This window comes from Periplaneta americana, chromosome 14 (assembly GCF_040183065.1).
Source record: "Periplaneta americana isolate PAMFEO1 chromosome 14, P.americana_PAMFEO1_priV1, whole genome shotgun sequence".
Classification (NCBI taxonomy): domain Eukaryota; kingdom Metazoa; phylum Arthropoda; class Insecta; order Blattodea; family Blattidae; genus Periplaneta; species Periplaneta americana.
Window position 1 is genome coordinate 11035113 of NC_091130.1, and position 288358 is coordinate 11323470.

At 34.8% G+C, this 288358-nt stretch overlaps 1 protein-coding gene and 1 non-coding gene across 4 annotated transcripts; one reads left to right on the forward strand and one right to left on the reverse strand.

Moving 5' to 3' along the window:
• Positions 1 to 13554: 13554 nt before the first annotated feature.
• Positions 13555 to 223850, reverse strand: LOC138713142 (proton-coupled amino acid transporter-like protein CG1139). 3 transcript variants are annotated; one of them, XM_069844957.1, is made up of 11 exons: positions 223646 to 223850; positions 83279 to 83365; positions 51366 to 51754; positions 46161 to 46298; positions 41597 to 41747; positions 36587 to 36708; positions 36370 to 36454; positions 31621 to 31896; positions 28867 to 29045; positions 27375 to 27568; positions 13555 to 25065 (listed from the first exon to the last, which is right to left on the reverse strand). In XM_069844957.1, exons 2-11 carry the CDS (start codon positions 83327 to 83329, stop codon positions 24815 to 24817), a joined length of 1836 nt encoding a protein of 611 aa, XP_069701058.1. In that variant the 5' UTR covers positions 83330 to 83365; positions 223646 to 223850; the 3' UTR covers positions 13555 to 24814. The 3 variants fall into 3 exon arrangements, with proteins under 3 accessions (XP_069701058.1, XP_069701060.1, XP_069701059.1); XM_069844959.1 differs by lacking the exon at positions 223646 to 223850 and adding an exon at positions 139578 to 139695; XM_069844958.1 differs by lacking the exon at positions 223646 to 223850 and adding an exon at positions 103529 to 103645.
• TRNAS-GCU (transfer RNA serine (anticodon GCU)) lies at positions 153395 to 153476 on the forward strand. The gene has a single exon. It is a non-coding gene; the product is annotated as a tRNA-Ser (tRNA).
• Positions 223851 to 288358: the final 64508 nt, after the last annotated feature.

The following is a 288358-nucleotide window of genomic DNA, read 5'->3' on the forward strand; positions in this document are numbered from 1 at the left end:
AAAATTTTAAATGAAGTATAAAAGAACAATGTACGTTGTCATTATTCTTCTTGATATAAAGACTACCACGCCCTTAACTGTAAATTGAATATTTTAATAATAAACGAAGAATAAAAAGTTTTGGCTTCTATGTCTTAATCGGAGTAAAATACTTCGAAGTTTTTTTGAAGTGTGTAGTGTAATTTACAACTATGTGAGCAGTCTGGTATGTTTTTCTAATTTCAAATATCTGCTGATTTAAAGTACACGTTCTTTTTATGGTAAATAAGAAAATATATTTATTTTATTAATAATACAAAAATAATGAATAGGAGGATAAAAGTTAACACGGAAAAAAGTGTGTACAGTTAATAAGTAGAAGAATATTATATTGTTTTTGTTTCCTGGTCACAGTCCGTCTCTGCACTGTTATTCACTGCATTACCTGAGAGGATATCCACTCCACCCCTCTCCCTGTGATAGTGGTGTGCGGGTTGTATATCTTATTACGTCACAATTTCGTGGTGTTTGGCAACCGCTGTTCTAGAATGTACAGTAGTGGCAAAAAAAAAAAAAACCGGACCGACCCTTGTAGCTGATTTCAGAGCCTTGTTCACTCCAGAGAACGATAGACTGGTAACTAAGACTTTCGTGGTTCGAATCCTGCCTGGGAAGGAAACTTTTTTTGTTCCTTATTCAAATAAATTTTATTCTCAATACTTCTCGATTTCTGGTAGAATTCATGTTCTGGAAATAATAAGTTAATTAAATAGTAAAATATCGCTACAGTCGAAAAGTATTGGGAATAAATTGAATAAGGAACACAAAAAGTTTCCTTCCCAGGCAGGATTCGAACCACGAAAGTCTTAGTTACCAGTCTATCGTGCTCTGAGTGAACAAGGCTCTGAAATCAGCTACAAGGGTCGGTCCGGTTTTTTTTTTTGCCACTACTGTACAATATTTATGTATTACTGAAAAATAAATAGCAATCGTTTTCATATCACAGAGTTTTTATTTTATGTCTTCCAAAAGGGATCATCCTCAGCGATGGACTAACCTTGGCTTGCAAATACAGCTCCTACATCGGCGAGAATTGAACTCGGGTTCACGGTCGTCGTGAGTCATCGTTCTGCCAAATGATCTATAAAATCGGTTTTGATGGTGAAGATGGCATGATGACGACGATGATAGAAAAAAAATGACTCAAGCAATAATAAATATTTATTTCTGAAATTTCAACGATGTCAGTTATTTTTATATTGGGAATGAATAAAGAATGAATTTTCCAGATTTCAAATAGGCCGGGAAATTTAACTCAATGTGTTGAATATCGAAAGTTGTTTCTTTTTTTCTTTATTTATTTGTTTATTAGTTTATTACTTATTTGTTTATCTGTTTACTTATTTTTCTAGTTATTAAGTTGTTAATTATTTAATTTTTTAGTTATTTGTTTTTTATTTATTTAATATTTATTTATTAGTTTACTATTTATTTGTTTATATGTTATTTATTTGTCTAGTTATTTGCTATTTATTTATTTATTTATTTATTTCTTGTGTATTTAAGTAGATTTATTTATGTATTTATTTATTTATTTGTATGTTTATTTATTTAGTTATTTATTCATTTAATGCTGGGGTTTTTCAATTCATCATTAGGCGCAATAATGACAGAGAATAAAAAATACGGAAACACAAAGAATAGGCCTTTAGATATCTTAAACATGGTCAAATGAAATAATAACTCAAATTGGCTGTTTTGAAGGTAAGGAACTGCAAAAATTGGTAAACCACAATCATTTTGAAAAAAGTTTCCATGATGAACGACGTGGAGGTGAGTTTACCATTGCATTCCGGATATCGAAAGTATGTAAGAGAAATTTTCCCATAATGAGCGTAGAGTTTTCAAGCCTGAAAGATGTCGGGAATAGTAGGCACTATGTTGGAATATTGAAAGAGTGTAGAAATAAACATTTCAAGTCTGAAAGCTTATTTTTATTTTAGTAGGCTATTTTACGACGCTTTATCAACATCTCAGGTTATTTAGCGTCTGAATGAGATGAAGGTGATAATGCCGGTGAAATGAGTCCGGGGTCCAACACCTAAAGTTACCCAGCATTTGCTCATATTGGGTTGAGGGAAAATCCCGGAAAAAACCTCAACCAGCTAACTTGCCCCGACCGGGAATCGAACCCGGGCCACCTGGTTTCGCAGCCAGACGCGCTAGCTGTTACTCCATAGATGTGGACGAGATAATTTTTCTTAATATATGTTAAAAGGAAAACTTTTTAGAATAAGAAATAGACTTCAATTTTGAAAGATATATAGATATGGAGCAATATTTAGAATTTATAAAATGTGTGAGAAAGGAATTTTCGCGGTATGAGATTTCAAATTTAAGGTTTGAGGGAATTTTACGTAAAATATTGGTTTTGGAAACATTAGAGAGAGAAATTGTAGATGGTTGAAGTCCAAAGAAGATTTTCGTCGAAGTCTCAATCACGTGACAGGCTTGAACCAGCATTGCGTTGTGCGTGAATTGCCCACTGTTCGTCAGCCGCCTTTCGCAGTCACTCCGTAGCGAGACGTTTTTCTAGGAACGATGTTATTACGTATTGAACGGCAGACGAAATAAAATACTGTAATTTAATTAACAACCGACAGACTAAACACAGCGGAGAAGAAAGTGTGTGGGCCTCTGCTGAAACCGGAGCTGCGGAGGCAAATTCACCCACCTGCCTGAAGTTGACAGCGTCAGAGCGTGCGGTATAAACTTGGTTCCTTTTCCTTGTGTTACAATACTTACTTATTTACTTACTGGCTTTCAAGGGACCCGGAGGTTCATTGCCGCCCTCGCATAAGCCCGCCATCGGTCCCTATCCTGTGCAAGATTAATCCAATCTCTATGAACATATCCCACCTCCCTCAAATCCATTTTAATATTACCTTCCCATCTACGTCTTGGCCTCCCTAAAGGTCTTAATCCCTCCGGCCTCCCAACTAACACTCTATATGCATTTCTGTATTCGCCCATACGTGCTACATGCCCTGCCCATCTTAAACGTCTTGATTTAATGTTCCTAATTATGTCAGGTGAAGAATATAATGCGTGCAGTTCTGCGTTGTGTAACTTTCTGCATTATCCTGTAACTTCATCCCTCTTAGCCCCAAATATTTTCCTAAGCACCTTATTCTCAAACACTCTTAATCTATGTTCTTCTCTCAAAGTGAGAGTCCAAGTTTCACAACCATAAAGAACAACCGGTAATATAACTGTTTTATAAATTCTAACTTTCAGATTTTTCTCAACAATAACAATAATAATAATAATAATAATAATAATAATAATAATAATAATAATAATAATATGTTTGAGAATAAGGTGGTTAGGAAAAATATTTGGGGCTAAGAGGGATGAAGTTACAGGAGAATGGAGAAAGTTACACAACACAGAACTGCACGCATTGTATTCTTCACCTGACATAATTAGGAACATTAAATCCAGGCGTTTGAGATGGACAGGACATGTAGCATGTATGGGCGAATCCAGAAATGCATATAGAGTGTTAGTTGGAAGGCCGGAGGGAAAAAGACCTTTAGGGAGGCCAGACGTAGATGGGAAGATAATATTAAAATGGATTTGAGGGAGATGGGATATGATGATAGAGAATGGATTAATCTTGCTCAGGATAGGGACCAATGGCGGGCTTATGTGAGGGCGGCAATGAACCTCCGGGTTCCTTAAAAGCCAGTAAGTAAGTAAGTAATAATGATATAACAATAATCTACACTAATAATAAAACACTGATAAAAAATTTTCTGGCAATTTTAGATTTACCAAAATAATTAACCATCCTGAGACCGAAAATCGCATTTTTTTTTTATTTTTTGTTTTCATGTCTGTCTGTAAGTTTGTTGCCTTTTCACGCGATAACGGCTGCACCAATTTGTCTGAAAATTGGTACATGAATTAAGTTAGTTGTCACTTAGTTTTTAAGCTATGTGGCATTTAGAATACTTTGTTTAAAAGGAGGATTATCAGAAGATTTAAAATAAATAAATCGAAATGTCTCGCTTATTTAACAATAAAATACACAATCCGGTCGATAATCAACAGTGTTCATTGATTTTTAAAATTCATAAAATACATTAAAGTACAACAAACAATCGCAACAGTTTTATGAACACATGTACGTGTCTAGCTTCTTTAATTGTTAAAATAAGACATGTTTTGGGCATTGCATCCCCAGCATCAATGATGGTAAAGGCTGTAATAAAAGTATTTGAAATTACTAATTATAATAATTAGGCCTACTTAAAAATCGTTTGTTTAAATTTAAAATATGTTAAAAATCACAATTGTTTTCAATTTACAAGTAGTGACAACTACCACAAAATAATTTGAAATTTTACATCTTTTAATAATATGTTGTGAATTGTTATAAATGTAGAAATTCACATAATGTATTTTATTGCATTTTTATGAATCTCGCTGATTATTGATTTTTAAGAGAATATTACATAATAAAAGTTAGTTTAAAAATGTTTCGGACAAGTTTTGTTCTGCACAAAATTCTGATTTATTTTAGTAGGTTATTTTACGACGCTTTATCAACAGCTCAGGTTATTTAGCGTCTGAATGAGATGAAGGTGATAATGCCGGTGAAATGAGTCCGGGGTCCAACACCGAAAGTTACCCAGCATTTGCTCATATTGGGTTAAGGGAAAACCCCAGAAAAAACCTCAACCAGGTAACTTGCCCCAACCGGGAATCGAACCCGGGCCACCTGGTTTCGCGACTAGGCATGCTAACCGTTACTCCAGAGATGTGGACTACAAAATTCTGATAGGACATATATTTAACAAGATATATGAGTTTTAAAATGACATTGTTTTTCATGTTAATGTCGTCTGTCAAATATACGAGGAAACAAATGACTCTGCAGTTATTTAAGGTGGCCTTGCACAACAACCGGAAGGTATTCTTTTACCAATTCTTTTTATGCTAATCTAGATGATAATATTGCATACGTGTTTATCTATACCAACTAGTGGCTTGTGCAGCAAATGCTGCAAACTAAGTTCATTAGACGTTCAAATAAAAATTTTTCAGATTTATTTTCAATGAAGAATACCAGACATTTTGAAAGTTATTTGCTTCCGTAATAATGAAACATACTCCCTCTGAATGTTTTTTATGCCAAATACTTTTTCTTGAACCTATCCACCTGCAGTTTTTGAGTTTCAACTCGAAAACGCAAGTAACATTGTCAGGACGATCAGTGGGTTTTTTCATGTGGGAGTAAAGCAATAGCTATTTCAGGTCATTGTGGATTGTAGGTGAAAGTTAAAAAAAAAAGTCAGGTTTGCTATGCTTTCGAACAATAGACATAGCATCTTGGTATAGCTGCTGCATGTAGAGCTTGAAATGTAGAGGGTAAAATTATTTTATCCTGCTAATAGATCTTGCTGAAATGATCGGGAGATACATAATTTTGTAGACTTCTTATTTTATCAGTATTTTGATATTTCCTTAGGAACTGTAATTTTTGCTCTCTCTCGAGCCATTACTGAAGAGAGTGACGCATATAAATATCTACACCACACCGCCATTAAGTATATGAAAAAGACCTAACCCCACTTGATTAATAACTATAAAAATATTTGATTTTTAATAACAATATTATTGTCTTACGTAAGTTTTGTAGTTATATATTCACACACACACACACACACACACACACACACACACGCACACACACTACATAACCACAACTCAGTAAATTATAGAAATGAAGATCTACAGTAATTTAAGTTATTCTCTACATCTACTTACATAACCCCAAAACGTTTCACTTTCATATCATCAATATAGCATTAATATGTATAATTAATAAAAAATAGTCGCATCATGGCATTAACTAATAATGTTTCATTTTTAATGTAATAATGTCAACAAACCACCTCAAGTTTTGTAGATATTTAATGTGCAATACACGACTGTACTCAGAAAATTACACACCGCAGAATCAGACCTGTAAATTATTTTTAGTAAATCTTGAAGTTTTTAATAATCAATTTAATTTGAACTCTAAATATGTCAGCAATCCTGCAGGTCATGGCCTTCGTGTAATATCCTATTGTTTATTGTAGTGTGTGTTTTGTTTTAGCCTATACTGAAATACAATTAGTTCTCAAAACTGACGAAAGATGGATTTTGGAAAATAGGACAATTATGCAGGAAAACTAACGCTTCACTGAATTTTACTATTTTTCTAAAACTCCTTGGATGCCAAGCTTCAAAATGACGGGTCATTCATTAAAATCCGTTCAGCCGTTTTCCTGTAATTTCCATTACCATTTCAGGAGTGGGCTAGTTTATCTTTCATTGTACTTATTAATTTGTATTCATTTCAAACTTACTAGCAATAAAAATAAATAAATAAATAAATAAATAAATAAATAAATAAATAAATAAATAAATAAATAAATAAATAAATAAATAAATAAATAAATAAATAAATAAATAAAATGTATAGATTCATAACGAGAGAGTATTTGTGTGTTTGTATGAGGCAAACTATTTAACCGATTTGAATAGTTTTTGTGCGAGATCGTGCGTATTTACTTGGTTTCCGGACAAAACCAATCCGCGGTAAGTCTAAAATTCCACATTCAGTATTCCCAACCTAACACACATAACAATTTCCCTCTTCTTACCGCTTAAGTGACATATTGACTTTACTGCTTTAGGCTTTTAACATATTATTTTTAGAGACGTTCAATATTGTAATAATTATAAATTGAAAACTTACCACTGCAATTTCATCTAAATTGCATAGTTAATTATTGTTTTTAAATATTTGCAAAAATTAGGTAAACTCTAAATCATTACATAACCTTACCGTTTGTTTTAAGTTCGCATTTATTGACTGGAGGAAAAAAAAAACAGACGTATATCACGGCCTGCTGGAGTATAGTAAACACAGAAAACATTTTAAAGCAACAATGTTGAAGATAGATTTTGTTTTGCAAATTTGCCGTCATTGAACAGAAACCAAGATGGAGATTTCATTGCAACTAATTAGAAATTCCTCTTTCAGGTATGTAATAAACGATCTTCGCACAAAATAATGTACGATACATGAGCGGTATGTTTTCTTTCAATTCTCGGAAATTAAAAAAGCTCAACTATGTTTCGCTTTTTCAAACTTTTCCTCGAACATGAAAACTTCAACATACCGCTCTTGTAACGCATATTACTATTTCGCTATTAGAAAGTGTAGTTGCTCTAGATGGGTCTCTGGGATGGGACCGACGTTGAAGCCGTTTGGTTAAGGTCGCATTTCCTCAGACATATACTACTTCGTATGAGAGCTGTGTAAGAATTCCAATCTATGACATTCCTGATACCAACTTCTGAGTACAGACTTGGCATTACGCTGTCATAAAATTTTAAATAGTAGAACTTAGTGTGGAGAAAACTAGCTTACTGGACATCTGTCGAGACAGCACTTGCTTAATTACAAAATTGTTTTACTGATGGAATGTCTTTATAAGATAATCGTGGTTTTATGGCAGTATTTAAATGTACTTGGCAGCAAAATGCCACTCGCATACATGTGGCACTTATACAACATAGCGAAATTTCCTGCAGGATAGATGCTTATCAGAGCTGTGTCTACTATAAGTTATACTTGGGGCGTACTATAAGTAGTAACATGAGCTGCTGCCAGGAAGTGAAAACGAGGATAGCTATGACAAAGGAAGTTTTTGGTAGGAAAAGGAGCATCTGCTTCAGACTTCTGGAGAAAGGAATAAGGAGAAAATACATAATAAGAAATGAAGCTGTGTTAGAAAGAGTGAGCGAAGAAAGAATGATGCTGAAACTGATCAGGAAGAGAAAAAATTAGCTGGGTCACAGACAGAAGAAACTTGCTACTGAAGGATGCACTGGCAGAAATGCTAAACGGGAGAAAAGTTCCGGGCAGAAGAAGTTATCGGATGATAAACAACATTAAGAAAAATCAATTATATGTGGAGACTAAAGGAAGGCGAAAAATAGGGAAAATTAGAGAACACTGGGTTTGCAATGAAAGATTTGCCCTTGCACACAAAAAGATATACTCGTATATACAAAACGCGAGCCAAAATCCGTTCAGTAGTTCAGAAGAAATTCCAGTACACAAATGGACATATTAAAGGTGCTTTTAAAATAATTATTTTGTATTAAGATTGCTAAGAACGTCATTTTCGTGAAAATCTCAACATCGGTTTCTGTAGCATCTTACTTTTTGTAGTGAGCAGTGGCGTACTCAGAATTTTGTCAAGGGTGGGGGTCATTATTAAAATTATTTACAATTTACATTATCGGTATTTTAAATTTTGTGTATTATTATTATTATTATTATTATTATTATTATTATTATTATTATTAAAAATATGAACTGTCAAATTTACAAAACATTAAACGAATGTTTCAAAATAAACTCAGAACTCAAATGAAGGAACGGGTGAATACCGCTCTTAAAATGAGTTTGAAATTAAGAATGCAGACTGTTTAACGTCTGCTCTGTAGAATTGAATGGTAAATTTGCAGAACGACTTAAGTCCACATTTTGAGGATTCTGAGTTGAGAGCATGATTATGTTACTGTGTGCAAGGGCATGGTTTAGAAGCAGAATGACTTTAATCTACGACTTTTGTATAGCTTTTATTAGCAGCAGAATATTTGGTTGAGGGGTAAAACGACTTTAGTCCTGGACTTAAGTTGTTTTTCCTGTCAAGTACTGAAGAAATTCACACAATATGTAATTTCAATCATACACTCAGCTGACAAATTGTTTTTTGTCTGTTGTCATTGGTAATTCTTTCCGAACTTATCTCACGTTTACCATTCCTTCCAGTGCATCCTTCAGTAGGCAATTCTATTCAGCCAGTGACACAACCAATTCCCTTTCTACTTCTTGATCATTTTCAGCATCATTCTTTCTCCACACTTTCCAACACAGTGGTTTATCCCGATCAATGGAACCAAAATTCAAGATACTCGTAAAATGCTTAAGTTCATTCGTGATGAAGACGACGTGCATACATTTTACGAAAACGTTAAAGCATGGTAGACAACTAAGAAATGAAAGATGAAACTAAGCTGTGGTCTTGTTATAACACTCCTAAGAGTTGTCTGTGCTCTTGTGATTAACAAATTGTTCAAAATAATGTTGTTCAACAATTGCAATAAGGTCATTTTATGATTTTGGTATAAATACATTTAGTTAAACATGTTTATGGTCAGTAACCTAATAATTATGATGCAGAATTGAAGTTAATTTACAGAACAACTTAAGTCCTGAAGATAATTAAATTTTTTACGACCTGAAGTAGAATACAAAAATATGAATTCTTATAATAAAACTATTTCTCTTACATATAAAAATTATATTGTAAGAATATATGGTTCAGCGAGGCTAACAACAGTTTTCTTTAATTTTCTCAAAACTACTTCTACGGACTTAAGTCGTTTTGCAAATTCATCATTCAATTGTCAAAAGAACCTTTTCAATATGTTTCACAACAAATTAAATGTCATATTGTGTCGTCTTCATTTTATTACAAGGTCGATACTAGGCTGTATGTCTGAGTATAATAAAGATAGCATTGTTATAATTCGAACGTGTCGCAACACCAAGCACAGGGATTATATTGAAGGAGAGGTAGGAGGAATGTGCCTTATGTCGATGTAGATTTTGTTACTCTGACAGTGAAAAATTACAGAAGGGAAAACGATTATGGATAAAAGATATTAAAATTTAAATATGTAATTTAAAAAAGTTCAAGGGGGGTTCAAACCTGGTAACCCCCATCACCTTTGTACGCCCCTTGTAGTTGTTGTTGTTTATTGACATTTCTGGCTTTGAGCCAGGGTCTTATACGCGCAGGACGCCCTCTCCAATCATTGTACATAAATAATAGTAATAATAATAATAATAAAAGTATATTTACATATATGACACTATTTCTGGCATAAGTGCCAGTAGCTGTGTGAGTGCAGTTACTAATTCCTTTTATTTTGGTGTAGGCCTAATTTGTTAATTGCGATATTTAAGGAATTGTGAAAGGTAGAAGAGTTCGGGGTAAAAGATATCGGCTGATAGACAACGTTAAGGTATTATTTGGGGAGATTAAGAGGAAAGCAAGAAATCGGGAAGAATGGGAAATGCTGGGTTTGCAGTTAAAGACCTGCTCTTGGGCAGAACACTGTGCATACATACATACATTACATATGCATGTACATACATATACATATATATATATATATTTTTTTTTTTTGAGATTTTAAATTTTCCCCTTCCAGTAGCAGAAGCGTCTGAATGGTTATGGAGACTTTCAAGGGGTAGAGTTATTTTATTGATCTGCCTCTCTGTTGCTGTCGTGTGTCCTCTCAAATTTCCAACACGTGTTTGCGGTTTTGTTTGTGTGTTTTAGTTTGGTGGTTGGGGCTGGTGGTAGTTGTAGAGAAGTTTCTCTAGTGTTGTTCTGTTGTTTGTGTTCGGTGGATTTGCGAAGATGTGTTGTGTATATACGCGATTTACTGCCGTAGTCCACACCTGTGGAGTAACGGTCAGCGCGTCTGGCCGCGAAACCAGGTGGCCCGGGTTCGAATCCTGGTGGGGGCAAGTTACCTGGATAAGATTTTTTCCGGGGTTTTCCCTCAACCCAATACGAGCAAATGCTGGGTAACTTTCGGTGCTGGACCCCGGACTCATTTCACCGCCATTATCACCTTCATTTCATTCAGACGCTAAATAACCTAGATGTTGATACAGCGTCGTAAAATAATCCAATAAAATAAAATTTACTGCCGAATGTGTGTATTTCCTGTTTATGTTGTTTAGGTGTGTGAAGAGTGGCTTCGTTTTTGACGTAGTGTAAACTGTGTTGTTTCTGGTACGTCTGTGCAGGTGGAAGATTTGGCGGAGAATTCTTCTTTCGCGGGCTTCGAATTTTGATTGGGTCGTTGGAGGGGCTTGTGTGAGGAAAATGGAGGGATGTATGCGTAGGGATCGGTGAGAAAATAATAAAGGAAGTGTTACTTACGTTTGTTGAATTCTTACTTCTTGTTCAACGTAGTTTTGAGAAACTGCACTATTTTGTTATTGATCATGTACGAGTATTACACTTCAGAATCTCTTGTTGAAATCCTTAGATTGAGATACATATAACATCACTGCGTCGCAGACCGAGTCACCGATGCCCTAACGAACGTATTGGCGTACATCCTCCCTGCAATCACATTCCCCTTACATACACATATGGGAATTTCGAGGTGCCATCACGTTGGAATCACTCACTGACCATCTGTTCACATATCTGAACGTTATTGTAATAACACATTCGATAAACTCGGAGAATGACAATTCTGTCGTGCAGGTGTAGCTTCATAGCGCTCCATCTTCGTGTTATAGTCCGACATTGTGGATAGGAATATGCTTATCGGGTGTAACTTTAGTTCCGTCCATGCATAATTTTTAAAGGCACTGCCTACCTCATAATTTAAAATTATCAACACTGTTACCAACATAAAATATAAACTGCTGAGCCATTTATACCCGAACCCACACTTCCTGAAATCGAAATTGCGATAGAAAATCTGAAAAATTATAAAAGGTTTCGATCAAATTCCAGCAGAATTAATACAAGAAAGTGGAAGCGCATTACCTAACGAAATTTATAAACTTGTACTTGCTATTTGGGAAAAGGAAATTGTACCAGAGCAATAGAAGGAGTCCTTAATCATACCTATCTTTAAGAAGGGGGACAATACTAACTGTAGTAACTTTCGAGGAATATCACTTTTGTTGACGTCGTACAAAATTTTATCCAGTATTATTTTGAGAAGATTAACTCCACATGGGTGTAGATGAAATTATTGGGGATCTCCAGTGTGGTGTCCACACATGTGGAGTAACGGTTAGCGCGTCTGGCCGCGAAACCAGGTGGCCCGGGTTCGATTCCCGATCGGGGCAAGTTGCCTGGTTGAGGTTTTTTCTGGGGTTTTCCCCTCAACCCAATACGAGCAAATGCTGGGTAATTTTCGGTGCTGGATCCCGGACTCATTTCACCGGCATTGTCACCTTCATCTCATTCAGACGCTAAATAACCTGAGATGTTGATACAGCGTCGTAAAATAACCTACTAAAATAAAAAAAAACCATTGTGGTTTTAGGCGTAATAGATCAAATATTGATCAGATATTTTGTATTCGACAGATTATGGAGAAAAAATGGGAGTATAAGGGTACAGTGCATCAGTTATTCATAGATTTCAAAAAGGTATATGACCCGGTTAAGAGAGAAGTTTTATATGATATTCTTATTAAATTTGGTATTCCCAAGAAACTAGTTCGATTAATTAAAATGTGTCTCAGTGAAACTTACATCAGAGTCCGTATAGGTCAGTTTCTGTCAGATGCGTTTCCAATTCACTGTGGGCTAAAGCAGGGAGATGCACTATCATCTTTACTTTTTAACTTTGCTCTAGAGTATGACATTAGGAATGTCCAGGATAACAGAGAGGGTTTGGAATTGAACGGGTTACATCAGCTGCTTGCCTATGCGGATGACGTGAATATGTTAGGAGAAAATCCACAAACGATTAGGGAAAACACCGGAATTTTACTTGAAGCAAGTAAAGAGAGAGGTTTGGAAGTAAATCCCGAAAAGACGAAGTATATGATTATGTCTCGTGACAAGAATATTGTACGAAATGGAACTATAAAAATTAGAGATTTATCTTTCGAAGAGGTGGAAAAATTCAAATACCTGGGAGCAACAGTAACAAATATAAATGATACTCGGGAGGAAATTAAACACAGAATAAATATGGGAAATGCCTGTTATTATTCGGTTGGGAAGCTTTTATCATCCAGTCTGCTGTCAAAAAATCTGATAGAATTTATAAAACAGTTATATTACCTGTTGTTCTTTATAGTTGTGAAACTTGAACTCTCACTTTGAGACAGGAACATAGGTTAAGGATGCTTGAGAATAAGGTTCTTAGAAAAATATTTGGGGCTAAGTGGGATGAAGTTACAGGAGAATGGAGAAAGTTACACAACACAGAACTGCACGCATTGTATTCTTCACCTGACATAATTAGGAACATTAAATCCAGACTTTTGAGATGGGCAGAACATGTAGCACGTATGGGCGAATCCAGAAATGCATATAGAGTGTTAGTTGGGAGGCCGGAGGGAATAAGACCTTTAGGGAGGCGTAGATGGGAAGGTAATATTAAAATGGATTTGAGGGAGGTGGGATATGATGATAGAGACTGGATTGATCTTGCTCAGGATAGGGACCTATGGCGGGCTTATGTGAGGGCGGCAATGAACCTCCGGGTTCTTTAAATACCAGTAAGTAAGTAAGTTACCAAGATAAGCTTGATATGTATGCAAATATGTATAGAAATTAATCTACCTCTGTGCTGTAAATAGTGTGGTATGTTAGGAATTAAATGTTGTAGAAAAGGATAAAAAAAATTAAATACACACAGAAATCATAGGAACACCATAACGTATCTGTTCAATGTGTATATATAACTTTTATTTTAACCAAGTATAAGAAACGTTATATACAATTTGTACATACACAACTGGGATAAATAAAATACAATATCAACAACTTTTTGTAAACCTTACCGTACTTAATAAAATACATTATCAGTATAGACAAACACATTACAATGAAAGACAGAAACATACAAAAAGACAAATAACAGTAAGATATATTTACAGCGTGGACATTGCAAGAACTATGTTTAAAGTTTCTCTGTAAATAATAAATTAAACAAGGAACAAACACTGAAGAGTATATAAAATATTAGATATTTGCGACCTGCGCAGTTGATAGGGTTGATGTTTTCATTTCCGGGTTTATTAAACTTGTAATACTTGGGACAGAGACGTTCAACGTCACAGGTAAATGATTTCACCATATCAGTTTCGAAGTACTGTCTATGCACTCCATAATAATACAAAAAGGAGAAATCGCGAAATTTATTTCTCTTCTATAATTCCTGAAACGATACTGTACAGTGATTCTCCCCGTCTTTATTAAGTATTCAACAAGTTAAGCAATCATTAGATCTGATGCTATATTACAGTATACAGGGCTTTCATTTCAAAACTTTCCAGTCTAAATAATTATTTATTTAAATTTAATTCTATTTAAACAAAAAACACGTCAATTTAGATATTGAGGGAGAAGTTTGAAACCAGGTTTAATTGCATTTTAGATTTCACCCCCACCCCTACCCACCCCCACTTTGAAATTTCAAATAACACCCTTATATTTTTATACTACCATATGATAGAGCATTCAATTGTTTATACTCCTCATTCATTTGTTTTCGCATCTTTTGTTTTCTATCGTCGCCTGGCAACCTGTATTTTTGTTATTATCAGTTTGATTGTAGGATGAAAACAGCTTATTTTGTGTAATTTCCTCAATTTAATCAATAAGGATTATTTATGTTCTCTCCTGCAGGGTATACACCATTTTAAAATAATTTAATACACAAACACAACTATTACATGAAATGCTCAATAAGTTTTTGTAGCTTTATTCTCTTCAGCTCTAATCAACAATAACAACAATCCAGGTTACCAGGCGACGATAGAAAACAAAAAACGCTAAAACAAATGAATGAGATGTATAAACAATTGAATACTAGACTTCCCCCACAATATCTAAATTGACGTGCTTTTTGTTTAAATTGAATTCAATTTAAATAATTAATTATTTAGCCTGGGAAGTTTTGAAATGAAAGCCCTGTATAACAATATTTACCTTTATCAGTGTAAAATTTTGTAAGTTCCTTAATAAGGGCCACGATTTTTTCTGCCACTGTTATCTTGCCAGAATAATAGCGCCACTATTGTTATCCGGCTTAAAAATGCCTCAAATGTTTATGCAAGCACTAAATAATTAATTAAAAAGCAAGTTTTAATCCGTATAGATTATGTTAAGGATCAAATCTTAACTATAACAAACTTTCTTATAAACCTTTCAATATGGCTTCGAAATATTTAATTAAAAACTTTCCTGAACTTTACAAAATTAAAAATCTTTGTAAATATCAAAATATTAATTTAAATTTATTTTAGTGAATAAAAATTGCATATTAAAATATCATTCAGATTTGTTACATAAATTAATTTGTGTTAAATTAAAATTGAATTGGAAAATTCACTAATTTCGCTTTCACTTTTAGCCATCTTCGGAATTAGTGAGGTCCTTGCTTATTTCCGTTTTCTTGCGAAGTTTCTTTGATAGTGGATGCTAGTGCAGAGTCCATTAGGATGTGTGTTCTGAAATGTAATTGTATACTGATATCTTGTGAATGTGTTTCTGTGTGTATACAGTATTATATACTGTTCTAATGTATTACATTTCTGGTTTCTCGGTTAAATATGTAAGATTTCCATGTCTGTTTCTCTGTTGCTGTAGTTGTGGTTGGTGTTCGTGATGCGTTCTACACATATTCAACCGAAAATCAGAAATTAAATACACTAGAACAGTATGAAATATACAGACACACAATAAAACATCCACAACGTTTCCTGATACACAATTTAAGTTTCAGAACACATACCCTATTTGACTCCGTATTACCGAACACAAACCCACCCTCCACCAAAGCAACTTCACAAGAAACCGGAAACCAGCAAGGACCTCACTAGTTCTGAAGATAACTAACAATGAAACTGAAACTAGTCAAATATACATTATTAAAATATTAATAGAAAATGAAAAAATGTACATAAAATCGACTTCATTACTAAATATATTTGATATATTTGTGGTTATGGAGCATAATGAGGCTTTCATTTTATAGCTACATTTCGACTGTGTAATTATATTTTCTTTTGGATCCAAAAAAGAATTGCTTATTTCTTTATTAAAAAAATTATATTTGGTACTATGCAAAATATTTCATAATTTTGTTATGAAACTTCAATTCTTCATATTGCCAACTTCTGAGAGCGAATTTTTTCAAATTTTTAAAGTGGTAGTAGATCTTTGAGTTTGTGTATCTCGATTTATTAAGTTAATTGAAGTAATGACTGCTAAGTTATATAAAATTGTGCGTATCTGCTTTAGGAATACAGTTCATCTCAAGGATATTAATATATCTCTTACATTCAAACAATATTCAGTCTCTGTATTTTAATAATTTATCCCAAATTTAAAAAAATGTATTAATTTCATAATAAATATAATGTAATTCTACCGTAATTGTATAAATGTATAGTTAATAACCATTATCAATCTGTATTAATAGTAGACTATAATTTTACCTATTAGAATAAAGAATTTTATTTACCTTGATACTAGTTTAAAGTAACTTAGCATTATTTCCATAACTATACTGATAATAAGTGATAAATACGGAAAATAATATAATGTAAGCTGTGTATAAAATTATTTACTATGCACAGGGTTTTAACATGGCAAATCAATTACTTGTAAATTCTATCTTCCTTGTATGTTCTACAAGAAACATTTATATGAGAAAAAGTTAAAGGAAATGCACAAACAACTTAGGTTCAGTGGAATTCATTAAATACAATTATAAAATGTAACTTCATTTGTTTTACTTAATATTTTATACCTTTGTTTCTTCTACAGTCAATTGTTTTTATTTCTGTTGTATATAACATCGAGTTTCATGGGGCCGTGGCAGAAATAACAGGGATTTAATTAATAATACTGTTGGTACATTACGAAAGAGAAAATTCAGAAATAAATTAAGTTAGCCTAGCGTTTAGAAATTTATTAAATTGATTTTATTCTGCTGAATCTAATAAGAAAATAAAATAGTTGTTAGTGTATTGCGTTGTATTTTTAGTCCTACAGCATTTTTTCTTACTAAATGTCACTGTAAATATACAGAGAGAACAGTATTTACAAGTAATTTGTTCCCCTGTTAACCCCTATGTATAGTAAACTGTTTTACAAGCAGTAAATAACTACCATACTCTTATGTAGCACCAAAAGTTAAAATTATGTACATATATATTTCTCTTGCATTAGTATTTAAACCTAATGAAATATTTTATTAATGGTCGTCACATTGGAATAGAAAATAATGTCTTTGATATAACATTAAAGCTATCACGTGACCTAGTAAGGAACTTTTTTTTAACATAAAAGATACATTTTGTACTAATTCCCCAAACAATTTGCAATACTTGACTTTGTTCCCGAGAAACTAGTTTGCATTGCAACTATCACAAAAACTACCCATTTTCCATCACAGAAACTTATCACAATCGTGTTTATGAAATAAATTATGCTTTCTGTATTTAAAAAATATAATTAAAGAACACGACCTGCACAAATTTCTTCAGGAAAGACCATATCTGCTTCATTTTATTTACATTTCAAATCAGCCATAATTTTTGGGATAGTAATATTACTGTGAAAAATTATACCACGTAACAGAGGAAGTTCAAATATATCGCATATGTTCCTAATTCATAAATATATTCCTCAAATTTTCTAAAAGAACTGCCGTTATGACAGGTTTAAAAGTAGAATAATGGACATTGACGAGTCAAAGTTTTCTGCGCATGCTCAGATGTTCTCACAACGTGGTCTATCGAGTTTGACTTATTCGATAGTGGAATATGGTGACAGATAATTCATTCCTTAGTTTTCATTAAATTTTATTTCATTGTGCTTTTAAATGAAATGGAATTATTTTATTTTTTCCAAGTTGTTTAATAATTCGATAGTTCATTTTAATAATCGATTTATTTGATAAGGTTTATTAATGTATAGATTTCTTCAGTACACAAATAGTAAAGACCACGGGACAAAAACGACCTTCCTGCCCTAACTTGTATTTTTTTAATTATTTCTATGCCTCAAAATTTGAAATAGTTCTCGAAAAACTATCGATTTCTCTCTGAATTTAGAAATGCAATTTCATTTTCAAAATATACGTGTTTAAACTTAAAAATTATTGTTGTTGGGAAAGGAATATGTAACATTATGAAACTGATAGGCATTTTATTTCATTTTATTAAGTACTTGATATTACTTTAATAGTCAGTTAACAAATAAATCCGTCCTTACATTTCTATGGTAACGTTTTTTCATGAAGTACAAGCTAATATTGTCCCGTTATCTATCCAGACGTCTTCCCATCAAAAGGAAATGAGTTTCGGACCCCTTAAAGCTTCTGAAATTAAGTGAAGACATGATTAGTGTCGAGTGTGCTTGTTCGAGCATCTTCCTCAGCTTTCCCTGCCACTCCTACAAAATTATTGCTCTTTGAATAGTCTCTGTACTGTGAAAGGAACATTAAGTAAGATATTATTACATGATTATTTTTATTTCTATTCAAGTCTTGATAAGAAATATATTTTGACTTTGAATACTTTACGGCAATTAATATAGTTGTACCATAATTGACGAATTTAAAATCCATGGAATTCATACCTTTTAAGTAGTATTCCGAAACACAGTTTTTAAACTAATGCTAAAAGTAACAGCACTCAGGAACATGATTATCCATAATTAATATAAAAGTATGATACTTTTAGACGTGAAATATTTAATTATAGCCCATTACTTCAGGGTGTCTCGTAAGTCACGAAATATAGGTAACAGTTCCCTGGACGATGGCTTGGTCAACATGGACTTACCGAATAATGCCCCCCCCCCGGGTGATCTTGACCTCACGTCTCTTGATTTTTATTTGTGGGGTGATTTAAAGACCGCTGTGTATGCAAAAGAAATAACGTCACTTCGTCATATGCAAAGGAGAATCACAGCTGCTTGCAGAGAGCAATCCCTAACATCTTAAGATGTGTCCTCAATGAATGGGCCACTCGTCTGAATATGTATATACAGAAAGATGGTTAGCACTTCGAACATATGCTTTAAATCACAATTTTTCCTATGTTGCGTGACTTATGGGACACCCTGTATTTTTACTGACATTTATGGTACAAAAACAAAAAGAAAGTAACCAGTTACAATAAAATCGATTAAGGGAACGTAATTTTACAAATAATCTCGGCATAACTCCAGGCTTAACAGTAATTTCATTGCTCGCTTTTCGTAGAGATGCTGAGGTACAACTGTACTAGATTAATGAAGGTTAGTCATTATGGGATAAGATGCGAGGTCGATTTTTTTTTAATAGAATGAGGAGAAACTACTTGATTCTAAGCCTGCTAGAATCTATACAGGGTGTTTTAACATAAAACATGTCCACACACTTTTTAAAGCGTACCATTCACTCAGATTACAATAGTAATCTTTCAAATATGTACAAAATCAGTTTGCGCTGATGACTGTGACTAAAGCTAAATTTAAAGGATTTCGTGTCTGAAATCCAATCCCTTCTCTATTTTAAGAGAAAAAAAACAACAAAATCAGTTGTACTCAAATTACATAACTATACTTTCTAATAATTATATTGTGATTTCCAGCCATCTCTAAATATGGGTAGTAACTTCATAGGTGGGCCTATTTACTTTTTAAGACACAAATGTCGATGTTGGTTACAAAATAATATTGTAGCCACGTGATATAATTTATTTCTTAGTAGTTGTAAACGTATGTTTTATCATCATATTTACTTTTCGGTCCGCCCCGTCCACATTATTGTGAGGATTATGAACTAACAAGTAACATTCATAAACAGAGTTACAATCCGGTCTTGGGAACAATAGAGAATGGAAAGTATTCAATGACAAGTCACAGAGAAACTCCTTAAGATAGAGGGAAGAAAAATTTCCTTTGCTGCTTTGAGTTATTTCGTTTTATTTAGTAAGAAATCGACTTCGTTTCTGGAATTAATTGCAACAGTCCAAACACATACGTACTATTTCAGGTAACAGAAGATTTAGTGCAGAGCTTAGGCTTAGTGTTGCATTATGAAAACCTTCTAGATTGTTAGTGCAGTGAAACTTCCCTTAACGGACACTTCCCAATAGCGGACTCCTCTCAATAGCGGACATTTTAAAATTCCCCTGCAAAATAACATTGGCCCTTATGATAAAATTCTTCCAAATAGCGGACATTCTCAATAACGGCCGCGGACACTGAAATGTATCTCCCAACAACACTTAAAACTTCCAAATAACGGACAGCGTGAAAGATAAAAAAGAAAAAGGCGGATGTAAATTAAACGGAACTCTAACGGAATTCTTTGCAACAATCATTATCGTGCATTTGAACGTTCTTGTACTTTATTGAAGGTAAGCAGCACAGTTGTTAGTTGTGATACTGTACGTGAGCAGTCCATACTTTCTTGGTTTGAGTTTTCGGAAGTACAGTCACATTAAAAATGTCACAAAAACGTAAACGTTTGTCACTAGAAAAGAAAGTGGATATTGTAAAGCATAGTGAGAAGGAGAAATTAAGTGTTCGTGAGCTGGCCACAAAGTTTAATGTGGAAAAAACTCAGGTTAGTGAAATTTTGAAAAACAAGGATGTTATTTTAAAATCATACACTGAGAATGAAATTCTAGATTTCTTTGTGTAAGGTGAAGTGGTACAGTGACTGATGTTTATTTCATTTACAAAATAGTTACTGGTACGATTTCTCTCTGGATGAATATTAGAAACAATCTCACAATCTCACTGCCTACTGTACTGTACTGTAAAAGAGTGTTGAATATGTATGAGAAATTTTAATGTGCTGTATACATACTAACGATTTTCTAAATAGCGGACACTTCTCAATAACGGACATTTAATTTTTTCTCCAGCGGTGTCCGCTATTGGGAAGTTTCACTGTATTTTATTAATAAAAGTATTCTTACTTTGTTAAACTGTAAAGAATATTGTGAAATGGACTTTTTTTAAATATCAGAAAAATAATAATTCCTTAGTTAACCTGAAAGAAAAGTTTTGTAAGTAACTTACACTTGAAGGATAGTCGTGTTTCATTTTACTTGTGTTAGTTCTATTTTATCTTTAACAGAGGACTTGAACCAGCTGATCACGTGACCAGGAAATGTCACTACTTTTGTTATATAATATGTTTAAGAAATTGCTGAAGCTTGAGAACGAAACACTTCAAATGTTTGATTTACTATTATCTTCATCTTAAAAATGTCACTTCATGATATCACTTGTTTTTATGATGGCAATTGTCTCTACAGTCTGAAGTTAAACGGTCCGTTTTCATAATATATTTTGAAATAAATTTTACTGTAACGTAAATGATGTATCTTAAAAAGTAAAATTGTTAAGAATTTCTTTTAATATTTACAAGGGAACCATCCAAAATCATCTGATAGAAGCCCCTTCTCAAAATTACTAGGTAATCTGTAAGACACAAAAATACTACCAAAATAGTGTATAACCTACATTCGTGTAGTCTTTTGTTAAGGCAAACATCATACATTCTTGATACGGTCTCCTTGGTGATTCATTTCTCATTAGATAAATCTGTACGTCAAAGATTAACATTATGTATCTTATCTTTTTTCATTTTGAAATCTATAACAAAAGACGAACTAGGCAGTTTATCGTAAACATTGTTCTATTTACATTAACTTACCATTTGCCTCTACTGTGGTATAAGTTGTGTTGAATTTGGCTTGTCTTCGTGAAAGACAAGTAGTCAGGCTGTTGAAGATTTAATAGAAAGAAACATTTTCGTATAGCTATTTCAAATCTATTTTTATGTCGTATAATTATACTGACAACCAGGATTGTTTCAAAACGGTTATCCGTATACAATCACATGGGGAAATTTTGATATGATGTTATGGATGGTTTCCTTGTTATGTTATTTAAAAATAGTTATTTCTATTTTAAGATAAAAAATAGGGATGGCTGAATTATCTCGACAATTAATGTGAAATATTGTCTTTTAGGTAAGAAAAGGTACTTTTTATACTCACATTAATGAAATCGGCTTCATTACATACGCCTAGTTCCATTGGCTTATCTTAGTCTCTTTTCATACTTCATCACATCTTGCTTTTGAGGGTTGATATTTTCACCGGAGTCTCAAATTTTATCAACAAACTCGTGAACTTCAAATACGATCAGTTTATGTCCTTTTAACACACAAGATTTAAACAAATCACTAAAACAGTTCTTGTTCCAGAAGTTGATGCAGACATACTCGTGTCAGAGTATTTTTCTTCTCCATTGATTACACGTTTCTTGCTATCCTTGTGTTACTTCGCTATATATATATATATATATATATATATATATATATATATTTCAAATTTGATGAAAATAATCTATTAGAGTGAAAATTTGGTTTCATATTACCATATTTGTCCTAACAGTTTGAAGTTTAAAAACACATTAATTTTTCACATCCTGGTCGTTGAACATAATTCAATAGGTCAGAATTAAATTAATTTCGAATAATTTTTATTGAACTCGGTCATATTAAATAATTTTATCGTCATATTTTTATCGGTTCAGATTTACTTTTACTCTTCATTGCCAATGAAATTATTTTAGAACTCTATGTATTCCTACATTTTAGAATAAATTTTACGTCAGGTCTTGTGAGCTAGCTGGAGTATTGAACTCGAAGAAAATATAAATTGAAAAGAGTTTCTTTAATGTCGATTAGTTGTCTGAATAAAAATAGTACCAAACTTTGTGATAAATTTGGTATCATTAACGTAGAAAGCATCTAATCCTTTGAGTTAAGTAAACCGCAGTTAACTTTCGAACTGGAATATATTTCTCACAATAAGTTTTATTTAAACATCATGAACTCAATGTAAACTGTAAAAAAGTAATAAAATGAAATGGATATGAAGTAAATTAGCTTATATATAGAACGATTATGAGGAAACGAATCTTTATCGTGTAGCTCAGTTTATTCTAAATATGTGATCTGGTTGATTGTCTTAGAATTCAAGCTATATTTTATCCTTCCTTGAGCAAAAGAGATAAGAAATTTCGAGTTAATATTTCATCAAATTATTTTATACGTGTCACAGAGTTCACACGGTTACTACTTGATATTTTCTAGAAGTCGGGACTTGAAAAATACAATATTATAATACTTTTTCGAAACCAAATTTCCAAACTTATTTTCATCAAGTACTTGAAGACTTGGATCAAACAAACGAAGATCACACCTTTAACCATTCTAAGCTTGATTCTACACCGCACACACGTTGATCTGCTTCGCTCGTGTAATTTCGGTGATGAATTTAAGAAGTTTATGCAGCCAAAATTATTAAAACATTCATATCCTCTCAGCACATACAAATTTGTTGAAAAAAAAAACCGTTTCTTCGGATTTGAAATTATCACGGTGGTTAAGTTGACGAAGAGGTTCTGATTATTTACATCTTATTGCGGAAGAAATTGTCACAGATTTTATTATCCCCTTACTGCCTCTGTCTTCAGGAAGAGACAGCCCTTTTGAAGTTCATTGCAAAAACTGTCTTAACATGGTCTTGTCAATTAAATAACTTTTCCCAAAGGACTTGGAGACTTTTACATAGAATGTGATTCAGTTGATTTGCCTTATGCATCACTCCAGCTGGTAGATTGTCACCGAAATTGTTGAGATTTGGTCTTTGACTATCACCGTACAATTTCTTTGATGAAACAGTTTTGGACCAGATATTTTCCGAGTTCCCAGTATTATTTATCAGAATTGCTTTGCATTTTCTTCGTTTCTTGGAAAGGATATAGCTGAAGTAAATATAAGCTTTAAGTTTTGATCTGACACAAAAAGACTGAATCAGCTGCACACAAGTCCTATAAATCTCACTTCAAGATTGTTCCGTTTATAACATTTGTAGCCATCACACCGGAACTCTCAAACTTTCAGGAACACTGATAAATACAGTAAGGCATCCTCGTCTACTGTATCTGATCCTGAAGAACATGGAAACTCTGAAGTGTTCTGGACGGTTCATGTTGGTTTGACCTTTGGCGTACCATCTTACAATTTCTTTGATGGAACAGTTTTGGACCAGATATTTTCCGAGTTCCTAGTTTTACTTATCAGAATTGCTTTGCATTTTCTTCGTTTCTTGGAAAGGATATAGCTGAAGTAAATATAAGCTTTAAGTTTTGACCTGACACAAAAAGACTGAATCAGCTGCACACAAGTCCTATAAATCTCACTTCAACATTGTTTCGTTTATAACATTTGTAGCCATCATACCGGAACTCTCAGGCTTTCAGGAACACTGATAAATACAGTAAGGCATCTTCGTCTACTGTATCTGATCCTGAAGAAGGAACGAACATGGAAGCTCTGAAGTGTTCTGGACGGTTCATGGTGATTTGATCTTTGACGTACCATCTTACAATTTCTTTGATGAAACAGTTTTGGACCAGATATTTTCCAAGTAATTACTTATCAGAATGGCTTTTCATTTTCTTCGTTTCTTGGAAAGAATATAGCTGAAGTAAATATAAGCTTTAAGTTTTCATCTGACACAAAAAGACTGAATCAGCTGCACACAAGCCCTATAAATCTCACTTCAAGATTGTTCCGTTTATAACATTTGTAGCCATCACACCGGAACTTTCAAACTTTCAGGAACACTGATAAATACAGTAAGGCATCTTCGTCTGCTGTATCTGATCCTGAAGAACATGGAAACTCTGAATTGTTCTGGACGGTTCATGGTGATTTGATCCAACTAACGCAATGAAAGCTAACATGTAATTCACTATAACGCTCATCACTGTCGAACACCTGAGATCTTTCACTAAGGCACAAGCAGTAGACACTGTTGTTCAAGGAACCTCTCGAAGGACTCACACTTTGTTTCTCTATCTGTAGAAGCCGATGTTCATCATAGTTTATGTGAAGAAGGTGTGAATGATGTCAGACATGCTGGTGTAAGTGCCCACCACGAGCCCAAACAGACTGAAGATGACGAGGAAGGTGTTCCGTGCCAGCATGCTGTAAAAGCTGGTACTCCTGTTGATGCTGTACCAGAAGGTCGCCGTCTCGATGATAGCCGGGAACGCTATGCCCAGGGCAGCCAAGCATAACGCGCCGAATAGCGAGATGAACAGCTCCAGGTTCGGGATGGCCACTGCCAGCAGGACTGCAAACAAACACCATCACATCATCACTGTTAGTTTACTACCAGAACAAATGTCATTAAATTTTCTTGCCGTGCTGGAGAATTAGATAATTCAACTTCAAAAAAATATATAATTATTCAAATTGTAATAATTTCATAATCAACTTTTCATATTACGGTTAATTTTATGTACATTAATTAATAACATTTTTAAGAACTTGAAGGTTTTAAGTTAATTTTAAACTAATATCCTTCAAATATATAAATATTAAATACAAGGTGTTAAAGAAGGGTATAATATTTTGGGAGGAAGTAGCATTCATGAAAGCAACAAAAAAGTCTAATAAACATGGGTACTAAAATTAATATATTTGAAGAAACAAGGACTGTGAAATTGATGCTGTAACAACAACTGTCTTCTAATGCGAATTAAGAAAAGAGGTTCTAATATTTTGAGAAGAGCTAATATTTACAAGATCAAGAAAAATGTCTAATAAACATGGGTACTAAAATTAATATATTTGAAGAAACAAGGACTGTGAAATTGGTGCTGTAACAACAACTGTCTTCTAATGCGAATTAAGAAAAGAGGTTCTAATATTTTGAGAAAAGCTAATATTTACAAAAACAAGAAAAATGTCTAATAAACATGGGTACTAAAATTAATATATTTGAAGAAACAAGGACTGTGAAATTGATGCTGTAACAACAACTGTCTTCTAATGCGAATTAGGAAAAGAGGTTCTAATATTTTGAGAAGAGCTAAATTTACAAAAACAAGAAAATGTCTAATAAACATGGGTACTAAAATTAATATATTTGAAGAAACAAGGACTGTGAATTTGATGCTGTAACAACAACTGTCTTCTAATGCGAATTAAGAAAAGAGGTTCTAATATTTTGAGAAGATCTAATATTTGCAAAAACAAGAAAAGTGTCTAATAAACATGGATTCTAAAACTAATACCTTTGAAGAAACAAGATCTGTAAAATTGGTATTGTACCAACACCTATCTTCTAATGCGAATTAAGAAGGAAGGTTCTAATATTTTGAGAAGAGCTAATATCCATAACAACAAGAATAAAAAGTCTAACAAACATGGGTTCTAAGATTAAAACATTTGAAGAAACAAGGACTGTGATATTGGTGCTGTAACAACAACTGTCTTCTAATGCGAATCAAGAAAAGAGATTCTGATATTTTGAGAAGAGCTAATATTTACAAAAACAAGAAAAATGTCTAATAAAAATTTGGGTTCTAAAACTAATACCTTTGAAGAAACAAGACCTGTAAAATTGGTATTGTGCCAACACCTATCTTCTAATGCGAATTAAGGAGAAACGTTCTACAATTTTGAGAAGAGCTAATATCCATAAAAACAAGAAAAAAAGACTAACAAATATATTTGAAGAAACTAGGGCTGTGAAATTGATATTGTAACAACAAGTATTTTCTAATGCCAATTACGAAAAAATGTTTTAATATTTTGAGAAGAGTTAATATTCATAACAACAAGAATAAAAAGTCTAACAAACATGGATTCTAAAATTAAAACCTTTGAAGAAACAAGGACTGTGAAATTGGTATTGTATCAACAGGGTTGTTGTTAATTTGTAAATGTTCCATTCTTTGATTAAAATTAAATCAAATTTAAACAGTTATTATCCTCATAGTGACATTCAACATTATGGTACAAGACATAATTACCATCTTGTGACCTTAAGGTTAGATTAGCTAAGTCTAAACAATGGTTTACATCAATTGCACTGTCTATGTTTAATAAACTTTCTTGTAGTGCACATATTGTTAATTCTAATAGATTTAAGTGTATTATTACTGACTAATCAAAAATCCTTTTTATGATATGAATGAATTTATGGAAACTAGTGTTGATATAGTATTTTAGTTCGTTTTTCTTTTGATTTCGTCTATGTATCTGTGATATCAATAAATCAATAAATAAATCAATGATATGATTTGTTATAAGTTAGCTAGAGTAATACATTATTTATTAAGACACTAAAATTATTAGCACCTAAACGTAGCATTAAGATTGTTTACAGTATTTTGAATTCTTCCTAGTTTTTGGAGCAATTATTGTCGTTAAATTGTCAGTTCTTTCTTTGAATATACACCGATTTAATAGTCACTCAGGTATTTATAGTTAAACACGAATCTGGAAAATTAAACGAGCTTGTAACATGTCATGCCATCAATTGGAAGTAAAGAAAAACAGATAAAAGTTGTTTATTATTGGTCAATTACATAACAATTCGTTTTGTGATATTTTTTATTACCGTGGACGAATAAGACAGGCTTTAACACTTACATGTGACCAACACAAGGCACGTCCTCACTGCGTATTCCCAGAATATGAGATTGGTGCTGGAGTCGGGTTGAGTGTGCTTCTCCATCTTGGGGATCAGGTAGTGGTTCCACGTGATGTCCACTGCCACGTAGCACTGCAGTGCGTGTGTGACAAAGATGGCGACGGCGAGCATCACACGCACACTCTGAGCGAGGCTGCGAAAAAATATTAATGAGTGAATTTTATTCTCGTGTTCATTAATGCAGTTGTGAATTAATTTAAATAAAGTGTACTTTCGGATTGAAAGCATAAATGTATATCAATTCATAGATAGGCTTTATTCGTATGTTTTCCTAACACAGCATTATCATTAGGTCTAGGATTCTTAGGTAAATAAATATTTTATTTACACTGTTGCATAACACATGGTATGTTTTGTGCGAGATCGTGCGTATTTGCTTGGTTTCCGCACAAAACCAATCCGCGGAAAGTCTAAAATTCCACATTCAGTATTCCCAACCTAACACACATAACAATTTCTCTCTTCTTACCGCTTAAGTGACATATTGATTTTACTGCTTTAGGCTTTTAACATATTATTTTTAGATACGTTCAATATAGTAATAATTATAAATTGGAAACTTACCACTGCAATTTCACCTAAATTGCACTCTTAATTATTGTTTTTAAATATTTGCAAAAATTAAGTAAACTCTACAACTCCACTAAAGTTACTGCATTCGTGATGCAAGTAACATTAAGGAAGCCGTGAAAAATCAACAAGATTCCAGACTCATCATAGACTAGGGGGAAAAAAGACACACGTATATCACGGCCTGCTGGAGTATAGTAAACACAGAAAACATTTTAAAGCAACAATGTTGAAGATAGATATTTTTGTTTTGCAAATTTGCCGTCATTGAACAGAAACCAAGATGGAGATTTCATTGCAACTAATTAGAAATTCCTCTTTCAGGTATGTAATAAATGATCAACTACGTTTCGCTTTTTCAAACTTTTCCTCGAACATGAAAACTTCAACATACCGCTCTTGTAACGCATATTACTATTTTGTACGATCATGTTTTTGTTGTATTTACAGCTGTTGTTGTTAAGCCTTAAAAGTTAGAAACTTGTTGCCAGGGAAACCATTCTTCATAACATAAAACTATACTGAAATAGACTCATTACAGTGAATTTAATGTTACTTAGTTACCATTACAGTGCAGTTTTGCGAAGGCTTTGGAATAATATTGCTTTAAATTTCCAAACTTCAAACTTTTCCTCGATTTTGTAGAAAGCATTTCCTAACCTTGTATTGTAATATACTGTACTAATACCACGCTGCTATGTGAAAATACGTAGCAGCGTGTGTTTTACTTTATATGGAAGTAAAGTGTTACATTTGAAATAGAAGAATGTCAAATAGTGACCTACTTTTGCAGCAAAAGCAGATGAACGTAACTTAGTTCCTAAAGAAGTGGCAAACATTCTCCACAGATTTGTCACTTACATGTCCTTGTTGGGCAGATTGAGTGTTATGCTGCCAAGTGCTTCAGACCCATACTTGATGTAGCCGAAGAAGCCCATGCCTACATACATGATGATAATGAGTACCATCGCCCTGTTTAACACTCCGAATGAACCTCCGAAAGATTTGGGAGTTTTCATGTTGTTCTCCAACGGTAGAATCTGCAACGAAAATTGCATAACATAAATACATGGGCCATAGTACATAATAAATATATTGAATTCAATTGCTAATTAAATAATAGCCATTTATACAACAACAATAGAAAGCGACTCATTTTTGCACACATTAGAGAGGTTTAAACGATCCGTCAGGCGAGTTCAAAAAAATCTCAAATTCATTGAGTGACTTTTTTTTTGGCAAACACGATCTTTTTCCACAATCAAGTATTTTGAATAAATATTTGATCTAAGTTTGTTAATTCCTGAGAAATTTACAAATACTGAACTATGAATTAACGACAATAATTGTGTTGCTAAAATTACGTTACTAAGTTACTTACTCACTTACTGGCTTTTAAGGAACCCGGACGTTCATTGCCGCCCTCACATAAGCCCGCCATTGGTCCCTATCCTGAGCAAGATTAATCCAGTCTCTACCATCATATCCCACCTCCCTCAAATCTACGTCTCGGCCTCCCCAAAGGTCTTTTTCCCTCCGACCTCCCAACTAACACTCTATATGCGTTTCTGGATTCGCCCATACGTTCTACATGTCCTGCCCATCTCAAACGTCTAGATTTAAGGTTCCTAATTATGTCAGGTGAAGAATACAATGCGTGCAGCTCTGCGTTGTGTAACTTTCTCCATTCTCCTGTAACTTCATCCCTCTTAGCCCCAAATATTTTCCTAAGAACCGTATTCTCAAACACCCTTAATCTCTGTTCCTCTCTCAAAGTGAGAGTCCAAGTTTCACAACCATACAGAACAACCGGTAATATAACTGTTTTATAAATTCTAACTTTCAGATTTTTTGAGAGAAGACTAGATGACAAAAGCTTCTCAAACGAATAATAACACGCATTTCCCATATTTATTCTGCGTTTAATTTCCTACCGAGTGTCGTTTATATTTGTTACTGTTGCTCCAAGATATTTGAATTTTTCCACCTCTTCGAAAGATAAATCTCCAATTTTTATATTTCCATTTCGTACAATATTCTGGTCACGAGACATAATCATATACTTAGTCTTTTCGGGATTTACTTCCAACCCTATCGCTTTACTTGCTTCAAGTAGAATTTCCGTGTTTTCCCTAATCGTTTGTGGATTTCCTAAGTTAACAACAAATCATCATCAGTCGCCATTGTCTGTTGAAAGAAGCAGTTCACGAAATAAATCTATGGAGATATCTGTTGTAACAGTCCTCATTTGTGAGGGAGTTGGGTGAAAATAGTTACATTGCGAACGATTGTAATATAATGGGAGAACAGGTTTTTCCTTACAGTTTCTTCCGGAAAGCGAAGAAACCAATATGAGAAAGAGTAAGGATCATTTGTGAGAGAACGTGCAAAAACATTTCGTTTTTACACTCCGAGGAAAAAAAAAATTGCACACCCTGGAAAGAGTGACACAATTTAGACACTCAAAAATAATTTAAAATGACATAACCTTAGAACTTAAGAGTGTAAAAATTCTGTTTCTCGTCCAGTCTTCCTTAATGATCTAATGTTTGCAATATTTGTATTTGTATATTTACTATATTTTGAAATTAAATATAAACTTCAAAAGTTTATTTAAACATTCATTCATTTAGTTATATATTTATTTAGTTATTTACTTATTTATTTAATTATTTACTTATTTATTCGTTGACTCGTTCGTTAGTTCGTTCCTTCTTTCGTTCAATCATTCGTTCATTTATTTATTTACTTATTTATATATTTACTTATTTATTTATATATTTATTCGTTGATTCCTTCGTTCATTCACTCGTTCATCTATGTATTTATTAACTTATTTGTTTATTTTTTATTCATTTATTTGCTTCTTTGCTTGCTTATTTATTTATCTATCTATTTATTTGTTTATTTATTTACTTGCTTATTTATTTATCTACTGATTTATTGATTTGTTTATTTATTGATTTGTTTATTTATTTGTTTGTTTATTTATTTATTTATTTATTTATTTATTTATTTATTTATTTATTCTGCTGGAGTTAAGGTCATGAGGCCTTCTCTTCCACTACCAGAAGTGAAATACACATTGAAACAATAGAAAAATTTCGTATATGTCCACAGGAAATTAATTGAATAAGAATGTAACCAACGGAACGTAGGCATAATTCATGTTTCAGGAGAAAGGGAAATAATTCCAGGGGATATTTCATTAGGCCTATATTTACTATCACAACCATTTGACTAAACAAGGATAAAATCTTTCTTACTTTTCAAAGAGTTAAATCTGCAGATTTGTGCGATACGTAGGAAAGCGATTCGTGAGACTGTACATGTGCCTACTAAAGCAGAATAAATGAAGAAAAAAGTACGAAATGGGCCTTCAAGTGTGACAGTGTTAAAAGACTCAAGAATATCGTCGTTAAGCCTAAATACACTTGTCTAACTGCTATAATTCCAGGCTGCAATTAACATTATTGTTGTTATTATTTTCAAATTATTTAAATTTTCTGCGCACTCATGTTTGAAATTAAGAGAACTTGACTATATAACTTTAGTCTCTACTTCTCCATATTTGGGTTTTATGTTATGGTAATCTGACTATAGAGTGTTACTCACCACACCAATCGCTTCCAGCGCGAAGAGTACAGTTCCGAAGAAGAGTGGGATATGTCTGAGCTCGCCCACGAGGTCCCTAGTCTTGATGGACGGAATGTCGGTGAATATGTAGTACAAAGTGATACCAAAGCCGATGAAAGTGAGAATGTTGGCAAGAGTTGTGAATGGCGCCAAGTACTTGAGATTCCGCACCCAGTTGATCAGAATTAGAGGCAGGAGCAGCAGAATCATGTACACACGCACGTCCAGTGGCGGATTCACGTACTCGTCTACCACCTGTGAAACAGAGAATGAGTTCGTCTATTATTCAGAATGCTGAGGCAGTGGCAGAAGAAAGATTTGTGTTACAGAAATGAGATTTTGAGGCTATAAATTTATCGAATACACAGTAACGTGCAGTTCCCCAAAAAAGAATGAGACGATGGAATGTTCTTAAGTTTCAGATGTAAGACACTGCGCATGATCGGAAACCAGAGCACTGATATACACGATGACGAATATTTGAGTTACTTAAATTCAGGCTGTTTGGTTTGGTTTCCGAAATTCACTTCAAAAACTGCAAAAAAAATGGTAATATGACGTAAATAATAGATAAATATATATACGAGTATCAATGACCTTTGTCCACATCTGTGGAGTAACGGTTAGCGCGTCTAGCCGTGAAACCAGGTGGCCCGAGTTCGATTTCCGGTCGGGACAAGTTACCTGGTTGAGGTTTTTTTTCGGGGTTTTCCCTCAACCCAATATGAGCAAATGCTGGGTAACTTTCGGTGTTGGACCCCGGATTCATTTCACTGGCATTATCACCTTTATCTCATTCAGACGCTAAATAACCTAAGCTGTTGATAAAGCGTCGTAAAATAACCTACTAAAATAAAAAAAAAAATGAAATAAAAAATCAATGACCTTCCAAAAAGATGTCCACATCTGTGGAGTAACGGTCAGCGCGTCTGGCCGCAAAACCAGGTGACCCGGGTTCGAATCCCGGTCGGGGCAAGTTATCTGGTTGAGGTTTATTTTTGGACCCCGGACTCTTTTCACCGGCATTATCACCTTCATTTCATTCAGACGCTAAATAACCTAGATGTTGATAAAGCGTCGTAAAATAACCGAATCCAAAAGGATTATACAACTTCGTAAGCTTATAGAAATTTATTTAGAAAACATACAGATTTGGTTTTAATGCTATGTAATAGCAGAACTTACCAAGTTTTCACTCAATGTGGTTCAATGTGATTTCGTTGTCCTTATACGAGTATCTTTGTCGTGGTCCATATCGTTGTCCTGATCTTTGTTCTTTATCGTGGTCCTTGTTCTCTTTCTAATAGCCCTTTTCGTGGTTCTGGTCCTTGTAATCCTTATGGTAGTTTATGTCGTGGTATTTATCATAATCCTTGTCGTGGTGTTTGTCGTGTTCCTTCTAATAAATTATCGTGGACCTGATCTTTGTCCTTGTCGTGGTGCTTCTTGTCTTTGTCGTGGTCCTTACAATGTTCCTTGTTGTCTTTTCCGTGGGTCTACATTTGTCATTTCTAAATTAATATTGTTCTCCATCTTTGGCGAATGACTTTCGTGTTACACGCTATATTTCAAACTTTCTTAAAAGGTAAACGATTAAGAACGTAAATATAACTTACATTAGAAATAGACAGACAACTGATAACATTTTGCACTGGTGTGTACTTAGGAGTAGGATAAAAATAGGTCTACGCATGTACGACCAGATGTTTTTCTGGCTTCGTCGATATCGCGTGTACTGTGCTGTAGAACTTTAACTTTCGACGACCGAGAGTCGTCTCATTCTTTTTTGGGGGGAACTGCACATACAGGGTGTAACTGATATGTGGGAACAAATTAAAGAATTGATTCATCACTACATAAATACAATTACATCATATTATATCAAGATGTATTACTTCGTTTTGTTTTCAAATTATAACTAACTAGTGGCTTGTGCAGCAAATACTGCTGCAAACAAAGTTCGTTAGACGTTCAAATACAAATTTTTCAGATTTATTTTCAATGAAGAATACTTGTCTTTTTGATAGTTATTTGCTTCCATAATAATGAAACATACTCCTTCTGAATGGATTTTTTTAGGCCAAATACTTTTTCTTGAACCTATCCATCTTCAGTTTTTGAGTTTCAACGCGAAAACGCAAGTATCAATGTCAGGACGATATCAGTAGCTATTTCAGGTCATTGTGGATTGTAGGCAAAAGTTAAACAAATGTCAGGTTTGCTAAGCTTTCGAACAATAGCATTTTCGTATAGCTGCTGCATGTAGAACTTGAAATGTAGAGCGTAAAATCATTTTATCCTACTAAGTGATCTTGCTGAAATGATCTGGAGACTACAAAATTTTCTAGGCCTCTTATTTTATCGGTAAGTAATACCTTTTTATCTTTCCTTAGGAACTGTAATTTTTGCGCTCTCTCGAGCCAATACTGAAGACAATGACACATATCAATATCTACACTACACCGCCATTAAGTATATGAAAAAGACCCAACCCCACTGGGTTAATAAGTATAAAAATATTTGATTTTTAATAACAATATTATTATCTTACTTAAGTTTTGTAGTTATATATAGCAGCCACTCAGTAAATTAGCCTATAGAAATGAAGATCTAAATTAAGATATTCTCTACATTTACTTACATAACCACAAAACGTTTCACTTTCATGTCATCAATATAGCATCAATATTATGTACAATTAATGAAAAATAGACGCATCATGATATTAACTATAATAATATTTAATTTGTAATGGTAATAATGTCATCAAACCACCTCAAGTTTCGTAGATTTGAATATCCAATACACAGCTGTACTCAGAAAATTATACACTGCAGAATCAGTTTTTAATAACAAATTGAATTGTGCTCTAAATATGTCGGCAATCCTGCAGGTCATGGCCTTCGTGTAATAGCCTATTGTTTATTGTAGTGTGTGTTTTGTTCTGAAATTCAATCAAGTCGGCCGTGATTCGATAGAATTAGTTCTCAAAACTGACAACAGATGAATTTTGGAAAATAGAAAAATTATGTAGGAAAATTGACATTTCACTGAAAACTACTACTTTTCCGAAAAACTTTAGATGCCAGGCATGAAAATGAGGGGTCACTCATTAAAATCCGTTCAGCCGTTTTCCCGTAATTTCCATTACCATTTCAAATTATATATATAGATTTTGTGTTCCACCAATGCTATGCTTTCATAAATTCGCAAAAAGTTTAATACTTAAGACCGTTGAAAGACTGCATTTTCCCCCAGATAAAAAAGCCCCAGTATTTAGTTTGTGAAAATATTTTAAAATATCATGACGAAAAGGGAAATCCTTTTGTCTTAACGATCATGCACAAAATTGCTAAGTAATGTATAGTGATTGTACAGCTTCTTAGATACAAAATTGTATAAGCTTTAGTGATGTTGATGATAGAAATTCATAAAATATTATATGGAGAAACATTACTTCAAAGTTGGCATTTCAACGGCGCGGCCAGTTAATTACGTCATTAAAAGGATTTCCAAACGTCTTACACCCTTGCAACTGCATTAAGGGGAGAGGACGGTATTTTTTAGTGAAAAATGAGTGAATTTTCAAAAACTTTTTTTCTTTAAAATACCCTGTGAAATTTATGGAATGCATTGCATATCATTTTGTGGGTATTTGTGTCCTTATCGGATGTTGGGACGCCATTTTTAAACTTCCTGCGCTATGGGTTTTTAAATCGCATGCCAAAATGAGTAAATTTTCCTATTTTTGTTCTTTAAAATAGTCTGTGATATGTGTGGAATGCATTGCATAACATTTTGTGGGTATTTGTGCCCTTATCGGATGTTGAAACGCCATTTTTTAACTTCCTGCGCTATGGGTTTTTAAATTACACGCCAAAATGAGTAAATTAAAAAATAATAATAAATACTCTGTGATGTGTGTAGAATTCATTGCATAACATTTTAATAGGTATTTGTGCCCTTATCAGATGTTGAGACGTCATTTTTAAACTTCCTGAGCTATGGATTTTCAAATCACACACCTCCTTTTATTGTGGTTTCCGGTAACTACATTTTTTTTGCTACATTGCCAGACAAAAATGGATATAATTTCTGAACGGTTAAAGATATATGCATGAAATTTAGAACACATATTCTCTAGACTATTAGGAAACTTTTCTCTGTAACATAATTTTGTTAATTTTAAAAATATGTCTGTCTGTTTACAAAAAATGAAATCAAAAGTGTTATTAAATTTTAATTGTTTATTTTACAAATATAGGGACTAAAATAAAAATTCTGTTACAGACAGTTTCTAGAGCATGCGTTTGCAAGTACATTGCAAAAACTGTTTGAATCCATCTTTAAAAAGGGCTTAGATATATCGGTTTTAGTAAAATCCGGCATTGGGTACATTTTTTTTTCAAATCTGGGCTGCCAAATATTTTTTCAAAATGTTCATTTTCGGTTGACTTTTTACAGCCAAGAGCTTTCTACACACAAAAAATTAATATTTTACACCAAATAGGAAAAAGTACCGTCCTCTCCAAGAAATTTAAAAGAAATAAGAAAAGAGTAATTCATTTTTAGTCTAGAAATGTAATATTTTCCCTATAAGCCTTTCTTAAGAGTAAATATAAGCTTAGTCTAGAATAGGGTTATTTTACGAGCGTGTTATGAAAATTTTATGTAGTCCTACTTTAACAGGCACTTCAAGGTAATGTAGAGTAAAAAAAATTGTTTTACCTCTTTTATGTTGCTAGCTACAAATACCACGTACACACAGCAGGTCCCAAGCTGGTATAGAATTAGGAAGGTGTTAACCACGTGTCTGTAACAAAAAATACCTTTCCATCACTTGTATCCTTACGGTTTGAAAACTTTATACGTTACAGTACTCATCCATTAATGGTGACTGACAGTAAAACCTGTGTAACTGTTATGTACAAGCAGAACTACCCACCCTGCGTATGGTGCACATTTCTGGAAAATCCTTGGGCCTTCCTCCATTGCAGCTGATGCAGTGTCAGGGTAGTTAAGACTTGCTATCCTTCTCCTCTTACACAGTTCCAGTTCAGACTTGACCTGTGAACAAGATTACAATTCTCATGGGCTCCATTAAGTTACCTACTTCTAACTTTCAGTAACTAAATCCGCATATTTAGCTTTCACAGTTGTATTTCACTTAGTAATACAGTAAAACTTCGATATCTCGAAGTGCTTCCGGAAACTGATAATGCTTCGAGTTATTGAAAATTCGAGATATAAAAAATATGAAAAAAATGACCAATACCACAAATTATTATTGATGACAATATGTAATTAAGATTCTAAATACTTTAGTTACTGTACATGGACTTACAGAATCCATGCCGCTTTACTTACTTACAAATGGCTTTTAAGGAACCCGAAGGTTCATTGCCGCCCTCAAAACCTCCCACCTGAACATATTCCGACCACACTATAGCCAATTGGCTTGTCGTCAGCACGACATCTCATCCTGCTCTAGGTTTTTCCGTGGTTTCCCTTGAGCAATAAGACAAATGTCGGGATGAGCCCTAAAAGAAATGGGCCACGGACCACTTCCCTTCCCCCACTCTTTCTCTTCTACTATCACAAAGAACTTGCTAATTTCTTAGATACAAACCCTGAATTATGATAATAGGGGAACATAAATATATTGTAAGTTCACAGGGCTAACGGCTTCGAAGCTGGGTACCTGGTTCTAATGAAGTGCACTGGTATCAATCTAAAACATGGGGGCATGAGATAGTTACTCTGCCTGCCATTAAAAATTCACTTCACTAAATCCCCAAAGTAAAAAAAAAAAAAAAAATTGCCGCCCTCACATAAGCCCGCCATTGGTCCCTATCCTTCCCATCTACGTCTCGGCCTCCCCAAAGGTCTTTTTTCCTCCGGCCTCCTAACTAACACTCTATATGCTTTTCTGGATTCCCCCATACGTGCTACATGCCCTGCCTATCTCAAACGTCTGGATTTAATGTTCCTAATTATGTCAGGTGAAGAATACAATGCGTGCAGTTCTGCGTTGTGTAACTTTCTCCATTCTCCTGTAGGGGAGAGTTGGGTAGTATCGGACATCGGGTAAAATCGGACAGTGCGTTTCTTTCATCTACCACCAGTACCTGAATAACATGGTTACGTTTCTGTATGCGACATCACAGAAACGTAACCATGTCATTCAGGTACTAACGTCTGGTGGTAGATGAAAGATACTCACTGTCCGATATTACCCGATGTCCGATACTGCCCAACTCTCCCCTAACTTCATCCCTCTTAGCCTCAAATATTTTCCTAAGAACCTTATTCTCAAACACCCTTAATCTCTGTTCCTCTCTCAAAGTGAGAGTCCAAGTTTGTTTTATAAATTCTAACTTTCAGATTTTTTGACAGCAGAGTAGATGACAAAAGATTCTCAACCGAATAATAACAGGCATTTCCAATATTTATTCTGCGTTTAATTTCCTGCCGAGTGTCATTTATATTTGTTACTGTTACTCTAAGATATTTGAATTGTTCCACCTCTTCGAAGGATAAATCTCCAGTTCTTATATTTCCATTTTGTACAATATTCTGGTCACGATACATAATCATATACTTTGTCTTTTCGGGATTTACTTCCAAACCTAACTCTTTACTTACTTCAAGTAAAATTGTCGTGTTTTCCCTAATCGTTTGTGGATTTTCTCCTAAAATATTCACGTCATCCGCATAGACAAGAAGCTGATGTAACCCGTTCAAATCCAAACCCTGTCTGTTATCCTGGACTTTCCTAATGGCATAGTCTAGAGCGTAGTTAAAAATAAAGGTGATAGTGCATTTCGTTTCTTTAACCCGCAGGGAATTGGAAAAGGATCAGACAGAAGCTGGCCTATACGGACTCTACTGTACATTTCACTGAGACACATTTTAATTAATCGAACTAGTTTCTTGGGAATGCGACATTCAATAGGAATGTTATATAAAAGTGTAGTAAATAAAAATAAAGAGGCAGACAGAAACACACATAACACGTCAAATTTTTCACGATACGCGTACAAAGTCAAGGTCTTGGATCGAAAATCATTTTGGAGCACGCCTAATTTGAGTCACTCGTCCTTGCTCCCTTCAAGCAATCACTCTAAAAATACACAGTCGCTACTCCAGTTGTACGTTAACAGCTTAGACCTTGTGAGGGGATCGCCGTAATTGCGAACCAAGACTGCGTACGATGTTGACTCCGCATGTCACGAGTTGAAACCAATAACAGGGCGTCACGAAACCTGACAGCTGTAACAGATTCCAAGTTACGCTGGGGTATCATTAATCACCATGAAATGGGCCTCCAGAGTTTAATTTGAAGATCTGTTTGTTATAGTTTGGGTTGTCAAGAGTTTGTTCTTTCGCAATACAGTTTAATAATCAAGTTATCGCGTCGTTATGGTGTCGGAAAGTATCACCCTGCAAACGTTACGTAATTACATCCTAAAAATAATTTTATCCTCGACCATGCCGAAATGTAGTAATTATACACCTGGTAGCAGTCCTTTAATGCATGTCATTAAAGTACACCTATTCATTAAAGTTCAGGTTTTCGATTATTCTCGGATATGCAATCGAAAGACAACGAGGGAAACGTCACAGAGGCTGGAAATCCAATACTGTCGCAGAAGGTTATGTTCTGTTACTATAATAATTAGCGTTAATTGTAAATAATATTCAAATAAATTCAATTTGTCATCTCGTTTTTCAATTCTAAATAAATTTCCAGGTTATATCAAAATTAGTTCATGTTATTCTCTAGATTATAACAAGGTCAATGACATTATTGTTCCTCTGAAAAAATCAATACTTTCGCGTCTGCGCACATCTCACAATTTGCGAGCGATGCACAAGGTCACTTCCACTCTTCAGTTAGATACGAATAAAATGAATACTTATGAATAATTTCAAGTTAGAAATATATTCGAGCATAAAAAGTCGTATGAAACATGCCTATAATGGTAATTAAGACGCTCGTATGAAAATTATGAAACTCGCTTGCGCTCGTTCCGTAAACGAACATACTCGCTTCTTAATTACTATCATTACAGGCTCATAATTGCATAATGTACTATTTTCATATAGCAGAAAGACAGTGTTTTACACATACTAATTTTCATTATTGTACAAAATACAGTAATGGAGGAAAAAAATGTTGAATATTTCCAAAATTTTACTGCTGTGAGCTGTACCTAACCCCTTAAGAAGTGGACTTCTACACGTGATTTTGTGCAAACATGTCAAGGACTTATTGCGATTTTTCCTGGAATCTCTCGCCTTACCGATAGTCTTCTTCTCTGCCTTTCAATGATGTTTTTGTATAGATTCTAGGCATTTCCTGGTTCTAGATAAATGGTTCGCTGTGTCCTGCCTACATTCAGGGCATCCAAAAACTTATCGATTGATCCTTGTACATGTTAACAATTAAAACTCGTATTGCTGTGAATACAATAAACGGACAGCAATAAATTTAATGTCGAGTTTTCTGTTGTACATTAATGCCTTTTCGTAGAATATGTAATTTGTTGGGCGGGAGCATGAGATTGGTAGATTTGATACATTAAGTAAATAGAAATTAGTCTGGTATAATTTTCTGTGAGATCTGGTACATTTTATATTTTGCCAGTGGCAACAGTGTCGTATACCCACCCTTTCATGATCTTTAGTCTTCTCTGAAAATGAGCAATGATGACTTTCAGTACTACCAGAGTGCTGCATTGGAGTTAAATCGCTCGCTTGAACTCGGTCGAGTGTCGCACCCTCGAGTGAGATACGATCGGTCGTGATACGCTCGTAATAAATAGAAGCACAGTACAAGGTCATCTCACCGACATGTCTTATCTTGTATGGAAGGCGACAGATAAGATACACATATGTTTTGCTCACACGGTAAAAATAAGGCTTTATTTTCTGCGTTTATGACAAACGTTTAATGGAACGTACCAAAACAGGAACATGAAGTTATAAATAAAATAGTATGAAAAACTTCGATATACAGATTATTCAATACTTGATTTACCACATATATAATATGATAGGCCCATACATAGTGTTCCGCCTATATACTGCGACAATGTAGAAACGTTTTACAAAATATTATTGGTATAGCAGTAGATTAATAATAATATTAGTACAGAGATAACGTCACAGAAAATATAATAAAACGAATAATCATGCTGCACAACTGTTACAGACGCAAAGATTGGTACACTAATTATTAGATATTATTATTATTATTATTATTATTATTATTATTATTACTACTAGAAAACTTGATACAGTTCTTGCATTATCGTGATTGTGTTCTCCGTTTATAATAATTACATTTACATCCAATAACATCTATCAGATGGTGGCAAAAACAAAATCACTCCTGTGTGGAAAAAAAAAAAAAAAAAAAAAAGCATTTACCTACAACATTTTTACTACATTTTAAAGCAGGTTTTGTAGTTGTACTGTGGAGAGGTTAGTTAAACACTGCAAAGTTTTGAAATGATAAACATCTATGATGTTACTACGCAGTTCATCACTGTAACAAGAACGAATGTCTAACGCTCGGCTTATACCGTTCGAGGATTTATCGCTCGTTACAATTTTACCCATCATGCATGTGCGCTACCTATCGGATTATGCTGTGAACTACTTGGCGCTCGAGCGAAAACGTCCGATGCAGACCTCTGGGTACTACCTTCGTAGTTTCGAAATGTCAGAGATATCTCAACACACGGTTGAAGATCCGAAATTATTGACTCTTTGTCGTAGTGATTATGCGACAGAAGGATCCTGCCACATCGAAAAATAAAAATAAAAAATAAGTAAGGTTGTAAATTATCTATTGGGCAACATCACCATAAAATGTAGCATGTTTCATGGCTAGGTGATTGCAGAGCGGACAACTGACATTGGGCGTGGTTATTTATCACCTACTCACCAGCTGGTGGATGCAGTATGTGCAGATGAAACCGATGAAGAGCGTGCCCGTGATGCCCAAAACGTAGCCGGAATGGTAGAACGCGTTGGGCATGGCCAGAATGCCCGTGCCTAGACTTCCCTTCAACAGGTGCAACAGAGTTTCCATGTTCCTGCAGGACAAACCAATCACAACTGTATTATATAATTAGGATTACATTATATCGTCCTAAAGCAGGAGAGCGAATCTGACAGAACTTTTACGCTGATCCCCAGCTAAGTACATTCCCAACCTACAATAGCTGACTGCACTGAATTCGCTGAGTATCTGGATTTCCAGCAAGTAAACCCTCATTACGCAACTAGTCGACGACGCTATGGAATGAGAGTTGCGGCCTTGCAGAATACTGGTCAGTAGTTTGGTGGAATATTGAACTAGGATCTTATATCTAGAAATCGTCACAGAATTTGTAGTATTGGACAGGACAGAAACTTGAATGCATGTGTAGGAATCGAAGTACTTTTTGTTTAATTGAGGGTTACAGAAACTTATAAAATAACAACGAAATACCTTTGTAGGATACCAAATAGGGTTGCAAGCCGGTTATGAGTGTTGTAATTGGTGTGAATGGTGATTTTGGCGCATGTATAAGATATCAAATAGATATTTAGTTAGACGTTCCAGACCTGTGAAAGAATTTGTGTTACTCCTCTATGACAATCACAGATAATAGACTTTTTCCTTCAGTAATGATCAATTTAACAAAATCATGTAAGCTTGCAAGACAAAGTTGAAGTAATTCTGCATAAACTTAAGTTGTTACTTAAAAAAATAAATAAATCAACTGGACTATAAATTTAAAATACATAAAGTTAATTTGAGCATTAAACCTAATTATTATTTATTTACTTATTTATTTACTTACTTATCACCTCACTCACCTCACTCACCTCGCTCACCTCGCTCACTCACTCGCTCACTCACTCACTCACTCACTCACTCACTCACTCACTCACTCACTCACTCACTCACTCACTCACTCACTCACTCACTCACTCACTCACTCACTCACTCACTCACTCACTCACTCACTCACTCACTCACTCACTCACTCACTCACTCACTCACTCATTTATTTATTTACTTATTTATTTACTTATTTATTTACATATTTATTTATTTACTTATTTATTTATTTACGTATTTACTTATTTATATATTTATTTACTTATTTATTTATATATTTATTTACTTGTCACTCACTCACCGACTCACTTATTTATTTATTTACTTATGTATTTATTTACTTATTTATTGACATATTTACTTATTTATTTATATATTTATTTACTTATCACTCACTCACTCACATTTATTTATTTATTTATTTATTTACATATTTATTTGTATATTTACTTATTTATTTATATGTTTACTTATTTATTTATATATATATTTTTATTTATTTATTTATATATGTATTTACTTATTTATATATTTATTTATTTACTTGCTTATTTATTTATATATTTATTTACTTATCACTCACTCACTCACTTATTTATTTACTTATTTATTTATTTACGTATTTATTTATATATGTATTTACTTATTTATATATTTATTTACTTATCACTCACTCACTTATTTATTTATTTACTTATTTATTTATTTACATATTTACTTATTTATTTATTTACTTATTTATTTATATATGTATTTACTTATTTATATATTTATTTACTTATCACTCACTCATTTATTTATTTATTTATTTACATATTTAATTTATTTATTTATTTACTTATTTATTTATATATTTATTTATTCATTCTTTCATTGATTTATTTATATACTTATTTATTTATTCTACACACACGTCTTGGCAGATTAGATGTAGTTCAGTTCTTAATCCACCATCATCCACTATACAATGATAACAACGTAACAGTGAGTATGACAACATAGACTCTATACTATGTAAGTAACTCTCACACACTTCTGTTGAACATTTTCTAGATTAAAATATAATACTATTAATATTCACTTACTAATCTAATAACATTACGTTTTAACTAATTTATGCAATTCCCTATCATTACATATTAAAAATAGTGAACACTCATATTTCAAACCATTAACTTCAAGTTTTTTTCCAACATTAAATACATTTACTTGTACTCTTCCTCTTACTGTCTACTTTATATTTCTATTTAGAGTATTTCCTCGCTTTCATAATAAAATTAAAAATTATTTTGTTATTCGATATGATCCCTTTCGATATTATAATTTATTCTTTTCATTTACACAACGCAGAACTGCACTCATTGTATTCTTCACCTGACATAATTAGGAACATTATATCCAGACGTTTGAGATGGGCAGGGCATGTAGCACGTATGGGCGAATCCAGGAATGCTGGCTACTAGACCATGTATGTTACAAAGTATCCTTATTCCATCGTCATTTTAATAGCATTTATAGGTAACATCGCCTGCCGTATATGCAAATAGTAGACCCTTGGTGTATCTAAGGTTGCATTGTGCCCTACGAATGTTGCTATAGAAACTACCGTATTCTACGCTGTCATTTTTAATATTGTATGGTAGTCTATCGCAGCTTCATAACTCTACTTTCTCGTAACGCATATTTTGGTGCAATGAGTCTCGTCGATCCAGGGACGCATCCAGGTTTTGTTCGAACTCGCATACTGCCAAATAGAATGACGGCTAGCTTAGTGACCACCTAGAGTAGTAGCTGGCTCCGCTCCAAAACCATGGCTGTGTATTGCTGGTCGTCTGCATTTTACGACAGTAGTTACAATACCAGGGATAATGTGAAATGCACAATACGGCATGATGGCGAGCCAAGTGCATTGGCTCTGTTCTCGGCACGGTTTTTATAAACTGGATTTAGAGAATTATTCTCGTACACATCTGGTGACATTTCATATGATTCACTTCAGGCTCTACAGAAATTTCTTCAATAGTTACGACTTCTTACTTACTTACTTACTTACTTACTGGCTTTTAATGAACCCGGAGGTTCATTGCCGCTCTCACATAAGCCCGCCATTGGTCCCTACCCTGAGAAAGACCAATCCAATCTCCATCATTATATCCCACCTCCCTCAAATCCATTTTAATATTATCTTCCCATCTACGTCTCGGCCTCCCCAAAGGTATTTTTCCCTCCCGCCTCTCAACTAACATTCTATATGCATTTCTGGATTCGCCCATACGTGCTGCATGCCCTGTCCATCTCAAACGTCTGGATTTAATGTTCCTAATAATGTCAGGTGAAGAATACAATGCGTGCAGTTCTGCGTTCTGTAACTTTCTCCATTCTCCTGTAACTTCATGCCTCTTAGCCCCAAATATTTCCCTAAGAACCCTATTCTCAAATACCCTTAATCTCTGTTCCTCCCTCAAAGTGAGAGTCCAAGTTTCACATTCATACAGAACAACCGGTAATATAACTGCTTTATAAATTTTAACTTTCAGATTTTTTGACACCAGAATTAATGATAAAAGCTTCTCAACCGAATAATAACAGGATTTCCCATATTTATTCTGCGTTTAATTTCCTGCCGAGTGTCATTTATATTTGTTACTGTTACTCTAAGATATTTGAATTGTTCCACCTCTTCGAAGGATAAATCTCCAATTCTTATATTTCCATTTTGTACAATATTCAGGTCACGAGACATAATCATATACTTTGTCTTTTCGGAATTTACTTCCAAACCTATCGCTTTACTTGCTTCAAGTAAAATTCCCGTGTTTTCCCTAATCGTTTATGGATTTTCTCCTAACATATTCACGTCATCCACATAGACAAGCAGCTGATGTAACCCGTTCAATTCCAAACCCAGTCTGTTATCCTGGACTTTCCTAATGGCATATATTCTAGAGCGAAGTTAAAGAGTAAAGATGATAGTGCATCTCCTTGCTTTACCCCACAGTGAATTGGAAACGCATCTGACAGAAACTGACCTATACGAACTCTGCTGTACGTTTCAGTGAGATACATTTTAATTAATCGAACTAGTTTCTTGGGAATACCAAATTCAATAAGAATATCATATAAACTTCTCTCTTAACCGAGTCATAAAGGGAACTTCTTACCTAAAGAAATCTTCTCAAATTCAGTGTAGTGATATTCTTTGCAATGTCAATGTTTCTGAGGTACGTCAGATACAGTATTTAATAATAATAATAATAATAATAATAATAAACAATAATAATAGTAATAATAATAGTAATAACAATAATAATAGTAATAATAATGATAATTTCAAAGAGCTTTGATAGTGTAATACCATCCTCTGCCTTATCTCGCTACCTCCCACCATCATCAATTTCATCAACACTAAATAACCTAGTAGTAGATTAAATTACTAAACAAGCAAAGGTGTTTTAATGATTATTGATGTTAAAGGATTATTAGATATTTTATATCATAATTCTTCAATTTATTTATTTCCTTTTAAAATATAAATTCTGTTCCCCGTCGTTGAAAATCCACTGTATTCACAAGCAAATGGTTTCATATAGAATAAGCTGTTTGTCGTTGCAGTACTTACGTCGTCGGGTGGGTGACGTTGCGGTGCTCGTGAGGTTCGTACACCTCAAGTCTCGACGCCTTCCTGGACTCGGGGATGTCGATCTTGAACACTCCGCCGTGGTGAGGCGTGCTCACCTTGATATCGGCTAACGAGACCCTGCAAAGCACATAAGCTACAGTTTTGCTAGTAAATCTGGTGGCTCTTTGACAACTGAGGCTATATATATACAGAGTGATTCAAGATTTTCCGCCACTTACGGAGTCTATTTTCGAAGATATTCTGAGCAAAAAATGTCATATTAACACTTGTCCTAATCTCAATATTTTCATAGTTACTCTGATTCTAAATTATTTGTAAAGTGGGTTTATTCTTTAGTTTTAAGGGTAAAGTAATATTACAGATAAAGAATGAACTTCAGGAGTATTTCTCTAATTATCTAGTGTTCTGAAGCTAAAAATGTGTTGTGAATTCCACAGTTGCTTCGTACAGATTTTTTCTTCGATTTTTAACTACAAAATTACATTTTTTCTAACGCATTTATCACAACAATTGTTACAAATCAAGCCAATCTTGTAAATTCTTTAAGACTGTACATTAGGATGCATAATTAAACTGTAAGAATCAAGTTCCTAAAGTCGTATGACTTGTAAGAATTGTGATAAGAGAGCAAAAATGATGTAATTTTTAGTTAAAAATTGAAAAAAAAAACAATCTGTACAAAGCAATCAACACATTTTTAATTTAAGAACGCTAGGCAATTAAAGAAATGATACTCCTGAATAGTTTATTCTCTATCTGTAATATTCTTTTACCCTTAAAACTAAAGAAAAAAGGTATTTTACAAACAACTTCAAATTACTGTAACTCTGAAAATATTGAGATTAGGACAAATGTTTATATGACTTTTTTGCTCAAGATGTCTTCGAAAATAAGCTACGTAAGTGGCGGTAAATCCACGTGAATCATCCACGTGAATCATCATATATGTAATTAGAGCACCTGGCTTAGAACTGATAGGTCCGGAGTTCGATTCTGTGTAGTGCAAAACTTCGAAAACGGCCCCGAGGTTCACTCAGCCTCCGATAAAATTGACTATCAGGCCTTTCCTTGTGGCATAAAAGCGGTCAGAGCGTGGTACCGAGCATACCACCTCATTTTAGTGCCGAGATCAAAGAACGCGTGTAGCTTTACCTCCATGCCTCCATATACCTTATGACACGTATGGAAATACCTTTACCTTTATATATATATATAATTATAATGGTATATTTCTAAATCTGTAAATGAATCGTTCAAAAGATAAAGGAATAAAATGTTTCAAAAATGAAATTACAGAAAACTGATTTTATATAATGGTAGATAATGGTATATCTATAAATGAATCCTTCAAAAGATAAAGGAATAAAATGTTTCAAAAATGAAATTACAGAAAACTGATTTTATATAATGGTAGATAATGGTATATCTATAAATGAATCCTTCAAAAGATAAAGGAATAAAATGTTTCAAAAATGAAATTACAGAAAACTGATTTTATATAATGGTTGATAATGGTATATCTATAAATGAATCCTTCAAAAGATAAAGGAATAAAATGTTTCAAAAATGAAATTACAGAAAACTGATTTTATATAATGGTTGATAATGGTATATCTATAAATGAATCCTTCAAAAGATAAAGGAATAAAATGTTTCAAAAATGAAATTACAGAAAACTGATTTTATATAATGGTTGATAATGGTATATCTATAAATGAATCCTTCAAAAGATAAAGGAATAAAATGTTTCAAAAATGAAATTACAGAAAACTGATTTTATATAATGGTTGATAATGGTATATCTATAAATGAATCCTTCAAAAGATAAAGGAATAAAATGTTTCAAAAATGAAATTACAGAAAACTGATTTTATATAATGGTAGATAATGGTACAGTATATCTATAAATAAATCGTTCAAAAGATAAAGGAATAAAATGTTTCAAAAATGAAATTTCAGAAAACTTATTTTATATAATGGTAGATAATGGTACAGTATATCTATAAATGAATCGTTCAAAAGATAAAGGAATAAAATGTTTAAAAAATGAAATGACAGAAAACTGATTTTATATAATGGTAGATAATGGTACAGTATATCTATTAATGAATCGTTCAAAAGATAAAGGAATAAAATGTTTAAAAAATGAAATGACAGAAAACTGATTTTATATAATGGTAGATAATGGTACAGTATATCTATAAATGAATCGTTCAAAAGATAAAGGAATAAAATGTTTCAAAAATGAAATTACAGAAAACTGATTTTATATAATGGTAGATAATGGTACAGTATATCTATAAATGAATCGTTGAAAAGATAAAGGAATAAAATGTTTAAAAAATGAAATGACAGAAAACTGATTTTATATAATGGTAGATAATGGTACAGTATATCTATAAATGAATCGTTCAAAAGATAAAGGAATAAAATGTTTCAAAAATGAAATTACAGAAAACTGATTTTATATAATGGTAGATAATGGTACAGTATATCTATAAATGAATCGTTCAAAAGATAAAGGAATAAAATGTTTAAAAAATGAAATGACAGAAAACTGATTTTATATAATGGTAGATAATGGTACAGTATATCTATAAATGAATCGTTCAAAAGATAAAGGAATAAAATGTTTCAAAAATGAAATTACAGAAAACTGATTTTATATAATGGTAGATAATGGTACAGTATATCTATAAATGAATCCTTCAAAAGATAAAGGAATAAAATGTTTCAAAAATGAAATTACAGAAAACTGATTTTATATAATGGTAGATAATGGTATATCTATAAATGAATCGTTCAAAAGATAAAGGAATAAAATGTTTCAAAAATGAAATGACAGAAAACTGATTTTATATAATGGTAGATAATGGTATATCTATAAATGAATCCTTCAAAAGATAAAGGAATAAAATGTTTCAAAAATGAAATTACAGAAAACTGATTTTATATAATGGTAGATAATGGTATATCTATAAATGAATCTTTCGAAAGAGGAAAGGCCTAATTTCCAAAAACAAAATGTTTTAGAATTACAAATACTAATTTACTGATAACCAAAGTTCTGAAATTATCTCAAAATATTCTGTGGTGTTTGTTCAGAACATTGTAACTCCAAAAACTGTCGCTTTACTCGTTTTTTCACAATTTTCCTCGACTTTGTAAAAAACACTTCCCAGCTTTATATCGCAATGTACTATTAATACAATAGTGATAACATTTTTATCCGAAATTATAGGAAATATTGTGAAAGAGGAGATATTACTTTACGCTTATGATAGTCTTTGAAAATATTTATCTGGAAGTGACGTGTTGTCCCCGACTGTCTATTGTCTGCTTCCTCATAGTGACGAGAGTTTCAGAGTTTGTTTAGAATCATAAGACTGTCGCCAACATAATTGAAGTGGGAGTATTACGAAATATTTGGCTAATGCCAACTTAACAGGAATAGGGTAATAATTTAACTACACACGAATTTATTTCTAGCAAACAAAGTGACTTGTAATTCACGTAACCTGGCAACGTAAGGATTGCTATGCATCCGCCAAGATGCTGTTGTCAATTTGTCCCTAGTAGACTGTGATTTATAAAAACATCTGAGTGAATTTTTTGTTTTCTTTTGTGTGTCAGCTTTGTGTTTGTTAAGAATAATTTCATGTCATGAAACATCTGTCCCTTACTCCAGCACGTCCTATCCAACGATTAGACATCTCCGTATTCAGGTAAGCAAGAACTGCATTGTGGAAATGTGGCGGAGCCCCATTTTGCTGAAGGATGAAATCGTCATCGAGATCTTGTCTAAGTTGAGGCACCAACCATTGCTCCAACATGTCCAGATATGAATGTCCAGTCACAGTAGCCTCAATGAAGAAGAAAGGTCCGTACAGTTTTCGTTGTGACAACGCGCAGAAAACATTCACCTTTGGTGAATCATGTTCATGTTCAATGATTCTGTGAGGGACAGATGTATCATGACATGGTCACCAAGGTCACCCGATATTACTGCATGTGACTTTTTTCTATGGGGGTTTCTAAAGGACTGTGTGTTTGTACCGCGTTTGCCACGTGATTTAGAGGAATTAAAAACCAGAATTCGAGAAGCTGCCGCCACGGTCACAGAGATGTTGAAAAAGGTATGGGAAGAGTTCGATTATCGTTTGGACATCTGCCGAGTGACTCGTGGTTCACACATTGAATCTCTGTAAGGTGTAAACAGAACTTTGAGAATCTAGTCTTTCAGGTGAAGCTCCCTGTAAAAGCAGATTTGAATAATTTCAAGGGAAAAATTGTTCCGGGGCAGGGTATCGATCCCGGGACCTCTGGTTGAACGTACCAGCGCTCTTTCCAACTGAGCTACCCGGGAACTCCACCCGACACCGTCTCAACTCTTCCCTTTATATCCACACAACTCGCGTGGGCTGACGAAACGCCAGAGACCCACATCGAGTGCACACAAACTCTGTGTGACTTGGAATTGTGGTTTTCTGTTAACGTACACAGTGACGTATATATTATGCAAATCTAGTCTTTCAGGTGAAGCTCCCTGTAAAGCAGATTTGAATAATTTCAAGGGAAAAATTGTTCCGGGGCCGGGTATCGATCCCGGGACCTCTGGTTGAACTCGATGTGGGTCTCTGGCGTTTCGTCAGCCCACGCGAGTTGTGAGGATATAAAGGGAAGAGCTGAGGCGGTGTCGGGTGGAGTTCCTGGGTAGCTCAGCTGGGAGAGAGCTGGTACGTTCAACCAGAGGTCCCGGGGTCGACACCCGGCCCCGGAACAATTTTTCCCTTGAAATTATTCAGAACTTTGAGAGTTTGACTTTAAACTGACATGTGTTTGAAAGTGCTATCATTAGTAGTTTTTGTGTAATAAAATATTGAAAGTGTTACCGGACTTTTGATATGCTCTGTATATTTATTTAAACAGATGTATTTATTGGAATTATTTCTGAAGATGACTCAGTCGAAGCGAAAACGTTAAATATTTATTAAACAAAATCTGTATAAATAATTTCTAGTTAATTGCTCCAAACAGACAAGTGTAGATGAAAATATATATTTTATTGAAAATGTATTGAAAAGTACTTGCTATTAAGACAAATATTCTGGAGAACCAGCTGTAGTCATTGAGGTCTCGAGTTTGTTTGAATTATTTTACAGTAGAAAATAAATTATATCAAACCTTTTTCCGCCATGATACATATCATTAGCAGCATTGATGTTAATCGTCATTCCCGGCCGTCTTCTCTTGTCCTTGAAACTTCCGCTTCTGGGATCTTTGCCGAAACTTCCTCGTCTAGAATCTCTGGTTATACTGCCACGCCTAGGATCTCTGTTGATACTGCCACTTCTAGGATCTTTATTGATACTGCCACTTCTAGGATCTTTGTTGATACTGCCACTTCTGGGATCTTTATTGATACTGATACTTCTGGGATCTTTGTTGATACTGGTACTTCTAGGATCTTTGTTGAGACTGGCACTTCTGGGATCTTTATTGACGTTTCCATTTCCCGTGTCAGGCAAGGCTTGCTTGTCTAAGCCTCCCTTCCCAGCTTCTGATGGAGCGTCCTGGAAGGAAGAAAAAATCTTCATTGTTGTTTGTAACAGGAGTGACAAGTTAGAAATAAAAGTGAGGAAGGATGGTCAGAGTAATTTATAGTTTCTGAAGCATTGCACAAGCCGAGATAAAGCTCACACAATCATTAACCTATCCAAGGAAATTTGGCCGTAGTGGAAATGTTTCAACCCGATCACTTCCGCTCATCTCCACGCGGTAACCTTGAACTTGCGATAAGACTTAGGTCTCGTCGGTTACTCAACCGCGTGCTATACTACTGGAGACTGCAACGTCATCCTTAACAGTTTCGTTTTTATGGAAAACAGTGGTGCAATTAATATTTGATATAAAATCCGTTACTATTATTATTATTATTATTATTATTATTATTATTATTATTATTATTATTATTATTATTATTATTATTATTATGGGTTACATCAGCTTCTTGTCTATGCGGATGACGTGAATATGTTAGGAGAAAATCCACAAACGATTAGGGAAAACGCGGAAATTCTACTTGAAGCAAGTAAAGCGATAGGGTAGGAAGTAAATCCCGAAAATACTAAGTATATGATTATGTCTCGTGATCAGAATATTGTACGAAATTGATCTATAATTATTGGTGATTTATCCTTCGAAGAGGTGGAAAAATTCAAATATCTTGGAGCAACAGTAACAAATGAGCCGTTCAGAGCAAAAGCGGTGTGAGTCAAAATTGGATAGTTGGGTTTAAAGTAAGAATTCTGTAAAATACAGCGAAAAGTAGCAATTAATACGACCTTCTTCCTATCCACTGACTATTAATAGTTTAAATAACTTGAATATTAATTGCTACTTTGAGATGTTTTTTACAGAATGTTTACTTTAACCCTCATTACTTATTTTTGACTTACTTGCTCTGAACGGCTCAAATACAAATGGCACTCGGGACGAAATTAAACGCAGAATAAATATGGGAAATGCCTGTTATTATTCGGTTGAGAAGCTTTTGTCATCTAGTCTGCTGTCAAAAAATCTGAAAGTTAGAATTTATAAAACAGTTATATTACAGGTTGTTCTGTATGGCTGTGAAACTTGCACTCTCACTTTGAGAGAGGAACAGAGATTGAGGGTGTTTGAGAATAAAGTTCTTAGGAAAATATTTGGGGCTAAGAGGGATGAAGTTACAGGACAATGGAGAAAGTTACACAACGCAGAACTGCACGCATTGTATTCTTCACCTGACATAATTAGGAACATTAAATCCAGACGTTTGAGATGGGCAGGGTATGTAGCACGTATGGGCGAATCCAGAAATGCATATAGAGTGTTAGTTGGGAGGCTGGAGAGAAAAAGACCTTTAGGGAGGCCGAGACGTAGATGGGAAGATAATTATAAAATGGATTTGAGGGAGGTGGGATATGATGATAGAGACTGGATTAATCTTGCTCAGGTTAGGGATCAATGGCGGGCTTATGTGAGGGCGGCAATGAACCTCCGAGTTCCTTAAAAGCCAGTAAGTAAGTAAATATTATTATTATTATTATTATTATTATTATTATTATTGTCTATCACTTGGGCTAGTGGTCAGCGTGCCTTACTGTGGAACTCGCCGACCTCGGCTCGAATCCTGGTTGGTACAAGGCATCTGGTTGAAGTTTTTCGGGATTTTTCCTTAATTTTCGATTAAATACTCGGTCGCCTTCGGCGTTTAGTTCTTTGGATCATTCCGGCATTGGACAAGATTCCAGTTGTTCCTGTACTGATGACTGCTGATATAGTCAGCCATGATTGATTCTCTGTTGTGGACAAGGGGCATTTTGAATCTGCTAGTAATTTTCAAATGCTTTTTATACAGGTTTAAATGCGTTTTAGAACTATAAGACATGTATATTTAGATAGAGAATGGTCACCTAAATGTAGGGATACCAATATCTTAATTTCGAAAATTTATGGACAAGGGCGCATTTGGAAATGGACGCCTCGTTTATGTAAGTCATTGTGAATGGATTCATTAACTAACCCGAGCGCAAGCTTTTGTATTCTCATTGCATTTGCGTTTATTTTTCGTTGTGAATGGACCCTCAGGGACGGAATGCTGATATTCAGACCGAGTGCATGTGTGTATTCATAGGTAAGCCGGCGATGCGCTGTTGCCCAATTTTCTAATTAATCATGCATTTAATTACAAAGCTCATGAAAGCTTTTTATTTTAAAGTATTCTATTTCCCTGTTCAATCTGCAGGATTATATCACTTTAACTCCGTATATTTTTTTCTTCTTAGAATGACGCTCTGACTATCGAAGACTGAAACGCATAGCCTAACATTCGGAGTAATGTTCAATTTATAACTTGATACATTTACTTCACCACTCGATCGAATTGCCGAACAAGGGTATTGATTTATAGTTTGTTAATGGAATTAAAAATCAGACCAGTGAACTGGTAAATCTAAGACTCTGTCGCAACAGAGGTCAGACCTTGACGGACACTGGAGCGATGTGTCATCTCTGACGTGATTAATTGATGATCACACTACCCAGTCTTCGTGACTTATGTGCGCGTTTTGTATGAAATTGTGAGTTTTGGATTACGTCATGCTACTTTATCTTTGCATGTCTCCATCCTAGTTACTTCAATTTGGAGGTCAGACTCGTCCTTTTACAAACAATTATGTTTCTTTTTTAAACGTTGGATAATTATTTTATTTGTCCATCGTATTTAAACTGCCAATTTGTATCGATGTGTTTATTCGTATTTAGTTCATATACAGACTTACTTGTCTAATTATTTACATTATTTATTTAACGTCTTGTTTATCTATAATTTATTTCTAAACATAATTTCGTGGCCTATTTATTATATTCATCATATTAAAACACATTCTTGTTCACATATTGTTCATGTACTCACTAGCTCAATTATTTGGTTATTATTATTATTATTATTATTATTATTATTATTATTATTATTATTATTATTACAGCTTGCTTGACCACAAAAGGAATGAACTAATTACAAAAGAATAGAAAATTACACCTGTTTATGAACATCTCAACCACTATAGACAAAAATGGCTTAACCATGTCAATAGAATGGACCGTTCCAGACTCCCAAGACAAATTCTCCGCTATATACCACATGGAAGACGATCTTTGGGACGCCCCCTGAAAAGATGGACGGAGACCGTAACAGGACACTAATACTTGCAAGGACGATTATGATGATTAATAGTATTAATTTATTGCTAAAGTAAAGATACATATTGTTTCTTTATATATATATATATATATATATATATATATATATATATATATATATATATATCACTTTAGCATCCCCAGAAGGGTACATACTCCCGCTCAGGGAGCATTCCACAAAATTTTAAAACAAGTAGGCCTATTTATACATCTTGATTACACTACTTTTAACACTATATCACTTCGGAATATGTATTAGTATATAGCTTCCGTGTGTTAAATATTGAGTACCTGGTTGATTAATTTCAGCCTGTTTATTTTTTTATTTTAGTAGGTTATTTTACGACGCTTTATCAACATCTTAGGTTATTTAGCGTCTGAATGAGATGGTGATAATGCCGATGAAATGAGTCCGGGGTCCAGCACCGAAAGTTACCCAGCATTTGCTCATATTTGGTTGAGGGAAATCTCCGGAAAAAACTTCAACCAGGTAACTTGCCCCGACCGGGAATCGAACCCGGACCACCTGGTTTCGCGACCAGACGCGCTAACCGTTACTCCACAGGTGTGGACTTCAGCCTGTTATAGGTCATCTACAGAACTGGTTGGTGCTGATCTTGGCGCCTTTTGTTTGCGTTTCCTGTTGGGGTGTGTTTGTGTAGTGTAATGTGGAGTCAAAGAGTGTGTGTGTTCTGAAATTGAGTTGTGTGTTGATAATTGCATTTGGATGTGTTTTTGTGTGTCTGTATATTTCGTATTGTTCTAGTGTATTTAGTTTCTAGCTTTTTGGTTGAATATGTAGAATTTCCATGTCTGTGTTGATGTCGCTGTTGATGTGGTTAGCATTTGTGATGTGTTCTGCATATGTGGAGGTGTTTTGCAATTTTTTTATGGCTGTGATGTGTTCTTTGTAACGTGTTTGAAATGATCTGCCTGTCTGTCCTATGTAGAAGTTGTTGCATTTGAGCTTATATACGCCTGTGTGGCTGTTTTTGTTTGTGTGTTGAGATGTTTTTGTAGAGTGTTATTTGTTCTGTATGCGATGTTGTAATTTAATTTCTTGAATGAGGTTGCAATCTTGTGTGTGTTTTTGTTTTCGTACGTTAGTGTGATGCATTTTTTGTGTTCTTGTGTTTGTGTTGTATTCTTATGTTTTTTGTGATTATGTTTTGTCTTTCTTATTATGTTGTCTGTTATGTTGGGATTGTATCCGTTTTCTTGTGCTAGGTATTTGATTGTGTTTAGCTCTTCGTTGTAATCCTGTTGGTTCATTGGTATGTTGAGTAGTCTGTGTACCATTGTTCGGAATGCAGCTTGTTTGTGTTGTGTTGGGTGGTTGGATGTGTTGTGTATGTATGTTGTGGGTTTTCTGTAGATTTTGAATGTGCGTTTGTTGTTTTTGACTCCGCATTAAACTACACAAACACACTCCCACAGAAAACGCAAACAAAAGGCGCCAAGACCAGCACCAACCAGTTCTGAAGATGGCCCATAACAGGCTGAAACTAGTTAATGAGGTACTATAATATTTAACACGCGAAAGTTATATAATACATATCAGAAGTATTTAATTAATTAACAAAAAAAAAGGAAAAAAAGAAAAAGAAAAAGAACACAGATATTACAGTAATTGAAACTTTATATGCCTCCCTAAACAATATTTTTGCAATTGATTTTTTTAAAATAAGGAGCATTAGCAAATTGAATGTTTGGTAATTTAGCTGTTATCTTATTATAAAACCTTGGACTGAAGTTGCTGCTGTGTTTATAAGCTGCAGTTGTGATACATTCAGGTTCTGTCAAGAATATGTTGTCTGATCTTTTAGTTTTATATTTATGTGAATATAAATTAAACATATTATGGTTTTTATGTACGAAATTCAATAAAACATTGTTATATATTTGATGGAAGTCAAATACTTTAAATTCTGATTACAGCAGATCTGAAGGAAAATCAAGAGAATTAATATTTGAGGAGAAAAATTCGCTCAGTATTGTATGACAAATTAATAAATCTATAATATAATATTCTCATAGCTGCAGTGCATATATTTGTACAGATTACTGTGCACGTAACTGCGGAATCCCGGCCATACAAGTCACTCAGCTGAGTGCGCTCCTAGTATAATAATAATAATAATAATAATAATAATAATAATAATAATAATAATAATAATAATATGATTTATTTAACCTGGCAGAGTTAAGGCCATACGGCCTTCTCTAACACTCAACCAGGAGTAAAGACTGCGTTACAAAAACACTACAAATTTACAAATTACACTACAATTTTACACACAAAACTGAATAAGATAATAATAATAATAAAAAATATAAACAACAAATAAGAAGAAATCAGACATTATATATAACATACAGAAAGAAAGAAAAAAGCATAATAATATGTGAACAGCAGGTCAAAATAAATGAGGCATACAAAAAAAGACAATTATTCATAATAATAATAATAATAATAATAATAATAATAATAATAATAAATAAGAATAGTAATAATGATAATAATAATAATAATAATAATAATAATAATAATACTAATAGTAGTAATAAAATAGTGCAGTACAAAGTATACAGTGAATACAATATTTCTAAGTACACACAATAAGAAAAATTAAGACTATATATAGCTCAACTTATCACATTAGCGATATAACATTATCGGAAAATATGAAAACAAAAATACAAAATAAGTTGAATATCATTAGAACATAAAAAAAAATGTGAATACGTGGAAACATGCAATACAACACTTGTCATAATAGTAAGTTAGTTTGGCAACTCGTCATAAGATAATTTTCTAACTTGGATTTGAAAGAATTCAATGTTCGGCAGCCCTTGACTTCAGGCGGCAGAGAGTTCCAGTGACGAGAGGTAGCAACAGTGAAGGATGAGGAATACAGAGACGATGCGTGAAGTGGAATTTCTAGCGTGTTATCGCGTTGTGATCGAGTATTAATATTATGATAGCGAGAGAGAGTATGAAATCGAGCGAATAAATAATACAGGAATGAAGAGTGCATAATTCGATATAAGAGAGAAAGTGAGTGCAGATTTCTCCTCTCATGTAACCTAAGCCATGATAACTTCTTGAAAGAAGGTGAGATATGATCATAGTATCGAACATTACAAATGAAGCGGACGCACGCGTTATGAACACGCTGTAGTTTCTGAGCGGAATCAATCCTGAGATCACTGAACAAAACGTCGCAATAATCGAAGTGAGGTAGAATGAGTGTCTGTACCAGCGTCTGTTTTAATTTAGATGGATAATGATACAATCTTTTTAGTGAATGGAGAATAGAGAATGCCTTCTTACATGTATATTTAACATGCGTATCCCAATTGAGATTAGATTCGAAATGTACTCCGAGATTTTTTACGGTAGAGCTAAACGGGATGATTGTTTTATTCAGTTTCACAGGTGGAATATTCAGGTCGTTGACTTCAGGAACTAATCTACGGTTCGCGAACAGAATAGCCTGTGATTTACATGCGTTTAGGTTAAGCCCAAATTGTTGAGACCAGGAAGAGATGGAATCAAGATCTTCATTCAGACTATTAATGCAGTTGCAATGGCAGTTGACATTGGACATATACGTCAACATATATGCCTAACTTGGAGTCAGGCCACAAAGGGAAACATTGAAGGAGGAGGATTCGGACGGTGCTGTGGATTGAATTCGGCGTAGCTCAGTGGTCAGAGCGCTTGGTACGTAGAACCAAGGACCCGGGTTCGATCCCCGGCGCCGGAGCGAATTTTTCTCCTCAAATATTAATTGTCAATATTACAGATATTATTCTGTATGACAAATTAATAAATCTATAATGAAAATCAAGAGGTTTATTAAGACATATTTTTATTATTATTTTCTGTAGCAGAGTTATTGGCATGAGGGAGGTACTATAAGCACTACCCCATCCTATAATGCCGTATTGTAATATAGCTTGTACTAATGCGAGATAAATCAGTCGTAAAGTATGAATAGTGAAGTAATTTCGTAGGATAACAAAATGCTCTGCTTTTTAATTTATTTAGATATTTAATTTCACTTGAGGAGTATGGGAAATTTTTCTTTACATGCCATCATACGACTTGCGGACCTCAAGCTGAGTTTTCACACTACTTGCTTCTATATCTGTAATAACTCATAAACTGTTTTATGTATCAATCATTGTTTTGACCTTTAAATAATTGTTCAATCAGTTGTAAAGGGTATTTTATTGCTTCGTATATTTCTATACATACTACGTGTTTCGCAACCACTTCACGATTCCGCTCGCATACGGCCGCACTTCGTGATGCATAATAGTCAGGCGCTCTCTATGTTTCTGTGTTTCAACATGTAACGTAATTCCCAGCAAAGTCGTAAGTGCATAAAAATGGAGGTTTATTATTTATTAGAGTTTGGGCATATTGTAAGAGATGTCGCCACATAAATATAGCTTTTCGCGACATATATGATGACAAATTTGTAAATAAAAAAGAAGATTGTGGGAGATTCGAACCTTGAGCTACTACTATTAAATCGCTAATAGTTTTCGCGGGATATCAGCCGAGTTAAGATTTTGGAATGCTCCAAGCTTTCGACTGCTATCTCTGCAGCCATCTTCAGGGAAGTGATGTCCGAACTCGAATCGAAAAAAATCGAAAAATCGAAGGAGAATTGGGAGGAAAATTTAAAAGGTACGCAAAACGCGTCCTTGCAAGGGGTTGGGGGCTGTACAAAACTAAATATGTGAGCTCCAAGCCTGTTGGCCACTAGTCTCACTCCGGGTTACGCTGCTCCCCTGAAGGAGCTCTAGAAAATTTTGAAGGGGAAGCCGAAATTGGACGTAACCTCTTAGGTACCACATACGCGAGGGGGGCTGAGATTGATCAATTGATCACTGAACGGGGCGAGGTGGAGTTGGCTGGTGTTTGCCGTTAGGATGGCAAGACGCCGTCATCTGTTGTTCGATGACAAAGCAGGTGAAGGCCGTCGGAAGAAGCGCCGTGAAATCTAAGCTGCAATTTGAGAGGTCCCTGTCCTTTCAATTTGCGACTTATTGAGTGACCTCGTATGTTTAATAGACTATTAATATTATCTGAACTAGGGCATACATAATTTATAATAAAGGTGGAGTATATATGGGGAAGGGCATATAGGTCCGTGGCCCATTTCTTATAGGGCTCATTCCGACATTTGTCTTACGCCTGAGGAAAACCACGGAATACCTTAGGCAGGATGAGTTGTCTCATATAAGAGACTAGCCAATTTGGCTATTATGTAGGAGGTCATGAGCCTTGTTGATTTGTCTCAATTTCGAGACCAGCCATTTGGCTATATGATGGCTCAATTGCGAAGAGGGGGGAGAGATGTAATTGTTAATTAGGGAGATTCATGGGGATATGAATGCAGGTCCGTGGCCCATTTCTTTTAGGGCTCATCCCGACATTTGTCTTAGCGCCTTAGGAAAACCACGGAAAAACCTTAGGCAGGATGAGTTGTCTCAATATCAGAGACTAGCCAGTTGGCTCTTAGGTTGAATGACTCTATGAATCGATGGATATATACTAGCCAATTGGCTTTATTAGATTTCCATCGATCAACAATGTAGATATGTTATGGAGGGAGTTTGTTTAGCCCAGTTAAGACAAGGTCATTTTACAGCGGTTGCACTATCCAAGGAGTCTCATGGAGTTGAGTCGTGGCTACCAGAACCTGGGAGTAACGCCAGCCTCCCTGTCCTCCTGTCTCAATAGTATAGCTAATGGACCTGTCTGGTGTCTACGCCGTAACCTAGGATCATACTGGTCGAGGCCAGATATGAGCGGGTTGGGGTTAGCACGAGCTTCCGCATACAGGTTCCTAGCCAGTCGAGCAATGAACTCGTCTATGGTTGGCAACTCTAGTTCATCATGGAACTTTCTTCTCGAGGCGACTCGGGGGAGATGGGTAATGAGTCGAATCACCTGGTTTTGGACAACTTGGAGTTTACGGAGATGGGACACTGCCGCAAACCCCCATGCGGGTGCGGCATAGGTAATGACAGAGCGAATGAGGGCCTTATACATGGTAAGTCCTACCCTCAGGTTGTCAGGAGTTAAGGCCGCCAGAATGGGATAGTGTCTAACTATCAGCCCGTTGGCCTTACGAAGAAGGGATTGGATGTGATCTCGGAAGTTGAGATGAGAGTCCATAATGATCCCTAAATATTTAATTTGGTTCATCCACGGCATTTCTCGTCCGAAAAGTGTGGGTGGTGGTGGTATGTCTTCGAGCCTCGCTCTTAGTGAAAAGAGTATGGCCTGACATTTCTCTACATTGACCTTGATTCTCCAGTCGTGGAACCACGGCTGGAGGTGATCTAAGATCGACTGTAATCTACGGGACGCTAATCTATAGGTTTTGCCCATCGCCAAGAGGGCAGTGTCGTCTGCATAGATATACAGATGACTACTTCTGCCGTGGATATAGCGAAACGGGAGGTCATTAATGAATATATTGAAAAGTATGGGCCCGATAATGGAACCCTGTGGGACTCCTGCGTGAATTTCACGGGGGGTGGAGAAACTAGTGCCTACACGGGTTTTGAATGTACGGCCTCGGAGGTAGTTAGAAATGAGGCGTATCATTCCATCTGGGACTCCCATGCCCAGTAACTTAACGAGGAGTCCCTCATGCCAAACCTTGTCGAATGCTCGCTCGATGTCCAGGTAAGCTGCAGCTACTACACGCTTCGAGCTCATAGCCCAGGTAATGTCCTCCGTCATGCGGAGTGCCTGGAGTGTAGTGGAACGACCAGGGTGAAAACCGAATTGCTCGTTCCTGATTTGGGGCAATACTACTTCAGTGAGGCGTCTATGTATGACCCGCTCCGCCAGTTTGCTGAGACAACTGAGGAGACTAATAGGCCTATAGTTGCTTGGATTCGTCTTATCCTTTCCGGGCTTTGGAAAGAGAACTACGTGAGCTTCTTTCCAGGGAATGGGATAGTGACCGGAAGCCAAGATGTTATTAATTATCTCTGCTATGCGCTTCATAGCTGACCTTGGGAGATGCTGCAATATAATTCCTTGGATACCGTCGGCTCCTGCGGCCTTATGAGGGCCGAGGCGACGAATGAAATGGGCGACCTCGTGGGTGTTCGTAGGTCGTATCCCATTTTCCGGCTCCCTGCTAAGGAGGTCTCGAACCGATTCCTCAACAGCTCTGATATGGGGCAAGTTTAAATTTTGTTCCACGGGTTGAAAAGTGGTCTCTAGAACGTCTGCCAGTGCGGTAGCCTTCTCCTCAGGAGTAAAGGCCGTGACATCTGGACCGACTACTAATGGGTGAATAGATTGAGACGGATTGGACAGAGCTCGAGATACACGCCAGACATCTGACATGTTTCTGCTGTCCATCGTCTCAACCTTGGATTTCCAAGCATCCACGACCGTTTCGTGGACCGCCTCACTGATCCGCCTGCGCAAGCGGTTCATTTCTATTCTATGTTGATCTAACCTAGTACGCTTCCACAATGTTCTTGCTCTATTGCGGGCGATCTTTAGGTCTCTAATATAGGCTGGGAGCTGCATCCGTCCCGGTTGTGAAGACCGTTTCGGTATTGCAGCAACCATTGCCTTCTTTATGCACTCCGTCAGGTCGCTAACTGACCTATCTATCCCTGCCGGAGTGACTTCAGGGGGGAGTGGTGGAAGCGTAGCGGCTACCTGGTCTTGAAAGAACACCCAGTCTGCCGCCTTGTAGTTGAATTTCTCAGCGGTTGGGGAGAGTTCGACTGGGTGCATGATCTCCATGATCTCCATGTCCGAAAGGAAAGTCGAAAGGTTATATAGATGTTAGACTGTCTCAGGTGAAACGGGATTGGTTGGCGGATCGGCCAATCCGGGGCCGGGAATTGTCATCGCTCGTAAGCTCCACCCCTCCCGGGATTCCTGCGTGAAGTTTGGCGGGCGGCGAGCCCTGTTCCGCCGGTTGGAATCGGTTGTCGTCCTCGGTCCGTGATCTTCATGACCTTGATTGTAAGAGGGCCTGAGTTGGTCTAAGGCCGGTGTCCATGCCTGACTGAGCTGGAGTCCACTGTCTCTGTTAAAGTTGTTTTTCTCCAGCTTGATCTCTATGGCCTCCTTGATTGTACGATCCCAGTAGTGGCTTGATTTGTTAATGACCTTGGTGTGGTCAAACAGTATTTTATGCTCCTTTTGTATGCTGTGTTGCGCCACTGCAGATTTCTCCGAGTAATACAGCCTGCAGTGGCGCAACACAGCATAGAAAAGGAGCATAAAATACTGTTTGACCACACCAAGGTCATTAACAAATCAAGCAACTACTGGGATCGTACAATCAAGGAGGCCATAGAGATCAAGCTGGAGAAAAACAACTTTAACAGAGACAGTGGACTCCAGCTCAGTCAGGCATGGACACCGGCCTTAGACCAACTCAGGCCCTCTTACAATCAAGGTCATGAAGATCACGGACCGAGGACGACAACCGATTCCAACCGGCGGAACAGGGCTCGCCGCCCGCCAAACTTCACGCAGGAATCCCGGGAGGGGCGGAGCTTACGAGCGATGACAATTCCCGGCCCCGGATTGGCCGATCCGCCAACCAATCCCGTTTCACCTGAGACAGTCTAACATCTATATAACCTTTCGACTTTCTGTTCGGACATCACTTCCCTGAAGATGGCTGCAGAGATAGCAGTCGAAAGCTTTGAGCATTCCAAAATCTTAACTCGGCTGATATCCCGCGAAAACATATTAGCGAACCAACGCCGAGAAAGCCTCAAATCATACATACTATTAAATCGTTCAATAGACCAATGCCGTAACGACTTGCTCTTCTGAGACTGTTGATGTCGTTTCGGCATAATACGTGGTTTTCCTGTTCATATTCGCTTCAGTTGGTTTTATATTTATCAATTTTATTATTATTTCCCACTTCAGATGTCCTGATGTATCTAGAAGCAACCCTTCATTCGATTCCATAACACATTTTAGACTCTTAAACAAAATAGGCTACAGCAAATTTAAATGCTTTAATTATGTGTTACCTGGTGAACTACGGGTTTGACGAGACGAGCATGCGCAATGTTGTGTATCTGGAACTTAGAAATTGTCGGCGGCCCATTCTTTTTGCTGTTAAGGGTACGTATGTGTGTGTGCTTTATATGTGTATTATGTGTGTATATATGTGTGTGTTTGTATATACGTATGCGTGAATGTGTCGAAGATCTTTTGTACTTTTAGTTATTTTTGGACTTTTTTATATTAGGCGAACACATTACGAGAATATTGTGATTGGTTTCAACATGACTCCTATTCTGTGACGTCAGTCCACAGAGGATGTCACGTTAACAAAGACAAATTAATATTCATACCCTGTAAGGTTTTCGAACTCATAGCCGTGGCTTCCACGTAGCGTCATATCTGCGCACATTAACCATTGACTGCGCCGTGGCCAGCTTATATTAAAAAAAAGAAAAACATGATTTATCATTGTTTTGATGTCCGAATAAAGTACATTAATAGTAATATACGTTACAAGAGCGGTATGTTGACGTTTTCATGGTCGAGGAAAAGATTGAAAAAGCTAAACGTAGTTGAGTTTTTTTAATTTCCGAGAACATGAAAACAAACATACCGCTCGTGTATCGTGCATTATTTTGTGCGAAGATCGTTTATTACATACCTGAAAGACTAATTTCTAATTAGTTGCAATGAAATCTCCATCTTGGTTTCTATTTAATGACGGCAACTTCGGAACACCAAAATATCTTTCTTCAACATTGTTGCTATAAAATGTTTTCTGTGTTTACTATACTCCAGCAGGCCGTGATATACGTCTGTCTTCCCCCCCCCCCAGTCTATAAATGCGAACTTAAAACAAACGGTAAGGTTATGTAATGATTTATTTTTCATTTTAATATTTTAACAATATTATTTATATAACATATTGCAGTAATAACATCGGCATCTGGAATCTTGTTGATTTTTTCACGGCTTCCTTAATGTTACTTGTATCAGGAATGCAATAAGTTTCGTGGAGTAGTAGACTTTACTTAATTTTTGCAAATATTTAAAAACAATAATTAACATTGCAATTTACGTGAAATAGCAGTGGTAAGTTTCCAATTGATAATTATTACTATGTTAAACGTCTCTAAAAATAATATGTTAAAAGCCTAAAGCAGTAAAATGAATGTCGCGCTTAAGCGGTAAGAAGAGGGAAATTGTTATGTATGTTACGTTGGGAATACTGAATGTGGTATTTCACACTTACCGCGTATTGGTTCTGTGCGGAAAACAAGCAAATACGCACGATCTCGCACAAAATTAAGTTTCGTCCATATAATAATCTTGTACCTATGTATACACACATTCCGATCGCTTCTTGCAAAGTAGAGGCATTGTCCGCTGCAATGTTTGGAAACCCAGGTGTGTCTTATCAAACAATAGACTGTGTACTAGGGCGTCTGACCTTAAAACACTGTGAGGCTATGTATGTAGGTCGCCAGGGGCAGCGAACCCAGCGATAGGAGGAGTTGATATCACGCTGCGGTGCGTGGGTTCGTACCTGAGCTACTGCAAGCGATCGATCACACTGCGCCACAGTTAGTCTCATTTCTGCAATCCGCATTGCATGCCATTGGTCACACAACGGCTCAGGCGAACAACTCAGTTTGTAGACCCCATAGTCGTGCCCGAAATCTTCCTAAGGCATGAATGTTTGGCCCTTAAGGTGGGAGTCAGGCGTGACAGTGACCCCACGTCACGGGAGTCCAGTCGCGTGTCCGTCTTGTGTTGGTGCAACAAATCGTCGGTTTACAAGCAAAACATATTAACAGTCTTACTAATAAACATTGTATAGTTTTTATACCCGGCTTGTACAGAGTTGAAACAGAAAACGTTATTAATAAACCGTGAATAAGCTATGGACGTATAAACAGGCTGTAACTATACAATGGGAATTGCTTTGCAGTAGTTATATACACGAAACCCCTTGTTTAAGCGTTGTATATAGCGAAAAAATGGCCGCCCCTCTAACAGCTGTTCGTATCGACTGTCATTTTATGATGATGGTTACCTTGTAACCACAGAAGAACAAACCAAAGATCATAGAATTATTAGAATAATATTGCTGTAGCTTGTACTCTTTGACCAAATTGTAGTGTGGTAATCGATTAGAGCCAGTTGTACTATCGATATTTAACACGCGACACTAGAGCGCTCTACCGGATGCAGTAGAGAACCTCAGATATTCTATTACCTTTCGTAACGAAGTAATGACGAAACTATGACGTGGCTGTGTAACAGTTATACTGTTATACACGACGTATGTAGTGATTATTAGTAAGGAATTTACACACGACTTATAAACGAGCTACTCATTGTATAAGTATAAGACAGTTAAACGTCTGTGTATAGAGTTTTTATTAGTAAGACCGTATGTAAAAAAAATATTACTTCTGAGGAAAAGGCGTGTATAATGTACAGTAGTGGCAAAAAAAAAAAACCGGACCGACCCTTGTAGCTGATTTCAGTTCCTTGTTCACTCCAGAGCACGATATACTGGTAACTAAGACTTTCGTGGTTCGAATCCTGCCTGAGAAGGAACCTTGTTTTTGTTCCTTATTCAAATTTATTCCCAATACTTTTCGATTGCTGGTAAAATTCATGTTCTGGGAATAATAAGTTAATTAAGTAGTTTTACAGACTTGACAACTGACTTTTCGAACAAGCTGCAGCGTGTGCACAATATGTGTGTCAGATTCATCAGCAATGCTCACAAATTTGACCACATTACACCCTCGTTCAAATCTTTATCCTGGCTGCAACTTGTAGAACACTTCATTCGCTGTCTCTTCTATTTCGAGTTCTCCACACTTCTACTCCAAATTATCTTCGTTCCCGGTTTAACTACTTAACCTCCAATCACAATCTAAACACCAGGTCACAGGAGAGCCAAATCCTAGCAATTCCTGCCCACAGAACATCCCACTATTCATCCTCTTTTACTGTCTCAGTCCCCTGTGAATGGAATTCTCTACCTCAGAGGATTACAGGCTGCCAGACAATAAACACTTTCAAGAAAAGGCTAAACGACTTCTTACGGGCGCAGTCAAATTGAAGTTATAATTGTGATCGAGTTTAATAATTTAATTTAATTTAGGTATGACTATCATTACTATTACTATTATTATTAATAATACATAATTATTTTATTGGTGTTGTGAAGATAAAAAGAATTGTCATTGTATTATATTAATTATGTATTATATTGTCTTGTATTGTAGTATTGTATTGCTTTGAATTGTATTGTATTAATTATGTTATACTCATAGCATTGTAGTAATTTTCTATCATACTGGTTGAGTGGAAGAGAAGGCCGAATGGCCTTAACTCTGCCAATTAAAATAAACCATTATTATTATTATTATTATTATTATTATTATTATTATTAAAATATCGCTGCAATCGAAAAGTATTGGGAATAAATTTGAATAAAAAGGTTCCTTCCCAGGCAGGATTCGAACCTCGAAAGTCTTAGTTACCAGACTATCGTGCTCTGAATGAACAAGGCTCTGAAATCAGCTAGAAGGGTCGGTCCGGTTTTTTTTTTGCCACTACTGTACATAATGTTAAATTAGAATTTGAAAATGAAATACACATCAAGAGAAACAATTTACTAAAATAATAGTTTGAGGATTCAGTTTCGTCAAGAACTTTCAAACGCCTTTTTCTCAGAAGTAATATTTTTACTTAGTGTCTTTTGCTTGTAAACCGATAAAATTACAAAATACATATATACACATTGGGCCAAAAAAAGGCAGAAAATTTAAATGGTTATATTCCAGTAGCTAATGATTTCACTTGAAAGTTTATTTCACAGTCCTTGTAGACCGGGAAAGTACTGTAATATTTAATTTTTCACCATTTATTAAACATTATTTTTTATTTTTGTAAGGCGATGTAAAAATCGATCGTTTATGCCGAACTAAGCATTATGGTCTTACGAATTCAGCAGGCCAAGCCGTTTGTTGTGCTATCATCATTTGTTTTCTTCCGTTTTGAGTTCTCATTTTGTGAATAATGGGTCGCTTAACGAACGAAGACAAGATTTTCATTAAACATTCGCACCAATATGATAATTTATCTGCCCGTCAAATTGTAAGGAACTGCGCTCAGCGAGAATGGTCTGTTTCAAGTGTACAACGATTGATTAGCAAGATACGGACATGATATCCCTCCTGAGAGATTATTGCGTGAAAGATCGCATTTCTCACATTCTCTGATGGTTTCCGCTGGAGTTTCAAACGAGATCTTAATCCTATGCGCTATTTTGTATGGAGTCAACTAAAAAAGCAGTTTACTACAAAACAAGAATTCGTAATAGTGAACATTTAAGACAATGTCTTCTTGAATGTTGGGACCTGCTTGATCAAAAACAGATATCCAGTGCTATTGGACGATGGAGAAGACGCCTACAAATGGTTGTGCGGGCAAATGGCGGTCACATAGATCATCATTTTTAATTTTTATTATTTGAAAGATCGTTAATTATTATTAATTTTACCAACATTGTCTTCAAAAACCACATTTTTTCGCATCATTGTGTATTGACCTCCATAAGATTTTAATTGAGCCTCAAAAAACATAATAAAAAGTCCTGCTCATCTTTAAAGTCCACTCTTTCCAACAGTGTTTCCGAAAATAGAGTATTTCTAATTTTGTGCCTTTTTTGGCCCACCGTGTATATATGAAGTTTAGTATGTCAGGTGCGCCGTGTGTAAAATGCAGTATGCATATCTACAATATGGTAATTTTCTTGTGTGCCAAAATACAGTAGGCAAAGTTGCCGTATGTCCTTTGTTTTTTATGTCAATTGCTGTATTTGAAAGATATCGACTGATCAATTTAAATTGCCTTGCGGACGGAACGATCTAATGGCCTCTTAATACTAGAGAGTTGATGATGATGATCAATACTTAAATTAATATTGACTGAAATGGCATCAACATATTAAGGGACTGTAAATACACAGAACGTAATTATGAACCACAAGTCGATGGAATGAAGACCTGCAGGAAGACTTCATAAACGACTGTTGGAGAAAATAATGTTGGAGAAAAAATGTGTTAAATTGGAAAAATCATATTAAAGAAATGACCAGCCTCATGCCTCTGGCCTCTGGCTATAGTTCATGAGGCCCCGGGTTCGATTCCCGGTTAGAGCACAGGAATTTTTCCTTAAAGGGGATTATTCGTCCATTGTCTGGAATTTAGGTTAAGTTTAGATTTAAGACCTCTCCTGGCACCACATTATCATAATCATCCTATCACATCATCGGGGTAATGTAACTCCGCCTTCCAGGCGCCCCAACCTCAGAAGTGGGTTACAACTAAGCCACGGCCAGGAGAGAAGACCAGAAATGTCGAAAAGACAACCTGGTGGCATTGGATTAAAAAAAAAAAAGAAAAATCAGCTTGTTTTGCTATTAGATCCATGCAAAAGATAGTAAATGGCAATACCTTAAAAACAATATACTTTGCATACTTCCACTTGGAATAATATTGTGGGGAAATTCCACAGATAGTAACAGTATATTTCTATTACAAAAAAGAGTAATTAGAATAATAGTAGGTGCCAAATCTAGGGAATCGTGTAGGAATGTTTTAAAAAACTACAAATAATGCCCATGGCTTGTCGGTATATATTTTCATTGATAATCTTCCTCATATGTAATCGTGAAAACTTTGTAACTAATTCAACAGTTCATAGCATGACTTTCATATTCCATCGGCAAGTCTATCATGCTATCAAAAAGGAGTGCGTTATATGGCATTAAAAACTTTTAATAGCCTCCCTATCGATATAAAAATTGAAACTCATAACATAAAATAATTTAGGGCCAAACTAAAGAAATACCTAATTTCTCACACCTTCTATTCTGTAGGTGAATTCATGAAATTCAATAACACTTCATGAAATTGATACTAAAACTTTGTGTTGTACTAGTAGACTATATTGTAAATCTCGTCTGTATATATTTCATCTAAACTGTAACTATAAATTAAGATTTTATAATAGTATTAAGTTTTTTGACTTGTTCCATATTCTAGCTGTAAGCAATGTATGAATACCATGGAATGTTAATAAATACAATACAATAACAGATCAATATACTGGCTTTCGGTTTTCAACCGGCAAAAACAGGAAATAATTTAATGTTTTAGAGGAGAGTACGGACCAGATGTGTAACTAGTACACTGTTGACACATACATAGCACTGGCGTCTTTCGTGCAAAATGCCGTCTGCTAGCGATAAATTGGCAACATGATCTCGGCGACAGTGTAACAAAACTTAGCTTCCCAAAATAACTTGAATTTAAGTCGCTTTGTATGTCGGCGACAAGTATGTGTATCATTGAATTGCCACTATATCCGTAAAGTTTTAATTCACGTCTTCCGTAACATTCACTCTTAAAACATATTGATCAAAGTATGAAGGCACTGAACAAGGTTTGAATCTCGCAGCAGTTTCTAGCACTATGTGACAACAGAGCTCCGACTGACAACGATATATCACTTCCGGTTTAGCCTTTTAACAGACTAATGAATGTCGAAAAGGTGACAATTGTGGTTTCGAATTGGCACCTACTATCTGTAGCCTGCAGAGAGAGAGAGAGAGAGAGGGGGGGTGTTGAATGACAGTAATTATTTTGAGAAAGGAATCGTTAGCTTAGCGGTCTATGCATGGAAAAATCCTGTATCAGCTGTCGCGCCGTGAATTTATTTGTTTTATATTTTATGAGCGAAAATTAGAAAGTTTAGCTACATTAAAAAATGTTCAATTAGTGCTTCACTTTCGTAGAAATCCTGAAATAAGGAAGGTATTGAATAAACAATGAACATAGACTTGAAATATAGTCCGATATAGTAATATACGTTACAAGAGCGGTATGTTGACGTTTTCATGGTCGAGGAAAAGATTGAAAAAGCATAACATAGTTGAGCTTGTTTAATTTCCGAGAACATGAAAACAAACATACCGCTCGTGTACCGTACATTACTTTGTGCGAAGATCGTTTATTACATACCTGAAAGACGAATTTCTAATTAGATGCAATGAAATCTCCACGTTGGTTTCTGTTTAATGACGGCAACTTCGGAAAACCAAAATATCTTTCTTCAACATTGTTGCTATAAAATGTTTTCTGTGTTTATTATATTCCAGCAGGCCGTGATATAGGCCTACGTCTGTCTTTTTTTTCCCCCCAGTCTATAAATGCGAACTCAAAACAAACGGTAAGGTTATGTAATGATTTATTTTTCATTTTAATATTTTAACAATATTATTTATATAGCATATTGCAGTAATAACATCGACATCTGGAATCTTGTTGATTTTTTCACGGCTTCCTTATTGTTACTTGTATCAGGAATGCAATAAGTTTCGTGGAGTAGTAGACTTTACTTAATTTTTGCAAATATTTAAAAACAGTAATTAACATTGCAATTTAGGTGAAATTGCAGTGGTAAGTTTCCAATTTATAATTATTACTATGTTAAACGTCTCTAAAAATAATATGTTAAAAGCCTAAAGCAGTAAAATGAATGTCGCGCTTAAGCGGTAAGAAGAGGGAAATTGTTATGTGTGTTACGTTGGGAATACTGAATGTGGTATTTCACACTTACCGCGTATTGGTTCTGTGCGGAAAATAAGCAAATACGCACGATCTCGCACAAAAAATGTTTGTGGTGAAACTTGCGGAATAAATTGGATTGAATGTGGTGCTATTCACCATTGTTTGGCATTCTTAAAGTTATCACGAAGGAGATATTCAAATTTTCGCACGTTGTCAAAAGTAAAATTCCTATACTCAAGTACAGGTTCTACCAAAAGTATAAGGACACCCCTTCGAAAGAGATGTTTCAGTCTGTCCTTATAATAATAATAATAATAATAATAATAATAATAATAATAATAATAATAATAATAATAATAATCCGTGGTGCTACAGCCCGTGAAGGGCCTAGACCGACCAGCCGGCTGCTGGCCTCACGCCCACATGCCGAAGCAGAGGTGGACGATTTTCCAACCAGAATGGAGGTATCGTGTGGTTAGCACGGTGATCCCCCAGCCGTTACAGCTGGTATTCGCAACCGGATTTCGCTACCTATCGTAGCTCCCCAAGTGCATCACGATGCTGGGTGGGCACCGGTCCCATACACTGGCCGAAATTTCATGAGAAAATTTCTTCCTCCATACTCTGTCCTTATACTTATGTGAAATCCCCTGACGTTTATAAAAGGACCACTGTATTACGCGTATTGTACCTGCCGCCGCGAGAATGAATGTTGATATAGCCGGGCGCAACTAGAACGCCATGACCACACTGGTAGAAAAGGTAGGTGAGGCAGTCGCTCTGAAGAGCTACAGTTCTGCAGGTCTGCTCTAGATAAACGCTTTTTGTCAAGAGTCGGTAGTAAGGTTACATCACAGTTAGCTAATCAGTCAACCACAATGATCTGGGACTTATTCCATAAAACTTGACAATTGTAAATATGTCATTCTGACAAGTAACAAATGACGACTCTTCAAATTCTTAAATTTCTATTTCACAAAATATTCCGCCTGTCAGGAAAAATTGTCATGACAATTTGTTAGATTCCTGTTTCATAAAAGTTTTACCATGACATGCAAAACTTTACAATTTGTCAAAACTTTTCTGACATATTTCATTTTATGAAACAGAAAAATGTCGATTCATTTGTTGACAGTTCTACATATTTGTAGAATTGTCATGAAATTCTGACACCTCATGTTTTGTATGTCATAAGAAGTTGATAATTTGTTGTTGTAGTTTATTTTAGTTGGTTACTTTACGACGCTGTATCAACTACTAGGTTATTTAGCGTCGATGATTGGTGATAGCGAGATGATATTTGGCGAGATAAGGCCGAGGATTCGCCATAGATTACCTTGCATTCACGTTACAGTTAGGGAAAACCTCGGAAAAAACCCAACCAGGTAATCAGCCCAAGCGGGGATCGAACCCGCGCCCGAACGCGACTTCAGACCGGCAGGCAAGCCTTTAACCGACTGAGCCATGCCGGTGGCTTTTGTTGTAGTAGTTGGGCTATATTATAAGTGAGACTATTAAATATTGGTGTGGATTTTAGGGAAAATACTTTATTTCAAGTATGTCATGTTCAATACTACCAGCAGTAGCAGCAGCAGAATAGAAAATAATGATTACAGGGGAAACCACGCAGGACAAAGGTTTTAAAATAAATGATAAATCTGAATTACCTTTTCAGTGAGTTTGTACGCATAGAAAACTTTTGTATTAGAAAAACATCAGCTGAAAATATAATGAACAAAATAGGAGATTTTCTGCACAAAACAAAAAGAAATAAAACACTTGATCCAAAAGAATATTACGTGTTCTTCCTGCTATGGGGCAACAGTGTTTTTTTTTTATAAACAAGGTCCTATTTCTTCAAAAAAGGACCATAAGAATTTTATCAAATGCAGCTTTTAATGAACATTGTAAACCATTATTTGTGAAAAACAAAGTCATGACTGTAATTAATTTATATATTCTAGAGTTAATTTTGTATGTTAAAGATAATCTTCCAACTTTAACATTAAGAAATTATATTCATTCCTATGACACAAGACAAGGAAATGATTTTGTGCGAGATCGTGCGTATTTGCTTGGTTTCTGCACAAAACAAATCCACGGAAAGTCTAAAATTCCACATTCAGTATTCCCAACCTAACACAAATAACAATTTCCCTCTTCTTACCGCTTAAGTGACATATTGATTTTACTGCTTTAGGCTTTTAACATATTATTTTTAGAGACGTTCAATATAGTAATAATTATAAATTGGAAACTTACCACTGCAATTTCACCTAAATTGCACTGTTAATTATTGCTTTTAAATATTCGCAACTCCACTGAAGTTACTGCATTCGTGATGCAAGTAACATTAAGGAAGCCGTGAAAAAATCAACAAGATTCCAGACTCATCATAGACTGGGGGAAAAAAAGACAGACGTATATCACGGCATGCTGGAGTATAGTAAACACAGAAAACATTTTAAAGCAACAATGTTGAAAATAGATATTTTTGTTTTGCAAATTTGCCGTCATTGAACAGAAACCAAGATGGAGATTTCATTGCAACTAATTAGAAATTCCTCTTTCAGGTATGTAATAAACGATCTTCGCACAAAATAATGTACGATACACGAGCGGTATGTTTTCTTTCAATTCTCTGAAATTAAAATAGCTCAACTACGTTTCGCTTTTTCAAACTTTTCCTCGAACATGAAAACTTCAACATACCGCTCTTGTAACGCATATTACTATTTATATCATAACATGTAGACTTGCTAAATCCCCAAAAATCCTTTTGTCAAATGTCATTGAAGGTTGCAAATAAATTTCCATCACATATTTTTAATTTAAGCAGAGGTGCCCTCAAATTTTACACCTCTAGTTCGTTAATTTTAAATCCGTTTTATAATCTTGACGAATTTTTTTATTGTACAATCTCTTTGTAATTTAACTGACCTTGTCTATACATTTTCTTTTTAGACATGTAGATCACACATGTGGAGTAACGGTTAGCGCGTCTGGCCGCGAAACCAGGTGGCCCGGGTTCGAATTCCGGTCGGGGCAAGTTACCTGATTGAGGTTTTTTCCGGGGTTTTTCCCTCAACCCAATATGAGCAAATGCTGGGTAACTGTCCATGCTGAACTCCGTACTCATTTCACTGGCATTAGCACCTTCATATCTTTCAGAAGCTAAATAACCTGAGATGTTGATACAGTGTCGTAAAATAACCCAATAAAAGTAAAAATCAATGGTCCAAACTTGTGGAGTAACAGTTAGTGCGTCTGACCAGGTAGCCCGGGTTCGAATTCCAGTATGGGCAAATTACCTGGTTGAGGTTTTTTCCGTGGTTTTCCCTCAACCCAATATGAACAAATGCTGGGTAACTTTCGGTGCTGGACCCCGGACTCATTTCACCTGCATTATCACCTTTATTTTATTCAGACGCTAAATAACGTGAGATGTTGATAATACGTCGCCAAATAACTCAATAAAAATAAAAATCAATGGTCCACACTTGTGGAGTAACAGTTACTGCTTCTGACTGGGAAACCAGGTGGTCCGGGTTCGAATCCCGGTCGGGGCAAGTTACCTGGTTGAGGTTTTTTTCGTGGTTTTCCCTCAACCCAATATGAGCAAATGCTGGGTAACTATCGATGCTGGATTCCAGACTCATTTCACCGGTATTACCACCTTCATTCATTCAGACGCTAAATAACTTGAGATTTTGATACAGCGTTGTAAAATAAATCAATAAAAATAAAAAATCAATGGTCCACACTTGTGGAGTAACAGTTAGTGTGTCTGACTGCGAAACCAGGTGGTCCGGATTCGAATCCCAGTTGGGGCAAGTTACCTGGTTGAGTTTTTTCCGGGCTTTTCCCTCAACCAAATATGAGCAAATGCTGGGTAACTATCGATGCTGGATTCCGGAGTCATTTCATCGGTATTATCGCCTTCATTCTTTCAGATGCTGAATAACTTGAGATGTTGATACAGTGTCGTAAAATAACCCAATAAAAATAAAAATCAATGGTCCACACTTGTGAAGTAGCAGCTAAATAACTTTATGTTGATACAGCGTCGTAAAATAACCCAATAAAAATAAAAATCAATGGTCCACACTTGTGAAGTAGTAGTATGAGCGAATGCTGGGTAACTATCAATGCTGGATTCCGGACTCATTTCACCGGTATTATCACCTTCATTCATTCAGACGCTAAATAACTTTATGTTGATACAGCGTTTTAAAATAACCCAATAAAAATAAAAATCAATGGTCCACACTTGTGAAGTAGCAGTAGCGAAACCAGGTGGTCCGGGTTCGAATCCCTGTCGGGGCAGGTTACCTGGTTAAGGTTTTTTTCGGAGTTTTCCCTCAACCAAATATGATCAAATGCTGGGTAACTATCGATGCTGGATTCCGGACTCATTTCACCGGTATTATCACGTTCATTCATTCAGACGCTGAATAACTTGAGATGTTGATACAGCGGCGTAAAATAACCACTAAAAAAAGTAACGATGATGATACGGTGACGATGACGACGGTGATAAAGCGAAAACATTGTAATTTTAATAATTATACCCAGGTGCAAGTCCAACAATAGCAACGAAGACGGAAGGGAACACGGAAATATAGATAACGTTGTGAACTGATTAAGCCATTACCAGTTCTGCAGAAATAGAATACGAACCGTTGCGTGAGTTGAGAGTTCTGCCGCTCATTGGAGAAACGTCACGTGGAGACTTTTACACGAATACGAAGAGTTTTTGTACGCCTGTATTCAGGTGGAAAGTTTCCAACTGGTTGAATTTACATTCGTCACTCTAGACCACAACGTCAAACATCTGTTTACACATTCATAGCGAAGGGTCAGATTTAACATGTGTCTCATTAAAACGCTGCCATGACCTTACCTCTTCAAACGCTGTAAACCTGTCGCCGTATCACGATCTCTTGCACACTCATGCAAAACAGCCGTATATTGGCCGTATCGCCACATCAACGTATTCATCAGCATTCACTATCTCGCTATCGCGTTTGTGGAATATCCTATCCAGTGACATCAGAGACTGTCGGAATATAACAGTATTCAAAAACATAGTAAGCATTTTCTTCCTGAGAAGAGACAGTGCAATGTAGTAAACTGAATATTTTAAATTTATTGTAAACTAGCCGTACCCGTGCGCTCCGCTGCACCTGTTAGAGATAAATATAAAGTAATTACATAACTAAAATAGGACGTTTGATCCAGGGAACAACTTTTACAACAGCGCAAGATAATCTGCTTCGCTCATTACCCAATTTTTTTTTCATTGCATTTATTGCATATATATTTTATGTATTTTAACACGATTCAATTGAGCATAGTTAAAATTTGAATTATAAAATAATGGATTGCTAAGCTAACGTACTATTACTGCATACTAAATCAATACACTCTCGTTGTTCGTTAATTCTCTGAGATTATAATGAGTGTACATAAATATTATTTTAAGAAATACAGAAAACGAATGTACAAAATAGCCTATCAAATTTTCTGTGCTTAAGAAGCTATTTTAATCTTACCTGTCCTCGATTTACTCAGACGTTACTGTAATAACATTATAGCATTATGTCCATCTAGAGAAACTACACTTTCCAATGGTGAAATAATAATTAATTATACAAATCGGTTAATTTAGCTTCTGATATTACTTCATACAAAAACAGAAACATTCTCTGTAGGCAATATTTAATAGCTTTCGATTGTTGATGTCCAAGGCCCCTGTTTCGATTGTTGTTGTCCAAGGCCCCTTATAGACGAAGTCATTTGTTCTTAATTCATTGCACCGTCTTAGATGGCGTTATTTTAATTTTAAAACTCATTTATCTCATTAAATATCAGTCCTATCAAAATTGTGTAAAGGATAAAACTTATCGGAAATAATTTTTAAAGAAACTTTTGTTATGTAACATTTTTCATACAAATCAATAATAAGCGAGATATTTCGATTTATTTAATTCAGGCCTCCTTATAACCCCCCTTTTAAATAATGTATTTTGAATGCCATATAGCCTAAAATCTAAGTTATAACGAACTTAATTTATATTCCAATTTTCATATAAATCGGTTCACCCATTATCGCGTGAAAAGGTAACAAACATACAGACAGACATACAAACAAACATTTCAAAAAATGCGATTTTCGGTTTCAGGGTGGTTAATTATATATGTTAGGACCAATTATTTTTGGAAAATCGAAAATTACCAGGAAAATTTCGGCTACTGATTTATTATTAGTAATAGATTTTTCCAAATCTTTACTGTTTTCTCTTTCTTTAAATTTGTAGGATCTGCTATTTATTTATCTTTAGATTTTAGTTATTCACTTTCATCGCTAAATATATTAGACAATTAATATTCACTCATAATGATCTTCCCAAGAGCAGGTCTTCCACTGCAAATCCAGCATTCTCAAATTTTTCACATTTTCCGTTTAGTCTCTATATACGAACCATGTATCATAATATTGTCCATTATCTGATAACTTCATCTGCTCCAAATTCTTCTCCCGTTCACCATTCCTTCCAGTACATTCTTCAGTAGGTGATTTCTGTTTAGTTAGTGGCCGAGCCATTTTCTTTTCTCTTCCCAATCAGTTTCAGCATTATTCTTTCTTCATTCACGCTTTCCAACACAACTTCATTTCTTATTGTCTATCCTTTCACATTGCCTTCACTTCGTCGTAATGTCTATGCTTCTGCCCCATACAATGCCACACTCCACCCAAAGCACTTCACTAGTCTCTTCCTACTTTATTCTACGTTGGGGCCCCCAAGATGCGAAAGAAGGCGACGGGAAGCTATAATCGCGACGCTGTTATTTCCGACGTGACTCCTCCTCTTTGCTTACGTCTTAGGAAGTGAAGGCTCTATAAAGTCTAGCTAGGTAGTATCGTTCGCCATTTTTGTTCTTTCGTTGCCGAGCTACCAGACGAGGAATCTATTTGCCACGCCGTTAAACATTATCATGTCGTAGCTCCTATGATAATAAATCAAACGCAATGTAATTCAGCAAATAATTGAGCGGCAAATAACGTCTTCGTGTGCTTTCTGCGAACGGCAACGAAAGAGCGAAAATGGCGGGCGATTATATTAAGTATTTATCGAGCCTTAAGAAATGAATAACATCTTCATAAGCGAATCACAAGACGCACACGTTTAAATGTAGCCGACCTGCAACGCGATTGGCTGCAGGAGGACTATAATACATTTATCTTTGCGAAGAAAAACTGCAAACCATTAATATTCATTCAATCAGTGTTCTCCCTAAGGGCAGGTATTTCACTGCAAACCTAGCATTCCGTAATGTTTTCTATTTTCTGCTTTCATTTTGTCTCCTCACATGATCCGTGTATCTTAATGTAGTCTATCGTCTGATATCTTCTTCTGTCCCGAACTTTTCTCCCGTTTATTATCCCTTCCAGTGCATCCTTCAGTAAGTGATTTCTGTTTAGCCAGTGGCCGAGCCAAATTCTTTTATCTTCCCAATCAATTTCAGCATCATTCTTTTTTCACCCACTTTTTCCAACACAACTTCATTTCTTATTTTGTCTGTCCACTTCACACGTTCCATTCTTCTCCATATCCACATTTCAAACGCATAAATTCGCTCCACATCATCGTAATGCCCATGTTTCTGCCTCTTACAATGCCACACTCCACACAAAGCACTTCCCTAATCTTTTCCTTAGTTTTTTTTCATAGGTCCGCAGAAGATGCTCCTTTTTCTATTAAAAGCTTTCATTACCATTGCTATTCTCCTCTTGACACAATGCATATACTAGTACATATTTTTTTTTTGTAATTATTGTGATTTCATCTCTGTACTTGGGTTCTTTCTTCCCTTTTTTTGCATTTGTATTTCATGTATTTGTACTTTTTACTTTCCTTATTTATTTTTCTATCTGCATTTGCTTTTTATTTCTATTTCTGGTGTTGTAGAGAAGGTCTGATCGCCTTAACTCCGCCAGATTAAGTAGATAAATAAAATAATAGAATAAATAATTAAAAAATAAATGATATGTAAGTAAATGTATAATAGATAAATAAACAAACAAATAAGTAAATAATAAATAAGTAAATCAATATGTAAATAAGTAAATTCGCTACCTGCTAGCATCAGGGACTGTCGAAATAAAATTGAATTCAAACGAAAACTTACTAGGCACTTGGTCAGTAATTGATTACTTGTAAATAGTTTCTTTAATCTATCACAAAATATTTCAATATTCAGTAATTTCATCACTATACAATTTTGTTATTCTAGATTTAATTTGTAATTCAGTAAATATAAAATATTCTTTGTTTCTCTATGATAAATTATCTAGCTTTAATTATTCAGGTAATCTTTTCGTACTTTGATTTTATTGTAATTGTAAATTTAATACTAATTGTAATATTATTTGTAATTGTAATTGTAAATTTAATACTAATTGTAATTTTATTGTTGATATTGTAGTTGGAATCTCCTGGTAGAGGGGCAGAGAAGGCCTGACGGCCTTATCTCTACCAGGTTAAATAAATAAATAAATACTAAATACTAATACTAAATAGGCTAAATAAGGTTTAAACATGTAAATAAGTAAATAACCTTGATCACCATAGTATATTATACGATTACACAGTACATAATATAACATTAACTTAATTTTATTCTACTTTAATCTAGTCGGTTAGCGCACAGCCTCTTACCACAGAAACCGAAGTTTAGAATTCAGATATTTTCTCCAATTATCTCGGTTTAAAACGCTGGAATGGTTACGAAACAGTTTAATTGCAACTTCACCATTACTTAATTCTCTGTAAATAATTTCTGTATTTCTAAACGGACTTAAACTGTAACTAAAGAACTGCATTATATCATTCCTTTCTCTTTCCTTTTAGCATCCTTCTTTGTTCCTTTTTCACTACGTTCCTTTGTTTCTCTTTCCGTACCAAGTCTCTCGCACACCAGCCAAAGCAACACAAAGCCGGCAAGTCGTCTTGTATTTATCGATGCTGCGATCTGCACGGATGAGTAACGACTGTGAAAGGCAAGAAGAGAAAGTTGTATTGGCCTTTCAAATGCTGTGAGTCATTACATATTCTGACTTATCCGAGACTTGAAGGCGTGCTACTCTAACTGACGACATAAATCTATGTAATCGCCATTTGAAGAGTAACAATGCTTGACGAAGGGAAAACTTAGAAAAATAGGATGCGATAGGCTTTCAAAGGACTGTCTTTGTTACAGCGTATAGGTACAGTCTTAGAAAAATGTTTTGTCGTACAGATAATTTATAAGTCCCAGTAAGGAGGAAGCCTGGTTCATAGGAGAAGAACTAGTTGAGATAATAAAATTAGTTATGTTTCGTTGTGTGCTTGATCATGTACACTGCCTCCTTTCTGGGACTTATAAAGTATCTCTGCGATAGAAAGTTTTTCTAAGACTGTACAGTATCACTACAGAAAGAATTCAAAACGTAGACGAATATCCTCGATTTTATGAACATTAAGGGGAGAGGATGGTATTTTTTTTTGGTGAAAAATGAGTAAATTTTCAACAAAAAAAAATCTTTAAAATGCCCTTTGATATGCGTGGAATGCATTGCATAATATTTTGTGGGTATTTGTGCCCTTATCGGATGTTGAGTCGCCATTTTTAAACTTCCTGCGTTATGAATTTTTAAATTACTCGCCCACTTTTATTGTTGTTTCCGGTAAATTAAATTTTCAATTTTTTTTTTCTTTAAAATACCCCTTGATATGTGTGGAATGCATTGCATAACATTTTGTGGGTATTTGTGCCCTTATCGGATCTTGAGACGTCATTTTTAAACTTCCTGCGCTATGGATTTTTAAATCACACGCCCGCTTTTATCGGTTTCCAGTAACTTCATTTATTTTTGCTACATTGCCAGACAAAAATGGATATAATTTCTGAACTATTAAAGATACATGCATGAAATTTAGAACACACATTCTTTAGACTATTAGGAAACTTTTCTCTGTAATAGAATTTTGTTAATTGATTTAATTTAAAAAATACGTCCGTTTTTTTGCAAGAAAGGAAATAAAAAAATTGTTATTAAATTTTGTTTATTTTACAAACGTAGGTACTAATATCAAAATTCTGTTACAGACAGTTTGTAGAACATGCTTTTGCAAATACATTGCAAAAAATTGTTTGAATCTATCTTTAAAAACGGTTTAGATATATCGGTTTTTAATACCACCCTGCATTGGGTATATATATTTTTTTTTTCAAATTTGGGCCTCTCAATATTTTTTTTTTCAAAATATTTTTATTTGGTTGAGTTGCCACAGCTATGTGCCCTCTACATACAAAAAAGTAATATTTTACACCAAATAGGAAAAAAGTTTTAAAAAGTACCATCCTCTCCCCTTAAGAAAACTGTACCCGTCATCGTCACCTTTTTTTCCTTTCAAGTGATGGCATAATGGCCTTTAACATTCTCTATCAAATGTTTTGTGACAAATTCCAACGGATCTTTTCTCTCGGGGTAAGTAATACGGTTTGTCTGATGTGACAAAATATCCTCAAGTATAGCCGAACACTATAATTAAGAACAAATTAACATGAGTTGTTCTTTTGTTCGCCATATAATAGTAATATGCGTTACAAGAGCGGTATGTTGATGTTTTCATGTTCGAGGAAAAGATTGAAAAAGCGAAACGTAGTTGAGCTTTTTTAATTTCCGAGAACATGAAAACAAACATACTGCTCGTGTATCGTACATTATTTTGTACGAAGATAGTTTATTACATACCTGAAAGAGGAATTTCTAATTAGTTGCAATGAAATCTCCATCTTGGTTTCTGTTCACTGACGGAAACTTTTAAAAACTAAAATATCTATCTTCAACATTGTTGCTATAAAATGTTTTCTGTGTTTACTATATTCCTGCAGGCCATGATATACGTCTGTCTTTTTTTCCCCAGTCTATAAATGCGAACTTAAAACAAACGGTAAGGTTATGTAATGATTTATTTTTCATTTTAATATTTTAACAATATTATTTATATAACATATTGCAGTAATAACATCGGCATCTGGAATCTTGTTGATTTTTTCACGGCTTCCTTAATGTTATTTGCATCACGAATTCAATAACTTTAGTGGAGTTGTAGAGTTTACTTAATTCTTGCAAATATTTAAAAACAATAATTAACATTGCAATTTAGGTGAAATTGCAGTGGCAAGTTTCCAGTTTAGCTACAATTATTATTATATTGAACGTCTCTAAAAATAATATGTTAAAAGCCTAAAGCAGTAAAATTAATATGTCACTTAAGCGGTAACAAGAGGGAAATTGTTATGTGTGTTACGTTGGGAATACTGAATGTGGAATTTTAGACTTTCCGCGGATTGGTTTTGTGCGGAAACCAAGCAAATACGCACGATCTTGCACAAAATATTTTGTAACATATTCCAACGGATCTTTTCTCTCCGGGTAAGTAATACGATTTTTCTGATGTGACAAAATATCCTCAAGTATAGCAAAACACTATAATTAAGAACAAATTAACATGAGTTGTTCTTTTTTTCGCCATGTGAATGATATTTCGTTACCTCATATCCGTAATAGTGCATAAAATTGGAAATTGTGTGATCGATCTTACGACACTGTCGCATAGCAACACCAATAGGAAGTTCAAGCTACTCACCGTCGTCTCTGGACTTGTTGCACCTGCGAATGCTTTGTTCTCGTGACTCATCTCGGAAGGTAGATCGATTTTCTCCTAACCGGAAAACTGAAATAAAGAAATAAGTAAATTAATTAATATATACATCTATACTAATAATAAATCTGTAGCCGAAATTTTTCTGGTTATTTTCGATTTTCCAAAAATAATTGGTCCTAACATATATAATTAACCACCCTGAAACCGAAAATCGCTTTTTTGAAATTTTTGTGTGTATGTCTGTCTGTCTGTCTGTATGTTTGTTACCTTTTCACGCGATAATTTCTGAACGGATTTCGATGAAAATTGGAATATAAATTAAGTTCGTTGTAACGTAGATTTTAGGCTATATGGCATTCAAAATACATTATTTAAAGGGGTGGTTATAAGGGGGCCTGAATTAAATAAATCGAAATATCTCGCTTATTATTGATTTTTGTGAAAAATATTACATGACAAAAGTTTCTTTAACAATAATTTGAGATAACTTTTATTCCTTGAAAAAATTTGATAGGACTCATATTTAATGAGATAAATGAGTTTTAAAATTAAAATAACTGCCATCTAAGGCCGTGTAATGAATTAAAAAACAAATGACTTCCTCTATAAGGGGCCTTGGACAGCACCAATCGAAAGCTATGAAAGATAGCCTACAGATAATGTTTCTATGTTTGTATGTAGTAATATCGGAAGCTAAATTAACCGATTTGTATAATTAATTATTATTTCACCATTGGAAAGTGTCTTTTTCTCTAGATGGACATAATGCTATAATGTTATTACAGTAACTTCTGATATAATATATAATATAATATAATATAATATAATATAATATAATATAATATAATATAATATAATATAATATAATATAATATAATATAATATAATATAATATAATATATAATATAATATAATATGTAATATTATATAATATAATTTAAGTTATTTGAAGGGTTTACAACCATAGTTGGCCAAGCGCTATTTACTGAATACATAGAAAACAAGGGTTAAAATTAAGTTATTGCCATAATTCAATGGAAACCTATAACAAGTAAAATAAAGTATACACATTAAATCTAAATGATGTCAATGTTCATTAAACTATGGTTGTATGTAATAAAAATTAAGAAACATGTTAAAGGAATTGTCATTGCACCAAATGTCTCTGGACCAAAATGATCGCATTTTAATTATTTGGATGCAATTTAAATTAAGTAACATATTAGACGATTTATCCTTCTATCAAACACGAATGTTCCCTGGATCAAACGTCCTATTTTAATTATGTAATTACTTTATATTTATTTCTAATGGGTGCAGCGGAGCGCACGGGTACGGCTAGTGGATAAATATAAATGTCAATTTGTTTTATTTCAATATAACCACTTCACGATATACATGATGTAAATCAGTTTTCTCCTAATCGGAAAACTGAAATAAATAAATAAATTATTACGTAGATAAATAGTAAATATCAGTTTGTTTTAATTCAATGTAACCACTATACAATATGTAAGCGATATAAATTGCCAAATATGCTGGTGGTAGAGTATAAATAACTGAAGAAAAAATTCAAATAACGTTTTTCTGTAACTGGCAAAGTTTTTCCAGAAAAAAATGTTTTATGTGTCAAACTTTTTTGAAAATGAGAACAGTCACTACACAGATAGTATTTAGGATACTTTTCCCGATACATAAGCTGAAATAGTCTTTTTTACTCTGTTGTGTATTGGTATCATCAATCACGTGCATGATTCCGACTTGAATAATTTTTTCAGTCTTTTCCTCTACTGATCATAGATAGACCAAACATTAAAAATGTTGTAAGCTTCGTATATTTCCAGCAACGAAGATTGCCAAGTTACATCTCTTTTGAAAAATCCACCATTGTTTTCTTCCTCCATTAGACTGTCATAAATTTGTTTAAAAATAAATTATTTCAAGAGCTATATTATTGATAACTATATGATATGCTTTAATTATAGAAAATAGAGAATATCCTGTTTGAACCGGAGACCTCTCCATCTACAGTCGAATAATCTACTACTGAACTATAACGTCACTTTATTTTTACTCGATAAATAATCACCACTAGAATGAGGAGGAACACAGAACTGCACGCATTGTATTCTTCACCTGACATAATTAGGAACATTAAATCCAGACGTTTGAGATGGGCAGGGCATGTAGCACGTATGGGCGAATCCAGAAATGCATATAGAGTGTTAGTTGGGAGACTGGAGGGAAAAAGACCTCTAGGAAGGCCGAGACGTAGATGGGAGGATAATATTAAAATGGATTTGAGGGAGGTGGGGTATGATGATAGAAACTGGATTAATCTTGCTCAGGATAGGGACCGCTGGCGGGCTTATGTGAGGGCGGCAATGAACCTTCGGGTTCCTTAAAAGCCATTTGTAAGTAAGTAAGAATGAGGAGGAATACAGTAGTGGATAATTCAGGGCAATTGTGTCTCTACCAGCAAGTTAGAACGACTGTCTACGAAATAGTGTACGAAAAACATGTTAGAAACTATTTTACTATGTTCTTAAGGCTTGCTGTATTCAGCCTGCAGCCTCGATTCGCAAACATTCATATTCACAAAATAAAATATAATTTTTAACATTTGTATCATAAATATCTATTCTGGAGTTACACGCGACAGAAAAGAATAACAAAATAAAACTAAATGAACTCAAACAAAATTGACATTGCATATGAAGGGTTGTACGTCATAAGAAGACGGAAATGCAATTGAAGTTGTATAAAGTGATGGCCATACCTTATTTACTTCATAGTGGGACAGGTTTGGAATTGAACGGGCTACATCAGCTTCTTGTCTATGCAGATGACGTGAATATGTTAGGAGAAAATACACAAACGGTTAGGGAAAACACGGAAATTTTACTTGAAGCAAGTAAAGCGATCGGTTCGGAAGTAAATCCCGAAAAGACAAAGTATATGATTATGTCTCGTGACGGGAATATTGTACGAAATGGAAATATAAATATTGGATATCCTTCGAAGAGGTGGAAAAATTCAAATATCTCGGAGCAACAGTAACAAATGTAAATGACACTCGGGAGGAAATTAAACGCAGAATAAATATGGGAAATGCGTGTTATTATTCGGTTGAGAAGCTCTTATCATCCAGTCTGCTGTCCAAAAATCTGAAAGTTAGAATTTATAAAACAGTTATATTACCGGTTCTTCTATATGGCTGTGAAACTTGGACTCTCACTCTGAGAGAGGAACATAGGTTAAGGGTGTTTGAGAATAAGGTGCTTAGGAAAATATTTGGGGCTAAGCGGGATGAAGTTACAGGAGAATGGAGAAAGTTACACAACACAGAACTGCACGCATTGTATTCTTCACCTGACATAATTAGGAACTTGAAATCCAGACGTTTGAGATGGGCAGGGCATGTAGCACGTATGGGCGAATCCAGAAATGCATATAGAGTGTTAGTTGGGAGACCGGAGGGGAAAAGACCTTTAGGGAGGCCGAGACGTAGATGGGAGGATAATATTAAAATGGATTTGAGGGAGGTGGGGTATGATGATAGAGACTGGCTTAATCTTGCACAGGATAGGGACCGATGGCGGGCTTATGTGAGGGCGGCAATGAACCTTCGGGTTCCTTAAAAGCCATTTGTAAGTATGTAAGTAAGTGGGACAGTTAACAAGAAGTAGGCAGTGAAGGAATACGCTAAACTGAACTGATATCGCAAGGCTTGAGCTGTGAATACAAATTATGCTGCTATCATAATCGACACTGTGGAAAGTTAACAGAGTGTGCATTTTGTATCGTGATGAAATTGTTTAAAAAAGTAGTTATGAACCTTTAAGGCAGACGACAAAGATAACAGTGAAGAAAATGACGATCACTGCGACAGACAGTTGATACTAAAACTGGTTGTGTAGTAACTATGACAACGTACGACTTTTCAGCATTTCTATATACGTTCTTTACTAAAATTTGATTTAGGTACAGTAAAAGCACCGAACTCTCGACCAAATTACAACGTGTTCATAATATTATGAGTATAGGATATGTGCAATGTCCCACGATATGATCATATTTCACCATTTTTCGAATCTTTATTTTGGCTCTGACTCAACGACCGCAGAACTTTACCACAGTCTAGAATATACAGTCACGAAGCTCAATACGTAGTAAATATGCATCCATAGATAGTTGCTAACCACTAGGATCGCTACTATCGCCTCATTACAGACAATGCGAAACATTACCTGCACAGTCTATTGTTTCTAGTACCCTCATATACTCAAGCTTCGTGACTGTACTAGACTGTGACTTTACGCTGTTTTTCTCTATTGTTTCAAATTTTGCGCAACTAAACCCCAGGTTATGTGTCTTCTCTTGTGTATAATAAGATAATAAGACTAGGCACAAGTAGAATAGGGAGAAATTAGAAGAAAAATCGCAATAGTTCCTTGACATGTTTGCACAAAATCACGTGTAGAAACTCAGTCCTTAAATACAATCTGACGCTATTTGATAACTGACTCAACTGGTATGGAAGCAATGATCTTCAGTAACGCGAGCATGTATGTTTACCGGTACAATAAATACAAGTACAGTTCGGAAATTTATTGATTGCATATTGTATATCTTAATGTTTTCATTTTATCTATCACCTGATATATTCTTATACCCCAACGTTTCTCCCGTTCACCTCATCTCAAAAAAAAAAAAAAAATTGTCACAGCGAAAAACGCTACGAACTTTTCCATGAACCCATTAAGTCACCTTCAGAGATTATAGAGGGTGGAAGTTAAATAACCTTCCTGATTGAAAGGGGCGACACGGTACACTTAAGTTAATAAAAAAACCTATATTACGTTTGTGATTAAATGCACGGTTAATTATAAAATTAAGTTTGAAGTTTCAGAAGTCCGGCAACATCGCCGCTAACACACTCTACTCGTGATACAGATGTAACAGGTCAACGAACTCGGTCTGAACTTCTCTCTGGCTCGACGTTGCAATCTGTTCGCATTGTACAGTGGCTTGAAATTGGTGGGTTTTAAATTAAATTTACACCAAAATAATCCACGTTATTAAAATACGCCAGAAGGGTAAATTATTCTTTATTAGATTTCGTATCGATATGGACAAAAATCACGATCCTACTCGTAATATTTCCTGAATAAGAGGTTGTTAAACATTTGGAAGAAAAAAAAACATTTTTTTTTCTGAAAAATCTATGAACTTTCCACCAATATAATAGTACAGATTTTTTTGTCACATACTACATGAAAATATGTAGGGTTATTTCACTTCCACCCTATATATATGTATATGTATATGGACATCATTTTATTTTTACTTGCATTTTTATTGCACCTGCATTTCTGAATGTACTTCACTCTCACCCCTTCACTAATGTCCTTGCTCCCGTCAGACACACAAACTTACGGCCTCTGTTGCATTCGAAGTCTTCAAGCAGTGAAGTAAACACTGCAGTGTATAGTGTGTTTCAGAAATATGGTTGCGTTTTCTATAGAAGAAAGAACCTATATTAATAATATCGTACTAAAAATAATATTCAAGAAACGATAAATTCAATTTCAGAGAATATGCTTCAAAATGTTTTTAATAATATGCTTAAAGAATTGAAGCCTGCATTGTAATGAACGACAACCATTTCAGCAACTTGTTTAAAAATTCAGATTAGCTTATTTTTAATTGAGGTGGCTAGAAGCAAAGGAATGCTAGTGACATTTGTAATAACATGAGTTAAGTGTATCCAGTGTAAGCTAAAGTATCTAAAATTTTAGTGGCAGAGGGATATTTTAATCGCATCACACATTAAAATTTAAATAAAAAAATTCACCGAATTTACGAAAGCTTAAATATTTAAACCCCATTTTCTCAAAAGTAACTTAAGTGCACTTACAGTCCTTTACTTATGACCCCCGCAATTTAAATGCACTCTCTATATTGTATGTTAACATCAATAATTAATATGCTAAATAAAGTAGACATTACATAACGAACATAGCCGCCTGAAAAGTTGAGTTTTTGAAAAAAAATGTTACTACTCTACTGTATTTTGATAAATTCCGTAAAAGTGATAATCAAACTGAAAATCGTAATATCGTATTTCCCTACAACATAAATGGATACACTACTTTTCTCTCCTCCTATAGCTAGTAAAATGATTTGTTTACATATTGCACTAGTAACATCAAACTCCTGCAATGGAAGGAGGCAACAGTGTTTCCGAGTATAGCCAGGTTAATGTTAAAAATGTTGGTAAAAATAAAGTGATGTCCCTGTATATATATATATATATATATATATATATATATGCCTTATTGAGTTAGGAATTAAGAACGTTCTTTTCACTGTATACAATATCCATTTTGCATGAGATTTTCTAAAGTCACAGACTCAGTTTATACACATGGAGACAATATTTCCTAAGTAACGGGAAAGCATGCCCTCACGAAATTGATCTCCTGACCAGAGTCGAAGGCTGGCTAGACGATACTATACGGTGGGTATTACATACTCTGAGGTATTTGCTGAGGGGAAGGCGTTCGATTCCGAAGTGCTTGCACATCGTTAGCCTGTAAAGCACCTGTGCAAACGCCCTTGTACTGCTTATGCAGACGTGTTCAAGGTTTGCTTCATTCTGTGTGCTAAATCCTACTTAGTTAATGCTTATGGTAATCTGAGAGTGCGTGGGAGGAGGCCCAGTCTAGCCATCCTGAGTGAGGAGGCATTTCACGGACGTAATTGAAAGTTGATACACCCGTAAGCATTCTCCGCACAAGTGTTGCCTCTGAAATTGATATACAGCTGTTATAGTGAAGACAAAATAGTGATAATAATAATAATAATAATAATAATAATAATAATAATAATAATAATAATAATAATGTGACTTTTAAGGAATCCGAAGGTTCATAGCCGCCCTCACATAAGCTCGCCATCGGTCCCTATCCTGAGCAAGATTAACCCAGTTTCTACCATCATATCCCACCTCCCTCAAATCCATTTTAATATTATTCTCCCATCTACGTCTCGGCCTCCCCAAAGGTCCTTTTCCCTCAGGCCTCCCAAATAAAACTCTATATGCATTTCTGGATTAGTCCATACGTGCTACATGCCCTGCCCATCTCAACGTCTGAATTTAATGTTCCTAATTATGTCAGGTGAAGTATACAATGCGTGCAGTTCTGCGTTGTGTAATTTTCTCCATTCTCCTGTAACTTCACCCCTCTTAGCACCAAATATTTTTCTAAGCACCTTATTCTCAAACACCCTTAACCTATGTTCCTCTCTCAAAGTGATAGTCCAAGTTTCACAACCATACAGAACAATCGGTAATATAACTGTTTTATAAATTCTAACTTTCAGATTTTTTGACAATAGACTGGATGATAAAAGCCTCTCAACCGAATAATAACAGGCATTCTCATAATTATTCTGTGTTTAATTTCCTCCCGAGTATCATTTATATTTGTTACTGTTGCTTCAAGATATTTGAACTTCTCCACCTCTTCAAAAGATAAATTTCCAATTTTTATATTTCCATTCCATACAATATTCTCGTCACGAGACATAATCATATACTTTGTCTTTTCGGGATTTACTTCCAAACCTATCTCTTTACTTGCTTCCAGTAAAATTCCCGTGTTTTCTCTAATCGTTTGTGGATTTTCTCCTAACATATTCACGTCATCCTCATAGACAAGAAGCTGATGTAACCCGTTCAATTCCAAACCCTCTCTGTTATACTGGACTTTCCTAATGGCATACTCTAGAGCAAAGTTAAAAAGTAAAGGTGATAGTGCATCTCCTTGCTTTAGCCCGCAGTGAATTGGAAACGCATCTGACAGAAACTGACCTATGCGAACTCTGCTGTACGTTTCACTGAAACACATTTTAATTAATCGAACTATTTTCTTGGGAATACCAAATTCAATAAGAATATCATATAAAACTTCTCTCTTAACCGAGTCATATGCCTTTTTGAAATAATTATTTCTTATGCTATATTTAATTTGTAAGATGTCTTGTTTTTAAGATTGACAGTAGTCTATTTGTTACATTTCGAATGAACGTCAATGCAATTGTCAATGACCTTGCGACAAACACACATCAATAGTCTACTCAACAGGGTAACAAACGACTTTTTCAGCGTAGGTACGTATCGGGAGAAGTAAATTATGACTCTCTATTGTCTTAAAAAAAATTATATTCACAAAATATTTTTTTAGACTGCCTCCGTGGTCTGTTGGTCAGCATGCTGGCTTCCAGATCAGGAGGTCCCGGGTTCGATTCCCGGGCTCGGCTCTCTGTGAATTTTTGTTGTTGAAGAAGAAGAAGAAGAAGAAGAAGAATTCCCTGGGTGTCTAGAGTCTGGAAATTTGCATGAATGTGAGTGTGATTGTGAGTATGCCGGGTTAATATCAATTAACCAATCATCACAAATATAAAAATACATCAGGACTGTCGCTGGGCTGTAACCTGAACACACGTTTCAGTGTCACATTGTTGACAAGTAACTCCATCTGTTAGCACAACCATAAAGCATCTAATAGATGCTATAGAGTTACCAACAACGAAAAAAAAAAAGAAAAAAAAATTGTGCGAGATCGTGCGTATTTGCTTGGTTTCCGCACAAAACCAATCCGCGGAAAGTCTAAAATTCCACATTCAGTATTCCCAACCTAACACACATAACAATTTCCCTCTTCTTACCGCTTAAGTGACATATTCATTTTACTGCTTTAGGCTTTTAACATATTATTTTTAGAGACGTTCAATATAGTAATAATTATAAATTGGAAACTTACCACTGCAATTTCACCTAAATTGCACTCTTAATTATTGTTTTTAAATATTTGCAAAAATTTAGTAAACTCTACAACTCCACTAAAGTTACTGCATTCGTGATGCAAGTAACATTTAGGAAGCCGTGAAAAAATCAACAAGCTTCCAGGCTCATCATAGACTGGGGGGGGGGGAAGACAGACGTATATCATGGCCTGCTGGAGTATAGTAAACACAGAAAACATTTTAAAGCAACAATGTTGAAGATAGATATGTTTGTTTTGCAAATTTGCCGTCATTGAACAGAAACCAAGATGGAGATTTCATTACAATTAATTAGAAATTCCTCTTTCAGGTTTGTAATAAACGATCTTCGCACAAAATAATGTACGATACATGAGCGGTATGTTTTCTTTCAATTCTCGGAAATTAAAAAAGCTCAACTACGTTTCGCTTTTTCAAACTTTTCCTCGAACATGAAAACTTCACATACCGCTCTTGTAACGCATATTACAGACGTGGACAAATTATTAGCAAAATTGAAGATTTTTATTATATATTTTTACAAAATATGATTCTTCAATTTAGACTACAGTTGACATTTTTGTGTATTTCCAAATTATTAGCAAAATTGAAGATTAGTGTTGCAGATTTTTCAAAATTTAACTCCTCAATTTGGACTACATTTGATATTTTTGCATATTTACAAATTATTAGCAAAACTGAAGATTTTTATTGTATATTTTTACAAAATTCGATTCTTCAATTTGGACTACAGCTGACATTTTGGATATTTCCAAATTATTAGCAAAACTGTAGATTTTTGTTTTATATTTTTACAAAATTTGACTCTTCAATGCAGTTGACATTTTTGCTAATTTACAAATTATTAGCAAAATTGAAGATTTTTATTATATATTTTTACAAAACTTGACTCCTCAATTTAAACTACAGTTGACATTTTTGCATATTTCTGTCTACTGTAATGATGGAAATATCCAAAATTGTCAACTGTAGTCTAAATTGAAAAGTCAAATTTTGTAAACAAAATATCATAAAAATCGTCAATTTTGTTAATAATTTGTCCACGTCTGTACTATTTTTCTGGGGAATTATTGACAGTTGCACAAAAAAATATTATTTTACCTTTTCTTGAGTTATTTATGCTCCGCCACCAGTATTTTGGCAGTTTATTTCGTTCAGAACTTATATTGAACTTTTTCGTCATTCACCATGTCTCTCATAAAAAGTTTTGATCCCAATTATCGTCTCTAAAAATTTATTAAAATACATTTTTACCTCAAAGCTGTAATTATTAGGTAGTAATTGTGGAATCGAAGAAGGGATGTCAAGTACACCGGGTTTTAATCAACCGCCTTATATTTCCCACCTGTTTTGTAAAAAACCTACCGGTACATAAAGTTGCCATGGATACAGTTGTAATCTGGGTCACCCGCATGTTTCCCCATATCGCCGAAACCTGAACAGGCCAGGTATCCACGCGCAGATAATAGGCCTACATGTAAGTTATCTTACACACAAAGTCGCATACATGTTAGGTTAAAATATTCCATTGGCCTCGATTTTGTGGAACCACAAAATATGCAAAGCATGACTTACCGACATTTTACGCAGTTCTCATGTTTCTGAAACAGTTTGAACAAATGACAGCGAATAGAAACTGAATTTCTGTGAGACGGTTTCCTAAAAGTACCTCAGTTTCTACTTTTTTATTATTATTTTTTCTTTGATATATTATCTATATATACAGAGTGATTTATATAGAACTGACACATTTCTCTCATTAATTGTTTCAAAACGAATTGTGCTAGCGACAACTTATTATACCTAAAATGTAGAGGAATTTTGGGAGATTATTTACCTCTATAGCAAATGTTGAAAATGTCCTCCATCCTGCATAAGGCACAACTCAACACGTCGTTCCATGTTACTGGCCACTCGTTGCAGGACTCTGTTGTCAATAGCTTGAATCTCCTGTGTGATGTTGTGCTTCAGATCGTCCAATGTCTGGGGACGTGTGGCGTAAACCCTGTCTTTTAAGTAACCTCATATAAAGAAGTTCGGCGTTGTCAAATCCGGAGATCTCGGTGGCCACAAGTTCCTGGAAATTATTCGGTCGTCAAAGAAACTTGCAATTAGTTCCATGGATTCATTTGATGTATGGCATGTAGCACCATCTTGCTGAAAATATCCTTGACTCAGCTCTACATCGTCCAGTTGCTCAACAAACTCCATGAAAATCAGTCGGTACTCTGCAGTGTTCACAGTCTGGTTAAAAAAAATTGGCCCCACTATTCTCTGTGCGGATATTGCGCACCAAACTCCGATTTTAACCGGGTGCATAGGTGTTTCATGGATGGCATGTGGATTTTCGATGGCCCAATGGCGTGAGTTCTGTGAGTTCACATAACTGGATAAATGGAACCATGCTTCATCTGTGAACCATGTGATGGACAATATGGCATGATTTTGCACAATGAACGTCTGAAACCAACGACAAAAATTCAATCTTTTATCCTTATCTGATTCCTGTAGCTGATGAACAACCGTAACCCTATATGGCTTTAGGCCTGCACTTTTCTTAGCTCTCTGACACATTGAGTAGGTGTACCCTGTCTCCTGCGACAAACGTCTTAATGATTTTTTGGGTGACTGCTCCAGTCGTGCTCTTACGTCAACAACAACCGTGAGAAGCCTAGATGAAAGATGCTTGCCCTTTTCACTCACCAGAGATCCAGTTGTTTCCAATTTGTTTACCAGTCCCAGTATTGTGTTTCTTTTGGGAGGATTGCGAACATCAAATTCTCTCTGGTATGCCCTTTGAGTAGCTGTAATTGAATTCGTAATCCAGTATTGCTTCACAAGGAAGAGTCGTTGATTTAATGTTTACTGCATTTTCACGTTGACACAAAATGTCGAAAACAGCTGCCAACAATAGGAATAAAACATAAACATCTGCGCATCTAGTGCTGCCAACAATAGGAATAAAACATAAACATTGCGCATCTAGTGCTGCCAACAATAGGAATAAAACATAAACATCTGCGCATCTAGTGACAAGGAATCGAAACTCCAGAACATTCTGCTTAATTTGGTGCTAAAATTGGGTCATTGAATGAATTTCCAACGGAATAATTAAAGAAAGAAATGTGTCAGTTCTATATAAGTCACTCTGTATATATATATATATATATATATATATATATATATATATATATAATTTAAAGTGGTAATGGAAATTACTGGAAAATGGCTGAACGGATTTTAATGAATGACCCGTCATTTTGAAGCTTGGCATCCAACGAGTTTCATAAAAATAGTAACTTTCAGTGAAGCGTTAGTTTTCCTACATAATTTTCATATTTTCCAAAATCCACCTTCAGTCAGTTTTGAGAACTAATTGTGATTTCAGAATAAAACAAAACACAGACTACAAGAAACAATAGACTATTACACGAAGGCCATGACCTGCAGGATTGCTGACATATTTAGAGTTCAAATTCACTGGATTATTAAAAACTTCAAGACTTACTAAAATTAATTTACAGGTATGATTCTGCGGTGTCTAATTTTCTGAGTACAGCTGTGGTTTGGATATTAAAATCTACAAAACTTGAGGTGGTTTGATGACATTATTACCATTATAAATAAAATATTATTATAGTTAATGCCATGATGTGACTATTTCGTTAATTATACATATTAATGCTTTATTGATGATAAGAAAGTGAAACGGTTTGGGATTATATAAGTAGATGTAGAGAATATCTTAAATTATATCTTCATTTCTATAATTTACTGAGTATGTATATCTATTTGTATGTATACATATATATATATATATATATATATATATATATATATATATAACTACAAAACTTACGTAAGATAATATTGTTATTAAAATCAAATATTTTTATAGTTATTAATCAAGTGGGGTTGGGTCTTTTTCATATACTTAATGGCGGTGTGGTGTAGATATTTATATGCGTCATTCTCTTCAGTATTGGCTCGAGAGAGCGCAAAAATTACAGTTCCTAAGGAAAGACCAAATGGTATTACTTACTGATATAATAAGAGGCCTACAAAATTATGTAGTCTCCCGATCATTTCAGCAAGATCTCTTAGCAGGATAAAGTGATTTACCCTCTACATTTCAAGCTCTATATGCAGCAGCTATACCAAGATGCTATGTCTATTGTTCGAAATCATAGCAAACCTGACTTTTTTTTTTAACTTTCACCTACAATCCACAATGACCTGAAATATCTATTGCTTTACTCCCACATGAAAAACCCACTGATCGTCCTGACATTTTTACTTGCATTTTCGCGTTGAAACTCAAAAACTGAAGTGGATAAGTTCAAGAAAAAGTATTTGGCATAAAAAAAAAACATTCAGAGGGAGTATGTTTCATCATTACGGAAGGATATAACTTTCAAAATGTCTGGTATTCTTCATTGAAAATAAATCTGAAAAAATTTTATTTGAACGTCTAATGAACTTAGTTTGCAGCATTTGCTGCACAAGCCACTAGTTCATTGTTAATGAAACTTGCATACTATGGCATAAGGAGGATAGAACAAACATTTTTCCGTTCATATTTGCTTGGACGTTCCCATATTGTTGATGTAAATGGAAAAAGAAGTGCTGTAGCTCCAATTAAGTGTGGTGTTCCTCAGGGCTCTATTCTTGGTCCATTCCTGTTTCTTATTATGATAAATGACTTGCCATACAATGTGTCGGCTAAAACTATAATGAATGCTGACGATACAACTTTTGTTATCACACATAATAATACTGCTGAGTTAGATTTTATGAAGCAAGCTGCATTTGCTGAAATAAGAAAGTGGTTTTCAATTAATGGGTTTATTGTTAATGATGAAAAAACGCATGTGTTAACTCTAAGTTTGAAACAAACCCAAACTAATGTGATAAATGGATCTGTAAAGATGCTGGGTATGTATTTGGATCCTAAACTATGGTGGAATAGCCATGTCAGTTATGTATGTAAAAGAATTTCTAGAGTAATTTAACTCTTGAGAAGTATCATGTACAAGATTCCCAAACATTATTTAAAACAAGTTTAGTATGCACTATTCGAAAGTATTATTAGATATGGATTACTTTTATATGGAAATAGTTCTGACCATCCAAACATTCTGTTACTGCAGAAAAAGGCAGTTCGTATTATAATAATGTCACCACCCAGACTATCATGTAGATCTCTTTAGATCTGCATCGCTATGAAACCAGAAATAATGATCAATTAAACGTACCACATGTCAGGTTGCAAAAAACACAATCAAGCTATGTAATTACTGCAATAAAAGTATATAATAAGATGCCTACAAATATAAAGAGACTTAATGAAACAATTTAAATTTCAGATTAATAGATGGCTACAAAATAATCCCTTTTATAATATGAATGAATTTTTTGAAAATGATGTAGCATTTTAGTTAAATTTTATTATTTTTTACTCTTTTAATATTTTAAATATTGACACATTGTTTTTTTATATTATCACATTGACGAAGCCTCTTGTATTCTTGTACCTTCAGGCAAATCTATACTAATAATAAATCTATAGCCGAAATATTCTGGTAATTTTCGATTTTCCAAAAATAATTGGTCCTAACATATATAAGTAACCACCCTGAAACCGAAAATCGCTTTTTTGAAATTTTTGTTTGTATGTCTGTCTGTATGTTTGTTACCTTTTCACGCGATAATGGCTGAACGGATTTCGATGAAAATTGGAATATAAATTAAGTTCGTTATAACTTAGATTTTAGGCTATATGGCATTCAAAATACATTATTTAAAAGGGGGGTTATAAGGGGGCCTGAATTAAATAAATCGAAATATCTCGCTTATTATTATTTATTTTTGTGAAAAATGTTACATAACAAAAGTTTCTTTACAAATAATTTTCGATAAGTTTTATTCCCTGAAAAATTTTGATATGACTGATATTTAATGAGATAAATGAGTTTTAAAATTAAAATAACTGCCATCTAAGGCCGTGTAATGAATTAAAAAACAAATGACTTCGTATATAAGGGGCCTTGGACAGCAACAATCGAAAGGTATGAAAGATAGCCTACAGAGAATGTTTCTGTGTTTGTATGAAGTAATATCGGAAGCTAAATTAACCGATTTGTATAATTAATTATTATTTCACCATTGGAAAGTGTAGTTTCTCTAGATGGACATAATGCTATAATGTTATTACAGTAACTTCTGATATAATATAATATAATATAATATAATATAATATAATATAATATAATATAATATAATATAATATAACTTAAGTTATTTGAAGGGTTCAGAACCATAGTGGGCCAAGCGCCATTTACTGAATACGTAGAAAACAAGGGTTAAAATCAAGTTATTACCATAATTCAATGGAAACCTATAACAAGTAAAATAAAATATACACATTAAATCTAAATGATGTCAATGCTCATTAAACTATGGTTGCATGTAATAAAAATTAAGAAACAGGTTAAAGGAATTGTCATGGCACCAAATGAGTGTCCCTGGACCAAAATGATCGCATTTTAATTATTTGGATGCAATTTAAATTAAGTAACATATTAAACGATTTATCCTTCTATCAAACACGAATGTTCCCTGCATCAAACGTCCTATTTTAATTATGTAATTACTTTATATTTATTTCTAACGGGTGCAGCGGAGCGCACGGGTACGGCTAGTAAAGAATATGAATATGAATATGAATAAAAGTGATGGAAGTACCTTTAGGTCTAGCAAAGATTCTTAACAGATGTAGACGTACGGAATGGGTAAATGTTAGAATGAAATAATGAGTGGATTTCTTTAATTAATGTGATAGCGTGTTCACAGGATAACGTACGCTGCTACACCTATTTGCATCTCTGTGGTCCCTGCGATGCACACGTGCATTCAATTGCTTTTGCCAGCTGCAGTAGTAAATAGGCGCTTTGCGTAACCATGGCAATTACACATAAAAGCGCTGTCATTGTTTTGCTTTGAAAACGCATTCGTTACAACTTCGTTTGTCTTCAAACACATTCATGGGCTTTAACCGCATAAAAAGTAAATGACCAGTAACCTCCATAAAGAAGGCACTTAAAACTTTTTATTACATAAACAGCGTTCTGCTAGTCGGATGGCTTGTGAACAGGTTTGCCGAGAATCTCTTTTCGAATATCTGCAAGTCTAAGTAAAACTAAGAAAAGTTCGATATTAGAATAGCTTTCTCTAGGTACGTACTCTGATCCCCTTGCAGATCTTCTGTTAATTTTTTACCGCTCGATCTTTGAACAAACCACGAGGGACATACAGGGTGTAACAAAAATAGTGGTAAAACTTCAGGTATGGATTCCTCTAATGTTGTTGTTGTTAACTGTCCAAAGACAAGTCTGAACTTCACAAGCGACACCAAAAAGATACCACTTATGAGACAACTAAGCCAAGAGATAATGGGATATGTGACCACTTACTTTCCTCTTCCATTGCATATATCGCCGATTAGCTACATGTTACGCTAATCAAACTTCACACGCATACAAACAATTAACATTGTTAAACCTGTATTTCGCTTTTCGCAATTGTCATTACTGAATAACATCCTATTTCTTTATGGCAGTAATCGATATTCATCTATTTCAACTTCACGGTGTCTGAATAGGTTGAGTATTCATAAATATACATTTATGAATAGGGCTAGGATTTTGATGACCTATAAATCATGAAAAAATGTCCTAAAAACAATGCATTTATGACCTAAAAATCTTTAAAAATGCCCTACAAATTGATCTTACATAATTGGCTTAGTAGGAAAAGAAGTTTTGTACTACTTAATATTTAGACTAATAATTAAAATTAAATTCTAGTACCAACATTTAAATGTATTTAATTTTACATATTTTTTTCTAAGTGGTACAGTTTAATTAATTATTTTACCTGATGTAGTTTCCATCAGCCCACTCTTATCCGGAACTAGCAGGTATAGAGAAGTCTATATTGAAGGGGTGGTTGGACTGATCCATTACATGGGGTATACTACGTTAAAATGGCAATATTTGTGTAGAAAAACGATTAAAATATTATACAAAATAATGGGTATTAATGGAGAAAATATGTAGAGAAAATATCAAAGAAAATAAACATTATTTTACATTAATAATGGGAATTTATGGTCAAAATTAAATTAAAATGCCTAAAAAAGACCGAATAAAACAAAAAATGCTCTCATGATTTGAAACAGCCAAAAAATGCAAAAAAAATGCCCCAACAAATGTGTCTTAAAACACTTAGTTTATCACATAAGATATAAATACCAAAGCAGGTACGTATGTTTCTGGCTTAATAGAAAAAAGATGCAATTTCATCAAAATCCTAGCCCTAATTATGAACATTTTGTGAGGGAATTTTAGGGTTATATTATTTATATTTTTATTAACGAAAATAGTCCTAATAAAGGCTGGTTCACAATAAACCGGGAACGAGAACCAGAATGAAAACGAGAAGCAGAGGACGTGAATATGAAATTTTTTGATTCACAATAAACCGAGAACATAGATGACGATGCATATCGATATGTATGTCAATAACGATATGTAAAGTCGATATTACGCATTCTGATGTTATTTGTGTATAAATGACCAATGGCGTTCTCTCATGACTACAAGGTAGCCAACATAAACACAGGTTAAACACCTTCGAAATTTCAACTGAAACTTTTAATTAGGTACGGTACTATAAATATGCCCATGCATCTTTATTATCACAACCTGTTTTAAGTCTACCATAACGTAAAATAATTAGAGAAGAAACATTTATAATAGAACAAATATGAACACAACAGTAGTTATTGGATTGAAGCATGAATATGTAGTGTGTAATACAACCAATACAGTAATAAAATATGATTCGCTTCCGATCGGTGTTCAAAGATGCAGCTATTGAAAGACACATATTCTCCTTCATTTTCTCATCTTTATACGAGGCGCGCCGCTTATCGTAAACGTGAGGATTTTCCTCAACACTCAATATTAGAATCTCATCAAATAAAACTTGCTCCATGATGCACAGCACAGAACAAAATAATGCATAGGCTATGTCACGGTCTTCTTGCTACAAAATATACGACGACAAAATAGCTTTTAGATGGCAATAGAATGAATCTAGTGGGCTGTGATCGGAAACGTGAACGGCAAAGTTGAAACTTGGCCAACTCTCCGTTCCCGATCCCGGGCTCCGGCAAGCTTTTCGTTAATTGTGAATGCTCACATTTAAATGTACACATTGTAATAATTTTACCGTTTTCGTTTTCGTTCCGATTCTCGTTTCCGGTTTATTGTGAACCAGCCTTAAATATTACTCGAGGTCTGAGATTACTGTACATAATTTTTAGGTATGGAGTGCATAAATGTATTTTCTGGGACAGAAACTCTAATATTTTTACTGCTTACTAGAGAATTTACTTGTAATGTACAAGTCCATACCTTTGTGGATTAGGCCTCTGGTCACTTTAACAATATTCTGGAATTACCAACTCATTAAGTTCATCATAGTACTTTTAATTACGAATATAAAGATTGCCCCAAGAAATGTTTCTTTCTTGACGCTTGTCCAGTAGTAAACATTATAGAAATATGAATGGCAAATACACACAAAATGGCTTAGTAAACACTAATGACCTCGTTAAAATGGCTGGAAGTTTCCGCTATTTGCTTATAATATTTTGTTCAATGTCCTCTTTGACTTCAAATTATTCACTCTTTAAAAATATTGCTCAATGCTTGAAGTTATCATCTAAATGTAGCCATAAATCATTTACGTTAGTGACTTGAGGTTATGTGACTTAAAGCAAAGGTTGAAGATATTCGCATTCATTCACTCATTCATTCACAGTGTTCTCCCGAAGGGCAGGTCTTTCACTGCAAACCCAGCAATCTCCAATCTTTCCTATTTTCTGCCTTCCTCTTAGTCTCCGCATATGATCCATATATCTTAATGTCGTCTATCATCTGATATCTTCTTCTGTCTCGAACTCTTCTACCGTTCACAGCTCCTTCCAGTAGGCAGTTTCTTCTCAGACAGTGACCCAACCAATTCCTTTTCCTCTTCTTGATCAGTTTCAGCACCATTCTTTCTTCACCCACTCTTTCCAACACAGCATTCAATCAATTCACTGATTCAATCACTCACTCACTGTTATATTTTGCTCCTGATGGAAGTCACATGTACGAGTAACATCTTGATAAATTGGACCGATGTTATATGCTATAATTTTAATGGGACAATAGAAAAAAAATTGGTAGGAAAATTAAAATTTCACAATACTATAATATTGTACAACTTAAAATATGGACATTACGATAGTTGTTTTCTTTACGGTCCGACACGGTTTAATAAACTAATGTGAGAAATGAAGTTTTGCCAATATGAGGGTTAAATACAATTAATTATTCATATTGCGTTCAATCAATTCACAGATTCACTCACTCACTCACTCACTCACTATTATATTTTGCTCCTGATGGAAGTCACATGTACGAGTAACACCTTGATAAATTGGACCGATGCTATATTTCGTTTATTTTTTTCTTTGTAGAATGATTTTTATTGATTTATTATTTGGTTGAATTAGTTGAACCGTTATGGTTGGTAACTTCATTCATTCATTAATTCATTCATTCATTCATTCATTCATCCATTCCTTTATTCATTCATTCATTCATTCATTCATCCATTCATGCATTCATTCCTTTATTCATCCATTCATCCATCCATCCATCCATCCATCCATCCATTCATTCATTCATTCATTCATCCATCCATTCATTCATTCCTTTATTCATTCATTCATTCATCCATTCATTCATTCATTCATCCATTCATTCATTTATTCATTCATTCATTCATTCATCCATTCATTCATTCATTCCTTTATTCATTAATTCATTCCTTTATTCATTCATTCATTCATTCATTCATTCAGTCATTCATTCATTCATTCACTTATTCGCTCACTCATTCATTCACAAATTAAATTAATAACAGTTTCGCTTTCATATTCGATTAACCCTAACACTTTTATTTGTATTCAATAAACTGCTGACATAGCCAATGGTGCAGTTACTGTTAGTCATTTAAGCCACTTCATTATGAACACAAAATACCTTATAAAAGGCGTCTCCTTTGTTGTTTTACAGTGGATAAATAATAACAAATATTGGCCGATTAATTCTATAAACATAAACATACGGCTAACAGTGACAATCTAAGCAATTATTATGGTAAAAGAAACACAAGATGACAACGAAATTCGACTATAGTGGTGCATGAACAGAGACACAAAGGCAACAGAGAAATTGTCATAGTATTGTAAAAATCATAAACCTTTGATAATGATAAAAATTGGCTCCACCGATGTTTGAAGGCGTACACACGTGTAACGAAGACGTCACTTCACACACAGACTTGAACTAGTGGCTCGCGCACTCGGGTAATCTCGACAGGTACTGAGCAGCCTACGACCTCGCTCCCCTATATAAAGTGCCCGAGTAACACCTTTCATGACGTTACGACACTTGTTACATCGGCCGTGACGTCACACACATACACATCTTGTTTTTCCGTTGATTTTTCCAAAGCCTACACGAGGTGTGTCATAAACTCCAAAAACATACAGATTCTAGCAAATAAAGATTCACTTAATTACAAATGCCTTTTAAGGAACCCGCAGGTTTACTGCCACCTTCACTTAAGCCCGCTATTGGTCTCTATCCTGTGCAAGATTAATCCATTCTCTTTCATCATATCCCACCTCCCTCAAATCCATTTTAATTATTATCCTCCCATCTACGTCTCGGCCTCCCCAAAGGTCTTTTTCCCTCCGGTCTCCCAACTAACAATCCATATCTATTTCTGGATTCGCCCATACGTGCTACATGCCCTGCCTATCTCAAACGTCTGGATTTAATGTTTCTAATTATGTCAGGTGAAGAATACAATGCGTGCAGTTCTGCGTTGCGTAACTTTCTCCATTCTTCTGTAACTTCATCCCTCTTAGCTCCAAATATTTCCTTAAGAACCATATTCTCAAACACCCTTAATCTCTGTTCCTCTCTCAAAGTGAGAGTCCAAGTTTCACAACCATACAGAACAACCGGTAATATAACTGTTTTATAAATTCTAACTTTAAGATTTTTTTGACAGCAGACTAGATGACAAAAGCTTCTCAACCCAATAATAAAACGCATTTCCCATATTTATTCTGCGTTTAATTTCCTCCCGAGTGTCGTTTATATTTGTAACTGTTACTTTGTCTTTTCGGGTTTTACTTCCAATCCTATCGCTTTACTTGCTTCAACTAAAATTTCCGTGTTTTCCCTAATCATTTGTGGATTTTCTCCTAACATATTTACGTCATCCGCATAGACAAGAAGCTGATGTAACCCATTCAATTCCAAACCCTCTCTGTTATCCTGAACTTTCCTAATGGCATATTCTAGAGCAAAGTTAAAAAGTAAAGGTGATAGTGCATCTCCTTGCTTTAGCCCGCACTGAATTGGAAAAGCATCGGACAGAAATTGGCCTATACGGACTCTGCTGTACGTTTCATTGAGACACATTTTAATTAAACGAACTAGTTACTTGGGAATACCAAATTGATAAGAATATTATATAAAACTTCTCTCTTAACCGAGTCATATGCCTTTTTGAAATCTATGAATAACTTATGTACTGTACCCTTATACTCCCTTTTTTTCTCCAATATCTGTCGAATACAAAATATTTTGTTAAAAGTGGGCCGAAACCATTAGAATTACAAATAAGCGATTGATGCCAAGGAAACAGGAGAACTCACATAAACATTCTCACGAACCTTCACTTTGTCAACCACAAATAAAATATCCTTACATGTTCAGTGCAGTTCGATGTGGCTTCCGTTTGTTATCCTACACACATACAGTCTATACTCATTAGTTTAGTTTATTTACTCAGACGATAGATAACCATAGAAGTTGTATGTATGTATGTATGTATGTATGTATGTATGTATGTATGTATGTATGTATGTATGTATTTATTCACACTGCAATGGGTATATATCCGGTGGCAGTGGTAACTAATTACACTCAATAATGACAGTAATAAACTTGTTAATTAAAAATACACTTAATAATACCTATAATTAATACTAACAATAATTTATGATAATAATAATAGTAATAGGGAATATCCTAAATTAAATGAAGCACTATCACTTAAAATAACATTTTAAATAAATCAAATTTGTATCTTAAATCTAAGTTCGAACTAAAACCCACGAGTATGATATGTTCATATCTGCACAAGTATCTTTCCACATTACACTCATTTCGCTGTCAACTCACTCACTGCACTGAAACTACGACACATTTCACTGATTCAACCCTGATTTCACTAACACTTCAAAAACATTTCACTGTTCAAATACTTTGCACTGCCACTATAAGCTATAAAGCTTCCCTGACAGGAACACGTTTCACTGACACAACACACTTCACTGACACAACATAATTCTTCACTGATACAACACTTCAATAACAAAATATCATTTACATCCTTTACATACTGTGTATAATTATCGTCTATTAGTAAAGTCCTTAAGCCTATTTTTAAATACGTTTTTGGTTGTTGGTAAAGCCTTTAGTAAGTCTGCAGGTAAAGCATTCCAGTCCCTGATAGTACGATTGAGAAAAGAAAACTTTCCAGTGTCCGTCCTCTGTCTTCTTTCCCTCAATTTATATGAGTGGTCGTTCCTTGAAGAGTAATTTGGCGGTTGCAACCTATTTTTTATTTCTCTCCAGGCAGGCTCACCTCTGTATGTTTTGAACAGTGCGCATAATCGAATTCGCGTTCTCCTGTCCGTGAGTGTGTCCCATTTTAATGGTGAATTTTTCCGACAACACTTGAGAGCCCGTTTTTTAATCTTTTCCAGTGTCTTAATACGTTCTAATCTGTAAGGATCCCAACATGCAGCACCATATTCCATTACTGGACATACTAGTGATTTATATGCAATCTCCTTCGATTTATCAGAGCCTTTTCTTAGTACCCTCATCACAAAATGTAACGCTCGTAAAGCGTCGTAAAATAACCGGGTTAAAATTATTTGTTACGGATTCATGAAATTCTTGGGACACCCGTTATCACGGAAAAATACATCATACAATTATGTTATGAAATTCTGAATTGATACACAAAAAGTAAAAGCTTTTCGTGTCTTTATTATACTAATTTGGGAAGCATATAAGATTCAATTGCTTCTGGGAATCTGTTTCTTGTTGACTGTGCTCTTACGAATGTGCCAAGGACGCGGAGAAAGACGGACTCGACGCAGAAAGACCGGAATCCAGTTCATTTCCTTTTGTCCTCTTTTTGTGTACTTCATGTAAATGTGAGGCACCCGTGCAGTTAAGCAAAGAGCGCGTGGTCTGGTCTTGTCACTCGACACACCGTATTCCACTTTCTTCTTATACTGGTTTCCATGGAGACAAAGACTTCCCAGACATTCACTAGTACGTACTCATTACAGTGTTTGTTGTGTACCGCCACAGTTTGCATATGTTGTAAAGGAATGCAGCCTTGAAATCACGCGGAACTTACATCTGTGGGTTCAGATCTTTGTTTCTCTATCATAAACGATTTTAGGTCTACTGTGTTCCAACATCGTACTGGCTGTGTCATTAAAGATCCAGTATTACTAGACTGTCAGTACTAAAGCGAAAATTAAACACTTCGTTGAAATGAATGAAAATTAAATTGCAATAATAATAATAATACTTACAAATGGCTTTTAAGGGACCCGGACGTTCATTGCCGCCCTCACATAAACCCGCCATCGGTCCCTATTCTGTGCAAGATTAATCCAGTCTGTCATCATATCCCACCTCCCTCATATCCATTTTTATATTACCCTCCCCTATACGTCTCGGCTTCCCTAAAGGTCTTTTTCTCTCCGGCCTCCCAACTAGTACTCTATATGCATTTCTGGAATCGCCCATACGTGCTACATGCCCTGCCATCTCAAACGTATGGATTTAATGTTCCTAATTATGTCAGGTGAAGAATATAATGCGTGCAGTTCTGCGTTGTGTAACTTTCTCCATTCTCCTGTAACTTCATCCCTCTTAGTCCCAAATATTTTCCTAAGCACCTTAGTCTCAAACACCCTTAATCTCTGTTCCTCTCAAAGTGAGAGTCCAAGTTTCACAACCATACAGAACAACCGGTAATATAACTGTTTTATAAATTCAATCTTTAAGGTTTTTTGACAGCAGACTAGATGACAAAACCTTCTCAACCGAATAATAACAGGCATTTCCCATATTTATTTTGCGTTTAATTTCCTCCCGAGTGTCTTTTATATTACTGTTGCTCCGAGATATTTGAATTTTTCCACCACTTCGAAGGATAAATCTCCAATTTTTATATTCCCATTTCGTACAATACAGTATTCTGGTTACGAGACACTCGTATACTTTATCTTTTCGGGACTTACTTCCAACCCTATCTCTTTGCTTGCTTCAGGTAAAATTTCCGTGTTTTCTCTAATCGTTTGTGAGTCTCCTCATAACATATTCAAGTCATCCGCATAGACAAGAAGCTGATGTAACCCGTTCAATTCCAAACCCTGTCTGTTATCCTGAACTTTCCTAATGGCATATTCTATAGCGAAATTAAAAAGTAAAGGTGATAGTGCATCTCCTTGCTTTAGCCCACAGTGAATTGGAAAAGCATCAGATAGAAACTGACCTATGTGGACTCTGCTGTAAGTTTCACTGAGACACATTTTAATAAATCGAACTAGTTTTTTGGGAATACCAAATTTAATTTATAAAACTTCTGTCTGGACCGAGTCATATGCCTTTTTGAAATCTATGAATAACTGATGTATTTTACTTTTATTCTACCATTTTTCTCCAATATCTGTCGAATACAAAAAAAAAAATCAGATCAGTAGTCGATCTATTACTCCTAAAACCGCACTGATGATCCCCAATAGTCTATAATTCAAATTTCTTTGAAATCTGAAATTTAGGAAAAGAGAAATAGGCGATTAGTGCTATTAATATTTTTCACATATGAAACTAGTTTCACTGGGAATGATTATAAACAACTCCTTTAACTCATATCGGTGGTGTGATGAAAATTCATATGCTATTATGGAAACCAATTTATCAACATCGCTTCTCTGTGGACATGTGGTGCGATATGATAAAAAAAATCGGTTGGTTGATTTTGCTGTACTAGTACGTAGTATGCAACATTTCCCTGATAGGAGTCAGCACGCCGCTGACCACGTGCAACTGTGCATCGCGGGCTGCAGGAGCAGCGCGGCGCAACCTGTTCCTTCATCCCTCGCTCAGCCTTGTCAGCCGGCTCGAAGGGCACACAGCTAGTGTCGCCTCGTTATGTAACCACGTGGCCACATCGCGAATCCCGGAGATGCCTTACAAACATCTCCAACAATAGAACTTAGCGGAACACAGCCAGTTTCCATGGCAACCTCTATGCCCTGGTTCCCTCATAATAACACTAACCAATGGTGATGTTGATACAGCGAGGTTAGTGTTTGCTCTTCTTTAAATGTTTATTTAGCTGTACATAGGAATACTTGTGTTAAAGTCTCACCGTTGCAGATTAAAAATTAACGCAAGTATTCCCATAGAATTGCTGGATTTATTAAATGTTGTTATTATTATTATTATTATTATTATTATTATTATTATTATTATTATTATTATTGTACTTTTTATAATAAAAAAAAGGTAAAGGTATCCCCGTAACATGCCATGAAGGCACTTGGGGGGCATGGAGGTAGAGCCCCATGCTTTCCATGACCTCGGCACTAGAATGAGGTGGTGTGGTCGGCACCACGCTCTGACCGCCTTTTTACCCCCGGGAAAGACCCGGTACTCAATTTTATAGAAGGCTGAGTGAACCTTGGGGCCGTTCTGAAAGTTTGGCAACGAGAAAAAAATAATAATAATAATATTAATAATTACATTTAATAGAGCCAGGCTTATTTGAAGGATTCGTAACAAGCTGTTTTTTACGGTGATGGGTTGTTAGGAGAAAATCCACAAACTATTAGGGAAAACACGGGAATTTTACTGGAAGCAAGTAAAGAGATAGGTTTGGAAGTAAATCCCGAAAAGACAAAGTATATGATTATGTCTCATGACGAGAATATTGTACGAACTGGAAATGTAAAAATTGGAAATTTATCTTTTGAAGAGGTGGAGATGTTCAAATATCTGGGAGCAACAGTAAGAAATATAAATGATACTCGGGAGGTAATTAAACACAGAATAAATGTGGGAAATATCTGTTATTATTCGGTTGAGAAACTTTTATCAACCAGTCTGCTGTCGAAAAATCTGAAAGTTAGAATTTATAAAACAGTTATATTACCGGTTGTTCTGTATGGTTGTGAAACTTGGACTCTCACTTCGAGAGAGGAACAGAGTTTAAGTGTGTTTGAGAATAAGGTGGTTACGAAAGTATTTGGGGCTAAGAGGGATGAAGTTACAGGAGAATGGAGAAAGTTACACAACACAGAACTGCACGCATTGTATTCTTCACCTGACATAATTAGGAACATTAAGTCCAGACGTTTGAGATGGGCAGGGCATGTAGTACGTATGGGCGAATCCAGAAATGCATATAGAGTGTTAGTCGGGAGACCGGAGGGAAAAAGACCTTTAGGGAGGCCGAGACGTAGATGGGAAGATAATATTAAAATGGATTTGATGGAGGTGGGATATGATGATAGAGACTGGATTGATCTTGCTCAGGATAGGGACCAATAGTGGGCTTATGTGAGAGCGACAATGAACCTCCGGGTTCCTTAAAAGCCAGTAAGTATTATACTTTTTATATTTGGTCTATTAGAATATGCCATTAGGAAAGTCCACGAAAACAGTGAGGGTTTACGATTGACCGGGTTACATCAGCTGCTTGGCTGTGGGGATGAGGTGAAAATGTTAGGAGAAAATCCACAAAAGATTAGGGAAACAAATGAATTTTACTTGAAGCAACTAAAGAAATAAGCCCCGAAATAGTAAAGTATTGGATTATGTCTCGTGACCAGAAGACAGTACGAAATAGTGGAAAAATTCAAGTTCCTTGGAGCAGCAGTAACAAATATGAATGACACTCGAGAGGGAATTAAACACAGAATAAATATAGGACTTCCTGTTATTATTCGATTGAGAAGCTTTTGTCATCCAGTCTGCTCTCGAAGAATCTGAGAGTTAGAATTTATAAAACAGTTATATTACCGGTTGAGCCCTAAGGGCGCAAATAGCCATAGTAGCTGACGCGCCCTTCTTAAACCCTACTACTACTACCGGTTGTTCTGTACGGTTGTGAAATTTGGACTGTAGCTTTGAGAGAGGAACAGAGGTTAAGAGTGTTTGAGAATAAGGTGCTTAGGAAAATATTTATGGCTAAGAGGGATGAAGTTACAGGAGAATGAAGAAAGTTCGCGATCTTGAATTTCACGTGTTTGAAAAGTTATGTCTTGTTGCTAGTAGTAACAGAAATAGCAAGATTGCCTTGACCTTCTGAAAAGGATTTGTGTGATACGATCAAGTTCATAGGCAACCCTGCTTACACTTATCGATTATCTCAGCATGTTGTAGGAAGCCCCTTACTTAATACCATTACGATGTCTGGAGCTTCTGTCTCGTAAACAGAACCTGCTTCTGCCACTTTTACTCTTTTTTCTATCAAATACTGTGCCTAGACATCACTTAATTTGTGTCTAGCTTCTAGGAATCTCTGATAAAATCCCTGCACCACCGATGAGAGTGACTTGTGGTGAAATTATAGGTTTATTGATAATAAGAAAAAATAAGACAGAAAACTACTATAATTTTCATCCACCTCAAAATTATAACTCACTGAAACTCGAACCCATAACTCCGATATAAAAGGACAACGAGGTATTCCTTTATGTTCCTGACGCACCCCAACCTGAAGATTACTCTGCTTATCGGTGAATTTTCCTGTTACAACAGTGAACACATTTAATCAGGAATCTTTATGACGGCCAGTACTTGCTTTCTACAAAGAAGGCTTTATACCCAGTTTAAACGATATTTTGCCGGAAGCCCGCAAAATAATTTGTTGTTATTTAGTCAACTGTCCGAAGACAGGTGTGAACCTCAGAAGTGATACCAACAAGGCACCACTTATGAGGCAACTAGACCAGGAGATAATGGGGTAGGATGGCCAGTTCCTTTCCCACCCCATTTTATATATCACCGACTAAATACATAGGCTATTACACTGATCAGACTTCAGATGTACGCCTATACAAGCAATTGTTCTTCCTCTGACACATATCGGTCAAGTGAAATGTAATATATGTACATATCAGACAGAACCTCTGTCAGAAATATCGCAAACTCAATAGAAATGCAATATGTAGTGAGATGAGATGAGGTCCGAGGATTCGCCAAAATATTACCCGGCATTTGCCTTTTCGGTGGGGGAAACCTCGGAAAAACCCAACCAGGTAATCAAATCAAAGGGGGTAATCAAATCAATGGTGTTGATGCCAAGGACTCGCCATAGACCATCCGGCTTCAGTCCCACGGCTGTGGAAAACCTCCGAAGAAACCAAAGTCCAAAGGGGGATCCAACCCAAGCCCGAACGCAGCTCCGGAACAGCAGCTGCGTTCGGGCTTGGGTTGGATCCCCCTTTGGACTTTGGTTTCTTCGGAGGTTTTCCACAGCCGTGGGACTGAAGCCGGATGGTCTATGGCGAGTCCTTGGCATCAACACCTTTGATTTGATTACCCCCTTTGATTTGATTACCTGGTTGGGTTTTTCCGAGGTTTCCCCCACCGAAAAGGCAAATGCCGGGTAATATTTTGGCGAATCCTCGGACCTCATCTCATCTCACTACATCTCGCCAAAATGTAAAAAAATGTAAAAAAATGTAAAAAAAATTGTACAACATTGTAAAAATTGTAGAAAATTACTAAATTGTAAAACTATAAAAATTTGTAAAAATTGTAATTGTAATATTGTAAAATATTGACATGTTCCACATCTTAAAGCTTCATTGCTCATGTAAGATCTATGGAATAAAATAAATGAATGAATGAATGAATGAATATTTTTTACGTTGATATTAACATAGAAAGTATTTCAATATTAAGGGGTTAGGTACAGCTTACAGCAGTAAAATTTTGGAAATATTCAACATTTTTTTCTCCATTACTGTATCTTGTACAGTTATGAAAAATAGTATATGTAAAACACTGTCCTTCTGTTATATGAAAAAAAATAATTTCACGATTTAAAAAAATTATTTACATTTTTTTTAAATTCAGTTCACTGTGCAGTGATGAAGCTTTCCCCACATATCTAAAAAACTATCCAACATTCTGTGATGACATTTTTGTGTGTTCTTATGCATGTCATATCTACAATATGATGCAAGATCACTTCTCTACCTTTGATAGATTGTCTGATAAAAAATAAATAAATTAAAAAAAATGGTGAAATATCAGTATTTTCTTCTAACACAAAATAAAAATATATTTCGGAATATATATAAGAACTTCCTTGTGTTAAATTTTAACGTACCTTGTTAACATGTTTCGACCTATTTTCGGTCATCTTTGGAACTGGTCGTTGTTGGTCTTGGCGCCTCTTGTTTCCTGTGTGGGTGCGTTCGTAGTGTAGAGTCAAAGAGTGTATGTGTTTTGAAATTGAGTTGTGTTTTGAGAATATCGTTGGGGTGTGTTTTTGTGTGTCTGTATATTTCATATTGTTCCAGTGTGTTGAGTTCCTGGCTTTTTGGTTGGATGTGCAGTATTTCCATGTCTGTGTTGATGTCTCTGTAGGTGTGGTTGGCATTTGTGATGTGTTCTGCATATGTGGAGGTGTTTTGTAATTTTGTTATGGCTGTGATGTGTTCTTTGTAACATGTTTGAAATGATCTGCCTTGATGTCTCTGTAGGTGTGGTTAGCATTTGTAATGTGTTCTGCATATATACAGACACACGAAAACACACCCCAACGTTATTCTCAACACACAACTCAATTTCAAAACACATACACTCTTTGACTCTACACTACGAACACACCCACACAGGAGACAAGAGGCGCCAAGACCAACAACGACCGAAAATAGGTCGAAACATGTTAACAAGTTACGTTAAAATTTAACACAAGAAAGTTCTTATCATATATATTTCGAAGTGATACAGTGTTAAAAGTTGTGTAATCAAGATGTAAATAGTACATTATGCAACGAGCCTATAATGATAGTAATTAAGAATCGAGTATGGATATTTATGAAACGAGCGCAAGCGAGTTTCATAATTTTCATACGAGCTTTTTAATTACCATTATAGGCGAGTTTCATACGGCTTTTTATGCTCGACCATATTTCTAACTTGAAATTACCGGTATTCAGATGTATACATTTTATTTGTATCTGACAAGATCGGAAGTGACCTTGTTGTAGGTCGTGAATTGTGAGATGTGCGCAGACGCGAAAGTATTGATTTTTTCCGAGGAACAATAATGTCATTGACCTTGACATAGTCCCGTTAAACTTGATATTATAATTTTATAACTTTGATTATTGAATTCGACATTGAAAAACGAGATGACAAATTGAATTTATTTGAATATTATTTACAATTAACGCTAATTATTATAGTAACAGAACATAACCTTCTGCGACAGTATTGGATTTCCAGCCTCCGTGACTTTTCGCTAATTCTCTTTCGATTGCATATCCGAGAATAATCGATACTTGCGGTTTTATAACGGTACAAAGCTGACCTGTCATTGGCTGAACAGTTGTAACCTGAGTCGTCATTGGCTGGAAGACCTGACCTTTAATGAGTAGGTGTACTATAATTAGGTCCATTAAAGGTCTGCTACCAGGTGTATAATTACTACAATTCGGCATGGTCGAGCATAAAATATATTATTTATTAAGGAATGTAGTTAAAAGAGCATGATATTGTAAACATGAGTTTCAGCTATAAAATAACAGAGAGAGAACATAAAAAATTTGACAAGTTTATGAGTTATGAGGGAAACGCTTCATCACTGAACAGTAACGTGCCATCATTTTGAATTTTGAAAAAAAAAAAAAAAAACTTTTTTTCATATAGTAGAAGGACTGTGTTTTACACATACCAATTTTCATTACTGTACAAGATACAGTAATGGAGGAAAAAAATGTTGAATATTTCCAAAAATTTTACTACTGTAAGCTATTGGCATTGTTCTAATGTGAAAAATAAGAAGATTACTTTTCATCAACATCCGCCCCCTGTTAATGACATTACTTAGGTCCAATCTGTAGGATATTAGATACATGCTGTATGTGGGCTCTGTATTGAAGCAATGTCAGGGTGTTGGCCACCCATACCAGGTATGACTTTAAACAGTGCGTCTTGTACTTTCATCTCATACAATCTTATTCCATTCGGTGATATACAGAGCGTGTCCTCTCCTTGTGAGTACCCTACGATAGTCAATTCGGAATGTTGGTGTGGGTGTGTAGTGGCGTGCTCAGTAGTGAATGAGATCAGTTGCTAGGTATGCAGCTCTCAACGCTACCAACTATGCGGAAGATGATAAAATAGGCTTAAATAAGTAAAAGAGTTTATAGGAATTCGGTGAGTAATCTGAACGGATGGCGGAAATGACGATGCAAGGAGAGGAATTAAAGTGTTCCTACCTGTCTTTCCAAGGCCGCTGTAACACGTTACAGCTTCCAGGTTTATTTTACAGTCGGAGAGAACAACAAGCATGGTCGCCAGAACGACGTTTTATTTCTAGCGTTGAATAAAGAAACAGAAGTTGATATTTTATGTTATTTTCATGGCAACTTTCCACTTCGATGTGCATTTTTTTTTCTACATTGACAGAAATTAAGCTCCTTGCTAAGTGAACCGTTGCGTAGCAACTGCTTCAGTTAATCTGAACTACCATATACGGAAGTCAGAAGAGTTTCATACTTTTACGACAACGAATTGAGACATTTACAAATCGATATATCCCCTGGTACCGGTAAAACACCGGTAATGCAAACGATACTCATGCCCGTAGCTGCCTGCCGTCAGGCTTGGGTTCTGGCGCAGCTATACAGCAGGTTAAAATTTAGGACTGGTCCATTCAGCCTCGGGTTTTATAAGTTCAGTCCAGGCGGGACCCGAGAAAGCCTGTCTATGTGCTCGTATTGTAGAGTAACTTGCATTCAGGTATCATGGTTATCATGAAGCAATACTGTAGTTTGAAATCTAAGTTCGTTGGTTATTTAGTCACTTCAAAAAAATCTGTATTTTCTGGTAAAATACGGCAGAAAATTCTTGATTAAAGTAATATACTTTTACAATTCATTGCACTTACTTACTGGCTTTTAAGGAACCCGGAGGTTCATTGCCGCCCTCACATAAGCCCGCCAGTGGTCCCTATCCTGAGCAAGATTAATCCAGTCTCTATCATCATATCCCACCTCCCTCAAATCCATTTTAATATTATCCTCCCATCTACGTCTCGGCCTCTCTAAAGGTCTTTTTCCCTCCGGCCTCCCAACTAACACTCTATATGCGTTTCTGGATTCGCCCATACGTACTAAATGCCCTGCCCAACTCAAACGTCTGGATTTAATGTTCGTAATTATGTCCGGTGAAGAATAAAATGCGTGCAGTTCTGTGTTGTGTAACTTTCTCCATTCTCCTGTAACTTCATCCCTCTTAGTCCCAAATACTTTCCTAAGATTTATTGCACTACAGAAATTAATAAAACAATAAGATAAATACATTATATATTTCAATTACCTGCAAAGTGTATCTGACTCAACAAAATAGTGACATTCTTTAACTTGCGACTAGTTAAAAAAGAAAGGAAGGGAAAAGAGAAGAGAGGAGGGGAAGGGACGGGAAGGGAAGGAAAAGGGAAGGGAAAGGAAAGGAAAGGGAAAGGGGAAAGAAAAGAAAAGGGGGGAGGAAAGGAAAGGTGAGAGAAAAGGAAAGGAAAGGAAGGGGAAAGGAAAGGGACAGGGGAAAGAAAAGGAGAGGAAAGGAAAGGAAAGGGGAAAGAAAAGGAGAGGAAAGAGGAGGGAAAAGGAAAGGAAAGGGGAGAGAAAAGAAAAGGAAAGGGAAGGGAAAGAAAATAGAAAAGGGAAAGGGGAAAGTAAAGAAAAGGGAAAGGGGAAAGAAAAGAAAAGGGGAGAGGAAAGGAAAGGGGAAAGAAAAAAAAGGAGAAAGGAAAGGTAAGGAGTGAGAAAAGGAGAGGAAAGGGGAGGGGAAAGGAAAGGAAAGGGGAAAGAAAAGGAGAGGAAAGGACAGGAAAGGGGAAAGAAAAGGAAAGAGGGAGGGAAGGAGAAAGAAAAGGAAAGGGGAATGGAAAGGAAAGGAAAGAGGAAAAGAAAAGGAAATACGTTTAAAATACATTGGTAACAATTACTATGAATATCAACAACCATTATAGGAAAAATTTCCATTTTAACTTTTTCCTTATCAACAATTAAAAGCCTCATAAGACTGTAAAATATGAAAAAGTTTTTCGTTCTTCGGAATATTAATTTGTTATTTACTTCTGAGGGATATTATTACTATGTACCGAAGTACATATGATATTTTCATGCAGAAATTCTGCGTCACCATACGATGATGATTGATGGGTGGAACGGAGAAAAATTCTCTCCGGCACCGGGATTTGAACCCGGGTTTTCAGCTCTACGTGCTGACGCTCTGTCCACTAAGCCACACTGGATTCCCATTCCGGTGCCAGAGAGAATTTTTCTCCGTTCCATTACTCTTTTATCGTATGATGACGCAGAATTTCTGCATGGAAATATCATATGTACTTCGGTAGGCTACATCGTAATAATATGATAAGCGAAAATAATCACTAAGGGCCGTATTCATGGACATTTTTAGCGCGGGTTTTCGGTGGATGATCAGCGTTTTTCGTATTCATAAACCAGTGTTAGCGATAGGATATGATTTGAATTCTGTTCTAGTAACCAGTGGATAGCCGGGGCTAGCTTAGTACGCTCGTAGCGCGTGCTGCGAAATGTCTATGAATAGCACCCTAAGTGATTTAAGATGGCGCTTATTCCGTCGGATCCCGGCCACTTAGTCACTCGTAATGAGTGCACCTTACACATTAATGTGTTGGACATTGTTCCACTGTCACACATCTGTGACGCAGTGCATGAGGGTTGGCCACTAGAGGGAACCTAAGAGGTGAAACTTAGACTGAGAGGATTCAATCCGACATTGGCATGGAAATCCGGTGTGGCTTAATGGATAAAGTGTCAGCTCGTAGAGCTGAAAACCCGGGTTCAAATCCCGGTGCCGGAGAGAATTTTTCTCCGTTCCACCCATTCTTCATCTTCTGAGGGATAATTTCTTTTTATTTAAGAAGTTTAAAGTTTGAAGAATATACATTACATTTATATTACTATGATGAAAAGGAAAGTGTCAGTAATTTATAATAACTGTTGGCATTTAATGGATATTCTGTACCGTCATTTCTGAGTAAAAATACAACTGATTCTTAAATCATGAGTAAGTTTATGTTCTCAAATTAGAACAAGGTCGTTCAAACTCGTTTTCTTTTTTGAGAACGAGACCTGATAATGTGTCTGTCACACGTGTTGTGAAGTTACTGTGACAGAGTCTTTGGAGTGACAGTTGTGTGACAGCTTATGCAATAGAAGCAGATATTCCATGTGACTTGGTGCGTTGTAGTCTAATCTCATCGTTAAAAGGACAAATAAAGTCAAGTAAACATAGTCTATGGGATATATTTTCCTATTCTTATTCTCTTACACTTTGGCGACTTGAAAAAAAAAATCCGATATTGTGTATTTGTCACTTGTACACACAAGATGGTCTAGGGATTCTTTTCTTTCGATATTTTACATTACTGGTATTAATTAATATACTTTTGTTCTTTTGTTAATTATTACTATCATGTGACCTTACACTGTTGCCAAGGAGACGAACTTAGAGCTTTCATTTTTGTATTTAGATTCAGCATTCATGTGAACGAATATTGAGTAGGCTTATGGAAAATGTGGATAGCGTATTCGCTTCGTATTTAAGCGGTCCGTGATTCGATTTTCGTGTGGACAGTGAAAGAGACTTTTCCTCTGTTCATGGGTCATGTGTTGTCTCAGTGGTGTCCCTATGCCGTGCTGACACTACGAGGAAGGCCAGGAGTGTGTGCCTGTCTAGTGTTGGTCGAAAGAAAACACCCTTCTCTATACCGTATTAGATTGTAACCCGGAAATACAAGAGGTAGTAAAATTGACGAAGAAGGAACATTGCTATTTACCTAGAGTATCATTCAAAATATAAACTACAATACCTGGCCACATTAATAGAATCACCTACAACTTTTCAAATACTTCATTTTTTTACTACATGCGTCTCATTAAAATGTAGACGATTACTTCAATTTGTGGCTTACTGACTCCTGTGTAATACTGCCGCTATTGCTACTACTATTACTTGCTTACTTACAAATGGCTTTTAAGAAACCTGGAGGTTCATTGCCGCCCTCACATAAGCTCGCCATCGGTCCCTAACCTGAGCAAGATTAATCCAGTCTCTCTCATCATACCCACCTTCCTCAAATCCATTTTAATATTATCTTCCCATCTACGTCTCGGCCTCCCCAAAGGTATTTTTCCCTCCGGCCTCCAAACTAGCACTCTAGCTATATGCATTTCTGGATTCGCCCATACGTGCTACATGCCCTGCCCATCTCAAACGACTGGATTTAATGTTCCTAATTATGTCAGGTGAAGAATAAAATGCGTGCAGTTCTGTGTTGTGTAACTTTCTCCATTATCCTGTAACTTCATCCCTCTTAACCCCAAATATTTTCAAAGAACTTTATTCTCAAACATCCTTAATCTCTGTTCCTTTCTCGAAGTGAGAGTCCAAGTTTCACAATCATTCAGAACAACCGGTTTGCTACTACTATTACTACTATAAATGAAAAGTTCACGAGATTTTAATTCATGCAAATAGAGAATGTAGTAAATGACTAAGGCACCTATGAAAATAATTGCGGATCTGACGCTGACGTGAATGCAATTACACACAACAGTGTCACGCCCTCAGATTCACTGACTAGAAATCCTCTTGCAGCCCAGACATAGTCATGCCAGCTTGGAGGCCATCTGACCTGCAAATCTGACGGTTATCGCAGCTACAACCTTGGCATTTTGAGATATTCATCATTCAGAATAATATGCCAGTTTTATACTCCTATGTTTTAGAAAGAATTCTCCTCACTTTTTTATGACTGACAGCGAAGTTTTCTTCCATCCAATGGCTTTATTCCCTTTCGGAACATGCTTAACAAGGAGGCAAAATATATATTATATTTTTATTTATTTTTTTTATTATTTTCGACCCACAGGGTGTATTTGAATCGGTAAATTTTTCATTTAAATGTATTAATACTGCAATATTGTGAAAATACTGCAGATTATTTTTAATCCCACAGTAACCTGAGAAGAATAAATTAACCAAATTGTTGTCAAGGATGATTTATTTATTGATAAATTTAAAACAATATGTTCTACTTCAATTATATGAAGACAGGATAATTTTCATATTTCCAAAGCATTGTTAAATATGCCTTGCTGATCTAGGATCAACCCTGATATATGCTTCAGAAACATGGACCATTTCTAAGAACTATGAGAGAAAACTTGAAATTTTTGAAAGGAAGATTCTTCGAAGAATATATGATCCAGTTTTTGAAAATGGATTATGGAGAAAAAGATATAATGGGGAATTATATAGCATGTTTAAAGAGCCCAATATAATAAATATAATTAAAACCAATAGATTGAGGTGGGTGGGACATGTAATGAGAATGGATGCATCACAACCTTGTAAAATAATTATTCTCACAAACCCTGAAGGTCAAAGGAGACGAGGACGACCACATCTGCGATGGATTGATGGAGTGGAGGAGGATCTTGTAAGATTGGGATACAGAAATTGGAGGACTGTTGTACAGGACAGAGACAGATGGCAACGCCTACAGAGGGACGCCAGGGCTCATAACGGGCTGTAGTGCCGATGATGATGATGATGATGATGATGATGATGATGATGATGATGATGATAGTTACCACCCACAAAACATTCTTAATTTAGAAAAGAGTAAAAAGAAGCATAAGTGGTTCGTTTCAATTGTTGAGTGTAAACCATTATTTAATTTATAGAAGCGGAAAAAATCATCACTGTAACTGGAGTAATATTATTCTTGAAGCTGCTATGTGTGTTCTGAAATGAAGAAGTTTAATGTGGCTGAAAGTTATTCACACTTTTACGGTCTTAGGAAGGATTAATTTGACATTCGTAAATGTGGACTGCCAAAGACAGTGAATAATTTAGTACAAGATCATTGCTCTAAGAATATGCAGTAAGTTGTCTCGATACATTTTGAACTTAAAAATAAAGCATTAAAACGACTTGTCTCTGGTTGGTTGAACCAGAGCGCATTTTATAATATCACTTATTTTTTATATTTGACGTTGTTCTTTCACCTAAAAGTTTCTATTAATTCTTTCGAAAGTCTTTTATGACTATGGCATGAATGAATGAATGAATGAATGAATGAATGAATGAATGAATACTTACAGCTTTTAAGGAACCCGGAGGTTCATTGCCGTCCTCACATAAGCCCGCCATCGGTCTCTATCCTGTGCAAGATCAATGCAGTCTGTATCATCATACCCTACCTCCCTCAAATCCATTTTAATATTATCCTCCCATCTACTTCTCGATCTCCCCAAAGGTCTTTTTCCCTCCGGCCTCCCAATAACACTCAATATGCATAAAAATAAATAAATAAATTAATAAATAAATAAATAAATAAATAAATAAATAAATAAATAAATAAATAAGAAGGCAGACAAAACAAACAAGCAAGCAAAATAAGCAAAAAAAACAACAAAAAACAGACAAAACAAGCAAACAAACAAACGTACGAGCAAGTAAAGAAGTGAGTAAGTAACTAAATAAATAAATAAATTAATTAATTTATCACTTTTAGACAGACTGAAATTTGCGCTATCAGTGGGATTTGAAACAAGGACTGCATATGGAAGTGGTGGTGATGGTGCCGAAATTCAACATATGGAACAAATGGCCAACGAATTTTGCCTGGAACACACTATCAGTGACATGTTCTTTTACGCACCATAAATCTACTACACGCCTTCCCGACTTCACTTCCTTCTTGGAGAGGCCATGATAAGCACTTTATCCTCCTTTAAAATACGTTGCCCTCGGCTATGTTTGAACCCACGAACCTCGGACCCTACAGCTAGAATGGTATCCACTGGACCACAGAGAACGACACGCACTTCTGGTTTTGGTTCACTGTTGCGTGAAGCATGGTGTCTGTCGCAGACCTTGTCGCTGCTGGTACGGCTCTTGTAGTATGTGAAAGTCGGAAGAGGAGACGCGGAATAATAGAAACCATGGGAACCGCGACGCTTGATCTTCCTCGTCACTGCGCTGAAATAGTCTGTCTCCAGGTGATTTTTTTAAACTATTATTTAAAGATGCTATTTGAACGGTGAGGTTATCTACAGGGAATTTCAGGTAGAGTTCATCAATATGAGGAATTTTCAAATAGGAAATCCAGTCCGGAAACGTTCCGTTTGCTCACTCAAGCTCCGGAAGTAATAGAAATGATTATAGTGGGGTTCACTTTAAGATTACTTCCTAAGCAGCTAATATGTTTTCAATGATGCCAGCTGTTACCAGGTATTACAAAAGCTGGTAAAATTGGAATGAAACAGTAACACTACTTATTTGTTTTATTATTGATTTGAGTATTTACTCATTTAATTATTTATTTGTTTGTTTACTTATTTATTTGGTTATTTAATTACTTATTTATTTGTTTATTCATTTACTCATTTAATTATTTATTTATTTATTTAATAACTTATTTATTTACTTATTCAATTACGTATTTATTTGCTTATTTATTTACTCATTTAATTACTTATTTATTTGTTTATTTATTTAATTATTTATTTACTTATTTATTTGTTTACTTACTTATTTGTTTATTTACTCATTTTTTATTTATTTATTAAATTACTTTTTATTTGTTTATTTATTTAATTATTTATTCACTTATTTGTTTACTTACTTATTTGTTTATTTATTAAATCATTTAATTACTTATATGTTCATTTACTCATTTTTTATTTATTTATTTAATTACTCTTTATTTGTTTATTCAATTATTCATTTATGTACTTGTTTATATATTTACCCATTTAATTACATATATTCATTTATTTATTTAATTATTTATTCACTTATTTATTTGTTTACTTACTTATTTGTTTATTTATTAACTCATTTAATTACTTATTTATTTGCTTATTTACTTATTTGTTTATTTATTTAATCATTTAATTATTTTTTATTTGTTTATTCAATTATTTATTTAATTGTTTATTTATTAACTCATTTAATTACTTATTTATTTGTTTATTTACTTATGTGTTTATTTATTTATTTATTTAATCATTTAATTACTTTTTTATTTGCTTATTTACTTATTTGTTTATTTATTTATTTATTTAATCATTTAATTACTTTTTTATTTCTTTATTCAGTTATTTATTTATTTACTTGTTTATTTACTTACTCATTTAATTATTTATTTGTTTATTTATTTGTTATTTATTTATTTACTCATTTAATTACTTATTTTTTGTTTATTTATTTAATTATTTATTTGTTTATTCATTTATTAATTTTATTACTTATTTACTTGTTGATTTATTTATTTATTTACTTATTTCTTTATTTACTTCTTTGTTTATTTATTTACTCATTTAATTACTTATTTAGTAGTTTATTTAATTATTTATTTACTTATTAGTTATTTATTTGTTTACTTAATTGTTTATTTTTTTCTTATTTATTTGTTTATTTAATTCATCTTTATAATATTCAGTGTATATTATTTATTTTCAATAAATTTTTATCGTTTTGATAGCTACCACATCCTGTCGCAGAATATTCTTTTTTAAAATTTCATTACGTATTTTTTTAACATTAATTTACTTTTTTTTGTTCATTTGAATTGATTAGGATGCCGATAATTTAAATCCAAGAATTGGACGGCTATCATGTCGATGATATTTTCTCTATTTACATATTTAATTATTTATTTATTTATTTTCATATTTATTTGTTTATTTAATTATTTACATATTTATTTATTTACTCATTTATTTACTCATTTATTTATTTATTTATTTATTTATCTATCTATGATTAATTGATTAAGGGGTTAAGCCATTGCATGTTTTGATTGATCGATCGGTTCATTCATTTAATATTAAAATTAATTTTATCTGGAAGCATGAAATTCATTGGTATGACTAAACAGTTTACGATTCATGAAACCTAATCTAAAAATGTATTTTCTTCGTCCACACGAAATGATTAGTACGAACTCTGAAAACCGAATACCACTTTAAAATTTAAGCAATTTATTTATTAATTATTGTACCATTTGTTAATATTGACATTATTAATTATTAATTACGTTCAAATTTTGAATAACATTTGCTAGTAACTTTCGTTTCATGAACGTTGGCAGCTCCTTAAAAGGCAAACAATACTGTCAACGTAACAGTTAGAAAGAAGTTGACAATAGAAAATTCAACCTTACAACTGGAAAATCACTAAAATGCATTAGTATATGTAGTAATAGGGGTAAAATGGTTAAGTTTCACCCTTACGGTAAAAAGTAAGAACTATACAGTAATTACGGATAACAGACTTAACATAAGCAGCAATTCTCACAGAGCTCTTTTTCTAGTTGTGTTAAAACAATTTGCGTAAGATACAGTATTACTAGGGACCGTATTCTGGTCCAGGGCGTTCGGAGATAAGGTTAGTTGTTCAATAGACTACATTGACGTGACGTCATGTTTGTCGTGTGCCACAGCTACTATCAGGGTTGACGTTCTATTCACGATTCCCGATTTTATACAATAGATTTACTTTTACTGGCGGAGTTAAGATCATAAGGCGTACTCTTCCACTCAGCCAGTATAAGAATACAGTACATACCAATACTTTTCGATTGCAGAGATATTTTACTACTTTCTTTCTTTCTTTCTTTCTTTCTTTCTTTCTTTCTTTCTTTCTTTCTTTCTTTCTTTCTTTCTTTCTCTCAGTTTAACCTCTCCCTTCTAGGTGCATTTACACGACCCACGCCACCCGGACCTTACAGGGCCGCGACCTGTCGGGAGAGGTATTAAGCTATGGATCACATACATACTTTTTTGACCACACAAGGACATGGAGGGCCTCCCCGGATGAGGGATCAGCTCAATGCCAGGGCCACCTCCGATACAACACAAACATTTAAGACATTACACATCATTCACTCACACATATGAAAGAATTAAGGGAAGGATCGCCGTCCATGGCCGGACTTTCAAGAAGTACAATCCCGGTATTTGCCTAGAAATAACTGAGGAAACCATGGAAAACCTCAGTTAGGATTGCCGGCCCCTGAGATCGAACTCCGGACCTCCAGAATGCGAGGCCAGCCCTCTACCACTCCGCTAGCCCGCTCGGTTATTTTACTACTTAATTAACTTATTATTCCCAGAACATGAATTTTACCAGCAATCTAAAAGTATTAGGAATAAATTTGAATAAGGAACAAAAAAAAAAATTCCTTCCCAGGCAGGATTCGAACCACGAAAGTCTTAGTGACCAGTCTATCGTGCTCTGGAGTGAACAAGGCTCTGAAATCAGCTACAAGGGTCGGTCCGGTTTTTTTTTTTTTACCATTACCGTGCTGTACATAGTGTAAATAATTTAAATTCTAAATATTAGTGTAAATGTTAAAATGGTCCATGTTCTGTTCTGCCAAACTTGACCAAACAAAAGCCGCTGAGCAGTCATTCAAGTACATCCCTTGCTAGATGCACGCGCGTCATTCACTAAAAACTCCAGTAATACTTAGGCCCGGTTTCTTCGACTTCTGTTAAAATGCACCTAATATAGCGTTAATTAACTGTAAGTTAAAAGTATGAATTGCTGTTAAAAATATTGCGTTTCTTCAACTTTACATTTCACATTTTAACATTCTGTTTGTTAACTCTCTGTTAGGACCAGAGATTCTAGAGTTTAACCATAACCTATAACCAAGTAAAGGCTTACTTCTGTTTTCTGAACTCTGACAATTGCGATTCTCGCTTGTTTCCGTTGATTGATTCAGAGAGGATAGAAGTCTTTCTATTCTCTCAAGTTTCATTTCTGCCTCTTTCCGTCGTCTGTATCACAATAGCGTGGATCGGCGTATTGGTATTATTGTTGTGAAATCGAAAACACTGGAACAAAGAGAAATCATGGGACCAATTTCTCTTCGTTCGAGAGAAGCCTTCTGCTGGAAATAATTTCTCAGTATAAACCAATTATTGAGAATAAACAAACAAACGGATCTAAGTTGAAAGAGAAAAGTAAGGCTTGGCAGAAAATAGCCTATATCTTTGTATGAACTTCTGGTCTGTCAAATCACAGAAATCATCCGCTCTGTTTATGTATTCATGGATATCATTTTCTAAATAATCCAGATATATAAGTTCAGCATCTAACGCACCAGCCATATTGGACACTTCTATGCTAACAGAGAGTTAAATGATTTAACTGCATGAAATTGGGCAGTTAAATTAACATAGGTTTTAACAGCCTGTTAGTGCTAACAGTAGTTGAAGAAATGCTTCAACTGTTAAGTTTACAGTTAAAATGGAATAACACACTGCTATAATTTAACAAAGGTTGGAGAAACCGGACCTTAGTCTTGTAGCCTCTTGGGGATATTACAATACATGTTCAAGAATTATTTTTTATTTCCCACGTCTAAAAAAAATGAAAATCGGTCCTCTTTTTCAATTTCCAGCAAAACGGAACTAATGGACGATCCAACAAGAATTGTCGGGACACCGGGACGAAAGATAAAAAAAAATGACTGTCCTATTGAAAACGGGACGTCTAGTCACATTAAATTGATATGTAATAGTAATATGCATTACAAGAGCGGTATGTTGAAGGTTTCATGTTCGAGGAAAAGTTTGAAAAAGCGAAACGTAGTTGAGCTTCTTTAATTTCAGAGAATTGAAAGAAAATATACCGCTCGTGTATCGTACATTATTTTGTGCGAAGATCGTTTATTACATGCCTGAAAGAGGAATTTCTAATTAGTTGCAATGAAATCTCCATCTTGGTTTCTGTTCAATGAGGCAAATTTGTAAAACAAAAATATCTATCTTCAACATTGTTGCTTTAAAATGTTTTCTGTATTTACTATACTCCAGCAGGCCGTGATATACGTCTGTTCCCCCCCTCCCCCGCAGTCTATAAATGCGAACTTAAAACAAACGGTATAGTAATATACGTTACAACAGCGTTATGTTGACGTTTTCATGGTCGAGGAAAAGATTGAAAAAGCGAAACGTAGTTGAGCTTTTTTAATTTCCGAGAACATGAAAACAAACATACCGCTCGTGTATCGTACATTATTTTGTGCGAAGATCGTTTATTACATACCTGAAAGACGAATTTCTAATTAGTTGCAATGAAATCTCCATGTTGGTTTCTGTTCAATGACGGCAACTTCGGAAAACCAAATTATCTTTCTTCAACATTGTTGCTATAAAATGTTTTCTGTGTTTACTATACTTCAGCAGGCCGTGATATACGTCTGTCTTTTTTTTCCCCCCAGTCTATGATGAGTCTGGAATCTTGTTGATTTTTTCACGGCTTCCTTAATGTTACTTGCATCACGAATGCAGTAACTTTAGTGGAGTTGTAGAGTTTACTTAATTTTTGTAAATATTTAAAAACAATAATTGACAGTACAATTGAGGTGAAATTGCAGCGGTAAATTTCCAATTTATAATTATAACTATGTTAAAAGTATCTAAAAATAATATGTTAAAAGCCTAAAGCAGTAAAATGAATATCGCGCTTAAGCGGTAAGAAGAGGGAAATTGTTATGTGTGTTAGGTTGTGAATAATGAATGTGGAATTTTACACTTTCCGCGGATTGGTTTTGTGCGGAAACCAAGCAAATACGCACGATCTCGCACAAATAGGAGGGACGCAGTGTGCTTTGCGGTACTCACCGGTCGTGGCTGCAGCAACAGGTGGACGTCTACCTGCAAACTGAGAGCGCTATAGTCCGTGTCGGGAGGGGAGGAGCCCGCGGAAGAAGGAAGGGGCGGTCGTCACAATCGCACGTGGAGAGCGAAATGACCCAGATCCCACATTCTTGAGGAAGTTTCACAAACCTGACCTTAACACCGCGCACCAGGTTTCCCTAAACTGGATCCAAACGGCTCCGCTCTCCCAGTGTTGTCTGCTGCGTGGGTTGCGTTCTCTGTTTACATCAGAGGTGTGCAGCTCGAATTATTGTACACAAAAAACTCGGAACGTTTCCAAGGTTGGACACATGGACAAAAGTTTACACTACTCGTTCAGGGATCTATTCCGCAAAGGTATACAATACAAATTATTGATGAAAGATGTAAAGTATGGAGTTGTATCTTTCTGTTCCACGAAAGAATTAAAGTGTGTTGTACATTACCAATGCGAGTTTCAAAAAGTTACTGAATTTAAATACTTGCGAAGTATAATTAATGAAACAGGCTTATTTGGGAAAGAAACTGAACATAGACTCGTTACGGCAAATAAGTATTACTACTCCCTTCATAAATTGCTTAGTTCCAAACTACTTTCTAGATTATCAAAATGAAGATGCTATAAAACAATGATCCTACCAACTCTCATATATTGCTGTGAAACTTTGATATAAAAAAAACAACAACAACAAAATCCCTTTTTACTTTTGAGAACTAAATCTTGAGGAAGATTTTTGGTCCCATTCAAGAAAATAACACTTGGAGAATTTTGAACAACAGGGAACTAAGGGATATTTATAAAGATCCGGACATAATAGCCTTAATAAAAAGTCGAAGACTACGTTGGCATGAACACGTTCTACGGCGTGATGAAGGCTCTCTTCAACGAAAAGCTTTCGACTATTCTCCAAGATGTACGAGACCTGGTAGACCTCGCCTCCGTTGGCAGGACCAAGTATATGATAATCTTTGTACAGTGGGAGGACGACAAGAAGATGCAGGGAACAGAGAAGAAGGGCGATATATCGTGAATGAGACTAAAAACGTCTTAGGTTTTGAAATCCCCTAAATTGATGATTGATTGATTGATTTATTGTGCATTACCAATGAATCGCTACTAGTGACGTCATATCAATAAACACACTACGCCATAACATGAAACAGCTGGTTATCTTCGTATTTCATTCATCGAATGAGGTTATGTTTCTCTCTTTAATCATAATGTATTTTAAGGTACGTTATGCAGCAAAGATTCGTAGATTCTATGAAATTCGTAATCCTGCAATGTTATTTTAGTTGACTTCTTTAATAGTGATAAATTTACTTCCTTATTATTATCCTTATCATTATGTCCTTCCGCGATTCCCGCATAATACTCCTTGATAGTTATTTTACCATTTACTTTTGTTTGCAGCAGTTCATGTTACTGTTTATTTATTTATTTATTTATTTATTTATTTATTTATTTAGTAGTATTATTAGTAGTATTTATTTATTTAACCTGGTAGAGATAAGGCCGTCAGGCATTCTCTGCCCCTCTACCAGGAGATTCCAACTACAATATCAACAATAAAATTACAATTAGTATTAAATTTACAATTACAATTACAAATAATATTACAATTAGTATTAAATTTACAATTACAATAAAATCAAAGTACGAAAAGATTACCTGAATAATTAAAGCTAGATAATTTATCATAGAGAAACAAAGAATATTTTATATTTACTGAATTACAAATTAAATCTAGAATAACAAAATTGTATAGTGATGAAATTACTGAATATTGAAATATTTTGTGATAGATTAAAGAAACTATTTACAAGAAATCAATTACTGACCAAGTGCCTAGTAAGTTTTCGTTTGAATTCAATTTTATTTCGACAGTCCCTGATGCTAGCAGGTAGCGAATTCCAGACTCTTGGCAGGGCTATTGTGAAAGAAGATGAGTATGAGGAGGTGCGATGGGATGGTATTGTTAGTAGTGGTGTAGTGGTGTAGTTAAGGCCATCAGGCCTTCTCTTCCACACCACCAGAAATACAAATACAATAATAGAAATGAAAAGGGGAAAAAATACACTATAAACAAAGTAAAGCCACACAAAAATATACACAGGTTGCAGTCACACAAACTTTAAATGAGTGGTTATGTATCGTAAATAATTGTATCCTAACTAATTAACTAGCATAGGCCTAAACAAGAAACTTGCAATTTTAATCTAGAGTAAAAAAAAAAACACACAAATCAAAACTCCTAGCAATACCTAAAAAAGCATTAAATAAGACAAAATTTTCCAATTTAATTTTGAATTGTGATAAAGTCCGGCAGTCCCTGGCGTCATTAGGTAACGAATTCCAGAGGCGAGGTATTTCTACAGTATAGGGGGATGAGTGTAAGGACATTCTATGATGAGGGATAGAAATAAGTAGTTATAGTACATCCGAAGTATTTAAAGCTGCCCACTTAATATCTTGATGTTTATTTTAGTTCTATAGAGGGTTTCACGTTAAGAAAAAAAAAACATTGAACATATGGAGCTATTACATCAAATGACCAGTTGCCATAGAAACAACTACCTACCATTATAGCTTTTACAATGTACTAGGCAAGGCCCATAAAACCAATGCTTTCTTCTTAATGTGAAATGCTCTATAGAAACATTGATTTTTAAACAAATATCTTTTGTTTTGCTAATCTAGTCTTTCAGGTGAAGCTCCCTGTAAAGCAGATTTGAATAATTTCAAGGGAAAAATTGTTCCGGGGCCGGGTATCGATCCCGGGACCTCTGGTTGAACGTACCAGCGCTCTACCACTGAGCTACCCGGGAACTCTACCCGACACCGTCTCAACTTTTCCCTTTATATCCATACAACTCGCGTGGGCTGACGAAACGCCAGAGACCCCCTTGAAATTATTCAAATCTGCTTTACAGGGAGCTTCACCTGAAAGACTAGATTTGCATAATATATACGTTACTGTGTTCGTTAACAGAAAACCACAATTCCAAGTCACACAGAGATTGTGTGCACTCGTTGTTTTTTCCCTTGAAATTATTCAAATCTGCTTTACAGGGAGCTTCACCTGAAAGACTAGATTTGCATAATATATTCGTTACTGTGTTCGTTAACAGAAAACCACAATTCCAAGTCACACCGAGATTGTGTGCACTCGTTGTTTTTTCCCTTGAAATTATTCAAATCTGCTTTGCAGGGAGCTTCACCTGAAAGACTAGATTTGCATAATATATACGTTACTGTGTTCGTTAACAGAAAACCACAATTCCAAGTCACACAGAGATTGTGTGCACTCGTTGTGGGTCTCTGGCGTTTCGTCAGCCCACGCGAGTTGTGTGGATATAAAGGGAAAAGTTGAGACGGTGTCGGGTGGAGTTCCCGGGTAGCTCAGTGGTAGAGCGCTGGTACGTTCAACCAGAGGTCCCGGGATCGATACCCGGCCCCGGAACAATTTTTCCCTTGAAATTATTCATCTTTTGTTTTGTTAACTAGAGCTCTGAACTGTGTTTGATATCTTCTGTTACCTAGTAACACGTCTTCTGCATAAGCAGAAAAATATAGTAATCACAACATTGTACTGAATTATAAGAGAATCTTGAGTTAAAATTTCTAATATGGATGTCTTGCATTTTCACTGTTGATCATCCTATATCTGCGCAGCTACCATGCAAAATAAATGACGCTGTACATAGCAGCCAATATATGACTGACATCTCTTTGTCGACATTTCAGCTGAACTTAACAACCTGAACGATTGTGTAAACTGCAGTTCTGGCTTCAGATACAGTACTTGGCTGCAGTTTCAGTGATATTCAGTTTCACTAACCGTGCCAGAATGTGCGAACATATGGTGCCAAACGTGATGGCCTGTTCCTCCTTATAGCTCTGTCGAATACAGATGTCAGATCTTACTCTGAGATTTAATGGGCATAACTGTGGTAACGAGGTCCAGCATTTGCGGAGTCTTAAAGAAATCTATCTCTTGATAAAGAAATCTCATAGTATTTAAAATTGAGGGGCATAGTCCTATGCAGTTCAGTAATGCTTTCTTACCCTCAAATTGAACCTAGGATAGATGATTTGCCGGTTTATTATTATTATTATTATTATTATTATTATTATTATTATTATTATTGACATTGAATAGACAAAATAAAATGAATGATTAAAGTACATAAAATAATGACAATTAAAAGTAATTGTAATTGAAAATGAAAGGATGAAATCATATAAATGAATAAACTACAAAATAATATAAAAGATAACAAAAATAATATTACAATACATATTTATGTCTTTTGTTCAAATATTGTTCAATAATTTGTGAAAGAATAGGCCTATATTTTCCTCCTGGATCTCTTGCATATTATGTTGTAAATTAGTAGATTCATATGATCTAATATTAACATATATTTTGTTTGACAACATGAAATCCATTGCCTTGACTAAACAGTTTACGATTCACGAGACCTAACCTAAAAATGTAGTTTGTTTGATCACTTAAAATGATCAGTACAAACTCCGAAATCAGAATACCACTTTGAAATGTATGCTTAAGAATACTTACTTAAGCACTCCTAATAATTTTGCTACTCTAGTTATATTTGAAGAGTCCACTGCAAGAATGATGGATGTCACTTTCTTGTCGAAAATGAACCAAGACTGTCAATGCATAGCTTAAGACATACGTGGTACAGTCATTAAGTTCTGACACTGACGCCTGAAGGGTAGGCACCCACAAGAATCTGGATGTCTCAGAAGATGCCGCGTGATACGGCGTACACTTAAACAGATCGACATCCTCCCTCAATATAGTCGCTGTTGGCCGCTATGCACGTCTGCCAACGTTGGTGTAGCTGCTGGAAGCACCGCTGAAAGATGTTGGCAGGAAGGTGCCGTACGGCTTCTCTTGTGGCAGTCATGAGCTTTTCGGCCGCATAAAAATTACGCCCTCGTAGGATTGATTTCATGAAGGGAAAGAGGAAAAAAAAATCGCATGGTGCGAGATCAGGTGAGTACGGAGGGTGTGGCAAAACAGCGATCTGTTGCCTTGCAAGTTCCTCTTGGACAAGGATGGAGCGATGTGCAGGGGCGTTGTCGTTTAGCAACTGCCAATTCTTCCTATGCCAAAGTTCAGGACGCTTACGTCGAATTGAATTGCTTAAACGGCCAAGAATCTCTTTGTAGAGGATCTTGTCTACAGTTGCACCTTGTGGGATGAATTCTATGTGAACAATTCCATTTGAAAAAAAAACTGTTAAAGCATCACCTTGCCTTTTGACCTGTCTTGTTGCGGATTTTTCTGTCGTGGAAATAATGGCGTTTTCCAGGTGGCGGATTGTCGCTTCAGTTGCGGATCGTAAAGGAAACGCCATGTTTCGTCTCCAGTTATGATCGGTTATAGCAGTTCCGCCTAATTTCTGACAGAACGTGACGTTTGCCCGTTGCTCAAACTGCAACATACTCGAGTTCCGACGCGCGCATTCAAATCACCGTCACAACAAAGACCGTAGTTCTGCTTACAGTGCATGCACTCAACTGTCTCTTGTTGGGTCGAGAGACTAACTGACAAGGTATCATACCATGGCGCCACCTATGCGCTATAGTGCACCACAATGCCACTATGCGCTCAGTATTAGAACTTAATGACTGAACCACGTATAGAATGTTCATAGAGAGTTACATGGCATTAACACTGATAGTCATTGTCCAGTAATGATCGGAAAATCACAGTTAGGCTTTGAGCGCTAAGCATTTCAAACTTTCAATTGCTTCTCCTGCAAAATGTATTCCAAATGACATCCATCATTCTTGCAGTGGACTCTTCAATTGCTGTCTCCGTGCGCATTTTTATCGATCACCCAAGTGCATGTAATTTATTTACATTTATTTTACTATAATCTTGACTTCTAACCGCAACACAACACATAAAATAACTATTACGTATTAATATAATACTGATATTACTTAATTATCAATATGTTCGAATTTCACTAGCTTCCAGTAATCGGCTCAGAAATCTACAGTGCATGAGGGTTAAGTTGGCGTGATTTCTACTATCCTTGTCTGCGGTCCTTGTCTATCGACTGTCAACAGATGTAAGGGGGGAAAGGTTTTCTTTTGTAGAATTCTTGGAATTCCCTTCCCTCCTTCTCCCTTGGCCCTTCTAGAACACACTTTTGCAAATCCAATTAGTGGGTCTCTCAGTGGCGTCTTGGCGTTGTTCGAGTTCATTTATTCAGTAGTGTTTAGTGAATAGTGAAGTAAGTGTGTGTCTCGTTGTGTCAATTTAATATAATATAATATAATATAATATAATATAATATAATATAATATAATATAATATACAATAATTCACAATTTAAACAAAATGTTTTCGGAATTGCATGGTTTCCCTGTTATCTTAAACATTGTAATGTGTGTTGTGCTCTTGTTTTTAATAATCATGGTAGGCAATATGGGAAAACGCGGGAAAGCCTTGAAGTCGGACAGTATGAACATGGTTATTAATGTACACAAATTCTTTACTGAAGAATATGAGGCACTGAAACGCGGAAAGCAAACAATATCTGTGTCGAGTGTTATCGAAAGAACTGCTGCAGCGACAGGTATATCGTCTCGTAGTGTTAGCAGGATTTTAAAAAAACAAAGGGAGGCACTAGAAAGTGGAAGTGTTCTGCGAACTCCAGGAAAGAAACGCCCAAACAGGACCCCTCAGAAAACTGCAATTGACTCATTTTCTGCCGCCGCTATAAGACGAGAATTTTATTCTTTGTATCGGACTGATTTTTTGCCTAGTTTGAAGGATATAAATGACGCATTAATTAAGGAAAGCTTATTCACTGGAAGCATATGGAGTTTGAGAGAAATTCTTAAAAAAATGAAATTTAGGTATGTTAAAAATACTCAAGGCAGAAAATTTTTAATGGAAAGGTCAGATGTTATTTTAAAGAGATTTAAATTCTTAAGAAAAATGAAAGAATTACGCGCCACTGGACGCGCCGTTGTTTATCTAGACGAAACTTGGGTTAATGTGAACCATACGAAAAGCAAAGTTTGGAAAAGCGATGATCACGAAATTGACTTCCCACTTCAAACCCCAATAGGAAAAGGTCAACGGTTTATTATTTTACACGCCGGATGTTCGACAGGTTTCATTCCAAACGCGCTTCTAACTTTCAAATCTAAATCAACTAAAGACTACCACGAGGAGATGGACAGCACTGTATTTAAGAACTGGTTCATTAATCAATTATTACCAAACATTCCTCTCAATAGCATCATTGTAATGGACAATGCCCCCTATCATTCAACAGAACTCAATAACGCACCAATTTCATCAACACCGAAATCTGAAATGCAGTCCTGGCTTCGTAACAATAACATTGAATTTGATTTACGATCCACGAAACCTGTATTATATGAACTTGTAAAAACTAAAAAAGATAATTTCAAAACATACGAAATCGACCAAATTGCGACAATGCACTCCCATACTGTAGTGAGACAGCCACCATACCATTGTGATTTAAACGCGATCGAATTAATATGGGGGCAGGTTAAAAATGACGTTGCGAAGCGTAATATTTCGTTCAAAAGTAAAGATATGAAATTGTTGTTTGAGAGCGCTCTTGCAAAAGTGACGGAAGATAATTGGAGAAAGGCCTGTGAACACGTGGAAAAAGTCGAACAATTTTATTGGGAGAAGGACGGACTAGTAGACGAAATTAGCGATCGATTCGTAATAAATTTGGATGACACGGACACGGACGAGGAACTTTCTGGCGGAGAGGAGTCAGAATTTGAAGAGGAAGAGAGTGCCGCCGCTGCTAACTCCTGGTCGCTGGAAGGAGTGTCGACCATACCGCCGTCACCATAAATGAGGGTAGAGAGAGATGGTGAGTATTCTTTCTCTTTCTAAAAGGGACTAGACAAGTAAATCCTCATGGACTGTAGTACAACAGCTGTTCCTGTTGCCAACATTACAGTTAGAAAATCACTACTAGTTGTAGTATATCTCAGTATCGAAATTCGAAACGAAGTTGGCATAAGAAAATTCAACCTTCAAACTAGAAAATCACCATAATCCACTAACATATGTAGTAATGGGGGGGGGGGAAATGGTTGGGTTTCACCCTTAGGGTATTAAGAAGCTGATCCGGACTATATACATTTTCCACTTCGCTGCAAACCCAGAACTATCAAACTTAAGTTATAACATCATAGATAGAAGAAGATGTATACTAAAATTCTTTGAATGTGTTAATAAGCCTAAACTACAAGTTTCTTGTTGGTGGTCAAGAGTCCGGAAATCCTGTTTGAAGTCGGATATTTTGCCGTGTGAAAAAATTGTCGACTAAGATTCAGTTTAGTGAGGTTATGAAACGCAACTAGTGGGAACAAACGGGTCAACGATCTTCTTGTCCTATAGACGAGAAAAAAGAAAAGCAAACTCAGTGCCGGATGAACACTGAGATAAGGGATAACAATTCCGTCTCTTAGATGGATGTGCGGTTTGAATTCAGCTAACGACACACTTACTGCGGCTACTGTAATAGCAAGTCCTTATTAATTAATCCTATTATTTCAGCACTGTCATAATAATTCTAGTAAGCACATACAGTATGTAATGAAATAACTCATGCCGTGACATCAAATTTTACATTAGGTCGGAATATAGATCTTTAATATAGAGATAGCGTAGTTCAACATCGTGTCACTAGGACTAAATTTCCTTGGCTTACAAGCAAAACACATTAAGTAAAAAATATTGCCTCTGAGAAAACTATGTTTTGAAACATCTTAACAAAACTGAATCTTCAAAATATTATATTTAGTAAGTTGTTTTTCTGTAATGTGTATTTAATTTTCCAGTTCTAACTATATACACTTACATTATATAAATTATATACACCTTTTTATTCAGAAGTAATATTTTTTACTTAATGTGTTTTGCTTCTAAAGAGACAATATAATCTATACTAATAATAAATCTGTAGCCGAAATTTTTCTGGTAATTTTCGATTTTCCAAAAATAATTGGTCCTAACATATATAATTAACCAACCTGAAACCGAAAATCGCATTTTTGAAATTTTTGTTTGTATGTCTGTCTGTATGTTTGTTACCTTTTCACGCGATAATGTCTGAACCGATTTATATGAAAATTGGAATATAAATTAAGTTCGTTGTAACTTAGATTTTAGGCTATATGGCATTCAAAATACTTTATTTAAAAGGGGGGTTATAAGGGGGCCTGAATTAAATCGAAATATCTCGCTTATTATTGATTTTTGTGAAAAATGTTACATAACAAAAGTTTCTTTAAAAATGATTTCCGATAAGTTTTACTCTTTACACAATTTTGATAGGACTGATATTTAATGAGATAAATGAGTTTTAAAATTAAAATAACGCCATCTAAGACGGTGCAATGAATTAAGAACAAATGGCTTCGTCTATAAGGGGCCTTGGACAACAACAATCGAAACAGGGGCCTTGGACATCAACAATCGAAAGCTTTTAAACATAGCCTACAGAGAATGTTTCTGTGTTTGTATGAAGTAATATCAGAAGCTAAATTAACTGATTTGTATAATTAATTATTATTTCACCATTGGAAAGTGTAGTTTCTCTAGATAGACATAATGCTATAATGTTATTACAGTAACGTCTGAGTAAATCGAGGACAGGTAAGATTAAAATAGCTTCTTATGCACAGAAAATTTGATAGGCTATTTTGTACATTCGTTTTCTGTATTTCTTAAAATAATATTTATGTACACTCATTTTAATCTCAGAGAATTAACGAACAACGAGAGTGTATTGATTTAGTATGCAGTAATAGTACGTTAGCTTAGCAATCCATTATTTTATAATTCAGATTTTAAGTATGCTCAATTGATTCGTGTTAAAATACATAAAATATATATGCAATAAATGCAATGCAAGAAAAATTGGGTAATGAGCGAAGCAGATTATCTTGCGCTGTTGTAAAAGTTGTTCCCTGGATCAAAAGTCCTATTTTAATTATGTAATTACATTATATTTATTTCTAACAGGTGCAGCGGAGCGCACGGGTACGGCTAGTCAGTTAATAAAACTCCTTTCATAACACAAGGATTACAAAATTTATCAATAATAAAATTGTTACCATAGTAACCATGACAATAATGCTTCTGTGTAAAACAAATGATGATTGATTCTATTTAAGATGAATAAAAATGTTAAATTTCGTTATGAAATGTTGCTTAATTTCGATGTTATTTCGCGCAAGAAACATAAATTTGGAATTAATTCCCACTACAAGATACAACTTTTTGACTCTCGTCGCGCAAAATACATTACTGTATATTCATACTAAGTCTAAGACGTTTCTATCATCAAGGGAATGTTAAGGTTCTTTTTTCATTTTAACAATGCTTAGTTTTCTATCGGCACTTACATTGTGGAGAAATATGTGTCATAGTCTACCGTAACGGTAGCACGTCTGACCGTGGAACGAGCGACCAGGCTTCAAATCCATGGACAGGTTACCTGGTTGAGGTTTTTTTCCGGGGGTTTCCCTCAACCCATTACGAGCAAATGCTGGGTAACTTTCGGCGCTGGACCCTGGACTCATTTCACCGGCATTATCACTTTCATCTCACTCAGACGCTAGATAACCATAGCAGTAGATAAAATGCCGCAAAATAAACCAAATAAACAGTTTCCAATTCTGTTTGTGAACTACTGTAAACTAATAGGCACCACGAAGCATTCAGGCTATTTCTATTCTATTATTATTAAAGATAAAGTAACTTGAATTCCGGTTTGAATATTAGATTGAAAATTCTGTATTGAAATAGGGTTTGAATATTACATTAAAAAATTTTACATTCAGGTTGGGTTAAAAGTCGCTTTCCCCAAACACTTCCTTGCATTTAATTACATTCAATTTACATTTGACTACAAATTCCTTTATAGATTTTCTTCAAAATGGAGGTCCTGTTTCTCGATACACAATTCACAAAGCTTAAACACTGATTTACAGATGGTAGAACATAACTCACTCTTAACGCCATCCCAAGCAGCCACACTGGAGTGTTTAATTCTTTCGAGATAATTTCATTTGGATTTTCACTGGCCCACTAAACACAATTGTGTCGGTTCACTTTGTCGTTTAACTTAAATGTGTCTTCATCAGTCCATAGAATTGTTTTCCAAAAGTCAGGATCGGCTTCATGTCGAATGCAGGAGGCTAGCAATTATTACGTACAGACGCAACCCAACACAACAAATACATAACAAGACATGACATCGGAAAAACAGTTCACGCGTGAACATGGTTGCCAACCCAGCACTTACTACATCAGCTATTAGTTTATTCAAGTTATGACATCTGTATATGTGTACAAGTATGAAACCTAAGAACGAATATTGGGGAAAGCGACTTTTGACCCACCTTGTAAATATGAATCTTTCGGCACTTTAAATTAACATTTCGTAAAAAAAAATCAAAGTTTATCTTCAAAAACATTAATTTCGAATAAATTCGTTCTAAAACAATTCTTTCAAGTATAGGGTAAAGGTTGGTAATATCGTGATACCAATAATATTATGATAGTTCTTTTTGAGAATTTTTTTACAATTTTACTGAGCGAGAAGAAGATCGGCTTTTTGCGTCAACGTATTAAGGGAATGTTCGTGGACAAGTTTCTACACAAAACCGGCCCTTCTCTCGCTCAGTAAAATTGTAAAAAAAAATTCAAAGAGTACTATCATAGTATTATTAGTATTACAATTTTACCAACCTTTTCCCTACACAAAATTTCGTTTTATTTCACAAGTTTAAGCTTATGACATCCTGATCTGTGCTTAAATTATAAAAACTTTTACTTTTATCAGCTGAAAACCCGTATTTCGCAAATCCGCGGTTTGTAAAAACTAGATATCTCTAACTAGACCTATAGGGTGTGTCATTTTAAAATGTTGTCGATGGCGACGTAACTCGAACAAAAATAGTCGCAAAAATTTTTGTTTACATAAAAATATCCCTATCTAAATACAAGGCTTGAAGTATCAGAGCTTTTTGTCGGTTATCTTCTCATTCAGTTTTAATTGTATTTGTGTGTTACTGTTGGAAAACTCTGTATGTATACAGTATAATATTAAAAAACTTACTGTTCATCCATGACTATCATGCACTGCAGAGTATTCGCGTAGGAATAATAGTCGTAGTCATCTGGTTTCGGACTCTTCTGTCTTCCCTCCGCCACAGAAGTCAACTGGGAGGCAAAAGCGCTAAATTTGTACACAAACGCTTCCCCTCTGCATCACTTCCCTTTTCCTGTACTGCGATAAGACGGTTTGAAACAAACCTAGGTCATGGAAAATTTTTCCAGCAAATGCTTCCTCATCGCGAAAGCATGCAATTGAAACGTAATATTGCAAGCACACTTGCAGCATCACTTTAGCTGTTTTTCGAGACTTCGGCAGGACTTTTCTTACTATATCGCCTTTGGTCACGTTATCCCTATTTCTAGTGATGAATGATAAATCACAGTCTGATATGAGGCTGTCATTTAGACATCTGTGACTGAAGACGCGAAATATCTGTGACAAACTATCACTGTCGACCTCTGATCTAGGTAATACTAAGGGGTATTGAATATTCGGTGATTTTTGACTGATATTTCTGTGAACTCTGATCAAAGTACTCTTACAATTACGACCTTATTTATTTCATTTTCTCTTACGTTCGTGCAGTGACTTCACGCATGCACATAACGCAGTAACAGCAATCTGGCGATAACAAGTGAGTGACAGCGAAGAAATGTTGTGCTATATATGTATGTATATATATATATATATATATATATATATATATATATAGGGGAGCGCGGGTAGTATCGGACATCGGGTAATATCGGACAGTGAGTTTCTTTCATCTACCACACGATGATAGTACCTGATTGACATGGTTACGTTTCTGTGATGTCGCATAGAGAAACGTAACCATGTCATTCGGGTATTACCATATGGTGGTAGATGAAAGAAACGCACTGTCCGATATTACCCGACTCTCCCCTATATATATATATTTTTTTTTTTTTTCTTTATTGTGCTAAAACAGCATGTTCCATTGCATACAATATTTGCAATACTACATGCTACGTTTATGTTACATATCCAAATTTAAAATAAATAAAAATTATCTACTCTACACATTATATGATCATCTAGCAATTATAAATCTTATGCTTAAGTACATCACAAATACACATTACACATCCACAATTAAATTATCTATGTACTATACAGAATCAATCCGCTCGCCAGTTACAAAGCTTATGCCTAAATGCATTATCAGAAATTTTTTACAAGTGTTGCAATATTACATACTATGTTTAATATATTTATATGTTATTTTTATGTTACATACATGTTCACAGTCATTTAACAATACACTATTGCAATAGACGGAGTCATATTTGAATTGTACATCACAGATCCACAATTTAAAATCTTATAATTGTATGCATATTTGGATTCATGTTTACAAAGTGTTGTACTTATTTGTCTTCATGTTTATAATGTGTTAAAGTCTATTGATTGTATGAATGTTTTGAATTGTTTGTAGTGTTTCAAAATGAGTTGATCTTGAGCAACTGGCCACTTTCCATGATTCATTACTATTTGATGTCTGAAGATGTCCCTCTGCTGCTGAAGTTTTCTACACCTGTATATTACATGATCCACAGTTTGGGCCTCTTGAAGACAGGAGCATGTGGCATCATTTATTATCCTAAATCTTTGGAGATAGGATTTTAGTATGCCGTGTCCAGTTACCATAGCTGCAATTGAAGGCGTCATTATTATCCTATTCTGTCTTAATCTCTGTCGAATCGATGGGAAGAAGGTCCTGCAGACAGCCCCTTTGGTCGCACTAGTCCATTCTTCCTGCCATTTTGCTAATCCTTCTTCTTTGATATTTCCAATAATAGCAGTTTTGGGTTTTTTAGTGTATATTAATTCTCTATATTCTTCTTATATATTATTATTATTATTATTATTATTATTATTATTATTATTATTATTATTATTATTATTATTATTCTGCCTTTCCAAGGATTGGGGTTTATCCCGTTCCGCGCCAAAGACGTTATTATTCTTGAAACTGGTCTTTCCATCTCGTTCTCGGCCGTCCTATATCCCGTCTTCCATTCCGTTTATAAAAGAAAGCTTGCTGCGGTAGTCTGTCAGGGGACATTCGGTCGACATGCTCTTGCCAGTTCTTTTGGTATTGAATTGCCTCTTGCACTATGCTACTTCTTACACCCAGTGCCGCTCTTATGTCTGCACTTCTCACTCTGTCTCTTAGAGATACTCCTAATAGCCGTCTCATGAATCTCATTTCTGAGCTTTCAATTTTATTTTTGTCTTTTTTCCTCATTATCCAGGTTTCACTACTATAATGTAACATCATTATTATTATTATTATTATTATTATTATTTATTGGGTTATTTTACGACGCTTTATCAACATCTAGGTAATATATATATATATATATATATATATATATATATATATATATATATATATATATATATTTTACAAAATCCTAAACGTTTCGCCAAATACTGAGACTTTTATTAAATTTCATTCTGTAACTTTATACATTATGTGAGTTCATGATTTCAAATAATATACCTACCATTTATATAATAAATTGATCATTTTTTAAATCTAGAAAATTAATCATACAACCTCAATTTCCCCATACCCAAATCCATTTCAAAATTAACAACTGATTCGATACAAAATCCTTATTACATTTCATCCTATAGCTCCATAAATATTGGGGTTTCGCAAGAAGCTGTTTTTTACGGTAATGGGTCGTTAGCCCTTCGCCCAGCCCCCAAGCTGGAGGACCACCCATTATCGGCTGTCCGCGATATATCCGCACCTATTCTCCATATTTGGAGGCCGTCTCCTCTATCCGCAACCTGCTGAGAGGGATTAAGTTACAGGAGAATGCAGAAAGTTACACAACGCAGAACTGCACGCATTGTATTCTTCACCTGACATAATTAAGAACATTAAATCCAGACGTTTGAGATGGGCAGGGCATGTAGCATGAATGGGCGAATCTAGAAATTCATAGAGAGTGCTAGTTGAAAAACCTCAGGGGAAAAGACCTTTGGGGAGACCGAGACGTGGATGGGAAGATAATATTAAAATGGATTTGAGGGAGGTGGGATATGATGATAGAGACTGGATTAATCTTGCTCAGGATAGGGACCGATGCCGGCTTATGTGAGGGCGGCAATGAACCTCCGGATTCCTTAAATCCATTTATAAGCTGTAAGCTTCATATATTATGTTAATTAATGACTACAAATAATATATCCATTATATATACAATAAAAAGAATCATTTTTGAAACCATGGAAATTAGTCGTATAGGATATTGGTTGGTAATATTGTGATACTAATAATATTATGACAGTGCTTTCTGAGAATTTTTTATTATTTTACTGAGTGAGAGAAGGACCAGTTTTGTGCAGAAACTTGTCCACGAACATTCCCTTGATACGTTGACGCAAAAAACCGATCTTCCTTTCGCTCAGTAAAATTGTAAAAAATTATCAAAAATAACTATCATAATATTATTAGTATCGTAACATTACCAACCTTTACCCTAACTTTAACTTTCCCATACCCAACTCCATTTCAAAATTATCAACTGATGCAATACGTACAAAAAACCTCGTGTTACAAGAGTTTAACTTTTGGTACTCTATTTATAAATTGTTAAATATTTATTTATTGTTAATAATACGTGTATATTATAAATGTATTTTCCAGTGTAACCCATCAATCTCTTGCATGCAGATATTATTTGTTAAGGTTGTAAATAAAGGTGCTCGCTATTCATCACAGAAATTAATGAAATCCTATTCATCCGTTCACATTTGAGGAGCTTGGTATCAAAGTTGGACAACCGCACTTTTGCTTTTTTTTACAGGAGAGGCGAAAAACTAGATCCTTGGAAACCAATGTCACCGTTTACGTAAACATTTTTTTAATCATTCTCAGGGTCAGAGAAATATATTTTGAGTCTAAAAATGTGATTAAATTAATATTCAGGTCGAAATTTAAGTTTAAAAAGTAAAGTTCTCCATCTCTGAAACTAAGTCATGGAGTTGTATGTTTTTGAAACCAAATGAAGCCATATTTAAAGTGAAATTGTCTACTTTTGAATCTAATTCTCTTCTAACTCGTTTCAAAGCAAATTTACGTAAAACAATATATCTTATTCATCCACAAACCGATTATATAAACAATCAGCCATGTTGGATTCGCGATGCGTGATGGGAAAAGGTGGTACGAATGTGGGCTTCTCATTGGCTACTGAAGGAATTGTCCTAATTTGAAACCAAGCCACAGTGGAGTTGTCTACATTTTGATTCTAAAGCCCACAATTAAATACTATTTTCGCTCTGTTCTGTCAGTTTTTTAACCTAAACAGTTCCAGAATCACATTCAGTACATAATAGTAATATACGTTACAAGAGCGGTATGTTGAAGTTTTCATGGTCGAGGAAAAGATTGAAAAAGCGAAACGTAGTTGAGCTTTTTTAATTTCCGAGAACATGAAAACAAACATACCGCTCGTGTATCGTACATTATTTTGTGCGAAGATCGTTTATTACATACCTGAAAGACGAATTTCTAATTAGTTGCAATGAAATCTCCATGTTGGTTTCTGTTTAATGACGTCAAATTTGCAAAACAAAAATATCTATCTTCAACATTGCTGCTTTAAAATGTTTTCTGTGTTTACTATACTCCAGCAGGCCGTGATATACGTCTGTCTTTTTCCCCCCCAGTCTATAAATGCGAACTTAAAACAAACGGTAAGGTTATGTAATGATTTATTTTTCATTTTAATATTTTAACAATATTATTTATATAACATATTGCAGTAATAACATCGGCATCTGGAATCTTGTTGATTTTTTCACGGCTTCCTTAATGTTACTTGTATCAGGAATGCAATAAGTTTCGTGGATTAGTAGACTTGACTTAATTTTTGCAAATATTTAAAAACAATAATTAACATTGCAATTTAGGTGAAATTGCAGTGGTAAGTTTCCAATTTATAATTATTATTATGTTAAACGTCTCTAAAAATAATATGTTAAAAGCCTAAAGCAGTAAAATGAATGTCGCGCTTAAGCGGTAAGAAGAGGGAAATTGTTATGTGTGTTACGTTGGGAATACTGAATGTGGTATTTCACACTTACCGCGTATTGGTTCTGTGCGGAAAACAAGCAAATACGCACGATCTCGCACAAAATTCTATGAGAAACAATCAATATCTCGAAATCGCAAAAAAAAAAAAAAAAAAATTGAGTTGTCTAACTTTGATACTACGCTCCTCATTTGTTCTTTGATATTTTACATGCATTTTCATCGGTGTGACAAACTCGCCAGATATTTATATGGCACAGTTCTAGTTGTTACAAAAACCGGTACTTGGAAAACATGGTTTAAGTTCATATCTAACCATTCCATTTGATGTTACATGTAAACTTGTAATATCGTTCGTTTTTTGTGATTCTTAAGTTCTGCAATCGGACAAAGGTCACAGGGCAAGAGTTCCTGTGAATAAGTACGTTGGCTACAAAATAAAAGGAACGTTTTCAGCAGCAAAAGAAAGAGATTTCTATGGAAGGCGTGGAAGACTCGTTATTGTCTCGAAGTAGTTAACCTTGCGACCACTTCTGCAAACCTTTTCATCGGATCAGAAACCAACTAGCGTGACAACTTCCTGGGAGAATCCTCCATTCACCATGGCACTTTTAAGAAGAAATCCTTATTGCATTATGCCTTTATTGTCAAAGAAACAATCAACGACACGATATTTTGAAGTTCGAACTTCATTTTTGTTATCTATCGTTCCTTTACTTTTCCTGTAATATCGCTATTTTTACTGTAACTACCACCACGTAAAAGCCCATTTGCAGTTAATAAATATTCATTCATTCATTCATACATTTCTGGAGGCTGCAAAGATATATTCTGACATTATAATCTGTGTGTTTACTATTTATCTTGTACTTTCACGCTTTAAAATGTCTTTATTCAGTATTATAATTATAATAATGCAGAGGGAGAAAACTTTCTCCTTGACGTACTAATTTCTTTATTTGCTTTCCTAAGTATATGTATAATTAATGTATATATGCCGTCCTAGATAACTTATCAAGATGCTAAGTGATTATTTATTCCCATAATTAGCATAACATGTAGAACAATGTAAGTTGATAAACTTTTCCGGCAATAATTTGCCATCTTCAGATCGTTAAGGAGTTAGGTACAGCTTACAGCAGTAAAATTTTTGGAAATATTCAATATTTTTTTTTCTCCACTACTGTATCCTGTACAATAATGAAAATTGTATGTCCTTCTGCTATATAAAAAAAATATTTTTACGATTTAAAAAGATTTTTTTTTTCAGAATTCAAAATGGTGGTAGTTCACTGTGCAGTGATGAAGCTTTTCCCTCATAACTCATAAGCTTGTTAACTTTTTCATGTTCTCTCTCTTTTATTTTATTGCTGGAACTCATGTTCACAATTCATGCTCTTTCAACTACATTCTTTAATATTTTTTTTTATTTTCTGTTAGCAGAAAATAGTCTACTGATATTTGGCCATTTTTAAAATGAATTTATTTTTCATCAGACAATCCATCAAAGGTAGAGAAGTGATCTTGATCATGCATCATATTTTGGATATGACATGCATAAATACACACAAAACAATTCATCACAGAATGTTATATAGTTTTTTTAGTTATCTGGGAAACGCTTCATCACTGCACAGTGAACTGAATTTAAAAAAAAAAAAAATGCAATTTTTTTTAATCGTAAATTTTTTCATATAGCAGAAGGACAGTGTTTTCCACGTACTAATTTTCATTACTGTACAAGATACAGTAATGGAGGGAAAAAATGTTGAATATTTCCAAAACGTTACTGCTGTAAGCTGTACCTAACGCCTTAAGAAGTTATGTTAACAAAGTATGAACACTTTACAAATTGATTGTGTAATTTTGCTTGACTAGCAATTACAAATTTTATAGGCATGTTGTATGGTTTCTGATAAGCTAAATATAATAATAATAATAATAATAATAATAATAATAATAATAATAATAATAATGTTTTATTTTCGCTGGCAGAGTTAAGGCCATAAGGCCTTCTCTTCCACTCAACCAGCCTTAATCAATACAATACATAAATTTAAATTACAAATATTTTCACTACACTTAAAAGGTTCTCCAGCAATAATCTTCACTACACATTTATTTAAATTTAGATAAATCTATAAGGTAAAGTAGTAACTTAATTTATGAGCTAATTTAATTCAATGAATTATAATTAATTTAATATTTGAGATAGCTAGTAAAATGATGAAAATTAATTTAATATAAGCTTACTAGGACTATGTTACAGGGAGAATATATATATTTCTATTTCTATAATGAGAATATTAATGTAATTGCCATTAGAGGTTTTGTAAATCTATTTAGAGAAATTAAAGATAATAATAATAAGAATGGACAGATGTTAGTTTCATTATAAGTAACAAATATTAATCAGCAATTCATCTCTTAAGTAAGAATTTATGTAATTTTGACCTAAATGCAGCTATTGTCCAACAACCCCTTATATCACTCGGAAGCGAGTTCCAATTTCTAGCAACTGAAACTGTATAGGATGAAGAATATAAAGATGTCTTGTGGTAGGGTATAATGAGTAAATTGTTATAATGAGATCTTGTACTTAGCTGATGATATGCGGATAAATTTTGAAAACGAGAAGCCAAATATATTGGGGTAGCGGTGCGCAGAATTTGAAATAAGAGAACAAGAGAATGCAGGGCTCGTCGATCGCTTAGCCTTAGCCAAGACAGAGTTTGGAAAGACGGGGAAACATGATCATACTTACGAATATTACAAATATAACGGACGCACGCATTATGCACACGTTGTAGCCTGTTGCTCAAATTTGCATTTAGGTTACTTAATATAATATCGCAGTAGTCAAAGTGTGGCATCACGAGTGTTTGTACAAGGATTAATTTTAATTTATCAGGAAGAAAGTTCTTCAGTCGCTTTAATGAGTGAATAATGGAAAATATTTTTTTGGAAGTGTGATTCACTTGTTCATTCCATTCCAGGTGACAATCCATATAAATACCAAGGTTCTTCACAGTCGTACTGTATGGAATAGTAGTATTATTTACAATTATCGGTGGCAAATTTTGTTTGTCACACTTCGATCTTTGATGTTCTATTAAGATTGCCTGCGATTTACTTGCATTTAAATTAAGTCCGTGCGTTTTCGACCATATAGGAATTAAATATGTGTGGCAAATTATTGTCGAAACGTTTATCAACTTACATTGTTCTACATATTATGCTAATTATGTGAATAAATAATCACTTAGATAAGCTATCTAAGACTGCAAATACATTAATTGTTTATTTAATTTCTATATTTAGTTTATCGGAAACTATACAACATGCCTCTTCTTGTGATGTTTGTATCTATGTCTTAAGATGTGTTTTCTGAAAGTTTGGGAAAATTTCTTTAATCGGAATATAAGTGAAACCTTATTGTGTTCATTTTTTTTACAAACGAGGTTGATGTTCAACACCATCCAAATGTTACATTATATTATAACACTGCACCTGCATTGCTGCAACCTTGGTGAACCAAGAGAGGTGGGCTCTTTCAGAGAAGGGTTTTTTTTATACAGAACTGGAGTTGTACTGTATATCAAATTCAGTATAGGGGAGAAATTATTTTGATAGCCTCAAAGAAAATAAAATTGGGTAGTTTTCAGAAGTGCAAATTCAAGAACAAAAAGTCGCTATTCAGACCTGTGTGGTACTAATAGGCAATGTTAAAACATATATTCACAGAGGGAAGTTTTTTTTTTCTCCGGTTGCCAATGTACACAGAAATGCATAAGTTCGAGGGAAAACCCAGAAGGGAAAAATTCCCCGGCTTTCCCCCTTCAGGGTAGAGGATGGTATTTTTTAAAACTTTTTCTTATTTGGTTTAAAATATTAATTTTTTGTATGTAGAGAGCTCATAGCTGTGGCAACTCAACCAAATATAAACATTTTGAAAAAAAATATTTGGGGGCCAATATTAAAAAAAATATATATACCCAATGCAAGGTTTTACTAAAACCGATATATCTAAACCATTTTTAAGGATAGATTCAAACAGTCCTTTGCAATGTACTTGCAAAAGCATGCTCTACAAACTGTTTGTAACAGAATTTTGATATTTTATTTTATTTTTATTGGTTTTTTTACGACGCTGTATCAACATCTAGGTTATTTAGCGTTTGAATGATATGAAGGTGATAATGCCGGTGAAATGAGTCCGGGGTCCAGCACCGAAAGTTACCCAGCATTTGCTCGTATTGGGTTGAGGGAAAACCCCGGAAAAAACCTCAACCAGGTAACTTGCCCCTACCGGGATTCGAACCCGGGCCACCTGGTTTCGCAGCCAGACGCGCTGACCGTATTTTTTTATATTAGTCCCTACGTTTGTAAAATAAACAATTACAATTTTATAACAATTTTTAAATTTAATTTTTTGCAAACCAACGGACTTATTATTAAAATGAAATCAAGTAACAAACTTCTGTTACAGAGGAAAGTTTCATAATAGTCTAAATAATGTGTGTTCTAAATTTCATGCATGTATCTTTAATAATCCAGAAATTATATCCATTTTTGATTGGCAATATAGCAAAGAAATGAAGTTACCGGAAACCAATCAAAGTGGGCGTGTGATTTAAAAATCCATAGCGCAGGAAGTTTAAACATGGCGTCTCAACATCTGGTAGGGACACAAATACCCACAAAATGTTATGCAATGCATTCCACACATATCAAAGAGTATTTTAAAGAAAAAAAAAATATTTTTGAAAATTTAATTTACCGGAAACAACTATAAAAGGGGGGAATGATTTAAAAATCCATAGCGCAGGAAGTCTAAAAATGACGTCTCAACATCCGATAAGTGCAGAAATAGACACAAAATGTTATGCAATGCATTCCACACGTATCACAGAATATTTTAAAGAAATTTTTATTTTTTTGAAAATTTACTCGTTTTTCACCAAAAAATACCATCCTCTCCCCTTCAGTTCAAACACTGCCAATATTGTCGAGAAGGAAAAGTAACACTTTATAGGTACAAACATAGGCCTGTATTTCTTTTGCCTCTAAACGAAGAGGATTCTGCAGTATGCAGGGAATGAGCAAATTCGTGAATTTCCATTGTGCGGTGTCATGATACACTTGAGGCGGCGCGGAGGGGGCAGATGTGTTTGGGCGGCAGCACAATTACGTCTTGTTTAACATACTCAACCTTGTGCTGCATTACCGTGGGGTCAAGCCCCGTTCGCCACAATAAATGATCGTAAATTGCGCAGCCTGTCAGCAAAACGTGAATCAGACGCAGAGTACACATCTGTCAGCAGCTGACAGCTACAGAACTTCCTTCATTCACGGAAAAATTTTCCTTATTCGAGCCACCGAGCTTTGTGATAAAAATTTCCGGGATTTAACTTGGCTCAAATGTTCACAATTAGATTTTATTATGCTTTCGCTAGATTAAGAACATATTATTTTTAGTCCACACCTGTGGAGTAACGGTTAACGCGTCTGGCCGCGAAACCAAGTGGCCCGGGTTCGATTCTCGGTTGGGGCAAGCTACCTGGTTGGGGTTTCTTCCGGGGTTTTCCCTCAACCCAATATGAGCAAATGCTGGGTAACTTTCGGTGCTGGACCCCGGACTCATTTCACTGGCATTATCACCTTCATCTCATTCAGACGCTAAATAACCTAAGCTGTTGATAAAGCGTCGTAAAATAACCTAGGCTACTAAAATAAAAAAAAAAATATTATTTTTATTTACTTCGTAGTCATTTCACTTACTTTGCAACGATCTTACTTATTATGGCTTTTTAGATAACCCGGAAGTTCATTGCCGCCCTCACATAACCCCGCCATCGAATCCTATCCTGAGCAAGATTAATCCAGTCTCTATTATTATTTCTCACCTCTCTCAAATACATCTTAATATTATCCTCCCATCTACGTCTCTGCCTCCCTAAAGGTCTTTTTCCCTTCTGCCTCCAACTAACCCTCTATATGCATTTCTGGATTCACACATACGTGCTACATGCCCTGCCCATCTCAAACGTCTGGATTTAATGTTCCTAATTATGTCAGCTGAAACATACAATGCATGCAGTTCTATGTTATGTAACTTTCTCCATTCTGCTGTAACTTCATCTCTCTTAGATCCATATAATTTCCTAAGAACCTTATTCTCGATCACCCTTAATCTCTGTTCCTCTCTCAAAGTGAGAGTCCAAGTTTCACAACCATACAGAACAACAGATAATACAATTATTTTATAAATTCTAACTTTCAGATTTTATGACAGCAGACTGGATGATAAAAGTTTCTCAACCGAATAATAACAGGCATTTCCCATATTTATTGTGTGTTTAATTTCCTCCCGATTATCATTTATATTTGTTACTGTTGCTCCCAGATATTTGAACTTCTCCACCTCTTCAAAAGATAAATTTCCAATTTTTATATTTCCATTTCGTACAATATTCTGGTCACGAGACATAATCATATACTTTCTCTTTTCGGGATTTACTTCCAAACCTATCGCTTTACTTGCTTCAAGTAAAATTCCCGTGTTTTCCCTAATCGTTTGTGGTTTTTCTCATAACATATTCACGTCATCCGCATAGAGAAGCAGCTGATGTAACCCGTTCAATTCCAAACCCTGTCTGTTATCCTGAACTTTCCTAATGGCATACTCTAGAGCAAAGTTAAAAAGTAAAGGTGATAGTGCATCTCCTTGCTTTATACTTTCGGTAAATTAAGAACAAATTATTCTTATTTACTTCGTAGTCATTTCACTTACTTTGCAACGATCTCACTTATTATGGCTTTTAGATAACTCGCAGGTTCATTGCCGCCCTCACATAACCCCGCCAGCGAATCCTATCCTGAGCAAGATTAATCCAGTCTCATTATATCTCATCTCCCTTAAATACATCTTAATATTATCCTCTCATCTACTCGTACGTCTAGGCCTCCCTAAAGGTCTTTTCCCTTCGGCCTCCTACTAACATTCTATAATTATGCATTTCTGGATTCACACATATGTGCTGCATGCTCTACCCATCTCAAATGTCTGGATTTAATGTTTATAATTATATCAAGTGAAGTATACAATGCGTGCAGTTCTGTGTTGTGTAACTTTCTCCATTCTCCTGTAACTTCATCCCTCTTAGCTTCAAATATTTTCCTAAGGACCTTATTCTCGATCACCCTTAATCTCTGTTCCTCTCTCAAAGTGAGAGTCCATGTTTCACAACCATACAGAACAACCGGTAATATAACTGTTTTATAAATTCTAACTTTAAGATATTTGACAGCAGACTAGATGACAAAAGCTTCTCAACCGAATAATAACAGACATTCCCCATGTTTATTCTCGGTTAAGAGAAAGTTTTATATAACATTCTTATTGAATTTGGTATTCCTAAGAAACTAGTTTGATTAATTAAAATGTGCTGAAATGGAGATGTTAGTCTTTTATTTTTAGAACTCTTCTGGCAATATTGTAGTGTTGGAGGTGTACTTCCCATTCAGCATTAAATAAACCAAGGCCACGAAGATTCTTCGGAGTATATAGCATGTCATTCGGACAATCGTGTGATATACCCACAATTTCCTTAGCAACTGTTCGGACAATTTTATCAAAATCATGTAAGAAAGATTTTGGAATCTTATTCAATGGTGTACTTTGGAGCGAATAAATGATCTTAGGCCGTATATACTAATTCTTAATATTCAGTTTTTGATCAGGTTTCAGTAATTTCTTTGTGAACAAACACGTGTATCGGTACCAACAGTTGTCTTATTAACATGCAGTGTTGCCAACACATAAATTGTATCCCCGTCAGCCTAACACTTGGAAATTCATCAGAATCCATCAAAATAAAAAAAATAAGACCTACTCAATATATCTGTATACAAATAATAATAATAATAATCCATGGCGCTACAGCCCATGAAGGGCCTAGACCGACCAGTCGGCTGCAGGTCTCACGCCCACATGCCGAAACAGAGGTGGACGATCATCCAACCAGAATGGAGGTATCGTGTGGTTAGCACGATGATCCCCCCAGTCGTTATAGCTGGTATTCGCAACCGGATTTCGCTGCCTATCGTAGCTCCCCAAGTGCATCACGATGCTGGGTGGGCACCGGTCCCATACATTGGCCGAAATTTCATGAGAAAATGTTTTCCCCCATGAGGACTCGAACCAGCGCGCATTCCGTAACGTGAGTTCTAGGCAGGATGTCTTAGACCACGACGCCACGGCGAAAATAAAATTTTAACTCAACTTTCTTACCAATCTTGATTAAAATAATAATAATTCAGCCACATCATCTGCCTCTAGTTCTGCAGTCGATACGCCGGATTGGTCTACGTTCCTCCAAAAATGAAGCAATTAAAAATGACAGCAGCTGAAATGTTGAAATACGATGTAAATAGTAATTTCCTCCAGAATATTCGTCACCCGTCAAAGCCATTATTTTCCAGACAGTTACGTTGAAATTCCGTCAGTTCTGACGGAGAACTGACGGAATTTCCGTTCAGTTGGCAACACTGTTAACATGGCTGTCAGAGCTTTCCTTTGCGTTGTAATCGGATTATTTCATACGCGCGCATTACACAGGAAGAGCACTGTACTCGTTCGTGACCATTACATCACAGAAACCCGTGGTTATCTACTCCGCCGAACGCTGGAATCGAATAATGAACCTTACTGCCCTTCCTCATTACTTGCTGATATCACGACGAGGTGGCCGAGTGGTTAAGGCGTTGGACTGCTAATCCAATGTGCTCTGCACGCGTGGGTTCGAATCCCATCCTCGTCGAGAATTTTTTTCTGTAATTCCTATCCATTGAAATGGATAATCATTACAACATGTTACGCAATGATTTATTAGAATGCAAGTTGTACTATAATGAGCTGCATGTAGACTGTTATGACTCATGGATATTAATAAGGATTTGAACACAAACATTTCCTGATATTTTCCAGACAAGAAGGAACTTTCCTTACTCATTTTATGGTAATTGCCTCATACTGACCATAGTCTACGCGATAGCTAAGGCTGTATTGTAACTTTAAGTCTGCCAATAAACCAAAATGTTAGTATTTTTAACCTTTAATTAGCAAAGCTTCATTTCTCACACTAGTTTATTAAACCGTGTCGGACCGTAAAGAAAACAACTATCGCAATATCCATATTTTTATATGTTGTACAATATTATAGTACTGTGAAATTTTAATTTTCCTACCATTTTTTTTCTATTGTTCTATTAAAATTATAGCATATAGCCTATTAACCTGTTGTATCCTGTAGGATACTTCACGAATTTAAAGGTTAATAACATGCAGTACTTTCTACCACTAAAAGAATGTTTAGGTAATTTTGAACGATTTTTTAACATTTCTAATCAGCAAATAGTATGTACTATAGTAAAAGAGAAAAATTGAAACCTCATTGTATATTTTCGAACAGTTACCGTCAACGCGGGCTACTTTGACCCTTAAGGTGTTACTTGAACCCTGAAGAAAAAAAAATGTTTTCGTCGATGTAAAATAACAGTTTGGTGTCGAAAGTTGTGGTTTTTTTCTCTGCAAACTTTCATCTGTACAAATATTTTCACCTAAGTTACTCCAGTGGTAAGTAAACATTTTTTTTCTTCTGGCTTCAAGTAACACCTTAAGGGTCCAAGTAGCCCGCGTTGACGATATTTCAACATAACAGTCTGGAAAATGTTGCGAATCACTTTCTTCACACTCGTCCTCGCAGTTTTACTACAAAAATGTTTGATTTTTAACTATTTCTAATATTTGTTATCAGCAAATATTATGTACTACAATAAAAGAGAAAAATTAAAATGTCATTGTATATTTTCGAACAATTACTTCAACATTATTGTGATCACAGATGTTAAAGCGTATATGAATAAACTTAAAAATAATAATTAATAAGCAGAGACCCGATCTTTGGCAGAATGTCTTTTTAAATGTGTTAAATATATCTTCATTTTGAAAATAAATCTGTACGAATTATAAGTTACCTTTGTGATTGAAACGTCACAGTTTTATGTTGCTCTTTTCTGTCTTTTTTAATATGAATGCCTAATTTAGAAAATAAATGTTTTTTTTTTTTGCCTTTATTTGATTATTTATCTATTATTTATTAACTTATTATTAAAAATTGCCTACATGTATATTTGAATTTATTTCTATAACCGCTACAATGAAAGTGACTTCACCGAATGTGTATTATTGTCTTTCAGTCAGTTCATATTCTCTTTGCAACAATGAGTGCTGCCGTGCAAAAATGTATAACAGTAAGCGTTTTAATTATCGCTTATGTTTATTTGACAAGGCAACAATGAGTGCGGGTCTAACGTTATTTTTGTTTCAGTTTTCATTGCGACGTTGTTGTAGCTAGCTAAATATTTCATATCGCAACATATCAGTACAACCAAACACAAAAATGCACTTTCCAAAGGCTAATGGGAAGAAGATTTCTTTGCTTCCAACAGTAATTGCAACATTGAGTCGAAAATCTCAATTTGCATTCGACTTAGCCTATGTAAAGCTTTTCTTGCTGCCGAAATCCCTTTGTGGTAAGTGCAAGGTTGTGGGTCTAGTGCAAGGTTCTTGTAATTGTCTTTTATTGCGTATTTTAGCTATTTATAATGCCTTTTTGCCTGCCTATTTTAGCTATTTATAATGCCTTTTTGCCTGCCTATTTTAGCTATTTATGATATCTTTTTGCCTGCCTGTTTTAATAATTCATAATGCCTAAACTTTCTGTCTCTGTTAATAAGTAATGTCAAATTTATAATGATGGGTAGTTTAATATCATGGCCTATGAAGAAAGAGGTTGCTATGACAACAATGATGTATTAAATAATATAGCACGGCAAATCGTTTCATAATGTTAACTTTATGGCACAAGTTATGCTTTCATAATAGAAGTCATGATGTTTTAGTTGTCATGGTAATATTTTACACTACTGGTACAATAATGTGGCATATTATGCATGATTTTCACTAACGATAATAGTTATTTATGGTACTTGTGAGGTAAGTGCATCTTTATTGCACGAGTGGAAAGATTTAAGCACGAGGCGTCAGCCGAGTGCTTAAATTACACGAGTGCAATAAAGATCACGCTCACAAGTACCATACGTAATTTTATCATGACCATAACGAAAAATTATATTTTATAAAAGAAAATATGCTGAAAATAAGTCCTCATGTAATCACATACCATGGCATGGATTTTATAATCAATATGTTACTAGGTAGGTCATGATGTAGGAGGCCATGATTAGTAAAGAATGGTATCTAAGGCGTTGGATAAATAACAAATTATAATTAATTATATAATTTTAATATATATTTTTTCACTTTAAACGTGTATTTTCGTCTTTTTGAAGTTTCAGGGATTATTTAGAAGTGTTCACGGAACTAATGTGATTAAAATAATTTCACATTTTACTTCTGTAAACTTAAGAGGAATATTAAAACTTAATTAATCATCGTGTCTGTTTAGCTCAGTTGGCTAACGCGTGTTGTTTTAAAATCCTATAAACCCAACTTCGTAGGTTCAAGTCTCCTCGCATCCCAAAAGGTAAATTATTACAAAATTTTAAAAAGATGCATATTAGATATGGATGTAATGTACAAATTACGACGTAGCAGATAGAGAAAAGAGAAGGAGATTGAGTGTACGTATATTTAAGAAATGGTAATAAAGAAGTAGAGGTAGTGACATCTAGTAACTAATATATTAACTTCTTGAGTAATAGTTGAATGGAAAAGTATACGTGTGTACCCGGATACTAGGAAAATACTAATGAACTGTGAGATAAAGTTCAAACTGTGAGGTAAAGTCTTTATCTCACTAGTGAAATAAAGTAATGTTGCATAAAAGCCTACTTTACAAACGAAAAAGTATTTAGTAAAGACATGTTTTTCGTTATGGTCATGGATAAAGAATGTTTATAATGCAGGAGTACAAAAAAAATTAATTAAAAATATGGATAAATGAAAAATGAATGAATGAATAAATAAACAAATTATGAGTCTTCCGGTATGAGAACGGCAAAGTGTTAAGCTTCTCCTCTCACTCCTCGTCCAAAGAAATCACATATTCTGGTCGTGTGAAATAAAACTTGGTTAAGTGAATCGGTTATGAGAAAGAAGACATATTAGAGCTTAGGTCGGAATTGCTACTGGCAAAACCCTTCGCATATTTTGACTTCGGCGCCAAGCTCCGCTTTCATGTCAATCAGTTTCATTGAAGCTGCAATGGACATTGCAGAGACTGCTGACCCGGTGTTGAAACAGTTGACGTCGAGTGGTAGAGGTTAGCTTGACGCATCAGATTCAACCGAGTTGCAAATGTCTGAACTAACAAATGACTGCAATTCGTGTGACGTATTTGAGCTGTCTCTTTTCCTTAAAGATGTTCAGTCCATCTCCCCACGTCGCGTCTATGGTTCAAGTGCTAGGGCACCCCGGGTTCGATACCTGAACAAGTCGTGATGGAATTTGTTGTTGACAAAAGAAGAATTGTAAAGATTTTTTTTCTCGGGATACTTCATTCTCCCTCTACAATTCTACCAAACACTCTCCATCTTTCATATCATTTCTTCTATTACCTGTAGTACTTACTTACGGCTTTTAAGGAACCCGGAGGTTCATTGCCGCCGTCACATAAGCCTCTATCCCAATATCCCACCTCCCTCAAATTCATTTTAATATTATCCTCCCATCTATGTCTCGACCTCCCCAAAGATCTTTTTCCCTCCGGCCTCCCACTAATATTCTATATGCATTTCTGGATTCGCCCATACGTGCTACATGCCCTGCCCATCTAAAACGTCTGGATTTAATGTTCCTAATTATGACAAGTGAAGAATACAATGCGTGCAGTTCTACGTTGTGTAACTTTCTCCATTCTCCTGTAACTTCATCCCTCTTAACTCCAAATATTTTCCTACGCATCTTATTCTCGAACCTTAATCTCCGTTCCTCTCTCAAAGTGAGAGTCCAAGTTTCACAGCCATAAAGAACAACCGGTGATATAACTGTTTTATAAATTCTAACTTTTAGATTTTTTGACAGCAGACTTGAAGATTAAAGCTTCTCAACCGAATAATAACAAGCATTTCCCATATTTATTCTGCGTTTAATTTCCTCCCGAGTGTCATTTATATTTGTTAATGTTGCTTCAAAATATTTTAATTTTCTACCTCTTTAAAGGATAAATTTATAATTTTTATATTTTCATTTCGTACAATATTCTGGTTACGAGACATAATCATATACTTTATCTTTTCGGGATTTACTTCCAAACCTGTCTCTTTACTTGCTTAAAGTAAAATTCCCGTGTTTTTCCCAATAGTTTGTGGATTTTCTCCTAACATATTGATGTCATCCGCATAGACTAGCAGCTGATGTAACCCGTTCAGTTCCAAACCCTCTCTGTTATCCTGAACTTTCCTAATGGCATATTCTAGATCAAAGTTAAAAAGTAAGGGTGATAGTACACCAAAAGAGAGATAGTCGGACGAAAATATTTTCTGGCATTGCGAAATAGTACGAAATTACATAAATTAGTTTTGTCAAGAACTATAGTTATAAATTGCGAAGTGCGAATATTTTACCTCGCCGAGATATGAAGGACTCTGATTATCGAGTTCACTGTATTGCGACACAACTACAGAGAAGTTACTGCGTAACGGCGTGATCTGTCCCCTCAGTTATAACTCTGATAAGTGTCAATAGAATGTCACTGTCTGCTTCATAAATCTAGCACGTGTCTCACCTAGAACGTGAACAAGAAACGAATGCGTTTCATTCTGCACAGTGCATACAGTTTATTATTGTCCTTAAGTCTTGTCTTTCATTTTTGTTTCTTTTTTCTTTTTTTGTTAGTAAAATTCTATGTCAATTTCCAGAGCGCCAAATTAATCTCAACATTTTTTTATCGAGGATGAATCTAATATCCAACCTTACTCTATAATCTATAGTAGACTCAGGTTTCATTTACGGAATGGAAGTGACTATTTCTCTCTATCGTTGGAATTAAATAGTTCCATTGGTCTTGGTCATTCAAATACAGTAGAACCTCTATTATCCGTGATAATGAAGGGGGTGTAATGAACGGTTAATCGAAAAAATGGGATAATCCTTATCATAAAATATTTTATGCTCCACCATGCCGAAATGTAGTAATTATACACCTGGTAGCAGTCCTTTAATGCATGTCATTAAAGTACACCTATTCATTAAAGTTCAGGTTTTCGATTATTCTCGGATATGCAATCGAAAGACAACGAGGGAAACGTCACGGAGGCTGGAAATCCAATACTGTCGCAGAAGGTTATGTTTTGTTAATATAATAATTAGCGTTAATTGCAAATAATATTCAATGACAATATTGTTCCTCGGAAAAAATCAATACTTTCGCGTCTGCGCACATCTCACAATTTACGAGCTATGCACAAGGTCACTTCCGATCTTCAGTCAGATACGAATAAAATGAATACTTCTGAATAATTTCAAGTTAGAAATATGGTCGAGCTTAAAAAGTCGTATGAAACTTGTCTATAAAGGTAATTAAGACGCTCGTATGAAAATTATGAAACTCTCTAATTTCATAAACAAACATTCTCGCGTCTTAATTACTATCATTATAGGCTCGTTGCATAATGTACTATTCGTAAATTAAGTGAACAATACTTGTCCTTTCGTAATTTTCTTCGTGATCTTGTGTTTAACTTGCAAGGTAGAGGGTCAGAAGTTCACAGATTCAAGTTTGGTTGTCAACGACTGGTTTTAAGGGGCAAGAAAACTCCTTGTAATGGCTGTCAGCGGAAGGATAGGAATAGTAGATGTCCCATGTTGTAGATTTACATACTTTATACACTTCATCATTGATTTTTTATTAAATCGCGCACAGTTGTAACATCAGTCTCGTATTCTGTTGCGAGATGAGCCACAGTTTCTCTTTCCCAAACTACTCAATTATTTGCACTTTTTTCGATACATAGCACAACATGTTTTATTTTGAATTTTGGAGTAGGGGAGAGTCGGGTAGTATCGGACAGTGAGTTTCTTTCATCTATCACATGATGATAGTACCTGATTGACACGGTTACGTTTCTGTGATGTTGCAGAGAGAAACGTAACCATGTCTTTCAGGTACTACCATATGGTGGTAGATGAAAAAAACGCACTGTCCGATACTACCCGATGTCCGATATTACCCGACTCTCCCCTACATTTTACACAGAAGTTGAGTAGACCATACTGTGTAAGTGAAAAGACATGTAATAGCACTCTCTAGAAAAAATACGTACTAATATAATGTAAAGTATTAGGCCTACTTCATATAATTCTGTAGGGAAAAAAGAGAGAGAGAGAGAAAAAAGGAGAGTCGGATAATCCGTCAATCGATTAATAGAGTGACCGATAATCGGGGTTCTGCTGTATATAGTAGTCTACATATAAATAATAGGTTTGGATAGAAACAGGGGCAGCTCTGCAGACCTGTGGAGGAATTAAAGAGAGTAGTGAAGTGCTTTGTGTGGAGTGTTTCATTGTATGAGGTAGAAACATGGACATAACGACGAAATGAAGAGAAGCGAATAAAAACATGTGAAATGAGATATGGAGAAGAATGGAGCGTGTAAAATGGACAGACAGAATAATACATGAAGCTGTACTAAAAGAAAGAATAATGCCGAACCTAGTCATAATAATAATAATAATAATAATAATAATAATAATAATAATAATAATAATAATAATAATAATAATACTCGTAATAATAATAATAATAATCCGTGGCTCTACAGCCCATGAAAGGTCTAGACCGACCAGCCGGCTGCTGGCCTCACGCCCACATGCCGAAGCAGAGGTGGACGATCATCCAACCAGAATGGAGGTATCGTGTGGTTAGCACGATGATCCCCCCAGCCGTTATAGCTGGTATTCGCAACCGGATTTCGCTACCTAACGTAGCTCCTCAAGTGCATCACGATGCTGGGTGAGCACCGGTCCCATACACTGGCCGAAATTACATGAGAAAATTTCTTCCCCCGTGAGGACTCGAACCAGCGCGTATTCCGTAACGCGAGTCCTAGGCAGGATGCCTTAGACCGCGACGCCACGGCGCGGGACGCTGAAACTAGTCAGAAAAAGAAAAAAGAAATTGGCAGGGTCACTGGCTAAGAAGAAACTGTGTACTGAAGGAATGGTGAATAGAAGATATCAGATTACAGACAACGTAAGATGTATGGATTTTATGCGGAGACTATGAGGAAGGCGGAAAAGAGAGGAGATTGGAGAATGCTGGGTTTGCATGAGTATGTTCTGAAAATAGTTCTCCACTAAATCCTCAAAGTTGATTTTTTTAACTTTTATTGGCTTATTTTACTGCACTTTATCAACATCTATGCTTATCAAGCGTCTGAATGATATGAAGGTGATAATTCCGGCGAAATAAGTTCAGAGTCCAGCGCCGAAAGTTACCCGGAATTTGCTCTTAATGGGTTGAGGGAAAACCCCGGAAAAAACCTCAACTAGGTAACTTGTCCCAACCAAGATTTGAACCCTGGCCTGCTGCTAACCGCTACTCCACAGCGGTGGACAAGTAGATGTTGTACGTTGTAAGTTATAAAGGGCATCCTTGTCATACCCCTATTCCACTTCCCTGTGACATTTCTTCTCCTCTCCTGGCTTTGGCTCGTTTGTTTGATAGAAAGTGTACTAAACTTTATATAGGGAGGGTCACATAAGAACAGTTCCTAAACAGCAAATATTGCCGTCTTGTCAGTGTTGCCAACTGTTATCAGATATCCCACGATCCTACGTACCAAATTACTTATTTACTTACCGTACTTTATGCTGGAAGGTTATCTATACTACTAATAAATCTGTAGCCGAAATTTTTCTGTTAATTTTCGATTTTCTAAAAATAATTGGTGTTAACATGTATAATTAACCATCCTGAAACCGGAAATCGCTTTTTTGAAATTTTTCTTTGTATGTCTGTCTGTCTGTATGTTTGTTACCTTTTCACGCGATAATGGCTGAACCGATTTCGATGAAAATTGGAATATAAATTAAGTTCGTTGTAATTTAGATTTTAGGCTATATGGCATTCAAAATACGTTATTTAAAAGGGGGGGTTATAAGGGGGCCTGAATTAAATAAATCGAAATAACTCGCTTATTATTGATTTTTGTGAAAAATGTTACGTAACAAAAGTTTCTTTAAAAATGATTTCTGATAAGGTTTATTCTTTGAAAAATTTTTACAGGACTGATATTTAATGAGATAAATGAGTTTTAAAATTAAAATAAATGCCATCTAAGGCCGTGTATTGAAATAAAAAACAAATGACTTCGTCTATAAGGGGCCTTGGACACAACAATCGAAAGCTATGAAACATAGCCTACAGACAATGTTTCTGTGTTTGTATGAAGTAATATAGGAAACTAAATTAACCGATTTGTATAATTAATTATTATTTCATCATTGGAAAGTCTAGTTTCTCTGGATGGACATAATGCTATAATGTTATTACAGTAACTTGTGAGTGAATTGAGGACAGGTAAGATTAAAATAGCTTCTTATGCACAGAAAACTTGATAGGTTATTCTGTATATTCATTTCCTGTATTTCTTAAAATAATGCTTATGAACATATTCATTTTTATCTCGGAGAATTAACGAACAACGAGAGTGTATTGATTTAGTATGCAGTAATAGTACGTAAGCTTAGGAATCTATTATGTTATAATTCAAATTTTAACTATGCTCAATTGAATCGAGTTAAAATACATAAAATATATATGCAATAAATGCAATGCAAAAAACTTGGGTAATGAGCCAGGCAGATTATGTTGCGCTGTTGTAAAGCTGTTCCTCCTGAGATTCAAGAGCTCCAACAACAAATTAAAAACTTTCTAATTCGAGTACATCCGTTATCAACACACTTTTTACATAATATAATATAATATAAACATAATAATAAATCTGTAGCCAAAATTTTTCTGTTAATTTTCGCTTTCCCAAAAATAATTGGTAATAACAATCAATAACATGTTAAAGGAATTGCCATTGCACCAAATGAGTGCTCTCTGGATCAAAATGATCGCATTTTAATATTTTAAATACAATTTAAATTAAGTAACATATTAAACGATTTATCCTTCTATCAAACACGAATGTTCCCTGGATCAAAAGTCCTATTTTAATTATGTAATTACTTTATATTTATTTCTAACGGGTGCAGCGGAGCGCACGGGTACGGCTAGTTCTAAATAATTCAATAATTTGTAACATATTTTCGTAGGCAAACTGTACGAGAAAGGGATCAACATGTCAAGTATTTTGTCATTGGTTTGATTAAAGAATTGACTCACGAGACCTAACCTAAAAATTTATTTTGTTTGACCATATGAAATTATTAGTACTAACTCCGAAAACTTACCTGACCATAGTCTTGAATTATAACCACAACTCAACACATAAAATAACTATTATGTATTAATATTAATACTGATATTAATTAATTATTAGTATGTTCAAATTTCACTATCTTCCAGTAACAGGCTTAGAAATCTAGTACAATTTTAATTCCATTGAACTCCAGTACCTACAACATTTGTTTCAGCTGCCAACATACCATTTACAAAATCACTATTATTTGTTGTATTTGTCAGTATCGAAATTCGAAACGAAGTTGGCAAAAGAAAATTCAACCTGCAAAGTAGAAAATCACTACAATCCACTAGCATATGTAGTAATGGGGGGGAAAATGGTTAGGTTTCACCCTTAGGGTATGAAGTATGATCCGGACTATAGCCTTCTCTCTTTCCAATCCAAACAATTTTTCTTTCAGTAACATATCGATGAGTAACTTCAAATATATATTTAGCATTCGCAACATAACTGTACTCTTAAAACAGACTTACTTAGTACACGAGCATGTTGTGAATCATATCTGTGATATGCGATTTAAATTACTAAAATATCTCCGCGTGGAAGTTAAACCTTAGAAGAATTCAACTTTGAGAGTGTGTGAAATGTGAGATATACCCTGACTCAAGGTCTCCAGTGTGACATAATGCTGTTGGCATGTTTTCAATTTATTGAGTGTTTAAATGATGTTAGTGAAAATTCAGTTAACGAATTAAATTCGCGGTTCGCTGATGTCAGTTTCTGTGTTTTGTTATAGCTCTTCCGGAAACCGTTTCTTCAGAGTCTCGAGTTCGTGACCGACAACTTGAGCAAGGAGAAAACGAAGAAAGAACTCTGAAGTCACCAATTAAGGTAAGCGTTTATTGCATTTCTATCCTGACTAGTGATGATTAACTTCGTAATTCATGAAAAGTATCAAATATTGTGTTGATATGAATTAATTCAACGTAATTCGTAATAAACAGCTTTAACATGCAACTTTACTTCAGTTCAGGTTAACTAAATGCCTATGTGTTTGCTAGGTTATGACATATTAACACTAAAAGTGATATAAGAACATTTTTATTGAGTTGATTCTGTATACAGGGTTAGTTAAAAGTCCCGCACCACCTAAATAACTTTTGAAGCATGTGGTTCAGTGATATGAAACTTGGTATGTGGGGATAACAATATACTAAGAACTCAATAACGGTATTACCGAGTTTTTTATACTTCCGGTTTAACCGGAAGTAACTCCAATTCTCTTATTTTAAATGGAATACCCAATATATTATTTTATTTTTGAATGAAGCTCATTAAGAGCTTTTAAAAAATTACCCACACTTGATATTTCTGTACAAATTCAGTGTAGCTAAATAAAAATGGAAGTGGTGCTAGATATTCCTAAAGCCTGGTTAAATCATTCCTTAAATGGTTTCTATGATCAAGTGACACATTGTAAAGCAGCTGAGGGCTACCAATTTGAACACATAATTTAGAAGGTGAGCTAGCTTTGTTTCGTTTTTGTTAAGGAAGGAGTATTTTATTATTTTATTATTCGATACACTTTTCTGTTTTCTTGACTTAGCAACACTGAATTTGTACAGAAGTATCGAGTGTGGGTACTTTTTGAAAAGCTCTTAATGAGCACTATTCAAAAATAAAAAAAATATATTGGGTGTTCCATTTAAAATAAGAGAGTTGGAGTTACGTCCGGTTAAACTGGAAGTAGAAAAAACTCTGTAATACCATTGTAATATATGGTTATCCTCACATACCAAGTTTCATGTCACTGAACCGTATGCTTCAAAAGTTATTTAGGTGGTGCGTTTATTATTTTAATATTCGATACACTTTATTGTTTTCTTGACTTAGCAACACTGAATTTGTACAGAAGTATCGAGTGTGGGTACTTTTTGAAAAGCTCTTAATGAGTACTATTCAAAAATAAAAATATATATTGGGTGTTCCATTTAAAATAAGAGAGTTGGAGTTACTTCCGGTTAAACCGGAAGTAGAAAAAACTCTGTAATACCATTGTAATATATGGTTATCCTCATATACCAAGTTTCATGTCACTGAACCGTATGCTTCAAAACTTATTTAGGTGGTGCGTTTATTATTTTAATATTCGATACACTTTATTGTTTTCTTGACTTAGCAACACTGAATTTGTACAGAAGTATCGAGTGTGGGTACTTTTTGAAAAGCTCTTAATGAGTACTATTCAAAAATAAAATAATATATTGGGTGTTCCATTTAAAATAAGAGAGTTGGAGTTATTTCCGGTTAAACCGGAAGTATAAAAAACTCGGTAATACCATTATTGAGTTCTTAGTATATGGTTGTCCTCACATACCAAGTTTCATGTCACTGAACCGTATGCTTCAAAAGTTATTTAGGTGGTGCGAGAGTTTTAAATAATCCTGTATATTAGAGTTAACCTTAAACGAAGAAAATAGTAATTTACGTATCAAGGGAGAAATGAAGATGTTTAAAGCGAGGACTACGAGGTTGCTGACCCGAGGTTTAATCGTAAAATTTCGCCAAAGGTTCATACATTATTTTCTGAGGCACTAGTCCGTAACTGAATAAATTAAAGCTTTTTGATAAGAGTTTTAACTTAGAAATTCGCTTTGTGTTTGCATGTCTTGTTGAGCGTGTTTTGTTTTGGTATCTAGGGACTATGTATACTAGAAAAAAAAAAGAATACGTAGAATAAAAATTTTTCGTTGAGGGAGGCCATGCATGGTGCTGTTATTTCTTTGTTGTTAAGTTACCAGTCTCTGAATTTAATATACAATATTCTGTTATGTTGGAAATGATGTCGGGATCTGTTGAAACCGAAATTTCTTCTGGAGTTGTTATTAAAGTCAAACAAGCTGAAGATAAGTTGTTCCAAATTAAATAAATATAAGTATAAGTAAATAAAAGACATATTTTTTTGATCCTGGGTTCTATTAGGCAAGGAGCCTATAATGGTAGTAATTAAGACGCGAGTATGTTTATGAAACGAGCGCAAGCGAGTTTCATAATTTTCATACGAGCGTCTTAATTACCATTATAGTCAAGTTTCATACGACTTTTTATGCTCGACCATATTGATTTTTTCCGGCAATTGGTGAAATGAATTTGCGGGAATGTGCTTTGTGAAAGACTGGAAGATGACGGTGAATTGATGTTAATTTGTGTGTTGTTTTTTTGGACTGAGTTTAATATTATCTAATCTCGCAGTAGTTGTCTTTCGATTGCATATCCGAGAATAATCGATACCTGCGCTTTCATATTGCTACAATGATATTTTCTGATTGGTGGAACACCTGAACTTTAATGAATTGGTGTACTTTAATGAGGTCCATTAAAGGGCTGCTACCAGGTGTATAATTACTACATTTCGGCCTGGTCGAGCATAAAAGTTATTTTTAGGCCCGCAAAAGTATAATGGGCTGTATTATATCACGGCCGACTTGTTGCTCGCGAAGGGAGCATCAAGTCGGCCGTGATTATATATCGTATCCATGGAGAAATTGAACAATTATAGACTAGTGCACCAAAAAAATTGATTCTTAAGAACAAATGACAGTAAATTCGTAGAATCCGTATAATTTCGTGGAGAGTTGAAGCAGTTGGTGGTTGTGTGATTTCAAATAATCTTACGTCCCTCTTGATGAGAATTACATTAGCATAATCATAAAACAAATGACTTGGATTTTTAACGAATTTCGTAACCAGTGGAAGAAGATACATGTAGCATTCACTGCTCAAGCTAGGAGTAATATTTTGAATATAATACATATATACGATGAAATTCAAACTTCATTCTTTCTTTCTAGTAATGATATACAGCGGGTTGCATTCGCCCATTGCTGATAAGAAGCAATGGTATGTTGCGGGCTGCATCAGCGCTCTCTCCTAAGGAGTATTCTCGAAGACAGTCGGACATTTTTCAAGGTTAAACTGGAGGGTTTTTTTCTCTTTGTTCGGAGGAGGGACCCAAAGGCTTACACTGCAGCCTGAGGCTTATTGTGCTTACCACTCCTATTCTGTGAATGATTGAGTAGCCAAACGGTCGCGCTCTTGTACAAGTACAGCACGTCGCCCCGTGAACATAATCCGAGCTATTGTATGAATGACGATGATGACATTTGAATTAATGGTGGTGAAATGAGTTCCAGGGCCAACGCCGAAAATTACCCAGCAATTCTCCTTCAATTGGCTGAGGGAAAACCCCGAAAAAAAACCCCAACCAGGTAATTTGTCCCAACCAGGATTTGAACCCGGGGCCTCTCGCTTCATAACCAGACGTGTTGATCATTATCCACAGCGGTGGATAACTGCAGAGTTACTCCGACCTACTTGACAGAAATGTGTGACAGTATTTGAAGGGTACAGGGAAAAAACAAAGAATGTCACATTTCTATTAAATTTATTACTATTCTTGTTGAAAATGAAGGGAAGGTTGACTATGTCCGTGTTAACAATTCTCCTTTTTATCAATATACTGGTTGGCGACTTGGTATAGCGCTGGCCTTCTATACCCAAGGTTGCGGGTTCGATCCCGTGCCAGGGCGATGGGATTTAAGTGTGCTTAAATGCGACAGGCTCATGTCAGTAGATTTACTGGCGCGTAAAAGAACTCCTGTGGGACAAAATTCCGGCACATCCGGCTACGCTGATATAACCTCTGCAGTTGCGAGCGTCGTTAAATAAAACATAACATTTTATCAGTATAATAATTATATAGTTGATGAAATTTTCATCATTGAAATCCGTTCATTATGTCCCTAAAATCGTTCGAAAATGTGTGTATGTACTCTGTATTTTACGGAAAATTTTCCACTCAATCTGCAATAAGGACTTGGTCGTAAAAGTACGATAAGGTATTTATGTACGTAGACTATTTTATGTGTTAGTTTATTTATTTATTCATCTATTTATTTACTTATTCATTTATGTTCTTATTTGCTTTTTTGTGAATTTATTTATTTACATACTTATTTACTTATTTATTTACTTCCTTATTTATTTAATTGCTTACTTATTTACAGGCTTATTTATTTATGTATTTATTTATTTATATATTTATTTACTTGTTTATTTGGTTATTTATTTGTTTATTTTTCTATTTGTTTGCTTATTTATTTATTCATTTATTTATTTATATGTTTATTTGGTTATTTATTTGTTTATTTTTGTATTTAGTTGCTTATTTATTTATTTATTTATCTATTTACTCACTTATTTACGTATTTATTTATTCATTTTAATCCTGTATTTAACTGTTCATTTCATTATTTATGTCATTATTTATTTGATCTTTTATTTATTTATTTATTTATCTATTTACTCACTTATTTACGTATTTATTTACTTATTTTAATCCTGTATTTAACTGTTCATTTCATTATTTATGTCATTATTTATTTGATCTTTTATTTAATTATTTATTTATTTATTTACTTGTTTATTTGGTTATTTATTTGTTTATTTTTATACTTATTTGCTTATTTATTTATTTATTTATTTATTTAATTATTTATATGTTTATTTGGTTATTTGTTTATTTTTGTATTTATTTGCTTATTTATTTATTTATTTATTTATTTATTTATTTATTTATTTATTTATCTATTTACTCACTCATTTACGTATTTATTTACTTATTTTTAATCATGTATTTAATTAATTAATTATTTATTTAGTTATTCCCCATATTTTCTTCCCGCTTAATTGGCAGATTCACAATTCCTATACCCCTTGTATAATAAAGATAATACACGCCTAAAACACACATCATTTTCAATACTTCGTTATTTTATATTGTAGCGGTCAAATCTCACGCCCCCAACCAGTTCTCGAATCGGTTCCATCATACCTCTCTAATGCGCTCTGTTAGTCGAGCGCCCTTCGGAAATTTTCCACTGCCCAGCGTTGACCGACGCATCTGACGACGGATCCCCTCGACTTTTTCACTGTCAATTAATCGAAATTCCAATTTAACCTCCACTTATCTCGCCGCAAGGTTAACTGATGTCCAGAACTGATCGACTCGAGTGTTTTACGTTTTCTTTTTTATTTCCTTCTCTAGGGTTTGCAATCAGCGGTCAGTGAGTCTCTTACAACAAGAATATTTTATTTATGTGTTCACTTCATGACACTCTCAATTTTCTAATTTTTGCGCAGAAGACAAAGTGGTTGACTGACTGACTGACTGACTGACTGACTGATTGACTGACTGACTTACTGGCTTTTAAGGAACCCGGAGGTTCATTGCCGCCCTCACATAAGCCCGCCATTGGTCCCTATCTTGAGCAAAATTAATCCATTCTCTATCATCATATCCCATCTCCCTCAAATCCATTTTAATATTATATTCCCATCTACGTCTCGGCCTCCCTAAAGGTCTTTTTCCCTCCGGCCTCCCAACTAACACTCTATATGCATTTCTGGATTCGCCCATACGTGCTATATGCCCTGCCAATCTCAAACGTCTGGATTTCATGTTCCTAATTATGCCAGGTGAAGAATACAATGCTTGCAGTTCTGTGTTGTATAACTTTCTCCATTCTCCTGTAACTTCATCCCTCTTAGCCCCAAATATTTTCCTAAGTACCTTATTCTCATACACCCTTAATCTCTGTTCCTCTCTCAAAGTGAGAGTCCAAGTTTCACAACCATAAAGAACAACCGGTAATATAACTGTTTTATAAATTCTAACTTTCAGATTTTTCGACAGCAGACTGGATGATAAAAGCTTCTCAACCGAATAATAACAGGCATCTCCCATATTTATTCTGTGTTTAATTTCCTCCGGAGTGTCATTTATATTTGTTACTGTTGCTCCCAGATATTTGAACTTCTCCACCTCTTCAAAAGATAAATTTCCAATTTTTATATTTCCATTTCGTACAATATTCTGGTCACGAGACATAATCATATACTCGTACTTTGTCTTTTCGGGATTTACTTCCAAACATATCTCTTTACTTGCTTCCAGTAAAATTCCCGTGTTTTCCCAAATCGTTTGTGGATTTTCTCCTAATATATTCACGTCATCCGCATAGACAAGCAGCTAATGTGACCCGTTCAATTCCAAAACCTGTCTGTTATCCTGAACTTTCCTAATGGCATATTCTAGAGCAAAGTTAAAAAGTAAAGGTGATAGTGCATCTACTTGCTTTAGCCCACAGTAAATTGGAAACGCATTTGACAGAAACTGACCGATACGAAGTCTGCTGTACCTTTCACTGAGACACATTTTAATTAATCGAACTAGTTTCTTGGGAATACCAAATTCAATAAGAATATCATATAAAACTGAAGACAAAGTAATATTTATATAATTAAAGAATATATTATCGTAGGTCTTCTTACAATTTCTCCCCTGTCTTTATCATCATTTTACTATTTTGTCATTAATCACCATTTTCATATATCACTGATACTGCATTTTTTTTAAGATAAGGTAAAGTACAAGAAACAGATGGCGATCTCAGCCAGTTGTCCTTAATTTCAGTGCATTACTTTATGCTAAATGGTTTTAATCATGACTAGGGCCGTAAGATCGGTATATTTGTGTTAGTTTGAGGTCTACTGAAGGTGGACATACAGACGACGGACAGAATGTAGTCGATGTGTTTCAAGTGCAGGCAGCGGAAGCGAATTCGATACACGCCTAAGCGAGCACGTTACGTGTTTTGTATACGAGTATTGCGTATTATAAAATCAAGACAAGAAAATTGCTGAGCACATACATGCTTTTCCAATTAGCAGTGCTCATGTGGAGCGAATTAAAAAAAAACTGAAGAATCTCTGAACTGATGAGGGGAACCGGATGAGGCCAGAACTTGTAAACTGAGAACTCTTACTAAAGACGAACTTTAATATATATTGTAGAGAATTTTATTGATTACATTTCAACAAACAAAGAACTAATAAACAAAAACAAAGAAAGCAACAAGTATTCTTTCAAACAATGTTAATTCAGTGAGTGTAGAGACAGGTATGCTTATCAACCCCTGTGCTTATTAATGTGTACGGACTTATGGCATCTTCTTTAATATATAGGGCTACACCGCTACAACCAAATAATAACACGTAGGCAATTCTAATTGATTAATTGAGCGTGAAAATTCAAGTGTATTTATATTGAAATTCATTATACGTTTATGTGCTTTATTTCATTTTTTTAAGATGTCCTGAATTTCGGTCCTCTAGAGTTGGCAACCCTAGAATACTGCAGTTTCTTAACATTATGTTATGTACAGTAATTTCCTTTCAAATGCATGTTGAAAAATGTTTACTTCTCTTTACCTTGAACATCCCGTTATACTAGTGACAGATTACAGTCGCTAATCGCGATTAGCATTATCGCGACTACCGAAAATGTGTTGACACACTAGGTCACGCTTGGTTCCGTCTGGTAACAGTCTAGTATATACAGTCGCGAAGCTCAATACGTAGTAAATATGCAAACATTAGGTAGTTGCTCACCACTAGGATCGCTAATATCGCCTCATTACAGGCAATGCAAAATAGTACCGTCACAGTCTATTGTTTCCAGCACCTCCAAAACTCAAGCTTCGTGACTGTATATAGTAGACTGTGGTCTGGTCAACAGCTGAATTACCATAGAGGAAACAATTTTCTCTATGTACATACGTATATGTTTGTTTCCCTCCTGGACAACACCTAAAGGTCATACTTTCTTCACAGTCTACTATATAGTCACGAAGCTTGAGTTTTGGAGGTGCTAGAAACAATAGACTGTGACAGTTCTATTTTGCATTGCCTATTGAGGCAATATTAGCGATCCTAGTGGTGAGCAACTATCTAATGTTTGCATATTTACTACGTATTGAGCTTCGCGACTTTATATACTAGACTGTGCTTTCTTTTTCATGTTTTTTCATTGTTTTTTTTGTTTTTTGTTGTTTTTTGCAGCTTGATACGGGAATTTATTTGTTAAAATTGTTACATGTTTTACAATGTAAACTGATACAATTTATATCATTACTATTTATATTATTTTGGAAAGAAATTTTATAACCTATAAAATGTTATATCATCATGCCAAAAATTTATATTATTTTGTAATAAAACGTATTTTTAAAATGATCCCTAACCTCAACGATAGCGTCGTAATGGAGACTGAAATTGAAAATCTGAAAAAGAAACCAGTTCCAGTTTGTAATGCATTATTTATTGAAATGAAGCATCTTTCAGCAGCCTTCTATTGCTCTCTCTATATAGGAAATATGAATAATTCGTCTGTCATTTGTTAATATATATATCTTATTTTAATGTACCGAAGTACATATGATATTTCCATGCAGATATTCTGCGTCATCATACGATGAAAAAGTAATGGAACGGAGAAAAATTCTCTCCGGCGCCGGGATTTGAACCCAGGTTTTCAGCTCTACGTGCTGATGCTTTATCCACTAAGCCACACCGGATACCCACCCCGGCGCCGGACAGAATCGTCTCAGATTAAGTTCCAACTCTTGGGTTCCCTCTAGTGGCCGCCCTCTGCACTACGTCATAGATGTCTATGAACGTAGGACGGAAGTCCACACATGTGCTGAGGTGCACTCGTTATGAGTGACTAGTTGGCCGGGATCCGACGGAATAAGCGCCGTCTTAAATCACGAAGTGATTTACGCATATTATACATATTATTTTAATGTACCGAAGTACATATGATATTTCCATGCAGATATTCTGCGTCATCATACGATGAAAGAGTAATGGAACGGAGAAAAATTCTCTCCGGCGCCGGGATTTGAACCCGGGTTTTCAGCTCTACGTGCTGATGCTTTATCCACTAAGCCACACCGGATACCCACCCCGGCGCCGGACAGAATCGTCTGAGATTAAGTTCCAACTCTTGGGTTCCCTCTAATGGCCGCCCTCTGCACTACGTCTTAGATGTATATGAACGTAGGACCGAAGTCCACACATGTGCTGAGGTGCACTCGTTATGAGTGACTAGTTGGCCGGGATCCGACGGAATAAGCGCCGTCTTAAATCACGAAGTGATTTACGCATATTATACATATTATTTTAATGTACCGAAGTACATATGATATTTCCATGCAGATATTCTGCGTCATCACACGATGAAAAAGTAATGGAACGGAGAAAAATTCTCTCCGGCGCCGGGATTTGAACCCGGGTTTTCAGCTCTACGTGCTGATGCTTTATCCACTAAGCCACACCGGATACCCACCCCGGTGCCGGACAGAATCGTCTCAGATTAAGTTCCAACTCTTGGGTTCCCTCTAGTGGCCGCTCTCTGCACTACGTTATAGATGTCTATGAACGTAGAACTGAAGTCCACACATGTGCTGAGGTGCACTCGTTATGAGTGACTACTTAGTGGATAAAGCATCAGCACGTAGAGCTGAAAACCCTGGTTCAAATCCCGGCGCCGGAGAGAATTTTTCTCCGTTCCATTACTCTTTCATCGTATTTGTTAATATATTTCTTTTTACTTTTCTCACATCTGCATTAAATTTCTCCACTACGTCTAATAGTAGCCAAATTAATTTTCTAGCCATTCATCTTCGTTTCTGTTTCATATAATACAATGGAAGGGGTAACAAAATTCCACAGCAGAAGCTATCACGACTTCCTAATTAATATAAATCAAGGTGATTCGAAACCAAAGAGTACTAAAATGTTACTTTCGTCCACTGGGCCGTGCCTCATCGCCATTATCTTATTCTGGGAACAGGATTTAGCTCCTGATAACGATCGCGATTAGGTCGATAATCGCGATTAGTAACTGTAGACTGTCACCAGTATTAGGTTGGACAATTTCTCATTGAACCATACGTGTCCAGGTTAGAGAGGTTTCACTGTACTTCGTATAACGAGGCCGAGAAAATTAAATAGCAGAGAAACAATAATGCAACATTCGAGCATCTGTTACGTTTTCTACGTCATCGGTCTGAATAAATAAAGCATGCGGCCATGAACTTTTTTCTTTATTCTCTGGAGTTACATTGTGTAGTATGCCCCTCCCTTTCCGTTACGTAAAAACGACAACGCTCTGCGGAGATTGGTGTGCGTCAGAAATAGGATTGCTTGTCCATGTGGCGGGCTTGGTAATGAAGACCGACAGTGGGGCCATCTATATCTGGAGCGGAGTCAAGCTGCCCGCCCGACCTCTCTACCTCAGCCAGTGTTGTCCAGAAGGCCGACAGTCCCTACACATGTGTTCGTACATCGCAGTTGAAGAATTGGTCGATGTAGCTATGCAACGCCACTATTCAACAATTACACAGTACAACAAAAATTTTGCTTCGACTTAAAACAGTATGTTCCTTATGGTTTGATATGCGGTGAATCCGAAAATGCATCTCTTTTCTTCGTATCGCGTAAGGTTTTTAAGATATACTATGATTTCACTTTTCGATGAGCTCTCCCACGGGAAACATTTGGCACTGGTTAGCGGTATAAATTGAAACCAAAGCGAATGCATTTTTATGAGTTCATGACTTACTTCCGGTAAGGCCCTAGGGCCTTATCTCTGTCAGTATAAATAAATAAATAAATAAATAAATAAATAAATAAATAAATAAATGAGTGAGTGAGTGAGTGAGTGAGTGAGTGAGTGAGTGAGTGAGTGAGTGAGTGAGTGAGTGAGTGAGTGAGTGAGTGAGTGAGTGAGTGAGTGAGTGAGTGAGTGAGTAAATAAAGAAATGAGTGAGTGAGTAAATAAATAAATAAATAAATAAATAAATAAATAAATAAAAAAATAAAAAAAAAATAAATAAATAAATAAATAAATAAATGAATGAATGAATGAATGAATGAATGAATGAATGAATAAATGAATAAATGAATAAATAAATAAATAAATAAATAAATAAATAAATAAATAAATAAATAAATAAATAAATAAATAAATAAATAAATAAATAAATAAATAAATAAATAAATAAATAAATAAATAAATAAGTGAGTGAGTGAGTGAGTGAGTGAGTGAGTAAATAAGTAAATAAATAAATAAATTAATTAATTAATTTTACGACAGTAGCCTATATCACAAATTTAACATTTTCTTAAGTATCTCGATAACTCGAATTTTTGATAAGTCGAATTTATTTTGGCATCCCCTAAGGATTTGAGATATCGTGGTTCGACTGTATCATTATTAAAACTATCTTAAAATTAAAACTTTAAACGTGTTGGAATATTAAAAAGGTAATATACCTTATTGACAGACGGTACCGTTTTAATACCGGTCGTGCCATCTTCAATGTCCCTGCTTTACACGTTCTATTTTCATTTAGTATTTTTTTCTACATCAATATAAAAATTAGGAAACTTATTTTGAGTTTTCTCATGGCGCTCACCATTTTTACTCCCTAACCCTTGTATATAGATATAAACCAATTTGCCCATCATTGCGGAAAATATTTCACTGAACCCCGGAACTAGCTCTGGGTTCGCGGAACGCAATTTGAGAACCAATGCTTTACAGCGTTTTTTAAATATGCAATGTTTAAGAAAATTTCGACGTGTTATTATGCAAAGTTCTCTTTTCAGCCGAAGGCAGAAAGAATCTCAGATATAAATACGTAATTATTATAATGAGAACTTCGGGATTCGATCCTTGGGCCTCTCCCTCAGAGCGACTAGGGCACGTGAGGAGTGCAGCCACGTGTCCGAACGAAGGCTGGACAGCGGGTATCTCGGCTCAATTGGACCGTTCAATTTAAAAATCACTGATTGGAAGCAATTGATGGCTCTCGGGTTAACTGATCGAATTGACATGTCTGCTCAGCACGGCCATCCGTCTAAAATACGGGGAGACGCAGGGTTTGAATCCCGACGGGAGGTGACAGTATAGAGCTTCCTGCATTCAATTTGAAGGTCATTTTTTATTATTCCTGCATTCACATTTGTTTTAGAGTTGGAACGATTTAAATGAAGCAATAAGAGATGAAACTACCACAACAGTGAATTTCAACTATCCAACACACAATGTCGAAATGTATTTCCCTTCTTACTTACTTATTTACTTACTTACTTACTGGCTTTTAAGGAACCCGGAGGTTCATTGCCGCCCTCACATAAGCCCCCCATCGGTCCCTATCCTCAGCAAGATTAATCCAGTCTCTATTATCATATCCCACCTCCCTCAAATCCATTTTAATATTATCTTTTCATCTACGTCTCGGCCTCCCTAAAGGTCTTTTCCCCCCCGGCCTCCCAACTAACACTCTATATGCATTTATGGATTCGCCCATACGTGCTACATGCCCTGCCCATCTCAAACGTCTGGATTTAATGTTCCTAATTATGTCATGTGAAGAATACAATGCGTGCAGTTCTGTGTTGTGTAACTCCCTCCATCCTCCTGTAACTTCATCCCTCTTAGCCCCAAATATTTTCCTAAGCACCTTATTCTCAAACACCCTTAACCTATGTTTCTCTCTCAAAGTGAGAGTCCAAGTTTCACAGCCATAAAGAACAACCGGTAATATAACTGTTTTATAAATTCTAACTTTCAGATTTTTTGACACCAGCCTGGATAACAAAAGCTTCTCAACCGAATAATAACAGGCATTTCCCATATTTATTCTGTGTTTAATTTCCTCCCGAGTATAATTTATATTTGTTACTGTTGCTCCAAGATATTTGGACTTCTCCACCTCTTCAAAAGATAAATTTACAATTTTTATATTTCCATTTCGTACAATATTCTGATCACGAGACATAATCATATACTTTGTCTTTTCGGGATTAACTTCCAGATCTATCTCTTTACTTGCTTCCAGTAAAATTCCCGTGTTTTCCCAAATCGTTTGTGGATTTTCTCCTAACATATTCACGCCATCCGCATAGACAAGCAGCTGATGTAACTTTCTCAAAACCTTATTCCTTTGCTGTGGTCGTGCCAGAAAATCAGTCCGAATCCGAGGCTTATTTGAAGGATTCGTAACAAGCTGTTTTTTCCCCCTCTTATGAGCAGAGAAACAGAATAATTTCCAGAGGGCCTTAGGAAAGGAAATACTTTATCCTGAAGGACACATTTCCGTGAAATTAAATAAAAATATAAATCTTATTAATTTCACTGAATAAGAGTGCACACAGTTGCGTTGATGTGCTGAAATCATACAATATAATATAATATAATATAATATAATATAATATAATATAATATAATATAATATAATATAATATAATATAATACAAACTAATGTTTGTGGAAATTGCAGCACCAAGATTGATACATGTGTCTAAAATGAAATTGGTACCACAGATTACATACATGACAATAAACAAATGATTAGAATTACAGAACTGTGCCTGATCTGTGACCGCGAGATTTGAGTATGGCGTGAAGCCTCCGTGGAATTGAGGGGCTCGGGCGTAAATAATGGTAACTGACAGTTTGGTTAAAAATGAGATATGTAGCGTATAATATGGTATCCTACATTATGCATCTAATGCAGCAGTTGCTTTTCCACCATCTCAACAGATGGTAGAAGTATACAGATTTTACTTTCCTGGTAACTATACAAACTGATGAATGTACAAATGTTTATTTACCTATAACTTCAAAACAATAAAACGTCACTTACCATTTTTTACTCCCGAACTCGTCAATTGGGACATTTGTCATACCGTGAGATGAACGTTTATATCCCTGTGTCGTAGAAATCTGCCGCCTGGGATCGGAACCAATGTGTGACAGCAGTCTGCATCTCTCTATTGATCCCATGGTATGACAAATGTATCAATTACAGTCCGCGTCACCGTTTTTGGCGTGTGAAATAAGTAACGGGAACGTTAACTGCGAGTGTTTTACATTTACCGCAGTCAGTCTGACAACTGTATTTGGCATATGGCTGATATGACGTATATAGGAAGTGGTACCAGTCTCAGCTGCACTATCAACATGCTCACAAACAGGGCACTATATATCTAAGACACACGCCAAAAACGCTGGCGCCAGCTACAATGGGGAATATGTTGAAAAACAGCTCAACAGTTGTTACATCTGTTTGCAATAATTTTTTTCCAATGAAATTGTGTTTTCTTTCTGTGAACGGATCCAGGGAAACTTATTTTTTTAACGGCCCTCGTAATTGCGCTCGAGTGGCCAAAATTTGTATAAGGACTTGTTTTGACATTATTAACATGGTGGAAGGAAAAAAAAAATAACTTTTTTTATCTGCCCCCCTGAGAATCTTTGCTTCTTAATCCTCGATTCACTCAGGGGCTTCTGTAATGATACAAAGCCTATATCCATCTAAAAGAATTACACTTTCCAGTGGTGAAAGAATTATCAAAAGCGGTTAAGTATCTTCTGAGATTTCTTCATACAGGTACACAAACTCTCTCTCTTTTTATATTGATATTAATAAACATTTATATGCATGTCACATAATACAATGATGTCCGTATAAAATAGTGTTTAATGTATACCTTCATTTGTTGTGCAAGGCCGCCTAAAATAAAAGCAGAGTCATTTTTTTCACTTCATTGTATTAGTCTGTTTGAGGCGGCAATGACATAAAACGCAATGCTAAGAGTATTTTAAAATTCATTTCATATCAGTCCTATCAAAATTTTCCATAGAATGAAACTTATCGGAAACCCTTTTTTAAAGCAACTTTTGGTATGTGATATTTTTCTAAAACAATCAGTAATAAGCAAGATATTTCGAGCTACTTACTTTAGGCCCCCTTACAACTCCCCCTTTAATGAAAGTATCTTGAATGCGATGTAGTCTAAAATCTAAGCTGAACAAGCTTATTTTAGATATCAATTTTCATAGACATCAGTGAGTGAAAAGGTAACAGTCATACAGACAGACATACAACAAAAATTTCAAAAATGATATTTTCGGTTTCAGGATATTTAATTATACATGTTTAGATCATTTATTTTAGCAAATGCGAACATTACCAGAAAAATTTTGGTTACAGTTTTATTATTAGTATAGATTTAAAAAATATAGTTAAAAAATCCTGTCAAATCTTAATTAATCACATGGTACCACATTAATAGCAATTGTAATTTTTCGTGATCTTTCCTTTGTTTCTTTTTTTCATTATTCATTACCTATGTTTACATAATATGTATATATTGTTTTGAGGATATACTGAGGACGTAAGGGTTACCCTCAATGGAGGACACTTTGTAAATAAATAAATAATATAATTATTATATTATATATTATATTAGGAAATTAAACGCAGAATAAATACAAGAAATGCGTGTTATTATTCGGTTGAGAAACTTTTGTTATCTAGTCTGCTGTCAAAAAATATGGAAGTTAGAATTTATAAAACAGTTATATTACCATTTGTTCTTTATGGTTGTGAAACTTGGACTCTCACTTTGAGAGAGGAACCAAGGCTAAGGGTGTTTGAGAATAAGGTTCTTAGGAAAATATTTGGGGCTGAGAGGGATGAAGTTATAGGAGAGTGGAGAAAGTTACACAACACATAACTGCACGCATTGTATTCTTCACCTGACATAATTAGGAACATTAAATCCAGACGTTTGAGATGGGCAGGGCATGTAGCACGTATGTGTGAATCCAGAAATGCATATAGAGTTGGGATACAGGAGGAAAAAAGACCTTTGGGGAGGCCGAGACGTGGATGTGAGGATAATATTAAACCATATTTGAGGGAAGTGGGATATGATGATAGAAAGTGGATTAATCTTCCACAGGATAGGGACCGATGGCGTGCTTATGTGAAGGCGGCAATGAACCTCCGGGTTCCTTAAAAGCCATTTGTAAGTAAGTATTATATTATATTATATTATATTATATTATATTATATTATATTATATTATATTATATTATATTATATTATATTATAATATATTATATTATGTAGTAGAACAAACATGTAAGACAAGTAACTAGATGATATTGTTAAACATGCAAGCAACAAAGGGATAATTGAATTCTTTGAAAAGGATATTTGTCTGTAGTCTCAGTTAGGTGGCGCACCATAGTGACAGCTTCCGTAAGTTCTTTGCATCGAGAAATCGTGGAATAGTTTCAAGGCCAGAAATAGATGGCGCCGCGATCCTTTCTCGTCGCTTGATTAGTCTGATTCTTCACTATCACCACACATGCTTGAAAACATGTTATCTTTGTTCATTAACATACCCCTTTAAATAATTATTGTTGTTACAGTTTGTCTTCATTCCAGGAAGTGAAACATTAACATACCCGTATAATAGTACATTTCATTATATCGCAGTAAGTTTTCCGCCTATTAGATTTTCAATGTTGAGTGCAAAATATTCAAATAAAGTTAGCAGTTGATAAAGTGTCGTAAAATAACCAACAATAGTAAATAAAATCAGTTCTCGTTATTTATATGAAAAGACAAGTTTGAATTTCTCTCACAAAGCTATTATACTTTCCAAGATTATTTATTTTCGTTAATATTGCAAAACATTCAAATAGAGTTAGCAGTTGATAAAGTGTCGTAAAATAACCAATAAAAATCAATAAAATCATTTCTTGTTATTTATATGAAAATATAAGTTTGAATTTCTCTCACAAAGCTTTTGTACTTTCCAACATTATTTATTTTCGTTAATATTGCAAAACATTCAAATAAAGTTAGCAGTTGATAAAGTGTCGTAAAATAACCAACAATAGTAAATAAAATCAGTTCTCGTTATTTATATGAAAATATAAGTTTGAATTTCTCTCACAAACCTTTTATACTTTCCAAGATTATTTATTTTCGTTAATATTGCAAAACATTCAAATAAAGTTAGCAGTTGATAAAGTGTCGTAAAATAACCAATAAAATCAATAAAATCATTTCTTGTTATTTATATGAAAAGATAAGTTTGAATTTCTCTCACAAAGCTTTTATACTTTCCAAGATTATTTATTTCCGTTAATATTGTTATATACATTTAAGGTACATGAATATGTATGTATGGGGTAGCTCAGTTGATAGACCCACTGCCTACGGATCGGAAATTGTTAGCCACACCATCTCATATACTATTTCACGGCGCTATACGTCAGCGTATATGTGATAGGGAAAGTGTATGCGATAGAATCTTAGAAATCATTTAAAGAATCGTTGTTTCTTTCGTGCTTACTTCCTTTAATCTTCATCTTTGTGGAGTTACTACTTGGGGTTTATAAACGGATAAGTACACATGTAGCACAACCCCTTGTTCATCTACTTTTAAAGCAAATATTTTCAATGTTATTCTTTCTTTTCTGCTAATATAATTTTTTTTTTTTTTTTTTAATTTCTACATCCGGCCAGAGGCCATTTTCCGAAATATTTCTGTTTTTCAGGTTTTCAGTTTTCTGTTTCTGTTTACTAACTAACACTAACACAACACCCATGCCCGAGGCGGGACTCGAACCCACAACCCTTCGGACCAAGCCGTAGAGTCATTGCGTGCCTCTACGGCTTGCGCCACCCGGGTCGGCAAAACAGAACTTTGTTATGCGATGAAAGAGTAATGGAACGGAGAAAAATTCTCTCCGGCGCCGGGACTTGAACCCGGGTTTTCAGCTCTACGTGCTGATGCTTTATCCACTAAGCCACACCGGATACAATACTATTGAAACTGTAATGGAACAAGACTTGGCTTCATTCTTGGAAGAAATGAATCTCATTCCCTAGAGTAGGTAGTTTCTTCTATAATTCAACAAGACATCGAAGAGATGTATATGGATCTTATTGCAATAGCAATCCAATTAAAATAAATTTCAAACTCCACGGAAATAAATCGCCGTACTTCAGAGGCAACTTCTCCTACTTTGGCGTATAACGTTATGCATATCGTATGTTTCTAGGCGTAGAAGTTACTTTCGATTGTTATTAATTCCAACTTCTACATAGACTGTAGTGTTTTCTTTCCAAACTTCAATAGAACAAAACTTGCTTTCATTCTTGGAAGGAATACGTCTCATTCTCTCCGATATTTTCTTCTATAATTCAACAAGACATCAAAGAGATGTATAATTTATATGTATCTTGCTATAATGGTAATCAATTATTTCAATTAAAATAAACTAAAATAAAAATAAATCGCCGTGCTTCAGCGGCCACTTCTCCGACTTCGGCGTATAACGTTATGCATATCTTACGTTTCTAGGCGTAGAAGTTATTTGTGATTACTATTAATTCCAACATCTACCTAGATTCTAGTGTTTTCGTTCCAAACATTTTCTTATTACTCGTACAAATATTTCCTTCCTGCCGATATTTCATTATCTCTTTGTTTACCGCTTACAATAACGAATCTTACTGCAGTGTCTTGGCTGACGCATTCAAAGAACATTTCTTTATGTATGTTTCAATTGCCTTGTTCTATATAATTTGTACACCAGTTTTGAAAAAAAAAAGTTCATGTGATAAATTTGTAGTTCTCTATACTCCTGCAGCAGTGTAGGAATGTTTAACTTCATATAATCCCATACAAAGAAATCGCACTGTGTTATGTATGTTAGGAGATCGAGGTGGCCAGAGGAATAGGGTAAGATCATTGATACTGAAGCGTGCGATCCAGCGATGTGATAGAATTTCGTTAAGAAATTTAAGGACTTCGCTGTGAAAATGTGATGGGCGTCGTCATGGTGATAAAGAAAGCTATCGGAATTATTGTTCTAACCTTATGATTAGTTGTGTTTTTCTGTTACTTGACTCGCAAGTTGTGACAATTAACTTTCCCGCTTACGATATAACCACAGTCTACTATATACGGTCGCGAAGCTCAATATGTAGTAAAAATGCAAACATCGGTAGTTGCCCACCACTAGGATCGCTACTATCGCCTCATCATCGCAGATCTCTCTCCTAGTAGACGACAAAATATGTTACACTTTCGTTGTGTTCTTTTGGAAAAATTAACACCTTCCTTCCATTATTGAAATATTAAATGCATAAAGTTAATTTATTATTTTAATTAATTATATTAAATTCCACCATAAACTCGAAGATACCTGCAAGAAATAGGTTAATATTAATTTTGTTTGTGCAAAAGGAACTGAAATTTACTATAATAGCGTCACTCTTTCAACATTATAGCGATAATTAACTATGAAACCAATAATATTAATTTTCATTTCCCTTTACAACAATAATAATGGAAATATGAATTAATGGAGTAACTTACGTGTACCGGTACTTGTAGTGTAGGCTTACGTAGTTAACAAAGTGGGATGAGGTTAAGCAATAGGTAATAATCACACCAGAATTGGAAATAAAACATGATCAATAAATTTTATTGTAACAGACTTTTTCTACGTCTCTAGTAAACTAACAAATAAAAATAACAACAAAATTAACAGCTATAACTAAAAACATATCCATTGAAAAAAAAGTAGGCCTAAGCAATAATAATCCTACCAGAATTGAAAATAAAACGTGATCAATAAATTTCATTAAAACAAACTTAATTTTTCTACGTCTCTAGTAAAATATTATTATTCCAATTATTGTATTTTAGCCATTAACATTTTCATTACAACCAATAACGAACATTTCACAAGCATCAATGTGAAATACGCAACGAGCTAGCACTCAATGGAAATACGACACAGTCCAAAGTCGACCGTGGATAGTCAATTGTTTCTAGTTGCTAACCGCTTGGAGCGCTTTATCACGATATTTGCAAAAAATCACCTCAAACTTCGCGACTGTATATAGTAGACTGTGATATTACGTACGAAATTTGTCGAATTGTTCTATCATCTGGTGAGAATCACATAACGGGATCTATGTAAATATCCTATTTATTTTCGTTTAAATTATATGTATTTATTTTGTAATAGCCTTGTATATAAATTACTCTCCACACAAACGATAAATAAATAAGGTAACGTATTCGCACTCATTATTTGGCGATACTAGACAAATAATCTAAATATTTCTTTATATTTTTTGCCAGCAAAATCTTTGACGGTATTTCTACTATGCTGTAAAATAAATGCGTCATTTGGATGATTTTTCGATATCAGCTTCTTGTTGCTTTTATCTGGACATTGCGACGGAATGGCGCCCGTCACTTGTTTTACACGTTTAGTCCATTATTCCGTGGTGACTAAGAAGCACCTATCTTGACCTTACTCAAATAAAGTGGCAGGGAAATTCAAAGTGAGGTCACGAGATAAGTCTGCCACTGTTTAAGGAAAAGGATAACACCAAGGTGAAGGTTAAGGTGAAGGCGAGATTGTTATAGATGACTAAGCACCACGCTATGCACATACAGTAAATTATACTCCTGTAAGAACAGTGTTGTGTTCGACGTCATCGAAAGAAAGCTTTGATCTAGCGTTTTCAATATGAAACGGTTTAGTAAATTTTAATCGCATTACATTTGATTAGCACTATGTCTTGTAGGTATCGTCCTCATGTGATAAATTATGTTTTTAGTTGGCTATTTAACGACGCAGCAGGGAGATGCACTATCACCTTTACTTTTTAACTTCACTCTAGAATATGCCATTAGGAAAGTTCAGGATAACAGGCAGGGTTTGGAATTGAACGGGTTACATCAGCTTCTTGTCTATGCAGATGACTTGAATATGTTAGGAGAAAATCCACAAACGATTAGGGAAAACACGGAAATTTTACTTGAAGCAAGTAAAGCGATCGGTTTGGAAGTAAATCCCGAAAAGACAAAGTATATGATTATGTCTCGTGACCAGAATATTGTACGAAATGGAAATATAAAAATTGGAGATTTATCCTTCGAAGAGGTGGAAAAATTCAAATATCTGGGAGCAACAGTAACAAATATAAATGACACTCGGGAGGAAATTAAACGCAGAATAAATATGGGAAATGCCTGTTATTATTCGGTTGAGAAGCTCTTGTCATGCAGTCTGCTGTCCAAAAATCTGAAAGTTAGAATTTATAAAAGTTATATTACCGGTTGTTCTGTATGGTTGTGAAACTTGGACTCTCACTCTGAGAGAGGAACATAGGTTGAGGGTGTTTGAGAATAAGGTGCTTAGGAAAATATTTGGAGCTAAGCGGGATGAAGTTACAGGAGAATGGAGAAAGTTACACAACACAGAACTGCACGCATTGTATTCTTCACCTGACATAATTAGGAACTTAAAATCCAGACGTTTGAGATGGGCAGGGCATGTAGCACGTATGGGCGAATCCAGAAATGCATATAGAGTGTTAGTTGGGAGACCGGAGGGAAAAAGACCTTTAGGGAGGCCGAGACGTATATGGGAGGATAATATTAAAATGGATTTGAGGGAGGTGGGGTGTGATGATAGAGACTGGATTAATCTTGCACAGGATAGGGACCGATGGTGGGCTTATGTGAGGGCGGCAATGAACCTTCGGGTTCCTTAAAAGCCATTTGTAAGTAAGTAAGTAAATTTAACGACGCTGTATCAACTACGCTGTTTAGCGTTGATGGGATTTGTGGTAGGGAGATTTTATTTGGCGAGATGAGGCCGAGGATTCGTTATATATTGCCTGACATTCGTCTTACGATTGGGGAAAATCTCGAAAAAATCCAACCAGGTAATCAGCTCAAGCGGGGATCGAACCCGCGCCCGAGCGCAACTTAAGACCGGCAGGCAAGCGCCTTAACCGACTGAGCTACGCCGGTGGCTATGTTACTATTTAACATTCTTTGTCTTTGGTAAACTCACCTAGTTGAGGAAAGTTAAGTGTGTCCGACTTAAACTATCAAAATAAAATACGATGAACATAAATGGTTAGAACCCATCAAAATAATAAAATAATATATGCAACCGGAAAAACGAAACAAAACTATGAACATAAACCAGTCGACCTGGGTGACGTAGTCGGTGTAGTGTTGGCCTTCTGTGCCCGAGGTTGCAGGTTCGATCCCGGCCCAGGTGTGCTTAAATGCGACACACTCGTGTCAATATATTTACTGGCATGTAAAAAAAATTCCTTGGGACAAAATTCCGGCACAACGGCTACACTTATACAGGGACATCATTTTATTTTTACTTGCATTTTTATTTTACCTGCATTTCTGAATGTACTTCACTCTCACCCCTTCACTAATGTCCTTGCTCCCGTCAGACACTCAAACTTACGGCCGCTGTTGCATTCGAAGTCTTCAAGCAGTGAAGTAAACACTGCAGTGTATAGTGTGTTTCATAAATATGATTGCGTTTTCTATAGAAGAAAGAACCTGTATTAATAATATCGTACTAAAAATTATATTCAAGAAACGATAAATTCAATTTCATAGAATATGCTTCAAAATGTTTTTAATAATATGCGTACTGAATTGAAGCCTGCATTGTAATGAACGACAACCATTTTCAGCAACTTGTTTAAAAATTCAGATTAGCTTTTTTTGAATTGAGGTGGCTAGCAGCAAAGGAATGCTAGTGACATTTGTAATAACATGAGTTAAGTGCATCCAGTGTAAGCAAAAGTATCTAAAATTATAGTGGCAAAGGGATATTTTAATCGCATCACACATTAAAATTTAAATAAAATATTTCACCGATTTTACGAACGCTTAAATATTTAAACTCCATTTTCTCAAAAGTAACTTAAGTGCACTTACAGCCCTTTACTTATGACCCCCTCAATTTAAATGCACTCTCTATATTGTATGATAACATCAATAATTAATATGCTAAATAAAGTAGACATTACATAACGAACATAGCCGCCTGAAAAATTGAGTTTTTGAAAAAAAATGTTACTACTCTACTGTATTTTGATAAATTCCGTAAAAGTGATAATCAAACTGAAAATCGTAATATCGTATTTCCCGACAACATAAATGGATACACTACTTTTCTCTCCTCCTATACCTAGTAAAATGATTTGTTTACATATTGCACTAGTAACATCAAACTTCTGTAATGGAAGGGGGAAACAGTGTTTCCGAGTATAGCCAGGTTAATGTTAAAAATGTTGGTAAAAATAAAGTGATGTCCCTGTATTTATTTAATCTGGTAGAGATAAGGATATCAGGCCTTCTCTTTTCCTCTACCAGGGGATTACAACTACAAATTTAAGGATACAATTTATTACAATTACAATTAAAATTAATATTCAATTTACAAATACAATAAAAATCAAAGTACTAAAAGATTAACTGAATAATAAAGGCTAGACGGTTTATTGTAGAAGAACAAAGAAAGATTTTTTTTACTTAAGTAAAAAATTAAACCTACTCCACACAATCAGAAAATGCTTAATGAGTTTGTTTTTGAACACTTAAATTCCGACAGTCTCTGATGTCACTAGGTAGGGTATTTCACAAGCGCGATAGCGTGATTGTCTATGATGGTAAATACGATGATGTCTTATGTGTTGGTATGGCTAGTATGCGGCTATTTTGCGTGCGTGTGAAGAGATTATGATATGATGACAGGTAACTGAAACGGGAGGCAAGGTAGGTAGGTGTAGAGGTGTGAACAGGAGAACAAGAGAATGAAAATTTCTACGTTCGTTAAGACGTAGCCAGTTTAGAGTTTCTGGCTAGCCAAAATAATTGGAGAGATGACACCCCCGCGACGGACTTTCTGATACTAGGTACAGGGACAATTCAAACGAACATTGTTGTATCTAATATAAACGTCTATAATATATGTATTTCGTAAGTTATGTCATTGATCATTTTCAAAAGATATTACTGAATTTTCTGTAGAATTTGCCTTCATTCTTTTAATAGTGATATCTACTGTAGATAAGGCATGGGTTTATCTAAGCATCAACTAGTCATATTATACAGTAAGATATGTATATACCGGAAGATGTTTATCACGGTACAAAGACCTGAACAAATCATTGTGCAATATTGCGTACATTACAATTTAGAACAAATCCAAAAATAACAGTGATGTATTCATATGTCAGTCAAGGGTTACGAAGGTGGAAGACTAGGGCAATCTCTGTGATGTTAATTGAACATTAGATAACAAATGACTTAACGCTAATCTAATCTGATGTTACTTTAATCATGATGCGGTAATCTAAATATTTTGAAGATAAGTTAAATGCTAATGCACGTGGGTATTTGAATACGTAATTCTTGACGAGAGACCTTGGGAATATTTTTCAAGTGAGACGTGGCCGTTTTTACAAGCCTCTTATTAATAACACCTGCTGCACATAAAATCGAATGCCCCAGAATAGTGAATTGTTTTATGAGTTATAAAAATAAAGTTACAAAAGCATTTGAAATGAATTATGAGAAAGAGGACAGATTGTAAATATGATAACCGTCATGGCCTTCATTGCAGTGCTTCTACTGCTGTTCATCGATCAAAATATTTAATCGATTAATCGATAGGCTAATCGATTTTTGATCGAGTTGAAAAAATGTTTTAAATGTTTGGGGTGGAAGTACAAAAATTAATCTTAGTCCGTTAAATTTACTACAAAAACGAATAATTAAAATTGTTTTGAAGAAACGTTTCGATTATCCAACTAAATTAATTTATTCTGAATTTAATGTATTTAATATTGAACAAATTTATAAGTATACTCTGTTAAAATTTTATCATAAAAATCGTAATAAGTTTGTATTACAGACACACAATTATGACACAAGACGAAATATTAATTCAACATTAGTAGAACCTAAATGTCTCACATCTGCTGGTCTAAAGCATAGCATTAATTTTGCCCCTCGGTTGTACAATTCTTTAACTAAATTACACCCAGAAGTTCTAACATGTAACCCACTAACATATAACAAGAAAATTAGAGACGTGTTAATATCTTCAATTTGATTAAATAAATTTATAGCCTATGTGTATGAATTAATCAACCTATATTATATTTGTATTCTATAATTTTGAAATATATATTAGTCCTACTTTTCACGTGCGATATTATTCTTCTCTAGTGTTAATATTATATTATATAAGTCCATTGCCGCTGTAATTATATTTTAGTTCCTATTTTATTTTACGTATTTATTTATATTATTATTTTTTATTTTAATATTATATCTGAACTGCGACCGAGCACGAGCGCTGCTCATTCGGTCTCAATTTTTTTTAATAGTACTGTATCTCCTTATTATATTGCTTGTATTATTTTATTTCTATTTCTCTTGTTTGTTTTGTAATTATATTCTTTAGTCTGTATATTTAAATTTAAATAAATAAATAAATAAATATACTGTAATATAGAATTATTGTTAAATTTAACTTGTGTTCGGTGATAAGCATAAGTATTAAATGTTGTAGCCTATATCTGTATACATTTTATCGTTTCTCAGATCATAAAGTTAATATAGGATAATTATCAATTAATTGGTAGGAAGGGATGCAAAATACCTATTTTAAGATATAATCTCCTAGCATTTGTCTTTAAGTGACTACGGAAATGCACACCAGACTAGAAAGTGAAGGTCGCGAAAGAAAAAGCGTGCTATTTTAATAAAATCCTTGCAAATTGTAAGGTCTGAAGAGTGCAGTCCTACATATCTACGTACATAATAGACGTACACCAGGCCCGCACAAGGTTTGCGCTCTCTGAATCGGCTCACAGCTCGAGAGCGGAATGCAGATTTTAGCTGGAAGAAGGGGTGATCTCGTACAAAATGTACACAAAAATACTAGTACGAGTGTTCATGAAATGAATTCCCGTTCAGTGTTTACAAAACTATCTTGGACTATTATTAATTAATAAAGAAATATTTATTTTACAGGAATAATAGGAACTCTATAGCTACTTAAATGTACAATATCACTTTGTTATATTTTTATTTATCAGTACATCAAAACGGGGTTTTATGCTGTTGGCAGCTGAAAGGAACAGTACTGATCGTAATGAAACATCAGTTAGAGATGTTCGATGTCTGCCTTTATTAAAGTTGATTATAGAAAACAGTTGCTCACAAAATATAAATGTTGAGACAAACATAGCAATGATTTTCACAGCCAGCTTGTGTAGTCGTGAATATTATTGCTAATGTTTAGTCTTGTAAAACTCAACCAGGCTAGTAGTATTATTCAAAAGATCTTTAGCTCTTAAGTCCCAGTGAAGATCAATAAGTTCAAGGTGTAAATTTTATGACACTGTTTCAACTGGTGTTGAAGGAATTTATTATGATAACTTTAAACTTTTTTCCAATTAAGACAAGATCTTGGAACCTAGAATTAAATTCATTTAGAATTTCAATTAATATTTGCACATAATCGTTTAACATACCTTCATCACGAGCGGTTTCTATCATTGGAAAGTGAGCTATATCTCCTTCCCAAGACTGACTTACGAAAAGTGTAAGTTTACAACTGAAATCCGTGATTTATTCAACATATCAACAATGAGCTGGCCTTTTCCCTTAAGAGAGATATTTGAATTCCTGAAGATTAATAAATTCTAACGTACCCTACCTCATGTAATAATGCAACTTTCAACTCCTGAACCTTTTTACTGCGATCTTCACCAACAAAACCATCGTATCTGTATGTGTGAACTAGTGAAGATGGATTATATTATGTTTTCCTCTTTCTTTCAAACTTTTGCTGGTAGAGTTCATGTTCTGGGAATAATAAGTTAATTAAGTAGTAAAATATCGCTGCAATCGAAAAGTATTGGGAATAAATTTCAATAAGCAACAAAAAAGTTTCCTTCCCAGGCAGGATTCGACCCACGGAAGACTTATCAGTCAATCGTGCTCTGGAGTGAACAAGGCTCTGAAATCAGCTGCAAGGGTCGCGGTCGGTCCGGTTTTTTTTTGCCACTACTGTACACTTAACTGACAAGACCTCCAGTTGTTTGCAAGTGGTATATAGTTGCAATTATGGTCTGTCCCAAAACAACTTCCGACCTGACAAATGGCGCTTTTAGCATGTTACCACGGCAACCATTCAAATCAACCAATCACGAGTGACGCGTAACCATGGTAACGGGACGGTGTTGCCATGTCTATGTTTACAAGTTGCACGTGAATACCAGGGCCTAGTGGTGAATACAGTGCCCGGAATGACTTGAGTTGGCTGGTTAGCGCGTACCTTATGTGAATTAAAAATATTATTTAGTTGTATTATTGTTTCTAGTATATCGATAATTATTGTGTTTAAATTATATTACACGTATTATCTTCGTTGTCATTGGTGGAGTGTGTGTTTTCTAGTTTCTGCTAGAGTTTCTAAACAGGTGACTTGTGCAATGTCGGAAGGAAGGAAAGGCAGGCGGAGAACAAAGAATATTGTACAAGGTGCCCCGTTAAAAAGTCAAGCGTGAGAGATGGTGTGTAATGTAAGAGAGTATTTTGAGAGGGAAAAAGATAATGGCGGGCTTCTTTTACCTGTGGCGCAAGTCGTAATGAGAACTGTTGCTTGTGTTAAAATTAATAAGAGCACTGTTATCGATATTAGGAAAGAAAAAGGCCGTGCAGATTTTTAATCATAGATATTTTTATATTTTTCCATTTTTTCAACGTCTTTATAACAATATTACATTGAAGAATACCGACACTCATAAAAGCAGAGGCTTCGTATTAAATTTAAACCTGTTTTTACAGTTTACAGTCCTTTCGACACTTTCCTAACGGTATTACAATGAAGAATACTACTACTACTACTACTACTACTACTACTACTACTACTACTACTACTACTACTACTACTACTACTACTACTACTACTACTACTACTACTAATAATAATAATAATAATAATAATAATAATAATAATAATTAAAGATGAGGGATTTGTGCGGTTTGTCGTCAGGTTGCCTGTACAGTACATAGTCGTTATACAGCTGTATGCCCAGTGCCTGTGTTGACTTCCGACGTAAACAAACCATGCGAAGAGTACAGCCTAAAAATGACAAATGCAACACTCTGTTAAGGTCTAGCAGATCACAATTTGAGAATCCAGTATAGGGCAGCTAAATTTGTTAAAGGTAAAAGAGAAGATGGGAACGATACGATAAAAGAACTTATATGGGATACTTTGGAAAACAGACGTAGGAAAACTAGAATAACATCATTGTATAGAGCACATCTAGGTCAGAAAGCATGGGTAGACATAACGGCTCGGTTAGAAAAGCCAACGTACTATGGTAGGAACGATCATGATTTTAAAATCAAATGTAGGAAACAGAAAACGGATGTAGGTAAATTCTCATTTTTAAATAGAACTATAAATGATTGGAATGACCTACCTGCAGCGGTCTTTGAGGGCTGTCCTTCCTTAAGGAGATTCAAGAAAAATTTAAAAAGTTGGTAAAATTAAGGTGACATTCAACATTTAATTTTTTAAGGTGACATGTATTTATCTAGCCTGACGAGTTTACTTCCTTGGTTTGAATTGTAAATTATTTAAAAATAGCGTGTAAGAGGGCCTTAGACTAGAAATGTTTAGTTTAAATGTAGTTCTGTTTATAAGTATGCATAAGGATGTAATTATTTGACTTATTTGAACTGTTGTATCAGTGAAGCGAGGTGAGTCAGTGTAGTTATGGTTTTACAGTGCAGTGAACAGTTCCGATCAGTGATAATTTATAGCGTCAGTGAAATGTGTTATAGAGTGTCAGTGAAATGTGTTACAGAGTGTCAGTGAAATGTGTGCTAAAGTGTCAGTGAAATGCGTCATAGTGCCACTACAGGGAATGAGATGAGAGTAAAGTGAAAGACTATTGAAACTTATGTAGGACCTATACATAATTATGTAGGTTGTGTTGTAAAATTAGGTGTTTTATTTTATGTTTTATTATTATTGTGTTAAATTGTATTGTGTATTCTTAATGTATTGTGTATAAAATTGTATATGTGTTGTAAATTGTATTATGTATTGTAAATTTTATTGTGTATTGCTTATCATTTTATTGTGTATTGTTAATATTGTATATACCACTGCCACCGGGTGCTTTCCCACTTGCAGTGTGAATAAATACATACATACAAATATGAGGAATATGTTGAAACATTAGTCTAGTTAGAAGAAGAAACTTGCCTTTATGATTCATCCATAGCTTCAGAGCCATCACAAGCCGAATTGCACTCCACTACTAACATTATTAAATTATCGAATGTCAAACGCCGTCGTCGATTACTCACACAGGTTTTGAACTGCGAAAAGCTTCTTTCAATGTCACAGGACGTTAACGGTGCATATGTCAAGTATACTATCCTATCGTCTGATGATTTTGCATTATTCAGCATGTTACAAATTGTTAAATAGCTCTTATTTTTCTGTTATTTATTCTTTATTCTCTGTGTGCAAGGTCCTGGAAGTCCTTCCTTGATTTCTTCTGACACTTCTTTTATTATTGCTATGCAATCAGATACATAGTCTTTACGGAAAGTTGTCTGATTCAGAACGCGCTGCTTAGTATATTTTTTCGAAAAATCCTCGAACGGAATGTGTGTTTTAATCATCATCGCACATATATCCTTAGCAAATTCTGATTTTGCGTTTCATACTAATTTTGATGTTGAGGGATTCACCACCTTTAAAGCGCGTGAAATATTGTCTTTATATTTTCTGCTGTTACAACGTCTTTCTACGTAATACTTCCTACACAATATTTTAATTTCATACTCACATACTGTACATACAATCGTTTGCTTATTTTCCGTCATTGTAGGTAACTACTGCTCACTACGTCCGCTCACCACTGCAGTGCATTGGACTATGAAGGCCTGTGTTCGTTCCGTGTTGTTATGATAAGACGGCAGGTAGGAACATGGACAGCGTGTAGTTGCATTTCTTTTGGTTGCACTGGTCGTAGTTGTTCACCTGTCTGTCCACCTATGCTCCCTGTCGAGTCAACGTGTTTTTCGTGCCGCGCACAAACCCCTCATCTTTAATAATAATAGACTAATAAAAATAATAATGTTGACAAATTTTAATGTCTGGTGTTCAATAAATTGGCTAGAAATGTGTTCATGTCAGCCGTTCATTGTTGCACTCTTTCGGCAGCGCGCTCTCTTACACGAAAGATGGGCAACATGACAACACTGCTCTCCCTTGTCTGTAAACTGTCAAGTCGGAAGTAATTTTTGGTCAAGGCATAGTTGCACGGTTTTTGCTGTTGCACGCAGTGTCGTAACAGTTGTCAGAAAGTTGTTCGTGTGAAATAGTCAATATAACCATGTGGTCCGCCGGTTGCAGGCGGTGCTATGTCGTTGCGCGCCGTTGCAAGGAGCTGATCGTCTGTAAGCTGCTACACAGCCTACTGCCTCAATGTTTTTGACATGACGGGCAGTGGGAGGTGTTTGGAGCACAATCTCTGCTTCTATTCGCGAAGTGTCCTGGAGACAAGCTACATCCGCACAGGTCTGGGACCCATATCTAGAAATAACCGGTTCTCGCGGTTTCTATAGCGATAAGTGATAACATATTCACACACAAGTTGACTTTTCCTTATTTGAGAGTGTACTTAAGTTGTCTCACTCTTTCCTGTACAGATATCAGCTACATTCATCCAGACATAAGACAAAATAAACACTACATTATATGTTGCAAATACGCGTACTTTGTTGCATCAGCATCAAGCCTAAAGGCTGATTCACAATTAACCGGGAACGGAAACGACAACGAGAACGGAAATAATGTTAAAATAAATGTATTTAAATGTAAGCATTCACAATAGTTAAATGTGAATGTTCACATTTAATACATGTATTTTAACAATATTTTCGTTCTATTTTCTGTTTCTGTTCCCGGTTTATTGTGAACCAACCTTAACTGTGTATCCTCGTATGTTATTGTTTGAGCCACAAATGCAGCATATTTGTGTTCGATTCCCGACCATATGATGATGATGATGATGATGATGATGATGATGATAGTGATGTTTATTACTGCGAGTCAGCAATTATGCTATTTGCACCCTTATCTGAAGTTCTCTAAAAACAAAACAGGCTTAAATTTATTTATTTATGTATTTATTTATTTACTTATTTATTTATGTATTTATTTATTTATTTATTTATTTATTTATTTATTTATTTATTTATGTGATGGCCAACAGCCATTAGCCAATGTTAGTCCAGCACAAGTGATAAAATAATAATAATAATAATAATAATAATAATAATAATAATAATAATAATGGCTCTGTGGTATCGCCTTTGTCTCCCGACTAGCCGGACCAGGTTCGATTCTCAGTGAAGTCAGAGATTTTCGTGTAAAATTTCTACCTCTGGACTAGGAGAGGTGGCGGTACACAACTTCTAATCACTAAATTCCGCACCAATATGCCTGGGTTAAGTCCCAAGATAAGCAGCCATGTTTGGATGAAACGCGTCATTCCGTACCGTTTTATTGGTCAAAAGTAGTAGGCCTATGACGTAGTAAAAGTGTAATACTCAACATACAAATTTGAGAAAAATTGTGCACGTGTATTTTAGCAGTATTTAGAAATGGCAAAATCAAAATTCAAACACAATAATAAATATTAAACAATAAAAACTATATTCCGAATGATAAAATCTATCTATCTATATATATATATATATATATATATATATATATATGTATAATTTTAGCTGTTAATGGAAATTACAGGAAAACGACTGAACGAATTTTAATAAATGACCACTCATTGGAACCCAAGGTTTTTCAGAAAAATAGTAATTTTCAATGAAATGTCAATTTTCCTATTTTCCAAAATCCGTCTTTCGTCAGTTTTGAGAACTAATTGCATTTCAAAATAAAACAAAAAACACATTACAATAAACAATAGGCTATTACACGAAGGCCATGGCATGCTAGATTGCTGACATATGTAGACCTCAAATTCAATTGGTTATTAAAAACTTGAAGACTTACTAAAAGTAATTTGCAGGTCCGATTCTGCGGTGTTTAATTTTCTGAGTACAGCTGTGTATTGAATTTATTAAAATCTACAAAACTTGAGGTGGTTTGATGACATTATTACCATCATAAATTAAATATTATTATAGTTAATGCTATGATGTGACTGTTTTTCATTAATTATACATATTAATGCTATATTGATGATATGAAAGTGAAACGTTTTGGGGTTATATAAGTAGATGTAGAGAATATCTTAAATTAGATTTTGATTTCTATAATTTACTGAGTGGCGGCTATTATATATGACTACAAAACTTGCGTAAGATAATATTGTTATTAAAATTAAAATATTTTTATAGTTATTAATCAAGTGGGGTTGGGTCTTTTTCATGTACTTAATGGCGGTGCGGTATAGATATTTATATGCATCATTCTCTTCAGTATTGGCTCGAGGGAGCGCAAAAATTACAGTTCCTAAGGAAAGGCCAAAAGGTATTACTTATTGATAAAATAAGAGGCCTAGAAAATTTTGTAGTCTCCCGATCATTTCAGCAAGATTTCTTAACAGGATAAAATGATTTTACCTTCTACATTTCAAGCTCTACATGCAGCAGCTATACCAAGATGCTATGTCTATTGTTCGAAAGCATAGCAAACCAGACATTTTTTTAACTTTCGTCTACAATCCGCAATGACCTGAAATAGCTATTGCTTTACTCCCACTGATCATCCTGACATTGTTACTTGCGTTTTCGCGTTAAAACTCAAAGTGAAAGTGGAAAGGTTCAAGAAAAAGTATTTGGCATAAAAAACATTCAGAGGGAGTATGTTTCATTATTATAGAAGCAAATAACTTTCAGAATATCTGGTATTCTTCATTGAAAATAAAACTGAAAAAATTGTATTTGAACTTCTAATGAACTTATTTGCAGCATTTGCTGCACAAGCCACTAGTAATTGTATAATGCAAAGCAATAAAACACAAACGAATTTTTGCACATATTTCAGGGTTCTCTTTATACGTATACTACATACATAATAAAATTAACCAGCTAATTAACATTTTAAACTTGACATCCTACAACTCTCAGCATACCACATAGTAGTCTTTGTTCATATTGCAGTTGGGTGACAAATAGCGTTGCAGATGGAGATTGGTTGCCTTGACAACTGCGCCGGACAGCTGACGGGGGGCGCAGCTGTGTCGCACGATCAGTTAACGAGGTGCGCACCTCCTCTGCTTCTTTGTTCTAGCAGAGCGCACCTCTCCACAACAAGGAACACGTGGGGCTGCATTCTTCGAGTCTGGGAAGGACTTCAGAAATTTGTTATACATTTCGGAATGTGCTCGCTTAAGACAAATATGTCTACCACACTCGCTGGTGATTTACAAAAGGCAATACATTTATTTTGCTTTATCTCGACGTTCACATGTTTCTATAGCAACGCTGGTCTCTTTCCCTCGCTTTTGTTTTTTGAATTAACGTGTATCTTTGCTCTTATCTTCTCTATTTTGTTTACTTTTCGTTTTTCTCTTAAATTTTTTTCCTTTTTTCGACTCTTTTTTTTCTGTTGGTTATTTATTTCCTCTTTTATCTTTTACTACTCCGTGTATATCTTTCTTATCCTTCAGTGATCTGTTCCTTTCGTCTTTATTTCCTCCCAATTTAGTTTCTTTCTTCCTTATTTTTTTTTCTTTTACTTTCCATTGTCGTCTGCTTTCGTTCCTACCCTCCTATACTCCCCTGATTTTTGCCCTTTTTTTTTCTTCGTCCCATTCGTCCATTCTTCACATCTTCCTTTCTTTATGTTCCCTTCTTTATTTTGTTCTTTATGCCGTCTCTTTTTCTCTTATTTTCTCACTCTTCATTCCCACCTTTTTCCTTTTCATCTCTTCTCATTACACACCTTTAAGGTACTTATCCGCTCTTAATTTTTAATTGTCCTTAAAAATGTTTATTTTTTATTTTTATGTCAACTGAAAGCTTGAACTTTCATATGATAAAAGATGAGTGGAATGGAGAAAAATTCTCTCCGACACCGGGATTTGAACCCGGATTCCCATCCCGATGTCGGATTGAATCCTCAGTTTAAGTTCCACCTCTTGGGTTCCCTCTAGTGGCCTACCCTCATGCACTGCGTCATAGATGTATGACAGTGGCACAATGTCCACACATGTGCTGAGGTGCACTCGTTATGAGTGACTAAGTGGCCGGGATCCGACGGAATAAGCGCCGTCTTAAATCACTAAGTGATTATTTTCCGCATATCATATATTATTACGGTGTACCAGAAATTCTGCGTCAACATATGATGAAAGATAAGTGAAACGGAGAAAAAGTCTCTCCGACACGAGGATTTGAACCCGGGTTTTCAGCTCTACCTGCTGACGCTCTATCCACTAAGCTACACTGTCACTGTCACACTGTCCGGTGTGGCTTAGTGGATAGAGCGTCAGCACGTAGAGCTGAAAACCCGGGTTCAAATCCCTGTGCCGGAGACAATTTTTCTCCGTTCCACTCATCTTTCATCATATGATGACGCAGAATTTCTGCATGGACATATCATATTATGTACTTCGGTACATCGTAATAATATATTGAACTTTCTTGTTTTCAAAAATATATCAGTTTTGTCTCTATGATGTTTGGTTAATTAATTAGCTGAGTTTTTATTGACCGGAAGAATCCTTTCTTTATACCGTAGGTACATTTCTGTAAGTGTCAATCTGTCACATTCTGTCAATTTTTTAAAAATATTTTTCGTGTAATAACAATTCGAATTTGGCGGTAGAGTTCGACTATTATTTTTCATACACTCAAGAAGCTGTATGTTTGGTTACAATTTTTCATACCCTCAGGACGTAGATGATTTTTCTACATATTCAGTTTTACAGCATTTTACAACACTAATGTTAACATAAAGTACACTTAGAATTGAGATATTTTCATCATTCTTGTACCAAAATGAAGCTGATTAACATAGCTAAGTGCCAAACTACAAACAGTGTCCTACTCTGTAAGAAAGTTAATTTAAAACTCCAAGATCAGAAATTTTTATTTTTTTTTATTTTCAAAAAACAAAACGAAAATTTTCCTTAATGGGATAAGATAGTGAAAACTGTTTTCACAGCTTATTCTGTGTTCTTTCAGGAGTAAGAAAGTGAAAGAAATTTTGTTCTAATATAAATAGTGTGAACCAAGGACTAAAACAAACACATTCTAGTTTTCGTTTTAAAAAATTTCTCCCCTCAGCCCTCCCAAAAATATTTCAGGGGTTTATTTTGTGTGAAAATCCTTAATTATATGTCAAGGAAAAGGAAAAAAATAGTTTTTAAAATTCGGATAAAAACTGCTAATTTTTTTCCGAAAGGCATAAAAGTCCCTTAACTTTCCCTCTCAATATTTCTTTGCTATTCATTCTATTTATAAGCGCTTGTTTTCGCTTTTGACTGATCACGTCTGTTATTACCTCACACAGAAGGTCTCTTCATTATTTACACTATTTAATATTATAATTTGCATAGTGACTTCATTCTTTATGAACAGACAGTATTTACACGCTCTCAACATAATTTAGATTCTTTTTAAAATTCAGTATGCTTTTTTTATATTTTGTCGTAGTCATAGTGACGGCAGCGCACCTGCTGAATGGCCCTCGTTATCCCGGGCGCCACTCCTGCCTGATTGCCTGTTGTGCCACATCCCAGACAGGCGCGATGCCGTCGTTGTGGCATCAGTTTCCAATATACGCGCTCTTATTGTCTGTCATGTTGTTCATTAGATTTCATTTCTGCGTTTCGGCGAATAAGAATAATAAATTTAATGATTACGAGTAGAGAAACGATTATAGTTAACGTTGATGGGACGGAAGAAAGAAATATATACCCATATATACCGTAATTTATTTATTTAATTTATTTATTTGGCTGCATTGTGTTATAATGTTAAATGGCAGCATTGGCCTCCGGTCAAATAGCAATCACTCACTTACCAACATACAATTTACATATATACGTAGGTAGACCTTCTTACATTATATGCACACACACATTTTAAAATTTATTTTACATATCATTTAACTTATTTATTTCCCTCATTCGTTTTTATCTTATATTTCAAAAGTATGTTTCTAAGGATTTTATTATTCTGTTCTTTTGTAATTCTTGATATTTTGGCTAAAACAATTTCATTACTAAAATTTAGCCATTACATTTTAATGAGACTGTCTTGACACATGTTAACAATATACTATCATAGGCCTACTATATAAGAAAGAAAAAAGACAGAAAGACGGAAAGAAACAGGAAGAAAGAAAGAAAGAAGGAATGGAAAAAGAAAGATAGAAAGAAAGGCAGAAATAAAGAAAGAAAACAGGAAGAAAGAAAGACAAGAAGAAAGAAAGAAGGAATGGAAAAAGAAAGATAGAAAGAAAACAGGAAGAAAGAAAGACAGGAAGAAAGAAGGAATGGAAAAAGAAGGATAGAAAGAAAGGCAGGAAGAAAGAAAGAAAGAAAGAAAGAAAGAAAGAAAGAAAGGCGGGAAAAAAGAAAGACAGAAAGAAAGAATGAAAAAAGAAAGAAATAAAAGCAGGAAGAAAGAAAGACAGAAAGAAAACAGGAAGAAAGAAAGACAGGAAGAAATAAAGACAGAAAGAAAGAATGAAAAAAGAAAGAAAGACAAGAAGAAAGAAAGAATGAGAAAAGAAAGATAGAAAGAAAAGCAGGAAGAAAGAAAGACAGACAGAAAGAAAGAAAGACAGAAAGAAAAAGGAAGAAAGAAAGAAAGAAACGCAGGAAAAAAGAAAGAAAGATATAAAGACAAAGAAAGAATGAAAAAAAGACAGAAAGAGAGACAAGAAGAAAGAAAGAAAAAAAGAAGAAAGACAGAAAGGAATAAAGACAGAAAGAAAGAATAAAAAAGAAAGACAGACAGAAAGAAAGAATGAAAAAAGAAAGACGGGAAGAAAGACAGAAAGAAAGAAAGACAGAAAGGAATAAATACAGAAAGAAAGAATAAAAAATAAAGACAGGAAGAAAGAAAGACAGACAGAAAGAAAGAAAGAATGAAAGAAGAAAGACGGGAAGAAAGAAAGAAAGAAAGACAGAAAGAAAAGGAAGAAAGAAAGATAGGGAAGAAGGAAGACAGAAAAGCACTAAAGGCAAAAAGAAAGAATGAAAAAAAGAAAAGCAGAAAGAAAGACAGACAGAAATAAAGAAAGAAAGACAGAAAGAAAAATGAAGAAAGAAAATTGAAGAAAGAAAGAAAGAATGAAAAAAAGGAAGACTGGAAGAAAGAAAGAAAGAAAGACAGAAACAAAAAGGAAGAAAGAAAGCCAGGAAGAAAGACAGAAAGGAATAAAACAGAAAGAAAGAATGACAGGAAGAAAGAAAGAAAGAAAGAAAGAAAGAAGGAAAGAAGGAAAGAAAGAAAGAAAGAGAAATTTATCGTATGTAAGTGTGGAAGGATGTGAAAAGAGGAACAAAGCAAATCAACGAATTCATTGAAGAGAGTTAGTGGTGATACAATAAGAAATATGAGTAGCGTCGGGCGAAGAATATGCCATACTACGAGTTGCATGTCCGTACGGAAACCAAGCTAGCACTGTGAACGTCCATGGCCGGGCGGGCCAACTCGCAGAATCGCTGATTCACGCGTATCCTTGCGAGTTCTTTGACCCCTCCAGCAGGCACCTTGACACCAATGCTTGTGTGCAGGTCGCAACAAGTCCAAGGAAACCACATGGTCTGAATTACTGAACAATAAACATCTCTGTTCTATGTACATTTTAATCCAACACAGTAATTTTCCGCACGGCGACAAACTTGTGTCGTAATGTGTGCACATGGAAAGATCGGCACTTAATTTCAAAGAATATAAGACTACCCTAGAAATCGTCTTTAAAGTAAAGATCTTCACATCGACATTGCTAAAAGTGCGAATGCATATTGCGGAAAAATGGCACATAATAGAGAAAATCTGAGCTAAGATTTGGATCCAGCACCCCAGAAACTACAAATGACTCTTAATTTTCCAGGCCTTAGTTATGAAATAGTACATTATGCAACGAGCCTATAATGATAGTAATTAAGACGCGAGTATGTTTGTTTATGAAACGAGCGCAAGCGAGTTTCATAATTTTCATACGAGCGTCTTAATTACCATTATAGGCAAGTTTCATAAGACTTTTTATGCTCGACCATATTTCTAACTTGAAATTATTCATAAGTATTCATGTTATGGTTATGTAAGTGAGGAGCGGAACTGACCTGAATTGTGAGATGTGCGCAGACGCGAAATTATTGATTTTTTCCGAGGTATGAATGTCATTGACCTTGATGTAATCTAGAGAATAACATGAATATTAGTCTTGATATAACCTGGAAATTGATTTAGAATTGAAAAATGAGATGACAAATTGAATTTATTTGAATATTATTTTCAATTAACGCTAATTATTATAGTAACAGAGCATAACCTTCTGCTACAGTATTGGATTTCCAGCCTCCGTGACTTTTCGCTAATTGTCTTTCGATTGCGTATCCGAGAATAATCGATACTTGCGGTACAATGGTGAATTCTCATTGGCTGAACAACTGAATTATAATGAATAGGTGTACTTTAATGAGGTGCATTAAAGAGCTACTACCAGGTGTATAATTACTACATTTCGGCGTGGTAGAGCATAAATCTATTTAGAGTCATTAATATAAATCATGTGAAGGTGAAATAAAATTTTATTACTTATCAGAGCGAACAAAAATACGTACAATTCATCCTTGATTTAAAAAAAATACTACAGTATACTCTCGATTATCCGGGATAATGACCGGGAAGAAATATCTAGATAATGGAAAAAAAACTGGTAATGGGAAAGCTTATTATTTGGCATGAACCGTGTAGTATTTGGTGAAAAAGTACTTTTAAATCTATATTATTTTAATTCCATATTTACTGTAATACACACATATGTTTATATCATTTTACACATAAGCTTAAATAGTAATACGCGTTACAGAGCGGTATGTTGATGTTTTCATGTTCGAGGAAAAGATTGAAAAAGCGAAACGTAGTTCAGCTTTTTTAATTTCCGAGAACATGAAAACAAACATACCGCTCGTGTATCGTACATTATTTTGTGCGAAGATCGTTTATTACATACCTGAAAGAGGAATTTCTAATTAGTTGCAATGAAATCTCCATCTTGCTTTCTGTTCAATGACGGCAATTTTGGAAAACAAAAATATCTCTCTTCAACATTGTTGCTATAAAATGTTTTCTGTGTTTACTATATTGCAGCAGGCCGTGATATACGTCTGTCTTTTTTTCTCCCCCAGTCTATAAATGCGAACTTAAAACAAACGGTAAGGTTATGTAATGATTTATTTTTCATTTTAATATTTTAACAATATTATTTATATAACATATTGCAGTAATAACATCGGCATCTGGAATCTTGTTTATTTTTTCACGCCTTCCTTAATGTTACTTGCATCACGAATGCAATAAGTTTCGTGGAGTAGTAGACTTTACTTAATTTTTGCAAATATTTAAAAACAATAATTAACAGTACAATTTAGGTGAAATTGCAGTGGTAAGTTTCCAATTTATAATTATTACTATATTGAACGTCTCTAAAAATAATATGTTAAAAGCCTAAAGCAGTAAAATCAATATGTCACTTAAGCGGTAGGAAGAGGGAAATTGTTATGTGTGTTAGTTTGGGAATACTGAATGTGGAATTTTAGACTTTCCGCGGATTGGTTTTGTGCGGAAACCAAGCAAATACGCACGATCTCGCACAAATTCATTTACCGTTGTAGAAAACAAAAGTAAATTTGTTCCGAAGATGACCCATAAATAGGTGGTAGCAAGTAAACGAGATACGTTGAAATTTAACACAGGAAAGTCTTACTATACATATTCCGAAGTGATACAGTGTTAAAAGTTGTGTAATCAAGATGTATATGTAAAAATATAAAAACTAAAATTTCTAAAAAATCATCAAACAAAATTGATTAGCAGTGTTTTAGCTTTCATTTAAGACAAGATTTGTGATTCTGTGATATTCTGGAGAGCAGATATATCATTTTCTTTATAATACTGCATTGTTTGTATTTTTTATGTCCGTGACTGTACCATAAAGGCAAAAGTAAAAATGTTGTATTTAAAAGGTTTCATACATTGATATGAAACTATGTTAGGGAATAGAGGCTCTTCTTAAAGTAATATGAGGAAAAAGATTTCCAGTAAGCCCTTCCCCTTAAATTTTGTGTGAGATGAAGGCTATGAAATAATACTACATATAAGTTAATAGTTCTTCATAGATTTATTAATTTGTCATACAGAATAATATCTGTAATCTTGACGGATACATCGCAATATAGCGAACGTCAGTAGGGGAAGTTATCCCCACCCACATGAAATGTGCATTCGACACAACACTCTTCTATCACGTAGAGTGTCTGTTGAGCTAGAAGGGGAAAAATGGAAGAGGTCGTGGGCGGAGCTTCTACGTTCGCTATATTGCGATTTGCCCGTCAACATGTATGCCCAACTTTGAGTCAGGCCATAAAGGGAAACATTGAAGGAGGATAATTCGATCCGGTGCTGTGGATTGAATTCGGTGTAGCTCAGTCACAGTCTACTATATACAGTCGCGAAGCTTGAGGTGTTTTTTTGCAAATCTCGTGATAAAGCGCTCCAAGCGGTTAGCAACTAGAAACAATAGATTGTCCATGGTCGACTTTGGACTGTGTCGTATTTCTATCGAGTGCTAGCTCGTTGCGTATTTCACATTGATGCTTGTGAAATGTTCGTTATTGGTTGTAATGAAAATGTTAATGGCTAAAATATAATAATTTGAATAATAATATGGGACAAGGAGGAGACGTTTGTAGTGCTATAAATTGTAGCAACAGTAAGAGAAAGAGGCCAGAGTTATCCTTTTTCCGATTTCCGAAAGATTCAGAAAGGTTCCTGGGTTTCCACAAGAATGCTGTGCAGAAACAAAACTCTTAATTTTGAAGTTCTTTGCGACTGTTAGAATACATTATATCCTTAAATTTCACAATGAAATGTTTCTGTCTAACCGAAAGGACATTATATACCGGTTAAAGTTCTGTCACTTGGGCTGCTAAATTTCAAGAGAAATAAAGGTTAGGTCTACTTTTTTTTTCAGAGGATATATTTTTAATTGTAGCTATTAATTTTGTTATTATTTTTAAGTGTTATTTTACTAAAGACGTAGAAAAATTAAGTTTGTTTTAATGAAATTTATTTATCACGTTTTATTTTCAATTCTGGTGGGATTATTATTGCTTAGGCCTACTTTTTTTTTCAAAGGACATGTTTTTAATTATAGCTGTTAATTTTGTTGTTATTTTTATTTGTTGCTTTACTAGAGACGTAGAAAAAGTCTGTTACAATAAAATTTATTGATTGCGTTTTATTTCCAATTCTGGTGTGATTATTATTGCTTAACCTCATCCCACTTTGTTAACTACGTAAGCCTACACTACAAGTACCGGTACACGTAAGTTACTCCATTAATTCATATTTCCATTATTATTGTTGTAAAGAGAAATGCAAATTAATATTTATTGGTTTCATAGTTAATTATCGCTATAATCTTGAATGAGTGAAGCTATTATAGCAAATTTCAGTTCGTTTTGCACAAACAAAAATTATATTAACTTATTTCTTGCAGGTATCTTCGAGTTTATGGTGGAATTTAATACACTTCATTAAAATAATAAGTTAACTTTATGCATTTAATATTTCAATAATGGAAGGAAGATGTTAATTTTTACAAAAGAACACGACAACGAAAGTGTAACATATTTTGTCGTCTACTAGGAGAGAGATCTGCGATGATGAGGCGATAGTAGCGATCCTAGTGGTGGGCAACTACCCATGTTTGCATTTTTACTACATATTGAGCTTCGCGACTGTATATAGTAGACTGTGGCTCAGTGGTCAGAGCGCTTGGTACGTAGAGCCAAGGACCCGGGTTCGATCCCCGGCGCCGGAGCGAATTTTTCTCCCCAAATATTAATTGTTAGTATTCTTGTTGTGTTCTTAGTCTGCATTTCATAGCTCAATAATAATACTACTTGTCTTAACAGATGTAAAAAAGACTCGACTTTTACTTCCCTTGTGGTCAAGGTGTATGGAAGCGGGTAGGGCCTACAAACTTCCCTTCGCTGTTTGTCGCTCTTGTCTATGTAAGGAAGATGATCATCACTTCCTTGTCTAGAATTGAATTTCGATCCACTAGATTTATAATCAGAAAACTTATTACACAAAGCAGACAAGTAAAAATAATAAATGTTTACTAAACAAATGTTCCATGATCCTGTGAGTCACCTAATCAAATTTTAGTCGACTCGCTGTGGATTTATGTCGATTGCGCGGAGGAATCTAGGATGATTGTATAGCTCGTCCTTGGCGACTGCAAAGGCCTAAATTTCAAGGCTGGAAATGCATCGAATCCCCGGCTAAGGCTCCCTGAAGCACCACGTGACAGTCTATTTACAATACCTTTCGTTCCTGACCCACCTAACCGAGGTCAGTGGCCCAAGGTTAGTTCCTTGGCGATCCGATGCCAAAGGGGTGGCACATTTTGTTGTACCTCACGGACCAAATTTTAGTTCAATTGCACTGGATGCACTGAAATAAATCGACAGACTTAGTGCTAATGTTACTGGATTGTTCTATGGCAGGCGAGACCATTTAGTGAGTTACAAGATTTACAAGATTTTTATTGCAAGCAAAAATTACATACACTAACAAAGATTTTACAATACTATTGTAATACTCGTATATGAATACCTATTCTTCAAAATTCGAAATTGATTACAAATCTCATAGTCAAATAGTCTACACATTACAAATTATTGTATAAATACAAGGTAACTGGGTCACACCCGAAAAAGCAAGATGCTTGAGGTCGGGTGTGACCAATAATGAAAACTGGACAGAAGAAAAAAATAATAATAAATAAAATAATAATAGTAATAACAAATAATAATAGTAATAATAATAATAATAATAATAATAATAATAATAATAATAATCTGTTTAAAACTGTTAAATGTAATTACACATAAAGTTGAAAAAGAATAAGAAAAAAAAAAACAAAAACAAACAAACAAAACGGTACCATAGCCTATACATAAACACACTAAGTTAAGAATACAACATTGTTAAAGTGACAGAAAAAAAAAATAAAGAATAAGAATTTACATGATTATAATTTCAGAAACAGTTCAAGCACTTGTTTTTTTTTTAAATAATGTATTGTTTAACAATTTTAATTTAGGATTCCTCTTCATAAATTCATTATATAATCTTGGACCGTAATTAGAACTGTGGCGTAGACCTGCTTCAGTTTTACATTTTGGTTCAATGAGGGGGAGCGAAATATTGTATCTTCTGGTGTTGTGGCCATGATCGGATGTTATGAATTTAGCTTGATATTTATAGTAGTGATTCAAAATAGTATACATATAAATTGTGATCCAAATGTGAGTTGCGAGCATCGAAAACTCTAAGACGTGTTGATTCCTCGATCAACCCCTTCCACTATCCCCTGCATGACAGTGGAACGATGGTATCAGTGGCGCTTGTACCTTCGCAATATTTGCATCAAACTCGTATTATTTCGTGTTGATTGTGAAGAACACAAACTTCCATTTGCTATATGAAAGAAATATTAAATGCCTAATTTGTCTCAAGTTTGTACGTAGCTTTCCAAACAATATAAAACACCATGGTACTACGTGTCATTGTCAACAGTCTGATTTAAAGGGTAAGCTCCACCTGAACTATTATTATTATTATTATTATTATTATTATTATTATTATTATTATTATTATATTAGAGTTACTTTGCTTCTTCCATAGAATCTATGCATGCGTCAACATGTAAGTGTGATCATTTTTTTTTTCGTAGAGGAACACGGGATACTACAGGGTGTATCTAAATTGGTGTCAAAAATTTCGGGGACGTGTTCCTAACACCAAAACATTACAAAAAGTTCATATGAACATTGGTCTCAAAATAATTTATTTCAGAGTTACAAGACAAAATTTAATGTTACAAAAATTGCTCGAAGTGGCTTCCTTCTGCTTCGATGTGTCCCCTAAACCTGCGTTACATGCTCTGGCGTACTCTGTTGAAAATTCCTAGAGTGTTTCATATTTCGTGAAATCCAGTTTGGATACGCTCTCAGAATATCAACATTAAGTACAGGAGTCGCATAAACCAGGGACTTTAAATGTCCCCAGACGAATAAATCCATTGGATTCAAATCAGGCGATCGAGCAGGCCATGCAATGAATCCCCTTCGACCAATACATCTTTGGGGAAATCGATCAATAAAAAAATTACGAACTATCAGACTGAAATGAGCTGGAGCAGCATCGTGTTAAAACACATTCGTTGGATGACGTTCAGAAGCACATCATCAATTAAATGACGCAAATCATTTCGTTCTGTTCACTCACAGAATACATTTTCTTCTGATTTCTTTGCTCTACAAAATACAAACAAACAAAAAACCATCAAACAATCAGCGGTCAATGAAGGGACAAATCCTTTAATAACTCCCTAACGAATGGTTTTCGGACCCATGTTCTTATTAACTTTTAAAATTGTTTTCGTGTTTGGGACACGTCCCCAAAATATTTGACACCAATTTAGATACATCCTGTATACTCGACAAGTCTTTTGGCACAATTACATATGGCTGTAAAAGATATAACACCAGATTTTGAAATTATTTTGCTCCAGTTGATGAGGAAGATTAGGGAACAATAATGGTTAAACATAATATTACTTATTATTACACAGATATATAAACTAAATTTATATCATTGATTGAATTGATATAGGAACGACGTAATTAATAATTTTATTGGTTAATAACAGTTCATTAGTATATCAAATGTCATACATTGAATCACTGAAAAGAGTAACATGGATTATATTAATTTTAACATACTTTATGTTCATTTTCAAATATATATTGATTGATCCACGCCTGTGGAGTAACGGTTAGCACGTCTGGCCGTGAAACCAGGTGGCCCGGGTTCGATTCCCGGTCGGGAAAAGTTACCTGGTTGAGGTTTTTTTCGGGTTTTCCCTCAATCCAATATGAGCAAATGCTGGGTAACTTTCGGTGCTGGACCCCGGACTCGTTTCACCGGCATAATCGCCTTCATCTTATTCAGACGTTAAATAACCTAAGATGTTGATAAAGCGTCGTAAAATAACCTACTAAAATAAAAAATATATATTGATTGTGTTTTACTAAAAATGAAACTCTAGGGAAATATTTCATGGAATAATTTTGTCTAAATATGTATTCTTTATATTGACTATTACACTTTTACTACGTTACACTACTTTTGACCAATAAAACGGTACGGTCTTTCAACCAATCATGGCTGCTTATCGCACAATTTTATCGCGTCCCTAGCATTTGTTTATTTTTATCACTACCCTAGCATTTGTTTCTTTGTTTGCCAACATTTCAAACTGCACTGGTCTGGACGTCAAAAAACAGAAAATTACAAACTACTCCAGTCGAGGCACAGCATTTTCAAATATGACTCGCTTTGGCATTCAAGAACAAGAATTAATAAAGATCACTGGTCATATATGAAGAGCACCATTCGGAAATCCTGAATGAGTTGAGGGATACACCATGTACATCAACGAGTTCACTTCTTTTACGCACACGTCCAATATAACATCAACTGAACCACCGACCACTAACGCATTCAAATTTGAAAATTGTACTTTCAATTATTGTTTCTTTTAAAATTATTCATTTTTATTTTTTATTTCATCATCGTTAATTAAAACGTTTCTTGTTTATTTCATCATCCTTAATTAAAAATTTTCTAACAGTTGTTTATATTATTTAGGTTATGTTATAGCTTCTGCTATATGATATTATGGATAGTCACGTATCAGAGATTGTTTAATACTAAGATTTATTGAAAATCATCTGTCAAATAACGTTGATTACTGGGATCCGGATGATTGAAGTGGAATGCAAATGTTTTAATAAAAATGAAACTGAATCAATAAAGCCTTCTTGACTAGTAACCGTCCACAGAGTTCAATGAAAGATTCCATAGTTGGCACACCTGATCTGTACTTATCATAACACACCACTGCCATTTATCATGCATCTAGCGTAATATTTGTAATGTTGAGATGGTACAATAATACATTTGAAGACAGTTGTATTTTCGTAAGTCAATTAATATTTTATTGTATTGGAGTACTTGGTTACTTCTAATCTTCATATACTTTCTTCTAATCGTGTAATAGTCAATTAAATCCCACTCGAGTTTTGATTTTCTCTAGATAAATCAAAACCTCTAGTGAGATTACTGTTGATAATTCGATAACTAAACAGCCATTCGTTACAGCTAAATGATGTTAATCCTTCACTGCCACGCTTTGTGATTTGTATCAGCTACCTCTCCATCCCCACTCATCAAGTGTAGAATGAAGTGTTGCGGGCTGCATTTAGCAGTGATTCGGCGCTGCCTATTGCTTTGGAAACGCCTGTTTAATTACCGCTTAAACGCTTAACACCGCAACTTTTAACTGCCCAATTGAGGGGCTAGTATTTTCGAACCGTTTCTTAATGGACCGTGCTCAATTATTTTAGCGAATGATTTCTTAGCTTCGGGCAAGTTTTCCTGTTTTTATATTCCTTCTAGGCTTTCAGTTCCTTCTTTTCTTCATTATTTACAGATATTTTCATAAACTGCTAATCCAGCAGTGTTTCTGCTTATCCTACAGACAGATTCTAGCACAAGGAAGGAAATAGGGGAGTAGTGGGTACAGTGAGATACAAAATATTAAGACATATGTATGCAAGTGATAATTCAAGTATTTTTAAAATCAAGTGCAATAGAAATAGGCATTAAAACATGGAGTATAATAACACATAAACAAAAATGTTAATAGATAAAGGACATAATATACAATATGTGTTTCTAAAAAAAAAAAATGCAAATTCTCACTGTTCCCATTCAGGAGGGTACAGTGAGACACCACAGTGTCTATTAACGGACATTGAAATGATTTACATTTATTTCAAAAGAAAGGAAAGCTTGCTGTCTCTTTATCTTGACATGTTCTGTAGACTTACTTACAATCATTTTGATGTCTGACTTCGAAACTATTGAAACATCTGGAACATTTGGAAAAGTGAATTTTCCATGACACTTCAAACTTTTGCGAAAAAATGAAATGAATTTTTGATGACAACAAGGCTTATAATTATAAGAATTTAATGTAATTCTTTATTATTTTTTAACATTTTCTTAAATTTTGTGAATAATTTTTTATTTATGAAACCATTAAAACGTAATGTATCCATTATTTTAAGCTACAGTTCCTAAATTGGTTACTAGTATGTTCATTTTTAATGTTAGTTACCGGTAAATGTAATATCATTACAGTTTGTTTTTGCAAATCATTGGTACATGGGAACAGTGAGACGTCTCAGTGTACCCTACCCTTCAATGGCATGTCTCACTGTTCCCTTTACGCATAGTTCATTTAAAAATGGCGCCATCACTTCAAAATTAAAATAAGAAAGATGAAACTTTGCCAAATATAATCTCAAATACCATAGTATTAGGTAACAAAACATTCATATTTATATCTCATTTGTATATCCAATATAACCTTCATTAAACACAAGCCAAAATTTTACTTCTACAGTGAAAAATTACGAATTATTTTTCATCACTCACCTTTAGAACTAGAATCAAATCGAATATGAAAATATTGTTACTTTACTCATGCAACATACAACTCCACTGTTACCAACATCTCAACATCAAAATTTACCATCTAATAAAAAATGTCTCACTGTTCTCTCTGTCTCACTGTACCCACTTCTCCCCTACTAGCTCCTAAATTTATAAGTACGGACTTTTTAAATGGGTTTATTTGTTGCCCACATGTTATAAAGTCTGCATTAATTTCCTTGCGAGGCGACGAATTTTTGTGTTGGGCACTTGTAGAAGGCTCAGGGCCCCACGCAGCTTTCCGTGTAGAGTCTGCCCCTGTGTACAAGGCAACCCATTAATACACCCTGCCGGGCTGTCGGAAACGAGCACATCCGTTGTGATACTCGAGGTCTGTGCCTACGTTCAGCAGTTCCACGGTGAACCTGCTGCCATATGTGATAACATCACAACAGTGATCACTGCGCGAAAAAGTGACATACGTTACATTGTTTACAATGTATATACAAAATTACAAACACTGACCTAACCTTTGGATCTGCATTAATGCGCTTGTGACGCGAAGTAAGGGGAACTGTGTTCGATACTCGACGAGAGAAATGAAGGTTTAACCACAGTCTAGTATATACAATCACGAAGCTCAATACGTAGGGAATATGCATCCATGGATAGTTGCTAACCACTAGGATCGCTACTATCGCCTCATTACAGACCATGCGAAATAGTACCTGCACAGTCTATTGTTTCTAGTACTCTCATAAACTCAAGCTTCGTGACTGTATATACTAGACTGTGGTTTAACAATCTTATGACATACACACATTGTGTAATAATTATTTGTATGCTCGACCATGCCGAAATGTAGTAATTATACACCTGGTAGCAGTCCTTTAATGCATGTCATTAAAGTACACCTACTCATTAAAGTACAGGTGTTTTCAGCCAATGACAACTCAGCTTACAGATGTTCAGCCAATGACAAGTCAGCTTTGTACCGTTATAAAACCGCAAGTATCGATTATTCTCGGATATGCAATCGAAAGAGAATTAGCGAAAAGTCACGGAGGCTGGAAATCCAATAGTGTCGCAGAAGGTTATGTTCTGTTACTATAATAATTAGCGTTAATTGTAAATAATATTCAAATAAATTCAATTTGTCATCTCGTTTTTCAATGTCGAATTCAATAATCAAGGTTATACCAAGTTTAACGGGATTACACCAAGGTCAATGACATTATTGTTCCTAGGAAAAATCAATACTTTCGCGTCTGCGCACATCTCACAATTCACGACCTAGAACAAGGTCACTTCCGATCTTTTCAGATACAAATAAAATGTATACATCTGAATACTGTAATTTCAAGTTAGAAATATGGTCGAGCATAAAAAGTCGTATGAAACTCGCCTATAATGGTAATTAAGAAGCTCGTATGAAAATTATGAAACTCGCTTGCGCTCGTTTCATAAACATCCTTACTCGCTTCTTAATTACTATTATTATAGGCTCGTTGCATAATGTACTATTTTTTGCATTTTAGTTGTTTTTAACGACGCTATATCAATTACTATGTTAATTAGCGTCGATAGAATTGGTGATAGCGAAATGGTATTTGGCGAGGTGACGCTGAGGATTCGACAGATTAATTACCTGATATTTGCCCTACGGTTGAGAAGATCCTAAGAAAAAAAACCCAGTCAGCTAATTAGTTCAAGCGAGAATCGAACTCACGCCTGAGGGAAACTCCAGATCAGCAGAACAAGCACCTCAGCCGACTGAGCTAAGTCTGTAATAGTTATCAATTATCAATTATTGGTAATGTGAAAAATATGAAAATTTTCAAAATTTGTGTGTTTTTGACAGTGCCGCAAATGCAGATATATCCAGTGTTTAGGAGATAAATATTGGTCCCATCATTATGGAGAGCCAAACCAAGAAAGGATAATCTATCTTTTGAATCCGTCCAGTAGTGGACGGTTGAAAAGGATAGATTTTCCTTTCTTCCTTTTCCTGATGTTGGAGACTATACATAGGTCCAAAACGTTGGATATTTCTACGTCAATGACGCAGTGCAGAAAAAAATCGCACATTGTTCAACGCCATGAAAATTTGAGATCATATATAGGATACTTCAAAAGTCCGTTCAAACATTAAACCGCTATAAATATTACATTATTTGAGACAGGGAAAAAACAAAAACATCACAGTTTTCGATAAACAACGGGGTTTACAAAACATTGGAAAGATGTCCGCCGTTCTCTTGTTCAACGTACAGCATTCTGTCTGCGACACCATGCACAGCATTTTGCAGATAATGTCTTGGAATATTGGCAATTTCTTGCAAAATCCACTGTCTTTCCTTCTCTTTCACATATTGCATTTCTCCACTCCTGTCTATCTTGCGTCTCGTTTTCAAAATTTATCCACCCATCATAACCTAGACACGCGATCACAACATTCCTCAATATTATCCATTCCCTCCCACCGAACATCCTCATATTCATCTTCTTTCACTGTGGCTGTTCCTCGGCTTTGGAATTCCTTACCGAGTAATGTCAGGGACTGTCAGACATCAAACCAATTTAAGAATAGGCTAACGAGATATTTTCCTAACAATTCTTGTTAACAATAATAGCTCTCAGGTTTCCCAGTGTTTAATGGTTTTATTTATATATATCACAGAATAAATATTTAAATTATCTCATTATTATTATTATTATTATTATTATTATTATTATTATTATTATTATTTATTATTATCGCTATTTCTTACCAATGTTTATTATTGTCACACTAACATTACTTATCCAACTTCCATTATTTACTTTCATGTTGTTTTATGGTCTAGATATTAATGTATTAACTATGTAACCAATTGTATTCAATTAGAATTAGAGTCTGGCTGGGCGGAAGAGAAGGCCTACTGGCCTTAGCTCTGCCAGATTAAATAAATAGATTATTATTATTATTATTATTATTATTATTATTATTATTATTATTATTATCTTTCAGTTGCAGTAGGGTTGTTGGATGTGTCAGGAAAACCCGTTCTTTAAGGTAACCCCACAACCAAGAGTCGGCCGGATTGAAATTTGGACTTATTTCCTTGGGCAAAATAGCTGTGGACGTTAGATAGTGGACACATTGTTTGCTGGACATACTGCTGTGGACGTATCGTCTTGGCAGCGATGATAAGCATGAGTTCAAACGAACGAAAGACACTGCGTTAACTCACCCCAACTCTGAGACGTACTCAAAGTCAGAGGCGCACGTAGGGTACTGGTAGTATAACGGCATACACTTCTCAGACCTAATGATGATGACCAAGGCCCGGACCTTGGAGACTTGTGTTGCTGCACGTACGTAAGTAACAGACTTCAATGTGAACATAAACTCATTCCAACCCCGCTTCCGTAAAGGGGGTACTGTCAGATCCGCTTGAAAAGTGACTTCAGTCTAGAACAACATATATTTTATTAATAACCTTGGGAAATACATTGGATTTAATGGTGTGCTCTGTACATTTTATTACATTGTGTGACTATGTACATTCGAAGGTTTTCGAATTGAACACTTTTTCGATTGTCAGTTAGAACCGATTTTAAGCGCGAAAAACTTCTTTCCACGTCACAAGACGTGACGGGTGCAAACTTAAAATATTGAATGTATTCACTGTCACTGTTATGTGTTTGATTTTCAGTATTTGCTAGCTGATCACGTATTTGGCAGAGATCAGAATATCCAACATTTTTGTCAATAATCGTTTTCAGTTTTTGTGTCACTGCTTGGGCGGGCCCCTCTCTGACTTGATCTAGGGCTGTGGACAAGTCTTGTACTACTTTAAGAGACTTAGATATTTCCATGGCACTTGTTTCCAACAGCTTAATATATTTTGACAAATCCTTGAACTTCTGTTCAATATACATAATGTGGTCTCTCAGCTGTTCCGACACTAACTCTTTAGCCATGGCAACTGAAGAACAATCCTCACTCTTGAGCACTGCTAACACGTCTACTATTTTTTCGTAGTATTTTGCATAATAGGTTGCAGCATCCAACCAAGTACCCCAACGTGTTATGATTGGCTTTGGAGGTAAGGGAATTTCTGGCGCTATATTTTTAAATACTTGTAACCTAGTAGGTGCCTTTAAAAATATTTTTTTCATATTTGATATGAACCAGTCCACATCTGGATAGGAACTCCTCACAGTCTCGGCTACTCTGTGAAGACAATGAGCAAGACAAGTCATGTGACAGATGTTAGGGTAGCTTAATTTTATTTGTCTGCCTGCTTTCATCATGTAAGCAGCGCCATCGGTGACTAGCAGGAGGATATTTTCACGTTTAACTCCGTCTGGCCATAAAAGAGACATTGAGTTTTCAAATAGTGTTACAATGGATGCATGATTCACTTTATCAAGTACCTCTGCGGTTAACAAAAACTTTTCACCAGGTCCATCAGGACTCAATGTTCCGACAACGGCATGTGCTACAAATCGCCCTGTTTCATCAGTCGTTTCGTCCACAGAAACCCAAATCTTATTATTTCCTACCGCTTTCCTTATTTGATTTAAAACATCTGCATAACAATCTGGCAGATAGTTTTTGCGAAGAGTTGATTCGGAAGGAAGTTGTTTTTCTGTATATTTTTCTATGAAGTTCTTAAAAAAAACATTCTCTACTTTATGGAATGGAATGTTGGCCCCCACCATCATCTCACAGACGTCCCGAAAAAATGTAGACTTCCGACTTGAGAGAGAAGTAGATGGAACTTTGTTTACTTCCTGCTCCAATAAAGCTACACTTGCCTTATGTTTTTTTGTGTTGCAATGTCTTTCAATGAATGCTCGTTTCCAGCCTCTAGTTTGTGTGCGGCACAATCTACAAATTATAAATTCTCCATTCGAAGAAAATATTTCACCTCCTCCAAATTCCTCCACGAAACAATTCACCTGCAATTCAAAGAAGTATTGTTAAACTTTTATAACACCACTTCTAATAACACGTATGTTGTGAGTTCTCAAAACGTCCGCTTACCTGCACTTCTTTGAATGTAATTGGCTTCGCCATGACTCGGGTACCTCGTCCGTATGCTGTACTTGCATGTGCCCGCTTTGTTATTAGTTGTGACTGTCACTGTGCACTTGCAACGCAAACTACCAGCACAAACCCCCCGTCCTATCTGAAGCCGTAGTCGCGCGGAGAACACAGACGTACCGAACATCCGTGGCCTGATGATGACTATTTTGTTTATATGACGTCATTCCATTTTCGACCAATGAAGTATAATGAAATTTTGAATTCCAACCAATCACAGTCAGACTTTGCGATAATTTTTGCAGCTAGATTTATCGCTATCAATTTATCGCATGGTCGTTCTTTTGTTTAGTCGTTGTCGCCAACTGTTTCCCCGTAAATTGATGATCATGAATACATTAAGATACAACTACATGGTTAAACTTTTGTGCGAGATCGTGCGTATTTGCTTCCTTTCCGCACAAAACCAACCCGCGGAAAATCTAAAATTCCACATTCAGTATTCCCAACCTAACACACATAACAATTTCCCTCTTCTTACCGCTTAAGCGCCATATTCATTTTACTGCTTTAGGCTTTTAACATATTATTTTTAGAGACGTTTAACATAGTAATAATTATAAATTGGAAACTTATCACTGCAATTTCACCTAAATCGCAATGTTAATTACTGTTTTTAAATATTTGCAAAAATTAAGTAAACTCTACAACACCACAAAAGTTACTGCATTTGTAATGCAAGCAATATTAAGGAAGTCGTGAAAAAATCAACAAGATTCCAGATGCCGATGTTATTACTGCAATATGTTATATAAATAATATTGTTAAAATATTAAAATGAAAAATAAATCATTACATAACCTTACCGTTTGTTTTAAGTTCGCATTTATAGACTGGGGGAAAAAAAAGACAGACGTATATCATGGCCTGCTGGAATATAGTAAACACAGAAAACATTTTGTAGCAACATTGTTGAAGATAGATCTTTTTGTTTGTAAAAGTTGCCGTCATTGAACAGAAACCAAGATGGAGATTTCATTGCAACTAATTAGAAATTCGTCTTTCAGGTATGTAATAAACGATCTTCGCACAAAATAATGTACGATACACGAGCGGTATGTTTGTTTTCATGTTCTCGGAAATTAAAAAAGCTCCACTACGTTTCGCTTTTTCAATGTTGTCCTCGAACATGAAATGAAAACATCAACATACCGCTCTTGTAACGCATATTACTATTATTTCAACTTTAAAGCAATGAATATAAGATTGATATTTAATATTAATTAATATATTTACGCAGTGAAGACGACGTTCAAAACTGCGCACCATGCAGACACAAAATCTTCATGCATCTTAATTGAACGTACCTTTTAAACTTGATTCTTTCAATATTCTTCCCAGATTGCACGCATACGCGATTGGAATATTGAACTGTGTAGATGCAGCTTTAGTTCCGTTACATACTACAGCGAGAATGCGTTTGTCGTGCTATAAAAATGCTTTCGTGTAGCACTGATTGTAACGGTCGGAATAAGACAAAACTGACATTGGTCCTGCTCCCACAGGTAACATAACCTATAAGTAGCCTATAAAATTTGTATTTTGCGAATTAAATTAAACAATTAATAGAAAGTCAGATATTCAAATTTATGTAATATCATCGCATATCAAACCCAAAGACCTTGCATAGTAATAATAAGGTCTTTTCATCAAACTGCCTTCCGTATGGCGTAATAAAATTCGTGTTTTAATTAGGCCTATCTATACAGAGATCGCTTCACTGTGTAGCAACATGTCTCGCTGTGAATACATAAGCATTGATATATAGCTGTCCCCACTGTTACTGTTAAATTAAATTATGATTTCAGCAGATAATGAAAATGTATTTATGTTATAATAATAAGAGAAAAGTGCAGTACATGTAATTAACATTGTTAAACCTGTATTTCGCAATTGGCATTACTGAATAATAACATCGAATTTCTTTATTGCAGTAATCGATATTCATCTACGAGTATTTCAACTTCACAATGTCTGAATAGGTTAAGTATTCGTTACTAAACAATTATTAACATTTTGTGATCGAATTTTAGGGATATATTATTTACATTTTTATTTTATTCACGAAATAGTCCTAATAAATGCCACTCGAGGTCTGAGATTTCCCAGATAAATCTCAGACCTCTCGTGACATTACTACAGATAATTCATAGAGTAAAATTAAAGCAAATATTAAAATAAAGGACAGAATTATTCTTGGTCTGCCAGATTTCTTCTCGTTATGTTCTTCATGAGATCGAAAGAATTAAAATTTGTAAATTCTTACATTGATTCATATCCACTGAACGTCTTCTTAAAATCAGCCATAGCCCCCTCATGTACTACGAGACTTAAATCTAAATTTACGGAGAACTGCTATCCATTCTTACCAGAAGGAAAACTTCAACAAACATCCTACATTCATCTAGTTGCTTTTCCCTTGTAAGAGTGAATATTTCTTGGAAGTGTTAGTATGCAAATAGTAGCGGGGAAGGTTGACATGAGCTCCACTAATGATTGGCGGTTTAATTACTTGCCAGAACGTACTAAGAACCTTGCTCTAATATAAACGACAGTGAATAAACATCCCAAAACACACAGACATATGAGTGTTATTTGATTATTAAGTAAGGAAGTATTACATTTCCTTCTGATCCCCAAAAACAGATATCCAATACATTATATATATGTAAACCAGGAAACTGTCTATGCTGAAATATACTGACGAGCGGAAGTGAAGACAAGGCCAAAATAAATTTTGCATCTTAGTTACTTCATATTCGGGACAAGGCAATCGAGTGATAATCATATTTCCTTTTCCAAATTTCCATAATAGAGTATTTTGAAGATAATTATTATTTGATCACTTTAAAAGAGAATGGCATCTCACTGGATAGTGCCAATCGGGACATTTAATCATCACAATTAACTCGCGCGTAATAGTTATTTATGGTACTTGTGAGGTAAGTGCACCTTTATTGCACGAGTGGAAAGATTTAAGCACGAGGCGTCAGCCGAGTGCAATAAAGATCACGCTCACAAGTACCATACGTAATTTTATCCATGACCATAACGAAAAATTATGTTTTATAAAAGAAAATATGTTGAAAATAAGTCCTCATGTAATCACATATATCATGGCATGGATTTTAGAATCGATACGTGTACTAGGTAGGTCATGATGTAGGAGGCCATGATTAGTGAAGAATGATATCTAAGGCGTTGGATAAATAACAAATTTATTATAATTAATTATATAATTTGAATATATATATTTTTTTCATTTTAAACGTGTATTTTCGTCTTTTTTAAGTGTCAAGGATTAGATGTGTTCACGGGACTAATGTGATTAAAATAATTTCACATTTTACTTCTCTAAACTTAAGAGGAATATTAAAACTTAATTAATCATCGTGTCTGTTTAGCTCAGTTGGCTAACGCGTGTTGTTTTAAAATCCTATAATAGTAATATGTGTTAGAAGAGCGGTATGTTGAAGTTTTATGTTCGAGGAAAAGTTTGAAAAAGCGAAACGTAGTTGAGCTTTTTTAATTTCCGAGAATTGAAAGAAAACATACCGCTCGTGTATCGTACATTATTTTGTGCGAAGATCGTTTATTACATACCTGAAAGAGAAATTTCTAATTAGTTGCAATGAAATCTCCATCTTGGTTTCTGTTCAATGACGGCAAATTTGCAAAACAAAAATATCTATATTCAACATTGTTGCTTTAAAATGTTTTCTGTGTTTACTATACTCCAGCAGGCCGTGATATACGTCTGTCTTTTTTTTTGCCTCAGTCTATGGAATCTTGTTGATTTTTTCACGGCTTCCTTAATGTTACTTGCATCACGAATACAGTAACTTTAGTGGAGTTGTAGAGTTTACTTAATTTTTGCAAATATTTAAAAACAATAATTAACAGTGCAGTTTAGGTGAAATTGCAGTGGTAAGTTTCCAGTTTATAATTATTACTATGTTGAACGTCTCTAAAAATAATATGTTAAAAGCCTAAAGCAGTAAAATCAATATGTCACTTAAGCGGTAAGAAGAGGGAAATTGTTATGTGTGTTAGGTTGGGAATACTGAATGTGGAATTTTAGACTTTCCGCGGATTGGTTTTGTGCGGAAATACGCACGACCTCGCACAAACGTAATTTATCATCGTCTCTGTTTAGCTCAGTTGACTAACGCGTGTTGTTTTAAAATCCTATAAACCCAACTTCGCAGGTTCAAGTCTCCTCGGACCCCGATAGATAAATTATTACAAAATTTAAAAAAATACATATTAGATATGGATACAATGCATAAAGATAGAGAAAAAAGGAAGGAGATTGAATGTATGTATATTTAAGAAATGGTAATAAAGAAGTAGAGGTAGTGACATCTAGTAACTAATATATTAACTTCTTGAGTAATAGTTGAATGGAAAAGTATACGTGTGTGCCCGGGTACTAGGAAAATACTAATGAACTGTGAGGTAAAGTTCAAACTGTGAGGTAAAGTCTTTATCTCACTAGTGGAATTAAGTAATGTTGAATAAAAGCCTACTTTACAAACGCAAAAATATTTAGTAAAGGCATGTTTTTCGTTATGGTCATGGATAAAATATTTGTTCTTTATTTTTTTTTTATTTTTTTTTAGAGAAAATAGGCCTGTAATAACCATGACTAATAATGCTTTCTTTTCGACTGGCTATAAGGAGCAATGATCCATTTTCTTTTTGTATTCGAAAACACTTCTGATATCTCTCAGAGTGAGAGTCGCGCTAAGGAAAAATGCTGAAAAATTTTACTTCTTTATTGTTGCGTTAGCGTACAATCGGATTTATTTAGATCTATATTATTTGTTGATCCTTTCATACAGCGATGTTTCTGCTTGTTTCACAAAAAGATTGTGTCCCAAGGGAGGTAATTCTGACTCCCAAAATTAATATCAATATTTACTTCATTGAACTAACCTTGCTGACTGCTCAGAGGTGATAATGTTACACATTACATACGCAAGCTTGGGTGTTGCTTCGAATTGTTTTCATGAAACTACCCAAGACACCCCCATACCTCTATCTGATTACAATGTTCCCTTCTTGCACGCTTATTTATTTATTTATTTATTTATTTATTTATTTATTTATTTATCTATTTATCTATTTATGTATGAATCTATGTGTCTATCTGTTTGTCTGTCCGTCCATCCGTCTGTCCGTCTGTCCGTATATCTATGTATTTATTTATTTATTTATTTATTTTTTATTTATTTATTTATTTATTTATTTATTTATTTATTTATTTATTTATTCTCGTGCTATTAAGAACGTCAGGCCTTTTCTTCCACGCCAGAAATATGTATAGGCCTACATACAGCGAACAAACAAATTAATGATGTTCATTCAAACAAAACAAGACTGTTTACAATGACAGTAACACAAAGAAGAAAAGATAATGCAAAAAAATAAACATTTTAAATGTGTATACTATTAAACAAAATTTAAGATCTATATTAATATTATTAATCTAAATGACTAAAAGAGAGAGGACAATTAATAATGTAAAGAAGAAAATACAATAATAAGTGATTATACAAAGGTTGTATTCGGCTGCAATAAATTTCGTCACTTATATTTACCGTCCTACATTCGGTGAATAAATTTCGCCCTGCATTCTATCTTTGTATAAATGAGATATTCATTTGTTCTGTTCACGTGACTTGAGAATGTTTGTGCCTGTTTGGCACTACATCGTCTTTGTAAGTAGCACACTCACCTCACGAAACAAATAAACCTTGATTGTAATCCGTAAATATTATAAATACCTCACATTTTAAGTTTCACTCCATCATCATCATCATCATCATCATCATCATCATCATCATCATCATCATCATCATCATCATCATCATCATCATCTCCTCTGTAGCGATATAGTAAATTGTATCAAGCCATATTGTTAACTATAATGTTTTTAGTCTATCTAATGCATAAATTATTTTCTCAGTATAAAATAAATGTTGTAATACCTTCCAAATTTTTAGTTTTAAACTTCACTCTATTATCTACATCATCGTCCATAATTGAGGGGGTTAGAGGCAAAGGGATGCAAGTGACATTTCTCATAACATGAGTCAAGCTCATCCGGAGTAAGGTAAACTCTCACCTCTCGAAACAAATAAACTTTGATTGTAGTCTGTAAATTTTATAATATATCTCACATTTTAAGTTTCACTTCATCATCATCATCATCATCATCATCATCATCTCCTCTGTAGCGATATAGTAAATTGTATCAAGCCATATTGTTAACTATAATATTTTTAGTATAAGCTTATCTAATGCATAAATTATTTTCTCAGTATAAAATAAATGTTGTAATACCTGTCAAATTTTTAGTTTTAAACTTCACTCCATCATCTACATCATCGTCCATAATTTAGGGGGTTAGAAGCAAAGGGATGCAAGTGACATTTCTGATAACATGAATTAAGTTCATCCAGGGTAAGCTAAACTATCAAAGTAACGCATCTTTTAATCACACCACACATTAAAATTTAAATTAAAAATGTTACGAAAGCTTAAATACTTCCAGCCCTATTTCCTCAAAAGTAACTTTAGTGCACTTACATTCCTTTGCTTCTGATCCCCCTAATTTCTCTATTTCTCTAGCGATACAGTAAGCTACTACTTACTCTTGTGTTGCACGTTTTCGTGTATCTTTAATAGTCGTACGTGCTTTTATCAAAATTCTACAATAACAAAAATTAAAATCCTCCAGGACTCTGAACTTGTAGGTTTCACCGTATTGAACAAATTATCTACCTTCCCTCTTTAATTTATTTCAGTTACATTCAATTACAGTAAGTGAAATTTCATTATAGTAAGTGCAGTATAGATTTGCGGGAGTTGTAATACGTTGCCGCTACGCTTTTAAACTTTAAACATTTTGTTGTAGTTGGAACGTACCTTTGACAGGACGGAGTGAAACTGACGAAGGATGGTTTGATGTAATGGATCGCCGTTTCGGCAACAATGCGCGTTAGCGTGCCTGTCACGAAGGAAGGGGCGACGGACCCGACAGACGAACCTAGCGACACTGACGTCCAACACAAACTGAGCGTCGACGCCCAGAACGTGTCTTTGTGGACCTCCTTTTTTTTTTCTTCGGGTAATTTCAACAATCAGACGTGTGCGTGTGTGTTGATTTCCCCCTCTCGGAGTATCGGTAAGGAGGTATAAATTGTATGAGAATAAATATACGACATTGCGCATGTGCGAGCAAGCTCAGAATGTCGGCTTACATGTAACGAATTCAGAGAGCGCGGGACCCATTATCGTCTTATCCAACCCGTATTAGAGCTATTATTATTAGAGCGTCTGACCGAGCGCTTCAAAGTGGAATGTACACACTATTTTTGGTTTCCCTGGGGGTCAGAAAACACCCTGTTACCCTAGATATATTCCTGTGTTGACGCAACAACCACGAGACCCATTCAGTTCGTCCAGAACATCTTGTCTGCACTTCCGGCCGCGAAAAATATTAGTCGTATATTTTCTAGTTGGCACTGCTCTTTACTAATATTGACGTCTGCGAGATGTTACTTTCAGAGCTAGATTCATCAAAGTCTCAAATGTCTGTAATTAAGTAGGATGTACTCATATTATGCGTGGATAAATTTTTATCACATTTTGCTATTATTATTACGCATTGTGTTAATAATAAAATTGTTTGTCAAATTTTATTACTCTACTGCCACTTCCAACGGACTCCTAACGAATATTCACACATTTATACTGGGATTAAGGCGCTGGAAATCAATTTAGAACACTTATCTCAGCCACGACACATTTCAATTTTTATTGTACAATATAAATGCAATTATCACTACAATGACACAATAATTCTTGTAGATAACACAGAAACAACTTCGGAAACGTAATTAACACGGTCGCAGTTTCACTTCACTTCCACTAGATGGACTCAGAATTCCGGCAGATGATATGGTACAGGTGTAGCAGGGATGCCAATATCGGCAAACGAAATGAAACTGTGAGGAATGTCACAACAGGTGTGCTAAACGTTAGGAATGTTACAATAGGTGTGTAGCACGTTAGGTTAGGTTAGGTTTTGTTAGGTGTGTAAAATAATATGAATGGTAACCACAGTTGGCGACACTGCAATCATTCTCCCACTTCACTTCAAATAACGTCACAACGAAGGAATATGGCCGCCTTCTTCCTTCAAGTACGACGATTTTCCTATATAAGTAAGGAACCTATTTAGGGCGGGTTGGTGGGATCCACAGCTCTCCCAGTGATCACATCGAGTTTCTACTACTCCACACTACAAAACTAAAGTATTTTCAGTGTTTGTTTTTAATTTCCTATGCTGGCAGTAGATTAATAAAACTTCACGGAATTGTTAAGCAGATCGATGCTTTTTTACAGGTGACCAATGTAACATTATCGTTCGTCTGCCGTAGTTTGTAATGACGTCACTGGACAACGTCTCGGAAGCGAAGTACGCGAGGAGAAGGAGCTAAGTCCCTCACTTGAGAGCTTGACGTAGATAGCGATGTCCAGAAGCCACGTCCAATACAATATTTGAAAGTAGTATAATTTCAAGTTCAAAATATTACATATAACCTTGCTGCGGTTAAGTAGCCAGACCTTTAGTCTGTTGCGTAAGTTGTCAGGGTTCCAGTCCCTGCCTGTGTGTATTGTGACTAACTCTTATAATGGCATAATAGGGTCCATCGTTGCTCATATCATGTTTTGTAATGTGACAATGCAAATACGATAGGCAGAACCACCTTGTAGACGATGGGCCAACAAGCAAAGCATGATAGATAGCATATATGTAAATGTAAAATATAATAATAATAATAATAATAATAATAATAATGATTTATTTTAGCTGGCAGAGTTAAGGCCGTAAGGCCTTCTCTTCCACTCAACCAGCAAAAAGTGTATATACATATGCATGAACTTACAAAGAATCCAACAATTTGATTTAGATGAGAGTTACATGTATACAAAAGTTATTTACAAATTAAACAACAAAATACTATGAACTATTAATTAAACACTGAAATAAACTGTGTAGCAGAATTAAACTAAAATACATAGAATGTTAATATATTTCAAATAATATTAGGTAATAGAAAGAGATTATTACGAGACAATTAAAATACAGCACAATCAGGATGATGTCTAAAGAAAAAAGTAACAATGTAGTCAGTGATAGTTTAAATCAGTATGATTGGAGTGAAATGCTAATAAGGTTATCTTTTAAGCTGTTCTTAAAGGTGTTTATTGTCTTGCAGCCCCTAATACTTTGTGACAAGGAATTCCATTGACGCGAGGTGGATATTGTAAAAGATGATGAATAACAAGATGTTCTATGAAGAGGTATACTTAGCGTGCCACAGATAAGTGATCTGGTATTAACGTCGTGGTTAGAGTATAGATAAGAGAAACGAGACGAAAGGTAATTTGGTGTTGAAGTGTGCAGAATTCGAAAGAGTAAAGACAAAGAGTGTAAAGTTCTACGTTCTTTAAGTCGGAGCCACGAGAGACTTGCGAAGGATGGTGATATGTGATCATACCGTCGGATGTTGCACACGTATCTGACGCACATATTCTGAGCTCGCTGTAACTTGACTGACAATTCAGAACTTAGGTCACTTAACAAAACGTCACAATAATCGAAGTGCGGCGTTACTAGGGTTTGCACTAGGGTAAGTTTTAGTTGCTGGGGCAAGAAGTTTCTCAAGCGACTCAAACAGTGAATGGAGGAACAGATTTTTTTTATCGTTTCTTTAAAATGTAACAGTTATGTGAATAAACAATCGATACCAAAATATCCGCTATCGAAACAACAGACACAGTGATGTGTGTATAGAATCGAAACCAAAATACCCGGTATCGAAACAACATTGGCAGTGATGTGAATAAAGAATCGATACCAAAATATCCGCTATCGAAACAACAGTAGCACTGATGTGTGTAAAGAATAGAAACTAAAATACCCGGTATCGAAACAACAGTGGTACGGATGTGAATAAAAAGTCGATACCAGAATATTCGATATCGAAACAACATTGGCAGTAATGTGAGTAAAGAATCGATACCAGAATACTATGTATCCAAATAACATTGAGAATGATGTGAATAAAGAATGATACCAAAATAATGTATCTAAACAACATTGGCGGTGATGTGAGTAAGTATCGATACCAGAATACTATGTATCCAAACAACATTGAGAATGATGTGAATAAAGAATGATACCAAAATAATGTATCTAAACAACATTGGCGGTGATGTGAGTAAGTATCGATACCAGAATACTATGTATCCAAACAACATTGAGAATGATGTGAATAAAGAATGATACCAAAATAATGTATCTAAACAACATTGGCGGTGATGTGAGTAAGTATCGATACCAGAATACTATGTATCCAAACAACATTGAGAATGATGTGAATAAAGAATGATACCAAAATAATGTATCTAAACAACATTGGCGGTGATGTGAGTAAGTATCGATACTAGAATACTATGTATCCAAACAACATTGAGAATGATGTGAATAAAGAATGATACCAAAATAATGTATCTAAACAACATTGGCGGTGATGTGAGTAAGTATCGATACCAGAATACTATGTATCCAAACAACATTGAGAATGATGTGAATAAAGAATGATACCAAAATAATGTATCTAAACAACATTGGCGGTGATGTGAGTAAGTATCGATACTAGAATACTATGTATCCAAACAACATTGAGAATGATGTGAATAAAGAATGATACCAAAATAATGTATCTAAACAACATTGGCGGTGATGTGAGTAAGTATCGATACCAGAATACTATGTATCCAAACAACATTGAGAATGATGTGAATAAAGAATGATACCAAAATAATGTATCTAAACAACATTGGCGGTGATGTGAGTAAGAATCGATACCAGAATACTATGTATCCAAACAACATTGAGAATGATGTGAATAAAGAATGATACCAAAATAATGTATCTAAACAACATTGGCGGTGATGTGAGTAAGTATCGATACTAGAATACTATGTATCCAAACAACATTGAGAATGATGTGAATAAAGAATGATACCAAAATAATGTATCTAAACAACATTGGCGGTGATGTGAGTAAGTATCGATACCAGAATACTATGTATCCAAACAACATTGAGAATGATGTGAATAAAGAATGATACCAAAATAATGTATCTAAACAACATTGGCGGTGATGTGAGTAAGTATCGATACCAGAATACTATGTATCCAAACAACATTGAGAATGATGTGAATAAAGAATGATACCAAAATAATGTATCTAAACAACATTGGCGGTGATGTGATTAAGTATCGATACTAGAATACTATGTATCCAAACAACATTGAGAATGATGTGAATAAAGAATGATACCAAAATAATGTATCTAAACAACATTGGCGGTGATGTGAGTAAGTATCGATACCAGAATACTATGTATCCAAACAACATTGAGAATGATGTGAATAAAGAATGATACCAAAATAATGTATCTAAACAACATTGGCGGTGATGTGAGTAAGTATCGATACCAGAATACTATGTATCCAAACAACATTGAGAATGATGTGAATAAAGAATGATACCAAAATAATGTATCTAAACAACATTGGCGGTGATGTGAGTAAGTATCGATACCAGAATACTATGTATCCAAACAACATTGAGAATGATGTGAATAAAGAATGATACCAAAATAATGTATCTAAACAACATTGGCGGTGATGTGAGTATCGATACCAGAATACTATGTATCCAAACAACATTGAGAATGATGTGAATAAAGAATGATACCAAAATAATGTATCTAAACAACATTGGCGGTGATGTGAGTAAGTATCGATACCAGAATACTATGTATCTAAACAACATTGGCGGTGATGTGAGTAAGAATCGATACCAGAATACCCTGAATCCAAACAACATTGGCAGTGATGTGAGTAAAGAATGACACCAAAATTACCGGTATCAAAAAAACAGTGCCAGTGATGCAAATAAAGAATCGATACCAAAATACTCGGTATTGAAACAATAGTGACAGTGATGTGGGTAAAGAGTCGATACCAAAATTACCGGTATTGAATTGCACTCGTGGTTTCATCTAACACGTTTTCAAGGCTCGTTTTATTAATCCACCTTCTTAGAGGTATCTCTGCTGATCTTCTTCCCATTTGTTCATAGATATATGTATAGTGCACACGAAATGTCATTGTACATCCTTGTTATATGCACTGATTAGTTATTTATGCATATATGATTATGTTTCCATATTATTCAATAGGGTTATGATCGAATGAAATATTATATCCTGCAAAGAGTATGAATCTTTCCACTTCCGATGCGACCTTGCATTTTTATTTGCTATTAAGTCGATATCCATGTTTATGCTGTACATGGTAATATTAAACTTAGTAATTATGTTGTTTCTTATCTTCCAGCTCGCACCGAAGAGGTTTCTGCAAAAAAATCTACACCTAGAAACCGACCAAGTTTTCTCAGGTAAGAATTAAAGAATTCTAATTTTAAACAGAAGTTAAGGTTCTAGTAGAATTAAAAGTTGATTCAGAACCACAGGCATGTTGAAATACCAGTTTAAGAGGATATATTCTATTTTGTATGTATGTATGTATGTATGTATGTATGTATGTATGTATGTATGTATGTATGTATGTATGTATGTATGTATGTATGTGTATATATATTCCCATCACCATTATCACTAGCATGTACTTTTCAACTTCTGTTTCACTGTACTTGAAATTCAGTTTTTCTATATCTTATTACTACGTCTTTGCATCATCGCTATCAGGGACAGAAATTGTCTCTTTTTGGAACGGTAGGCCTACTTTCCTTACAGTTCCAACCACCAATTTCTTTAGAGCCAAGTGAACATAATACAACATACAAGCATGAAACTTACCCTTCGCTTTGTGTTTGTCGTTCCTGGTCATCATCATCATCATTATCATCATCATCATCATCATCATCATCATCATCATCATCATCAGCTACAAGAATTTGTCACAATTGATTGTAATATTATTTAGAATTCATTGTGATTATTTTAAACGCCAATTTAACGACGCCATATCAACTGCGTTGTCACTTAGCATAGATAATCGGAATTAGTGATAATTAGACTGTGTTATGGAGAAAGTAAATCGAGAATTCGTTATGAGATTACCTAGCATTCACCATACAGTTGGAAAAGACCTCTGAGAGACACTATCGGGATTCAACCTCACGTATGTGTGTAGCCTCAAAGAACGAGTTTTTTCACTATCCCTAGACCACATTGATGTTAGAAATTCCGCAATTGAAGCGGTGAGATCAATAACCATTCAACTCCATTTACACAAGTTTCGAGAAAAATGCAGAAAAACATATTTTATTTTTTACGTAATTATTATTTTTTTACGTAATGTTTCTGGTTGTTTTAGAGACCAAGACAATGTAGTATACCGCTTCCACCGTATATAGTCCATACTACAGAACGTCCATATGATAAAACCTCCATAAGGTCAAAATGTCCATATTGTCAAAATGTCCATACGGTGAAAATGTCCATGTACTAAATATCCATACGACAGAAAGGCCACATGATAAAACGTTCGTAAGTTGAAAATGTCCATAGTGCCAAACGTCCATAATGTCCAAGTTCAAAGGAAAATTCTGCTTGAATAGAGCACAATAAATTTTATTCCATAACTCGTACAAATAAGTTATTAATCATCGGGAACCGGAGCTCACTTTTAATATGGTAACCAATACTTTTAAGGTAGCTATATGAGAATTTCTCCATTTTCTTTGTACCTGTTGTAGTTTTTCACAATCTGGAGAATTTGTCTTTGATTCGTCAAATACGTTTTATTCACCGGCTCTTTAATTTGTGTATGCCCTCCTCTTCCTTGCAATATTTGTGTTCAAATTTCATTTCCATCGCTCTTTAGGCACTGTATAAAGCGCGAAATTAGATGGATGATGTACAGCCAACGCTCTTGCTCTTGCCTTAACACGGTTCAAGATGCACTTTACTTCTATACCTGCTTCATCGGCACTATGTAAATGCTTATCTGTGCCATCCCGCAAAACTCGAATGTTATCCGGGTTGCTGTTAGTTATCATTGCAGCATTACAAATTTTCTTTCCCTGCATCGCCAATATATTTTTGTCCTATCTCTATTAAAGTCATGATGTTGGTACAGGTATCCACGAAAAGAAAGAAGTGGCTTACCCTTCTGTGATGGCACTAACTGAGGATTTCGTTCCATCTTCAAAATTTTCAGTTCTGGTTAGCTCTGTACCTTAACATTTTTACATAGATTAGGCCTACTATAACTACCTTGAACAATGGATATATTGTACATTATAGAGCTATGGACATTATGACTCTGGACATCAGAGTGAAGTGGACATTATACTACTATGGACATTTTGACTCTGGACGATTTAACGTGGACATTTTCAACGTGGACATTATTCCATGGACATTTTGACGTATGGACATTATAATCCTGGACTTTATGTCTGGTAATCTAGTATACTAATTTTTAAAGTCGTAACACTTGTAGAAATATCCTAAATTTAATTTCAAATTTGCAAAAAATGAATGGCCAGAAGTGTACTTGAATGGTTATTGATCTCACCGCTTCAATTTCATTACTGATGTCTTGTATATTCCTTTACATCATATTTTTTATCAGCCTGTTACTGTTACTGTTCTACACCGCTTCGCCCGAGATAAAATTGTTTATCTGTGGTTCTGCAACCAGTCGTGTCAGCACGATGTAACCCCGCCTCGCGATTGGCAATTGTCCCGTCGCGCCGACGAGCGGCGTCCACTGTTGCCCAAGAAAAAGACGCGGGTCACATGCGCAATGTGGATTCCACCAGGTGTAAGGGAATCTGCACTCATCAGGGCTGTCCACCTCGCGGGTAGTTTGTTTACTAACACAGCATAACTATAAACAATCTGCTAGTCACGACAGATGTTTGCTGACTTGGTATTCCGGAAATATGAATAAGGTAGCTGACGTCGGTTAAGTTGATTTTTTAGCAAAATACATCAAAATTCCTCCATTAGATACGACGTCATCCAATAAAGTCGGTTGTTATTCATTAAATGGCTTTTAAGAAATCCGAAGTCCCATTGCCGCCCTCACATAACCCCGCCATCGGTCCCTATTCTGAGCAAGATCAATCCAATCCCTAGCATCATATCTCAACTCTCTTAAATATATTTTAATATTATCCTCCCATCTACATCTTTGCCTCCTCAAAAGGTCCCTTCCCCTCAGGTCTTCCAACTAACACTCTATATATTTATAGATAGGAAATATCAATACCTTAAAAACAATATACTTTGCATACTTCCACTCGGTAATGAGTTTTGGAATAATATTCTGGGGAAATTCCACAGATAGTAACAATATATTTCTTACTTACTTACAAATGGCTTTTAAGGAACCCGAAGGTTCATTGCCGCCCTCACATAAGCCCGCCTGCGGTCCCTATCCTGTGCAAGATTAATCCAGTCTCCTCTATCATCATACCCCACCTCCCTCAAACCCATTTTAATACTATCCTCCCATCTACGTCTCGGCCTCCCTAAAGGTCTTTTTCCCTCCGGTCTCCCAACTAACACTCTATATGAATTTCTGGATTCGCCCATACGTGCTACATGCCCTGCCCATCTCAAACGTCTGGATTTAATGTTCCTAATTATGTCAGGTGAAGAATACAATGCGTACAGTTCTGTGTTGTGTAACTTTCTCAATTCTCCTGTAACTTCATCCCGCTTAGCCCCAAATATTTTCCTAAGCGCCTTATTCTCAAACACCCTTAACCTATATTCCTCTCTCAGAGTGAGAGTCCAAGTTTCACAACCATACAGAACAACCGGTAATATAACTGTTTTATAAATTCTAACTTTCAGCTTTTTTGACAGCAGACTATATGACAAAAGCTCTTCTCAACCAAATAATAACAGGCATTTCTCATATTTATTCTGCGTTTAATTTCTCCCGAGTATCATTTGTATTTGTTACTGTTGCTCCAAGGTACTCGAATTTTTCTGCCTTTTCAAAGGATAATTTTACAATGTTTATAGCGTATTTCCATTTCGTACTATGTTCTGGTCACGAGACATAATATATTTTGTCTTTTCGTGATTTACTTCCAAACCCATCTCCTTACTTTCTTCAAGTATTCTAAAATTTCCGTGTTTTCCTTACTCGTTTATAGATAACATATATACGTCACCCGCATAAACAAGCAGCTGATGTAACCCGTACATTTCCCAACCCTCCCTGTTTTCCTGGACTTTCCTAATGGCATATTCTAGAAAATTAAAAATTATCGTTTATTTAACAACGATCGCAACTGCAGAGGTTAGATCAGCGTCGCCGGTGTGCCGGAATTTTGTCTCGCAGGAATTCTTTTACATGCCAGTAAATCTACTGACATGAGCCTGTCGCATTTAAGCACACTTAAATGCCATCGACCTGGGCAGAGATCGAACCCGCAACCTCGGGCACAGAAGGCCAGCGCTATACCTACTACGTTACCCAGGGCGACCATATTCTAGAACAGAGTTAAAAAGTAGAGGTGATAGTGTATCCCCTGTATCTGCTTGCTTTAGCCCGCATTGAATTTGAAAAGCGTCAAAGATAAACTGGCTTAATCGGACTCTGCTGTAAGTTTCACTGAGACACATTTTAATTAAGGGGTTCGGTAGGCCTACAGCTTGCAGCAGTAAAATTTTTGAAATATGTAATATTTTTTTCTCCATTACTGTATCTTGTACAATAATGAAAATTGGTACGTTTAAAACACTGTCCTTTTGCTACAGGCTATGACAAAAAAATATTTTTACTATTAAAAAAAAAATTATTTTATTTATTTTATTTTATTTATTTATTTTTTTTAAATTCAGTTCACTATGCAGTGATGAAGCGTTTACCAAATAACTAAAAAACTATCCAAAGTTCTCCGATGAAATTTTTGTGTGTATTTATGCATGTTATATATACAATATAATCCAAGATCACTCCTCTACCTTTGATAGATTGTCTGATAAAAATAATTTAAAAAAATGGTCAAATATCAATATTTTCTTCTACCACAAAATAAAAAAATATATTATTTATTAAGGAATGTAGTTGAAAGAGCATGATATTGTAAACATGAGTTTCATCAATAAAATAAAATAAAATACAGAGAACATGAAAAAGTTGACAAGTTTATGAGTTATGAGGGAAAAGCTTTATCACTGCTCAGTGAACTGCCACCATTTTTAATTTTGAAAAAAAAAGTGATCCTTTTAAATCGTAAAAACATTTTTTTTTTCATATAGCTGAAGGACAGTGTTTTACACATACCAATTTTCATTATTGTATAAGATACAGTAATGGAGAAAAAAATGTTGAGTATTTCCAAAATGTTTTCTGCTGTAAATTGTACCTTAACCACTTAATAGAGCTAGTTTCTTATATAAAACTTCTCTCTTCAGCGATTATTATTATTATTATTATTATTATTATTATTATTATTATTACTATTATTATTATTATTGCTTGTTTGACGCTTGAAAGTAATGTAATGGAGTAATGGAATTCGACAAGGTTGTCCACTATCACCAACTTTATTTAATATTTATATAAATGAAATTATTTTAAAATGGAACCAAACCTACACATCAGGAATCAAAATAACCAGTGCTCTAACATTAAATACCTTACTCTATGCCGGTGATCAAGTGATAATTTCCAATTCAGAGGATAATTTGCAAAGAGGATTATATACATTAAATAAAATATTAAAAGATTTTTGGATGGAAATTTCAGCACAAATATCAAAAGTAATGGCATTTTTAGGACAAGACCCAGTCAGAAGTAAGATAATACACAATAACCAGTGCCTCGAACAAGTACAAAATTTCAATTATGTGGATTGTGAAATGTCTTATCAAAATGAAAAAGATGTGAACAAGAAAATTACCAAATTTACACAAATTCTAGGAATAATAAACAATACATTAAAAGCTAAATTAGTACAAAAATATACAAGAATAAAAATATATAATACACTAGCATTAACCTCTCTCTTTTATACGGAAGCGAGATTTGGACATTAAAGAAAAAAGACATGAACAGAATCAAAGCAACGGATATGAAATTTTTGAGGAGGACAGCAGGATATAGTCTTTTAGACCGAAAAAGGAATGAAGAAATTTTAGAACAATTAGAAGTAGAGTCAGTAGAAGAAAAAACCAGCAGATACAAATTCAATTGGCTAGATCATGTAAGAAGAATGGAAAATTCAAGAATCTCAAAAATTATGATGCAATATAAACCTAGAGGACATCGTCGACCAGGAAGACCGTTAAGAAGACTGCTAGATGGGGCCGAAACAGGTCTACAGAGGCCTAATTCGTGAAGGATGATGATGATGATTATTATTATTGTTATTATTATTATTATTATTATTATTATTATTATTATTATTATTATTATTATTATTATTTAGTTTTCTTGTACTGTATTGCTGTCGATATAAAGATATGCTGTATAAAATTGAGATCAACAAATCTTCGAATACTCGTAAAATAATAGCCAGTATTCTTAATATCATCGTCATCATCATGATGACCGTGACTGCTGCTGTGATCGCTGCCTTGTTTCGCTGAGTATAATTAAAGCTTCCGTGGCGCCTCGCTCGAGGACGCACAAATGCGGACTGGCAGCACTTCAACAGTCTAGCGGTCACGTGTCTGGCGGGACCCACGTGATGACGACGTGCGCCCATTCAAAAAGCACAGCAGCTGTCATCACACTTTGCATAATTCCATCCCCGAGTTCAGGAAGTGTGTGGTAAGCGAACCTGACGTTACGATGCGTCGTAACGTAAATTAAACATAAAGCGTATGCTTCATAGTGGATTATTTGAAACAAGCAATGCAGGACCGGATCCACCAAAGCTTTTATACTGACTATTACACTCTTACTACGTCACACTACTTTTGACCAATAAAACGGTACGAAAGGACGTCTTTCAACCAATCATGTCTGCTTATCGCACAATTTTATCGCGTCCCTAGCATTTGTTTAATTTTATCGCGTCCCTAGCATTTGTTTAATTTTATCGCGTCCCTAGGATTTGTTTCTTTGTTTGCCAACATTTCAAACTGCGCTGGTCTGGACGTCAAAAAAAAATATATATGATATTTGATATAATATATTTATTTGTCAGTCAACTTTACAATTCACAGTTATGGTGGACCTTCACATTTCTGTTTTTCGATCCACCATCCCTTTAATACATACAACTCTTTTCTTTTAATGTATTCTTTGCCGAGTATTTCTTGATTACTTTCTAATGTTCTGTTATAACTGAATTCCTCTATGTCCTTCCTTCTCTATCCTCTTCTATTCTCTCCCTCCTACCTAGACTGTCTTCCTTCCATTTCTCACTCACCTATTAAATATTGCATATTCCTTCCTTAATAATTTGCATTTTTTATTTATTTTCTTCTCTACCCTCACATCCTACCTACTCTTAATCATTATTTTCCAGCAATTTTCTCCTACAATACTTGCTGACTTCTCCGTTTACTCTATTTTACAACACTTACATCACTTATTTTTTTCTATCCTCTGTTTATTTATGTATTGACCCCATTCTCTTCGCTTCACTCCTAAATTTCCTATTATATATATATAAAATTACAAACCACTCCAGTCGATGCACAGCAGTTTCAAATATGACTGGAATTGGCATTCAAGAACAAGGATTAATAAAAATCAGTGATCATACCTATGCATCTTCTGAAATCCGATTTACAAATAAATGAAGAGTACCATTCGGAAATCCTGAATAAGTTGAATACACCATGTAGGCCTAAATCAACGAGTTCCACTTCTATTACGCACACGTCCAATATAACATCAATTGAACCACCAACCACATTCAAATTTGAAAATTGTACATTCAATAATTATTCCTTTTAAAATTATTCATGTTTATTTTTTATGTCATCGTCGTTAATTAAAACTTTTCTAACACTTGTGTATATTAGTTAGGTTATGTTATAGCTTCTGCTATATGATATTATGGATAGTCACGTATCAGAGATTGTTTAATATTAAGATTTATTGAATATCTTCTGTCAAGTGACGTTGATTACTGGGATTCGGATAATTGAAGTGGAATGTTGCATTTTAATAAAAATGAAACTGAATCAACAAAGCCTTCTTGACTAGTAACACTGCCATCGTGATATAGATCGAGAACTTCTCGACGAGAAGGCATTGCTCACTACTGCCATCTAGCATGCATCTAGCGTAATATTTGTAATGTTGAGATGGTACAATAATACATTTGAAGACATTTGTATTTTCGTAAGTCAATTAATATTTTATTGTATTGGAGTACTTTGTTACTTCTAATCTTTATATACTTTCTTCTAATCGTGTAATAGTCAATTAAATCCCACTCGAGTTTTGATTTTCTCTAGATAAATCAAAACCTCTAGTGAGATCACTGTTGATAAGTTTCTGACTCTAATTAGAAATTAATTTTTACTACCATTTGATGAATAAAAATAATATGATTACAACTGATCTACGTAAGACTATCGGTTGTCAGAAAAGTGTTCCTATACTGTGCTTATGCGTGGGTTTGAATCTCAGTTGAGTTGATTACCTGGCTGGGTTTCTCTTCCGAGATTTTCCAACTGTAAGCCGAATATAATCCTGCAGCAATCCTCGGACTATTTGGTGAAATATCACCAACTCTATCGACGCTAATATAGTCCGGATTGTCGGCCTCGGTAGCGTAGTCGGTATAGCGCTGGCCTTCTGTGCTCGAGGTTGCGGGTTCGATACCGGCCCAGGTCGATGGCATTTAAGTGTGCTTAAATGCGACAGGCTCATGTCAGTACATTTACTGGCATGTAAAAGAACTTCTGCGGGACAAAATTCCGAGACCGGCGACGCTGATATAACCTCGGCAGTTGCGAACGTCGTTAGATAAAATATAATTTAATTTTAATTTAGTCCGGGTCAGCTTACTTAATACTCTAAGGGTGAAACCTAACCATTTTCCCCCTATTATTACATATGTTAGTGGATTTTGTTGATTTTCTAATTCTCGGGTTGAATTTTCTTTTACCAACTTCGTTTCGAATTTCGAGTAGGCCTACAACTGACAGCTATTTTCTGTTATGTTGGCAGCAATAATTTCTGTTTGCAGTAACGGAAACTGATGAAAATGCAAATACCTAAGTTTGTGAATAAATTAATGAAATAAATAAATAAGTAAACAAATACATGAATGATGGAATGAATGAGTAAATAAAAGAACCTATAAAAATAAATAAATATATATATATATATATATATATATATATAAATATGGTTAAATGAATGAATAAGAATAAATAAAAAATATAAAAATAAAAAATAAATGAATAAATAAGTAAATAAATATATAAATAAATTAATAACTAAATAATAAATAAATGCATGAATGAATGAAGAACTCAAAGAATTTGTAAATAAAAAACGAATAAATATATAAATATTCATTCATTTAATGTTCTGCCCAAGGACAGGTCTTTCACTGCAAACCCAGCATTCTCCAATCTTTCCTATTTTCTGCCTTCCTCTTTGTTTCCTCATGTGATCCATATATCTTAATGTCTCATATCATCTGATATCTTCTTCTACCCCGAACTCTTCTCCCGTTCACCATTCCTTTCAGTGCATTCTTCATTAGGCAATTTCTTCTCAGTCAGTGACCCAACCAATTCCTTTTCCTCTTTCTGATCAGTTTCATCATCATTCTTTCTTCACCCACTCTTTCCAACACAGCTACATTTCTTATTCTTTCTGTCCACTTCACACGTTCCATTCTTCTCCATATCCACATTTCAAATGCTTCTATTCGCTTCTCTTCACTTCGTCGTATAACCAAAGCCACCGTTTCTGGCGTGTGAAATAAGTAGTGGGAACGTTGAGAGTGAGTATCTTATCTTTGTCGCATTCTGTGGGAGAGAAAGCTGACAGCTATGATTGGCAGACTGTTGACGTGACTTCTGTTTAGGAGGAGCCACCTCCTCTCAGCCGAAGTGGCCACTGTCTGGACAAAATACTCAAGGACACGCCCCAGAAACGCGAAGTGCGAGTATCTTGCCAGTCAGTGGACTGTAAGACTTACAACAAATACTGTGATTGGCAGATTGCTGACGTGATATGTATTTGGGTGGTACAATTCTCAGCTACACTGGCAACAAGTGCACACTGGCTGGCTTTTTACTTTAGGACATAAGCCAGAAACACTGGCGTTGGCTGTAATGTTCATGTTTCTTCTCCATACAATGCCACACTCCATACAAAGCACTTCACTAGTCTCTTCCTTAGTTCTTTTTCCAGAGGTCTGTAGAAGATGCTCTTTTTTCTATTAAAAGCTTCCTTGGCCATTGCTATCCTCCTTTTGACTTCCTGGCAGCAGAAATAAATATAAGTAACACTTGCTCACTTACTTACTGGCTTTTAAGGAACCCGAAAGTTCATTACCGCCCTCACATAAGCCCGCCATAGATCCTTATCCTGAGCAAGACCAATCCAGTCTCTATCATCATATCCCTACCTCCTTCAAATCCATTTTAATATTATCCTCCCATCTACGTCTCGGCCTTCCTAAAGGTATTTTTCCCTCCGGCCTCCCAACTAACACTCTATATGCATTTCTGGATTCGCCCATACGTGCTACATATCCTGCCCATCTCAAACGTCTGGATTTAATGTTCCTAATTATGTCTGGTGAAGAATACAATGCGTGCAGTTCTGTGTTGTGTTGTGTAACTTTCTCCATTCTGCTGTAATTTCATCCCTCTTAGCCCCAAATATTTTCCTAGGCACTTATTCTCAAACACCCTTAACCTATGTTCCTCTCTCAAAGTGAGAGTCCAAGTTTCACAACCATAAAGAACAACCGGTAATATAACTGTTTTATAAATTCTAACTTTCAGATTTTTTGGCAGCAGACTGGATGATTAAAGCTTCTCAGCCGAATAATAACAGGCATTTCCCATATTTATTCTGTGTTTAATTTCCTCCCGAGTATCATTTATATTTGTTACTGTTGCTCCCAGGTATTTTAATTTTTCCACCTCTTCGAAGGATAAATATCCAATTTTTATATTTCCATTTCGTACAATATTCTCGTCACGAGACATAATGATATACTTTATATAAATATTAGAAAAAAAATAAATGAATAAATGGATAAATAAATAAGCATAATTAAAAGAAAAAATACAGAATTAATGACTAAAATTAATGAATAAATTAAATAAATATATACTTACGGTACGTATATAAGTAAATACGTAAATAAATAAAAAAAATAATTAATTGACTTATAAATAAATAAATAAATAAATTTAAAAATAAATAATTGAATAAATAAAACTTCTTGTATTCAAAATCGGGTGTAACGTTTAACACTCCATTTATCTATATTTTGGGGAAAAACATAACTGAAATGGAGTGACACACATCCAGACTAACAGTTCTCAAGTTTAGTTTTGTTTTTGGAAATCAATGTGACAGAAACATGTTGCTTTATTGCCGTCAGCAGAGACGCGTGGTAGGGCACAAGTAATGTGGCGCACCGTTGCTTAGCAGAGGAACGGATCTTCGATGCCCGGAGCGAAGTGTCGGCACGCCCGCTTGGCAGCGTCTTCACCTCTGAGCTTAAATTAACTGAGAACCACGTTTTGCGCAACTCCGCGACGAATTGTGATGTGGATATTGTACTCCCCTCTCCACACGGCGTCTGTCGTGGGAGTGTGCGTGGTACGGTAGGATCCTAGGTGGTCTCTTTTATTTAATGTAACTTACAAACTGAAGATTAATTAAGAGACTAGGTAATAAAATAACGATGAAGGAGCAATGATAGTGGGAACGTCTTCTGGAGTCATTTTATCTATTACTAAATCCCATACGAACTAGCATCAATACAACTATGAAATCTGCATCGACATGGGGAACTATTAATAATGGAATTCCTCAAGGATCAATATTAGGTCCCCTACTTTTTCTAGTGTTTATAAATGATCTTGCCCCCCTAATAAAAGATGTAGGTCATCCCATATTATTTGCAGATGACACAAGTATAGCAATTACAGCCAATAACTCCAACACATTCCAATCTTCAACAGAGGAAATTCTCTTTAAAATATGTGACTGGTTCTCAGTCAATAAATTAGTATTAAATTGTAACAAAACTAACATAATTCAATTTAAATCCTGTCCAAATTCAACGTCGCAAATTTCTAGCGCAATAATTAATAATAGATCCCTATTAGAAACAACAACAACTAAATTTCTTGGCTTAAAAATCGATAATGTCTTAAATTGGAAAAATCATATTAAAGAAATTACCCTCAAACTAAATTCAGCTTGTTTTGCTATTAGATCTATGCAAAAGATAGTAAATATCAATACCTTAAAAACAATATACTTTGCATACTTCCACTCGGTAATGAGTTTTGGAATAATATTCTGCGGAAATTCCACAGATAGTAACAATATATTTCTATTACAAAAAAGAGTAATTAGAATAATAGTATGTGCCTAATCTAGGGAATCGTGTAGGGCTATTAAAAAAAACTACAAATAATGTCCATGGCTTGTCAGTATATATTTTCATTAATAATCTTCCTGGTATGTAATCGTGAAAACTTTGTAACTAATTCAACAGTTCATAGCATAAATACACTTAAAAAATGACTTTCATACTCCATCGGCAAGTCTATCGTGCTATCAAAAAGGAGTGCGTTATATGGCAGTAAAAATTTTTAATACCCTCCCTATCGATATAAAAAATGAAACTCAAAACATAAAATTATTTAGGGCCAAATTAAAGAAGTGCCTAATTTCTCACGCCTTCTATTCTGTACACGAATTCATGACATTCAATAACACTTCATGAAATTGATACTGAAACTTTGTGTTGTACTAGTAGACTATATTGTAAATCTCGTCTATATACAGACGTGGACAAATTATTAACAAAATGGACGATTTTTATGATAATTCTGTTTACAAAATTTGACTTTTCAATTTAGACTACATTTGACAATTTTGGATATTTCCATCATTACGGTAGACAGAAATATGCAAAAATGTTAACTGTAGTTTAAATTGAAGAGTCAAGTTATGTAAAAATATATAATAAAAGTCTTCAATGTTGCTAATAATTTGTAAATATGCAAAAATATCAAATGTAGTCCAAATTGAGGAGTTAAATTTTGAAAAATATTCAATACAAATCTTCAATTTTGCTAATAATTTGGAAATACACAAAAATGTCAACTGTAGTCTAAATTGAAGAATCATATTTTGTAAAAATATATAATAAAAATCTTCAATTTTGCTAATAATTTGTCCACGTCTGTATATATTTCATCTAGACTGTGACTATAAATTAATATTTTATAATAGTATTAAGTTTTTTGACTTGTTCCATATTCTATCTGTAAGCATGTATGAATACCATGGAATGTTAATAAATACAATTCAATACAATAAATTCATTAAAGTGAATTTAATTTGCGGCTCATGGACAGATATTTATAACATATTACACAGGATAAAAATTCATGGAAGAAACAATTTGATGAATTCTTACTGCTATATCATTTTACAAGAAAATTCTTTAAGGGCAGGCATACACCTTTTAAATACTACAAAATTGGTGAAACTATTTTTTTCAGCAATGAATAAATTTGTAACCTTGAAATTTCACGTGTTCATTATACGCTATTTTTGCAATAATGTATACTATTTTCAAGTTTAGTATTATAATTGTTACCGTTGCAGGTAAATTATTAATACAAAATTGCACATATATTTTCTACATTAAAATGCCATTTTTGTGATAATTTCTATATACAGGGTGATTCACGAAAATTTACCATCCTTTACGGAGCTTATTTCTGAAGACATTTTGAGCAAAAATGTCCTATAAACATAGTTCCTATTCTCAATATTTTCAGAGTTACACTAATTTAAAGTAGTTTGTAATGTAAGTTTTTTCTTTAGTTTGAAGGTAAAAAATAATACAAATAGAGAATGAGCCAGAAGTATCATATCTCTAATTGGCAAGTAATCTGGAGCTAAAAATGTGCTGTGAACTCTTCAGTTGCTTCGTACAGACATATTTTATCTATTTTTAACTGGAAAATTACATTATTCTTACGCACTTATCACAACAATTAATACAAATCACACCACTTCCACCGACTAATTATTTGCAGTTCAATTTTGCATCCTAATTTTAACCCTCAACCACCCTTTCTCTCTTATACCGAATTTTGCACACTTCTACTCCCTCTTATCTGTCCGATTCCACAGTCTTTCTCGGTATCATAACTTAAATACTCGGTCACAATATGATAACACGCTAGAAATGCCACTGCACACATCATCTCTTTATTCTTCATCTTTCACTGTTGCTACTTCTCGTCACTGGAATTCTCTGCCGCCTGAAGTCAAGGGCTGCCGAACTTTAATTTCCTTTAAATGTAAATTAGAAAAATATCTTATGATGAGTTGCCGGACCCAACGCGTTGCAAATATTTAATGCAATTTTTTTTTATTTTTTGTTTCTTATTTTATTGTGTATTCTTGTAAATCGTGTTTATATATTCCACTGTGTTGTTTTTTATTTTTTATTATTATTATTATTATTAGTCTATTATTTGTGTGTACATATTATTCAATTGTCGGTTTCTGGTTTAATTATGTGAATCCTACTTAATTGTAATCTAATACTAATATGTATACTAATGTGTTTATTTTTACTTTTACTGTGTACATTTTTTATTGAATTATCGGCTTCTGTTTTTATGTGATTCGTATTTGATTCTAACAACATTAATATGTATTCTACTATGTTTATTTTTATTTTATGAGGTAAATTTTTATGTAACTACCTCTTTTGATCTCATTATGTACCCAGATTGTATCAGTATATAATTACTTAATTCCGATCCAGTTGTATGTTCAACTATGTAAGCAAGTTTTAATCCTGGTTGAGTGTAAGAGAAGGCCTTACGGCCTTAACTCTGCCAGGTTAAATAAAGCCATTATTATTATTATTATTATTATTATTATTATTATTATTATTATTATTAAATTCGCACATAAAATTATGTCAACAGGATAATGTGTATTATCTAATAGTTGAGAGGAGTGAAAAATTTCATTCCTTTATCTCAAGTAGTTTTTGAGAAAATGTTCCTTAATTATAGAAATTTAAAACCTACGGAAAATGAGGCGTAAAGTTTAAGTGTGGTGTGGTAACATGGCATTTAATAATAATTATTTTGGGGCACTCCCTAATGGAATTTCGAAATAAATTTTTGGCTACGTAAGCTTTAAACATCAGAGAATAACATAAAAATAAAATTTAAAAATCCAATTCTTGACCATTTTCATTCTAAATCTCCCCTTAAATCACAAATATATTTTCAAAGATACCGAAAATCTACATTTAAATTACTTAGTAAATATGGCATAAAACACACTTTTGAGTTTCTATAATATTTTTAAAGCATTTATGCGGGTATGTCTGTACTGATTGTCTGCGTTTCAAAATGTGTACACACAAATATAATGCGTATATAATATAGTTTTTGATTCGCGTGAGTAGCACTGTTTATTTAATGATTCCAATTTAACTCCTTCGATCTTATCGAAAACGTTTCGTCAAATTTGTTTTTATTGTTTAACTTTAACATACACTAATCTCTTACCGAGTTATTTTTCGTCTTAAATTGGTGCATAACCTGAGTGGTTTCTAGTCTCAACTCTATGAACGAAGTACAGTGATTCAAACGGTGCGTATTTGCCAGACAGTCAGAGATGCGGGTCTGTGTATTTGCTGCAAAAATAAAAGATCTCATAACTCATTCACACTCATAGAAAGTAAAAATATATGTAAGTTTAAAACCTGTAAATAGAACCGAGACAAATAGTTGCAAACTTTGTTGGCCACCCTACTTCAATACTTCTTATGACGTCAAAGATGGTATCAGCCAATCAGGTAGCGGTTCGATCCCCGGAATGCAGACTTTGTGGCACCTGGCACCGAAGTGTCCAAATCGACCTTCCCCCTAAGATGTTCGCGTGACGTATTATAACGAATTATGGGTAAACTTGTGAAGTTCAAAGGTCGATTTTCGCGTCGCGATTTTGTTTTGTTGCCTGTCGTCACGACGCTGAGACGGTGTTTGATAGTGGGGCCGACGGGCGCGCCACCGTGAAGAGAATTGTGATGCCACAAAAATCTATTTCAAGATTTGATAGGAAGACAAGTTAGCAGCATTCCTGGTTCCCAAAGGGTGATCTTCGACGTCACGTTTCTTTTTCTGCTCTGGTACAGTTATTCCCGCTGAAAGATGCGTTGCATTTCGTTCATGTTGAATGCTAACAAGCGGAATAAATTTATGGTTTTTGTCATCATCATCATCATCATCATCGCTATCACATTGTCACATTGTTCCCCGTTTTCGTTGTAAGTTAATATATTTGGCTTTAAAGGGATTTTTTAATTTTATTATTAAATCATTTATTGTTTTTCTTTAATGATCATATTAATCGTCATCGTCACCGATCACCATATCTTCACTTTAGTTAGTACCATTAATAGTACATTATGCAACGAGCCTATAATGATAGTAATTAAAAAGCGAGTATGGATGTTTATGAAACGATCACAAGCGAGTTTCATAATTTTCATACGAGCTTCTTAATTACCATTATAGGCGAGTTTCATACGACTTTTTATGCTCGACCATATTTCTAACTTGAAATTATTCATTTTATTTGTGTCTAACTGACCTTGAGCAATACCTCGTAAATTGTGAGATGTGCGCAGACGCGAATGTATTGATTTTTTCCGAGGAACAGATGTCCACATTGACCTTGATAGCCTATAAGAACCTATAACTTAAACTAAATATTAACTTTGATATAACATTGAAATTAAATTAGACATTGAAAAACGAGATGACAAATTGAATTTATTTGAATATTATTTACAATTAACGCTAATTATTATAGTAACAGAACATAACCTTCAGCGACAGTATTGGATTTCCAGCCTCCGTGACTTTTCGCTAATTCTCTTTCGATTGCATATCCGAGAATAATCGATACTTGCGGTTTTGTAACGGTACAAAGCTGACTTGTTATTGGCTGAACACCTGTAAGCTGACTTGTCATTGGCTGAACACCTGTACTTTAATGAGTAGGTGTACTTTAATGACATGCATTAAAGGACTGCTACCAGGTGTATAATCACTACATTTCGGCATGGCCGAGCATAAATAATTTTTAATCATCGTTTAATTGTCATTATTATATTGATAACTCATCATCACAATCTCACTTAATGATCATCATTATTATCATCACCATTCGCAATATTCACCATATTAATCATCAACATCTCATAAGAAATGCACAGGGTAAAAACTTGATAAGTCCAAAATTATCGATTTTCTGCTTTAGATGTTATACAGGGTTAGTTAAAAGTCCCGCATCACCTAAATAACTTTTGAAGCATGTGGTTCAGTGACATGAAACTTGGTATGTGAGGATAACCATATACTAAGAACTCAATAATGGTATTACCGAGTTTTTTCTACTTCCGGTTTAACCGGAAGTAACTCCAGTTCTCTTATTTTAAATGGAACACCCAATATGTTTATTTTTTTTTATTTTTGAATAGTATTCATTAAGAGCTTTTCAAAAAGTACCCACACTTGTTACTTCTGTACAAATTCAGTGTTGCTAAATAAAAATGGAAGTGGTGCAAGATATTCCTAAAGCCTGGTTAAATCATTCCTTAAATGGTTTCTATGATCGAGTGACACATTGTAAAGCAGCTGAGGGCTACCAATTTGAACACATAATTTAGAAGGTGAGCTAGCTTTGTTTTGTTTTTGTTAAGGAAGAAGTATTTTATTATTTTAATATTCGATACACTTTTCTGTTTTCTTGACTTAGCAACACTGAATTTGTACAGAAGTATCGAGTGTGGGTATTTTTTGAAAAGCTCTTAATGAGCACTATTCAAAAATAAAAATATATATTGGGTGTTCCATTTAAAATAAGAGAGTTGGAGTTACTTCCGGTTAAACCGGAAGCAGAAAAACTCGGTAATACCATTATTGAGTTCTTAGTATATGGTTATCCTCACATACCAAGTTTCATATCACTGAACCGTATGCTTCAAAAGTTATTTAGGTTGTGCGTTTATTATTTTAATATTCGCTACACTTTTCTGTTTTCTTGACTTAGCAACACTGAATTTGTACAGAAGTATCGAGTGTGGGTAATTTTTGAAAATCTCTTAATGAGTACTATTCAAAAATAAAATAATATATTGGGTGTTCTATTTAAAATAAGAGAGTTGGAGTTACTTCCGGTTAAACCGATGCGGGACTTTTAACTAACCCTGTATAATAACTCGTGTAGTGAAGATTTGTGTAGTCAACTGTACAGAATAACAACCTCATTAGCCCAAAGAAATTTTAAGAATGATAACTCAAAGACAAACATACTGTAATGGGTCTTGAAACTTGCTCTCCTGTAAAAACAGTAAAACGTGACTTACCAGGTTTTTTCCCCTGTACTCTTCATTTGTATATCATAACACCAATCGCCATATCTTTACGTTAATGAATATCATCAGATGATTAAGATGTACATAATCAAATCTAAAATACCAAAAATATAATTACAATAATTGAAGGGTTCAGAGCCATAGTGGGCCAAGCGCCATTTATTAAAAACGGAGAAAACAAGAGTTAAAATTAAGTGATTACCGTAATTCTATGCAACATTTAGCAAGTAAGATAAAGAATGTACATTAAAATTAAACGATATGTCAATCTTCATTAAACTATGCTATTTACTTAACTTTAAACTTTGCTTTCTCCGGTTTTAATAAATGGTACTTGGCCCGCTATGGCTCTGAACCCTTCAATTCATATTTCACATAAACCATAATTAAGTTTTTATGTAGACGTTAAACTTTGATATTCATTTCTGTCATATAGGAATGACCCAGTCGTTCCTCATTTGATACCTCATGGCTCCATACTAATCAGAATAGGACGACACATAAATAGATGAATGTAAGTCAAACGAAACACAATTAGGATAAAATTCTAAATATAAATTATATATTTTTAATGTGAAATAAATTGGTGACGTAACTTAAAATGAAGTTTCTAAGAAAGAATCAACGTTAATCGATTTTGTGGCTGAATTCTGTACATTTCAACACGTGTCGAATTTCTTCAAGGTTACTCTACTGAGAATAAAAGCAAACAATTGAAGGTTTAATCGCTCCTCGATATTGTTTTACGACCACTTCAGACAATACAATCTCATTTACTGCTGCTGGCATTGTTTTGGCACATGTGCAAAACGTTCCCTTTAATTAGAGCTCAACGGCAAAAGAAAATCCATTACTAGAACGCGCCAATACACGAGCAAAGAAAACGAAATTGAAGGGTGGACAGTTCAGAGTTTGCTTATGGATAGAGAAAACTGATTAGTCATCATAGAGAGAGTTTTAAGTTTAAATTTGACTGGATAAATAAGGTAAATTTTGTTCCATAAAGTTATATTTTTTATTTTGAAGTTTAATCTTAATTATTAGTTTGATATTTCCATTAATTCAATTGGATAGTGTATTCATTTTTTATCCAAGCGGTCCACCGTTCGATTCCTGGTGTGTGTAATGGGACACGGTATTTGTCTATCCCAATGGCGGGCATCCCTGCGGCGTTGCCGCGTACGTGGCGGATTATAGTGGATTGCTGTACTTCGGAGCTTCATTAGTGATACAATGTCTTTCGCAGAATCATATGAATCGAGAGGATATCACACTTACAAGAAAGGCGGTTCTTTCATTTCTCATGTTTAGGATCAGTTACAAATATTCAGGACGCGAACTTAAATATGTACATTCTTAAAATAGATCACCCGTTATACGAGTTCAAAGAACACAGATTCAGTGATTTTCAAAGGATGGGGAAAGTTTTCAATATTTTTGCTACTCCTTTTCATGTTTAAATTGAAAGTGTTATCCCAGAATTGCAGTTAAGAGGTTCTGAATTTGCAGAATGATAGCCTCTTGAAAGCAGAATGTGAAGGTCTCCTGGGGGCTAAAATTTTTTCAAAGATGTCCAGTACTACATATCCACTGCTTAGACAGTTTACAGTTTGCTTCAAAAATAATGAGTACCGTCATTTCCCACAACTATGGTACTGGAACATAACTATTGTCCACGATACAACTATTCAAATTTTGTACTTCATAACGTGGTACCTCGTTTATCTATATTCTTGCTGTACTGTAGTTTGAATTCAAGTCACTGCAGCTATCTACGAACGGTCTATGTTACTTCTACAATGATCTTTGAATGGTTGTATCGTGGACCATAGTTGTGTTCCAGGAGCATAGTTATGAGAAATGACGGTATGTATTCATCAACCTACCAGTGCGAACAGCTGTTCTCTAAAATGAAATTTATAAAGTCCAGCCACAGATCCCGTTTAAGCGATGCTCATCTCCTTGCGCAACTGAAAATAGCATACACAGATATAAATCCCAATTTGGAGGAAATTGCTTTGAAAAATGACTAAATATCACGTGAATGAACTCTTCTAATTACATATGGTAGATAGGAGTGTAGTGGCGCAACTGTCTGTAAATCCGTCACTGCACTGTAGAGTGCAACCCCTTCCACAGTATGTAATTGCCATTTAAATCCTGTCTTGTGGTTTGCGTTCATTTTGCCCACCACTGGTCTATCCTCATGTGCTATCCTCTTCTTACAACGATCTCCATGGGTCCAGTGTCCATCTCCATTACATTCTAACCTTCCGAATATCTCCTCCAAAAATACAAATTCAGGCGCCTCTGTTGTCGTAGATCCTGTCGGACATCGAAGCTAGCTTCTCTCGGTGTACTTTCGTCATCTGCTTGAATTCTTAGGATCCAAAATACTGCAGTTCATTTATCAGAATCCTATCCTTGAAATAAAAGTAGGACACTCGGGATATTTTTTACGGATAAATATGGTGTTGTGTGGTTATTGCTGCATGTTCCGAGAACCTGGTGTCCCGGCTTCGCGACCACAAGTCTCCCGCACTCGTGACGTGAATTAGACCGCACTCCTGATTGTGTTTTTTGCGTCACTTTGTTCCTCTATTGTCTTCTTTTTTCTCTTCTGCGAGTCCTTCACGCCCTGTAGTTGCACCAGATGAAACCATTTTGCGCCGCATTTTTCGCAATGCAGCCAGGCAGGGGTGGCAATCGGAACTAAAGACGAGAGTTGCTTGTTCACTAGAGATTATACAGTATAGGCTATAATATTATACTAAACACTGGTTTCATATTCGACCACAATGAGGCGTTGGGAGATGGATGATGAATGGATGGATTGTTGAATAGATGGATGAACGGATGGATGGATTGTTGGATAGCTGGATGAATGGATGGCTGGATGGATTGTTGGATAGATGGATAAATGGATGGATGGATGGTTGGATGGATTGTTGGATGGATAGATAGATGGGTGGATATATGGGTGGATAGATTGTTGGATGTAGAGATAGATGGATAAATGGATTGTTGGATGGATGGATGGCTGGATGGATTGTTGGATAGATGGATAAATGGATGGATGGTTGGATGGATTGTTGGATGGATAGATAGATGGGTGGATATATGGGTGGATAGATTGTTGGATGTAGAGATAGATGGATGAATGGATTGTTGGATGGATGGATGGCTGGATGGATTGTTGAATGAATGGATAGATGGATTGTTGGATAGATGGATGAATGGTTGGATGGATTGATGGTTGGATGGATGAATGGAATGTTAAATGGATTGATTTTTGGATGGATGGTTGGATGGATGGAATGTTAAATGGATTGATTGTTGGATGGATGGTTGGATGGATGGAGTGTTAAATGGACTGATTGTTGGATGGATGGAATGTTAAATGGATTGATTGTTGGATGGATGGAATGTTAAATGGATTGATTATTGGATGGGTGGTTGGATGGATGGTTGGATGGATGGTTGGATGGATGGAATGTTAAATGGATTGATTGTTAGATGGATGGATGGATAGATGGGCGGATGGATTGTTGAATGGATGTATTGATATATGAATGGATAGATGGATGAATTGTTGGATGGTTAGATGGATGGTTTGTTCAATGGATGGATTTTTGATTGGGTGGATGGATTGATGATTGAATGTATTTTTGGACTGATGGATGGATTGTTGGATGGATGGATAGTTGCATAGATTTGTTGGATGGATGAATGAATGGATGGATGGATTGTTGAATGAGTGAGTGGATTGTTGGATGGATGGACGAACGGACGGACGGATGGATGGATGGATGGGATGGATGGATGGATATATGGACGGATGGATGTTTGGATGGGCGAATAGATGGATGGATGAAACAATCAAGGAAGCAGTTTGCATTGGAGCAATGTGCGACTAGATGGATGGACGAATAAGGAGTTGAATGACTGGAATTATGGCCGAGTACGTGAGTGGATATAATATTGTGGAGAGATAGAATGAATGAAAGAATGGAAGAATGAATGAAAGAATGGAAGAATGAATGAAAGAATGGAAGAATGAATGAAAGAATGGAAGAATGAATGAAAGAATGGATGAATGAATGAACGAATAATGAATAATGAATAATGTATGAATGAACGAATAATGAATGGATTAATGAATGAATGAACAAATGAACGAATTGTGAATGAATGAATGAACGAACGAAAAATAAATGGATGAATAAATGAACGAATAATAAATCGATTAATTAATGAATGAATGAACGAATAATAAATCGATGAATGAATGAAGGAACGAATTAACGAATAATGAATGGATGAATGAATGAACGAATAATGAATGGATGAATGAATAAATGAACGAATAATGAATGAATGAATGAAGGAATAATGAATAAATGAATGAACGAATAATGAATGGATAAATGAACGAATAATGAATGAAAGAATGAATGAACGAATAATGAATGGATGAATGAATGAATAAATGAAGGAATAATGAATGAAAGAATGAATGAACGAATAATGAATGGATGAATGAATGAATAAATGAAGGAATAATGAATGAAAGAATGAATGAACGAATAACGAATGGATGAATGAATCAATGAACGAATAATGAATGAAATAATGAATGAACGAATAACGAATGGATGAATGAATCAATGAACGAATGAACGAATAATGAATGGATGAATTAATCAATGAACGAATGAACGAATAATGAATGGATGAATGAATAAATGAACGAATAATAAATTAAAGAATGAATGAACGAATAACGAATGGATGAATGAATCAATGAACGAATAATGAATGAAATAATGAATGAACGAATAATGAATGGATAAATGAACGAATAATGAATGAAAGAATGAATGAACGAATAATGAATGGATGAATGAATCAATGAACGAATAATGAATGAAATAATGAATGAACGAATAACGAATGGATGAATGAATCAATGAACGAATGAACGAATAATGAATGGATGAATTAATCAATGAACGAATGAACGAATAATGAATGGATGAATGAATAAATGAACGAATAATAAATTAAAGAATGAATGAACGAATAACGAATGGATGAATGAATCAATGAACGAATAATGAATGAAATAATGAATGAACGAATAATGAATGGATAAATGAACGAATAATGAATGAAAGAATGAATGAACGAATAATGAATGGATGAATGAATGAATAAATGAAGGAATAATGAATGAAAGAATGAATGAACGAATAACGAATGGATGAATGAATCAATGAACGAATAATGAATGAAATAATGAATGAACGAATAACGAATGGATGAATGAATCAATGAACGAATGAACGAATAATGAATGGATGAATGAATCAATGAACGAATGAACGAATAATGAATGGATGAATGAATAAATGAACGAATAATGAATTAAAGAATGAATGAACGAATAACGAATGGATGAATGAATAAATGAACGAATAATGAATGAAATAATGAATGAACGAATAATGAATGGATGAATGAATAAATGAACGAATAATGAATGAAATAATGAATGAACGAATAATGAATGGATGAATGAATGAATAAATGAAGGAATAATGAATGAAAGAATGAATGAACGAATAATGAATGGATGAATGGATAAATGAACGAATAATGAATGAAAGAATGAATGAACGAATAATGAATGGATGAATGAATGAATAAATGAAGGAATAATGAATGAAAGAATGAATGAACGAATAATGAATGGATGAATGGATAAATGAACGAATAATGAATGAAAGAATGAATGAACGAATAATGAATGGATGAATGAATGAATAAATGAAGGAATAATGAATGAAAGAATGAATGAACGAATAATGAATGGATGAATGAATGAATAAATGAATGAATAATGAATGAAAGAATGAATGAACGAATAACGAATGGATGAATGAATCAATGAACGAATAATGAATGAAATAATGAATGAACGAATAACGAATGGATGAATGAATCAATGAACGAATGAACGAATAATGAATGGATGAATTAATCAATGAACGAATGAACGAATAATGAATGGATGAATGAATAAATGAACGAATAATGAATTAAAGAATGAATGAACGAATAACGAATGGATGAATGAATCAATGAACGAATAATGAATGAAATAATGAATGAACGAATAATGAATGGATAAATGAACGAATAATGAATGAAAGAATGAATGAACGAATAATGAATGGATGAATGAATGAATAAATGAAGGAATAATGAATGAAAGAATGAATGAACGAATAACGAATGGATGAATGAATAAATGAACGAATAATGAATGAAATAATGAATGAACGAATAACGAATGGATGAATGAATCAATGAACGAATGAACGAATAATGAATGGATGAATGAATAAATGAACGAATAATGAATTAAAGAATGAATGAACGAATAACGAATGGATGAATGAATCAATGAACGAATGAACGAATAATGAATGGATGAATGAATAAATGAACGAATAATGAATTAAAGAATGAATGAACGAATAACGAATGGATGAATGAATCAATGAACGAATGAACGAATAATGAATGGATGAATGAATAAATGAACGAATAATGAATTAAAGAATGAATGAACGAATAACGAATGGATGAATGAATAAATGAATGAATAATGAATGGATGAATGAATAAATGAACGAATAATGAATTAAAGAATGAATGAACGAATAACGAATGGATGAATGAATCAATGAATGAATAATGAATGGATGAATGAATAAATGAACGAATAATGAATTAAAGAATGAATGAACGAATAACGAATGGATGAATGAATCAATGAACGAATGAACGAATAATGAATGGATGAATGAATAAATGAACGAATAATGAATGAAAGAATGAATGAACGAATAACGAATGGATGAATGAATCAATGAATGAATAATGAATGGATGAATGAATGAACGAATGAATGAATGAAATTAATTAAATGAATGAATGTTATTAATTAAATGTACGACTGTATATAGGAATAGTGTGAGAGTTAATGTACGGAAAGATTTATGATATAAATGCCTCAACAAATAAATTGTTAATGAATGAAATTACCACCGAATACATAAGTGGATATGTGAACAGGTGAATAAATGAAAGGAAGAATGAACGTTTGGTGAATATGGAATTTCGATGAATGAAAGCATCTACACTGAGTGGATGAGTAGGTTGACGGAATTTCTGATCCAGAACGCAGATTGGTCCAGGTCGGAGATGCTGACTCCCCACGCAAAGATTGGAGGTCGCGTGAGCAGGGTGACCCTGGATGAATTGGCCCGTGTGCGAGTTTGGGCAGGAACTGCTTGGGGTCGAGCATGGGAGCGACGTAAGTCAGATGATTGCAAATTCGTGCTGGGGCACTAAAACTCGGTGACTCACACCCGGTCAGTGAACGAGGGGGACCTAGCCAGTGCGTACATGCATGGATCACGTGGAATTTATTACCCTATTATACATTCTAAATGGGATTGCTTCCCTTTTCCAGGCGGGGTGTCACTTTGTGCTGAAGTTCTTCTTGTTACAGGAAGTAGAAATAGAAATTATTGTGGTACACCAAAAATAAGTATTGTATTTTTTGTATTCGACAGATATTCGAGAAAGAATGGAAGTATAAGGATACAGAACATCAATTATTCATAGATTTCAAAAAGGCATATGACTCTGTCAAGAGAGAAATTTTATTGAATTTGGTATTTCCAAGATACTACTTCGATTAATTAAAATGTGTCTCAGTGAAACTTACAGCAGAGTTCGTATAGATCAGGTTCTGTCGGATGTTTTTCCAATTCACTGCGAGCTAAAACAAGGAGATGCACTATCACCTTTACTTTTTAACTTTGCTCTAGAGTATGCCATTAGGAAAGTTCAGGATAACAGAGAGGGTTTGGAATTGAACGGGTTACATCAGCTGCTTGTCTATGCGGATGACGTGAATATGTTAGGAGAAAATTCACAAACGATTAGGGAACACACGGGAATTTTACTTGAAGCAAGTAAAGCGATAGGTTTGGAAGTAAGCCCCAAAAAGGCGAAGTATGTGATTATGTCTCGTAACCAGAATATTGTACGAAATGGAAATATAAAAATTGGAGATTTATCCTTCGAAGAGGTGGAAAAATTGAAATGTCTTGGAGCAAGAGTAACAAATATAAATGATACTCGGGAGGAAATTAAACGCAGATTGCTTCAAATACTTGGGGTGTACTATAAGCAGTAACATGAGCTGCTGCCCGGAAGTCAAAAGGAGGACAGCAATGACCAAGGAAGCTTTTAATATAAAAAGGAGCATTTTCTGCGGACCTCTGAAAAAAAAACTATGGAAGAGACCCATGAAATGCTTTGTGTGGAGTGTAGCATTGTACGGATCAGAAACATGGACATAAAAGCGAAGTAAAGAGAAGAAACTAGAAACATTTGAAAGTTGGATATTGAGAAGAATAAAGCGTGTGAAGTGGACAAATAGAACAAGAAATGAAGCTGTGCTGGAAAGAGTGGGTGAAGAAAGAATGATGCTGAAACTGATCAGGAAGAGGAAAAGGAATTGGTTGGGTCACTGGCTGAGAAGAAACCGCCTTTTGAAGGATGCACTGGAAGAAATGGTGAACGGGAGAAGAGTTCGAGGCAGAAAAGATAACAGTTGATAGATGACATTAAGATATATGGATCATATGAGGAGACAAAGAGGAAGGCAGGAAAATAGCCGAGATTGGAGAATGCTGTGTTCGCAGTGGAATACCTTCCCTTGGACAGAGAAGAATGAATGAATGAATGAATGAATGAATGAATCAATCAATCAATCAATCAGTCTGATCGGTATTATATTATCCAATTTCATCGCAATTTAAAAATCAGTCCGAGTCCAGATATAGATTCTGTCAAACTTCTTAATTTTGTTTCTTACACAGAAACACAAGCTTTGGAGTTCACTGGCTAGACCACAGGTTGGGAACCCCTGATCCTCGACCTCTCTTGTCTTGAAACCGCACGAATCTGGTAACAGTTCGATAATGACCCAATAAAAAACAGCCGCATTCTGCCATTGGACGAAATGGACCCCAAGGTCGTTTCTATCATTTGGGCCCAACAATCCATCACACTGGCAGCTGACATCCTTTATAATTATTGCAAGAACTGCGTCACATGGTGATGACTCTTGCGTAACACCCTGTTGGAACTGTCTCGGGGTCACGCTGCGTTCCCACGCACTGACCTCCCCTCACAGGTCTGCATGGCGCTCCAGCCCTTACTCTGTGCGAATCTTCTAGTACGTCACTTGATTTCACCATCAAGACCTTACCTAATCGCTGTGGTGCAGTGAAATATTATAACGAACGCTAATTAACTTTATTGACGTTTCACAATTTAGTACTATTTTGTTGCACTGCACCAGTTTTATTGTTTTTAAAGTAAAGAATGCCATTATAACGAATTTTCCAGTTCAGGGAATACAAAAGCACCAAAAACAGGCTGCCCTTCCATGCGGATATATTAGAACGCAGTTCTGTACCATTTTCTTTCTAATAGAAATGAAAAAAAAAAACGCTTTATGGAAAATTCACAAATGTCCAAAAAACTTATTTTCTGTATAACAACGTATAGTACCGGTACTATATTATGACGCGAAAATCTAAGGGTGGTATTCATAGACATTTCGCAGCACGCGCTGCGAGCGTACTAAGCTAGCCCCGGCTATCCACTGGTTACTAGTACAGAATTCAAATCATATCCTATCGCTAACACTGGTTTATGAATACGAAAAACGCTGACCATCCACCGGAAGCCCGCGCTAAAAATGTATATGAATACGGCCCGTAGGTATTAAGGAGGATTACATAAAATAAAATAATTAAAACGATTTTTTAAATTCGGGACAAACTGCTTTTTGAAAGTCCACTCCGCAATTACTAACTCTTTCACAATTTCTTGCTTTCTTTGTCTCAAAGTTGCGCACAAATCGTCTTTGTTCCTGCAATAACTCCTATGTGACATATTTATCGATTTTCAGATTTTTGCTGTATTAAATAACTTAAATAGTGATACAGCAAATAATAAAATCTCCTTTTTGTAATTATATTTCTTTGTTTCGAAAATGTAAGAATTCACAGTCTCCTATATGCGGCTGCCAGGATGAATAAATGTGTTTTCTCTTCCTACTGAACAATTTTATATTTTGCACATAGGAGTTATTGCAGGAACAGAGACAAAATACTAAAAGCTAAGGGTTGTCTGACATAAACTATCCACCGCAAACGCATAATATTGCGTGACCGTTAGAACTTGACATTACCGGCGGTATTGTGACCCATTACCACCCATCCGGTATCTGCCCATATATATATATATATATATATATATATATATATATATATATATATATATTCATTGAATATATATATATATATATATTCATTGAAATTTAAAAAAGTAAACTATTAATACAGTTATGGAGAAGAACGAATTGTGAAATGGACAGACAGAACAAGGAATGAAGCTATGTTGGAAAGAATGGGTGCAGATAGAATGATGTTGTTGTCCGTAAACATCAATACTCGTCCGCTAATGATAAGTTTCAAGTACTAGTTACATAAATAACTATTAGTGGAAACTAAAAATTTAAATTTTGATTTAGTATATGTACTTTTTTTTTCATTTATAGCTCTAAATTTAAAATTCTGGATACTTAGTTATTTACATGTAAAAAAGAGTCATACTTGAAACTTAAAATTTTTTTAAGAGGAGATAAGGATTTTTAAAATTGAATAACTCAAAAATTATTCATCTGATTATAATAAAACTCATATACAAGAATATTTATGGAAGGGGGATGGAGTGTACAAAATATGAAGTCTCTAACTTAAAAATTGTAGTATAAAATATAAATTTCACACATCACCCCGTAGAATTTCTTTTTAAACCAATCCTCATTTTACCTTGGCAGTGCTGTCTCTTGACAGAAGCATAGTCAGGTTTAAATATTTTACGGACAGATGGCTAGTCTCGTTGAAGATGGTTGGTGATGTATTGAATAAATGTTGAAGGAAGTGGTTGTGGTTCTGTTGTATTTTGTACTAGCCCAGCATTCGCTTGGAGAGACTTGAGAAAATTTCATTAAACCAAAATATTATCTATTAGTCCCCCTTAAGGAGAGGACATGCACTGGGACTATCCTCGCAAGCAGGCCGCTCGGATGGGCCTATTGTACTGCCCGGGTTGGAATGGTGTGCATGCTCTAAGGTCCCTCCGGCTACAGATTTTCCTGTGCACGTCCTCCGAACTCCCTTACAGCCTACATGATCCCTTTACCTTTCTATGTAGACCTCAATCCCTGTCTGACGATGGCGGCCTGCAGCAAGCCGAAACGTAGGAAAGAAACGGGAGATGATGATGAAAGACGGGAAGTGTAATAATTATTATGTTGGCGAAATGAATCCGAGGTTAAACATCAAAAGATACCTAGCAATTCCGCTTCGATTGATTAAGGGAAAACCTCGGAAAGAAACCTCAACGAGATAACTTGCCCCAACCAGGATTTGAACCCGGGTCAGACGTGCTGTTACTCTAGAGCGGTGGACCAACAAACCAATAATTAGAAAGTATGTGTTTATTACACAGAAATTTTCTTCTAATACTCTCAATTGAGGGGCGTTTTCACAAAACTTAACATCTACAAAATTTTGAATTTTGAGATATTGGTTTATCCCTATGTTTCAGCACCCGCTGAATTCATTGGTGTGGCCGAAATTTAGCTAAAGTTAATATCTACCGTCGTAAAATGTCGGTAAATTGCTAGAGTTTTCACAAAACTTAACATCTACTGCCAATGAGTTTTAACAAAACTGAACATCTACGTAGCATTTCATTACATCTTCATGTTTGTATGAATTAAATAAATTTTTTATATAAAATAAGATGTTTGATTACGTGTCTCGTGTCCTAAGAGGCGCAGGGAAAGATTATATGTGCGTAAACATTTGAAGTACGATGATCCAAATACAAAATCCAATATACGATATTCGCATGGTTTATATTTGCATGTTGAAGGTGAAAATAAATATAGTAACTGTTCAACGGCTGATTTGTGACTAATGACTAAGTTAATTTTAGACAGAAATTTTATCAAAATGACACTAAGATAAACATGATACATTTCTTACGATGAAAGAGTAATGGAACGGAGAAAAATTCTCTCCGGCGCCGGGTCTTGAACCCGGGTTTTCAGCTCTACGTGCTGATGCTTTATCCACTAAGCCACACCGGATACAACCCCGGCGTCGAACAGAATTGTCTCTGATTGAGTTCCAACTCTTGGGTTCCCTCTAGTGGCCGCCCTCTTCACTACGTCATAGATGTCTATGAACATAAGACCGAAGTCCACACAAGTGCTGAGGTGCACTCGTTATGAGTGACTAGTTGGCTGGGATCCGACGTATCCGGTGTGGCTTAGTGGATAAAGCATCAGCACGTAGAGCTGAAAACCCGGGTTCAAGACCCGGCGCCGGAGATAATTTTTCTCCGTTCCATTACTCTTTCATCGTATGATGATGCAGAATATCTGCATGGAAATATCATATGTACTTCGGTACATTGATATAATATATGATATGCGTAAATCACGAAGTGATTTAAGACGGCGCTTATTCCGTCGGATCCCGGCCAACTAGTCACTCATAACGAGTGCACCTCAGCACTTGTGTGGACTTCGGTCTTATTTTCATAGACATCTATGACGTAGTGAAGAGGGCGGCCTCCAGAGGGAACCCAAGAGTTGGAACTCAATCAGAGACAATTCTGTTCGACGCCGGGGTTGTATCCGGTGTGGCTTAGTGGATAAAGCATCAGCACGTAGAGCTGAAAACCCGGGTTCAAGACCCGGCGCCGGAGAGAATTTTTCTCCGTTCCATTACTCTTTCATCGTATGATGATGCAGAATATCTGCATGGAAATATCATATGTACTTCGGTACATTGAAATAATATAGGATACATTTCTGTTTAAACATACGACTACAATTTAACGTGCAAGAAGGACAGTGGAACCTGAGAAAGTGATAAATAAACTTTGTGTATCTGTAGCATATCATGTGAAGAACGAAAATAATAAGTCTGTGGTTGTATGTGCTGCCACTTTAGCAAGCAATTTTAATGTTTCAAAGAGCAGATTACTACTTTTAGCCAAAGGTGAGATGACTATAAAAAACCGTGGAGTTCGAATATTGAAGGAAAAGGATGAAGAGCAAACTGAACTTTTTAAGAGGAATATATTGAAATACAAATGTCGCGAAGTTCATTATTCTCGACGAGATTCCTGTCGTTCTTACCTCCCAACAGAACTAAATATTAAGTTAATGTGGAGAAGATATTGTAATGAAAATGTTTGCCATGGCTATTGTTCTTGTATGTCTTCATTGAATATTATTGAACAAAATTGGATGGTAAAAAAGAACAGATGCATTTATATGTATGAAAATTCCTGTCCTGCACATTAAGATCAAAATTTAAAAAGACAACAGAATTTTCAATTGAAAGTATTAGTAAAAACATTTTGAAGGTGATGGAAAACTTCTGTAGATGTTGACTTATGTGAAAATTTTTTATTTTCAGGGTCTATTTAGGGATGGTACTTATAAAATAATATGTATAATATCATAATCTATTTTTTATTATCCTGTTTTCAGTAAATATATAATACCTGTGAAAATATTGTGTTTGAATTGAGAGTTAATTAAAAAAAATATGTCTACTGAAAAATTTGATTTCTATACATGTTAAGGTTTGTAAAAACGCCCCTCAATTGTTCTTGTACCTGTGAGTAATTTGAATGAACTACGCCTTATGACGATGCAGCATAAATGAAGTCCAAGGACGGATGTGACGAAACAAATTAATATTTTGCTTCTTAAAAGTCGAAAATAAGGCAGGAATAGCTCTTCAAACATTTGCATTGGGTCGGTGTCTGTTGATCGAGCGATCCAGACATTAGTTAGCACGATTATAGCCCAAACCCCCCTCCAAACGTCACGTCTCGTTTCAGGCACCAAAACCGAGCCTTTGTTATATGATGACGTGGCAAATATTCCCACAGTCGTGCTAATGTTGAAGGCGTTGTTGTGATTGTACCACTTGTTAACATACTCTACACTACACTACTACAATTTGTACTATTCCACGGCCCTTGAAGAACATTGTGCTGCGTCAGTATTGGCGTTTGTATTTGAACTCACACTAAATTCTGTGAATCTCATCTGTCCTTATGTACCGCAGATCGTCCCACACTATGCAGTTGACAAGCAAGGAAAGTAAAAAGGAGAGGTAGAAATAATTTCGGAAAAAGTGTCACAGGGACGTCACTTACTTTCCCAAAGATTTAGTTCCTTTCTCATATTGTGAAAAATATTAGAGTTCATAATTTATTTTCTAACGGTCTTAGTAATAAAAACTCTATATACAGACGTTTAACTCTCTTATACTTATACAATGAGTAGCTCGTTTATAAGTCGTGTGTAAATTCCTTACTAATAATCACTACATACGTCGTGTATAACAGTATAACTGTTACACAGCTACGTCATAGTTTCGTCATTACTTCGTTACGAAAGATAATAGAATATCTGAGATGCTCTATTGCACCCGGTAGAGCGCTCTAGTGTGCCGTGTTAAGAATCGATAGTACAACTGGCTCTGATCGATTACCACACTATTTTGGTCAAAGAGAACAACCTACAGCAATAATATTCTACTTATTCTTTGCTCTTTGGTTTGTTCTTCTGTGGTTACAAGGCATCCATCATCATAAAATGACAGTCGATACGAACAGCTGTTAGAGGGGCGGCCATTTTTTCTCTTTATACAACGCTTAAACAAGGGGTTTCGTATATACAGTATAACTACTGCAAAGTAATTCCCATTGTATAGTTACAGACTGTTTATATATCCATCGCTTATGCATGGTTTATTAGTAACGTTTTCTGTCTCAACGCTGCATAAGTCTCGTTTAAAAACTATACACGGATTATTAGTAAGACCGTTAAACTATAAGGCCACGTATAGAGAAACTCTGTGCAATCCACCAAGCGCAGACTTCACATTAACATAAATAGATGCCTTCACTGTTTAGTCAGATGTCCAAAGACAGTTTTGAATCTTATAAGTAGTGAACGGAACTTTGGCAGAACGCCCTTTTAAATGTGTTAAATATACCTTCATTTTGAAAGTAAATCTGTACGAATTATACCTTTTTGATTGAAACGTCACAGTTTTATGTTGCCCTTTTCTGCCCTTTTAATATAAATGCCTAATTTACAAAATAAATGCTTTTGTTTGCCTTTATTTAATTATTTATCTATTATTTATTAATATATTACTAAAATTTGCCTACAGGCATATTTTAATTTATTTCTATAACCGCTATAATGAAAGTGACTTCACCGAATGTATATTATTGTCTTTCAGTCAGTTCATATTCTCTTTGCAACAATGAGTGCTGCCGTGCAAAAATGTATAACAGTAAGCGTTTTAATTGTCGCTTGTGTTTATTTGACAAGGCAACAATGAGTGCGTGGCTAACGTTATTTTTCTTTCAGTTTTCATTGCGACGTTGTTGTAGCTAGCTAAATATTTCATATCGCAACATATCAGCACAACCAAACACAAAAATGCACTTTCCAAGGCTACTGGGTAGAAGATTTCTTTGCTTCCAACAGTAATTACAACATCGAGTCGAAAATCTCGATTTGTATTCGACTTATGTAAAGCTTTTCTTGCTGCCGAAATCCCTTTGTGGTAAGTGCAATGTTGTGGGTCTAGTGCAAGGTTTTTGTAATTGTCTTTTATTGCGTATTTTAGCTATTTATGATGCCTTTTTACCTGCCTATTTTAATGATTCATAATGCCTAAACTTCCGATCTCTGCTTATAAGTAACATCAATAAGGCATCACTTATGAGGCAAGTAAGCCAGGAGATAATGAGGTAGGGTGGCCAGTTCCTTTCCCCTTCATTGCATACATCGCTGACTAGTAAAATATTACGCAGGAATATTTCATTGGAGATATTTGTTTATTATTAGTGTAATATATACAGGGTGATTCACGAGGATTTACCGTCCCTTATGGAGCTTATTTCCGAAGACACTCTGAGCAAAAATGTCATATAAACATTTGTCCTAATCTCAATATTGTCAGAGTTACACTAATTTGAAATTGTTAGTAAAATACCTTTTTTATTTAGTTTTAAGAGTAAAAAAAAATATTACAAACAGAGAATGAACCATTCAGAAGTTTCATTTCTTTAATTTGATAGTGTTCTAAGGCTAAAAATGTGTTGTTAATTGCTTTGTACAGATTTTGTTTTTCAATTTTTAACTAAAAATGACATTATTCTTACGCACTTATCACAAAAATTGTTACAAATCATACGACTTTAGGAACTTGATTCTTTACAGTTCAATTATGCATCCTAATGTACAGTCTTGAAGAATTTACAAGAGTGGCGTGATTTGTAATAATTGTTATGATAAATGAGTAGGTAAGAAAATGTAATTTTGTAGTCAAAAGTCGAAAACAAAAATCCGTACGAAACAACTATGGAATTCAAAACACATTTCTAGCTTCAGAATATCAGCTAATTAAAGAAATGTTACTGTAGATCAGGCTCTACATTTAAATATTGTAATGTTTCATTTTCAAAAGGAAAATATTTTACAAGTTTTATGAGCCGTCTTGGCTGGGTAAGTAGGTACTTTTTGTTTCCATAAGTTTGCAGCACTTACTCATAGAGAGATCAGCTGTTAATGTTTGGTTTTCAAGGAGCTATTGTTGAAGAAAGATTTTCAGAGTCTGCACTGTTAATTCCAGACCTCCAGGATCAAGGAACATTTTTGCTCTGTACTATATTCTTTCTGTCATTTAATTTCAGTAGTTTGGGTTAATAACAATTAATCTTATAGTTCAAGTGAATATTTTGACTTAGAAATGTCACAGTTGTTTTGAAACTGGAAAAATGAAGGACATTAACTCATCTGCAACATCCGTGACAAAATGTGTGTAACATCCGTAACAGGAAAGAAACTGCAATAAAATATTTATCGATTATGTTTTTGTGAACTAATTGGATGCCATGAGATTTGCATAGCTTTCACATGGACGCTTACTTACTTACTTACTTACTTACTCACTTACTTACTTACTTACTGGCTTTTAAGGAACCCGGAGGTTCATTGCCGCCCTCACATAATCCCGCCATCGATCCCTATCCTGAGCAAGATTAATCCAGTCTCTATCATCATATCCCACCTCCCTCAAATCCATTTTAATAATATCTTCCCATCTACGTATCGGCCTCCCCAAAGGTCTTTTTCCCGCCGGCCTCCCAACTAACACTCTATATGCATTTTTGCATTCGCCCATACGTGCTACATGCCCTGCCCATCTCAAACGTCTGGATTTAATGATCCTAATTATGTCAGGTGAAGAATACAATGCGTGCAGTTCTGTGTTGTGTAACTTTCTCCATTCTCCTGTAACTTCATCCCTCTTAGCCCCAAATATTTTCCTAAGAACCTTATTCTCAAACACCCTTAATCTATGTTCCTCTCTCAAAGTGAGAGTCCAATATTTTAGAAGGTTGCGGATAGAGGAGACGGCATCCAGATATGGAGGGTAGCTGCGAATATATTCAATAAGCAGTCGTGGACAGCCGATAAGGAGTGGTCCTCCAGCTTGGGGGTTGGGCGAAGGGCTAACAACCCATCACCGTAAAAAACAGGTTGTTATGAAACCTAACAATAAGCCACATGGACGCTATGAGAATGAATCTCTTTTTGCTTGAGGCAGAGACCTGAGTTTTACACTTTTTGTTAATAAGGTGTGAAGTGAGTTGACAAATCTGGTAACATCCGTGACAGAACCTTTTCCTTATTTTCTGGAATAATAATACATTTTATTCAACAACTTTATCTATAAAATTATACTGATCTTCTAAATTGATTGTAATAATAAAAGTTGACAAAATCAATCTAATTTTCAATGTAAAAATGTAACATCTGTGACAACTGGAATGGCTGTGAAGAAATTTTCTCATGAAATTTCGGTCAGTGTATGGGAATGTCAGTGTGTTAGTGTTGTTTTTTTTTCTTACTAGCAAACAATGTGTATAAATAAATATCGCTAGTTCGATGATACTTTAGTAGTTCGATGATACTGGCGTAAAACACAAACAAATCACTTTACTAGGTATACGAGGGAAGAAAGGTAGTTCATCCATTTACGTAAACTAGGAAATATCGCGATTTTAAGTTCGATAATTTTCATTAGGTTTTTGTTCAATCAAAATACAGTAATGTATTAACAATGAGTATTTTTACTCACGAACTGAGTTATCCATGCGAACGTATTCATTATGCAGTGTGTATTATACTGTCTACAGCACATTAGCGTACAATATAGAGAATGAAGTTAAATTGAAAAATAATCATAATATGGATATTTAAACACATTTTTTAAAATGGTGGCCGTTCATTTCGATACAGGCTTCAGCATTTATAAACTATTGCATCTAATTCCAATTGCCAGTTTCGTCCTTCGTACTAGTAACTGATGTTGAAATAATTCTGTACCTACTCTATAAAAGAGTACCTTACGTACTGTAAATTCAATCTTCTGCCCGACCCGCACAGATAAAATTACTCAGACATGCTATCTACTGTCTGTCCAAGTGGTTATGCCAAAGGATCGTAGAAAGGGGGGAAATCACGTGACAGTTAATTACTTAACGAGGCCCTTTTATTTAAGTTATTTTAAACAGTTGTATAATATTACGTAAACGTCCAATTCTTAACAGAAATTAATGTTTTCAGAAAAGAGCTAAGACAGCCCAGCTTTTGCAGAGGGGCGAGCAGAAGCGGGTGGGGGACATCGGGATGCGACGTAGGCAAACAGACAATACCTGTGCGAAAATATGATTCAATATTGAAAACGCGAACATATTTCTCGAACGTACTATACTCACTAACTCAGTGCTGTTTACTATATGCGGCCTTGGTTCTGTGTTGAGGACAGTTGGAACTTCATTAGTAGAAGGAGTGGGAGTGAAGTACATTCAAAAACTCAGGTACAGTAAAAACTGATGTCCCTGTAGATGTTTAATAATGTCATAAGGCAGAGTTTCTCAAAGTGTGTTCTGCGGAACCTCAGGGGTTCCGTGAGAAAATCACAGGGGTTCTGCGAGCCCTAAATTAACAATAATTAATAACGAAAATAAATTTTTATTAATAATTACAATAATATGAACATTGCAGATTAGCCTACACAATATGACCATTTCTTTTTCTTGTGGTCCACACGATCTTACACCCAGATTATTTGGTCCAGTTGCAGTTTTGAGTTTGACATGCCTGATTTAAATGCATATAATACTTGTACAGAATAAATTCTAACAATTCAGTATTGTATTTTCTTGTTTTTATGCTTCATATTTCTTCGAAGGCTGTAATATATTTCTATTAAGACACTTGAACGCTATGTTAACGACAAGAACCACATAAAAGACAAAAGAGTGTCGGTGGCATCTGTTGCGCAATGAACTTCAAGTTCACGGCCACTTGGATGATCGTTCCCATATTTTATATTGCATCGTCGTGAAACGAAAATTCCCCACATTGTTCATAATGACAGCTGTTAAAAACTCTTCTAGGTTCTATTGCCACTTACTGAAAGCAATATAAGAGTATGTAACTGAATGGCTATGAATAGTTTGTGATGGATTGCTTGGATCATTTCTCTTGTATTATAAAATCATAGTGTGACAAGGTTAAGGACTGAGTTTTCTTTTTTTATATAAGAAATTAAATGTTTTTAACTCCTAGCGTTTAAGATTCGTGAATATCGTCTATAGAAGTAAAAACTCTTCGTTTTGTGAAGAATAGCGCCTACGTTTTTTCTTTTTTCTTTTTATAGACTATTTCGTTTATATGACGTCATTCCATTTTCGACCAATGAAGTGTAATGAAATTTTGAATTCAACCAATCACAGTCATATATCGCGATATTTTTTTCAGCTAGATTTATCAGTATCAATTTATCGCATGGTCGTTATTTTGTTTAGTCAGTGTCGCCAACTGTTTCCCCATAAATCCATGAATATTATATTTACGAGCGAAGACGACGTTTAAAACGGCACATCATGTAGAAACAAAATCTTCATGCATCTTAATTGAACGTAGGTTTTAAACCTGATTAATTCAATATTCTTCCCAGATTGCGTGCATACGCGATTGGAATATTGAACTGTGTAGATGGAGCTTTGTTCCGTTACACATTACAGCGAGATATAGCTGTCCCCACTGTTGCTGTTAAATTAAATTCTGATTTCAGCAGATAATGAAAATGTATTTATGTTATAATAATAAGAGAAAAGTGCAGTACATGTAATTAACATTGTTAAACATGTATTTCGCTTTTCGCAATTGGCATTACTGAATAATAACATCGAATTTCTTTATTGCAGTAATCGATATTGATCTACGGGTATTTCAACTTCACAATGTCTGAATAGGTTAAGTACTTACTTACTTACTTACAAATGGCTTTTAAGGAACCCGAAGGTTCATTGCCGCCCTCACATAAGCCCGCCATCGGTCCCTATCCTGTGCAAGATTAAGCCAGTCTCTATCATCATACCCCACCTCCCTCAAATCCATTGTAATATTATCCTCCCATCTACGTCTCGGCCTCCCTAAAGGTCTTTTTCCCTCCGGTCTCCCAACTAACACTCTATATGCATTTCTGGATTCGCCCATACGTGCTACATGCCCTGCCCATCTCAAACGTCTGGATTTAATGTTCCTAATTATGTCAGGTGAAGAATACAATGCGTGCAGTTCTGTGTTGTGTAACTTTCTCCATTCTCCTGTAACTTCATCCCGCTTAGCCTCAAATGTTTTCCTAAGAACCTTATTCCCAAACAGTCTTAATCTCTGTTCCTCTCTCAAAGTGAGAGTCCAAGTTTCACAACCATACAGAACAACCAGTAATGTAACTGTTTTATAAATTCTAACTTTCATATTGTTCGACAGCAGACTGGATGATAAGAGCTTCTCAACCGAATAATAACACGCATTTCCGATATTTATTCTGCGTTTAATTTCCTCCCGAGTGTCATTTATATTTGTTACTGTTGCTCCAAGATATTTGAATTTTTCCACCTCTTCGAAGGATAAATCTCCAATATTTATATTTCCATTTCGTACAATATTCCCGTCACGAGACATAATCATATACTTTGTCTTTTCGAGATTTACTTCCAAACCGATCGCTTTACTTGCTTCAAGTAAAATTTCCGTGTTTTCCCTAACCGTTTGTGTATTTTCTCCTAACATATTCACGTCATCTGCATAGACAAGAAGCTGATGTAGCCCGTTCAATTCCAAACCCTGCCTGTTATCCTGAACTTTCCTAATGGCATATTCTAAAGCGAAGTTAAAAAGTAAAGGTGATAGTGCATCTCCCTGCTTTAGCCCGCAGTGAATTGGAAAAGGATCAGATAGAAACTGACCTATACGGACTCTGCTGTATGTTTCACTGAGACACATTTTAATTAATCGAACTAGTTTCTTGGGAATACCAAATTCAATAAGAATATCATATAATACTTCCCTCTTAACCGAGTCATATGCCTTTTTGAAATCTATGAATAACTGATGTACTGTACCCTTATGCTCCAAGTATTCGTTAATATACAATTATTAACATTTTGTGATCGAATTTTAGGGATATATTATTTACATTTTTATTTTATTCACGAAATAGTCCTAATAAATGTCACTCGAGGTCTGAGATTTCCCAGATAAATCTCAGACTTCTCGTGACATTACTATAGATAAAAAAAAGAGGAATACAATGGACATTGACTCAAAAATAGGAAGATTAGGTTTTGTAGATTGTATATTTTACTCTCCCATAACTTTAAAGATGTGTATAAGAACTAAATGATTAGTGTAAAGAAGCGTGAGCAATGGGAATGCTAGCACAAACATGTCGAAGTCAATTAGGTTAACACTAAAAATAAAACACATATTTGCTTGGTGATGAAAATGGTCAGGATGTAAATATTTTTATATATCTGTGTAACAACGTAAATAGGAATTGATAATTACCAGAGGATGTATATCGTACAACTTCAAAAGCAAATTATATTTTTACCTAAGTATATAACATTTGCATAGCAATAAAATATAATGAAAAACAAAACTAAACATTTTCAATAACAAAAATAGGTTACGCGATGTACCACGCAGGGCTAAGGCCTACCATCCAACTGCTGGCCACCCGTCCACATGCCTCAGCAGAGGTGAACGATCATCCAACTAAAACGGGTCTAATATATGGTTAGCACAATGATCCTCTAACCATTATAACTAGTTTTCAAAACCAGTTTTCGTTGCTTACTTCAGTTTCCCAAATTCATCAAGATGCTAGGTGAACAACGATGCCATACACTGGCCGAAATTTCGTGAGAACTCGAACCAGCTCTTTATCGCTAGTGCAAGATAAAATGCTTTAGATTACACGTGTACGGCCCGGGTCAAAAAATATCAATTGTAATATAACTTAGAATTTATTCTCTATTGTCGTGACACCTCAAGAATGACCCAGGAAATGAATAACAAAATGTATGAACAGTTGTCTTCGGAAAATCATACATATGAGGTGGTCTGATGCAATTCAAAAGAAAGAATTATGAAAAAGGACAAATTAAACCCAGATCATAGGAAACGTTTTTGAAAAGGTAATAGAACTGGATAAAACATACTGTAAGAAAGATCAACTCAATAAAAACATAAGGATGGGAAAATGAAAGAACTTCGAGAAAGACAGTGCAAAAAGAATTATCAGAGATATATAAGAAGTCGAAAGAGGTGTAATACATAAGCGGAGACCGAGGTCGATGTCAGTATCTTTTTGATTTCCTCTGTTCTCGAAGGAAAGCTTTCGGCTCTGTTATACGAAATAAGATTTTGGCATCTATGAAAGTGTTTAGAATGCCGGAAAATGTCATAAGAAGATAAAAGAGGAATAAGCATACATCTATTGAAGAATTAATTTTCATTTCAGTTTTCAAAATTATTAATAATCTTACCCAAATTTTCCTTGGTATCCTTGGCCTATGAAAAAGGCAGAGTCATGATTGTGCTAAATGATAAGTTTAACTAAAATATAGTTTAAACTCTCATGACTGAAAGTTCAAATTTAATCTCAGTTTAAGAGATAAACTAATTTGGGAAAAATCATTGTCAGTTTAATATAAGAAATAATCTAAGTTTAAACTACACTAGGCTTAATCCCAGTTGAAGGAAACGGCCCTTAGATATATTCAATGTGAAGAGAACCCACCAAATAATTTCAATAACGGCCTTTTTCTCCAACTGGGGTTAAGCCTAGTTTAGTTTAAACATAAATTATTATTTCTTGGTTGAAACTGAGTTTCCGAAAATTGAAACTATTTGGAGGATTCTCTTCACATTTGCTATTTCCAAGGGCCGTTTTCTCCAACTGGGGTTAAGCCTAGTTTACTTTAAACTTGCATTATTAATTGATTAAACTGACAATGAGTTTCCCTAAATTGAAACTATTTGGCGGATTCTCTTCACATTTGCTATTTCCAAGGGCCGTTTTCTCCAACTGGGGTTAAGCCTAGTTTACTTTAAACTTGCATTATTAATTGATTAAACTGACAATGAGTTTCCCTAAATTGAAACTATTTGGCGGATTCTCTTCACATTTGCTATTTCCAAGGGCCGTTTTCTCCAACTGGGGTTAAGCCTAGTTTACTTTAAACTTTCATTATTAATTAATTAAACTGACAATGAGTTTCCCTAAATTGAAACTATTTGGCGGATTCTCTTCACATTTGCTATTTCCAAGGGCCGTTTTCTCCAACTGGGGTTAAGCCTAGTTTAGTTTAAACTTAAATTATTATTTCTTGGTTGAAACTGAGTTTCCGAAAATTGAAACTATTTGGAGGATTCTCTTCACATTTGCTATTTCCAAGGGCCGTTTTCTCCAACTGGGGTTAAGCCTAGTTTACTTTAAACTTTCATTATTAATTAATTAAACTGACAATGAGTTTCCCTAAATTGAAACTATTTGGCGGATTCTCTTCACATTTGCTATTTCCAAGGGCCGTTTTCTCCAACTGGGGTTAAGCCTAGTTTAGTTTAAACTTAAATTATTATTTCTTGGTTGAAACTGAGTTTCCGAAAATTGAAACTATTTGGAGGATTCTCTTCACATTTGCTATTTCCAAGGGCCGTTTTCTCCAACTGGGTTTAAGCCTAGTTTACTTTAAACTTTCATTATTAATTGATTAAACTGACAATGAGTTTCCCTAAATTGAAACTATTTGGCGGATTCTCTTCACATTTACTATTTCAAAGGGCCGTTTTCTCCAGCTGGGGTTAAGCCTACATTAGTTTAAACTTAGATTATTTATTGGTTGAAACTGACAAATAATTTCACTTTGGGGAAACTCATTGTTAGTTTCAACCGAGGAAAAATCTAATTTTAAACTGAACTAGATTTAATCCCAGTTGGACAAAACGGGTCTTAGATATAGTCAATGTTAATTAAGAGATGCAGTCAAATAGTGTAGTGGCTATACATAATCAGATGGACGGCGTATCGAAAACCATTGTGTTGATACCAGACAGACTTTATTTCCGTAAGAATGTCGAAAGCCTAGTTTCGCAGCGTTAGCGGTACGGTGCACATTTTATCTTCACATTTCTTATCTTATCATAAAGCACATATATACAGAGATACGCATGTTCGATTTAATCCTTGATCTTGCAGTTCTATGTTTAGTCGAGTAAGCCTCAGACATGCGCAGAGTATGTCGACATTCTTAGAAAACAGACTAAAAATAGAGGCGGTAAACGACAAATCTTCAAAAATAACACTTACACTAGTATCACGATAATTGAGTTGCTCGAAAACATATGAGATCGCTGTAAACAATCTTCACGTGTTGGCGGTGAAAATTGACTTGACACAAAACATTGAATCTTCATACGTCCCTCAAGGCTAGTCAGAAATCTGCGAAGCATGGCTTGCATTTTCTTATAATTGGATGGGACGCCAGCAATTTGAGGCAATTATGAAGATCTAATCATATTAACTGAATCACAGCGGAGTACGCAATTCTTAAAGCGCAGTTTTAGCGCTGTGAGTCAATCGAGGTGGTGGGTTGAAATCTTTCTTAGGGCTTAATTGCCCGTTGTCAATATGATGTTCTGCATTTTTTAAGGTGAAAGCTTCGATGATTTTTATGTAATCCTTCTACTTTATATTTATTTAGTCTCGTGCCGTAGCTGTGTGGTCTAAGGCGTCATACTTATACTATAGTTAAACTCATGAGTATAGTTTCATAATTTTAATCTTTACGTGTCTGTATTGATTTTATAATAACTGTCAGAACAGAATGAGCGTTGATTCGAGTCTTAATGAAGCAAAACATTTCCTCACGAAATTTCGGTCATTGTATGGGACCGGTCCCCATCGAGCATCGTGATGAATTTTGGGAACTACAATATGTAGCTAAATCTTGTTTCGTAAGCCAGGTATAACGGCTAAAGAGGTAAACGTATTGCGCTCATGTAACCCTTCTCCCACTATTTTGATGATCGTTCACCTCTGCTGAGACCAGCAGTCTGCTTGATAGACATTGGCCATGTTTGGACTGTCGCACCATCAGTTTAATTATTTTTGTTTTCTTTATCTACTTATTCATCTGCTACTAATTCAGTATGATTTTGATTTAGTTATCTGTTTACGTATTTATCTTCATATTTGTTTATGGATTTTTATCACCACGATCTATCTTCAAAGATCTTTGTGTAATTCTGTCTTTGGGGAGTCTGAGACGTACATGGGAGGATGATATTAAAATGGATTTGAGGGAAGTGGGATATGATGGTAGAGAATGGATTAATCTTGCACAGCATAGGGATCGATGGCGGGCTTATGTGAGGGCGGCAATGAACCTGGGGGGTTCCTTAAAAGTCATTTGTAAGTAAATAAGTAATTCTGTTCTATGTCTTATGAGGAAATCTATCCCTAACTGTACATTCGCAAATAGCAAGACTCTAATCATGTCCTGTCGGAAATCGAACACTGTTTTTATTATTTGTAGCCGGATATGCTAATATTTGCATTTATTTCTTTATGTACCATGTTCAAAACTTTCAGAAACGACAGGAAAGGTCAAAAGCATCAATCAGAGATAAGGGCCGTGGCCCGGAAACTTCTAAGTTAAAAGTGTTAAGTCGTAACAATTTAAAAATAAATAGGAGTGCAGACAACCCCTCTTTCACTTGTGCACTTTAGGGTGACTATCAATTAAGAATAAGAAAACCTAAAGTTTACTGTTTGTAGATTTAATAAAATTATGTGCTTTATAATGTTATATTTTATGTATAGAATATTTCCGTAACCATAGATAAGTCCGTGAAACGTTTTAGAAATTCACCACAAATAAACTAAGTAACGGATAATATTGTAATTCTTATACCGATAAAAAGGGAAACTCTCCAAGTTTTGTTAGGAAAAAGCCTGTATCGCATAGCTGCCATTATTTGCCGCTAGGAGGGGTAGTAGTGAAGTAAGTTTGGTTAGGAAAAAACCTGTGATAATTACTTTTTCAATAAGACGACTGTCTAGCTCATTTCCACAATGACGTAAGAGGCTACCTCAACACAAATTTGTCACATTGTTGGATAGGATGTTGTGAACAAGAAGACGAGGCCTTAGTAATGTGGCCACCCAGGTCACCGGATTTAACATCTTGCGATTTTTTTTCTTGTGGGGGTTTGTGAAGGACATTGTTTTTATATCTCCACTCCCAGTTAATCTACAGGAACTTCGCGTCAGTATCACCGCGACTGTGGCACTGATAAAATTGAAGGGTTCAAAACTATAGTGGGCCAAGCGCCATTTACTAAAACCGTAGAAAACAAGGGTACTATGCAGTTAATTTATGAATTTTTTTTATGGTACTGATTATCCGATATTTTCCATTAACCGTCCAGTCCATTCCCTTCATTACCACGGATAATAGAGGTTCTACTGTATTAATTTTATTTTACTAGGTTATTTTACGACGCTTTATCAACATCTTAGGTTATTTAGCGTCTGAATGAGACGGAGGTGATAATGCCGGTGAAATGAGTCCGGAGTCCAGCACAGAAAGTTACCCAGCATGTGGGTTGAGGGAAAACCTCGGAGAAAACCTCAACTAGGTAACTTGCCCCAACCGGGAATCGAACCCGGGCCACCTGGTTTCGCGGCCAGACGCTCTAGCCGTTACTCCATAGGTGTGGACAACACCATCAATAGTAATATGCGTTACAAGAGCGGTATGATGATGTTTTCATATTCGAGGAAAAGATTGAAAAAGCGAAACGTAGTTGAGCTTTTTTAATTTCCGAGAACATGAAAACAAACATACCGCTCGTGTATCGTACATTATTTTGTGCGAAGATCGTTTATTACATACTTGAAAGAGGAATTTCTAATTAGTTGCAATGAAATCTCCATCTTGGTTTCTGTTCAATGACGGCAATTTTGGAAAACAAAAATATCTCTCTTCAACATTGTTGCTATAAAATGTTTTCTGTGTTTACTATACTCCAGCAGGCCGTGATATACGTCTGTCTTTTTTTCCCCCCAGTCTATAAATGCGAACTTAAAACAAACGTTAAGGTTATGTAATTATTTATTTTTCATTTTAATATTTTAACAATATTATTTATATAACATATTGCAGTAATAACATCGGCATCTGGAATCTTGTTGATTTTTTCACGCCTTCGTTAATGTTACTTGCATCACGAATGCAGTAACTTTTGTGGTGGTGTAGAGTTTACTTAATTTTTGCAAATATTTAAAAACAATAATTAACAGTGCAATTTAGGTGAAATTGCAGTGGTAAGTTTCCAATTTATAATTATTACTATGTTAAACGTCTCTAAAAATAATATGTTAAAAGCCTAAAGCAGTAAAATGAATGTCGCGCTTAAGCGGTAAGAAGAGGGAAATTGTTATGTGTGTTACGTTGGGAATACTGAATGTGGTATTTCACACTTACCGCGTATTGGTTCTGTGCGGAAAACAAGCAAATGCGCACGATCTCGTACAAACGTATTGCCAGCCTGTTTTCCAATACTGCTTACTATGGAATAGATAACGAATGTAATACAACACGGAGCTCCATTTATTCTATGTAGTTAGGCTATTCCAAGAATAGTTATTCCAAGATTTATTCCACGATCGTACAACTGAGTCACTTTTAATCAGCCTAAAATAATTTTGTAATTGAGAAGCGTTTTTGCTAAACTCGATAGATGCAAAATTTTGCGAAAATGAGTTACTTATCACAATCATAGCTTCTGTATCACCCTATGCAGTCAGATTTTGCATAAATCTGTTCATACCGTACGTAGAGGGCGATTAGAAATATCTCCTTCCCACAACATAAACTGTGTATATAATAAACAAAGCTCGGAACTTGGGGACTTGTGTGTCGTGTGCATGAATAAGGTTACAGGTACAACGTACACAAAGCTCTCCCTGCAAGTGCTCAGGGACAGTCGTGTGTACTAAGAAAGTGGTCACATCGAATGACAAAAAGACGAACGAATAAACTGTGTCATGTCAAAGCCAATGACATTCAGAGAATTAATTAGAGGTAAACGGTCTGTTTGAAAATAAGAAAATACGTATTATTCGAATGGGTATTGTATACGTTTGAAAATATATTTCTTAAAATTTAGGTACAGAATTTCGTGGAGGAATTCTGAGGAGATACATTATTTTCTTCGAATGGAGAGTTTATATTTTGTAACTTGTGTCAAACAGAAACTAGAGATTGGAAACGGGCATTCATTGAAATACATTGCAGTCCCTTAAATCTGTGGAAAATTTGTCCATAGCCATGGATCAAGTCGTAGTGGAACCTTCCCTAGTAGTGACATAGAAATTGAAAACTATTTTCGAGACAAATTTAGGATACTTATCTTTCTCAGATACGAGATCAGCTAGCAACTACTGAAAATCGAACAGGAAACAGTGACAGTGAAAACATTCAATACTTTATTTCGGCCTAAGACTTTATAATACAATTACAAACCATTTTCAAAATTTGAAATTGTTTAAAATTGAAGCTTTTAAAAAATAAATTTGTAAAATTATCCACGATATAATATAATATTAACAAATATATATTTTTTACCTTTTATTTCTGTCTACTATATTCTTGTTTTTATTGAATATCACTGGCTTCTGTCGAATTGTCAATTAATATTAAATGTGTATTTTTCTCTCTTTTTCTCTTTCTTCTTTATTCTTGCTCTTGTGTTGTATTTATTGGTTTGAATTAAGTTACTTACTGTATTTAGTAAAGTGTCCTTGTAAATTTTGTGTTATATTATTGACTAAGACCACACCGTACACGAGCCTGGCTCTTACGGTAGTGGCTAGAAACATTTTTGTTTTATAAATGTAATTTGTATTCAATAGGTAGCTAGTTAAAATAAATAAAATAAAAAAATTAATTTTGCTCCCGTTACTTCATGTGACGTGGAAATAAGTTTCTTTCGTTTCAAATCATGTTTAACTAACAGACGAAGAAGGTATGGGTTCGAAAAATATTCGAATGTACGGTATGTAGTCATACACTGTAATAAAATATACAGAGCAGAACTGTAAATTTGATATATTTTGCATGTTTATTTATATATATATGCTATAAAATTACTTGTTTCAACCTACCATAATATTATCATTATGTTGTTCCAGCCAGGAACCACTTTTATAGCAGACCTGACAGTACCTCTGTGCTGGAAGCGGGAGTTTGTTGACATTGAAGTCCGGTCGCTTAGCCACGTTCAAAGACACAAGTCCCCAAGTTCCGAGCTTTGATAATAAAACTCGTTTCCTGAGAAAAGTAGTTTTGTGCATCTATCGAGTTTAGCAAAAACGCACCTCAATTTTGTTTGCCGCACTGTTGGCCTAGCCTTACTCCGCAGAGCCGCCCAGACTCCTTTGCGAGGGCCTCTGCGAAACTCCACATGAACTGCGAGGCCTGTACCTCCGGTTAAGACCCTTCATGTAAAGGCATACCAAAATCTAGTACAAGGAAGTTGCATCTGAGAGGATAAATATTTTCGCCTGTATTCAGACTTCCCACATGACACGTCGCACTTGTCCTGATAAGGGTCTGGATCAAGACCAGCTTCCAGAATGAAACAACGGCTACTTGATATGATCCGCACGTCACATCAAGGTTGTTCGGTGGGTTTGACAGTCAAAGACCTCACAGTGTGTCACGCAGGCGTGGCGCCCTCGCGCTGCCGAATTTCTAAACCAGGACTCTATTCATTACCAAACCGCATTCCGGAGGCCTTGCATAGGACTGGTTTCCATGGCAATTAAGAGTTTTATTATGAGATGCCCGTTTGTTTGATTGTGTCTGTGAATTCTGTTAATGGCCTTTGACAATATCTGTCGCTTTTTCACAGCAGAGAATGTGGATTTTGGCTCCTGAAAAAGTTGCGCGGCATCATAATGGACAGTCGATTGTTCTAAGCTTGTTGAGCATGCTTAAATCACCAAACAGGGCAGATTTTATAGCCGTGGGCACTAGTGACTTCATTGGATCAAATTTCTGTATATTTGAAGGACAAAAATAAAATTCTTACAATAATTTATTATCATGATACACTTACTTACTGGTTTTTAAGGAACCCGGAGGTTCATTGCCGCCCTCACATATCGGTCTCTATTAATCCAGTCTCTATCATCATATCGCACCTCCCTCAAATCCATTTTAATATTATCTTCCCATCTACGTCTCGGCCTCCCCAAAGGTCTTTTTCCCTCCGGCCTCCCAACTAACACTCTACATACATTTCTGGATTCGCCCATACGTGCTACATGCCCTGCCCATCTCAAACGTCTGGATTTAATGTTCCTAATTATGTCAGGTGAAGAATACAATGCGTGCAGTTCTGTGTTGTGTAACTTTCTCCATTCTCCTGTAACTTCATCCCTCTTAGCCCCAAATATTTTCCTAAGCACCTTATTCTCAAACACCCTTAACCTAGTTTCCTCTCTCAAAGTGAGAGTCCAAGTTTCACAACCATAAAGAACAACCGGTAATATAACTGTTCTATAAATTCTAAGTTTCACATTTTTTGACAGCAGACTGGATGATAAAAGCTTCTCAACCGAATAATAACAGGCATTTCCCATATTTATTCTGTGTTTAATTTCCTCCCGAGTATCATTTATATTTGTTACTGTTGCTCCCAGGTATTTGAACTTTTCCACCTCCTCAAAAAACAAGTTTTATTATGAGCTCCCATAATTCACTGCTCTCTTAAATTTATTGAGCATATTGCAATTAAATCAAAGCCTTTCCCAAGTATGGAATGAAATGTTTCATATAAAACAATTTTTTTTTCGAAAAAGTAGCAAAAACGAGCAAAATTGTATTAACGTTTTTGTTTGAAATATCTCAAAGAATAACCTCCTGAAATTAATTACATTACTTACGGTTCACCCTGTATTTTTTCATCAAAGCTTATCTCTTTATGAGGGATAAGGTTCTTGAATATATGACACTGGACCCCCAGCCTTTCGAAGAAAATTCAGCTAAGGATCAATGCAAGCGTAGTAAATAATATATCTATAAGATGCTCTTTTCTCCTTTCCTAACTGCCCATGATCCTTTAGGTGCATTTTCATCCGCAAATCTAGTAGCCACGTGTACTTTGTTTACTTTTGTGTCACGCAACGGAGTAAAGAACTCGCCAGTTGCGTAACGGAGTCGAGGGCCATGCGTAACATGACAGTCCACACCTGCCATCTGGCGGGAGGACCTTTCACACTACGACAGTTCACTCAGACAGACCGCGACAAGCGGCAGAAGGCGAAGGAAGTTGGTGTGTATGCTACATACGTAATCCTGCTATCCTGAAACTGCTATAAGACAATTCAAATTTATTTTATCCATGACTGATATCTAAACTGGTCTTTTCTTTCACCGTCCTTAGCAACCTAAACAATGTCTTTATTCACAGCGATGAATTAATTTTGTCTTTTCCATTCCCGTTGCCGTAAATATGCTGTTATGGCCTTGTTTTTAAGGAAGTAAATGGATGTTTCCATGATAGTGTTGTTGCTATTGGCGACAGGACGTAAGTCACATTGCTTCTATAGGAAAGTAAGTAGAAATGTGTTTCATTCAGCAGTAACATAGCAACAAATAAAAGAATCCTCAAAACTCGACGGCCCTTCTAACAGATCTGATATTAAATCATGAAAAATAAAGAAGTGTATTATTTATTACGTAAAATGTGGTATGGAAAAAACATTACCGCGTTTGCTATCACTTGGGCGCAAACTTGTCCTGGACTAGTAAAAAGCTACTTACTGCTCTTAATACATAGATAACTGTTAAATCATACTCTCCATGACAACCAACACATGAGCAACGATAAAATCCATGTAGTCATTCTTTTGTTACTTCTGTATTGTGTATTCTAATTGTATTGTGTATAAAATTGTATAGGCCTATGCATTGTAATAGTAATATACGTTACAAGAGCGGTATATTGACGTTTTCATGGTGGAGGAAAAGATTGAAAAAGCGAAACGTAGTTGAGCTTTTTTAATTTCCGAGAACATGAAAACAAACATACCGCTCGTGCATCGTACATTATTTTGTGCGAAGATCGTTTATTACATACCTGAAAGACGAATTTCTAATTAGTTGCAATGAAATCTCCATCTTGGTTTCTGTTTAATGACGGCAACTTCGGAAAACCAAAATATCTTTCTTCATCATTGTTCCTATAAAATGTTTTCTGTGTTTACTATACTCCAGCAGGCCGTGATATACGTCTGTCTTTTTTTTTCCCCCAGTCTATAAATGCGAACTTAAAACAAACGGTAAAGTTATGTAATGATTTATTTTTCATTTTAATATTTTAACAATATTATTTATATAACATATTGCAGTAATAACATCGGCATCTGGAATGTTGTTGACTTTTTCACAGCTTCCTTAATGTTACTTGCATCACGAATGCAATAACTTTAGTGGAGTAGTAGAGTTTACTGAATTTTTTTAAATATTTAAAAACAATAATTAACAGTGCAATTTAGGTGAAATTGCAGTGGTAAGTTTCCAATTTATAATTATTACTATGTTAAACGTCTTTAAAAATAATATGTTAAAAGCCTAAAGCAGTAAAATGAATATGACGCTTAAGCGGTAAGAATAGGGAAATTATGTGTGTTACGTTGGGAATACTGAATGTGGTATTTCACACTTACCGCGTATTGGTTTTGTGCGGAAAGCAAGCAAATACGCACGATCTAGCACAAAAACTACTTACTGCCCTCAATACATAGATAACTATTAAATCATTCTCTCCATGACAACCAACACACGAGCAACGATAAAATCCATGTAGTCATTCTTTTGTTACTTCTTTACAAACAACACATTACAAAGAAAAGGCGTACAATTTAAAATTAAATTTAGATATCACTAATGGATAAAATAATGTTTAGCACACGAAAGTAAACAATTGAATGCTCTTGAGGAAATAATCACCTTCGACTTCGCCTTGGGACATAAAATTTTCGCCCGCGAAAAAATCTAATTTTACTTTCTTTTATATTCATTCATAGTGTTCTGCCTAAGGGCAAGTCTTTCACTGCAAACCCAGCATTCTCCAATCCATCCTATTTTCTGCCTTCCTTTTAGTCTCCGCATATGATCCATATATCTTAATGTCGTCTATCATCTGATATCTTCTTCTGCCCCGAACTCTTTTCCCGTTCACTATTCCTTCCAGTGAGTCCTTCAGTAGGCAGTTTCTTCTCAATCAGTGACCCAGCCAATTCCTTTTCCTCTTTCTGATCAGTTTCAGCATCATTCTGTCTTCACCCACCCTTTTCAACACAGCTTAATTTCTTATTCTGTCTGTCCATTTCACACGTTCCATACTTCTCCATATTCACATTTCAAATGATTCTAGTCGTTTCTCTTCACTTCGTCGTAATGTCCATATTTCTGCCCCATGTAATGCTACACTCCACACAAAGCACTTCACTAGTCTCTTCCTTAGTTCTTTCTCCAGAGGTCCGCAAAAGATGCTCCTTTTTCTATTAAAAGCTTCCTTTGTCATTACTATCCCCCTTTTGACTTCATGGCAGCAGCTCATGTTACTGCTTATAGTACACTCCAAGTATTTGAAGTTGTTCACTTGCTCTACTGACTGATTTAGAATTCTTAAGTTTATTCCTTTACTTTTCTTCCTATGAACATGGTCTTCGTCCTGTTTGCATTTATCTTCATTCCATACTGCTCACAGCTGTCATTTAGCTCTAGTAGCATATCCCTTAGTATTATCTCCTCTTCTGCTAACAACGCCGTATCATCAGCAAATCCTATACACTTAATTCTTCTTCCTCCTACTATCACTCCTCCCATGTTCTGAAAACAGTTCTTCACTAAATCCTCCTAGTAGATGTTGAACAGAGTAGGTGATACAGGCCATCATTCTCGTATTCCTCTCCATATTTCACTTCCTACTGACATATCTTCTCCTATCCTGAATTTGACTCATTTCCTATAAAGTTTACTGAACAGCCTCCTCTCTTTCCAATCCACACCGATTTTCTTTAGGTTCCCCATCAGTTTATTCCAAGCCACTCTGTCAAAAGCTTTTTCTAAGTCCACGAATACCACATACATTTCTTTATTCTTCTCTAGGTATCTTTCGCCGATTGTTCGTAGCAATTATTATTATTATTATTATTATTATTATTATTATTATTATTATTATTATTATTATTATTATTATTATTATCATTATTATCATTATTATTATTATCATTATTATTATCATTATTATTATTATTATTACCATTATTATTATTGTTATTATTATTATTGTTATTGTTATTATTATTAGTTGGCAGGCCGAAGGGGAAAAGACCTTTGGGGAGGCCGAGACGTAAATGGGAGGATAATATTAAAATGAATTTGATGAAGGTGGGATATGATGATAGAGACTGAATTAATCATGCACACCATAGGGACCAATGGCGGGCATATGTGAGGGCGGCAATGAAACTCCGGGTTCCTTAAAAGTCATTTGTAAGTAAATATTATTATTATTATTATTATTATTATTATTATTATTATTATTATTATTATTATTTATTTTTATGCAGTGATTTATTAATCTGTGGCCGGGAGGAAAAAGGTCTTAAGTAAAAATTTTATACTTTTCAGGAGAGCAGTAGAAAGATTGAAATTGGTGTCAATTATAGAGTTTTTTAATTAAGAGGTTTTTCTTGGATATTATTTGTTTACATTTCTTCTAAAATAGGAAATGTTGCTCATTAAGCAATTTTCTTGATCATTTCCTAAAATAGCCGCACTTAAGCCCTTTTAAAACTACAACCCAAACTGAGAAGAAGGGACCATTTAAACTTAAGACCTTTTTCATGTCAAAATAAATGGGAAATGTAAATTATTAGGAATGCAAAATAGGTCTTAAACAATATAGGACTGTTTACCTGGTGCTTAAAGTTTTAAAAGGGAAGGACATCAGTATGTGATGAAATGGCTAAAATACAAGTTAGACCTTTTTAATAGGAAAGCATGGAAAGTAAACATGTGATGGTTTGTAAGGAATAAAGTATTAAATATTCTTAAGTCCTTTATTCTGTGTGTGCTCGATTCAAAAAGTACTTAGGACATTTGGTAACGCTCTATAAATCCAGTCAGGAGTCTTATTTGACTTAACCGTTTTACCAGAATGTATAGAATTGTTTCCGCTTTCAGAATATATAAAAATCTCATTTTCACAAAAAATTGACTTAAGACCTTTTTCCTCCCGGCCACAGATTTCTATTCAGCTTGTGACCTACTTTTAATCTCTAATTAGGCTAAGGATTACTGTATTCATTTTAAAAACAATGGAAAAATAAAGCATGTACCTTATTCTATCTGAAAACGCAAAACCTTTGTCATTTATTTCGAAGGCGTGGAGTGAATGTCTCTAGGAAGTTAATGATGGAAAAAAAAAAAAATTGACACGCTATGTAAAATTCATAAAACTACCAGATAATTAAGACAGAAAAGAATTGAATTAACCTTTACATTATAAAATGAAAGACCACGTTCAGTAAGTGAATCGTGAAAATGTACAACTCTTTTTCTCCTTAAACATGGGCGTGGACGCCTAAAGACGTAATTGTGGCAATGAGATAATATCAGCCATTAAGCAAACAAAGTAATGATGAAAGGGAAGTACATTGACAAAAATGTGACCTGAAAAAGTCTATAACAAAAGCAATTGATGACAAAAACAATGGCTATCACATCATACAACAGCAGTACTAAACCACTTGAAGGCAAATACCACGATAATAGTGCTCTCGCTTGCAAAAAAGAAACTGTCGTTAACTGTAATACAACTATCACATGTCATGTTCCTGACGCCATTATCCTTCGACGTACAAGAAACAGAAACAAACAAACACGATATTTAATGTATTTCTTCAACAAGGTTTACCGGAAAATAGGAAAAGATTCCGGAAGAGTTGAACGGTGTAAGGTCAGTTTCCTTTCGAGACAAGTGACGGAGTTTCTGTTATGATAAATCGGGAGCTACCGAACTTAATAACATCGTGTTCTCATACATTAGATGCAAGGAAGGGCCTTGATGAATACCTCCGTCTCTGTGTAACCTTCGGAATATTTCAGGGAGTCTAGTCTGCTGTAATTGTAGTGTGGAGAGCCCCAAACTGGCTGCGGGCTAGCAATTCGAGTGAGAGGTGAAAAGAAGGTCGAATGGTAGGAATATTAGAAAGCAGAGTTAGCATCTATCTTTATTGAACAACACTTTTAAAATACATTATCTTTCCAGACGCGATAGATTCTTATGCTTAGAGCGTGCAATATTTATTTATGTATTTACTTATTTATTTGTAAGTTTATTTACTTATACAGAATTAATATATTCTTAATATGTTAAACAATTACCATAAATAAATAGTCGCTGATGTAAAGTACGCTTATGTGTCAACATCTTTTACTACAGTAAATATATGATGTGGTCATGCTACAAATTTATAGACTATACTTATTCCTTCAATGATTCGTTCATTTATTCATTTATCCATACATTTATTTACTCAATGATAGATTAATTTATTCTATATATATTTATTTATTCATTTGCGTATGTACTTCCTAACTTATTTACTTCCTTACTTAATTATTTATTTGTATATTTATTACTGCATTAGTTTGTTTTTTATATTGCATGTTCGCTTATTTCTAATTTATTTATTTTTTAGCTGTTTGTTTACTTGCTTATCTTCTTAATTGCTTATTTGTTTCTTTACTTGTTTATTTATTTATTTGTTTATTTATTTATTTACTTATCTATTTATTTGCTCACTTCTTTTCTTATTTATTTACTTAACTACTTATTTACTACTTAGTTGCTTATTTATTTATATATTTACCTGTTTATTTATTTATTACTGTATTTGTTTGTTTGCATGTTCCCTTATTTCTAGCTTATATATTTGTTTAGTTGTTTGTTTACTTGCTTAACTTCTTAATTGCTTATTTGTTTCTTTACTTGCTTATTTATTTATTTATTTATTTATTTATTTATTTATTTATTTATTTATTTATTTATTTACTCCTTTTCTTATTTATTTACTTAACTACTTATTTCCATACTTACTTAGTTGCTTATTTATTTATATATATTTATTTATTTATTCATTTATTTATTTGTTTACTTATCTATTTATTTATTTATCTATTTATTACTGCATTTCTTCGTTCGTTTGCATGTTCGGTTATTTATTTATTTATGTATTTATTTATTTATTTACTTATTTATTTACTTATGTATTTATTTATTTATTTACTTATTTATTTAAGTATGTATTTATTTATTTATGTATTTATTTATTTATTTACTTATTTATTTATGTATTTATTTATGTATTTATGTATTTATTTATTTATGTATTTATGTATTTATTTATTTGTTATTTATTTATTTATGTATTTATTTATTTATTTATTTATTTATTTATGTATTTATTTATTTGTTTACTTATTTATTTATTTATTTATTTATTTATTTATTTATGTATTTATTTATTTATTTACTTATTTATTTACTTATGTATTTATTTATTTATTTACTTATTTATTTAAGTATGTATTTATTTATTTATGTATTTATGTATTTATTTATTTATTTACTTATTTATTTATGTATTTATTTATGTATTTATGTATTTATTTATTTATTTATGTATTTATGTATTTATTTATTTGTTATTTATTTATTTATGTATTTATTTATTTATTTATTTATTTATGTATTTATTTATTTGTTTACTTATTTATTTATTTATTTATTTATTTATTTATGTATTTATTTATTTATGTATTTATTTATGTATTTATTTATGTATTTATTTATTTATGTATTTATTTATTTATTTGTTTACTTATTTATTTATTTATTTATTACCGCATTTGTTCGTTTGTTTGCATAGTCGTTTATATATAACTTATTTATTTGTTTGGTTGTTTGTTTATTTGCTTAGCTTCTTAATTTCTTATTTCTTCATTTGTTTCTTTACTTGTTTATTTCTTATTTATTCATTTACTTCCTTACTTATTTACTTACTTACCTATTTATTTATATACTTACTTAAATATATATTTATACTGTACATATTTATATTTATTTGTTTGTTCGTTTGCATATTCGCTTGTTTCTTAATAACTAATTTTTTTATTTGTTTGTGAGCTTATTTTCTTATTTTCTTAATTGCTTATTTGTTTGTTTATTTTTATTTATTTATTTACTCATTTACTTCGTTATAAAAAGGTGTATAAAATACACTTATTAATTTCAGGAACTAAAAGATCAGTGTTTTAATATATTTTTACCTATTTACAAGACCGTAGTATCTCTTACAGTGTAAATTGCATTATAGCAAATGCAAGGATGAGCGGTGGTTAACTTGCAACGGACTAACAAATATCATTATGCAGCATTGCCAATAATTACTCTTATTCACTTGTGTGTAGTGGTAAGCGTGTTACTGTCTCTTTCCTGAAGCGCAAAACATTCGTCATTTGTTTTGAAGGCGTGTAGCGAATGTTTGTAGGAAGTTAATGTTACTAAAAGGCGACACGAGGTTTCTGAAATGTTTTTCATTCTAAGAGGTCGTGTGTAGATGGAATAATTACCAGATACGTGTTAAAAATTGTGAGATGATGACGTCTGGAGGAAAAACAGTTTGATTAAGATCTTATAACTTCGCTGTTTACAGAGATGGACGGATTTAAGTGGATCAACAAAAAAACACTTTGTTTTTTTTTTCTTCAGCGCCATTACATGCTTTTCCCTTATGGGTCGTGTGCCCAGAAAGAAAGTCGATGTGTAAATAGCTTAAATTGTAATGAAACAGCTAAACTAACTGAGTGTGAACGAAGATCTTATGATTCGCTGGGATGGGTTTTGATGTGAACGGTTGGAATGGGGATAGCGATTGTTAAACAGGGTTCAGTGAAGTTGGGAAAAGAGTGAGAACGATTTCCCGATATTAGGACGAGAAAGAAAGGACAGGAGTTCAGGTAGTAAAGTGACACCACACCATAAGTAAAGCCTATGTGCACTTAACTTCGTAACAGAAGAAAACTACAGGAAATTCAGTCCTGCAACCGTAATATTTGAGAGTAATGTTTATATCGAAATTATATAAGCAGAATTTTATGAATATTCAAACATAAATAGCAATATTTTCTTTGACTAGCCCTATACTTGAGATATGCTATGAAGAGGACACTATACTGAATTTCCAAGTTCCATATTTTAAAGTTTCAGAATATTGGAATCAAGAACTACCACATTTATGAAGCTAGATTCACCACATTTTGATGACTGGTATATCTGGATAATAATGACAAATGTACAAAATATCATCCGCCTATAATAAGTAGTTAGCATTTAATAATATTTTATTAAGATATTAAATAGCTTTATATAAAAAGTCCCTTGCGCCACAATTTGCATTATTCTTAACTGACGGAGTTAGAAGCAAATGGGTGTAAGTAACATTTCTAAAGAAATTATTCAAGGTATTCAGGGTAAACTAAAGCATTTAAAATGTTGGTGGTAAAGGGATATATCTTTTAACCACATTGGACATTAATATTTAAAATCAAAATTTCACGGAATTTACGAATACTTAGCAACTTTTAATCATATTTTATGGAAAATAACGTAAGAGCACTTACACCAATTTTCTTCTGACCGCCTCAACTGATATTTACTTATGTGGATCCTTTATGCATGGAATCAAAACTTACTATAATAATAATAATAATAATAATAATAATAATAATAATAATAATAATAGTAATAATAATAATAATAGTTTTATTTTCCCTGGCAGAGTTAAGGCCATCAGGCCTTCACTCAACCAGGATCAAATCACATACAGAAAAATACGTACCGGTATACAAATATTAACTTAAAAATAATAATAAACATAATAAAGTAAAAAAGAGAGATTGAATACATATACACAATCAGTATTAACTTTAAAATAATAATAGTAAGGGAACTGTGCCTATTATCGCACATGCGCCTAATATCGCACCCCATGGTTTATGAGCTCAGAACAGGCATAAGACCCTGAATGGAATAGCAGCTTAT

Coding starts and splice junctions, on each gene's coding strand:
- LOC138713142 (XM_069844957.1), bottom strand. CDS start 83,329: ATGAGTCACGAGAACAAAGCATTCGCAGGTGCAACAAGTCCAGAGACG. Junction 29,046..31,620: donor CGCTGGAAGCGATTGGTGTG/GTGAGTAACACT, acceptor TTTTCGTTGCAG/ATTCTACCGTTGGAGAACAA. Junction 25,066..27,374: donor GTGCCTTGTGTTGGTCACAT/GTAAGTGTTAAA, acceptor GTTTGTTTGCAG/TCCTGCTGGCAGTGGCCATC.